Raw genomic sequence first — 253,607 nt, forward strand, 5'->3', positions numbered from 1 at the left:
CCATGCGGGGAGCGTCAATATCGATCCACCCCAACCCTATCGATAACCATATCGATCTATCATCGATGATCAAAACATATCAATATCCAGATCGATCCATGCCCCTGTATGGACCAATACTGATCAATACCCATATCAGTGTGGATATGTATCCCAATCAGGATCAGTACTCAGATCTATCAATACTAATCAATACTAATGATCAGTATCGATACCTGTCAATACCTATCAATATCGATTCCTATCGATATCTATCGATATCAATCAATATCTATCAATAGAGCGATCTATAGGTATCGATCAACATAGATATCGATCAGCATCGCTCCATACGGGTATCTCTCGATAGCTATCGATACAGAGATCTATCAAGGTAGGTATCGATCGATATCGATCAATACAGAGATCTATAATTATCTATCAATGTAGATATTGATCCATGTAGCTGTCAATAGGTGTCCCTATCGATACCTATCCATATCTATCAATATCGTTATCAATACAGCGATCGATACGTATCAACATAGATATGTCAGTACAGCAATCGATCAATATCTATCAATAGCTGTGTATCGATACCTATCGATACCTATCGGTATCGATATCTGTCAATACAGGTGTCTATGATATCTATCAATACAGATATTAATCGATATCTATCAATACGTATCTATCGATATCTATCCATACAGATATCAATATCTATCAATAGATATCTATCGATAACTATCAGGACAGATATCTATCGATATTGATCCGCATCTATCAATATCGATTGATGTTCTATCAGGACAGATATGTGTCGATATCGATCCGCATCTATCGATATCGATTGATATCAGGACAGGTATCTGTCGATATCGATCCGCATCTATCGATATCGATTGATGTCTATCAGGACAGATATCTATCGATATTGATCAGCATCTATCGATATCGATTAGTATCTATCAGGACAGATATCTATCGATATCGATCCGCATCTATCGATATCGATTAGTATCTATCAGGACAGATATCTATCGATATCGATCCGCATCTATCAATATCGATTAGTATCTATCAGGACAGATATCTATCGATATCGATCCGCATCTATCGATATCGATTAGTATCTATCAGGACAGGTATCTATCGATATCGATCCGCATCTATCGATATCGATTAGTATCTATCAGGACAGATATCTATCGATATCGATCCGCATCTATCAATATCGATTAGTATCTATCAGGACAGATATCTATCGATATCGATTCATATCTATCAGGACAGATATCTATCGATATCGATCCGCATCTATCGATATCGATTAGTATCTATCAGGACAGGTATCTATCGATATCGATCCGCATCTATCGATTAGTATCTATCAGGACAGGTATCTGTCGATATCGATCCGCATCTATCGATATCGATATCTATTACTATCAATCAATACCTGTCAGTACAGATATCTATCGGTATGTACCAATATCGATCTGTATCCTCATCAGTAGATGCCTGTCAATATCGATACCGATATCTATCGATATCGATCGATGCCTGTCGATATCGATCAATGCCTGTCGATACCTATCGGTGCCGCCATGGATTCCCGTCCGTAGAAGTTTCCCGACGGCCCCTATCGATCCGTCATCGATCCCGGGGCGCCGCGGGGGGGGGGGGGGGGGGGGGGGTATGATGGGATGCATGGTGTTACTATGGGTGCAGGGGTTATTATGGGGTGCAGAGGTTATTATGGGATGTAGGGTGTTATTATGGGGTGTAGGGGGTTATTATGGGGTGTAGGGTGTTATTATGGGATGTAGGGGTTATTATGGGGTGTAGGGTGTTATTATGGGATGTAGGGTGTTACTATGGGGTGCAGGGGTTATTATGGGATGTAGGGGTTATTATGGGGTGTTGTGTGTTATTATGGGATGTAGGGTGTTACTATGGGGTGTAGGGTGTTATTATGGGATGTAGGGGGTTATTATGGGATGTAGGGGGTTATTATGGGGTGCATGGTGTTATGGGATGTAGGGGTTATTATGGGATGTAGGGGTTATTATGGGGTGCAGGGTTATTATGGGGTGTAGGGTGTTATTATGGGATGTAGGGGGTTATTATGGGGTGTTGGGTGTTATTATGGGATGTAGGGTTATTATGGGATGCAGAGTGTTATTATGGGATGTACGGTGTTATTATGGGGTGTAGGGGTTATTATGGGATGTAGGGTGTTATGGGATGCAGAGTGTTATTATGGGATGTACGGTGTTATTATGGGGTGTAGGGTGTTATTATGGGATGTAGGGGTTATTCTGGGATGTAGGGGTTATTATGGGATGTAGGGTTATTATGGGATGCACGGTGTTATTATGGGGTGTAGGGTGTTATTATGGGATGTAGGGGTTATTATGGGATGTAGGGGGTTATTATGGGGTGTAGGGTGTTATTATGGGATACATGGTGTTATTATGGGGTGTAGGAGTTATTATGGGATGTAGGGGTTATTATGGGATGTAGGGATTATTATGGGATGTAGGGGTTATTATGGGATGTAGGGTGTTATGGGATGCAGAGTGTTATTATGGGATGTAAGGTGTTATTATGGGGTGTAGGGTGTTATTATGGGATGTAGGGGTTATTCTGGGATGTAGGGGTTATTATGGGATGTAGGGTGTTATTATGGGATGTAGACGTTATTATGGGATGTAGGGTTATTATGGGATGCACGGTGTTATTATAGGATGTAGACGTTATTATGGGATGTACGGGGTTATTATGGGGTGTAGGGTGTTATTATGGGATGTACGGTGTTATTATGGGATGTAGGGGGTTATTATGGGGTCCAGAAGTTATTATGGGATGTAGGGGGTTATTATGGGGTGCAGAGATTATGGGATGTAGGGGTTATTATGGGGTGCAGGGTTATTATGGGGTGTAGGGTGTTATTATGGGATGTAGGCTATTATGGGGTGTATGATGTTATGGGGTGCTGGGGTTATTATGGGGTGCATGGTATTATTATGGGATGCTTGGTATGCTTTGGGAGTGCATGGGGTTATTATGGGGTGTAGGGTGTTACTATGGGGTGCATGGGTTACCAACATAAAAGCCCTCCATGGTGGAAACCTCCCTCCTCATCAACATAAAAGTCCTCCATGGTGGAAACCTCCCTCCTCATCAACATAAAAGTCCTCCATGGTGGAAACCTCCCTCCTCATCAACATAAAAGCCCTCCAGGCTGGAACCCTTCCCCTACCAACATAAAAGCCTTCCATGTTGGGGAACCGTCCCCCCTACCTAAGTAAAAGCCCTTTATTCTGGAAACATCCCCCCACCAACATAAAAGCCCTCCATGCTGGACCCGTCCTCCCACCCACATAAAAGTCTTCCCTTCTAGAAATATCCGTTCCCCTAGCAATATAAAAGTCCTCTATTCTGACAACGTCCCCCCACCTCCATAAAAGCCCTCTAGTCTCCAAAGGTCCCCCCACCCCACCTCCATAAAAGCCCCTCCAGGCAGTGTCCCCGTCCCTCCACCTCCATAGCAGCCCTTTCATTCTGCATCCGTTCCCCCACCTCCATAAAAGCCCTGTATTCTTCAAAGGTCCCCCCACCTCCATAAAAGCCCTCTCCTTTCCCGCCCCGTCCCCCCACCTCCATACAAGCCCTCTATTGTGGAAACGTCCCCCCACCTCCATAAAAGCCCTTTCATTCTGCACCCGTCCCCCCACGTCCATAAAAGCCCTTTCACTGTGAACCCGTCCCCCCACCTCCATAAAAGCCCCTCCAGGCTGTGTCCCCGTCCCCCGACCTCCATAAAAGCCCTCTAGTCTCCCAAGGTCCCCCCACCCACATAAAAGCCCCTCCATCCTGGGGTCAGGTCCCCCCACCTCCATAAAAGCCGTTCATTGTGCACCCGTCCCCCCACCTCCATAAAAGCCCCTCCATGCAGTGTCCCCGTCCCCCCACCTCCATAAAAGCCCTTTCATTCTGCATCCATCCCCCCACCTCCATAAAAGCCCTCTAGTCTCCCAAGGTCCCCCCACCCCCATAAAAGCCCCTCCATTCTGGGGCAAGGTCCCCCCTCGTCCATACAAGCCCTTTATTCTGCATCCGTCCCCCCACCTCCATAAAAACCCCCTAATCTTCAAAGGTCTCCCCACCTCAATAAAAGCCCTTCCAGGCTGTGTCCCCGTCCCCCCACCTGTGTACAAGCCCTTTATTCTGCATCCATCCCCCCACCTCCATAAAAGCCCTCTAGTCTCCCAAGGTCCCCCCATCCACATAAAAGCCCCTCCATGCAGTGTTCCCGTCCCCCCACCTCCATACAAGCCCTTTCATTCTGCACCCGTCCCCCCACGTCCATAAAAGCCCTTTCACTGTGAACCCGTCCCCCCACCTCCATAAAAGCCCCTCCAGGCTGTGTCCCCGTCCCCCCACCTCCATACAAGCTCTGTATTCTGGAAACATCCCCCCACCTCCATAAAAGCCCTCTAGTCTCCCAAGGTCCCCCCACCCCCATAAAAGCCCCTCCATCCTGGGGTCAGGTCCCCCCACCTCCATAAAAGCCGTTCATTCTGCATCCGTCCCCCCACCTCCATAAAAGCCCCTGCAGGCTGTGTCCCCGTCCCCCCACCTCCATAAAAGCCCTCTAGTCTCCCAAGGTCCCCCCACCCCCATAAAAGCCCCTCCGTGCTGGGGCCAGGTCCCCCCACCTCCACACAAGCCCTTTCCTTCTGCACCCGTCCCCCCTCCGCCATACAAGCCCGCCCCCCCCCGCGCGTCCCCCCGCCGCCGCAGCAGTCCTCACCGCGCGCGGGGGCAGGCAGCGCGCGGCGCAGCGTGCGCGGGCCGCGGCGTCGGCGTCGGCGTCGGGCGGCAGCAGCAGCAGCAGCAGCAGCAGCGGCGCCATGGCGGCCGCGGGGCCGCGATTGGTCGCCAGGACGTTGACGGGCAGCAGGAAAAGCGAATGAGAGCCGCGGGGAGGCGGGGAGAGGCGAGGAAACGCGGCTCGGGCGCTGATTGGTCGAGAAAAGGTTGATTGACAGCAAGGAAGAGCGAATAAGGGCAGCAAGGAGGCGGGGAGAACCGTTGGGAGGCAACACGGGCCGTGATTGGTCGAGAGGAGGTTGATTGACAGCAAGGAAGAGCGAATAAGAGACGCAGGGAGGCGGGGAGAGGCGAGGAAACGCAGCTCGGGCTCTGATTGGTCGAGAGAAGGTTGATGGACAGCAAGGAAGAGCGAATAAGGGCAGCAGGGAGGCGGGGAGAAACGAAGAAATGCAGCTAGGGCGCTGATTGGTCGAGAGAAGGTTGATGGACAGCAGGAGAGGGCAATAAGAGCCGTGGGGAGGCGGGGAGAAGCGCTGGGAGGCAGCTCGGGCGGCGATTGGTGGAGAGAAGGTTGATGGACAGCTGGAGAGGTCAATAAGACCTGCAGGAAGGCGGGGAGAACCGTTGGGAGGCAACACGGGCCGTGATTGGATGAGAGGAGGTTGACTGACAGCAGGAGAAAGGAAGGAGCGCAGCGGGCAGGCGGGGAGAAGCGCTGGGAGCATTATAGACGTTTATGGGTCGAGAGGAGGTTGATTGACAGCAGGAGGAACCAATGCGCGCAGCAGAGGGAGGCGGGAGGCCTCAGGACGCACAGGGGAGGGCCCAGGGACGCAGCGTGCGCTCTCATTGGCCCACAGGGGCCTGATAGACAGCAGGGAGAACCAATGAGCGCAGCAGGGGAGGCAGGAGGGCTCAGGGACGCAGCGCGAGCTCTCATTGGCCCAGAGGAGCCTGATAGACAGCAGGGAGAACCAATGAGCGCAGCAGGGGAGGCAGGAGGCCTCAGGACGCACAGGGGAGGGCCCAGGGACCCAGCACGAGTTCTGATTGGTCCACAGGAGCCTGATAGACAGCTGGGAACACCAATGCGCGCAGCAGGGAGAGGCCTGGGCCTTGAACTCAGGACCTGAGCCTTGACCTTAAGCCTAGGGTTGAACTCAGGGCCTGAATTTTGAACTCAGGGCCTGAACTATGAACTCAGGGCCTTGAACTCAGGACCTGACCTTTGAACCTAGATCTTTGAACTCAGGGCCTGAACTTTGAACTTAGGGCCTGACCTTTGAACTCTGGGCCTTGAACACAGGTCCTGAACTTTGAACTCAGGGCCTGGAACTCAGGACCTGACCTTTCAAGTCAGGAGCTGAGCTCTGGGCCTTGAACTCATGACCTGAACTTTGAACGTAGATCTTTGAACTCAGGACCTGAACTTTGAACTCATGACCTGACCTTTGAACTCTGGGCCTTGAACTCAGGACCTGAACTTTGAACTTAGGGCCTGAACTTTGAACTCTGGGCCTTGAACTTTGAACTCAGGACCTGAACTTTGAACTCAGGACCTGACCTTTGAACTCAGGGCTTAAAACTCAGGACCTGAACTTTGAACTCAGGGCCTTGAGTTCAGGGTCTGGGCCTGCAACTTCTGCATATGCAAATGCAACGCACAGCCACCCGCAGTGCATTGTGGGAAAAGCTCTTCAGGCCCCGCCCACGGAGATGGGCAGGCAGGGCGTTCTCGCATCCGCGGGGCATTGTGGGAAGTGAGCTCCCAGGCACCATCGCGCGCAGGTGGGAGAGCGCAGCGGAAACTCACCCTCAGTGAAACGTGGGCCGCGAGCTCTAGGGTTCCCCATGTCGCAGCCCTGCAGGCATCAGGCCCAGATGGACGCTGAGCATTGTGGGAAACTAAGCTCTCCATGGCTACCTTGTGGTGATCTGTGCGCTGAGCCTCGAAGGAGACGCAGCTCGGGCGCTGATTGGTCGAGAGAAGGTTGATGGACGGCAGGAGAGGTCAATAAGAGCCGTGGGGAGGCGGGGAGAAGCGCTGGGAGGCAGCTCGGGCGGTGATTGGTCGAGAGGAGGTTGACTGACAGCAGGAGAAAGGAAGGAGCGCAGCGGGGAGGCGGGGAGAAGCGCTGGGAGCATTGTAGACGTTTATGGTTCGAGAGGAGGTTGATTGACAGCAGGAGGAACCAATGCGTGCAGCAGAGTGAGGCGGGAGGCCTCAGGACGCACAGGGGAGGGCCCAGGGACGCAGCACGAGTTCTCATTGGTCCACAGGGACCTGATAGACAGCAAGAAGAACCAATGAGCTCAGGAAGGGCAGCAGCAGGAAAGGGGGGCGGGCTCAGGGACGCAGCCCGCGCTCTCATTGGTCCAAAAGGTCTGAAGGACAGCTGGGAACACCAATGCGCGCAGCAGGGAGAGCCCTGGGCCTTGAACTCAGGGCCTGAACTTTGAACTCAGGACCTGAACTTTGAACTCAGGGCCTAAACGCTGAACTCAGGGCCTTGACTCAGGACCTGACCTTTGAACTCTGGGCCTTGAACTCAGAACCTGACTTTTGAACTTAGGGCCTGACCTTAGAACTCTGGGCCTTGAACTCATGACCAGCACTTTGAACTCAGGGCCTTGAACTCAGGACCTGACCTTTGAACTCTGGGCCTTGAACTCAGGACCTGACCTTTGAACTCTGGGCATTGAACTCAGGATCTGGGCCTGGAACTTCTGCATATGCAAATGCAACACAGAGCCACCCGCAGTGCATTGTGGGAAAAGCTCTTCAGGCCCCGCCCACGGAGATGGGCAGGCAGGGCGTTCTCGCGTCCGCTGGGCATTGTGGGAAGTGAGCCCCCAGGCACCGTCGCGCGCAGGTGGGAGAGCGCAGCGGAAACTCACCCTCAGTGAAACGTGGGCCGCGAGCTCTAGGGTGCCGCCCCGTGCAGCAGTCCGGCCGTCATACCTGGCTGTGCGCTGGGCATGGTGGGAAAAATAACCTTTCAATTGGTAACCTGTGGTAATGTGTGTGCTAGGGATTGTGGGAAGGGTTTTCTCTGCATTGTCCTCTTTTGCATATGCAAATGTGGCACACAGCCACCCACGGAGGATTGTGGGAAAAGTTCTTCAGGTTTTAATTCAGGACTTAGCTTTTGAACTCCAGGACTTGAACTTAGGGTTTGAACTTTGAACTCTAGGCTTTGAACTGACCTTTGAACTCAGGGTCCTGAAGTTTGGACCTGACCTTTTCAACTCAGGACCTGGAGTCTAAGCATCTGGACCTGGAGCTTCTGCATATGCAAATTAATACACAGCTGCCAGCAGGGCATTGTGGGAATGGTTCTTCACTCTCACCACGTGGAGATGGCCGGGCACGGCCTCCCAGCATCCAATTCTGGGCATTGTGGGAAATGAGCTCCCAGGCACCATCGCGCGCAGGTGGGAGAGCGCAGCGGAAACTCACCCTCAGTGAAACGTGGGACGTGAGCTCTAGGGTGCCGCCCCGTGCAGCTGTGTGGGCGTCAGACCCTGCTGTGCGCTGGGGATGGTGGGAACAATAGGCTCTCCAATGCTAACCTGTGGTAATGTGTGTGCGCTGAGGATTGTGGGAAGGGTTGACTCTGCACCCTGCTCTTTTGCATATGCAGATATGGCACACAGCCACCCACGGAGGATTGTGGGAAAAGCTTTTCAGGTTTGAATTCAGGGGCTGGCCTTTGAACTCAAAGACTGGAATTTGAGATTTAAACTTTGAACTCAGGGCCTTGAACTCAGGACCTGACCTTGGAACTCATCGACCTGAGTTCAGGACCTGGGCCTGGAACTCCTGCATATGCAAATGCGGCACACAGCCGCCAGAATGGCATCGTGGGACGGTTCTTCCATCGCACCCGATGGAGAGGCGCAGGCGCGGCCTCCCAGCATCCATGGCGACTCCATGGGGGAATTCCCTGAGCGTGCTCAGTTCCCAGCGTGCACCAGGGGCAGCAGAGGGAACCAATGACCGCAGCACACAGAGGCAGGCGGGCTCAGGGACGCAGCACGAGTTCTCATTGGCTCAGAGGGGCCTGATAGACACCAAGGAGAACCAATGAGCGCAGCAGGGAGAGGAAGGAGGGCTCAGGGACGCAGCGCGAGCTCTCATTGGCCCATAGGGGCCTGAAGGACACCAGAGGTAACCAATGAGCGCAGCAGAGAGAGAAAGGAGGGCTCAGGGACGCAGCGCGAGCTCTCATTGGCCCAGAGGAGCCTGATAGACAGCAGGGAGAACCAATCAGCGCAGCAGGGGAGGCAGGAGGCCTCAGGACGCACAGGGGAGGGCCCAGGGACGCAGCACGAGTTCTCATTGGTCCACAGGAGCCTGATAGACAGCAAGAAGAACCAATGAGCGCAGCAGGGAGAGGAAGGAGGTCTTAGGGACGCAGCACGAGCTCTCATTGGCCCACAGGGGCCTGATAGACAGCAGGGAGAACCAATGAGCGCAGGAGGGGCAGCAGCAGGAAGGGGGGGCGGGCTCAGGGACGCAGCCCGCGCTCTCATTGGTCCAAAAGGTCTGAAGGACAGCTGGGAACACCAATGCGCGCAGCAGGGAGAGGCCTGGGCCTTGAACTCAGGGCCTGAGCCTTGACCTCTGGGTCTTGAACTCAGGACCTGACCTTGGACCTCTGGGCCTGAACTTTGAACTCAGGGCCTGAACTTTGAACTTAGGGCCTGACCTTTGAACTCTGGGCCTTGAACTCAGGACCTGAACTTTGAACTCTGGGCCTTGAACTCAGGACCTGAACTTTGAACTCAGGGCCTTGAACTCACAGCCTGACCTTTGAACTCAGGGCTTAAAACTCAGGACCTGAACTTTGAACTCAGATCCTTGAACTCAGGACCTGACCTTTGAACTCTGGGCCTGGAACTTTGAACTCTGGGCCTTGAACTCAGGACATGACCTTTGAACTCAGGGCCTTGAACTCAGTACCTGAACTTTGAACTCTGGACTTTGAACTCACAACCTGAACTTTGAACTCATTGCCTTGAACTCAGGACCTGACCTTTAACTCAGGGCCTTGAACTTAGAGCCTGACCTTTGAACTCTGGGCCTTGAACTCAGGTCCTGAACTTTGAACTCTGGGCCTTGAACTCAGGACCTGACCTTTGAACTCAGTCGCTTCAGTTCAGGATCTGGGCCTGGAAATTCTGCATATGCAAATGCAACACACAGCCACCCGCAGTGCATGGTGGGAAAAGCTCCTCAGGCCCCGCCCACGGAGATGGGCAGGCAGGGCGTTCTCGCATCCACGGGGCATTGTGGGAAGTGAGCTCCCAGGCACCATCGCGCGCAGGTGGGAGAGCGCAGCGGAAACTCACCCTCAGTGAAACGTGGGCCGCGAGCTCTAGGGTGCCGCCCCGTGCAGCTGTGTGGGCGTCATACCTGGCTGTGCGCTGGGCATGGTGGGAAAAATAACCTTTCAATTTCTAACCTGTGGTAATGTGTGTGCTAGGGATTGTGGGAAGGGTTTTCTCTGTATTCTCCTCTTTTGCATATGCAAATGTGGCACACAGCGACCCACAGAGGATTGTGGGAAAATTCTTCAGGTTTGAATTCAGGACTTAGCTTTTGAACTCCAGGACTTGAACTTAGGGTTTGAACTTTGAACTCTAGGCTTTGAACTGACCTTTGAACTCAGGGTCCTGAAGTTTGGACCTGACCTTTTCAACTCAGGACCTGGAGTCTAAGCATCTGGACCTGGAGCTTCTGCATATGCAAATTAATACACAGCTGCCAGCAGGGCATTGTGGGAATGGTTCTTCACTCTCACCACGTGGAGATGGCCGGGCACGGCCTCCCAGCATCCAATTCTGGGCATTGTGGGAAATGAGCTCCCAGGCACCATCGCGCGCAGGTGGGAGAGCGCAGCGGAAACTCACCCTCAGTGAAACGTGGGACGTGAGCTCTAGGGTGCCGCCCCGTGCAGCTGTGTGGGCATCAGACCCTGCTGTGGGCTGGGGATGGTGGGAAAAATAAGTTCTCAAATGCTAACCTGTGGTAATGTGTGTGCGCTGAGGATTGTGGGAAGGGTTGACTCTGCACCCTCCTCTTTTGCATATGCAGATATGGCACACAGCCACCCACAGAGGATTGTGGGAAAAGCTTTTCAGGTTTGAATTCAGGGGCTGGCCTTTGAACTCAAAGACTAGAATTTAAGATTTAAACTTTGAACTCTAGGCATTGAACTCAGGACCTGACCTTGGAACTCATCGACTTGAGTTCAGGACCTGGGCCTGGAACTCCTGCATATGCAAATGCGGCACACAGCCGCCAGAATGGCATCGTGGGACGGTTCTTCCATCGCACCCGATGGAGAGGCGCAGGCGCGGCCTCCCAGCATCCATGGCGACTCCATGGGGGAATTCCCTGAGCGTGCTCAGTTCCCAGCGTGCACCAGGGGCAGCAGAGGGAACCAATGACCGCAGCAGACAGAGGCAGGCGGGCTCAGGGACGCAGCACGAGTTCTCATTGGCTCAGAGGGGCCTGATAGACAGCAAGGAGAACCAATGAGCGCAGCAGGGAGAGGAAGGAGGGCTCAGGGACGCAGCGCGAGCTCTCATTGGCCCAGAGGAGCCTGATAGACAGCAGGGAGAACCAATGAGCGCAGCAGGGGAGGCAGGAGGGCTCAGGGACGCATCGCGAGTTCTCATTGGCCCAGAGGAGCCTGATAGACAGCAGGGAGAACCAATGAGCGCAGCAGGGGAGGCGGGAGGCCTCAGGACGCACAGGGGAGGGCCCAGGGACGCAGCGCGAGCTCTCATTGGTCCACAGGAGCCTGATAGACCGCAAGAAGAACCAATGAGCGCAGCAGGGAGAGGAAGGAGGTCTTAGGGACGCAGCGCGAGCTCTCATTGGCCCACAGGAGCCTGATAGACAGCACGGAGAACCAATGAGCGCAGGAGGGGCAGCAGCAGGAAAGGGGGGCGGGCTCAGGGACGCAGCCCGCGCTCTCATTGGTCCAAAAGGTCTGAAGGACAGCTGGGAACACCAATGCGCGCAGCAGGGAGAGGCCTGGGCCTTGAACTCAGGACCTGAGCCTTGACCTCTGGGTCTTGAACTCAGGACCTGACCTTGGAACTCTGGGCCTGAACTTTGAACTTAGGGCCTGACCTTTGAACTCTGGGCCTTGAACTCAGGACCTGAACTTCGAGCTCAGCGCCTTCAACTCAGAACCTGACTTTTAAACTTAGGGCCTGAACTTTGAACTCAGGGCCTTGAACTCAGGACCTGACCTTTGAATTCTGGGCCTTGAACTCAGAACCTGACTTTTGAACTTAGAGCCTGACCTTTGAACTAAGGGCCTTGAACTCAGGACCTGACCTTTGAACTCAGGGCCTTGAACTCAGAACCTGACCTGACTTTGGAACTTAGGGCCTGACCTTTCAACTCTGGGCCTTGAACTCAGGACCTGACCTTTGAACTCTGGGCCTTGAACTCAGGACCTGAACTTTGAACCTAGATCTTTGAACTCAGGACCTGACCTTTGAACTCTGGGCCTTGAACTCAGGACCTGACCTTTGAACTTAGGGCCTGAACTTTGAACTCAGGGCCTTGAACTCAGGACCTGAACTTTGAACTCAGGGCCTTGAACTCAGGTCCTGACCTTTGAACTCTGGGCCTTGAACTCAGAACCTGACTTTTGAACTTAGGGCCTGAACTTTGAACTCATTGCCTGGAACTCAGAACCTGGCCTTTCAACTTAGGGCCTGACCTTTTAACTCAGGGCTTTGAACTCAGAACCAGACCTTTCACCTCAGGACCTGACCTTTGAACTCTGGGCCTGGAACTCAGGACCTGAACTTTGAACTCAGGGCCTAAACTTTGAACTCAGGGCCTTGAACTCAGGACCTGACCTTTGAACTCTGGGCCTTGAACTCAGGACCTGACCTTTGAACCCAGGACCTTGAACTCAGGACCTAACCTTTAACTCTGGGCCTTGAACTCAGGACTTGAACTTTGAACTCAGGGCCTTGAACTCAGAACCTGACCTTTGAACTCTGCGCCTTGAACTCAGAACCTGACTTTTGAATTTAGAGCCTGACCTTTGAACTCAGAGCTTTGAACTCAGAACCTGGCCTTTGAACTTAGGGCCTTGAACTCAGGACATGACCTTTAACTCAGGGCCTTGAACTTAGAGCCTGACCTTTGAACTCTGGGCCTTGAACTCAGGTCCTGAACTTTGAACTCAGGGCCTTGAACTCAGGACCTGACCTTTGAACTCAGGGCCTTGAACTCAGGACCTGACCTTTGAACTCTGGACTTTGAACTCACAACCTGAACTTTGAACTCATTGCCTTGAACTCAGGACCTGACCTTTAACTCAGGGCCTTGAACTTAGAGCCTGACCTTTGAACTCTGGGCCTTGAACTCAGGTCCTGAACTTTGAACTCTGGGCCTTGAACTCAGGACCTGACCTTTGAACTCAGTCGCTTCAGTTCAGGATCTGGGCCTGGAAATTCTGCATATGCAAATGCAACACACAGCCACCCGCAGTGCATGGTGGGAAAAGCTCCTCAGGCCCCGCCCACGGAGATGGGCAGGCAGGGCGTTCTCGCATCCACGGGGCATTGTGGGAAGTGAGCTCCCAGGCACCATCGCGCGCAGGTGGGAGAGCGCAGCGGAAACTCACCCTCAGTGAAACGTGGGCCGCGAGCTCTAGGGTGCCGCCCCGTGCAGCTGTGTGGGCGTCATACCTGGCTGTGCGCTGGGCATGGTGGGAAAAATAACCTTTCAATTTCTAACCTGTGGTAATGTGTGTGCTAGGGATTGTGGGAAGGGTTTTCTCTGTATTCTCCTCTTTTGCATATGCAAATGTGGCACACAGCGACCCACAGAGGATTGTGGGAAAATTCTTCAGGTTTGAATTCAGGACTTAGCTTTTGAACTCCAGGACTTGAACTTAGGGTTTGAACTTTGAACTCTAGGCTTTGAACTGACCTTTGAACTCAGGGTCCTGAAGTTTGGACCTGACCTTTTCAACTCAGGACCTGGAGTCTAAGCATCTGGACCTGGAGCTTCTGCATATGCAAATTAATACACAGCTGCCAGCAGGGCATTGTGGGAATGGTTCTTCACTCTCACCACGTGGAGATGGCCGGGCACGGCCTCCCAGCATCCAATTCTGGGCATTGTGGGAAATGAGCTCCCAGGCACCATCGCGCGCAGGTGGGAGAGCGCAGCGGAAACTCACCCTCAGTGAAACGTGGGACGTGAGCTCTAGGGTGCCGCCCCGTGCAGCTGTGTGGGCATCAGACCCTGCTGTGGGCTGGGGATGGTGGGAAAAATAAGTTCTCAAATGCTAACCTGTGGTAATGTGTGTGCGCTGAGGATTGTGGGAAGGGTTGACTCTGCACCCTCCTCTTTTGCATATGCAGATATGGCACACAGCCACCCACAGAGGATTGTGGGAAAAGCTTTTCAGGTTTGAATTCAGGGGCTGGCCTTTGAACTCAAAGACTAGAATTTAAGATTTAAACTTTGAACTCTAGGCATTGAACTCAGGACCTGACCTTGGAACTCATCGACTTGAGTTCAGGACCTGGGCCTGGAACTCCTGCATATGCAAATGCCACACACAGCCGCCAGAATGGCATCGTGGGACGGTTCTTCCATCGCACCCGATGGAGAGGCGCAGGCGCGGCCTCCCAGCATCCATGGCGACTCCATGGGGGAATTCCCTGAGCGTGCTCAGTTCCCAGCGTGCACCAGGGGCAGCAGAGGGAACCAATGACCGCAGCAGACAGAGGCAGGCGGGCTCAGGGACGCAGCACGAGTTCTCATTGGCTCAGAGGGGCCTGATAGACAGCAAGGAGAACCAATGAGCGCAGCAGGGAGAGGAAGGAGGGCTCAGGGACGCAGCGCGAGCTCTCATTGGCCCAGAGGAGCCTGATAGACAGCAGGGAGAACCAATGAGCGCAGCAGGGGAGGCAGGAGGGCTCAGGGACGCATCGCGAGTTCTCATTGGCCCAGAGGAGCCTGATAGACAGCAGGGAGAACCAATGAGCGCAGCAGGGGAGGCGGGAGGCCTCAGGACGCACAGGGGAGGGCCCAGGGACGCAGCGCGAGCTCTCATTGGTCCACAGGAGCCTGATAGACCGCAAGAAGAACCAATGAGCGCAGCAGGGAGAGGAAGGAGGTCTTAGGGACGCAGCGCGAGCTCTCATTGGCCCACAGGAGCCTGATAGACAGCACGGAGAACCAATGAGCGCAGGAGGGGCAGCAGCAGGAAAGGGGGGCGGGCTCAGGGACGCAGCCCGCGCTCTCATTGGTCCAAAAGGTCTGAAGGACAGCTGGGAACACCAATGCGCGCAGCAGGGAGAGGCCTGGGCCTTGAACTCAGGACCTGAGCCTTGACCTCTGGGTCTTGAACTCAGGACCTGACCTTGGAACTCTGGGCCTGAACTTTGAACTTAGGGCCTGACCTTTGAACTCTGGGCCTTGAACTCAGGACCTGAACTTCGAGCTCAGCGCCTTCAACTCAGAACCTGACTTTTAAACTTAGGGCCTGAACTTTGAACTCAGGGCCTTGAACTCAGGACCTGACCTTTGAATTCTGGGCCTTGAACTCAGAACCTGACTTTTGAACTTAGAGCCTGACCTTTGAACTAAGGGCCTTGAACTCAGGACCTGACCTTTGAACTCAGGGCCTTGAACTCAGAACCTGACCTGACTTTGGAACTTAGGGCCTGACCTTTCAACTCTGGGCCTTGAACTCAGGACCTGACCTTTGAACTCTGGGCCTTGAACTCAGGACCTGAACTTTGAACCTAGATCTTTGAACTCAGGACCTGACCTTTGAACTCTGGGCCTTGAACTCAGGACCTGACCTTTGAACTTAGGGCCTGAACTTTGAACTCAGGGCCTTGAACTCAGGACCTGAACTTTGAACTCAGGGCCTTGAACTCAGGTCCTGACCTTTGAACTCTGGGCCTTGAACTCAGAACCTGACTTTTGAACTTAGGGCCTGAACTTTGAACTCATTGCCTGGAACTCAGAACCTGGCCTTTCAACTTAGGGCCTGACCTTTTAACTCAGGGCTTTGAACTCAGAACCAGACCTTTCACCTCAGGACCTGACCTTTGAACTCTGGGCCTGGAACTCAGGACCTGAACTTTGAACTCAGGGCCTAAACTTTGAACTCAGGGCCTTGAACTCAGGACCTGACCTTTGAACTCTGGGCCTTGAACTCAGGACCTGACCTTTGAACCCAGGACCTTGAACTCAGGACCTAACCTTTAACTCTGGGCCTTGAACTCAGGACTTGAACTTTGAACTCAGGGCCTTGAACTCAGAACCTGACCTTTGAACTCTGCGCCTTGAACTCAGAACCTGACTTTTGAATTTAGAGCCTGACCTTTGAACTCAGAGCTTTGAACTCAGAACCTGGCCTTTGAACTTAGGGCCTTGAACTCAGGACATGACCTTTAACTCAGGGCCTTGAACTTAGAGCCTGACCTTTGAACTCTGGGCCTTGAACTCAGGTCCTGAACTTTGAACTCAGGGCCTTGAACTCAGGACCTGACCTTTGAACTCAGGGCCTTGAACTCAGGACCTGACCTTTCAAGTCAGGAGCTGAGCTCTGGGCCTTGAACTCAGAACCTGACCTTTGAACTCAGGCACTTGAGTTCAGGATCTGGGCCTGGAACTTCTGCATATGCAAATGCAACACACAGCCACCCGCAGTGCATTGTGGGAAAAGCTCTTCAGGCCCCGCCCACGGAGATGGGCAGGCAGGGCGTTCTCGCGTCCACGGGGCATTGTGGGAAGAGAGCTCCCAGGCACCATCGCGCGCAGGTGGGAGAGCGCAGCGGAAACTCACCCTCAGTGAAACGTGGGCCGCGAGCTCTAGGGTTCCCCACGTCGCAGCCCTGCAGGCATCAGACCCAGATGGACGCTGAGCATTGTGGGAAATAAGCTCTCCATGGCTACTTTGTGGTGATCTGTGCGCTGAGCATCGAAGGAGACGCAGCTCGGGCGCTGATTGGTCGAGAGGAGGTTGATGGACAGCAGGAGAGGTCAATAAGAGCCGCGGGGAGGGGGGGGAGAAGCGCTGGGAGGCAGCTCGGGCGGTGATTGGTTGAGAGGAGGTTGACTGACAGCAGGAGAAAGGGATGAGCGCAGCGGGGAGGCGGGGAGTAGCGCTGGGAGCATTGTAGACGTTTATGGGTCGAGAGGAGGTTGATTGACAGCAGGAGGAACCAATGCGCGCAGCAGAGGGAGGCGGGAGGCCTCAGGACGCACAGGCGAAGGCTCAGGGACGCAGCGCGCGCTCTCATTGGCCCAGAGGGGCCTGATGGACAGCAGGGAGAACCAATGAGTGCAGCAGGGAGAGGAAGGAGGTCTTAGGGACGCAGCGCGAGCTCTCATTGGCCCACAGGGGCCAGATAGACAGCCGAGATAAGCAATGAGCGCAGGAAGGGCAGCAGCAGGAAAGGGGGGCGGGCTCAGGGACTCAGCGCGAGCTCTCATTGGTCCAAAAGGTCTGAAGGACAGCTGGGAACACCAATGCGCGCAGCAGGGAGAGGCCTTTGCCTGGAACTCAGGACCTGAGCCTTGGAACTCATCGACCTGAGTTCAGGACCTGGGCCTGGAACTCCTGCATATGCAAATGCGGCACACAGCCGCCAGAATGGCATCGTGGGACGGTTCTTCCATCGCACCCGATGGAGAGGCGCAGGCGCGGCCTCCCAGCATCCATGGCGACTCCATGGGGGAATTCCCTGAGCGTGCTCAGTTCCCAGCGTGCACCAGGGGCAGCAGAGGGAACCAATGACCGCAGCACACAGAGGCAGGCGGGCTCAGGGACGCAGCACGAGTTCTCATTGGCTCAGAGGGGCCTGATAGACACCAAGGAGAACCAATGAGCGCAGCAGGGAGAGGAAGGAGGGCTCAGGGACGCAGCGCGAGCTCTCATTGGCCCATAGGGGCCTGAAGGACACCAGAGGTAACCAATGAGCGCAGCAGAGAGAGAAAGGAGGGCTCAGGGACGCATCGCGCGCTCTCATTGGCCCAGAGGAGCCTGATAGACAGCAGGGAGAACCAATCAGCGCAGCAGGGGAGGCAGGAGGCCTCAGGACGCACAGGGGAGGGCCCAGGGACGCAGCACGAGTTCTCATTGGTCCACAGGAGCCTGATAGACAGCAAGAAGAACCAATGAGCGCAGCAGGGAGAGGAAGGAGGTCTTAGGGACGCAGCACGAGCTCTCATTGGCCCACAGGGGCCTGATAGACAGCAGGGAGAACCAATGAGCGCAGGAGGGGCAGCAGCAGGAAGGGGGGGCGGGCTCAGGGACGCAGCCCGCGCTCTCATTGGTCCAAAAGGTCTGAAGGACAGCTGGGAACACCAATGCGCGCAGCAGGGAGAGGCCTGGGCCTTGAACTCAGGGCCTGAGCCTTGACCTCTGGGTCTTGAACTCAGGACCTGACCTTGGACCTCTGGGCCTGAACTTTGAACTCAGGGCCTGAACTTTGAACTTAGGGCCTGACCTTTGAACTCTGGGCCTTGAACTCAGGACCTGAACTTTGAACTCTGGGCCTTGAACTCAGGACCTGAACTTTGAACTCAGGGCCTTGAACTCACAGCCTGACCTTTGAACTCAGGGCTTAAAACTCAGGACCTGAACTTTGAACTCAGATCCTTGAACTCAGGACCTGACCTTTGAACTCTGGGCCTGGAACTTTGAACTCTGGGCCTTGAACTCAGGACATGACCTTTGAACTCAGGGCCTTGAACTCAGTACCTGAACTTTGAACTCTGGACTTTGAACTCACAACCTGAACTTTGAACTCATTGCCTTGAACTCAGGACCTGACCTTTAACTCAGGGCCTTGAACTTAGAGCCTGACCTTTGAACTCTGGGCCTTGAACTCAGGTCCTGAACTTTGAACTCTGGGCCTTGAACTCAGGACCTGACCTTTGAACTCAGTCGCTTCAGTTCAGGATCTGGGCCTGGAAATTCTGCATATGCAAATGCAACACACAGCCACCCGCAGTGCATGGTGGGAAAAGCTCTTCCGGCCCCGCCCACGGAGATGGGCAGGCAGGGCGTTCTCGCATCCACGGGGCATTGTGGGAAGTGAGCTCCCAGGCACCATCGCGCGCAGGTGGGAGAGCGCAGCGGAAACTCACCCTCAGTGAAACGTGGGCCGCGAGCTCTAGGGTGCCGCCCCGTGCAGCTGTGTGGGCGTCATACCTGGCTGTGCGCTGGGCATGGTGGGAAAAATAACCTTTCAATTTCTAACCTGTGGTAATGTGTGTGCTAGGGATTGTGGGAAGGGTTTTCTCTGTATTCTCCTCTTTTGCATATGCAAATGTGGCACACAGCGACCCACAGAGGATTGTGGGAAAATTCTTCAGGTTTGAATTCAGGACTTAGCTTTTGAACTCCAGGACTTGAACTTAGGGTTTGAACTTTGAACTCTAGGCTTTGAACTGACCTTTGAACTCAGGGTCCTGAAGTTTGGACCTGACCTTTTCAACTCAGGACCTGGAGTCTAAGCATCTGGACCTGGAGCTTCTGCATATGCAAATTAATACACAGCTGCCAGCAGGGCATTGTGGGAATGGTTCTTCACTCTCACCACGTGGAGATGGCCGGGCACGGCCTCCCAGCATCCAATTCTGGGCATTGTGGGAAATGAGCTCCCAGGCACCATCGCGCGCAGGTGGGAGAGCGCAGCGGAAACTCACCCTCAGTGAAACGTGGGACGTGAGCTCTAGGGTGCCGCCCCGTGCAGCTGTGTGGGCATCAGACCCTGCTGTGGGCTGGGGATGGTGGGAAAAATAAGTTCTCAAATGCTAACCTGTGGTAATGTGTGTGCGCTGAGGATTGTGGGAAGGGTTGACTCTGCACCCTCCTCTTTTGCATATGCAGATATGGCACACAGCCACCCACAGAGGATTGTGGGAAAAGCTTTTCAGGTTTGAATTCAGGGGCTGGCCTTTGAACTCAAAGACTAGAATTTAAGATTTAAACTTTGAACTCTAGGCATTGAACTCAGGACCTGACCTTGGAACTCATCGACTTGAGTTCAGGACCTGGGCCTGGAACTCCTGCATATGCAAATGCAGCACACAGCCGCCAGAATGGCATCGTGGGACGGTTCTTCCATCGCACCCGATGGAGAGGCGCAGGCGCGGCCTCCCAGCATCCATGGCGACTCCATGGGGGAATTCCCTGAGCGTGCTCAGTTCCCAGCGTGCACCAGGGGCAGCAGAGGGAACCAATGACCGCAGCAGACAGAGGCAGGCGGGCTCAGGGACGCAGCACGAGTTCTCATTGGCTCAGAGGGGCCTGATAGACAGCAAGGAGAACCAATGAGCGCAGCAGGGAGAGGAAGGAGGGCTCAGGGACGCAGCGCGAGCTCTCATTGGCCCAGAGGAGCCTGATAGACAGCAGGGAGAACCAATGAGCGCAGCAGGGGAGGCAGGAGGGCTCAGGGACGCATCGCGAGTTCTCATTGGCCCAGAGGAGCCTGATAGACAGCAGGGAGAACCAATGAGCGCAGCAGGGGAGGCGGGAGGCCTCAGGACGCACAGGGGAGGGCCCAGGGACGCAGCGCGAGCTCTCATTGGTCCACAGGAGCCTGATAGACCGCAAGAAGAACCAATGAGCGCAGCAGGGAGAGGAAGGAGGTCTTAGGGACGCAGCGCGAGCTCTCATTGGCCCACAGGAGCCTGATAGACAGCACGGAGAACCAATGAGCGCAGGAGGGGCAGCAGCAGGAAAGGGGGGCGGGCTCAGGGACGCAGCCCGCGCTCTCATTGGTCCAAAAGGTCTGAAGGACAGCTGGGAACACCAATGCGCGCAGCAGGGAGAGGCCTGGGCCTTGAACTCAGGACCTGAGCCTTGACCTCTGGGTCTTGAACTCAGGACCTGACCTTGGAACTCTGGGCCTGAACTTTGAACTTAGGGCCTGACCTTTGAACTCTGGGCCTTGAACTCAGGACCTGAACTTCGAGCTCAGCGCCTTCAACTCAGAACCTGACTTTTAAACTTAGGGCCTGAACTTTGAACTCAGGGCCTTGAACTCAGGACCTGACCTTTGAATTCTGGGCCTTGAACTCAGAACCTGACTTTTGAACTTAGAGCCTGACCTTTGAACTAAGGGCCTTGAACTCAGGACCTGACCTTTGAACTCAGGGCCTTGAACTCAGAACCTGACCTGACTTTGGAACTTAGGGCCTGACCTTTCAACTCTGGGCCTTGAACTCAGGACCTGACCTTTGAACTCTGGGCCTTGAACTCAGGACCTGAACTTTGAACCTAGATCTTTGAACTCAGGACCTGACCTTTGAACTCTGGGCCTTGAACTCAGGACCTGACCTTTGAACTTAGGGCCTGAACTTTGAACTCAGGGCCTTGAACTCAGGACCTGAACTTTGAACTCAGGGCCTTGAACTCAGGTCCTGACCTTTGAACTCTGGGCCTTGAACTCAGAACCTGACTTTTGAACTTAGGGCCTGAACTTTGAACTCATTGCCTGGAACTCAGAACCTGGCCTTTCAACTTAGGGCCTGACCTTTTAACTCAGGGCTTTGAACTCAGAACCAGACCTTTCACCTCAGGACCTGACCTTTGAACTCTGGGCCTGGAACTCAGGACCTGAACTTTGAACTCAGGGCCTAAACTTTGAACTCAGGGCCTTGAACTCAGGACCTGACCTTTGAACTCTGGGCCTTGAACTCAGGACCTGACCTTTGAACCCAGGACCTTGAACTCAGGACCTAACCTTTAACTCTGGGCCTTGAACTCAGGACTTGAACTTTGAACTCAGGGCCTTGAACTCAGAACCTGACCTTTGAACTCTGCGCCTTGAACTCAGAACCTGACTTTTGAATTTAGAGCCTGACCTTTGAACTCAGAGCTTTGAACTCAGAACCTGGCCTTTGAACTTAGGGCCTTGAACTCAGGACATGACCTTTAACTCAGGGCCTTGAACTTAGAGCCTGACCTTTGAACTCTGGGCCTTGAACTCAGGTCCTGAACTTTGAACTCAGGGCCTTGAACTCAGGACCTGACCTTTGAACTCAGGGCCTTGAACTCAGGACCTGACCTTTGAACTCTGGACTTTGAACTCACAACCTGAACTTTGAACTCATTGCCTTGAACTCAGGACCTGACCTTTAACTCAGGGCCTTGAACTTAGAGCCTGACCTTTGAACTCTGGGCCTTGAACTCAGGTCCTGAACTTTGAACTCTGGGCCTTGAACTCAGGACCTGACCTTTGAACTCAGTCGCTTCAGTTCAGGATCTGGGCCTGGAAATTCTGCATATGCAAATGCAACACACAGCCACCCGCAGTGCATGGTGGGAAAAGCTCCTCAGGCCCCGCCCACGGAGATGGGCAGGCAGGGCGTTCTCGCATCCACGGGGCATTGTGGGAAGTGAGCTCCCAGGCACCATCGCGCGCAGGTGGGAGAGCGCAGCGGAAACTCACCCTCAGTGAAACGTGGGCCGCGAGCTCTAGGGTGCCGCCCCGTGCAGCTGTGTGGGCGTCATACATGGCTGTGCGCTGGGCATGGTGGGAAAAATAACCTTTCAATTTCTAACCTGTGGTAATGTGTGTGCTAGGGATTGTGGGAAGGGTTTTCTCTGTATTCTCCTCTTTTGCATATGCAAATGTGGCACACAGCGACCCACAGAGGATTGTGGGAAAATTCTTCAGGTTTGAATTCAGGACTTAGCTTTTGAACTCCAGGACTTGAACTTAGGGTTTGAACTTTGAACTCTAGGCTTTGAACTGACCTTTGAACTCAGGGTCCTGAAGTTTGGACCTGACCTTTTCAACTCAGGACCTGGAGTCTAAGCATCTGGACCTGGAGCTTCTGCATATGCAAATTAATACACAGCTGCCAGCAGGGCATTGTGGGAATGGTTCTTCACTCTCACCACGTGGAGATGGCCGGGCACGGCCTCCCAGCATCCAATTCTGGGCATTGTGGGAAATGAGCTCCCAGGCACCATCGCGCGCAGGTGGGAGAGCGCAGCGGAAACTCACCCTCAGTGAAACGTGGGACGTGAGCTCTAGGGTGCCGCCCCGTGCAGCTGTGTGGGCGTCAGACCCTGCTGTGCTCTGGGGATGGTGGGAACAATAGGCTCTCAAATGCTAACCTGTGGTAATGTGTGTGCGCTGAGGATTGTGGGAAGGGTTGACTCTGCACCCTCCTCTTTTGCATATGCAGATATGGCACACAGCCACCCACAGAGGATTGTGGGAAAAGCTTTTCAGGTTTGAATTCAGGGGCTGGCCTTTGAACTCAAAGACTGGAATTTGAGATTTAAACTTTGAACTCAGGGCCTTGAACTCAGGGCCTGACCTTGGAACTCATCGACTTGAGTTCAGGACCTGGGCCTGGAACTCCTGCATATGCAAATGCCGCACACAGCCGCCAGAATGGCATCGTGGGACGGTTCTTCCATCGCACCCGACGGAGAGGCGCAGGCGCGGCCTCCCAGCATCCATGGCGACTCCATGGGGGAATTCCCTGAGCGTGCTCAGTTCCCAGCGTGCACCAGGGGCAGCAGAGGGAACCAATGAGCGCAGCAGACAGAGGCAGGCGGGCTCAGGGACGCAGCACGAGTTCTCATTGGCTCAGAGGGGCCTGAAGGACACCAAGGAGAACCAATGAGCGCAGCAGGGAGAGAAAGGAGGGCTCAGGGACGCAGCGCGAGCTCTTATTGGCCCAGAGGAGCCTGATAGACAGAAGGGAGAACCAATGAGCGCAGCAGGGGAGGCAAGAGGCCTCAGGACGCACAGGGGAGGGCCCAGGGACGCAGCACGAGTTCTCATTGGTCCACAGGAGCCTGATAGACAGCAAGAAGAACCAATGAGCGCAGCAGGGAGAGGAAGGAGGTCTCAGGGACGCAGCGCGAGCTCTCATTGGCCCACAGGGGCCTGATAGACAGCAGGGAGAACCACTGAGCGCAGGAAGGGCAGCAGCAGGAAAGGGGGGCGGGCTCAGGGACGCAGCCCGCGCTCTCATTGGGCCAAAAGGTCTGAAGGACAGCTGGGAACACCAATGCGCGCAGCAGGGAGAGGCCTGGGCCTGGAACTCAGGACCTGACCTTGGAACTCTGGGCCTGAACTTTGAACTCAGGGCCTGAACTTTGCACTTAGGGCCTGACCTTTGAACTCTGGGCCTTGAACTCAGGACCTGAACTTTGAACTCAGCGCCTTCAACTCAGAACCTGACCTTTCAACTCAGGACCTGACCTTTGAACCCAGGACCTTGAACTCACAGCCTGACCTTTGAACTCTGGGCCTTGAACTCAGGTCCTGAACTTTGAACTCAAAGGCCTTGAACTCAGGACCTGACCTTTCAAGTCAGGAGCTGAGCTCTGGGCCTTGAACTCAGAACCTGACCTTTGAACTCAGGCACTTGAGTTCAGGATCTGGGCCTGGAACTTCTGCATATGCAAATGCAACACAGAGCCACCCGCAGTGCATTGTGGGAAAAGCTCTTCAGGCCCCGCCGACGGAAATGGGCAGGCAGGGCGTTCTCGCGTCCGCTGGGCATTGTGGGAAGTGAGCTCCCAGGCACCATCGCGCGCAGGTGGGAGAGCGCAGCGGAAACTCACCCTCAGTGAAACGTGGGCCGCGAGCTCTAGGGTGCCGCCCCGTGCAGCTGTGTGGGCGTCATACCTGGCTGTGCGCTGGGCATTGTGGGAAAAATAACCTTTCAATTTCTAACCTGTGGTAATGTGTGCGCTAGGGATTGTGAGAAGGGTTTTCTCTGCATTGTCCTCTTTTGCATATGCAAATGTGGCATACAGCCACCCACAGAGGATTGTGGGAAAAGTTCTTCAGGTTTGAATTCAGGACTTAGCTTTCGAACTCAAGGACTTGAATTTAGGGTTTGAACTTTGAACTCTAGGCTTTGAACTGACCTTTGAACTCAAGGTCCTGAAGTTTGGACCTGACCTTTCAACTCAGGACCTGGAGTCTAAGCATCTGGACCTGGAGCTTCTGCATATGCAAATTAATACACAGCTGCCAGCAGGGCATTGTGGGAATGGTTCTTCACTCTCACCACGTGGAGATGGCGGGGCACGGCCTCCCAGCATCCAATTCTGGGCATTGTGGGAAGTGAGCTCCCAAGCACCATCGCGTGCAGGTGGGAGAGCGCAGCGGAAACTCACCCTCAGTGAAACGTGGGCCGCGAGCTCTAGGGTTCCCCACGTCGCAGCCCTGCAAGCATCAGACCCAGATGGACGCTGAGCATTGTGGGAAACCTAGCTCTCCATGGCTACCTTGTGGTGATCTGTGCGCTGAGCGTCGAAGGAGACGCAGCTCGGGCGCTGATTGGTCGAGAGAAGGTTGATGGACAGCAGGAGAGGTCAAGAAAGGCCGCGGGGAGGGGGGGGAGAAGCGCTGGGAGGCAGCTCGGGCGGTGATTGGTGGAGACGAGGTTGACTGACAGCAGGAGAAAGGGAGGAGCGCAGCGGGGAGGCGGGGAGAAGCGCTGGGAGCATTGTAGACGTTTATGGGTCGAGAGGAGGTTGATTGACAGCAGGAGGAACCAATGCGCGCAGCAGAGGGAGGCGGGAGGCCTCAGGACGCACAGGGGAGGGCCCAGGGACGCAGCGCGCGCTCTCATTGGCCCACAGGGGCCTGACGGACAGCAGGGAGAACCACTGAGCGCAGGAAGGGCAGCAGCAGGAAAGGGGGGCGGGCTCAGGGACTCAGCACGCGCTCTCATTGGTCCAAAAGGTCTGAAGGACAGCTGGGAACACCAATGCGCGGAGCAGGGAGAGGCCTGGGCCTGGAACTCAGGACCTGACCTTGGAACTCATCGACTTGAGTTCAGGACCTGGGCCTGGAACTCCTGCATATGCAAATGCCGCACACAGCCACCAGAATGGCATCGTGGGACGGTTCTTCCATCGCACCCGATGGAGAGGCGCAGGCGCGGCCTCCCAGCATCCATGGCGACTCCATGGGGGAATTCCCTGAGCGTGCTCAGTTCCCAGCGTGCACCAGGGGCAGCAGAGGGAACCAATGACCGCAGCAGACAGAGGCAGGCGGGCTCAGGGACACAGCACGAGTTCTTATTGGCTCAGAGGGGCCTGATAGACACCAAGGAGAACCAATGAGCGCAGCAGGGAGAGGAAGGAGGGCTCAGGGACGCAGCGCGAGCTCTCATTGGTCCAGAGGAGGGTGATAGACAGCAGGGAGAACCAATGAGCGCAGGAAGGGCAGCAGCAGGAATGGGGGCGGGCTCAGGACCTGAGCCTTGACCTTAAGGCTAGGGTTGAACTCAAGGTCTGAACTTTGAACTCATTGCCTTGAACTCTGGACCTGACCTTTGAACTCTGGGCCTTGAACTCAGGACCTGACCTTTGAACTCCGGGCCTTGAACTCAGGACCTGACCTTTGAACTCTGGGCCTTGAACTCATGACCTGAACTTTGATCCTAGATCTTTGAACTCAGGACCTGACCTTTGAACTTAGGGCCTGACCTTTGAACTCTGGGCCTTGAACTCAGGACCTGACCTTTGAAGTCTGGGCATTGAACTCCGAAACTGACCTTTGAACTCAGGGCCTTGAACTCAGGACCTGAACTTTGAACCTAGATCTTTGAACTCAGGACCTGACCTTTGAACTTAGGACCTGACCTTTGAACTCAGGGCCTTGAAGTCAGGACCTGCACTTTGAACTCAGGGCCTTGAACTCAGGACCTGACCTTTGAACTGTGGGCCTTGAACTCATGACCTGAACTTTGAACCTAGATCTTTGAACTCAGGACCTGACCTTTGAACTTAGGGCCTGACCTTTGAACTCTGGGCCTTGAACTCAGGACCTGACCTTTGAAGTCAGGACCTTGTCTTCAGGACCTGACCTTTGAACTCAGGCGCTTGAGTTCAGGATCTGGGCCTGGAAATTCTGCATATGCAAATGCAACACAGAGCCACCCGCAGTGCATTGTGGGAAAAGCTCTTCAGGCCCCGCCCACGGAGATGGGCAGGCAGGGCGTTCTCGCATCCGCGGGGCATTGTGGGAAGTGAGCTCCCAGGCACCATCGCGCGCAGGTGGGAGAGCGCAGCGGAAACTCACCCTCAGTGAAACGTGGGCCGTGAGCTCTAGGGTTCCACCCGTCGCAGCCCTGCAGGCATCAGACCCAGATGGACGCTGAGCATTGTGGGAAATAAGCTCTCCATGGGTACCTTGTGGTGATCTGTGCGCTGAGCATCGAAGGAAACGCAGCTCGGCACTGATTGGTCGAGAGAAGGTTGATGGACAGCAGGAGAGGTCAATAAGAGCTGTGGGGAGGCGGGGAGAAGCGCTGGGAGGCAGCGCGGGCGGTGATTGGTCGAGAGGAGGTTGACTGACAGCAGGAGAAAGGAAGGAGCGCAGCAGGGAGGCGGGGAGAAGCGCTGGGAGGCATTGCGGACGTTTATGGGTCGAGAGGAGGTTGATTGACAGCAGGAGGAACCAATGCGCGCAGCAGAGGGAGGCTGGAGGCCTCAGGACGCACAGGGGAGGGCTCAGGGACGCAGCGCGCCCTCTCATTGGCCCACAGGGGCCTGATAGACAGCAGGGAGAACCAATGAGCGCAGCAGAGAGAGAAAGGAGGGCTCAGGGACGCATCGCGAGCTCTCATTGGCCCAGAGGATCCTGATAGACAGCAGGGAGAACCAATGAGTGCAGCAGGGGAGGCAGGAGGCCTCAGGACGCACAGGGGAGGGCCCAGGGACGCAGCACGTGTTCTCATTGGTCCACAGGAGCCTGATAGACAGCAAGAAGAACCAATGAGCGCAGCAGGGAGAGGAAGGAGGTCTTAGGGACGCAGCCCGCGCTCTCATTGGCCCAGAGGAGCCTGATAGAGAGCAGGGAGAACCAATGAGCGCAGCAGGGGAGGCAGGAGGGCTCAGGGACGCAGCGCGAGCTCTCATTGGCCCAGAGGAGCCTGATAGACAGCAGGGAGAACCAATGAGCGCAGCAGGGGAGGCAGGAGGCCTCAGGACGCACAGGGGAGGGCCCAGGGACGCAGCACGAGTTCTCATTGGTCCACAGGAGCCTGATAGACAGCAAGAAGAACCAATGAGCGCAGCAGGGAGAGGAAGGAGGTCTTAGGGACGCAGCGCGAGCTCTCATTGGCCCACAGGAGGCTGATAGACAGCAGGGAGAACCACTGAGCGCAGGAAGGGCAGCAGCAGGAAAGGGGGGCGGGCTCAGGGACGCAGCCCGCGCTCTCATTGGTCCAAAAGGTCTGAAGGACAGCTGGGAACACCAATGCGCGCAGCAGGGAGAGGCCTGGGCCTTGAACTCAGGACCTGAGCCTTGAACTTAAGCCTAGGGTTGAACTCAGGGCCTGACCTTGGAACTCTGGGCCTGAACTTTGAACTCAGGGCCTGAACTTTGAACTTAGGGCCTGACCTTTGAACTCTGGGCCTTGAACCCAGGACCTGAACTTTGAACTCAGCGCCTTCAACTCAGAACCTGACCTTTCAACTCAGGACCTGACCTTTGAACCCAGGACCTTGAACTCAGGACCTGAACTTTGAACTCTGGGCCTTGAACTCATGACCTGAACTTTGAACTCAGGGCCTTGATCTCACAGCCTGACCTTTGAACTCAGGTCTTAAAACTCAGGACCTGAACTTTGAACTCAGATCCTTGAACTCAGGACCTGATCTTTGAAATCTGGGCCTGGAACTTTGAACTCAGGGCCTGGAACTCAGGACCTGACCTTTGAACTCAGGGCCTTGAACTCAGTACCTGAACTTTGAACTCTGGATTTTGAACTCACAACCTGAACTTTGAACTCATTGCCTTGAACTCAGGACCTGACCTTTAACTCAGGGCCTTGAACTTAGGGCCTGACCTTTGAACTCTGGGCCTTGAACTCACAGCCTGACCTTTGAACTCAGGGCCTTGACCTCAGGACCTGACCTTTGAACTCTGGGCATTGAGCTCAGGACCTGACCTTTGAAGTCAGGGCCTTGACCTCAGGACCTGACCTTTGAACTCTGGGCATTGAGCTCAGGACCTGACCTTTGAACTCTGGGCATTGAACTCAGGATCTGGGCCTGGAAATTCTGCATATGCAAATATAGCACAGAGCCACCCGCAGTGCATTGTGGGAAAAGCTCTTCAGGCCCCGCCCACGGAGATGGGCAGGCAGGGCGTTCTCGCATCCGCGGGGCATTGTGGGAAGTGAGCTCCCAGGCACCATCGCGCGCAGATGGGAGAGCGCAGCGGAAACTCACCCTCAGTGAAACGTGGGCCGCGAGCTCTAGGGTTCCCCACGTCGCAGCCCTGCAGGCATCAGACCCAGATGGACGCTGAGCATTGTGGGAAACTAAGCTCTCCATGGCTACCTTGTGGTGATCTGTGCACTGAGCCTCGAAGGAGACGCAGCTCGCGCGCTGATTGGTCGAGAGAAGGTTGATGGACAGCAGGAGAGGTCAATAAGAGCCGTGGGGAGGCGGGGAGAAGCGCTGGGAGGCAGCTCGGGCGGTGATTGGAGGAGATGAGGTTGACTGACAGCAGGAGAAAGGAATGAGCGCAGCGGGGAGGCGGGGAGTAGCGCTGGGAGCATTGGAGACGTTTATGGGTCGAGAGGAGGTTGATTGACAGCAGGAGGAACCAATGCGCGCAGCAGAGGGAGGCGGGACGTCTCAGGACGCACAGGGGAGGGCCCAGGGACGCAGCACGAGTTCTCATTGGTCCCAGGAGCCTGATAGACAGCAGGGAGAACCAATGAGCGCAGCAGGGAGAGGAAGGAGGCCTCAGGGACGCAGCGCGAGCTCTCATTGGCCCAGAGGAGCCTGATAGACAGCAGGGAGAACCAATGAGCGCAGCAGGGGAGGCAGGAGGCCTCAGGACGCACAGGGGAGGGCCCAGGGACGCAGCACGTGTTCTCATTGGTCCACAGGAGCCTGATAGACAGCAAGAAGAACCAATGAGCGCAGCAGGGAGAGGAAGGAGGGCTCAGGGACGCAGCGCGCGCTCTCATTGGCCCAGAGGAGCCTGATAGAGAGCAGGGAGAACCAATGAGCGCAGCAGGGGAGGCAGGAGGGCTCAGGGACGCAGCGCGAGCTCTCATTGGCCCAGAGGAGCCTGATAGACAGCAGGGAGAACCAATGAGCGCAGCAGGGGAGGCAGGAGGCCTCAGGACGCACAGGGGAGGGCCCAGGGACACAGCATGAGCTCTCATTGGTCCACAGGAGCCTGATAGACAGCAAGAGGAACCAATGAGCACAGCAGGGAGAGGAAGGAGGTTTTAGGGACGCAGCGCGAGCTCTCATTGGCCCACAGGGGCCTGATGGACAGCAGGGAGAACCAATGAGCGCAGGAAGGGCAGCAGCAGCAGGAAAGGGGGGCGGGCTCAGGGACGCAGCCCGCGCTCTCATTGGTCCAAAAGGTCTGAAGGACAGCTGGGAACACCAATGCGCGCAGCAGGGAGAGACCTGGGCCTTGAACTCAGGACCTGAGCCTTGGGTTGAACTCAGGGCCTGAACTTTGAACTCTGGGCCTTGAACTCAGGACCTGACCTTTGAACTATGGGCCTTGAACTCACAGCCTGACCTTTGAACTCTGGGCCTTGAACTCAGGTCCTGAACTTTGAACACAGGGCCTTGAACTCAGGTCCTGAACTTTGAACTCAGGGCCTTGAACTCAGAACCTGACCTTTGAACTCAGGACTTTAAACTCACAACCTTAAACTTAGAACCTGACCTTTGAACTCAGGCACTTGAGTTCAGGATCTGGGCCTGGAACTTCTGCATATGCAAATATAGCACACAGCCACCCGCAGTGCATGGTGGGAAAAGCTCTTCAGGCCCCGCCCACGGAGATGGGCAGGCAGGGCGTTCTCGCATCCACGGGGCCTTGTGGGAAGTGAGCTCCCAGGCACCATCGCGCGCAGGTGGGAGAGCGCAGCGGAAACTCACCCTCAGTGAAACGTGGGACGTGAGGACCTGAACTTTGAACTCTGTTCCTTGAACTCAGGACTTGACCTGTGAACACAGGGCCTGAAACTCAGAGCCTGACCTTTGAACTCAGGACTTTAAACTCACAACCTTAAACTTAGAACCTGACCTTTAAACTCTGGGCACTTGAGTTCAGGATCTGGGCCTGGAACTTCTGCATATGCAAATATAGCACACAGCCACCCGCAGTGCATGGTGGGAAAAGCTCTTCAGGCCCCGCCCACGGAGATGGGCAGGCAGGGCGTTCTCGCGTCCGCGGGGCATTGTGGGAAGTGAGCTCCCAGGCACCATCGCGCGCAGGTGGGAGAGCGCAGCGGAAACTCACCCTCAGTGAAACGTGGGCCGCGAGCTCTAGGGTTCCCCACGTCGCAGCCCTGCAGGCATCAGACCCAGATGGACGCTGAGCATTGTGGGAAATAAGCTCTCCATGGCTACCTTGTGGTGATCTGTGCGCTGAGCCTCGAAGGAGACGCAGCTCGGGCGCTGATTGGTCGAGAGGAGGTTGATGGACAGCAGGAGAGGTCAATAAGAGCCATGGGGAGGCGGGGAGAAGTGCTGGGAGGCAGCTCGGGCGGTGATTGGTTGAGAGGAGGTTGATTGACAGCAGGAGAAAGGAAGGAGCGCAGCGGGGAGGCGGGGAGTAGCGCTGGGAGCATTGTAGACGTTTATGGGTCGAGAGGAGGTTGATTGACAGCAGGAGGAACCAATGCGCGCAGCAGAGGGAGGCGGGAGGCCTCAGGACGCACAGGGGAGGGCTCAGGGACGCAGCGCGCGCTCTCATTGGCCCACAGGGGCCTGATGGACAGCAGGGAACACCAATGAGCGCAGGAAGGGCAGCAGCAGGAAAGGGGGGCGGCCTCAGGGACGCAGCCCGCGCTCTCATTGGCCCAGAGGGGCCTGTGGGACAGCTGGGAACACCAATGCACGCAGCAGGGAGAGGCCTGGGCCTGGAACTCAGGGCCTGACCTTGGAACTCATCGACTTGAGTTCAGGACCTGGGCCTGGAACTCCTGCATATGCAAATGCCGCACACAGCCGCCAGAACGGCATCGTGGGACGGTTCTTCCATCGCACCCGATGGAGAGGCGCAGGCGCGGCCTCCCAGCATCCATGGCGACTCCATGGGGGAATTCCCTGAGCGTGCTCAGTTCCCAGCGTGCACCAGGGGCAGCAGAGGGAACCAATGACCGCAGCAGACAGAGGCAGGCGGGCTCAGGGACGCAGCACGAGTTCTCATTGGCTCAGAGGGGCCTGATAGACACCAAGGAGAACCAATGAGCGCAGCAGGGAGAGGAAGGAGGGCTCAGGGACGCAGCGCGAGCTCTCATTGGCCCAGAGGAGCCTGATAGACAGCAGGGAGAACCAATGAGCGCAGCAGGGGAGGCAGGAGGCCTCAGGACGCACAGGGGAGGGCCCAGGGACCCAGCACGAGTTCTCATTGGTCCACAGGAGCCTGATAGACACCAAGGAGAACCAATGAGCGCAGCAGGGAGAGGAAGGAGGCCTCAGGGACGCAGCGCGAGCTCTCATTGGCCCACAGGAGCCTGATAGACAGCAGGGAGAACCAATGAGCGCAGGAGGGGCAGCAGCAGGAAAGGGGGGCGGGCTCAGGGACGCAGCCCGTGCTCTCATTGGTCCAAAAGGTCTGAAGGACAGCTGGGAACACCAATGCGCGCAGCAGGGAGAGGCCTGGGCCTTGAACTCAGGACCTGACCTTGGAACTCTGGGTCTGAACTTTGAACTCAGGGCCTGAACTTTGAACTCTGGGCCTTGAACTCAGGACCTGAACTTTGAACCTAGATGTTTGAACTCAGGACCTGTCCTTTGAACTCTGGGCCTGGAAATCAGGTCCTGAACTTTGAACTCTGGACCTTGAACTGAGGACCTGACCTGTGAACTCACGGCCTTGAACCCAGGAGATGATCCATGAACTCTGAGCCTTGAACTCAGGACCTGACCTTTGAACTCTGGGCCATGAACTCAGGACCTGAAGTTTGAACTCAGGGCCTGGAACTCAGAACCTGGCCTTTGAACTCAGGACCTGACCTTTGAACTCTGGGCACTTGAGTTCAGGATCTGGGCCTGCAACTTCTGCATATGCAAATGCAACACACAGCCACCCGCAGTGCATTGTGGGAAAAGCTCTTCAGGCCCCGCCCACGGAGATGGGCAGGCAGGGCGTTCTCGCATCCACGGGGCATTGTGGGAAGTGAGCTCCCAGGCACCATCGCGCGCAGGTGGGAGAGCGCAGCGGAAACTCACCCTCAGTGAAACGTGGGCCGCGAGCTCTAGGGTGCCGCCCCGTGCAGCTGTGTGGGCGTCATACCTGGCTGTGCGCTGGGCATGGTGGGAAAAATAACCTTTCAATTTCTAACCTGTGGTAATGTGTGTGCTAGGGATTGTGGGAAGGGTTTTCTCTGCATCCTCCTCTTTTGCATATGCAAATGTGGCATACAGCCACCCACAGAGGATTGTGGGAAAAGTTCTTCAGGTTTGAATTCAGGACTTAGCTTTTGAACTCCAGGACTTGAACTTAGGGTTTGAACTTTGAACTCTAGGCTTTGAACTGACCTTTGAACTCAGGGTCCTGAAGTTTGGACCTGACCTTTTCAACTCAGGACCTGGAGTCTAAGCATCTGGACCTGGAGCTTCTGCATATGCAAATTAATACAGAGCTGCCAGCAGGGCATTGTGGGAATGGTTCTTCACTCTCACCACGTGGAGATGGCCGGGCACGGCCTCCCAGCATCCAATTCTGGGCATTGTGGGAAATGAGCTCCCAGGCACCATCGCGTGCAGGTGGGAGAGCGCAGCGGAAACTCACCCTCAGTGAAACGTGGGCCGCGAGCTCTAGGGTTCCCCACGTCACAGCCCTGCAGGCATCAGACCCAGATGGACGCTGAGCATTGTGGGAAACTAAGCTCTCCATGGCTACCTTGTGGTGATCTGTGCGCTGAGCGTCGAAGGAGACGCAGCTCGGGCGCTGATTGGTCGAGAGAAGGTTGATGGACAGCAGGAGAGGTCAAGAAAGGCCGCGGGGAGGGGGGGGAGAAGCGCTGGGAGGCAGCTCGGGCGGTGATTGGTGGAGACGAGGTTGACTGACAGCAGGAGAAAGGGAGGAGCGCAGCGGGGAGGCGGGGAGAAGCGCTGGGAGCATTGTAGACGTTTATGGGTCGAGAGGAGGTTGATTGACAGCAGGAGGAACCAATGCGCGCAGCAGAGGGAGGCGGGAGGCCTCAGGACGCACAGGGGAGGGCCCAGGGACGCAGCGCGCGCTCTCATTGGCCCACAGGGGCCTGACGGACAGCAGGGAGAACCACTGAGCGCAGGAAGGGCAGCAGCAGGAAAGGGGGGCGGGCTCAGGGACTCAGCACGCGCTCTCATTGGTCCAAAAGGTCTGAAGGACAGCTGGGAACACCAATGCGCGGAGCAGGGAGAGGCCTGGGCCTGGAACTCAGGACCTGACCTTGGAACTCATCGACTTGAGTTCAGGACCTGGGCCTGGAACTCCTGCATATGCAAATGCAACACACAGCCGCCAGAACGGCATCGTGGGACGGTTCTTCCATCGCACCCGATGGAGAGGCGCAGGCGCGGCCTCCCAGCATCCATGGCGACTCCATGGGGGAATTCCCTGAGCGTGCTCAGTTCCCAGCGTGCACCAGGGGCAGCAGAGGGAACCAATGACCGCAGCAGACAGAGGCAGGCGGGCTCAGGGACACAGCACGAGTTCTTATTGGCTCAGAGGGGCCTGATAGACACCAAGGAGAACCAATGAGCGCAGCAGGGAGAGGAAGGAGGGCTCAGGGACGCAGCGCGAGCTCTCATTGGTCCAGAGGAGGGTGATAGACAGCAGGGAGAACCAATGAGCGCAGGAAGGGCAGCAGCAGGAATGGGGGCGGGCTCAGGACCTGAGCCTTGACCTTAAGGCTAGGGTTGAACTCAAGGTCTGAACTTTGAACTCATTGCCTTGAACTCTGGACCTGACCTTTGAACTCTGGGCCTTGAACTCAGGACCTGACCTTTGAACTCCGGGCCTTGAACTCAGGACCTGACCTTTGAACTCTGGGCCTTGAACTCATGACCTGAACTTTGATCCTAGATCTTTGAACTCAGGACCTGACCTTTGAACTTAGGGCCTGACCTTTGAACTCTGGGCCTTGAACTCAGGACCTGACCTTTGAAGTCTGGGCATTGAACTCCGAAACTGACCTTTGAACTCAGGGCCTTGAACTCAGGACCTGAACTTTGAACCTAGATCTTTGAACTCAGGACCTGACCTTTGAACTTAGGACCTGACCTTTGAACTCAGGGCCTTGAAGTCAGGACCTGCACTTTGAACTCAGGGCCTTGAACTCAGGACCTGACCTTTGAACTGTGGGCCTTGAACTCATGACCTGAACTTTGAACCTAGATCTTTGAACTCAGGACCTGACCTTTGAACTTAGGGCCTGACCTTTGAACTCTGGGCCTTGAACTCAGGACCTGACCTTTGAAGTCAGGACCTTGTCTTCAGGACCTGACCTTTGAACTCAGGCGCTTGAGTTCAGGATCTGGGCCTGGAAATTCTGCATATGCAAATGCAACACAGAGCCACCCGCAGTGCATTGTGGGAAAAGCTCTTCAGGCCCCGCCCACGGAGATGGGCAGGCAGGGCGTTCTCGCATCCGCGGGGCATTGTGGGAAGTGAGCTCCCAGGCACCATCGCGCGCAGGTGGGAGAGCGCAGCGGAAACTCACCCTCAGTGAAACGTGGGCCGTGAGCTCTAGGGTTCCACCCGTCGCAGCCCTGCAGGCATCAGACCCAGATGGACGCTGAGCATTGTGGGAAATAAGCTCTCCATGGGTACCTTGTGGTGATCTGTGCGCTGAGCATCGAAGGAAACGCAGCTCGGCACTGATTGGTCGAGAGAAGGTTGATGGACAGCAGGAGAGGTCAATAAGAGCTGTGGGGAGGCGGGGAGAAGCGCTGGGAGGCAGCGCGGGCGGTGATTGGTTGAGAGGAGGTTGACTGACAGCAGGAGAAAGGAAGGAGCGCAGCAGGGAGGCGGGGAGAAGCGCTGGGAGGCATTGCGGACGTTTATGGGTCGAGAGGAGGTTGATTGACAGCAGGAGGAACCAATGCGCGCAGCAGAGGGAGGCTGGAGGCCTCAGGACGCACAGGGGAGGGCTCAGGGACGCAGCGCGCCCTCTCATTGGCCCACAGGGGTCTGATAGACAGCAGGGAGAACCAATGAGCGCAGCAGAGAGAGAAAGGAGGGCTCAGGGACGCATCGCGAGCTCTCATTGGCCCAGAGGATCCTGATAGACAGCAGGGAGAACCAATGAGTGCAGCAGGGGAGGCAGGAGGCCTCAGGACGCACAGGGGAGGGCCCAGGGACGCAGCACGTGTTCTCATTGGTCCACAGGAGCCTGATAGACAGCAAGAAGAACCAATGAGCGCAGCAGGGAGAGGAAGGAGGTCTTAGGGACGCAGCCCGCGCTCTCATTGGCCCAGAGGAGCCTGATAGAGAGCAGGGAGAACCAATGAGCGCAGCAGGGGAGGCAGGAGGGCTCAGGGACGCAGCGCGAGCTCTCATTGGCCCAGAGGAGCCTGATAGACAGCAGGGAGAACCAATGAGCGCAGCAGGGGAGGCAGGAGGCCTCAGGACGCACAGGGGAGGGCCCAGGGACGCAGCACGAGTTCTCATTGGTCCACAGGAGCCTGATAGACAGCAAGAAGAACCAATGAGCGCAGCAGGGAGAGGAAGGAGGTCTTAGGGACGCAGCGCGAGCTCTCATTGGCCCACAGGAGGCTGATAGACAGCAGGGAGAACCACTGAGCGCAGGAAGGGCAGCAGCAGGAAAGGGGGGCGGGCTCAGGGACGCAGCCCGCGCTCTCATTGGTCCAAAAGGTCTGAAGGACAGCTGGGAACACCAATGCGCGCAGCAGGGAGAGGCCTGGGCCTTGAACTCAGGACCTGAGCCTTGAACTTAAGCCTAGGGTTGAACTCAGGGCCTGACCTTGGAACTCTGGGCCTGAACTTTGAACTCAGGGCCTGAACTTTGAACTTAGGGCCTGACCTTTGAACTCTGGGCCTTGAACCCAGGACCTGAACTTTGAACTCAGCGCCTTCAACTCAGAACCTGACCTTTCAACTCAGGACCTGACCTTTGAACCCAGGACCTTGAACTCAGGACCTGAACTTTGAACTCTGGGCCTTGAACTCATGACCTGAACTTTGAACTCAGGGCCTTGATCTCACAGCCTGACCTTTGAACTCAGGTCTTAAAACTCAGGACCTGAACTTTGAACTCAGATCCTTGAACTCAGGACCTGATCTTTGAAATCTGGGCCTGGAACTTTGAACTCAGGGCCTGGAACTCAGGACCTGACCTTTGAACTCAGGGCCTTGAACTCAGTACCTGAACTTTGAACTCTGGATTTTGAACTCACAACCTGAACTTTGAACTCATTGCCTTGAACTCAGGACCTGACCTTTAACTCAGGGCCTTGAACTCAGGACCTGACCTTTAACTCAGGGCCTTGAACTTAGGGCCTGACCTTTGAACTCTGGGCCTTGAACTCACAGCCTGACCTTTGAACTCAGGGCCTTGACCTCAGGACCTGACCTTTGAACTCTGGGCATTGAGCTCAGGACCTGACCTTTGAAGTCAGGGCCTTGACCTCAGGACCTGACCTTTGAACTCTGGGCATTGAGCTCAGGACCTGACCTTTGAACTCTGGGCATTGAACTCAGGATCTGGGCCTGGAAATTCTGCATATGCAAATATAGCACAGAGCCACCCGCAGTGCATTGTGGGAAAAGCTCTTCAGGCCCCGCCCACGGAGATGGGCAGGCAGGGCGTTCTCGCGTCCGCTGGGCATTGTGGGAAGTGAGCTCCCAGGCACCATCGCGCGCAGGTGGGAGAGCGCAGCGGAAACTCACCCTCAGTGAAACGTGGGCCGCGAGCTCTAGGGTGCCGCCCCGTGCAGCTGTGTGGGCGTCATACCTGGCTGTGTGCTGGGCATGGTGGGAAAAATAACCTTTCATTTGCTAACCTGTGGTCATGTGTGTGCCAGGGATTGTGGGAAGGGTTTTCTCTGTATTCTCCTCTTTTGCATATGCAAATGTGGCACACAGCCCCCCACAGAGGATTGTGGGAAGAATTTGTATTCAGGACTTAGCTTTTGAATTCAAGGACTTAAACTTAGGGTTTGAACTTTGAACTCTAGGCTTTGAACTGACCTTTGAACTCAGGGTCCTGAAGTTTGGACCTGACCTTTTCAACTCAGGACCTGGAGTCTAAGCATCTGGACCTGGAGCTTCTGCATATGCAAATTAATACAGAGCTGCCAGCAGGGCATTGTGGGAATGGTTCTTCACTCTCACCACGTGGAGATGGCCGGGCACGGCCTCCCAGCATCCAATTCTGGGCATTGTGGGAAATGAGCTCCCAAGCACCATCACGTGCAGGTGGGAGAGCGCAGCGGAAACTCACCCTCAGTGAAACGTGGGACGTGAGCTCTAGGGTGCCGCCCCGTGCAGCTGTGTGGGCATCAGACCCTGCTGTGCGCTGGGAATGGTGGGAACAATAAGCTCTCAAATGCTAACCTGTGGTAATGTGTGTGCGCTGAGGATTGTGGGAAGGGTTGACTCTGCATCCTCCTCTTTTGCATATGCAGATATGGCACACAGCCACCCACGGAGGATTGTGGGAAAAGCTTTTCAGGTTTGAATTCAGGGGCTGGCCTTTGAACTCAAAGACTGGAATTTGAGATTTAAACTTTGAACTCAGGGCCTTGAACTCAGGTCCTGACCTTGGAACTCATCGACTTGAGTTCAGGACCTGGGCCTGGAACTCCTGCATATGCAAATGCAACACACAGCCGCCAGAATGGCATCGTGGGACGGTTCTTCCATCGCACCCGATGGAGAGGCGCAGGCGCGGCCTCCCAGCATCCATGGCGACTCCATGGGGGAATTCCCTGAGCGTGCTCAGTTCCCAGCGTGCACCAGGGGCAGCAGAGGGAACCAATGACCGCAGCAGACAGAGGCAGGCGGGCTCAGGGACGCAGCACGAGTTCTCATTGGCTCAGAGGGGCCTGATAGACACCAAGGAGAACCAATGAGCGCAGCAGGGAGAGGAAGGAGGGCTCAGGGACGCAGCGCAAGCTCTCATTGGCCCATAGGGGCCTGAAGGACACCAGAGGTAACCAATGAGCGCAGCAGAGAGAGAAAGGAGGGCTCAGGGACGCAGCGCGAGCTCTCATTGGCCCAGAGGAGCCTGATAGACAGCAGGGAGAACCAATGAGCGCAGCAGGGAGAGGAAGGAGGGCTCAGGGACGCAGCGCGAGCTCTCATTGGCCCAGAGGAGCCTGATAGACAGCAGGGAGAACCAATGAGCGCAGCAGGGGAGGCAGGAGGGCTCAGGGACGCATCGCGAGTTCTCATTGGCCCAGAGGAGCCTGATAGACAGCAGGGAGAACCAATGAGCGCAGCAGGGGAGGCGGGAGGCCTCAGGACGCACAGGGGAGGGCCCAGGGACGCAGCGCGAGCTCTCATTGGTCCACAGGAGCCTGATAGACCGCAAGAAGAACCAATGAGCGCAGCAGGGAGAGGAAGGAGGTCTTAGGGACGCAGCGCGAGCTCTCATTGGCCCACAGGAGCCTGATAGACAGCACGGAGAACCAATGAGCGCAGGAGGGGCAGCAGCAGGAAAGGGGGGCGGGCTCAGGGACGCAGCCCGCGCTCTCATTGGTCCAAAAGGTCTGAAGGACAGCTGGGAACACCAATGCGCGCAGCAGGGAGAGGCCTGGGCCTTGAACTCAGGACCTGAGCCTTGACCTCTGGGTCTTGAACTCAGGACCTGACCTTGGAACTCTGGGCCTGAACTTTGAACTTAGGGCCTGACCTTTGAACTCTGGGCCTTGAACTCAGGACCTGAACTTCGAGCTCAGCGCCTTCAACTCAGAACCTGACTTTTAAACTTAGGGCCTGAACTTTGAACTCAGGGCCTTGAACTCAGGACCTGACCTTTGAATTCTGGGCCTTGAACTCAGAACCTGACTTTTGAACTTAGAGCCTGACCTTTGAACTAAGGGCCTTGAACTCAGGACCTGACCTTTGAACTCAGGGCCTTGAACTCAGAACCTGACCTGACTTTGGAACTTAGGGCCTGACCTTTCAACTCTGGGCCTTGAACTCAGGACCTGACCTTTGAACTCTGGGCCTTGAACTCAGGACCTGAACTTTGAACCTAGATCTTTGAACTCAGGACCTGACCTTTGAACTCTGGGCCTTGAACTCAGGACCTGACCTTTGAACTTAGGGCCTGAACTTTGAACTCAGGGCCTTGAACTCAGGACCTGAACTTTGAACTCAGGGCCTTGAACTCAGGTCCTGACCTTTGAACTCTGGGCCTTGAACTCAGAACCTGACTTTTGAACTTAGGGCCTGAACTTTGAACTCATTGCCTGGAACTCAGAACCTGGCCTTTCAACTTAGGGCCTGACCTTTTAACTCAGGGCTTTGAACTCAGAACCAGACCTTTCACCTCAGGACCTGACCTTTGAACTCTGGGCCTGGAACTCAGGACCTGAACTTTGAACTCAGGGCCTAAACTTTGAACTCAGGGCCTTGAACTCAGGACCTGACCTTTGAACTCTGGGCCTTGAACTCAGGACCTGACCTTTGAACCCAGGACCTTGAACTCAGGACCTAACCTTTAACTCTGGGCCTTGAACTCAGGACTTGAACTTTGAACTCAGGGCCTTGAACTCAGAACCTGACCTTTGAACTCTGCGCCTTGAACTCAGAACCTGACTTTTGAATTTAGAGCCTGACCTTTGAACTCAGAGCTTTGAACTCAGAACCTGGCCTTTGAACTTAGGGCCTTGAACTCAGGACATGACCTTTAACTCAGGGCCTTGAACTTAGAGCCTGACCTTTGAACTCTGGGCCTTGAACTCAGGTCCTGAACTTTGAACTCAGGGCCTTGAACTCAGGACCTGACCTTTGAACTCAGGGCCTTGAACTCAGGACCTGACCTTTGAACTCTGGACTTTGAACTCACAACCTGAACTTTGAACTCATTGCCTTGAACTCAGGACCTGACCTTTAACTCAGGGCCTTGAACTTAGAGCCTGACCTTTGAACTCTGGGCCTTGAACTCAGGTCCTGAACTTTGAACTCTGGGCCTTGAACTCAGGACCTGACCTTTGAACTCAGTCGCTTCAGTTCAGGATCTGGGCCTGGAAATTCTGCATATGCAAATGCAACACACAGCCACCCGCAGTGCATGGTGGGAAAAGCTCCTCAGGCCCCGCCCACGGAGATGGGCAGGCAGGGCGTTCTCGCATCCACGGGGCATTGTGGGAAGTGAGCTCCCAGGCACCATCGCGCGCAGGTGGGAGAGCGCAGCGGAAACTCACCCTCAGTGAAACGTGGGCCGCGAGCTCTAGGGTGCCGCCCCGTGCAGCTGTGTGGGCGTCATACATGGCTGTGCGCTGGGCATGGTGGGAAAAATAACCTTTCAATTTCTAACCTGTGGTAATGTGTGTGCTAGGGATTGTGGGAAGGGTTTTCTCTGTATTCTCCTCTTTTGCATATGCAAATGTGGCACACAGCGACCCACAGAGGATTGTGGGAAAATTCTTCAGGTTTGAATTCAGGACTTAGCTTTTGAACTCCAGGACTTGAACTTAGGGTTTGAACTTTGAACTCTAGGCTTTGAACTGACCTTTGAACTCAGGGTCCTGAAGTTTGGACCTGACCTTTTCAACTCAGGACCTGGAGTCTAAGCATCTGGACCTGGAGCTTCTGCATATGCAAATTAATACACAGCTGCCAGCAGGGCATTGTGGGAATGGTTCTTCACTCTCACCACGTGGAGATGGCCGGGCACGGCCTCCCAGCATCCAATTCTGGGCATTGTGGGAAATGAGCTCCCAGGCACCATCGCGCGCAGGTGGGAGAGCGCAGCGGAAACTCACCCTCAGTGAAACGTGGGACGTGAGCTCTAGGGTGCCGCCCCGTGCAGCTGTGTGGGCATCAGACCCTGCTGTGCGCTGGGAATGGTGGGAAAAATAAGCTCTCCAATGCTAACCTGGGGTAATGTGTGTGCGCTGAGGATTGTGGGAAGGGTTGGCTCTGCATCCTCCTCTTTTGCATATGCAGATATGGCACACAGCCACCCACGGAGGATTGTGGGAAAAGCTTTTCAGGTTTGAATTCAGGGCCTGGCCTTTGAACTCAAAGACTAGAATTTAAGATTTAAACTTTGAACTCTAGGCATTGAACTCAGGACCTGACCTTGGAACTCATCGACTTGACTTCAGGACCTGGGCCTGGAACTCCTGCATATGCAAATGCCACACACAGCCGCCAGAATGGCATCGTGGGACGGTTCTTCCATCGCACCCGATGGAGAGGCGCAGGCGCGGCCTCCCAGCATCCATGGCGACTCCATGGGGGAATTCCCTGAGCGTGCTCAGTTCCCAGCGTGCACCAGGGGCAGCAGAGGGAACCAATGACCGCAGCAGACAGAGGCAGGCGGGCTCAGGGACGCAGCACGAGTTCTCATTGGCTCAGAGGGGCCTGATAGACACCAAGGAGAACCAATGAGCGCAGCAGAGACAGGAAGGAGGCCTCAGGGACGCAGCCCGCGCTCTCATTGGCCCACAGGGGCCTGAAGGACACCAGAGGTAACCAATGAGCGCAGCAGGGAGAGGAAGGAGGGCTCAGGGACGCAGCACGAATTCTCATTGGCCCACAGGGGCCTGAAGGACACCAGAGGTAACCAATGAGCGCAGCAGGGGAGGCAGGAGGCCTCAGGACGCACAGGGGAGGGCCCAGGGACGCAGCACGAGTTCTCATTGGTCCACAGGAGCCTGATAGACAGCAGGGACAACCAATGAGCGCAGCAGGGAGAGGAAGGAGGGCTCAGGGACGCAGAGCGAGCTCTCATTGGCCCAGAGGAGCCTGATAGACAGCAGGGAGAACCAATGAGCGCAGCAGGGGAGTCAGGAGGCCTCAGGACGCACAGGGGAGGGCCCAGGGACGCAGCACGAGTTCTCATTGGTCCAAAAGGTCTGAAGGACAGCTGGGAACACCAATGCGCGCAGCAGGGAGAGGCCTGGGCCTTGAACTCAGGACCTGAGCCTTGACCTTAAGCCTAGGGTTGAACTCAGGGCCTGAACTTTGAACTCAGGGCCTGAACTATGAACTCAGGGCCTTGAACTCAGGACCTGACCTTTGAACTCATTGCCTTGAATTCAGGACCTGACCTTTGAACTCAGGGCTTTGAACTCAGGAGCTGAACTCTGAACTCTGGGCCTTGAACTCAGAACCTGAACTTTGAACTCAGGGCCTTGAATTTAGGATCTGACCTTTGAACTCTGGGCCTTGAACTCAGAACCTGAACTTTGAACTCTGGGCCTTGAACTCAGGAGATGAACTTTGAACTCAGGGCCTTGAACTCACAGCCTGACCTTTGAACTCAGGGCTTAAAACTCAGGACCTGAACTTTGAACTCAGATCCTTGAACTCAGTACCTGACCTTTGAACTCTGGGCCTGGAACTTTGAACTCAGGGCCTTGAACTCAGGACATGACCTTTGAACTCTTGGCCTTGAACTCAGTACCTGAACTTTGAACTCTGGACTTTGAACTCACAACCTGAACTTTGAACTCATTGCCTTGAACTCAGAGCCTGACCTTTAACTCAGGGCCTTGAACTCACAGCCTGACCTTTGAACTCAGGGCTTAGAACTCAGGACCTGAACTTTGAACTCAGATCCTTGAACTCAGTACCTGACCTTTGAACTCTGGGCCTGGAACTTTGAACTCAGGGCCTTGAACTCAGGACATGACCTTTGAACTCTTGGCCTTGAACTCAGTACCTGAACTTTGAACTCTGGACTTTGAACTCACAACCTGAACTTTGAACTCATTGCCTTGAACTCAGAGCCTGACCTTTAACTCAGGGCCTTGAACTCACAGCCTGACCTTGGAACTCTGGGCCTTGAACTCAGGACCTGAACTTTGAACTCAGGGCCTTGAATTTAGGATCTGACCTTTGAACTCTGGGCCTTGAACTCAGAACCTGAACTTTGAACTCTGGGCCTTGAACTCAGGAGATGAACTTTGAGCTCATTGCCTTGAACTCAGGATCTGACCTTTGAATTCAGGACCTGACCTTTGAACTCATTGCCTTGAACTCATGACCTGACCTTTGAACTCTGGGCCTTGAACTCAGGACCTGACTTTTGAACTTAGGGCCGGAACTTTGAACTCTGGGCCTTGAACGCCGAACCTGACCTTTGAACTCTGGGCCTTGAACTCAGAACCTGACTTTTGAACTTAGGGCCTGACCTTTGAACTCTGGGCCTTGAACTCACGACCAGCACTTTGAACTCAGGGCCTTGAACTCAGGACCTGACCTTTGAACTCTGGGCCTTGAACTCAGGACCTGACCTTTGAACTCTGGGCATTGAACTCCGAAACTGACCTTTGAACTCTGGGCCTTGAACTCAGGACCTGAACTTTGAACTCAGGCACTTGAGTTCAGGATCTGGGCCTGGAACTTCTGCATATGCAAATATGACACAGAGCCACCCGCAGTGCATTGTGGGAAAAGCTCTTCAGGCCCCGCCCACGGAGATGGGCAGGCAGGGCGTTCTCGCGTCCGCGGGGCATTGTGGGAAGTGAGCTCCCAGGCGCCGTCGTGCGCAGGTGGGAGAGCGCAGCGGAAACTCACCCTCAGTGAAACGTGGGCCGCGAGCTCTAGGGTTCCCCACGTCGCAGCCCTGCAGGCATCAGACCCAGATGGACACTGAGCATTGTGGGAAACTAAGCTCTCCATGGCTACCTTGTGGTGATCTGTGCGCTGAACATCAAAGGAGATGCAGCTCGGGCGCTGATTGGTCGAGAGGAGGTTGATGGGCAGCAGGAGAGGTCAATAAGAGCCGCGGGGAGGCGGGGAGAAGCGCTGGGAGGCAGCTCGGGCGGTGATTGGTCGAGAGGAGGTTGACTGACAGCAGGAGAAAGGAAGGAGCGCAGCAGGGAGGCGGGGAGAAGCGCTGGGAGCATTGTAGACCTTTATGGGTCGAGAGGAGGTTGATTGACAGCAGGAGGAACCAATGCGCGCAGCAGAGGGAGGCGGGAGGCCTCAGGACGCACAGGGGAGGGCTCAGGGATGCAGCGCGCGCTCTCATTGGCCCAGAGGAGCCTGATAGACAGCAGGGAGAACCAATGAGCGCAGGAAGGGCAGCAGCAGGAAAGGGGGGCGGGCTCAGGGACGCAGCACGCGCTCTCATTGGTCCAAAAGGTCTGAAGGACAGCTGGGAACACCAATGCGCGCAGCAGGGAGAGGCCTGGGCCTGGAACTCAGGACCTGAGCCTTGACCTCTGGGTCTTGAACTCAGGACCTGACCTTGGAACTCTGGGCCTGAACTTTGAACTCAGGGCCTGAACTTTGCACTTAGGGCCTGACCTTTGAACTCTGGGCCTTGAACTCAGGACCTGACCTTTGAACTCAGGGCTTTGAACTCAGGAGCTGAACTCTGAACTCTGGGCCTTGAACTCAGGATCTGACCTTTGAATTCAGGACCTGACCTTTGAACTCATTGCCTTGAACTCATGACCTGACCTTTGAACTCTGGGCCTTGAACTCAGAACCTGACTTTTGAACTTAGGGCCTGACCTTTGAACTCTGGGCCTTGAACGCCGAACCTGACCTTTGAACTCTGGGCCTTGAACGCCGAACCTGACCTTTGAACTCTGGGCCTTGAACTCAGAACCTGACTTTTGAACTTAGGGCCTGACCTTTGAACTCTGGGCCTTGAACTCACAGCCTGACCTTTGAACTCAGGGCCTTGACCTCAGGACCTGACCTTTGAACTCTGGGCATTGAGCTCAGGACCTGACCTTTGAACTCTGGGCCTTGAACTCAGGACCTGAACTTTGAACTCTGGGCCTTGAACTCAGGACCTGACCTTTGAACTCAGGCACTTGAGTTCAGGATCTGGGCTTGGAAATTCTGCATATGCAAATGCAACACACAGCCACCCGCAGTGCATGGTGGGAAAAGCTCTTCAGGCCCCGCCCACGGAGATGGGCAGGCAGGGCGTTCTCGCATCCACGGGGCATTGTGGGAAGTGAGCTCCCAGGCACCATCGCGCGCAGGTGGGAGAGCGCAGCGGAAACTCACCCTCAGTGAAACGTGGGCCGCGAGCTCTAGGGTTCCCCACGTCGCAGCCCTGCAGGCATCAGACCCAGATGGACGCTGAGCATTGTGGGAAACCAAGCTCTCCATGGCTACCTTGTGGTGATCTGTGCGCTGAGCGTCGAAGGAGACGCAGCTCGGGCGCTGATTGGTCGGGAGGAGGTTGATGGACAGCAGGAGAGGTCCATAAGAGCTGTGGGGAGGCGGGGAGAATCGCTGGGAGGCAGCTCGGGCGGTGATTGGAGGAGATGAGGTTGACTGACAGCAGGAGAAAGGAAGGAGCGCAGCGGGGAGGCGGGGAGTAGCGCTGGGAGCATTGTAGACGTTTATGGGTCGAGAGGAGGTTGATTGACAGCAGGAGGAACCAATGCGCGCAGCAGAGGGAGGCGGGAGGCCTCAGGACGCACAGGGGAGGGCTCAGGGACGCAGCGCGCGCTCTCATTGGCCCAGAGGGGCCTGATGGACAGCAGGGAGAACCAATGAGCGCAGCAGGGAGAGGAAGGAGGTCTTAGGGACGCAGCGCGAGCTCTCATTGGCCCACAGGGGCCTGATAGACAGCCGAGATAAGCAATGAGCGCAGGAAGGGCAGCAGCAGGAAAGGGGGGCGGGCTCAGGGACTCAGCACGAGCTCTCATTGGTCCAAAAGGTCTGAAGGACAGCTGGGAACACCAATGCGCGCAGCAGGGAGAGGCCTGGGCCTTGAACTCAGGACCTGACCTTGGAACTCTGGGTCTTGAACTCAGGACCTGACCTTTGAACTCTGGGCCTTGAACTCAGAACCTGACTTTTGAACTTAGAGCCTGACCTTTGAACTCTGGGCCTTGAACTCAGGACCTGACCTTTGAACTCAGGCGCTTGAGTTCAGGATCTGGGCCTGGAACTTCTGCATATGCAAATGTAACACAGAGCCACCCGCAGTGCATTGTGGGAAAAGCTCTTCAGGCCCCGCCCACGGAGATGGGCAGGCAGGGCGTTCTCGCATCCGCTGGGCATTGTGGGAAGTGAGCTCCCAGGCGCCATCGCGCGCAGGTGGGAGAGCGCAGCGGAAACTCACCCTCAGTGAAACGTGGGCCGCGAGCTCTAGGGTTCCCCACGTCGCAGCCCTGCAGGCATCAGACCCAGATGGACGCTGAGCATTGTGGGAAATAAGCTCTCCATGGCTACCTTGTGGTGATCTGTGCGCTGAGCGTCAAAGGAGACGCAGCTCGGGCGCTGATTGGTCAAGAGAAGGTTGATGGACAGCAGGAGAGGTCAATAAGAGCTGTGGGGAGGCGGGGAGAAGCGCAGGGAGGCAGCTCGGGCAGTGATTGTTTGAGAGGAGGTTGACTGACAGCAGGAGAAAGGGAGGAGCGCAGCAGGGAGGCGGGGAGTAGCGCTGGGAGCATTGTAGACGTTTATGGGTCGAGAGGAGGTTGATTGACAGCAGGAGGAACCAATGCGCGCAGCAGAGGGAGGCGGGAGGCCTCAGGACGCACAGGGGAGGGCCCAGGGACGCAGCGTGAGCTCTCATTGGCCCACAGCAGCCTGATACACAGCAGGGAGAACCAATGAGCGCAGGAAGGGCAGCAGTAGGAAAGGGGGGCGGGCTCAGGGACTCAGCACGAGCTCTCATTGGTCCAAAAGGTCTGAAGGACAGCTGGGAACACCAATGCGCGCAGCAGGGAGAGGCCTGGGCCTTGAACTCAGGACCTGAGCCTTGACCTTAAGCCTAGGGTTGAACTCAGGGCCTGAACTTTGAACTCAGGACCTGACCTTTGAACCCAGGACCTTGAACTCAGGACCTGACCTTTGAACTCATTGCCTTGAATTCAGGACCTGACCTTTGAACTCAGGGCTTTGAACTCAGGAGCTGAACTCGGAACTCTGGGCCTTGAACTCAGAACCTGACCTTGGAACTTAGGGCATTACCTTTGAACTCTGGTCCTTGAACTCAGGACCTGAACTTTGAACTCAGGGCCTTGAATTTAGGATCTGACCTTTGAACTCTGGGCCTTGAACTCAGGACCTGAACTTTGAACTCTGGGCCTTGAACTCAGGAGATGAACTTTGAGCTCATTGCCTTGAACTCAGGATCTGACCTTTGAATTCAGGACCTGACCTTTGAACTCATTGCCTTGAACTCATGACCTGACCTTTGAACTCTGGGCCTTGAACTGAGGACCTGAACTTTGAACTCAGGGCCTGAACTTTGAACTCTGGGCCTTGAACGCCGAACCTGACCTTTGAACTCTGGGCCTTGAACTCAGAACCTGACTTTTGAACTTAGGGCCTGACCTTTGAACTCTGGGCCTTGAACTCACAGCCTGACCTTTGAACTCGGGGCTTGACCTCAGGACCTGACCTTTGAACTCTGGGCATTGAGCTCAGGACCTGACCTTTGAACTCTGGGCATTGAACTCAGGATCTGGGCCTGGAACTTCTGCATATGCAAATATAGCACACAGCCACCCGCAGTGCATGGTGGGAAAAGCTCTTCAGGCCCCGCCCACGGAGATGGGCAGGCAGGGCGTTCTCGCGTCCGCGGGGCATTGTGGGAAGTGAGCTCCCAGGCGCCATCGCGCGCAGGTGGGAGAGCGCAGCGGAAACTCACCCTCAGTGAAACGTGGGACGGGAGGACCTGAACTTTGAACTCTGTTCCTTGAACTCAGGACTTGACCTGTGAACACAGGGCCTGAAACTCAGAGCCTGACCTTTGACCTCAGGACTTTAAACTCACAACCTTAAACTTAGAACCTGACCTTTAAACTCTGGGCACTTGAGTTCAGGATCTGGGCCTGGAACTTCTGCATATGCAAATATAGCACACAGCCACCCGCAGTGCATGGTGGGAAAAGCTCTTCAGGCCCCGCCCATGGAGATGGGCAGGCAGGGCGTTCTCGCGTCCGCGGGGCATTGTGGGAAGTGAGCTCCCAGGCACCATCGCGCGCAGGTGGGAGAGCGCAGCGGAAACTCACCCTCAGTGAAACGTGGGTCGCGAGCTCTAGGGTTCCCCACGTCGCAGCCCTGCAGGCATCAGACCCAGATGGACGCTGAGCATTGTGGGAAACTAAGCTCTCCATGGCTACCTTGTGGTGATCTGTGCGCTGAGCGTCGAAGGAGACGCAGCTCGGGCGCTGATTGGTCGAGAGGAGGTTGATGGACAGCAGGAGAGGTCAATAAGAGCCGTGGGGAGGCGGGGAGAAGTGCTGGGAGGCAGCTCGGGCGGTGATTGGTTGAGAGGAGGTTGATTGACAGCAGGAGAAAGGGAGGAGCGCAGCGGGGAGGCGGGGAGTAGCGCTGGGAGCATTGTAGACGTTTATGGGTCGAGAGGAGGTTGATTGACAGCAGGAGGAACCAATGCGTGCAGCAGAGGGAGGCGGGAGGCCTCAGGACGCACAGGGGAGGGCTCAGGGACGCAGCATGCGCTCTCATTGGCCCACAGGGGCCTGACGGACAGCAGGGAGAACCACTGAGCGCAGGAAGGGCAGCAGCAGGAAAGGGGGGCGGGCTCAGGGACGCAGCCCGCGCTCTCATTGGTCCAAAAGGTCTGAAGGACAGCTGGGAACACCAATGCGCGCAGCAGGGAGAGGCCTGGGCCTTGAACTCAGGACCTGAGCCTTGACCTTAAGCCTAGGGTTGAAATCAGGGCCTGAACTTTGAACTCAGGACCTGACCTTTGAACCCAGGGCCTTGAACTCAGGACCTGACCTTTGAACCTAGATCTTTGAACTCAGGGCCTGAACTTTGAACTTAGGGCCTGACCTTTGAACTCTGGGCCTTGAACTCAGGTCCTGAACTTTGAACTCAGGGCCTTGAACTCACAGCCTGACCTTTGAACTCAGGGCTTAAAACTCAGGACCTGACCTTTGAACTCTGGGCCTTGAACTCAGGACCTGACCTTTGAACTATGGGCCTGGAACTTTGAACTCAGGGCCTTGACCTCAGGACCTGACCTTTGAACTCAGGCGCTTGAGTTCAGGGTCTGGGCCTGGAACTTCTGCATATGCAAATGCAACACACAGCCACCCGCAGTGCATTGTGGGAAAAGCTCTTCAGGCCCCGCCCACGGAGATGGGCAGGCAGGGCGTTCTCGCATCCACGGGGCATTGTGGGAAGTGAGCTCCCAGGCACCATCGCGCGCAGGTGGGAGAGCGCAGCGGAAACTCACCCTCAGTGAAACGTGGGCCGCGAGCTCTAGGGTTCCCCACGTCGCAGCCCTGCAGGCATCAGACCCAGATGGACGCTGAGCATTGTGGGAAATAAGCTCTCCATGGTTACCTTGTGGTGATCTGTGCGCTGAGCATCGAAGGAGACGCAGCTCGGGCGCTGATTGGTCGAGAGGAGGTTGATGGACAGCAGGAGAGGTCAATAAGAGCCGTGGGGAGGCGGGGAGAAGCGCTGGGAGGCAGCTCGGGCGGTGATTGGTCGAGAGGAGGTTGACTGACAGCAGGAGAAAGGAAGGAGCGCAGCGGGGAGGCGGGGAGAAGCGCTGGGAGCATTGTAGACGTTTATGGGTCGAGAGGAGGTTGATTGACAGCAGGAGGAACCAATGCGCGCAGCAGAGGGAGGCGGGAGGCCTCAGGACGCACAGGGGAGGGCTCAGGGATGCAGCGCGCGCTCTCATTGGCGCAGAGGAGCCTGATAGACAGCAGGGAGAACCAATGAGCGCAGGAAGGGCAGCAGCAGGAAAGGGGGGCGGGCTCAGGGACGCAGCACGCGCTCTCATTGGTCCAAAAGGTCGGAAGGACAGCTGGGAACACCAATGCGCGCAGCAGGGAGAGGCCTGGGCCTTGAACTCAGGACCTGACCTTGGAACTCTGGGCCTGAACTTTGAACTCAGGGCCTGAACTTTGCACTTAGGGCCTGACCTTTGAACTCTGGGCCTTGAACTCAGGACCTGAACTTTGAACTCAGGACCTGACCTTTGAACTCAGGGCTTAAAACTCAGGACCTGAACTTTGAACTCAGGGCCTTGAGTTCAGGGTCTGGGCCTGCAACTTCTGCATATGCAAATGCAACGCACAGCCACCCGCAGTGCATTGTGGGAAAAGCTCTTCAGGCCCCGCCCACGGAGATGGGCAGGCAGGGCGTTCTCGCGTCCACGGGGCATTGTGGGAAGTGAGCTCCCAGGCACCATCGCGCGCAGGTGGGAGAGCGCAGCGGAAACTCACCCTCAGTGAAACGTGGGCCGCGAGCTCTAGGGTTCCCCACGTCGCAGCCCTGCAGGCACCAGACCCAGATGGACGCTGAGCATTGTGGGAAACTAAGCTCTCCATGGCTACCTTGTGGTGATCTGTGCGCTGAGCATCGAAGGAGACGCAGCTCGGGCGCTGATTGGTCGGGAGGAGGTTGATGGACAGCAGGAGAGGTCCATAAGAGCCGCGGGGAGGGGGGGAGAAGTGCTGGGAGGCAGCTCGGGCGGTGATTGGTCGAGAGGAGGTTGACTGACAGCAGGAGAAAGGGAGGAGCGCAGCGGGGAGGCGGGGAGAAGCGCTGGGAGCATTGTAGACGTTTATGGGTCGAGAGGAGGTTGATTGACAGCAGGAGGAACCAATGCGCGCAGCAGAGGGAGGCGCGAGGCCTCAGGACGCACAGGGGAGGGCTCAGGGACGCAGCGCGCGCTCTCATTGGCCCACAGGGGCCTGATGGACAGCAGGGAACACCAATGAGCGCAGGAAGGGCAGCAGCAGGAAAGGGGGGCGGGCTCAGGGACTCAGCGCGAGCTCTCATTGGCCCAGAGGGGCCTGTGGGACAGCTGGGAACACCAATGCGCGCAGCAGGGAGAGGCCTGGGCCTTAAACTCAGGACCTGAGCCTTGACCTTAAGCCTAGGGTTGAAATCAGGGCCTGAACTTTGAACTCAGGGCCTGAACTTTGAACTCAGGGCCTGACCTTTGAACTCTGGGCCTTGAACTCAGGACCTGAACTTTGAACTCAGCGCCTTCAACTCAGAACCTGGCTGTTGAACTTAGGGCCTGACCTTTGAACCCAGGACCTTGAACTCAGGACCTGAACTTTGAACTCAGGGCCTTGACCTCAGGACCTGACCTTTAACTCTGGGCCTTGAACTCATGACCTGAACTTTGAACCTAGATCTTTGAACTCAGGCCCTGAACTTTGAACTTAGTGCCTGACCTTTGAACTCTGGGCCTTGAACTCAGGACCTGAACTTTGAACTCAGCGCCTTCAACTCAGAACCTGACCTTTCAACTCAGGACCTGACCTTTGAACCCAGGACCTTGAACTCAGGACCTGACCTTTGAACTCTGGGCCTTGAACTCATGACCTGAACTTTGAACTCAGGGCCTTGAACTCACAGCCTGACCTTTGAACTCTGTGCCTTGAACTCATGACCTGAACTTTGAACCTAGATCTTTGAACTCAGGACCTGAACTTTGCACTTAGGGCCTGACCTTTGAACTCTGGGCCTTGAACTCAGGACCTGCACTTTGAACTCAGGGCCTTGAACTCATGACCTGACCTTTGAACTCAGGGCCTTGAACTCACAGCCTGACCTTTGAACTCTGGGCCTTGAACTCAGGTCCTGAACTTTGAACTCAGGGCCTTGAACTCAGGTCCTGAACTTTGAACTCAGGGCCTTGAACTCAGGACCTGACCTTTGAACTCAGGCACTTGAGTTCAGGATCTGGGCCTGGAACTTCTGCATATGCAAATGCAACACACAGCCACCCGCAGTGCATTGTGGGAAAAGCTCTTCAGGCCCCGCCCACGGAGATGGGCAGGCAGGGCGTTCTCGCATCCACGGGGCATTGTGGGAAGTGAGCTCCCAGGCGCCATCGCGCGCAGGTGGGAGAGCGCAGTGGAAACTCACCCTCAGTGAAACGTGGGCCGCGAGCTCTAGGGTTCCCCACGTCGCAGCCCTGCAGGCATCAGACCCAGATGGACGCTGAGCATTGTGGGAAACTAAGCTCTCCATGGCTACATTGTGGTGATCTGTGCGCTGAGCATCGAAGGAGATGCAGTTCGGGCGCTGATTGGTCGAGAGGAGGTTGATGGACAGCAGGAGGAACTGATGCGCGCAGCAGAGGGAGGTGGGAGGCCTCAGGACGCACAGGGGAGGGCTCAGGGACGCAGCATGCGCTCTCATTGGCCCATTGGGGCCTGAAGGACAGCAGGGAGAACCACTGAGTGCAGGAAGGGCAGCAGCAGGAAAGGGGGGCGGGCTCAGGGACGCAGCCCGCGCTCTCATTGGTCCAAAAGGTCTGAAGGACAGCTGGGAACACCAATGCGCGCAGCAGGGAGAGGCCTGGGCCTGGAACTCAGGGCCTGACCTTGGAACTCATCGACTTGAGTTCAGGACCTGGGCCTGGAACTCCTGCATATGCAAATGCAGCACACAGCCACCAGAATGGCATCGTGGGACGGTTCTTCCATCGCATGCAGGCACGGCCTCCCAGCATCCATGGCGACTCCATGGGGGAATTCCCTGAGCGTGCTCAGTTCCCAGCGTGCACCAGGGGCACCCCACTGATTTGCATGCATCTCTCTCTGCAGGGAGACACCATAGAACTCAAGCCCCACATATCACATAGGGTGATCCTGTGCAGGGCTCACACACATCCACGGGATGCATTACCCATAATGCCACACATGCAGATCACTTCTTTGCCTGTCCGAATTTCTATGGGGTAGCACAGAGACTTCAGTTCCCATCAGGCCCTGCACTCCTCTAGGTCCTATGTTTGCAGCTCTCCATGGATTTGCAGAGCAGAGCTCATATCCCACACTTCCTAGCAGCTACTAGGAGCCATGTCTATCTTTGTGCAACAGAGAACTCCCTTTCCACCATACCCCACAGGAGACCAGGCAGTCTGCCCTCACATCTCCACGGGGTGGCACTAGAGAGCTCCTTTCTCACCATGCCCAGCCAGCAGCCAGGCATGATGTCTGCACCTTGCCACAGGGAGGCCCTATAGGACTCGCTTCCCACATTTCACAGAGGGTGAGTCGGTCCTGCTCTCTCCCACCTCCCCAGGATGGTGCCAGGGAGCTCACTTCCCATAATGCCAGTCGATGCCCGGGTGCTGTGCCTGCCCATCTCCATGGGGTGTGGCTGAAGCCTCCTACCCACAATGCCCTGTTGATGGCTGTGTGCTGGTTTTGCATAAATTTACATGGTCACTCAAGAGAGCTCACTTCCCACAATGCCTGGCGAGCCTCTGGGGGCTGGAAGGAAAGAGCTCATGTCCCACAATGCTCATTGGGCAGCCAGGTGCTATGTTCACACTTCTCCACGGGGTGGCACCAGAGAGCACATTTCCCAGAATTCCCAGTGGGAGTTTCATGGTTTGCTCTTACCCTCTCCTTAAGGTGGTGCCAGAGAGCTCACTTCCCACAAGGCCCATAGAGTGCACTGTGCTGTGTGCACACATCTCCACAAGGTGGCACCACAGTGCTCATTCCCACCATTCCCTACAGATAGCTCACTTCCCACAATGCTCTGCAGATGGGCAGGGGCTCTGCTATCCATTTTGCATGGATGGGACTCAGAGACTACATTTCCCAAAATGCCCTGCGGGATGGCCAGGGCCTCTGCTGTCAATTCTGCATAGATGGGACTTAGGGACTACATTTCCCACAATGCCAATTGATCAACCTGGTGCCCTGCCCTTACCTCTGCACAAGGTCACAACAGAGACTTCAGTTCCCACAATGCTCAGGGGGCAGCTGGGGGGATAAATCTGCACTTCTTCATGGGGTGACACCAGGGAGCTCACAACCCACAATGCCATGCCTGCAGACCACTGCTATGCCTGTACACTTCCATGGCAGATTACAGAAACTTCATTTCCCACGATGCCCTGCGGATGCCATGGTGCTGTGCACACTCATCTCCACAGGATAGCAATAGAAACTACATTTCCCACAATGCCCAGCATTGAGCTGGGTCTGACGCCTGAACCTTTCCACGGGGTGGTACCCTAGAGATCACCTCCCACATTTCACAGAGAGTGACAGACTGCTTTGCTGATGAACCTCCATGAGATGGAGCTGGCCAGCAATTGGACTTCCCCCAGTGCCCCATGCATGACTAGATACCATGCCTGCCCATCTCCTCTCTAGGATGCTGCTGAGAAATTACTCTCACAATGCCTTGCTGATAACTGTGTGCTGCCCCTACACATCTGTATGGTGGGGAGCTAGAGAGCTGACTTCCCAGTATTCCCCACAGGTGGCTAGCTGTTTGTGTTCAGTGACCATAGAAAACTCACTACCTGCAATGCCATTAACAGTTTGATTGTATGCTTACACAACTGCCCTGGGAAAACACAGACTGCCTATTTTCCACAATGCCCAACTGTCAATCTGCTTTTATTACCATTGGTGTCCATAAGGTGACACCAGAGAACTTATTTCCCACCATGCCCAGCAGTCAACCAGGTCTCTGGCTTGCACTGCTCCACCATGTGGCACCCTAGAGCTCACGTCCCACTTTTCACCGAGGGCGACCCGATGCTGTGCGCTCCCACCTCCACGGGATGTCACCAGGGAGGTCACTTCCTCCAGTGCCCAGTGGAAGACTGGATGCTGCGGCTGCCCATCTCCCAGGGATGTGGCTAAGGAACTGTACCCACAATGCCCTGCTGCTGACTGTGTGCTAGGCTTGCATAAATTAACAGGGTCGCCCAAGAGAGCTCACTTCCCACAATGCTTCGCGGGCATCTGTTGCTATGCCTGCCCGTCTCCACAGGGTGGCACCAGAGAGCTCATTTCCCACAATGCTCATGGGTCGACCGGATGCTAATTCCCACTTCTCCACGGGGGGGCACCAGAGAGCCCTTTTCCCAGAATTCCCAGTGCGAGTTTCATGGGATGCCCTCACCCTCTCCTTAAGGTGGTGCCAGAGACATCACTTCCCACAAGGCCCTGCTGACAGCCAGGTACAATGTCTGCACATCTCCAGGGGGTGGCAGCAGAGAGCTGCAGACACAATCCCTTGAGCCAGGAGATGGTGTCTCACCCTTGTAATACTACATACTCAGGAGGCTGAGATTTAAGAATGGAGGTGTGAAGCCAGCCTCAGCAGAAATCCCTGTGAGGATCCTCTCTGCCAGGGACCATGAAGCAGCTGGAAGTCAGGTTAGGTGCCAGTGGTTCACACCTGAAATAAGAAGACAGAGAGTGAAGGATCCTGGTTCACAGCCAGCCCCAGGCAGGAAAGTTGCTGACTTTCAGCACCAGAAAAGCTGGAGGAGCAACAGTGCTCCAAGGGATACAGTGCTGGCCTTGAGCAAAACTTCTCAGGGACACTACCTCAGCCCCCAAGCCAAGGCACAAGCAAAGAAAAATAGGTGAACGTGGAACTGTGGCTCAGGGGGCAGAGCACGAGCCTGGCAGCCAAGGAAGAGGGCTGCCAGGAAGAGCTCATGTTTTTCTGGGCGCTCAGGGCTGGGCCCCATAGACAGGAGGTCGGGGGGCAGATGGGTGTGAGCCTCAGCAAGCGCTGCTGCCAGGCTGTGCGCCTCCTCTAGGTCTCCCTTGTGCACAGGGAGCTGCTCAGGGAACTACCCCAGAAGCTGCCCAGGAAAGCCCTGGGCTTCGCAGAGCAGTGCTTACGGGTGGAGGGCTGAAGCTGAGCCTTTCCTGTGTGCAAAAGGCATCTGCCCAGGGAGGTGCCCATGAGTCATTGGCATGCAGGCTGCCCCTGGGTGCTACTGGGAGCAGGCCTGCGCAGATGCACCAGAAAGGCCCCAGATCCCAGGAGGGCAAGCGTGCCAACAGGCCTGTGTGCACTAGACAGCCCACCTCACCTGCAGGTTCACACATGCCAGTTGTCAGTCAAGCACCAAAGCCATCTAGGCCTGCCCAGGGCTTGACTTGAGTCATGCAGGCCAGCCACTGGCTGGAACCAAGTCTCGTAGCACAGCTGGTTGCTCTTCCCAGGCCTGGAAAGCTATTCTCTAGCCCCATGGGTGACACATGTCAAGCACCAGAGAACTCACTTTCCACAACGCCCAGCAGTCAACCAGTTCCTATGCTCACTACCTTGCAAGAGTTGGTGCAACAGAGCTCACTTCCCCCCATTCACAGCAGCCATTGCATGCCACGTCCACACATCCAAAATCTGTCTTTCTACAACATCCCAAAGCAGCCAGGTACTAAGCCTCAGCATCTCCACAGGGTGGTGCTAGGGAGCTCATTTCCCACAATACCCAGCCAACAGCCAGGTCTGATGTCTGCACCTCTCCATGGCGTGGACCCTAGAGTTCACTTCCCACAATTCACCGAGGGTGACCCAGTGCTTTGCTCTCCCACCTCCACAGGATGTCACCAGGGAGCTCACTTTCCCCAATTCCCAGTGCATGACCGGATGCGGTGCCTGCCCATCTCCATGGGGTGTGGGTGAAGACCCATTCCCACAATGCCCTGCTGCTGGCTGTGTGCTAGGCTTGCATAAATTAACAGGGTGGCCCAAGAGAGCTCACTTCCCACAATGCCCAGCAGTCAGGTGGCTGCTATTCATGTCCAACTCTACTAGGGGGCAATAGAGAGCTTACTACCTACCATGCCCAGGGAATACCTGGTTGTTATACCCACACATCCCCACTGGGTGGCACCAGCAGGCACACTTCCCACAATGCCTTGGTGATAGCCAGGTGCACTGCTGGCAATTCTCCATGGGTTATACTCAGAGACTTCATTTCCCACAATGCCAAGCAATCAGCCTGGTGTCATGCCCTTACCTCTCCAACAGTTGGCACTAGAGAGCTACTTTCTCACAATGCCCAGTCGATTGCCAGGTCTGATGCTCTCACATCTCTATGGTGTGGACCCTAGAGCTCACTTCCAACAATGCACAGCAGGCAGTGCATTCAACGTCCACACATGTTCACAGGGGGACACCAGAGAGCTCACTTCCCATAAGGCCCAGCACATAGCCAGGTCTGATGTCTGCACCTTTCCACGGGGTGGCACCACAGAGCTCACTTCCCACATTTCACAGAGGGTGACCGGATGCAATGCTCTCCCATCTCCATGGGATGGTGCCAGGGATTTCACTTCCCCCAGTGCCCAGTGGATGAGTGGATGTCGTGCCTGCCCATGTTCTTGGGGTGTGGGTGAAGAACCATTCCCACAATGCCCTGCTGCTGGCTGTGTGCTAGTTTGCATAAGCTTACAGGGTCGCCCAAGAGAGCTCACTTCCCACAATGCCTAGCGGGCATCTGGGTGTTATACCTGCCCGTCTCCTGCCTGTACATTTCCACAGCATGCCACAGGGTGGCATGAGAGAGCTCATTTCCCACAATGCTCATGGGTCGACCGGATGCTCATTCACACTTCTCCACGGGGTGGCACCAGAGAGCACATTTCCCAGAATTCCCAGTGCGAGTTTCATGGGATGCCCTCACCCTCTCCTTAAGGTGGTGCCAGAGACATCTCTTCCCACAAGGCCCTGCTGACAGCCAGGTGCGATGTCTGCACATCTCCACGGGGTGGCAGCAGAGAGCTCATTGCCAGCAATGCCCTATGCTCGGTCCTGTGCTATGCCTGCACATGTCCACGGGGAGGCACTAGAGAGCTCATTGGCCACAATACCCTGCTGACAGCCAGCTGCTATGCCCACCCATGTCCACAGGATGGCACCAGAGTGCTCATTTCTCTTACAGCCCAGGTGACAACCTGGGTGCTATGCCTAGATATCTCCACTGGGTGGCACCAGAGCTCATGTCCGACAAGGCCCTGTGTGCGGGCCCACACTATGCCTGCACATGTCCACGGGGTGGCACTAGAGAGCTCATGGGCCGCAATGCCCTGCTGACAGCCAGGTGCTCTGCCTGCTAATCTCCATGGGGTGGCACCAGAAAGCTCCTTTCCAATTCCCTGCTGACAGCTGTGGTCTAGGCCTGCTCATCTAACCCCAAGTGGCAGCAGATAGATTGACTTCCCACAATGCCCAGCAGGGTGGCTGAGTGTTAACCCTGCACTCCTCCATGGGGTGGCCCCAGGGAGCTCACTACCCACCATGGCCTGCATGCAGACCACTGCTGTGCCTGTATATTTCCACAGCATATCCCAGAGACTCCAATTCCCACAATGCCCTGCTGTGGCATCCACACATTTTCCTTGGATGGCACTAAAGAGCCCACTTCCCACAAGGCTTTATGCTTACAACTCTTTATCATGAGGTAGCGCAACAGAGCTCATTTCCCCCCATTCACAGCAGGCATTGCATGCTGTGTCCACACATCTGAGAGCTGTTGTTCTACAATGCCCCGAAGCAACCAGGTGCTAAGCCTAAACATCTCCACAGGGTGGTGCTAAGGAGCTCATTTCCCACCATGCCCAGCCAACAGCCAGGTCTCATGTCTGCACTTCTCCATGGCGTGGACCCTAGAGCTCCCTTCCCACAATTCACCGAGGGTGACCCAGTGCATTGCTCTCCCACCTCCACAGGATGTCACCAGGGAGCTCACTTTCCCCAATGCCCAGTGCATGACCGGAAGCTGTGCCTGCCCATCTCCATGGGGTGTGGGTGAAGACCCATTCCCACAATGCCCTGCTGCTGGCTGTGTGCTAGGCTTGCATAAATTAACAGGGTGGCCCAAGAGAGCACACTTCCCACAATGCCTAGCGGGCATCTGGGTGTTATACCTGCTCATCTCCACATGATGGCATGAGAGAGCTCATTTCCCACAGTGCTCAGCGGCCGGCCGGATGCTATGTTCATGCTTCTCCACGGGGTGGCGCGAGAGAGCTCAGTTTCCGCAGTGCCCAGTGGGCAGCTAAGTGCTATACCCACATGCCTCCACAGGATGGTGCCAGAGAGCACATTTCGCACGTTGCCTTGCTGAGTGTCCGGTGCTTTGCCCGCACATCTCCACATGGTGGCGCAAGGGAGCTCATTTCCCACAACGCCCTGCTGAAAACCGGGCTGTATGGCTGCACATCTCCACTGGGTGGCATCAGAGAGCTCCCTGGGCCCATAAGCCTGCTGGTAAGGGAATCTGCTGGTGCACAGGCTCATGCTGGCTGCTTGCCACTACTGGTGTGCATGCACCTGCTCCTGTACAGGAGCTTCTCGGTGCACATGCACCACCTAGGGTCCAACTGCTTAGCATGTGGGCCTCTGGTGTGCATGTGCCACCTGAGGTTTTCTGTCTGCTTTGGCTCCTGGACCCATTGGAATCCATGTGACTGCTGCTGCAGGCGAGTCTCCTGGTGCATGTGAACTTCCTGGATTGGGTGGGAACCCTAGTGTAATGTGCCCTCTGGAAACCATAAAATTCTGTGGCAGGAAGGTCTCACGGTACACATGTTCCTCCTGGAGCTTTATGTCTGCTGCTTTGTGTGTGCTCCTGCTCATACCTAGGAGCCTCTTCGTGCACATGTGCTACCTGTAGACTGTCCAACTGCAGGGCTGTGTGGGTCTCCTTGTGCATGTGCTCATCAGGGAGGCCATTTGCCTGCTGGACCAGGTGGAGCTTGGGCTCTTGTAGATCTGGCACTGGTAGTCTCATCCATCCTGTGGATCATATAAGAAGACAGTCCTACTTCTGGCTCCCAATCCTCCTCCCATTGTATGGCTGTCACCCATTCCCTGCCAGATTTAAGAGCTACCCACAAAATTTGAAATGCAAACTTTCAGCCAGGCTGTGGTATTTTTCCCACATAATCCCCAGAAAATGTGAATATCATGAGCAGCGTGGCCCTGGAGAATAAATTTCCCACACTACCAAGCTAGAGCCAAGTGCCTATACTCCACAGCTATTCAGCATGGCTCCACAGATACATGGAAACCAGGAACGGTTTTGCTCCTAGTAGTGCGCAGGCACATACCCCTAGTAGTGTGCATGCCCATGGCCCTTGTAGTGCACATGCCCACGGCCCTAGTAATGTCCATGCACATGCCCCTAGTAGTGCTCAGGCCCATGTTCCCAATAGTGCACACGTGCATGCCCTAGTAGTGTGCATGCCACCAGTAGTGTGTATGACCCTAGTAGTGTGCACGCGCATACCCCCTTCTCATGTGCACACCCATGCTCCTACTAGTATGCTTGTGCATGCCCCTAGTAGTGCACACATGCATGGCCCTAGTAGTGAGCATGCCCATGCCCCTAGTAGTGTGCAGGTGCCTGCCCATAGTAGTATGCATGCGCATGCCCCTAGTAGTGTGCATGTGCAAGCACGGAGTAGTGCGCATGCCCCGCGTAGTACTCATGTGCATGACCCAAGTAGTGCGCGTGCCCGGAGTAGTGTGCATGTGTGTGCCCTGAGTAGTGCACAAGGGCCTCATGGTACTGGGCCTGTGTGCCCACTGGTACATGTCAGCCTCCTGATTTGCATGCTCTTACTGGAGACCATGCAATGGTGATGAGTGTGAGCCTGCACATCAGTGTGCTGACTTGCATGCAGCATCTTTTATGTCGTTTATGCATTGATTTTGTGTGCGTGCGGGTGTTGGTACTGGGGAGTTCTGGCTTATTTTTTGTGCTGCAGCATGGAGAACTCAGGGTCTACCACGCCCCTTGGGCCCTGTGCGGTGTTTGCGCTGGCTGAGCATCATGGTTATGTAAGATCCCGAGATCTGAAGCTGGATGAAGGGTCTCTTTGCCTGCCACAGCATGTGGGCCTCCTCTTGCGCATGCACCATATAAAGATGATGTGCCTGACTCACATGCCTAAGCCGCCTTGTACGCATGTGCCTGCTGGTTCACCTTGGCCCTTGGTGCACATGTGCCAGCTGATTCGGACCTCCTGGTGCACGTGCGCCTACTAGTGTGCAAGCTGGTACACATGGACCTACTGGTGCATGTGCTAGGGCTTATGCTCCTGCTGGTGTGAATGCCCATACTGGTGCACATGCCCCTACTTGTGTTCCTTTGGGTGTGCGTGGTTCTGCAGGCACACATGTGCGTGCTCATACTGGTGCTCGTGGGCAGGCATGCTGGTGGGTGTGGGCATGCTGGTGTATGTCAGCATGATGGTGCACATGCGCTTGATGGTGGGGGTGTGCTTTCTGAAGCACATGGACAGGGAGCTGATATTTTGATTCCTGTGTGTGTGTGTGTGTGTGTGAGTGTGTGTGTTGGAATTGGGGTAAGCCAGTTCATTTTTCATGCCAAAGCTTGAAGTGCTGGTACTCACGTTGCACCCCATGCTGTACACAGCATGTCTGGATCCCAAACACCACGGGGACAGGAGGGCCTGCTGTTGTCTGTAAGCCTCATGGTGTACATGCAGCTCCTGTGGATGTGCATCCTGGTGTCCGTGCTCTGACAGAAGCCTGCGTGCCTTGTGGTGCCAGCGAGCCTCCTCTGCATGTGCACCCGCTGGTGTGCGCGGGCCTCCATGGGCATGCGCCCTCTGGTGATGGCTGCACTCCAGCTGGTGCGTGTGGACCTCCTAGTGTGCATGCTTTCACTGGAGCGCATGCATCTGCTGAGGAGCGTAAGGATACTAATGCGCGTGCACAAGCGGATGCCCGCTTGCAACTCCTGGAGCATGAGTGTCTGCTGGTGCGTGCGGGGGTCCTGGTGTGCATGCACCTCACCCAGCCTGAGTGTCTGCGGGTACGTGTGATCCTCTGGATACGTGTGATCCTCCTGGTGCACACGAGCCTCCTGGTGCACCTGCACCTCCTGGTGCCTATGTGTGCTGCAGCTTGAGAGCCATCTGGTGCACGCGCGCTTCCTGGTGCACGTGGGCCTTGTCGTTTGCACGTGCATCTTGGTGCACGCGCGCTTCCTGGTGCACGTGGGCCTTGTCGTTTGCACGTGCATCTTGGTGCACGCGCGCTTCCTGGTGCTCGTGGGCCTGCTGGTGCCCATGCACGTCTGCGTGCCCTTGAATCTGCTTGTGCACGTGGACCTCTTGGTGCACGCGCGCTTCCTGGTGCACGAGAGACTGCTGGCCCGTGTGACACTACTGATGCACTTGGGCGTCTGGTGCACGTGCATCTTGGTGCACACGCGCTTCCTGGTGCACGGGGGCCTTGTCGTTTGCACGTGCATCTTAGTGTACACGCGCTTCCTGGTGCACGTGGGCCTTGTCGTTTGCACGTGCGTCTTGGTGCACACGCGCTTCCTGGTGCACGTGGGCCTTGTCATTTGCACGTGCCTCTTGGTGCACGCGCGCTTCCTGGTGCTCGTGGGCCTGCTGGTGCTCATGCACGTCCGCGTGCCCTTGAGTCTGCTTGTGCACGTGGACCTCTTGGTGCACGCGCGCTTCCTGGTGCACGTGGGCCTTGTCGTTTGCACGTGCCTCTTGGTGCACGCGCGCTTCTTGGTGCTCGTGGGCCTTGTCGTTTGCACGTGCATCTTGGTGCACGCACGCTTCCTGGTGCACGGGGGCCTTGTCGTTTGCACGTGCATCTTGGTGCACACGCGCTTCCTGGTGCACGTGGGCCTTGTCGTTTGCACGTGCATCTTGGTGCACACGCGCTTCCTGGTGCACGGGGGCCTTGTCGTTTGCACGTGTGTCGGTGCACACGCGCTTCCTGGTGCTCGTGGGCCTGCTGGTGCCCATGCACGTCTGCGTGCCCTTGAGTCTGCTTGTGCACGTGGACCTCTTGGTGCACGCGCGCTTACTGGTGCACGTGGGCCTTGTCGTTTGCACGTGCCTCTTGGTGCACGCGCGCTTCTTGGTGCTCGTGGGCCTTGTCGTTTGCACGTGCATCTTGGTGCACGCACGCTTCCTGGTGCACGTGGGCCTTGTCGTTTGCACGTGCATCTTGGTGCACACGCGCTTCCTGGTGCACGTGGGCCTTGTCGTTTGCACGTGCATCTTGGTGCACACGCGCTTCCTGGTGCACGGGGGCCTGCTGGTGCCCATGCACATCTGCGTGCCCTCAAGTCTGCTGACCCCCCTGCTCTTCAGAGCCAGCCTCCCCTGAACCCCACAGACGACCCTGAGATGCCTCTCCCTCTCCATGGACAGCCCCCACCCTACCCAGGCCCCCCCCACCTCCCTCCTCTGGGGGGCCCCCCATGGAAGAGAAATTGGGGACCCCCAATCCCTGCATCTTCCACACAGCCCTGCCTTAGCCCAGCACGGAGACGGGCAGGCGCTCGGGCTCCCCTTCCCCAAGCCCCACTTGCTCTTTGCCAGAGATTCGTACTGATGGCATGGCGCTTAGTTGAGATGTTAATAAAGTGACTCAGTTGGATTGTCGACAGGTTGGTTCTCTCTTGCTTTCTTAGGAAGACACTGCGGGGTGCTGGGGTCCTCACTGTCCGCAGTCCCTTCATGGAGGGGGACGTGGGAGGATGGAGGGGTTTAGGTTTCAAAGTGAGATCCTCCATCCCAAAAAGGATTTGGGGTGTAGCTTGGTGATAGAACCGTCCTCACTGATGGACTGAGAAGTCTAGCATACCCTGGCGGTCCACCTGCAGTGTGGCAAAAGGGAAGGAGAGGAGGTGGAAATGGAGGAGGACGGGATGGAGGAGGAGAAGCAGCAGGAGGACTAACAAGAGGAGGAGGAGGAGGAAGTGGTGGAGGAGATGGAGGAGGAGGAAGAGAAAGAGGAGAAGGAGGAAGAGGAGGAGGAGGAGGAAGAGCTGGAGGCGATGGAGGAGGAGGAGGAGGAAAAGGTTGAAGAGGAGGAGGGAGAAGAGAAGGAGGAGGAGGAGGAGGGAAGAGGTGGAGGAAGAGGTAGAGAAGAAGGAAGAGGTGGAGGAGGAGGAGGAGGGAGAGCTGGAGGAGATGGAGGAGGAGGAAGTGGAGGAGATGGAGGAGGAGGAGGAGGAAAAGGTTGAAGAGGAGGAGGGAGAAGAGAAGGAGGAGGAGGAAGAGGAGAAGGAGGAAGAGGAAGAAAAGGAGGAGGGGGAAAGATGTTGAGGGGAAGGAAGAAGAGGAGGAGGAAGAAGAGGTGGAGGAGAAAGAACAGGAGGAAGAGAAGCAGGAAAAGGAGAGGTGGAGGAGGAGGAGGAGGTGACTGAGTCACCGTGTTTTCTATTTGTCACTGTTTGGGCCGCGCCTCCTCTAAGCGTGGGCTTCTGTTGTGGGTTGCAGAGGGCGCAGTAGATTCCTGGGCCCTTGTTCAATATCCCCACCAGCATTGTAACCATCAGCATTGCTCCAAGCATGGCAGGCACCTCTAAGGGAGAAGATCTTCTCCTGCTGACAACTACCTAAATAAAGCTACATATTAAAAAAGCAAAGCAGGTTGGATCTCACATTTTCATTTACAAATGTTATGTCTGGAAGACTCTATGCAGCACCATGGCATTCTTGCACATTCTAGATATTGTATCACTAGTATTAAATGTTATCATGGTACAATGTAAGGTTTTGAGGGATCATTGTGGTTGCTTCCCACACCATGTGTGTAGTGTTTAGTGTCCTGGAGATCTGGGCAGAGTGATAACTACTCCTTTACCCCATGCCAGATTTTTTTTGATCCTGGGTCTCGTACTCAGGAGGTGGGTGCTGCCCCTGAGATTTCTTTTCAAGGCTAGCACGCTATGATGTTAGCCATAGCTCCACTTCTGGCTTTTAAAGAAGTAAATTGGAGCTATGTCTTGTGGACCTTCCTGTCTGTGCTGACTTTGAACCCGATCCTCAGAACTCAGCCTCCCAAGCAGCTAGAGTTGTAGGAATGAGCCACTGTCATCTGGCCCAGCACGTATCTTGATTAGGCCAGATAGGGTTCAGTACATAGAAGCTATGTCCCCAGACACACGAATGACCCTTCCTGTACCTCTGTATATTTAGCAGCCCCAGGTCTGACACACCCAGGCCTTCTGTAATGGGGTGGCAGCCATGCATCCACATGCACTGCTTGGTCCTCCCAGCACTTAACCTGGTACTCAGTGCTCTTGCAGCTGTTTTGTGGACTCCTTTGTGGGTAGAAGGGTCCCCTGGGCTTCCCTGCAGGCCTGATCCTAGGTTGGTGTGGGCTCCCTGGGAAAGAACGTGCAGCTGCAGATTGGCACGTGCTCTGAGTGCATGTTGGGCACCGGCCACAAGAGGGCACTGGCTCTGTGCAGGTGTCAGGGTGCACAACCCATATCTTCCACACTGGTTCATGACGTGAACCCCAGCATTGTGGTTTGGGTGTGTGTGCTGAGCCCGCAGCCACAAAATGGACCACAAAATGTGTGAGCAAGTCATGCTTATTAAGGGACAGTGCATTTTTATGTCTGGTCCTGGCTTGTGCATGCAGGTTGGATCCAGTGTTGTACTCAGGCTATGGCACGCAGGGGCTCTGCATAAGCTAGACCTAGCAAAGAATGCCAGGGTCGGGCGCTGGTAGCTCACACTTGTAATCCTAGTGACTAAGGAGGCTGAGATCTGAGGATCATGATTCAAAGCCAGCCCAGGCAGGAAAGGCCATGAAACTCTTATCTCCAATAAACCACCAGAAAACTGGGAATGGTGCTGTGGCTCCAGTGGTAGAGCACTAGCTAGGCAAGCACTCAACTGCTTTAGAATCTCCTGCCCTTCATGCTGGAATCCCAGTGGGCAAGGGCTTAAAAACAATGGAATTGGTGGTTAACTGTGGAAAAGGCACTAGCATGCGCTTCCTCGCTTGTCTACCAGGTGGCAGAAGAGAGCTAGTGTACCAGAACGCAGACCTGATACCAGGGAACTCTGCCACAGGAAAACTGCACTGGAAGGTGCCTCAGATGGACTGACACCCACATTGGTCTCGGGGTTTTGTTGTTGCTTTTGGCTGCCTATGTTTTCATAGCATTGGTTTTTATTGTCGTTTTCTTTTGAGATCATCTTGTTGAACTGGATCTTCCCTAATACAGGTGATGCTGGCAGAGGGCGGCTCATGCTCCATCCTAAACTTCCTCCTTGGGTGCATGCACTTCCTGTTGTGCATGCGCTTGCTGGAGTGCCTTGGCCTCCTCGTGCACCAGCTGGGTAATACTACGCATGCACTTGACTGTGCAAGAATCTCCCTCGGCCTCCTGATGCACGTGAGCTTCCTGCTGCGTGAGCACATGCTAGTGGCCAGAGCAGGTGCACTGGTGAGTGTGGACAGCCTGGTGTACATCAGTGTGCTGGCCTGTATGGGCATGCTGGGGGGTTGGGCTTCCTGGTGCCAGTGGGTATGATTCCTCTGTGTGTGTGTGTGTGTGTGTGTGTGTGTGTGTGTGTGTGTGTGTGTGTGTGATGGTATGGGGTCATTCCTGTCTAATTTTTCTGCTGCAGCTCGGGGCACTTGCAAGCCTGCTCACCTATGCTGTTCCTCATCTATCAGGAGGGTGCAGGTCTGACTCTGCCTGCAGCCCTGGCCACAAGGAGCCCCCCTTTGCTGAACCCCACGTGCTTCGCCTACAGGGTGTTGTGTTTTGTTTCTGAAGGTGGCTGTGACCTTGTGTGCGTGAGCCAGGTGGTGTGCAAAGGCATGCTTGTGTGCGTGGGTGTGCAAGTGGGCGTGGTGCTGCTGCTGCTCGTGGGCATGCAGGCGCTTGGGCTGCTCATGCGCAGGGTGCTCCTGTGTGGTGCACAGCAGCGGGCGGGGATGGGCTTCCTGGTATGCATGCAACTCCTGCAATCCTTGTGGCTGCTACTGTGTGCAGGCCTCCTGGTGCCTGCACACGCATCCTAATGTGCACGTGTCTTTCAGAGTGTCAGCCTGCTGGTGCCAATAGTCCTCCTGGTGTACATGTAAGTGCTGGCTGGCACGGGAACGCTGTGGAAGTGGGCTTGTTGGTCCGTGTGGGCATGCATTTGATATCTTATTTGTTTTTTGTCAGTTGTGGGGTTTGAACTCTGGGTTTGAAGTCTGGGTGCTTGCTGTCCCTGAGCTCATCAGCTCAAGGCTAGCACTCTCCTACTTTGAGCCATGGCACCACTTCCAGTTTTCTGGTGGTTTATTGGAGAGAAGAGTCTCACAGACTGTCCTGCCCTGGCTGGCTTTGAACCGTGATCCTCAGATCTCAGCCTCCTGAGTAGCTAGGATGACAGGTGTGAGCCACCAGTGCCCTGGTATTTTTTTTTTTTATTCATTTGTTTAGCGTGTGTTATAGGTACTGGGGAGCTTCGGTTAATTGTCTGGGGTTGCAGCATGGGGTGCTTGTGTTTCCACTGGGCCCTGGGCCTGGCTCGAGCAGCAGCGCTGGGCAGAGTGTGCTGCGCATGCCACACCGCATGCGGTTTGCCTGCATCTCTGCTGCATCATCTGACACTCGAGTCCTGTGCACTCCGTGTCTAGTCATGTCCACAAATATTAGGAGCGATTCTTCAATCAAAGGCTCCAATCCCAAAGCCACAAGAGCCCGGCTTAGCCAAGACACGAGCAGCGCCCTGGACCGGTACCTGCTCATGAGCGTCCACTTGCATCCCACCCAGTGTGTTCACTTAAACGTTCATAAGCTCGTCCTAGCTCCCACATCTAAGGGGAAGCCTGCACCTTTCCCATCCTCTCTCTCTCTAGGCCTGACTTCACTTAATATAATTTTTTCCAATTCTCCCGCCCCCCCTTTTTTTTTTTGTCAGTTGAGGGTCTTGAACTCAGTGCCTGAACACTGTCTCTGAGATTTTTTGTTCCAAGCTACTGCTCTATCACTTCGAGCCACAGTACCATTTTGGTTTCCTGGTGGTTAATTGGAGATAAGTTTCACAGACTTTGCTGCCCAGGCTGGCTTTGAACTGTGGTCCACAGATCTCAGCCTCCTGAGTAGCTAGGATGACAGGTGTGAGCCACCGGCGCCCGGCCAAAAAAACCCAAAACCCCACACTTTTTTCCCCAAATTTTAAAATTGTGATTAAGTGGTTACATAATTCCCCCAATTTCACAGTATTGTGGGATAGTGATGCCTAGTCAAAGTCACAAACACATTCTAACTTTCATGGGGCAAATTGTCTATCACGGTCTATAACATTTATGAGTTCTATGAGCTTTGCAATACAGTTATTTCTTCCACATTGGGTGGTATGTACATTTCTTTTACTTTGCATAGCATCAGCTGTTCCCGCTTTCCCACTCGTTCCCTCCCTCCCATCGCTGCCATTGAGTTGCTTAGTTCATTTTGGTCAATGCCTAGTGCAGCTGATGGTCCTGCTGGTGTATGTTTTTACCTGAGTCCTGGTTTTGCTCCGGTGTGCACATATACACCATACATGTGATCAGCAACATGGGGTTATTTAGTAGTGATTCGACCAGATGAGTGGAAGTTCTTTGCTTCTTAAGTCCTGTTAATTTTGTCATATCACCTAACATTTTGGATCTAACATCCAGTTATCAGGCAGACCATGTACCGCTTGTCTCTTTACACTTGGCTTACTTAGCTCAGCATGATTTCTTCTAGCTCCAGCCATTTCCCTGCAAATGCCATTATTTTGTCCTTTCTAATGGCTGCTTAATATTCCATTGTGTACAGATACCACTATTTTTGGATCCATCCATCTGTAAAAACCCACACTTTTAAAGGAAACAAAACTGCAAGGTGAATTTTCTGTGCACCACAATGCTATTTGAGTAAATTATAGATATATAATTAGCATTTCATAGGAGCATAATGTAATCTAATTTGTATTTATATATATTTATAGTTATTTATGTGTACAGTATAGCTATTAGCAAATAAATACTTATAAAATTTACTGGGAATTAAGTAACCTCAAATAACTTCAGAAATTGATTTATGAATACTTGCAATATATTGTAAAGGGCCATCTAATTTATATTATTCTTCTGCAGAAACTATAGTACCTAAAATGAAAATGATTCTGGCCTATTAGAAAAAGTTGTAACTGAGGTACAGGGTCATTGGATGCTTTGCCTAGATTGTTCTTCCTACCTGAAGCCTCTTTCCTTGTTGTTCCAATGTCAATTTCATGGCATGGCCCATTAGAGAATGACAGCATAGGGCTGGACTCAGAGAACACAGCTCCTTGTGTGTCACAGAGACACCTAGAACAGGCTTGGCCAGATGTCAGGTGTGTGTGTGTGTGTGTGTGTGTTTGCGTGTGTGTGGGTACGTGTGAGTGCATCGGAGACATCGAAATTAGGATATCCTGGGCCATAAAAGGAAGTCTGAGTGCGGAGGCATGTTTGTTCTAGGGTGAGATGGCCGAATTGAGGTTCTCCGTCCTGGAGACATGGGAAGCTCTGGGGGAGCGGGGGAGAAGAGGCTGCTTTCCTTGCCTCCTGCTTTTCCCCCATCCCTCCCTCCTTCCCTCCTCCCTGTCCTCCTAGTGGCCAGGCATCACCTCCTGATGCTCAGTGGCATTTGGGGGGCAGTGTCACCATGCAGCCTGGAGCTGTGATGGTCCCAGGGCCCCGGGCGACAATGCCACCTCCCCGTCCAGGTGAGGATCTGTGAAGTTTCTTTCTAAAAGCAGGAGCTTTTCACTCCGATCCAAGAAGAATTTCTAGGTAAGTCCTAATGGTAAGACAACTTCGCAGAGCTTTCTGGAGTTAGGGAGCAAGCAGGCAAACAGACAAAAAGCAGCCAGACAGGCAAAAGGGCCATGTTAGGCTCTGAAGGACAGTGGGGTCTCTTAAAGGGAGAGAAAGCCACTGAGTTCTTCGACATCAGGAGTATTGATTTGAGAAGGCAGGGCTTGACGTAAAGTCATGCGAAGATGGCTGTTTATCTTCGCCCTCAATCACTCTGTGTTAAGCTCTTTCCACGCTCTCACACTGACCAGCACTTTAAATATATGGCCATTACGTTTGGGCATTCGTTTTAGGAAGGAATGCATTGCTCTGTTACTTGAGCCACAGTTCCATTTTCAGCTTTTTTGTTTTCTTGTGCCTGTCTTGGGGGCGTGGGCAGTGTCCCTGAGAAGTTTTGCTGAAGGTTAGCACTTTCTCACTTGAACCACTGTTCGTCTTCCAGCTTTTTGGGTACTTAACATCTCATGGACTTTCCTGCCTGGGCTGGCTCTGAACCAGGATCATGTCTCTGTCTTCTTATTAGTTCAGATTACAGGTGTGAACCACTGGCACCTGGCCTCACTTCCAGCTGCTTCCTGGTCAATTGAAGAGATGATTCTCACAGGGATTTCTGCTCAGGGCTGGCTTCAAACCTCCATCCTCAGATCTCAGCCTCCTGAGTAGGTAGCATTACAAGGGTCAGACATCATCTTCTGGCTCAAGGGATTGTTTCTGTAGTCCATGACATTCATGCAGTCAACTGAGATGACTTCTTTCCAGCATGCCTAATGGCTGCGGAGTCCTCATTCACAGAAGAATGAGGGTCAAATGGCAGTCATCTAAAAGCCACAGAGTTTATTAATGAATCTGTGTCCTCCATTTAATTTTGGTGCTGGGCATGGCACTCAAGAACTCACCGGGGCTGATCATATGCTCTACTACTGCGCTCTGCCTGACTTGGGCTGCTTCATGATTCTCAGGTGGCCATGAGAATAGGAAATCCACATTAACCTCAGGGGCTTGGATTGTGGTTAGCGCTGGTGTGTGGCAAGCCATTCCACTGCCTTGCTGCTCCCCTTCCTGTCTACCACAACAGCATTCTCTCTCTCTCTCCCTCCCTCCCTCTCTCTGTCTCTGTCTCTGTCTCTCTCTCTCTCACACACACACAGTCGGATCACCTCTCTCTCAATACCAGGAGGACTGAGAGGCAACGGATGTACAGAAGGGAATAAATTATTCCCGGGAGCAGGGTCTGATGCATTTGGAGTAATGGCAATTTGTTCTTCAGTTTTTTGGGGTCTCCTTGCTTTTCCCTCGATTGAACACATGGAGTTAAACCATGCACGTAGCCCAAGGTTTTCAGACTGAGGACTTTTCTTTAGCTGATCACAGGGGCCAACTTTTTCTTCAAGAGCCACATGTTATAGACTGAGGTCCGGACGATCCATGGACTCTAGGTAAATGAGTGGAACGGACTCCGGGCCCTAGCCTCCGTTCTGCAGAATGGTGGTCAGCATTCAGTCCTTAATTTGCCAACGCCCTTTCTCTAGGATCCGATTCATCAAAATGACAAATAAGAAGCATGTGTGTAGTGTATTGCTGGATCGTCAGAGTATTTGACTTGACTTTAAAAAAGTAATGGGAAGCTAGCCAGGTGCTCGTGGCTCACGCCGATAATCTTAGCTACTGAGATGGCCGAGATCTAAGGATAGAGGTTCGAAACCAGTCCAGGCAGGACAGTCAGTGAGACTCTTCTCTCCAATTCACCTGCAGAAAGCTGGAAATAGAGGTGTGGCTCAAGTAGTATGGTGCCAGCTTTGAATAAAAAATCCAGGCCAAGAACTCAGGTTCCTGTGTTCAAACCCTAGTACTCACACAGAAACAGAAAAAAAGCTACATGAAGGATCTATGTGCTCTGATAGACGCACAGTTTAAAAAGAAGCACATGGGAACTATACACAGATAGATAGGTCTGAAATAGGTTCTCCCTGAAGACAACCAGTGTGGCATGTTCATCCTGTGCCTGGAAACACAGCCAATACCCAGGATGGTCTGGCCGGCTGAGTAGGAGCTCAGTGCTGCACGCGCAGTGCTGACGCTAGGTCTTTCCCATGTGCTCATCTTTCTTGGTCACCCTCAACTGGTTTCCGTCAAAATGTACACCAGCACTTCAAGAAGGTTCTTCTTCGTAGTAGAGAAACCCAAAAGTTGCCGCCTTCTCCACATGCCCGGGAATAAAGACGTGTGGACACTAAGTACCAACGGGCAGGAGGGGAGGAGAGGGGTCTCGATGGAGTGCTTTCCACAAGCGCGTGACCCCATTCCGTTCATCACGGAAACACGAGGCCAGTAATGGACCTTGCACAAAATACCTGACTTGTCCTTCCATCTTTCTACATCAAGAAAAAAAAAATAGATGCTGGTTCTGGTTGCTATCCTGTAATCCCAGAGATTCAGGAGACAGAGACAGGAGGCTCAGAAGTTGGAGTCAAGATAAACAGAAAGAAAACTGAAAGGGCTAGTGCCTGGCTTCAGTGCTCGCCCTGAATTCAGCCACCAGAGCTACAAAAACAAGGGACATAGAGAACCTGTTACCCAGCATGGTATGCAGAGGCATGACCAGATGAACCGCAACGTGAGACTCTGAGTCAGGAAACCTTGGACAAAGGACATTCGTGCGGAGCTTGAAATTCAAATACAAGCACAAGCTTAGTTCATAGCAATGTGGTGATATTAACTCCTTATCTTTGGCCAGTGTCTTAACTATGAAAGACAGTTATAAAAATACTGTAGTGAACATGCAGGAAAATTGAGTCATGGGTAGAAAAGTTCTGTGTGTACTGTTTCTAAGATAAAAATTAAAAAAAATTGTGCACCAGTACTGGGGCTGGAACTCAGGGCCTTGCACTCTTGCTTTGCTTTTCCACTCAAGCCTGGTGCTCTTGTACTTGAGCCACACCTCTACTTCTGGTTTTTTGATGGTTAATTGGCAGTAAGAGTTTCATAGACTTTTCTTGCTTGGGCTGGCTTTGAATCTTGATTCTCAGATCTCAACCTCCTGAGTAGCTGGAATTATAGGCATGAGCCACTGGGGCCTGGCATTTATCTCTTTGATATGCTGGGTATTGAACTCAGGGTCTTGCAGCAGCTAGGCAAGTGCTGTACTACTCACATATATCCCCAACTCAAAAACGTTTCATAGAATGTAAGTCAAGTCATGTTTCCTGTTGGCTTTCATGTGTATAATTTAAGGGAAGGGAAACAGTTCTCACAACCGGAAATTTTTAGAAATATCCTACATCTTCTTAGAAGAGATGTATGTCCTAGAAAAAGTTCTGTTCACTTTCTTTCTTTCTTTCTTTCTTTCTTTCTTTTGGGTTGTAGGGCGTGAACTCAGGGCCTGGGCGCTATCCCTGAGCTGTTTTGCCTGAGGCTAGTGCTCTACCACTTTGAGCTACAGCACTACTTCTAGTTTTCTAGTGGTTCATTGGAGAAGCGTCTCACGACCTTTCTTGCCCGGGCTGGCTTTGAACTGCCATCCTCAGACCTCAGCCTCTTGAGTCGCTAGGATTACAGGCGTGAGCCACCAGTGCCCAGGTTCTGTTCACTTTCAAACAGGTGTCTTCCATTACTTCCTGTGATGACAAATCACAGGCGTCAAATATTTTAGCGAGTCAAATATTTTCTACATCCCTTGAAGTTCCAGAAAACTGATTGGACGGAAACAAGTAGTTTGGCCAGTGGCCAGTAAGGAATTTCCCAAATCACATCTGCAGTCGGTATTACAACACCAAAGGGGCTGTGGCTTTGGATACCCATCCCCCATAGACACAGAGCACCTGAATTCTTTCAGCAGTAAGAGTATGAATATCCCTCTACATGTGGCTTTGAGCTTGAGTAGGGTGGTGTGGAGGAAGGTGTGGGATTCTCAATTCTAGTTGGGCATGTCTACGAACTTGCATGGGTCCAGACCCCTGGGCAAAGCGTCCCGGGGGTGAGTGGCAAAGCTCAAGCCCTGCTTCTCCCCCAGCCTCTCCAGCTTCAAAGTTGGTGCATCAAGTCAGGAGCAGGTGGCTGACTCACTGTGGTCCTCTTCCTCATTCCCTTCATTCTCTGGGGATAAATCTTTGTTGGGGGAGAGGGGGGTGTTGGGTTTGAGCTAAAGGTCTTAGGCCTTCCAGACCTTCCCAGTGTTCACGGAATGACCCTCTTCATTCTGGGGCCCCTCCATTCCTTCACCAGTGGCATTGTCCCTCTTGACTTAACAGATGGAAGTCACACCTTGGTCCTCATCCCCCAACAGTGGCAGCTACAACCCCTTTACAACGTCAAGGTTGACTCTTCGCAGAGGTGAAGTTCCATTCGGGTATAGACTCTGTTTCTTTCAAGGCTCGGAGAGTCAAGACATATTTGCTGAAGGAAAGAGCTCTGCCTGCCACCAACAGAAGCCACTGAAGCAGTCCTGTGCAACCTCCTGTCGCCGGCCTTCTCTTCTGCCAGGACATGCATGGAGCGCTGCACAGTACTGGACCCTTTACTGTTTTCTTTCCTGTGCATACAAATGTGCAATAAAGTTTAACTTCTAAGTTAGGCACAGTAAGAAATTAATAACAACTAATAAAATAGAAAAAATGTGCTATTCTAAGAGGAGCATGAATATGATCTGAAAATATTGTATGTAAGACATGCTTGTCACGCTAACTGAAGCCGTGGAAACTGAATCCTTGGATGGGAGAGACTAGTCTCTTGGGGTTTTGGACAGGGGATAACTATTTAGCACCTAGTGATGACATTCTGGGGTAGCTTGTGCAGCCACAGGAAGATTTCTGCTTTCTCTCACTCCTTCTCAACTTTCCCAAGAAGCACTTAGCTACTAGTGTGCAAATTTTATCCCCACCTGATACACCCTCATTCTCACTCTCTCCAAGGCATATCTTGGCTCCAATGTGCTTTGAAAAGTCTTCTGAGGGAAAGAATGGGGTGATGGGTAGAACAAGAACTCTACTTTGTGGGGGTTGAAATTTCCACAATGGAAGATACAAAGTAAAAATTTTGCTTATGGTCATTAGTTTTTTTTTCCTTCTCCTGTCTATATTCACATTTCTTTCTTCCCAACGGTGTGGTGGTCAAAAGCCATTCAGCATTTCATTGCACTCCTTAACATTCTTTAACACTCTTTAACATTCCTTTAGCACCCTTTCTCCAGTATTGGGAAAGTAACAAGTGCCAAGTATCCGTGCTCATTAGTTATGTTATAAATACTTGAAAATCTTAATAGAATTGCAACCAGGGCCTCAGTCTATACAGCTACCCCTGGTTCCAAGTTAATGTGTTTTCCTTAAACTATATGAAAATATAGAAACTTTTACAGTAGCTCACGCTCAATACTTCTCCCCCCACTCCCCACACTGGTACATGGTCTTGAACTCAGAGCCTGAGTGAGGTCTCTTAGCGTTTTTTTTTTTTGTTGTTCAAGGCTAGTACCTTACCACTTGAGCCACACCTCCACTTTTGCCTGCTAGTTGGTTAGTTGGAAATAAGACTTTCACGGACTTTTCTGCCCATGCTGACTTCAAAACCATGCTCCTCAGAACTCAGCCTTGTGAGTAGGATAACAAGTGTGCTCCACTGGAGCCCAGCTCCATCCACTTGTTTATTTATTTTTGGGTCGGTCATGGGGCTTGAATTCCTGTCCCTGAACTCTTCAGCTTGAGGCGAGCGCTCTACCACTTGAGCCATGGCGCCACTTCTGGTTTTCTGGTGGTTAATTGGAGATAGGAGTCTCAGGGACTTCCCTGCCTGCCCGGGCTGGCTTTGAACCGTGAACCTCAGATCTCAGCCTCCTGAGTAGCTAGGATTATGGGCGTGAGCCACCGGCACCCAGCTCAGTTCAATCCACTTCTTAAACCGAGTAGTTTTAGATTCACACATAGTTGTAAGAAATGACGCAGGGAAGTCATATATACCCTTCACTTGCCACTTCCAGTGCTACAACCTTTGTGTGTACGTGGTGTCGGGGGTAGAAGCTGGTTCCTCCACCGTGCTTGGCAAGGGCTCTATTAGAACTTTATTTCCAGACCCAATGGGAACACTCAGTAGCACAACATCACAAACTGGACGTCCAAGTTCGTAAAACTCACCCACCAAGATTAAACCGGATTCCTCCACTATCACATGGATTCATTTGTGTATTTAGAACAAAGCTGACAGCACAGAATGAACTCTGAATTCAATTGGCTGATGCAGCCCCAACACACACACACACACACACACACACACACACACACACACACACACACACACACCAAAAAGCGAGTGCTGAATCTCTTCCTTGAACTCTGAAGAAAGTCAGTCCAGAGAGGAGATCTCGAATCCAGCGTCACAATGGCAAAGACCAAAGACACCTCCAACTCTCTTGGCTCCCTGCTTTCTGTCTTGGTCCTTCACACTAAGACCCCAACACCGTCGCTTTCTAAAAGTTCTTGCACGGAGCTGCTGTAGCGAAGCCTGCACAAAGAATGATGGAAAAGTGTCTGGCCAAGAATGCAAATAGCTTCTCCCAAAGCCGTTATTTCCAAGGCAGGTTGGACCCGTGGAACGGCTTTGCAGAAACCTACACAAGCAACGCCAAGAAAAGTGTGCAAGAATGCAAATCCCTACAACAGCCATCATTTCCAAGGCAGAGTGGAGTTTTATGCAAATCGAAAAGGAGCCATCCTACCCACCTTGGCTCATTCGTTCCAGACGCCACTTGGCATTCTGTGCGGAAGACGTACGGGGGACAGGCATGAAGAACTCGAGGTTCGAGTCCAGGAGGGAATGGAAAGGTTTCCTAAGAAGTGCCAACAGAAAGACTGAGCAAAACACTTGTGCGTGTGTGCATTTGAGCAAAACACTTGTTCGTGTGTGCATTTGAGCAAAACACTTGTGCATTTGAGCAAAACACTTGTGCGTGTGTGCATTTGAGCAAAACACTTGTGCATTGGAGCAAAACACTTGTGCGTGTGTGCATTTGAGCAAAACACTTGTGCATTTGAGCAAAACACTTGTGCGTGTGTGCATTTGAGCAAAACACTTGTGCATTTGAGCAAAACACTTGTGCGTGTGTGCATTTGAGCAAAACACTTGTGCGTGTGTGCATTTGAGCAAAACACTTGTGCGTGTGTGCATTTGAGCAAAACACTTGTGCATTTGAGCAAAACACTTGTGCATTTGAGCAAAACACTTGTGCGTGTGTGCATTGGAGCAAAACACTTGTGCATTTGAGCAAAACACTTGTGCGTGTGTGCATTTGAGCAATACACTTGTGCGTGTGTGCATTGGAGCAAAACACTTGTGCATTGGAGCAAAACACTTGTGCGTGTGTGCATTTGAGCAAAACACTTGTGCATTTGAGCAAAACACTTGTGCGTGTGTGCATTTGAGCAAAACACTTGTGCATTTGAGCAAAACACTTGTGCATGTGTGGATTTGAGCAAAACACTTGTGCATTTGAGCAAAACACTTGTGCGTGTGTGCATTGGAGCAAAACACTTGTGCGTGTGTGCATTTGAGCAAAACACTTGTGCGTGTGTGGATTTGCGCAAAACACTTGTGCGTGTGTGCATTTGAGCAAAACACTTGTGCATTTGAGCAAAACACTTGTGCGTGTGTGCATTTGAGCAAAACACTTGTGCGTGTGTGGACTTGAGCAAAACACTTGTGCGTGTGTGCATTTGAGCAAAACACTTGTGCGTGTGTGCATTTGAGCAAAACACGTGCATTTGAGCAAAATACTTGTGCGTGTGTGCATTTGAGCAAAACACTTGTGCATTTGAGCAAAACACTTGTGCGTGTGTGCATTTGAGCAAAACACTTGTGCGTGTGTGGATTTGAGCAAAACACTTGTGCGTGTGTGGATTTGCGCAAAACATTGTGCGTGTGTGCATTTGAGCAAAACACTTGTGCATTTGAGCAAAACACTTGTGCGTGTGTGGACTTGAGCAAAACACTTGTGCGTGTGTGCATTTGAGCAAAACACTTGTGCGTGTGTGCATTTGAGCAAAACACGTGCATTTGAGCAAAATACTTGTGCGTGTGTGCATTTGAGCAAAACACTTGTGCATTTGAGCAAAACACTTGTGCGTGTGTGCATTTGAGCAAAACACTTGTGCGTGTGTGGATGTGAGCAAAACACTTGTACGTGTGTGCATTTGAGCAAAACACTTGTGCATTTGATCAAAACACTTGTGCGTGTGTGCATTTGAGCAAAACACTTGTACGTGTGTGCATTGGAGCAAAACACTTGTGCATTTGAGCAAAACACTTGTGCGTGTGTGCATTTGAGCAAAACACTTGTGCATTTGAGCAAAACACTTGTGCGTGTGCATTTGAGCAAAACACTTGTGCGTGTGTGCATTTGAGCAAAACACTTGTGCATTTGAGCAAAACACTTGTGCGTGTGTGCATTTGAGCAAAACACTTGTGCGTGTGTGCATTTGAGCAAAACACTTGTGCATTTGAGCAATACACTTGTGCGTGTGTGCATTTGAGCAAAACACTTGTGCGTGTGTGCATTTGAGCAAAACACTTGTGCATTTGAGCAAAACACTTGTGCATTTGAGCAAAACACTTGTGCGTGTGCATTTGAGCAAAACACTTGTGCGTGTGTGCATTTGAGCAAAACACTTGTGCATTTGAGCAAAACACTTGTGCGTGTGTGCATTTGAGCAAAACACTTGTGCGTGTGTGCATTTGAGCAAAACACTTGTGCATTTGAGCAATACACTTGTGCGTGTGTGCATTTGAGCAAAACACTTGTGCGTGTGTGCATTTGAGCAAAACACTTGTGCATTTGAGCAAAACACTTGTGCGTGTGTGCATTTGAGCAAAACACTTGTGCGTGTGTGCATTTGAGCAAAACACTTGTGCATTTGAGCAAAACACTTGTGCGTGTCTGCATTTGAGCAAAACACTTGTGCATTTGAGGAAAACACTTGTGCGTGTGTGCATTGGAGCAAAACAGTTGTGCATTTGAGGAAAACACTTGTGCGTGTGTGCATTGGAGCAAAACACTTGTGCGTGTGTGCATTGGAGCAAAACACTTGTGCGTGTGTGCATTGGAGCAAACCACTCGTGCGTGTGTGGATTAGTGCCCCACCAGGGCCTCTTCTCCCGCCCGGGTCGCGCGGTCCTCCGTTTCGTCCCGGCTTTCCGGGCAGGGCGCCCTCTGCAGATGGACGCGGGCCAGCACGGCGGCCCCGTCCCGCTTCGCCCCGCCTCCTCCCCGCCTCCCGCTCCTCCTCCTCCTGCTCCCGCGCCGTGCGCAGCCTCCCCGCGCTCGCCCCTCGCCTGCGGGTTGCCGTGCAAGTTGGCTCGTGGCGCCATGGAGGCCGCCGAGCCCCGCGCTGGGCCCGCGGCGGAGGCCGCCGAGGCGCGCGCGGCCGATGGCGCGCGGGTGCTGGAGGTGCTGCTGCGCGGCGGCGCGCCCTGGGGCTTCACCCTCAAGGGCGGGCGCGAGCACGGCGAGCCGCTGGTCATCACCAAGGTAGTGCACCCGGGGCGAGCGCGCTTCCTCCCAGGCCGGGGTTGGGCGCAGGCGCGGTGGCACCGGCGTCTTTGGGGCGCGCGTCTGGCGGGGTCCCCCCCCCCCCCGTGGGGATCGCGGGGGGGGGGGGAATGGGGGACCCGGTTGCGGCCCGTTCCCTGCGTGCGTGTGCGCCCCCACACGGGGAGGCACTTTGCAGGGAAACTTTCCAACGGGGTGAGGACGTGAGCATGCGTGTGTCCATGACAGGAAAGTCCGTGTGCATGTGAGTGCGTGTGCAAGCGCGCGCGTGTGTGTCCGTGGATCTCGGGGTGGAGGGGGTGCATGGCTTTGCAACTTGCAAGGATCGTGTGTCAGGAGCAAAGCGATCTAGAACTGTGCGTGTGCAAGCGCGCGCATGGATGTGTCCGTGCATCTCGGGGTGGAGGGGGGGCATGGCTTTGCAACTTGCAAGGATCGTGTGTCAGGAGCAAAGCGATCTAGAACTGTGCGTGTGCAAGCGCGCGCGTGTGTGTCCGTGCATCTCGGGGTGGAGGGGGGGCATGGCTTTGCAACTTGCAAGGATCGTGTGTCAGGAGCAAAGCGATCTAGAACTGTGCGTGTGCAAGCGCGCGCGTGTGTGTCCGTGGATCTCGGGGTGGAGGGGGTGCATGGCTTTGCAACTTGCAAGGATCGTGTGTCAGGAGCAAAGCGATCTTGAACGACACGGGCGTGCACCTGTGCAAGGCGCACAGCCACGAACTCGGGTCTCGGGGGTGCTTGGGGTGGAAAAGGGGGTGATCCGTGTCTGGGGGAAGAGTGGAGCGCGTCCCCCCCCTCCTGCGCCCCCCGTCCTCAGACCAAAGGTCGCTGGACAGGTAAATATTGCGGACGAGGGGAAGCTTTGGAAGAAGGTGGCGTGCTGGGTGGAGCGGCCTGCCTCACTCGCCACCGCAGGAAGAAAGGAAAGGAAGCCTCACGCACCCCACAAGGAAGGTTTCGGGGGAGGTAGCATAGCTTTATTGTTCAAGCAGCCAATGAGACTACCTATTTCTCCAATTGGCTCTTCCTTTGCCTGCCTGTCTGTCTGCCTGCCTGTCTGTCTGTCTGCCTGCCTGCCTGCCTGTCTGTCTGTCTGCCTGCCTGGCCTGTCTGTCTGCCTGCCTGCCTGCCTGTCTGCCTGCCTGCCTGCCTGCCTGCCTGCCTGCCTGTCTGTCTGTCTGTCTGCCTGCCTGCCTGCCTGTCTGTCTGTCTGTTTCTGTCTTGGTACCGGGGCTCTAGATAAGTGCTCTGTTACTCAGCTTACCCCTAGCTCCTCTCACTTTTATGTTTACAAAACCAGAGACTTAGAGGGGAGACGTTGTTGTTGTTGTGCACTGGATTTATGTTGAACTCAGGAAAGAGGTGGGCATAGTTATAAATAAATCAGTTTGTACTCCTGTATCAAGCGGATTCTTTGAAAAGACAGTGGGCAGTTGTGTACTGCATACTTCTTTCAAAGTGCACTAGCTTGTGTTTTTCCTTTCTTTGTGGTGCTGTGGATCAAACCCAGGCCTGGCACATTCTAGGCAATTCCGTGGTCCTACCACTGAGCCCCATCGCTGGCCTGGGCTTTCCAATGAAGGTTGTAGAAGGCATTTCTGATGGCAGCGGTTAAAAAGGTATAAAAAAATTCATGCATTTCTTTCTTTTTTTTTTTTTTTTGAGATAAGTTCTAGGTATGAAACCCAGGCAGTCTTGGAACTCTCAGCCTTCCATATGTCAGGATTATAAGCATACACTCCCATACCTTGTGTCATCAATTTTAAAAGTCCAAACATGAAAAACTTGATTCTGTACATCTTCCCCAAACACAGCTTAATAGCAAGTGGAATAATTGTGGAACATTATTGATCATAGAGTCTTGCTTTTTGGTTTTGCACAGTAGAAACAGAACTTTGCCTGTTGTTTTTTACCAGACTTGAAAGAGGCTTAGCTGAGCTCTTTTGTATAAGTTATCCTGGTTCTAAAAAGTCTGCATTCTTAGCGGCCTCCTACTTCTCTTTGCTTTCTAGAAACTGAAGGAGGTGCTGAGCAAACCAGTAATACTAAGCTATACCATTGAGCTGTGTTCCCAGTTTTACTCTGTTTTTATATGTGTTCCAATGGGACTAGAAAAGTCTTGCTGGGTGCCAGCGGCTCACTCCTGTAATCCTAGGCTTAGATCTGAGGATCTGGGCAGGAAAAGTTTGTGAGACTCTTTAATTATTTCAGCAAAAAGCTGAACGAGGAGCTGTGGCTCAAGTGGTAGTACACTAGCCTTGAGAAAAGAAGCTTGGGGAAAGCATCCAGGCCCTGAGTTCAAGCCCTAGGATTGGTGCTTGCGCACACAAGCAGAAAAAAAAAGTGGTTTTGATGCTTCAGGGCATTGGAAATTCAGAACTGCTTGGGGCTTTTGTTTTGTATTTCTATGCATACTTAGGCTCACACACACATGCTATTGCACGGATGCTATTGCACATGTGTGTTTTTAACCACAGGTCTCACTTCATAATACCAGCAACATTCTTCATGTTTTACATACCTGTCTTTTCTGCTATATTGAGATCATCAATGTTACTTGCAAGATGGGAGAGAGGAGGGGAAAATTAACTGTTGCAACATCATTTCAAAGTGGCTGGAGGCATGGCTCAGTGGTAGAAGCCTTCCTGGCTAGCATACCTGAGTTCAAGCCCCAGTACTACCCTTCTACACCCCAAAGGACACTTTTAAAATGATAACTATGAAGCGTATGTTTGTGATCTCTTAAAAAGTACAAGGAGAAATCTAGGCGCAGCTGGCTCACGCCTGTACTCCAAGCTACTCAGGAAGCTGAGATCTGGGAGTCATAGATAGCTTGAAGCCAGCCTGGGCAGAAAAGTCTGGGACTCTTATCTCCAATTAACCAGCGAAAGCTGGAAGTGAAGGTGTGGCTCAAGTAGTATTGGGCCAGGCTTAAGTAGCAAAGCCAAGGGAGAATTTAAGACCCTGGGTTCAAGCCCTAGTGTCAGCATAAGAAAAAGGGGACGAGGTCATGGGAGAGTAGATGTTATGGTAGATGCTGGGGAAACTTTTCTCACTAGAAATAAAATTTATCCGAGTTTTGAATTTTTCTTTTTCCAGTAGCATCTGGGGATAATTAAATACCAGTTCTTGTCATCTTTTCTTTTGTACTCAAGTCTTTGCAATTAAATAGTTATATACACAATTAAGATTCTTTATTATCCAATTTGCTCTTTACCTGACTTGGGTTTGGGGGTAACTTGATCAAAAGTAGGATCACACATTGTCTTGATGGTAGTGTGGGTATCACTTGAATCATTTGGATGTCATTTGAAAGTCTCATAGGAGTCATGTCAAAATGGGGCTGGGGACTGGCGTTGGAGGTCAGTGGTAGAGAGTTTGCCTGGCATGCATGGATTCTGGCTCCAACACTACAAACAGGAAGAGATGTCAAAAACCAAGCTGACTGTGTTCTCAGGTACAGAATTTTCCTGTGCTCATTTTGTAGATGAAACAGCTGTTGGCCAAACGAGGTGAAATTGTGTATACCTTGTCACCACAGGCCTGGCAAGTCCTGGGAAGTCCTCTGGAAATTAGATGGTGATCCCACATAGCCATAATCAATATTGTGGTAACATCTGGGAGGGACAGGCTTGCGGCACTGATGTTCTTAACTGTCTCAGCTGAATCACCTCAGCTCCCGTAGGATAGCTGCTGGGTGCCTTCTAGACCCACGCAACAGCTTCTCTGCAAACTGAAGGCCATTGGCAGCGGTCTCCAGGAGTGATAACCACAATGGTGCCCAGACATTGCAAATCATTTTGCTAGGTTAAAAGTAGCTTGCTGCCTTTTGCTTTTAAAAGACTTCTCGTGGCTTAATTCTCCTTTTTCAAGACTTTGGGTGGTTTGTTGAGAAGCCTTTGCCATTTCCAGTGTTTGTGTGAAGCTCTGTTTTCTTCTCTAGCTTGCCCCTGAGAAACAGCTTTATTTACGTAGTAAAACGCAAACAAATACTCGCTTCATCTGTGTGTGTGTGTGTTTTTTTTTTTTTTTTGTAGCCAGAGAAAGGAAAAAGAAACAGGGAGTCTCTCATGCTGTGTTTTATAAGATTACAGAGTGTAAAGTCTGACTTTTGTCTCTGATGTGAAGTAAAAGGACACTTAGCATCCTGGAGAGAAACATTCAGGAAATTTGGGGACCTCCGTTGAAGTCTAGCAAGGCCTCTGCTCAGATGGCCACAGGGTTCCAAACTGGTTACATTGCCACTGTACTTGTAGCTTCAGATCTTGTTGCCTTCAGCATACAAATCCAAAGCTAAAAGAACAAAACAAAACAAAACAACAAACTCCACACCCAAAACCTGTTGTCCTGTGCTGCTCTGGAAGAAAGAACAGGAATGCTTTTTCAGATTCCGGGTCTGCAGGACTTGTCAGCATTTTGGAAAGTGCATTGGGATGTGGGCGCTCCCAGGGTCTGTGAGAGTGCGGATGAGGATGTCTGTGGTCCTGCTGAATTTTTTTTTTCTTCTTCTTCTTTTCTTTTTTCTTTTTTGTTGATCCTGGGGTTGGAACTCAGGGGCTAGTGCTGTCCTTGAGCCAGAATTTAAACTTGGTTTTTTAAGCACTCAGTATTCAATAGTATGGTTTCCACTATTTAATTTATTTCCTCCTGCAGTGACATCAGACCTTCTTTATTAGCTCTGTCCTGGGCCTGCTTCATCTTTTAGTAGCTTGAAAGGTCAGTTCAACAGTTCAGCTTTCCGGGAGGAGCTTTCAGGGTGTCGCACTGCTGTAGCAATCTTTTATTTAAGTAGTTGAGATGATAATGAATTTGTTCTTTATTTTTATTGGTGCCACCTAAAGTAGTTATCATTGGTTCCATCTTAACTTGCAAATGTTCCTTGGCATCCTTTGGAAGACATTGCCAGGGTTTTCTTTTGTGGGATGTTATTTTTATCCATCTTAGTACATCTCACTTGTCTTTCAGGAAGGAGAGGTGCTTTGAATGAATTTGATTTCTTTTTTGCTGTACTTCTACCCTTTTTTCCTCTGAGGCTACGTCCTCATCAACTTTTGTTTCTGGATTTCTTTTTGATTGAGTTGACTTTCTTGGAAGCATTTGCTTCATCAGACATCTTGGATCAATTTATAACAATGTGCTTTAAAAATCTCAATGGCTCCCGTCTGTCACCGCCGCCAATGGTCTTCCTCTCCCTTTTCTTTGCAGTGCTGGGGATAAAACCTTGGGCCTTGTTGTACTTCTGAGCTACATCCCCTGCCCAGCCCTGCTGGTTTGGCTTGTTCCTTTTCCTCTTGAATTCAGCCAGTGGGGGAAGAGCAGGGAGCTGTCTGAAAATGTCACCCCAGTGGCTTGGATTCCAAAGAGGCATTTACTGGATGCTTTAAGAAACATTAAATGCATCAGCTTGTCAAGAAGCCCCTGCGGCCTCAGGAATGTTTGCTAAGGGGTGAGGGTACAATGGACTCTAGGCCCTGCTTGTTTTGTTCTTAAGAGTCTCTGCTCCAGCACTACAGCCGGCCCTCCCTGCCCCCTCAAAAAAGCCAGAAACCAGGAAGTGTTTTCATTTAGGCCTGGCCTAAAGAGAGAGTTGTCACTGCTTTTCAGGTTACCTTTGGGGGAACAGAACAGAGCTATCAGGAGGGAGGGGGTGGCAGGATTTCAGGAGGGAGGGGGTGGCAGGATTTCAGGAGGGAGGGGGTGCCAGGATTTCAGGAGGGAGGGGGTGCCAGGATTTCAGGAGGGAGGGGGTGGCAGGATTTCAGGAGGGAGGGGGTGGCAGGATTTCAGGAGGGAGGGGTGGCAGGATTGTTGCGTATGGGATGCCTGAGAGTGTTTACAGTCAGGCCCTGTGTGATTCCACCGTTTCAGGGCACTTCTGACTGTGAGAGCATTTCACAGAGTAGGAGACGGCCCTATTATGCGTCCTTTTTTTTTTTTAACCCCTGTGAAGTCTGAGTCTTGTGGGGTGCACATTATACTTATTGATATGTGGTCTGTAAAGTGTTAGCCGGAGTCCAAAAGGCAGAAGGGTCAGAACAAAGACAGGCTATCAGGGCTGAAATGCTCCCTTCTTTTAGTGGCTTTAAAAGTGGCCTCCAATTTAGAAGATCCTGTGGAATCCAGACTGAAATCTTGAGATTCAGGCAACAGCAGCCCTGGCTGGGCTGAATTGTTGTTCATTGTGTCCCTGGGTTTGACAAATTGATGCGGTCAAATGTCAGGTCAAGGTATTGTGTGTGTGTGTGTGTGTGCACGCATTCGTGTGCACGCACACACACACACACACACAGGTAGTGACACACACACACACACACACACACACACACACACACACACACACACACACACACAGAGGTAGTGAGACCTGAACTCAAGGCCTTTTGCTCTTGCTTGGCCTTTTACTCTGGGCTGGTACACTACCACTTGAGCCATACCTTTGTTCCTTGCTCTTTGCTGATTCATTTGAGATACGGGTCTCAGATTTTCTTTCTGCCCCAGCTGCCTTTGAACCAGGATCCTCACATCTTCTCAGCCCTTCGTGTAGCTCAGCATAACATGTTTGCGCCACCAGCGCCCTGTTCCAGATCAAGGTTTTGAAAAAGAAGAATCTATTGGGTCCCGCAGTAGGTGTGGGCTGGTGGAGCTACCCTGTGGATTTGGACTGACTTCTGTGTTACCCACAGTTTGTTGCCGACAAAACTGCTGATTTTGTGTGTGTCTGAGAAATGACGGCGGTGGGAGGTTCTGGAGGCTTGAGGTCTCTGCCTCAGCACAACTGAGGACTGTGGTCACAGTAAATCCTCAAAATTGTAAATCCCAGTCACTTTGTGATGTCAGTCACAGTGTTTTGTGGCGTATTAGGGACAAGGTAATTCTCAAGACTCCTTTGTCCTTGAGAATTAATAGCATAACGAAAGAACACAAGGTGAGTTTTCTTTCCTGTGTTGACAAACTTTTTCACTTGGGCAACCTGCCTTGCCAACTGGCTTTCAAATATATCTTTATTACCCTATCCCAGCCTGCAAATTAACTTGGCTTGGCCGAAGTGGAATCCTTGTTCTTCCAGAGCTGTTTTGGATAAGGGGGTGGGGGTGATCAGGCAAGGTACCAAGAGCTGGTAGCTGGCGGCTCGGAGGTTCAGCTCCTGCAGGATTCTTCCTCTCTGAGACATTAGTGTTTATGAGTCACACCTATAAATCCTGAGACTTCCACCACTATGAGAAAGCTATAAATTTAAGCTATGCATCCTGCCTTGGGTACTTGCTGAGTTCAGTCTTTGTGGTTGCACTTAGGTGCATTTCTTCAACGTGTCCTAACATTTATCTCTCTCTCTCTTTTTTTTTTTTTTAAAGGAAAAGAACATTAGTTTGCCCAAGAGCTAGCTAGCAACATGTTGAATAACAAATAGTAGTTTTCTCCTCTGGTCATAATGAACTGGGGTGCCTTAATTCACTTTTATAGTTCATGGCCAAAGCAACTGGGATGTTGTCTGGCTTGGGAGCACTGTTTGGAATGTCTTTTGGAGTAGTCTGCACACCAAAGTTGTTTTGTGTCAGCATGCAAAGAAACCTGAATTTGTGACTGGATTTTTAGGAGTTGGGGAGGGGGAAGGGAAGGGCAGCCTTGGCTCTGTGGAACTTTTCCTTCTGCATAGCAGGCATTCTACAAGATAATTTTAGGGTATAAAGGCTGAATAGACTTTTTCCCCCAGGTTGTCTTTTACTTTCAAACATTGGTTAGGTGTGGAGCCTTACTTTGAGCAATAATTCTACAGGTTTCTGCTAGCCTTGGCTCTGTTTATATATGGAATCTGCAAACTTTATCCCACAAAGAAGGCTCTGCAAGAGCTCTGGGTTGCATGTTGCTTTGTGTGCCTTTTTTTTTTTTTGGTGTCACTCCTGGGCTTGAACTCAGGGCTTGGGCGCTGCCCCTGAGCCTTTGTCCTCAAGGCTTGCTTGCTAGCACTTTACTACTTGAGCCATAGCTCCACTTCTGGCTTTTGGTGATTAATTGGAGATGAGTCTCAAGGACTTTCCTGCCTGGGCTGGCTTTGAACTTTGGTCCTCAGATCTCAGCCTCCTGATTTTCTAGGATTATAGGTGTGAGCCACTAGTGCCTGGCTCTTTGTGAAGCTTTTGAAAACAGGTGCAATGTTAGTGGGGTATCCAGGGTGTAGCTTCGTGGGAGGGCAGTTGCTTGGACTGTGTCTTGGGTTAGCTCTCCAGCACCACAGAAGGAAAAAAATAAAAATTAAAAGGTTGAACTCCAAAGTAAGTATGTTCTTAGTTGCAAAATAAAGGTGTTTATTTTTGTTTGTTTTTGTGGGGGCACCGGGAATTAGGCTTTTGATTAGCTTTTTCCACTCACAGCTGCTCTACCACTTGAGCCACAGCTCCAGTCCAGAGATGTCAGATTTTTGTTTTGTTTTGTGAATGGGGAGACCCTGGCTGTTACTGTGTGTGTGTGCATGTGTGTATGTGCGTGTGCACACATACTCTAATACTGGAGCTTGAACTCAGGGCCTTGTGTTGTCCCTTAGCTTTTTCTGCTTAGGGCTGGAATTCTACCATGTCAGTCACACCTTCACTTCCAGTTTTTTGTTGATTAGTCTCTTGAATTTCTCCCTCCCAGAAGGGCTTTAAACCCTAGTCATCAGATCTCGCGTGTCTGAGCAGCTAGGATTACAGGTATGGATGAGCCCTGGGCAACTTTCTTTGTTGTTGTTTTATTTTTGTTTTCCATTTGCTATTTTAATTCTCTGACTATGAAGTCGCAAGCAATCAAGCAGGAAAGATAGTTTATGTTGGATGAGAAAAAGGGAAATCAGTTCAGGATTGAGTAGGAAAGGTGAGATCACCTTTTGGCCAAAGGTGACTTTTTAAGAGTTTCCGATCAAAGACCAATTGTGAAGGTCAGGGAAAACAGGGTAGACTAATCTGCCATTAATGTGAAAGAGGAACATTTTACTTGTGGGCAAAAAAAAAGGAAAAGTGTTAGTGTATTTTTTTTTTTTTGGCAGCACTAGGATTTGAACTCAGTGCTTTGTGTGTGCTTGGTTGCTGTATGGGGCATGGCTCCAGCAGGCTTTATTTGCAGGTGGAGTCTCATGGAGTTTTCTACTCTGAATCTTGATCCTGCAGATCTCAGCCTCCTGAGTAGCTAGCATTATAGGCCCAGCCACTGTTGCCTAGTATATTTTCTCTTTTCTTTTTTTTTGTGGTACTTGTTTGAACAGAGTCTCACGCGTGCTAGGCAGGCTGCTCTACCACTGAGCCAAGCCCCAGCCTCCTTGTGCATCTTAACATTTTTAGTTTTGTTTTTATGTGTGTCAAAGTGGCTCTTCGAAAGTATAAGTAACCAACTAGTTCTTCCCAGATGGTGACATTCTGGCAGCTCTACACAGTACTTCCCCTCTCTAGATATAACCAGAACTTTCTAGCTGATTCCTTTAGGTACATCTGGGGTTTTCCTCTGTTTTAATTAATTAACTAATTAATTGTACTGCTGCTGGGCCTGTTTGCTCTTAGTTGGCTTTTGAGCCCAAGGTTGTTGCTCTGTCACTTGAGCCACACTTCCACTTATTTTTGTCAGTCATCTGGCCTGAACTCTGGGCCTGGGCGCTGTCCCTCAGCTCTTCAGCTCAAGGCTAGCACTCTACCACTTGAGCCACAGCGCCACTTCCAGTTTTCTGATGGTCAGTTGGAGATAAGAGTCTCACAGACTTTCCTGCCCGGGCTGGCTTTGAACCGCGATCCTCAGATCTCAGCCTCCTGAGTGGCTAGAAATTCAGGCCTGCGTCACTTGCACAAAAATGGTAGATTTTCTGTCTTACCTAACTGCTACTTTCTTTTGCTGGTTTCACCTCCCCCCACACCGACACGTCCCTTCCACACACACACACACACCACACACACACACACACACACACAAGTACAGGTACAGGTTTTTGTTCTAGGATGACTTGTTATCACTAGCCTGTTCTAGGACATGAAATCCTGAGAGAAATCAAAAGTTGCCCCTTTATCCAGTAAGTTCCCATTTTAAGAGCTGAAATTTAGAGCATTTTATTGACTCCATACGGCAGACGGGAGGGATTATTTATTTGGTTGAAGGAATCACCGTGGGTGTCCAATTAGCACATAGCTGATTCCCCACATACTTATTATATAAAACGAGACCTTGACACCCATGGCATCCCAGTTTTTTGTGTTTTTTTTTTTTTTCCCTCCTGGATAACTTAAATGGATAACTTAAAATTTCCTTTGGTCTTGCTTTCCTCCTCCTCTCTCTCCTTGTGTATGGGATCCCTGGAGAGGTAGAGCAAGAAGCTGGGGAAATGCCCAGGGAAAGATGATTAGCCTTCAGGTAGGGCTGGCCAGACGCAGAGGAGGGTGGGTGGGTGGCTTCCTGTTGGAAGGATTTCAGAGCTTGGACCTTTCTCTTGGCTGTTCTGTCCTTTTCTTTTTCCATGAGTTCAAGTACAGAACATGTCGCCCTGGGAGGCCTACACATTGCGTTCTCATTAACCCTGGAGCGCCTTTATCAGATTAGTTACAGGCCTATATGGCAAGATTGTTTTTTTCCCCTTGAAGAAGGGCATACCGATGCATGAGTTAGACCTACAATGAGAAGGGACTATGCAGAGATGAAGAGGAGACCAGGACCCCAGTTATCCCCCCGGCCTCCAAAAGTCGGTGGTGATTCTTTGTTCTGTAACTGGTGAAATTGTGCCCCAGTGTTAATTGTGCATATGTTTGTAAACTTATAAGCACTGATATTTATCACAGTAATATTTATTTCTTTTTGTTGTGGCAAAAACATTAAATGGTACTTAGGTTAGCTACAGCTACGGCTGTTCAGTGGAAAGCACATTCTACTATGCTCAAGGCGTAGATTTGATCCCTAGTACTGCAAAAAAAAATTCTTTGAAAAACAAAAAAATCAAGGAAAAGATTGATCAGTAGTCCAAATACGTTATTATCTCATTTGTAGAAGTATTGGTTGTATTGATTTTCAAGTCCTCTACATCCATGTTCTGTGGAATTCTTTGTTAGAACCTACCTATTAAGTACTTGGAGGTAATTCGCTTAAGAACTACATTGTCTCATGAGGAGCTGGTGGCTTATAAGTGTCATCCTAGCTACACAGGAGGCCGAGATCTGAGATTGTGGTTCAAAGCCAAGTAGGGCAGAAAAGTCTGAGAGACTTATCTCCAATTAATCAGCAAAAAGCCCACATGGAAGTGGAGCTCAAGTGGCAGAGCACCAGCCTCGAGCATAACAACTAAGGGACAGTGCCTAGGCCTTGATTTCAAGGCCCAGTACCGGCACCAAAGAAAAAAAAATCAGTTTTCTAGGGTTCCTGGAGTATAGGAAGAGCTCAGAATAATGACTGGGCTGATCTTAGGGATCTTGACTGTGCATTTCTGGAAGGGGTCTGCCATCTCATCATTTTATGTACGAGATGCAATCCGTATCCATGAAACCTTAAGCGGGAGTTGGTGGCATGAAGTTCTGGCTAACGACACAAAGGGTTCTACTGGGCAGGTGCCTGAGTTTGGTTAGAGCTGTCCCAAAGTTTTTCTACCCCTAGGGAGAAATTCTAGTCATAAACTGACCACTAATTACCTGGTCCCATGGAGGAATGGCTGTGGGAGGTAGTAGGGAGGAGGTAGGATGCGTGAGTGTCTCCTAGGGTTGTGCTTTCTTTCCAAGCTGACCTGCCTCTGTAATAGCAAGTTTGAAGCCCAGAGTTCAGTCTCCAGGACACACACACACGCACACCCAGAACAGAATAGAATAAAAATATTGTCAATGGTTTTGGAATCAGATGAGATATTAAAACGTTCCGTTTGAACCCTTGGAATGTTAAGAAATGACAGTTTAGACTTCCTGTGGCTCAGCCTTTGAAGGCCCTGCTTCCATTTCCAACACTGAATGTGGGGGTTGGCGGGACAGTTGAGTGGAGATTTTGTCATGATGGACCGTTTTTCAAGTTTCGCAAATTTAGCTTTTTCTCCATAGGTACATAAACAAACACTGCTATGGCTGGGCACTGGTAGCTTGTACCTGTAATCCTCGTTACTCAAGAGGTTGAGATCTGAAGATTGGGGTTTGAAGCCAGCCTGGGCAGGAAAGCACTGGAGACTCTTACTTCCCGTTAACCATCAAAAAGCTAAAAGTAGAGCTGTGGCTCAAGTGGTAGAGAGCTAGCCTTGAGCAATAAAGCTCAGGGACAGCACCTAGGCCCGGTGTTCAAACTCAAGACAGGCATACACCAAAACAAAACAAACTCCAGCTCTAGCTTTGGAAAAGCTGAGCACGGTAGGTTGATTGACATGTCAGGCTTTTAAAATTTCGACTAGTTTATTGTTTTGTGCTTGTCCTGCTTGAGCTGGCTTTGAACCTTGATGCTTAGATCTCTGCTTCCTGAGTAGCTAGGATTACAGGCATGAACCACAAGTGGCAGGCACATATGTCTGTCTTTTTTTAAAAAAAGGGTTTTTTTGGTGTTTTTTTTTATATGTGCAGCTTAATACTTTCATTATGTTTAGAGGGCCTGAATTAAAGTTTGGAAAGAAAACATCTGGACTTGAAAGGATCTGCTTGCTACTGCTGCAGTCATATTTATTTTGTGTTGATTTAACAACAGAGATTATACACAGCTGATCCTGCTTATAGTTTAGGAGCTGGAAAGGGGGGGGAGCAGGAATTGTTTCTGTGCTCCCCCACCCCGTTTTCAGTGGATTATGTTTTTGGAGAAAAGTAATTAAAACTTTACACCAGGATTCATAGTTGTGAAATGTAAACCACAAGGATACATTTTTACATTCTTTCCTGGTTCCCAGAGTTGCTTTTTCTTGCGCCTCCAGGCCTTGAACTCCTTTGTTTTGACAGGAGTTTAATTTTCAAATTACCAGTGCTGTAATTGCAGCTCTGAAAAAATATTTAATTCATATGAAAACTCCTTGCTGTTCCCCCCCCCCCCTTCTTTCCAGCTGTTTATACAATGGGCTTTTCTAGCTCGTTTCCTTTGCCCTCTGCCTGGAGCATTGGTTTTTCTCAGAGACCTGCAGTTATCTTGCATGGTCTCACACACCTTCTGAAAATAAAGGTATATATTAAGCCTGCAGCTGTGGTGCCTCATGAGTGAAATCCCAGCTGCTCAAGAAGCTGAGATCTGAGGATGCAGATTGGAAAGCTAGTCTAGGCTGGAAAGTCTGTGAGACTCTAACCTCAATTAGCCATCGCAAAAGCCGTAAGTGGAAATGTGACTCAAGTGGGAGAGCACCAGCCTTGAGTGGAAAAAGCTTCATGCAAATTCCATGCTCTCCGTTGGAGTCCTACTTCAGCCCAACAACAACAAAAAATGTGCACATATGTAACACACTTGGATTTGTGCAGCCTCAGCTTCTTTTCTGAACTGCAGGATAGCTCTGGGGCGTGGCTAAGGCCTTTCAAACACAAGATCCAAAATGAAAGCTTTTACATTTTCTAATTCCCCCATCTGTATTTCTAATTTTTTTAAAAACAGAAAATGCCAGTGCATTAAGCTTTTGTTGTTATTCTGGAAATGGTATTGTGGCTTGAATTCAGGGCCTCATGCTTGGCTTTTCTCCCTCAATGCTAGCGATCTACCATTTGAGCCATACCTCCATTTCTTTTATTGGTTAATTGGAAATGAGAGTGTCTCAGATTTGTCTACCTGGGCTGGTTTCTAACCACAATCCTGAGATCTCTCAGCCTCCTGAGTAGCTAGAATTATCAGTGGCTGGCCCAACTTTCTTTCACTGGTTGAACTCATCATCTTTCACTCATCTGGCTTGCTTGCTTATGGTGGGTGCTCTACCAGTTGAGCCACACCAGATTTGCTAGTCGACTGGAAATAGAGTCTCTGGGAATTTTATGCCTGGGCTAGCTTAGAACCTCAGTTCTGCAGGTGTCAGTCTCCTAAATTGCTAATATTATAGGCTTGAGCTACCATGCCCAGGCTTCAGAGAGCTTGGGAAAACTGCATCCTGGATTTGAGTTGGGGTGATTTGCAAGAAAGGCAATGGGGGCTGGGAAGGTGGCTCAGTGGTAGAGCGCTTGCCTTGCATGCTCGAGGCCCTGGGTTCGATTCCTCAGCACCACATAAGCAAAAAGAAAAAAGCCGGAAGTGGTGCTGTGGCTCAAGTGGTAGAGCGCTAGCCTTGAGCTGAAGAGCTGAGGGACAGCACCCAGGCCCAGAGTTCAGGCCCACGACCGGATCCCCCCCACCCCCCAAAAAAAGAAAGGCAATGGATTTGGAGGGTGAAGTTTTGAGATATTTTCTCATGAACTCTGGAGTACTTGGTACAAAAAGGTGGATTTGCTTATTTTTTAAACATCTAATGTGTATCCCAAAGCCCAGGCGTTTTCTAGGATTTTGGTTCAGCTTCAGCCTGGTGGTTGTAATAAACATTGCATCTCCCCTCATTTGCTGGTTTGTGTTTGGTATATAGAGTGAAAATGGGTAGAGAACTAAGAAATGCCCTGTGATTATATCTCCAGCCAATGATCTGCATAAGAAATGAGCCAGAGAGCAGGTAGATGAGTGCCAGGCGGCAGGCGGCCTAGAGAGGGTTAGGGAGAGAGATCATGATCATGGCTTTTCTTTTTTTTTTTTTTTTGCTTATGTGGTGCTGAGGAATCGAACCCAGGGCCTCTGGCATGCAAGGCAAGCGCTCTACCACTGAGCCACCTTCCCAGCCCCCATGGCTTTCTTTAGGATAATGACAATGGTTGCTTTCCTGGCTTTTCACTTCCCCCTGTGATATAACCTGCCTTTCAAAAAACCTTTGAGGGTCCACAGTCCTGTGAACCCCAGAGCTGTTTTTTAAAAAATGACGCTTTTGAGATGTTCTCAGCCAGAGGGCCCGAGCTGATTTGGGAGGGGGGCGGCTTGACTTTGCAGTGGTGCTGGTCCTGGGCCGCTGGAGCGCCTGCCTTGTTCTTACAGCATTTCCCCTTGCGTGTGGACAGAACCTTATAGAGAGCTTCACTCTGTGCACACACTGCACATTGTGTTCCCTTAGCCCTTTTCTTACATTTTTTCTTTACTAAAAGGCCTTGCCTTCCCTTTGCTTTCTCACTCAAGGCTAGTGCTCTACCACTTGAGCCAGCCCTCTACTTCCAGCTTTTTGCTAGCTTATTGGAGATAAGGTAGCTAGGATTACAGATGAAATCTGGGCAGCCGTAAGATAACCAGGAGCCACCTTTTTGTTGTTGTTGTGTGTCGGTCGTGGGCCTTGAACTCTGGGCCTGGGCGCTGTCCCTCAGCTCTTCAGCTCAAGGCTAGCGCTCTACCACTTGAGCCACAGCGCCACTTCCAGTTTTCTAGTGACTTATTGGAGATAAGAGTCTCATGGATTTTCTTGCCTGGGCTGGCTTTGAACCGTGATCCTCAGATCTCAGCTTCCTGAGTAGCTAGGATTACAGGCGTGAGCCACCTTCCCCGCTGTTGTTTTTATAGTTAAAATGTTCCAGATTCTATTAGGTAGTAAAACTGTTCATTATCAACCATTCAGACTGGCATCTAACTTAGACCTAGGATGTTCCCTAGGTGGTGGAAGACTGGTTTTGAGTGAACAGGAGGAACTTCCTGTCACCTCTTCATTCTCTTCCAAAGAATATACCTCTGGGCTGGGCGTGTGGCTCAGTGGTAGGAGTGCCTAGCCCTGGGTTCAGTAGAAAGGGCAAGCTAATTCAAAGCAATCTCTTGGGAAGTTGCTCCAGATGGATTGGAATACAAAGCATGCCTAGTACCTGAGTGAGCAATTTCAATAACTTTGGAGCAAGTTACTGTCCCTGGAAAGGTTTATGGGGTCATCTGAAATTCAGCCCCCACCTCACCCTTCAGACCTCCTGAACATGAGGATGCCTCCTCCCTTGCAACTTAAAGCTGTAATTGGAACATTTAACTAGATTTTTTTTTTGTACTCCAGCTGTGGTTTGCCTAGCACGTACTAGACTCTGTGTTTGACCCTCAGGCTACGTAGAAGGTAGATGCAGATAGACAGATAAGCCTCCTCTACCTGGTGGGAGAGTTAGAGTGGATAACAAATAAACAGCCTTCTCATTTCCAAAATACCTGTGGGACTTTTCCAGTTGGGATCTGATTTAGCTCCTGCCTTGGTGTTTTCTTGCATCTGATGTTTTTATTTACTTATCTATCTGTCCATTTATTTATTTTTATTTTTATTTATTTATTTTTTGGGTCCGGTCGTGGTGCCTGAACTCTGGGCCTGGGCGCTGTCCCTCAGCTCTTCAGCTCAAGGCTAGCGCTCTACCACTTGAGCCACAGCACCACTTCCAGCTTTTTTTTTTTCTTCTGCTTATGTGGTGCTGAGGAATCGAACCCAGGGCCTCAGGCATGCAAGGCAAGCGCTCTACCACTGAGCCACCTTCCCAGCCCTGTCCATTTATTTTTGTGTGTGCTGGTACTGGGACTTGAACTCTGGTCCTGGTCATAGTCCCTTAGCTTTTTCCACTTGAACCTGATGGTTTACCACTGAAGCTACAGCTCCACCTTTGGCCTTTTGCTGGTTAATTGGAGATTCTCACGACTTTCCTACATGGGCTGGCTTTAGACTATCATCCTCACATCTCAGCCTCCTAAGTAGCTAGGATTACACTAGACCCTGTACCTGGCTCTATTGTCAGCCTTAAAAAAATAGTTATTATTGATTGATTGATTTTTGTTGTCTGGCTTTGTTCTTGGCTAGTTTTGAACTGTGACTCTTTACATCTCAGCCTCCAGAGTAGGTAGCGTTACAGGCGTGGGTCACCAGCGCCTGGCTCAAGCTGGCTCCTGTAGCAGAGACAGTTTGTGGCTCACCCTTAACTCTCTCTACCTTCTGCAGTGTAGGCTCCAGGGCAGTGGTGTGGCCGGTGGGTCAAGGCAGCTTGCCGTGCCCCTCTGCGTCTTCTTCCGTAATGGCCGAGCTGCTGCAGGCCTGCCTTCTCGCGTTCTTTCCCTACCACCTTTGGTCTGTGTTGCTGAGCCTAGTTCCCATCCTCCTCCTTCATTCCCATCCTCCTTCATTCCCATCCTCCTCCTCTCCAGGGCCGGACGTGAGCCATGAGTGGCACTTTCCTGCTAACCCACCTGCGAACTACAGGTCTGCACACTGCCTCCTAGAGTCTCCTTTCCCTACTGCTCACCCACTGAAGTCTGTGGCTCTCTTCAGCTCACCTGCAACTCCTGGGATTTCCAAGTTCTCATCCCTTAAGGTTTGGAAAGAGCCTACAGCGCAAACCTTTCTATTTACACGGCCATCACCCCAGCCTCTTTTCCTCCTTCCGACTTCCGTGGCAGCAAGGAAGAATGTAGGATGTGTGATATATGTTTTTGTGGGTTATGGGACTTGAACTCAGGGCCTAGGTGCTGTTCCTGAGTTCTTTTGCTCAAGGCCAGCCCTCTACCGCCTTCAGCCGCAGCTCTACTTCTTGTTTTCTGGTGTTTAATTGGAGCTATGAGCCTCACTGACTTTCTTGCCCTGGGTGGCTTTGAACCACGATTCTCTAGTTCTCAGTCTCCTAAGTAGCTAGGATTATGGTCTGAGCCACTGGCACCAGCTTTACATGTGTCTTTTCCTCTGCAGCTAGTGACCATTTCAAGGCAGGCCTAGGCAGCACACCTTTCCCACGTGGCCACGGTCAGGGACCACACTACTCAGAAAGGGTTCTGGGGTTTGGAAGAGTAATTGGAGAAAAGAGGCTTAGGGTGTGTCCTGCCTAGGATGACTCTGATGCCTAAACCTCACATCTCAAACCCTAGCTGAGGAGCTAGGCTTTCATACATAGGCCACTGCTGCCTGAGTCTTGTACCTTTCTTTTTCTCCTACTTACTTCCCTTCTGTCTTTCCTTTCTGATCTCGCCTTCCTTCATTTGGATCATGTCTCTGTTTCCATGCATCCTTTCTTTCTCTTTGCTTCCTTTGTTCTGGCCTTACATTTTTTGGTTGGTCGTAGGGCTGGAACTCTGGTCCTGGGTTCTGTCCCTGAGCTCTTCAGCTCTAGTTAGTGTTCTACCACTTTAAGCCACAGCACCACTAGCCCTTCCTTTTTTTTTTTTAATGTAATTTTTTGTCTTTAATTATCTTGTCTTATGGCCACATAATTTACGAAGTATCTACTCTACTTGAATCCTTTTCTCTAAGAAATTGGCAAAAAAAACCACCACTATCAATCACACATACACAGTAATTCCACAATTTTGTGTTTCTGAATAGCTGCTTAAAGACAACCGTAAATTATAACTTTGTCTGTCTTAGTAAAGAATTCAAAAGTACAGTTGCTATTGTATCTATTATGGACACTATAAAAGCATCTGAACTTACAGATCAACTATAAAATGTGAGAGGTGTTAAATATTCTTTGTTTGATATTCATACATAAGTCACACTACAAAGCCTTTCAATTAGTAAAAGGCAGATTTCAGACAGGAAATTCTAACCAGTTAAGACCAAAAATATAGACACTGCTTTCTTATCTTCGACCATTGTCTTTAACAGGCTAATGATCATAAATTGAAACATAAGTGAATCTTGCTTGCTTCTGAGACAGTGAAGGGATTTCCCCAGTGTTTTCGTACTAGCTATAGAAGTCTAAGTTTAAAACCAACTGGAGATGGTATTATTCCCTATCTTGCTGAAAAACTGAACATGATGAAGTCCAATCATATCACAGAAAGGGAAAACAATGACAGTATTTTTAAAGATCATATTCACTTAAGCACAAGCCAGTTTTACTTAAATCAGGATTGTCTAAGAAAAACATTCTGTCAGCCATTCATGATCTACATTCTGAGGTTGGAGGTCAATTAAATTAGGGTACGCATTGAAAAGCCATGAGACCTTTGTTTTGCAGTACACAAGGCACTGACTATTGCTCATTTGCAGCTTTTTTGAGAGACCCTATCAAGTCTGCCCTTTCTCCCTTCTTAATGCCAGCAAAGATCATTTTTGTTCCAGGGATGTACTTTTTGGAATTCTCCAAATACTCCATCAGTATATCATCACCTCAGATGATTCTTTTGTTTATGTTGGCATCTGTGTAAGAGAATCCAGTTGCTTGACCTGTCTCCTGAACAAACAGACCGTGGAGATTGGGCGTGGTCTTGTGCTTGCCTCCCTAGTCAATGGTGCAGCATTAGGCACTGGGAATTCTGAACAAAAATCTTCTTGCCTTTCTCAGCATCCCCCATTTATTTATTCATTCATTCATTCATTTATTCATTCATTCATTCATTTATTTAATTTATTTGTTGGTCATAGGCCCTTGAACTCAGGGCCTAGGCACTGTGTCTGAGGTTTTTCTACTCAAGGCTAATATTGCTCTACCACTTCTACCACTTTGAGCCACAGTGTCACTTCTGGGTTTTCTGGTGGTTATTTGGAGATAAGAGTCTCACAGACTTTCCTGCCCTGGCTGGCTTCGAACTGTGATCCTCAGATCTCAGCCTCTTGAGTAGCTAGGATGACAGGCGTGAACCACTGATGCCCAGCAACATCACCCATTTTAAATTTGCTCTTTCATTGCTATCATGAGAAAGAAAGCCACTCAGGAAGCTGGGTGTCCCACGCCCTAAGCCTCACTTTTTCTTACTTATTTTCCATTAGTTTCTCTCCATCTCTTTGTCCATTCCCTCCCAGCTTGCTTTTTCCCTTTCTCTCTCCTTTTCCTGTTTTTAAAAAATCTTTATTTACTACTCACCTCTTTCTTCACCTTTCTTCCTTTGTTTCTTTGTCTAGTAGTCCTTCCTTCAGAGTAGTTTCTCTAGTGTTCACTTCTCCAATGCATTGTTAAACTGAGAAACGTATTAAGCAAAAATAATTTGGGGATGAGAGACAGAGCCTTAAAAAATAGTGTAGAGGGATGAGAATGTTTCCTGTTGGTACTGGGATTGAACTCTGAGCCTTGCACTTGGCTTTTTCCCATCCTGGCTGAAAGTACCACTTAAGCCATGCCTCCATGTTCAGCTTTTTGGCTAGCTCATTTGGAGATAAGTCTTAGGAAATTTTTTTTTGCCAGGGTGGGCTTTGAACCATGGTCCTTAGATCTATCAGAGCCTCCTGAGGAGCAGCTACTGGTTCACTGCTAGTAGCAAGCAGTGAGTTGAGCTATGTGGACCAGTCCCGTTGAGTTCAAAGGGAGCACCGGTCTAACCTGCAGGAGGCGGATGTAGAAACGTCCCATGGGATTAGAAGGACACCAAATCCAGCTGCCGGGACTCCTGGAGGCATTGGGAAGACTTGACTGCAATGCATGAGTCCCTTGGCTTGCAGCTGTGGTTTCTGAGGAAAGCTGAGGTCTGGGGCAGTTTTATCCCTTGTGGGATTTTAGCTGGCTTTGCCGAACTTAGGTTGGCAGTTCGTTTTTGTGTTTCATTAATTTTCATGATTACTTTTATTGTTTTCTACTCCCCTTTTGTGTTGGCAGTTCTTCATGCCCAGTTTCACAGCCCCTTTTTCTTGTATGTGAAAGGTGGGATGGTCATTTCCTAAATGTTGTTATATAATGTGTCACAAACCTCATGATTTTAGGAAGTGAATTTTTTTTTTTTTTTTGCCTGTAGTAAATATAGTAAAGCTTCTCGAAGCCAGCTATCCAAAATTTAGGCCCTTTTGCCCCTAGAGAAGTGTGGGACCAGGAACGGAAAGGACATCGATCACCTGTCCTTCTCATCCACATAGCAAGGGGTGCCATTTCCCACTGCTCCCCATGATCGTCCCCCTGTGCAGGAGGGTGCATGGGCCTTGCTTGGGCAGCACCCACACCCAACTTGCTCTCTGCTGGCATCCTGGATACCAGCTGTCACGCAGGCCCTGTGTGCTTCCTGACTGGTGGTGTCCACGGATGTTGAAAGAGAGTTCCTCACTGGAAGGCTCTGATCCACAGCTGGAAGACCGGCTTACCCATCCTGACGCTCTCTCTCATTGGCAGCAACATGAATTGCACCTTGGACAGTTACCTAAGCACCCAGAAGGGAGGAAGATTGCTTTGTTTAGCTTCCTACTTTGTGTAGTTCGGTATTGCTTCTTATTTTATATGACTTGATTTTGAACTTATTTTATATGAATAGTTACTGTGTATGAAGACTGTTGATATTGTTAAAAATAACTCAAAGTCTTGGAGTGTCACATAAAATAAGGATACCAACTTGAACTCTGGCAAGGACCTCTGGCAAGGCAACGTTTACTTTTGCAGAAACACGGACCATCAGCCCAAAATTTGGCAAGCAAGCACCCAAAGCAAGCAGGTTGCTCCCTCGTTAGCCCTAACCCAGCAGGCCCAGCCCTCTGCTTGCATTGGCTCAGCACAGGTTCACACTCTGCAAAAGGGTGTGGTTTAATTCACAGTGGAACCAAAAATGTGAGAAGCTTTTAGCAGAATGTCTTATAAAGAACAGCTGGAAAAGGATATAACTAAAATGTGATTAACAAGGGCCAGGTCAGCTGGCCAGAGCAAGAACTTCTCAGAAAAACAATTGTCTCAACATTAGCAGGAAGGAAGCAAACTATTTGAGGCTTTTCTCACAGGATCCCACACGCCAGCGTCGCCCTGGCAGCCTGCTCCTGCCTTACTGAAAGACCGATGTGCAGGAAGGAAATTGGCTTCCTCAGCCTTCTCAATTGTTGGTGTGGTGGAATTGTCCTGATTTTGTCTGATAAGAAAGAGATGCAGTTTGATTTTGGTAGAAGCTATCTTCCTTTCTCATAAAGACTGTACATCCTGATGTGGTCTTAAGCTTCTCCAGTCCCTGTATTGAACCTGAGGCAGGAGGCTGGAGAGTTGAAGGCCCGCTTAGGTTACAAGGTGAGACCCTGTGTTCAGAAGCCAAGGGCTGGAGGGTGTAGCTCAGTGACAGAGCAGTGTTCGTGACAGAACAGTCTTCCACAGGCCCCGTGTTCTTTGTAGCATTGCAAAAGCAAAGAAGAAAGAGAAGGAGGAGGAGGAGCAAGAAGAGAAAACGACTTCCTAGTTTCCACTCTCTGGCACTGTGGAGTACTGGATTTTCTCCATGAGACAGGTCCCGAGAGCTGTGTTGCAAGAGCGGTGATGCTGCAGAGCCGGCACTTTTCCATGCCTTGGAGCTGGGGCACGTGCTGTCTGTGGCTTTCATGCTCGTGTCTGTGCTATGGGCCTGTCTTTTCCTGGGCTGGACCCTTGTCTCTTGCTGAGAGAGCTGACAAATAGGGACTGTATACATTTTCTCTTCTTTTCCTTTTTTTTTTTTTTTTTTTGTTGCTGGTTCTGGGGCTTGCACTCAGCCCTTCATTTTTTTCTGTTCAGGTCTGGTGCTCTACCACTTGAATCACAGCTCCATTTCAGGCTTTTTGGTGGTGAATTGTAGATAAGAATGTCATGGACTTTCCTGCCCAAGTTGGCTTTCAATTGTGATCCACAGATCTCAGGCGCCCGAGTAGCTAGGATGACAGGCGTGGGGCACAGGTGCATGGCTGTCTGCGTTTCCTATGCTTGCAGCTAGGTGCTTCGAGAGTGATCTGTTGGAAAAGACTCCATTCTGAGAGTAATACAGTTTTCCCTCTTTTTGAAACGAGACTTAGCTATGTTCTTGCTAGGCAGCCTTCTGAGTGCTGGGATTACAACGCTGCACTCTGAGAGATTAAGACATATTAAAGAACAGTTGTCCAGCTAAAACATTTCCTTCGACTTGGATTCCTTTCTATTCAGTTATTTATTTGCTTTTGCAGACCTGGGGATTGAATCCAGCCCCTCCTTCAAGCGCGCTACCAACTCGAGCTTTGCTCCCGGACCTTTTGTTCGTATTTTGTTTTTGAGGCAAAGTCTCAGAAGCGCATCCCAGGATGGCCTTCAACTTGCAGCCCTTCTGCCTGAATTCCACTTTGCAGGAATTACAGGCTTTGTTTCGAGCAGTACTGGGATTTGAACTGAAGATGTTGGGGTTTTTTTAGGCATGCACTCTGCCGCTTGGGTTACATTTCTAGCCCCTTATGCCTCAGTTATTTTTCAAAGATCGTCTTGTGCATTTGTGTCCCCAGGGGGCCAGCCTGAGACCATAATCCTTCTGCCTACAGTCTCCTATATAGCTGATATTACAAGGGTGTGCTGCCACACACATTTGATTGATAGGATCTTCCAGGCTTTTATAGGCTGGCCTAGGGCCACAGTCCTCTCAATTTCTGCCACCCAGGTAGCTGGGATTGGAGGGATGAGCCACTGTGAATGGCCTGACTTTTATTTTTATTTATTTATTTGTCCAGTCGTGGGGCCTGAACTCTGGGCCTGGGCGCTGTCCCTCAGCTCTTCAGCTCAAGGCTAGCGCTCTACTGCTTGAGCCACAGCGCCACTTCCGGCTTTTTTCTTTTTGCTTATGTGGTGCTGGGGAATCGAACCCAGGGCCTCATGCATGCAAGGCAAGCGCTCTACGACTGAGCCACCTTCCCAGCCCCTGACTTGTATTTTTGAGACCAGAGTTTCCTAGGTTGGTTTGGAAATTTGGTTTGTAGCCCAGGCCGCTTTAAAACTCACAGTTCTCTCATTGAATCTCGAGTTGTGAGATTATAATCCTCCCTTTAATAAAACAGCTTAAGTCACAGTAGAGGATGCTGCAAAGAAATACAGGAGACATGTGGCTGGGCTTTCTTGGAAGGGAAGATTAGAGGTGTCTTTCCATGGAAATAACCAGCCAGCTGCTTCTGCTGAGATTGAATCCGTAATTATTATTTCAGTCCCACAAGAATGACAAGGTAGCTGAAGTAGAGGTATTGCTATTATTAACATTTACAAAGATTTTTTTTTCTTTTCCTTTTTCTCTTTACTGGGATTTGAACTCACTGCATTCTCACTGGCTTTTTTCACTCAAGGATACTGCCCTACTACATGAGCCACATTTCACCTCTTGTCTCTGCTGATTAATTGCAGATATGAATCTTGGGCTTTCCTGCCTGGGCTGGCTTTGAACCACCATCCTGAGATCTCAGCTTACCTGAGTAGCTAGGATTACAGGTGTGAGCCAGTAGGCCGCTGGGGTTTTTTTTTTTTTTTTAATGTTTTAATTTTTTTTGGTAGTACCGAGTTTAAACTCAGAGCCTTGCACTTGCTAGGTAAGTACTCTGATCCTGGAGTGAGACATGCCTCCAGCCTTGTTTCAGTTTTAAATGGAGAAACAGCATTTTTAAAATTTCATTCATTCACACATCTACTTATGTAGGTTTTGCAGTACTGGAGATTAAACCCAACGCTTCCCATATACAAGACTAGCACTTTAAAAACTGAGCCATGTCCTTCTTCGGCATTAAATTTAAATTTTAAATGAAACTTGGAATTTAATAACACTCTAGTGTTTCCCCACCTCCTCCTTTTAGTTTCAACAACAGTTTAAAAATTAAAAGATCATTGATTTCTAGCAAGAGTAGAAAACATGTAAGTTGGAACACACTAATTTAGAAATCCTTCATGGATCTCCCCCAACTCCCCTACATCCAAGATACCGTTTATTCGGATAATGCAATTGCATGAATCCTTCCTGAGCTTAGCTAGGTCACCCTGCCCAGGAACCAAGGAAGAAAGCTGGATAGGAATTCGGGATACTGGAATGCTGGGTAAGCACATCAATAGCCTGGTTGTGCCCCTGTGATCCCAGCACACAAGAATTCTGCCCTTTGAACTGTGTAGGGTCTTAGCAGGGTAATGTGACTGTTTTCTCCTGTTAGGTCATCTAATTACTTACTGCTCAGTACCTGGGTGGAGACAGATTACGGTGAGCCCAGTCTCCTTCAGAGTGACACTTGGAATAATTGGCGTGTTGGGATCCCAGTTCTCGCCATATCCTCCGCATGAGAGGAGGCGGCGTGGCGTGTTTGCTTTCATCAGAGGAGGGAAGCACTTTCCCATCTTTGGATGAAGTACCGTACTTTCAGGTTTAACGGACTAGAGACAGGAATGATTGGATCCTCCTGATTCACTATTGCAATGAGAGAGCTTTAGGGGGGAAATCTCCAGAAATATCGAGAATAACGAAGGTTAGGGAGTACCTGTATGCTTGGAATAGGTTTTTAAGGGTTCTGTCTGAAACGTCAACTTGCTCAAAGATTCTCTTTGAGGGTCACTGTTCAAGGAAAAAAAAAATATGGCTGTACTGCCAAAAGATCAAAATCATGAATTTTTTTGCTCAAGGTCAGTGCTCTACCACTTGAGCCATAGCTCCCAGTTTTGGCTTTTTGGTGGTTAATTGGAGAAAAGAGCCTGGGCCGGCTTCAAGTCCCACACACATAGACACACACACACACGTATGTATATATATATATGCATATTATAAAATAATTTTATAATCTATACTATATAGAGAGCCTATATATTATAGGCATGAGCCACTGGCACCTGGCTGTCTTCCTTCCCCTCTCTGCCTACCCATCCCCCTCTTCCTGTCTTTCCTCCTTCCTCTTGGGTTGCTAAGGATGGAGCCCAGGCACGCATGCTAGGCAAGTGCTACCTGGGAGCCTCACCCGCAGCCTTATGAAGTGTGCATTTAAGCCAGCTTCCCTTGCTGGGGTTATTTGATGCAGTGATTCCCCCCACCCCTCCCCAGCAGACACTCTTGTTCAATATGCTGATTCCTTCTTGCTTCAGGGAAGCTGTAAGTGAAACTTTTTTCTCTCTGAAAATACTTGGGCATTTCACACTGTGGTGAGAATTCTCTTGTTATTTTGTTCCCATAAACTCAAGGAATGAGAAAATTAATGAGCCAGCATTTGAAAAAAAGTTACCTTGTAACTTCCTCTCCTCTTCTTGTGTTTATATCCACACTGATAAAAAGGCAACCTTGTATATAGCTAGCTAGCTCATTCTCCAGTAGCCCAGTGTCACAGATAATTGCACAGCTCCACGAAAGTGTGCATTTTCTAGTTGTTAAAAAATTGGATGCTCTGTATTTCTGGTGCCATAAAAGCAGGGTGTGTGTGTGTGTGTGTGTGTGTGTGTGTGTGTGTGTGTGTGTGTGTGTGTGTGTGTGTCCCACACCCAGGAACAGCCAGATGCTGTGCCTTAGCGTTTCCAGTCAGTGCTGGCGCTCTACCGCTTGAGCCACAACTCTACTTCTAGCCTTTGCTATTTGATTGGAGATGAAAGGCTAACAGACTTTCCTGTTAAGTCTGGCTTTGAACCTCTATCGCAGAACTCAGCCTGCTGAATAGCTAGGACTATAGGTGTGAGCTGCACCTGGCTCTCTAGAGCTTTTGAAGTGTGGACAGTGAGAGAGAATGCTGAGCCTTGGGGCTCTGTTGAAGTCTACAAAGAATGTAAAATCTGCTGGAGAAAGGGCGGCTGACATTCCCTCCAGTGCAATACATTGCAACCCTCACTGCAAGTTTGGGTCACCCAGGGAAGGGGAAGCCATGCCTTACTCTTGACACCAGCCTGAATCCAGCCTGATTAAGTCTGGGACCGGGACTAGGCCCTGGTAGCAGAGATTTTAAAGCTCACCAGGTGTTACATGGTCCCCATTCTGTAGTATTATGAGGAGGTGGTGAACCCTCTGAAAGGTGGATTCTGGTGTGGGGGGGGGACTGTGGCTTATACTTATCATCCTAACTACTCAGGAGGCTGAGCTCTGAGGATCACAGTTCAAAGCCAGCTCAGGCAGGAAAGTCTGTGAGACCCTAGTCCCTAATTAGCCACCAAAAAAGGCAGAAGTGGACATGTGGTTCAAGTGGTGAGGCACTAGACTTAAGTCACAAAGCTCAGGGGCTCGTGTCCGTGTCCTTAGTTCAAGCCCTAGGATCTGAATTTTTAAAAAAGAGGTGGTGGAACTTAGTGGAAAGAAGTGAGGTCCAGTGCCTGCACTTGGGGGGAACATTGGGATCTTACCCCCATCCCAGGTCCTTGTACCCTTCCTCCAAAGGGAACGAGGCCAAGCGTCCAGGGACTGAAAATTCTTGAGATGGAGGCAAGAATAAACCTGTGCTCCTGATAAGATAATGATCTCAGGTATTTTGTTACAGTAACACGACGCTAACCAACATACCAGCAGAGTCCAGTGTGGATGCCATGTGGGCAGTCATGGTGTTAGCATTTTAGCATTAACTGATGGCAGATTGACAGCCAGTCAGACACCAAGCATTCCCTGAAAAGCTCAACAAAGCATGTGTTCATGTGAGCAAAGGCCTACCTAGGTGTAGAACAAGCGTGTCTTCTGTGCTGGGGAGCTGCTTTGCTTTCCTTCGGGCCAGGCGAGGGGGAGAGGCTCAACCTTTGGCTGGGCTTTTGTAGTAAAGGGGTCTCATGAAGGGAAAAGGGCGTTCTCTGCTGAAGCTGGAACTCCCGGAGTTTTCAGCAGCAAATTCCAAAGCCTATGGAATGTATTTTTCTTCTTTAGAAGCCACAAGGCAAAGGAGAGAGCGACCAGCAGATAAGAGTGGACTTAAAGTTCTGCTGAGCCAGGAGGTAGAGAAACAAGCAGGCCTTCATTCTGCTGAGGCAGGATGGGGGCCTGGGATGATGAATGATGAGCCTCTGGACAGTGAAGATTTCCAGCAGTTATGGCTTACACCTGTAATCCCAGCTACCCAGGAGGCTGAGGTCTGAGGATCACAGCTCAAAGCCAGCCGGGGCAGAAAGGTCTGTGACACTTGTACCCCCACCAAAAAAGCCAGAAATGGAGCTGTATCTCAAGAGGTAGAGCACTAGCTTTGAGCAAAACATGTTCAGGGACAGCACCCAGGCCCTGAGTTCACCTCCCAGGACTGGCACGCACACACACAAAGGCTTCTCTGTGTGTGTGTGTGTGTGTGGGTGTGCATACATGTATTTTTTTCACTACTATGCAAACACCTCAGAGAAAGAATTGAAAAGGAAGAAAAACTCTGCTGGGCTGTGCTCCTAACATTTTACTGTGAAAGTGTGCAAGCCACAGGGATCTTTTTCCTGAGGGATTCTTGTTACCCTGGTGTCCTTGGCTTCTTCCTGTAAGCTCACAAGTAATTTAGGCAGTTTACTCTGAATCTCTTTGGGAGCTGTTGAAAGAGCCACTCAGAAAGAAAATGGAGCCCAGTGAGCCGAGGAGCTGGAGGTGGAGGAGGTGGTGGTGGTGGTTCTGGGGTGTGGTATTGGAGACAGCATTTCTGCTGGTTCCACCAAAAGCCCAGGGCTGACCAGGACACACAGAATGAAAGCTGTTGAAAGTATGCAGAGCCTTCCTTACAGGCCAGTGGAGTGCTGAGCTGCGCATCTCTGCCTGGGGCATCTGATTAGCTCTGTGCCTGGCTGGAGTTCTTCTGAAATTTCACCCAGCATGCCAAGCCAAGTGTCTTGGTTGGGAGGTGGGTTGCTTGCAGTGTGTCCGGCTTGGCCAGCTGGCTTTCTGCTAAAGCACTAGAGAAGAGATTCTAGCAAATCTTCCAGGAATTTATCTTCATAAAAAGAAGGGTTATCCTGTTCATCTTGCAGATTACTCTCCAAGGGGAAGAATTCAGTGACAATATTTACTGTAAATACGCTAACCACCATGCATTTTCATTGCCAAACTAGAAACAAGGAAATTTGTCCTACAATACCAAAGGTGCTAAGTTCACAGGAAAAAGGCATGGGTTGTGTATATGCACGTGTGGTTTTTTGTTTGTATGTTTTGTGTGTGTGTGTGTGTGTGTGTGTGTGTGTGTGTGTGTGTTTTGGCTTGAACTGAAGGCCTAGGCACTGTCCTTTAGTATTGTTCTGCTCGATCCTGTTGCTCTACCATGTTAGCCACATCTCCACTTCCAGTGTTTTTCTGGTGTTTTGGAGATAAGACACTCTATGGGACTTTCTTTCACAGGCTGGCTTTGAACTACCATCCTCAAATCTCAGCCTCCTGAGTAGCTGGCATTACAAGTGAGTGCCACTAACACTAGCATATAGGTGTGTATGTGGCATTGTTTTGGAAGTGACCTATCTGTGTTCCTGCCCTCCAGTGAGTGGTTTTTAGCATTTCTGAGCTGCATTTGAGGAAAAATATTACAATAATCCTTCTGAGTTGGTAGTTAGAACTGAGTTGGTACAGTCAGGGAACACACCCAGAAGGGTGGTGGCTTTTAGCAGGAGCATATGCTGGAAAAATCTTGATTTTACAAAAGAGATCTTCTTCTGGGGCTTTGGAAGGGCACCAGCCTTGCCCTAGGGACTGGATGGACTAGCCCACCTCGTTCCACCCTTCCTCTGGGTTCTGAAGAGAGGTTTTTGTTTGGAAGATAAACAACCTTTCACAGGGTAACAGACTGGTTGGAGCTGGAGTTCCCCAACATGTTTGGAATGGAGCCTGGACGCTTTGTTACACAGGCCACCTTCCCTGGAGCTACGGTGTCTCCACAGAGGTATTTTCCTGTGGCTCCTGACAGCCTGCAGATCTGGTAGAGGTGGGTAAGGGAGCATGTGGAAGTTGGAGCCAGAAGCCCCATGAAGACTGAGGCTCAAGGTAGCTGACATGAAGTAGATAAGCTTTGAATTCCTTTGTCCCAGCCTTGCTCTCCTCTTGACAGGTGACCTCAGATAAAATAGGAACTAAGCTCTGTAAAATGGGTGTGAAAGCCTTGTAGCATTGTTTCTGGTGTCTGAAGCTTCATCTACGGCCTGGCTCTTAGACAATGCTCAGTAGAATAGAACCAGAAATGGTTAAGAGCATTTCAGACCCCCACCGAGGCAGGCATCTTTGAAAGATCTGTCTTCCCTCTATAGCTGTCCTTCCAGGACATCGGTGACTTCCCTCCGCCTTTCTTCTCTTTCTTCCTGGTTTTTTTTTTTTTTTTTTTTTTTTTGTGCTGCAACTGGGGCTTGAAATCAGAGCCTTGAGCTCTCACTTGACTTTTGCTCAAGGCTGGTACTGTAATGACCTTGGAGTGAAGAAAATCCACGAAGGCACGGGCAAAGGTGACAAGGAGTTTTCTTTGGCTGGCCGTGACTACCTCTTCCTGGGAGCACGGAGAGCAGTCCCAGCCTCCAGTGGGGCACAGTTTATATAGGTCAGAACCACACGCAGGTGGTGGTTTCCAGAGGCTCAAAGATCACTGGGGTGGAGATATTTTTCCGCTGTGGTCAGGACCAGGCAGACTGCATTCTGGAGGCCAGAGATTCAGGATTAGAATTGGGGGTTATCAATGCCATTTGTGGCATTTGGCTATTTAGTTGGAGATAAGAATCTCACAGACTTTTCTGCTCAGGCTGGCTTGGAAACCACGATCCTTAGATTTCAGCCTCTTGAGTCACTAGGATTACAGGTGTGTTCTTTTTCTTTTGAAACTTAATGGAGGCACATAATTTCCAAAATTGCCACCCTCTTAAAGTTCACCCAGTTTAAGCATCCAGTTTTGCGGCTTTTAGTAAATTCTGAATTGTAGACCCATTGCCACAATCCAATTTCAGAACCTTTCCACCACCATTGTTCGTCCCCTAGAGGCCCTAAGTTCAAGCCCCAGTATGAACATCACATACACACTAAGTTGATCCACAGTGTAGAAGGTATATGGTGGTTCTTTCTGCTGTTATTGAATAATACTGTTCTCGTGTGAGCACGGATCACATCTGGTTCATCTATTCCCCAGCTAATGGGGGTTTTCCTTCTTTCTCCTGCCCCAGAACTGTGTGGGCAGTTCACCACCCTCTCTGGGTCCAAAGGACATGGGCCAGGCTTTAGGAGTGTCTAAGTTTGTGGCTTGGGGGAGGGAGATCATTAAAGTTCTTAGACTATAAACCCCATCTTTGCTTTGTGCTCCGGGATGGCTTTTTAAATATGTATTATAGGATTGTTAGGAAAATCTAATAAGCCAAGTAATGTGAAAAATGTGTTTCATATTGCCTCTCCCTGACCCCAGGAAGTAACCTTTAATTCTTGTCATATAGAGAAAAAGCTGCATCTTCATTAACCTGACAATGGAATGGACAAAGCCCTCTGTATATTCCCTGGGTGGTTTCTCAGGAGATTAAGACCATATGCTCTTCCCAGATCCTGGCCTGTCCAGTCTCCTCATCCCATCTCCATGGTGAGGAATGTGTAAGGTAACCTGGAGAAACGATCATTACTTCGAAAGTGTGGCCGTGGCCTGTACTCTGCAATAGTTGTTCATAGTTTTGTCCTTGTTTTCATTTGTAAAGACCAAAGCAGGTAGTTAGGCACCTGCTGTGTGGGCCAGGTGTCTCATGCTTTATCTGCTTGATCCAAGATACTGCCCTGTACCCCTTTCTTTTTTGTGTGGCAATACTAAGGCTGAACTCAAGACCTGGCATTTTCCCTTGGCTTATGTTGCTCAAGGCTAACACTGTACCACTTCACCAACCCTTTTTTTTTTTTGCTGGTTAATTGGAGCTAAGCATCTCAGGGCCTTTTCTTCTGCCTGGGGCTAGCTTTGAACCAGGGTCCTTATATGTCAGCTTCCTGAGTAGCTAGGATTATAGTCATGAGCCACTGGCACCCAGTTCCTACTTGGGTTTCTATAGCAACAAGGTTGCCTGGGAAGGGTTGTATTTTCCACCAGTCCCCTTCTGGGGCAGTGTGTTCAAGGGATTGATCACCTTTTTTGTAACCAGATCTGGAATGGGGCTTGTCTTGTCATAAGGGCAGAGAATTCCCTCTATGGCTGTGTAAACTGTCAGTGCAGTTGAGGTGATAAACAAAGCCTACCACCCACTTTAGAATTCTCACCCTTCTGTGTGATGTACCAGCCTGTACTTTCTGCCACTGGGAGTCAGAGTGTCCTTTTTAGATTGTGTGTGTGTGTGTGTGTGTGTGTGTGTGTGTGTGTGTGTGTGTGTGTGTGTGTGTGCTAGTCCTGGGGCTTGGACTCAGGGCCTGGGCACTATCCCTGAGCTTTTTTGCTCAAAGCCAGCACTCTACCACTTTAGCCACAGGTCCACTTTTGGCTTTTTAGTAGGTAATTTTGAGATAAGACTCTCATGGACTTTCCTGCCTGGCTTGGCTTTGAACCACAACACTCAGATCTCAACTAGGATTACAGGTGTGAGCCACCGACACTCAGTCTTTTCTGAAATATTATACAAATGGCCTTTTATAGCAAATCACTTCTTCGGCCTGGTCCCTTTCACTCCAAGGTTTGTCCTTGTCAAATCTGTCTGTGCCTCATTTCTGTTGGTTGCTGTGGACTGTGAGGACTATGAGGGGTCCAACTGGCACCTCACATGCCGGTAGGTTTTCTTTTTTCTTTTGAGCCAGTCCCAGGGCTTGACCTCAGAGTCTGGGTGCTGTTCCTGAGCCTTGTTGTTTAGGGCTAACATTTCTAGCTTTTTCTTTTGGTGTTTCATTGGAGATAAGAGTCTCACAGACGTTTCTGCCCAGGCTGGCTTTGAACCTTAATCCTCAGATCCTCAGATCTTGGTTTCCTGAGTAGCTAGGGTTACGGGCGTGAGCCACCAGTACCCTGGCTTGGAATGTTTTCTTTTACTTTTACTATTTCTGTTTTAGAAAACAGTTGAGGAGAACCAAGACAATTTCTCTTGTTTATAGAGATCATGCTTCCCCTTGAAGGCCAGCATCGATCGTGCTTTGTCGTGTGTGTGTGTGTGTGTGTGTGTGTGTGTGTGTGTGTGCGCGTGAGAGAGAGAGAGAGAGAGAGAGAGAGAGAGAGAGAGAGAGAGAGAGAGAGAGAGAGAATGAGAATGAATCCAGGGCCTCATGCATGCTAGGCAAGTGTTCAGCTGCAGAGCTATATCCATAACCCTGCTCTTTTCTTCCTCTGATTCCTGAGTTCATTTAAATGCCAAAGAACACTACAACCTTGACTGCCTTACTTTCCAAGTTTAGATAAGACTTTTTTTTCTGCCATATTTGAGGTCATTGGAGAAAAGGTCTCCGTTTTATCACCAGCAGAAGAACATGGAAAGTTTTCAGGTTGTTAAGGGGTATAAAGTTAATTTGGAGAGAGTAGGCATGGGCGTACACTCCCCTTCAATGCAGCGTTTCCAAAGCCCCATTTAAAAATTTCAAGAATGTATATACTGAGAGGAAATCTTACGATGAACACACAGTAACTGGGCTCCAGTGGCTCACAGCTATAATCCTAGCAGTTTAGGTGGGTGAGATCTAAGGATCCAGGTTTAAAGCTAACCTGGGCAGAAAAGTCTGTCAGGCTCTCATTAGCCACCAAAAAACCGGATGGAAGTATTGCGTGAAGAGCTGGCTTTGAGCGAAGTGAGGGGGCAGTGCCCCAGTCTGGAGTTCAAGTCCCAGTGCCGAGTGAGAATTTGTTAAAATTCCTATGCATATTTGACAGAAAACAAAACTTTCACCCAATGGCCCAGATCCATTGCTGCTGGTATTTTTTTTTCACAGTTGCTAAGTGAAAACAGATTCAAGGGTTCTATGGAATTGTTCTTATTTTGAACAGTTACATAGTTCAAGCTGCCGTTTATGAGGAGTTTATAGTAGAAAAACTGCTTCTAATTTAATGTGAAGCTACATGTGCCACAGGGAAGGAGATAGCATACCAAGATGCCAAATTGTGTGGCTCTGTGACTTCAGGTAAACACTGCTGCGGCAAATACTAGCTTACAAGAAAGCAGATAAATATTATACCCAACTTGATTTGTAAAACACCGCCTTTCCCTCTGTATTTCTGAAGTTTGAAATATTTCTCTTGTTGTAGTAAAAAAAAAAATTCTTTGTACTGGCATGACTATTAATATAGTACAATGATATACATATATTTGCACATGTATATATATATATATGTATATATATATAAAAGGAATTTCACGATGCATAAAAATCCTACACATGAGCATTGTACAAATTATTTTTTGTCCCAGTACTGGGGCCAAAACTCAGGGCCTTGAGATCTCCCCTTAGCCTTTCTGCTTGAGATTGGTGCTCTACCATTTAAGCCTTAGTTCCACTTCTGGCTTTTAGCTGGTTAACTGGAAGTAAGAGTCTCTTGGATTTTTCTTGTTGGAGAGTGGCTTTGAACTGCCATCCTCAGATTTCAGCTTCCTAAGTAGCTAGGATTATAGGCATGAGCCACCAGCACCAGCCAGGCATGTTTTATACTTGTGTTGGTCCTGGTATTTTTTTTTTTTCTTTTTGGTTGAGCAGGCACCTAGGGTATTATGAGAAGCAGCATCAATTGAGTAGAAGCCCAGGGCACTATGGGAACAAGAACTACATGATGGACTTCATGTTATCTGCCACGTATGTCTGGCCACTTTTTAATCCCTATCTAATTGTTTTTCTTGTCTCTCACCACACAAAAAGCTAACAAGCCACCCAGGCTCAGGAATGCCCTGACATTCCACAGCTGGGTTGAGGTCAGGACCTAGGATGCCTCTTGGTTGTGTCTGTTTCTAGCTCTGTCTACCCCCTCTATTTTCCTTTCCTGGGAATGAGGCGGGCCTAGCTGGGAGGAAGGTTATTGGCAGAAGGAGGAAAAAGCTGGAATTTGTTCCCAGAGTTGACTGAGGCTTCCGTTGCTCCCTTTGTTGGCTCCTCCCTTTGAGGACATGGGGACATAGTCTGGTCCATCAGTAACCTAAAAGATCAGGGGCTGGGAAGGTGGCTCAGTGGTAGAGCGCTAGCCTTGCATGCTCGAGGCCCTGGGTTCGATTCCTCAGCACCACATAAGCAAAAAGAAAAAAGCCAGAAGCGGCGCTGTGGCTCAAGTGTTAGAGCGCTAGCCTTGAGCTGAAGACCTGAGGGACAGCGCCCAGGCCCAGAGTTCAGGCCCCACGACTGGACCCCCCCCCCCCCAAAAAAAAAAAAAAGAAACCTAAAAGATCAGTTACAGCTGGTTAGAACTGAGGGGACCAGTTTTTCTCATTATTAGCATGTTACCCTGGTACATGCATCCAAGCAATGAATCAGTCGATGTTATTAGATTATATTTTGTTACCTGAAGCCCATACTTTATTCTGATTTCCTTAGTTTCCCCTGAAAGGCCTTTTTCTGTTTAAGTATTTTATCCCAGGACACCACAATACATTTAATCTCGCACTGCTTAGGTATTTGGAAACTGCTGGGAATTTTTCTGATTTTTTTTTTTTTTAAAAAATGGTACAGTGAGGTTTGATTTGGTGAGAAGAAGACTACTGAGAAATAAAGGGCCATTTTCATACACATTTTATTTATATTTAATCTCCTCCCCCCATATATTCCATCCATCCTGTATCCATCTATCTGGTTATAAATGCATTTTTTTCTCTCTTGGTTTTCTGTTTTCTTTACCCCTTCCCTCCGCCTCCCTTTCCCTTCCCTTCCCTTCCAAGCTATTAGAGCAGCCATAGGCCGAATATAAATGGAAACGTGTGGCTGCTTTAATAAATATTTATAAACACAGGTGGCAGGCTGTCGTTTGCCAACCCTTCTTCTACTGCAGGACTGGTGGTTTTTTTTTTTTTCCCCCTTGGGATTTCTTTTTTCTCATCTAGGAGAGTGTCTCATTTGTTCAGTTATTGAGTATCTACTCGGGGTCCTCCTCTGCTTTGTAGTCATCCAAGACTGTTAGGGAATGTTTTGGAGAGATGTCGAGCCACCCCTGAGCTGGCCTGAGCAACTAGTCAGGGTTCCAGTTCTCCCTAACAGCTTCCCCCCTCCCCCCCCAAAGACCTAGCTTTCCAAAACTACAGGGAGTCTTTTCAAGCTACCCTCCACGGCCCCCTCTTGCTTTTTTTTTTTTTGTTGTTCTTTTTTGGAAAACACAGAAAAGAAGCCTTTTATGTGTTTAGTTACTTGGAAGGATGGGGGGGGGGGGGGGAAGAAGAAGCATTTCCTGAAGGAGAAGGCTCCTGGGAGCCTGAGCCACCCTCCTGGGTTCCCCTCCCTCTCCTTGCTGCCTGTGTCTAGGCCTCGCCATCTCCTGATCTGCTTTTCTCAGACAAGTTCTGCTGCACGAATTGAGAACGGTTATTGCAGGCCCGCTGCACACGAGGTGGAAAGAGCCCCCCCCCCCGCTCCGCAGATGGACAAGACGACATTCACAAGGACAAGGACGGCTCCGTGCTCTGCCCTGAGGGTGGGTGGGAGGGTGTGGGTAACAACCTTCCCCTTCCAGGACCGTTCTCACGCCTTGATGATCTCGTTCTCACGCCTTGGATCTCGTTCTCACGCCTTGGATCTCGTTCTCACGCCTTGGATCTCGTTCTCACGCCTTGAATCTCGTTCTCACGCCTTGGCCTTGGATCTGGTTTTCTTGCCTTGGATCTCTTTCTCATGCCTTAGATCTCGTTCTCACACCTTGGATCTCGTTCTCACGCCTTGGCCTTGGATCTGGTTTTCTCGCCTTGGATCTCGTTCTCACGCCTTGGATCTCGTTCTCACGCCTTGATGATCTCGTTCTCACGCCTTAGATCTCGTTCTCACGCCTTGGATCTCGTTCTCACGCCTTGATGATCTCGTTCTCACGCCTTAGATCTCGTTCTCACGCCTTGGATCTCGTTCTCACGCCTTGGATCTCGTTCTCACGCCTTGGGTCTCGTTCTCACGCCTTGGCCTTGGATCTGGTTTTCTCGCCTTGGATCTCGTTCTCACGCCTTAGATCTCGTTCTCACGCCTTGGATCTCGTTCTCACGCCTTGATGATCTCGTTCTCACGCCTTAGATCTCGTTCTCACGCCTTGGATCTCGTTCTCGCTTTCCGCTTTCACTTTCTCTTGGTCTCGGTGCCCATGCGCGCACCCTGGCTCTCGTGGATTGGCTCTCCTTGGCTCTCCTTGGCTCTCGCTCTTTTTCCATCCTTGCTCACAGGTTAGACGTGTTGAACACAGGTTTGGGTTCTGTGTGTTCCCTTGTGACGCGTGCCTGGTGGCTGCTCTCTGGCTCTGTTTCCAGGAAAGGAACTGTATTCTTTCAGCTCCTCTGCAACCATGTCAGGATTCACTTTGGTTACTTCTGGCCATCACTGATTCTGTGTCTGACCCAGTGGATGGTTACAAAGTTTTGGGGGTATTTCACAGCAAGACATGGTGACTTGCCACTTTCATAAGGGACAGTCCAACCGCTAGAAGAGTACCTTTGATCTGTTGGTTTGTTCAGGCTCTTAACCACTTACATTGTTTTATGCTTGTGTTGGTTCTAGGTCAATGTCCACAAAACGAGGCAAATCTCTTTGCAGAATAGCCTGACAGGCCGGGTTTTTAACTTTCAGCCCCCCCTAGTGAAAAGAACTTAGGCCTTCAAATTGTATCTCAAGCTCTTCTGCCCTTTTAGTAGTTGGGATTTATTTCTATTACAAGATGATGGCCGTGTGTTTATGCTGGGGAGAAGGATCTACTTTAAGGATCGTAAAAGACCAAGTCTGATAGATGAGAATGCTCGGGGGCGGGAAGCGGGGAGGCACTGGAACTTGAACTCAGGGCTTCACACTTATTTCTCTACCCACTTGAACCCATGTGACTAGCCCAGGAAAGTTGTCTGTAAACAGATTTTTGCAGCGCGTGATCATAGTGTGTTGGAATGTAGCATGCACCAAGACAGGAGACATTTTTGTTGTTGTCACAAGAACTACATGACTCTGGATATAGCAAGGACATATCCAACCAATTTTCAAGGTATTCAGAATAAGTATACACGGGACAGATAGTGTTATGGGGGCAACTAAGTTGCAACCCAGTCAAAGGGAAAACAAAGATGCAGGGTAAGTAAGGAGAACCTTTTATCCCCAATCTAACTGGCCAACCATCCACTATGGCTGTTTCTAAGAAGTCTGGCAATCCTTGGCCAGGATTCAGATATGAAAGATACATGGCATTTACCTAGGCACAGTGGCTCAGTGTTGTAATCATAACTACCTAGGAGGCAAAGATCTAGGAATCATACCTGGAGATGATCCTGTGTAAAAAGAAGTTTGAATATTTCTTTGTTGCTTTGTATGTCCCTCCCCCATGGCATAACCCCTGCTTTCACTATTTGATGTTGCTATAATTTGTGGAGGGGAAGGTGGACCCATTTCAACAATGACATGTACAAGACGTGATGTTGAAAAACGAACATTACAACTTTGTCACCGGGAAGTGGGGGAGATGGGAAGGGAGGAGGCAACAATGCTTGATAAGAAATGTGCTCATTACCTTGCCCATGTAATTGTAACCCCTCTGTACGGTATTTTCACAATAAAAAAATTTCAGTGACAAAACAAAAGTTAGAAAGCCTGCATCTCTACCAGTTGCCAGGCACAGCAACACATGCCTTGTCATCCCTAGGGACGTAGAGAAGGGCCATGTGTGGGTGTAGTGGTGTATGGCACTTCATTAATCTCCAGCAACACAGGGAAACATAAATAGAAGAATTGAAATCCAGGCCACCCAACATGAAGTAAGATTCTATCTTGGAAAAAAACCACACAAGAAAGACTAGTAGAGTGGCTCAAATGGCAGAATACCTGATTAGATTAGCAAGCTCTAGGCGCTGAGTTCAAATCTATAAAGAAAAGGAAAAGATGGTTACCTGGAATTAGTTTTATCGTGGTCCTCAGTGATTTTAGAGCTTGTATTCTGATTGTGTGTGTGTGTGTACGTACGTATGTACGTACGTACGTGTGTACCTGTACCTGTCCTGGGATTTGAACTCAGGGCCTAGGCCCTATCCCTAAGCTTTTTCTACTCCTGGCTTGCACTCTGCCACTTGAGCCACACCTCCACTTCCAACTTTTTAAGCTGGTTAGTTGGAGATAAGAGTCTCACTGCCTTCTGCCCAGGCTGGCTTGAAATAGCAATCCTCAGATCTCAGCCTCCTTGGGTATTGAATGGTATTGATTAAAACAAAAATCTGTGACTGCCTAGAATGGCAGCAAAGGGTGCGTGCATGCGCGTGCATGGGTGTGTGTGTATGCATGCAGTCTTTGATGTTCTTTATGTCACTGTCGTGTTCCATTAATTTTTTCTAAGGACCAAGTTGGGAGTCTCCTGAGGATGACAACAAATGACAGGCCCACACATTGCTGGACTTTTGATGTAGTTGTTTATCTAATTTTTAAAAACAAGGAGGAGGGAGGTTACAACATGACAATAAAGCAAGTTGATAGCTTACTTATTTATTGGTGGTTCCGTGAGAGTTCATTATCTCTTCAGAAGCAGACAAGCAAGGACTGGATTCTTGGCTTTGTGACAGAGTGCTTGCTCAGCATGTGTGACTTCCAGCCGCAGCACTTGGGTGTGGGGACGCAGAGAGTGATTAGTTGGTGTTGGCTTCCTGGCTCCATTCTCCCCCTGGTTCTCATTCCTTTATGGAAAAGATCTACTTGTGGGTAGGTATTGGTGGGAGGGACTGTAACTACCTCCCACCTTAGGGTCAGCCTAGTAAGTCCCTTTGTATCCTGTCCCCTGTAGAACTGGGTGATGCCTTGACCTTCTCTTTGCCAGTCTTTGCTTTGTTAGATTTTACCTGTACTTGTGAGAGTAAGGAGAGATGCTTGGATAATTTGCCCATTCACCTTCCCTCCCCCTGCAATGCCTACCATTTGAGCTGTAGCTCCACTTTTGGCATTTTGGTGATTAATTGGAAATAAGAGTCTTACGCCTTTCCCACCCTGGCTGACTTTGAATTTTCATCCTCAGATCTCAGCCTTCTGAATAGCTGGGATTATAGATTTGAGCCTCAGCTTTGTGATCACTTTTTGAAGACAGCCCTAAGCTATGTCAGGTGAAAGCTTTCTCTCCATCCCTTTGTCCATTCCAATCTCCCTGCTTACCTTTTCTCTCTTTCTACTTTACTATTTTTTGGGGGGTCGTTCGTGAGGCTTGAACTCTGGGCTCAGGTGCTATCCCTCAGCTCTTCAGCTCAATGTGATCGCTCTATCGCTTGAGCCACAGCGCCACTTCCGGTTTTCTATTGTTTTTTTTTGGAGATGAGTCTCACAGACTTTCCTGCCTGGGCTGGCTTTGAACCATGATCCTCAGATCTCAGCCTCCTGAGTAGCTAGGATGACAGGTGTGAGCCACTGGCGCCCAGCCACTTTCTCCATTTTAAAATGTCTATTTACTACTCACCTCTTTCTTCACCTTTCTTCCTTTGTTTCTTTGTCTAGTAGTCCTTCCTTCAGAGTACTTTCTCTAGTGTTCACTTCTCCAATGCATTGTTAAACTGAGAAACGTATTAAGCAAAAATAATTTGGGGATGAGAGACAGAGCCTTAAAAAATAGTGTAGAGGGATGCGAATGTTTCCTGTTGGTACTGGGATTGAACTTTGAGCCTTGCACTTGGCTTTTTCCCATCCTGGCTGAAAGTACCACTTAAGCCATGCCTCCACGTTCAGCTTTTTGGCTAGCTCATTGGAGATAACAGTCTTAGGGACTTTTTTTTTTTTTTTTTTTTGCCAGGGCTGGCTTTGAACCATGGTCCTTAGATCTATCAGAGCCTCCTGAGGAGCAGCTACTGGTTCACTGCTAGTAGCAAGCAGTGAGTTGAGCTATGTGGACCAGTCCCGTTGAGTTCAAGGGGAGCACCGGTCTAACCTGCAGGAGGCGGATGTAGAAACGTCCCATGGGATTAGAAGGACACCAAATCCAGCTGCCGGGACTCCTGGAGGCATTGGGAAGACTGACTGCAATGCATGAGCCCCTTGGCTTGCAGCTGTGGTTTCTGAGGAAAGCTGAGGTCTGGGGCAGTTTTATCCCTTGTGGGATTTTAGCTGGCTTTGCCGAACTTAGGTTGGCAGTTCGTTTTTCGCCTGTTTCACTAATTTTCATGATTACTTTTATTGTTTTCTATCCCCCCCTTTTGCATCGGAAGTTCTTCGTGCTCAATTTCTTTCCCTTCCAATTATTTTGATCATTTATCATATATTTATTGTAGAGGTGATGAATGGGGGCGGGGTTATTACAGTTTTATAAGTAAGGTAATGCATACATTTTTTGAACACTGCTGCCTCTCCCTCTTTTTCTCCTGCTTACCCCTCCCCGCTCCCCACCAGTTGTAACGTTCATTTCCAACATAGTGTCTAGTGTGTATCGTTGTTACACTAGTTCATCCTTTGTCCTGCTATTTCTGTGATTTCCTTCCCTTCCATGGATCAGATAAGCTTATATACAAGCCATAGGGTACAGAAAACTAAAACAGAAAAAAAAATAGAAATAACTGTAAACAGAACATAATAAGAACCTCTTTTTTCCAATTTTTGGAGTTCATTTTAATCCATTTCATTATATATGGTCCTAGAATATTCTTTTTTTTTTGCCGATTCTGGAGCTTGAACTCAGGGCCTGGTGCTGCTCCTGAGCTTTGTTTGCTTAAGCTAGTGCTCTACCACTGGAGCCATAGTTCCACTTTCTGCTTTTTAGTGCTAAATTGGAGATAAGAGTCTCATGGGTTTTCCTGCCTGGACTGGCTTTGAATTGTGATTCTCAGATTTCAGCTACCAGCACTTTATTTTCCCCCATTTTTTGAGCACAGTGATAAGTATCCCAATTTTACAGGTAAATTGTGTGTGTGTACATGTGCGTGTAACCACAACCCCCCTCCTCCCCCAGCATCAACATTTGTCCCTAAAAGGACTGACATGGAGTCTAGGACAGGAGATGCAGGCTAGAGAGATGAGGCTGCTGCCTGTTTTTAAACGGCTCAGAGGAAACTGGGGGTAGAGGCTCAGTAACCAGCAATGCTTAAAAAAAAATCAGTAATCAATCCGGGCACCAATGGCTCATGCCTGTAGTCCTAGCTATTCAGGAGACTGAGATCTGAGGCTTGAAGCTAGCCTAGCCATGAAAGGCCATGAGACTCTTAGCTCCAATTAACCACCCAGAAAAGCTGCAGGTGGAGCTGTGGCTCAAGTGGTAGAGCTGTAGTCTAAAGCAAAAAAATCTCAGGGGCCGCACCCAGGTCCTGAGTTCAAGCCCCCGGACTGGCTCCTAACAATAACAACAAGAAGGTTTCATAGACTTCCTGTCCAGGCTGGCTTAGAACTCTAATTCTCAGACCTCAGCCTTGCGAATTGCTAATATTACAGGCATGAACCACCTGCATCTAGCCTTGAGACTCTTACCTCCAACTAATCATCGAAAAGAGGGAAAGAGAATTTACAGCTTAAGCTCAAAAGTGCTCGCCTTGAGCAAAAAAAAAAGCTAAAGGACAGTATCCAGGTCCTGAGTTCAGGCCCCAGTAATGGCACACACATACAAATTATCAGCCTTAAAGGAAAAATAACTTGGATTCAAATAACTTGAATTACAAAGCATTGTGAAACACCAGTGCATTTTAGGGAAGAATTGTTCAGGCTACCTATGTGCATCCTAGGCTCCTCAGGAGGTCATTGGGAACGCTGGACTAGACATTTTTCTCCCAAGATTCCACTTGCCTTCTCCCTCCCAGCTCCCAGGCCTTCTCCTACACACAGGCTGGTGGCTCTGCCCCGCTGCAGAACTGGCTGTTGGGTTGCATTCTATGCAGCATCACCAGGCATCCTGTCTTTGTTCAAGGCCTGAGCAGAGGGAAAGGGTGGTCCCAGACATATATACCCTTTGATTGCAGACAAAGGCTGCTGCTCTTCTGAGGCCTCCAACTGACTTCTGCTCCCTCTTCCTCTGCCTGACTTCCTTGAGGGCAGAGCTAAGCTTCCTAATGCCACTCTACTGTGGATTCAGACAGCGGGGAGGGTAAGGCTGCACGCCACCTTTGATGGTCTGATGTTAGTGATGGAGGGGTAGTAGTTGTGGATGCAACATCATTTCCAAAAATGGCAGTCAGGGATTGCAGAGTGATTGGCAATGTTGAATGGAAGCAAGGGGGGGGGGAGGCAGAAGGAGAGAGAGAGATCTCCAGAGTCAACATCAACCCTAGAGAAGTATGAAGGTTGGAATGCTAACTCCAAGACAAAGAAAAGAGAAACAGAACAGAGGCTGCAGTGTTCCTGTTCACACTGTGATCGTAACACAAATAAAAGGTTGTTTCCATCTGAGATTAGATGTGAATTACCCAAAGCAATGGATGACTGTGCTTGATTGTACCTGTGATTCTCAGTCACGGTTCTGTGTGTGTGTGCGCGTGTGTGCCAGAACTAGGTCTTAAGCTCATGGCTTTGCACTCTTGCTTGGCTTTTTTTTGTTCAAGGCTGGTGCTCTACCACTTTAGCTACACCTCCACTTCTGGCTTTTTGCTGGTTAGTTGGCGGTAAGAATCTCATGGGCTTTTCTGTCCATGCTGACTTTCAGCTGCAGTCCTCAGATCTCAGCCTCCTGAGGAAAAGAAAAGGTAGTCCTTGTCATGAATGAGCCCGCCCACCTTTTACCTAAGAGAGAGAAGACTTGGAGGGTAGGTGTCAAGGGGTAGCTTGCCTAGAAAGCAACAAGTGGCTTTGAAACAAGATGAAGGATGGGAATATCCACTAAAACAAACAGCCATGTGCTCCAAGTCTCCAGGACTCAGTGTTCTAAAACATCCAGCAGTTCCGTTTCCTGTTCTTTGATGAATTATTTGTCTGTCCTTCCAGATTGCCTTTTTACTTAGAAAAACACAGGCTTAAGTAAACGCGCTGATCTGTGTGTAAGCAGGCAACCAAGCGACCTGACTACAACTTCTCAAAGACCTGGGAGAGAGGGCAAGGCCTGGGGCAGAGCTGTGTTCCTAGACTGGCGGGAAGCCTGGCAAGGGGGGGGCGGGGGGGCAGGAGGGGGGAAGGAAGGGTTCTCCATACTTCGAAACTCTATTGAAAGGACTGTGGTAGGTAGCCCTCCCCTCCCCCCCTTTCCTCCCATAGTCCTAAAGTGAAAAGCTGGGCTTCAGACAGGAACTTGGCTTATCTTTGCTGATTCTTTTCCTCTTTGGTCATCTTTTTCAGAACTCTCCGTCTTGTATTATGCAGGGCATTTGTATAGGCGAGGAAGTCACAAAGATAGAGCTCGGTCTTTGTCCTCAAGGAGGCTGCTAGCTGTGTTGGCCAGTTTTTCGTCCTGGTGATAAAACATCTGCGGAAAAACAACTTGGAGGACGAGAGATTTGTTGTGGCTCCGTGTTTACAGTGGAGACGTCGCTGGCTCTGTTGTTATCTGAGCCTGCTGCAAGAAAGAGCATCATGACAGCCGGGTGCGCTGGAACCACCTCCACCTAGGGGCTAGGAAGCCGAGCGAGAAGCCAAGGAGCCCGGACAAGCTAGACCCCTTCCAGTGTCTAACTCCCAGCTTAATCCCGCCTTCCAGTATTGCCACCATCTACTGATTAGGTCACAGCTCTAATGCTCCAGTCACCTCTCAATAGCGCCACCAGCTAGTAACTGAGCCTGCAGTACATGAGGTTCTGTGCGGGTGTTGGTACTGGGGCTTGAACTAAGGGGCCTGGATGCTATTCCTGAGCTCGTTTGCTCAAGGCTGGTGCTGTACCACTTGAATCACAGCTCTGCTTCCAGCTTTTTGGGGTAGTTAATTGGAGATAAGAGTGTAACGGACTTTCGTGCCTAGGCCGACTTCACACCGTGAGCCTCAGATCTCAGCCTCCTGAATACCTAGGATTACTGGCGTGAACTATCGGCGAATGGTCTTATATTTACTTTTAAATGGAGAAATGTAGTCTGGTTTTCACATAATCTATTTAGGCTAAACTTTTGCAAATCACCCCATTTCTAAATTGTAACTTTCTGTGTTTCTGTAATGCTAGAGCAGCTTAAAGGAGAAAGAAAAGTTTTTACTATGTCTAAAGTCAATGGCAAGAGCATCTAGGATAACTGAGCTTTTTTCAGGTTAAAAAAATTATTCCTTTCAAACAATCTTACGTGAAATGTCATAGAAAGCATGCGATTTAAGCAGCTTGGAGTATTGTAAAAGGAGGAGATGTCTTTCCTGCCACTAAGCTTTTCATTTCCTTATGTTACACTGCCAGAATGTGTCACTGCACCAGGGAGCTGGCTAGCCTTGGCTGGGTTCCAGTCTCAATTTGGACAGATTTTTAACAATAATAGTGTTGTGATTTGTGAATACACTTGTATGGTACTTGAGAGTTTGCAAGATGTTTTCGTAATTATCTCAACTCCCCTTCTGGGTGTCTAGGGCATGTAACAACCACCCCTCCCCCACCTCCTTATTCCTTCATCCACTCTATGTAGCCCAGGCTTGCTCCAAACTTTTGATTCTCCTGCCTCAGCCTGCCAAAGTGCTGAGACTACAGGCAGGTGCTACTATGCCAGACTTTGACAACCAACCCTTATCACCATTTTTTTGGATGATCAACCTGAGAGGAAGAAAAATACTCCTGCCCAATGTAAAGAATCATTCCAGGCATAGTGCCATATCTCTCTATTCCCAGTTACTTTGGAGATTGAGGCAGAAGCATCGCTTGAGCATGGTAGTTGGGAGTCAGCCTGGACAACACAGTAAGACCTCATCCTTAAAAAAAAAAAGAGAAAAGTTTACAATCTGGGCGCAGGTGGGTCATGCCTATAATCTTAGCTCTTAGCTACTCAGGAGGCTGAGATCTGAAAACAGAGGTTCAAAGCCAGCCTGGGCAGGAAAGTCTGTGAGACTTTAGTTATCCACCAAAAAGCTGGAAGTGGAGCTGTGGCTCAAGTCGTAGCCTTGAGCAGAGAAATACTCAGGGACAACGATCAAGCCCTGAGTTCAAGCCCCAGGACCTGAACAAATCCTTTTTTAATTAAAAAAATAAAGTAAGTATGGCGGTGTGTACCTGTGATTCCAGCATTCAGAATGCATGTGTGGGGGCAGGGAGGGCTGCAGATAGGAAGATCTCAAGTTCAGTGCCAGGTGTAGCCACAAAATGAGACTCAAGAACAAAGAGAACGGAAGTTTGATTGCAAAACAAGGAATTATTAAGTGGTAACAAGTTATTGTCTTCATGTTAACTGGTAGTCTTAATAAAGGGACCGCTAAAGTAACATGGGAATAGCCCATAAAGTATCCAAGTAGTAGAGTAAGAAGTGGAGAACTTCCTTTCCAAGACCTCCAAAGCTGAAATGTGCATGTGTGGTGTGACTGTGGTCCTCTGGATGGGAAAAATTCATCGAGGGCCCCAAGCCAGCTGGCAAGGAGCAGCCTGTCCCCTTGGCGTACAGCGAAGCTCGCTAGGAAGGAAGTTTGGCCAGGATGTCTGTAGGATTCACGAGAAAGCCACCTGTGGCTACGAAGCTGCCCACTAGGTCAATGGGGCTGGCTAGGAAGCCACCCTTGGGCCTACCAGTGCTTACCATGCTGCTGCTTGTCTCAAGGGAATGAGCCAGGAGAGGAAAGGACATTGGGGTCAGGAAGGGAAGCCCCCAACTTCCTTCTATGTCCCTCCAGCGCTCTCTGCTGACAATACCTAGAAGTTGCGGGCAAGGAATGCCGGGGAAATGCTGTCAAAAGTTCCACACCTTGATGCGTGTCACCTTTGGAGGCTTGGGGGACTGAGTTCCTGATTTCTTTTCTTCCTCAGGTGCTTGGTTTCAGCTCTGCAAGTAAAGGCTGTGGCTCTGCCTTTACCTGCTCTTGGATTTGCTGAAGTGCACCTTCTTGGTAACTGACTGTTGGGATAAATTGTACGGAAATCTTTCCTTGCAGGATTCTTAACTTCCTTCTGTGCTCCGTGGTGTTCCCAAATGCTTGCTTGACGTACTGGGACTTGAGCTCAGGGCCTGAGCATTGTCCTCAGGGTGTTTTGTTTTGTTTTATTCAAAGCTAATATTCTACCACTTGAGCTGAAACTCTACTTCCAGCTTTTTTTTTTTTTTAAAAAAAGGTAATGTACAGAGGGTTACAGTTATGTGACTAAGATAATGAGTTCATTTCTTTTTTAACAGTGTCACCCCCTTCCTTATTTTCTCCCAGTTTTTTGCCTCCTGACTCCCTTACCCCCAAGTTGTATAGTTCATTTCCAACATAGTGTCTGGTGGTGTCACTGCTGAATGCGTTCACTCTGTATCCCATGTGCTTCCCCTCCCCCTCCCCAAATCAGATAAACTTACATAGAAGACAAAGGGTACAGAAATCAAAAACAGGGACAAAGGGGGGGGGGACAGAAGAAAAAAAGAACTGTAGACAGTACAATAAAAAAAAAACCTCTTGGGCTGGGAAGGTGGCTCAGTGGTAGAGCGCTTGCCTTGCATGCCAGAGGCCCTGGGTTCGATTCCTCAGCACCACATAAGCAAAAAGAAAAAAGCCGGAAGTGGCGCTGTGGCTCAAGTGGTAGAGCACTAGCCTTGAGCTGAAGAGCTGAGGGACAGCGCCCAGGCCCAGAGTTCGGGCCCCATGACCGGACCCAAAAAAAAAAAAAAAAAAGAAAAAAGAAAAAAAAACCTCTTGTTTCCATTTCTTGGAGTTCAATTCCATACTTTCCAGCTTTTCTGGTGGTTAATCGTCATTAAGAATCTCATGGGTTTTCCTACCTGGTTGGGCTTTGAACTACAATCCTCAGATCTCAGCCTCCTGAGTAGTTAGGATTACAGGTGTGAGCCACTAGTGCCTGACCTGGTCTTCCTTTTAGACCTCTCATTCATCTCTCTGTCTCTTTGTGAAGGTTCACTTTTGAGTTTCTGTGTCTTAGAACTAAGTGTGACCCAACCTTTTTTTTCATGCCAATCCTGGGGCTTGAACACTGGGTCTGGGCACTGTCCCCGAGCTGTTTGCTCAAGGCTAACCTTCTACCAGTTGAGCCACAACTCCACTGTGCCTTTTTTGGTGGTCAATGGGAGAGAAGAGTCTCATGGACTTCCCTGCCCTGGCTGGCTTTGAACTAGGATCCACAGATCTTAGCCCCCTGAGTAGCTAGGATTATAGGCCATGGAGCTCTGGCCCCTGGCTCTGATAGAGCTTTTACCCTTGGCTTTCCTGTTATTTAGACCTTCCTTTCTGAAGATTTGTTTTCTGCTGTTGTCCTTTTAGGCTTCCTTTCTGCCTGCGCGGGGCAGGGGCGGCTGAGGTCTCGCTTGTCTCCTGGGCTCTTTCTTGGCCACCCCTTGGGTGGAGCCAGTCTTCCTCTTGCCTGTCTTCGTCTTCCTCTGCAGGTGCCCATGGACTCAGAGTCTTTGTGCCTCCTCAGTGCCTGGCTACTGCCCGCCCCTGGCCTTTCCTCCCGACTCCCAAGTTGCTGGGACCTGCAGTTGGGGTTATTGGGGAGGAATTCTTGTGTTGGCTCTGGACACACCAGGGTGGTAGCTTTCCATTCCTGCGGGCTTCCTTGTTATCTCAGGCGCTCAGAGCTCCATGTAGGGCAGAAGACTTTGGTGTTTCCCAACGCATGCTTGCCCTGGGTGAGCCAGGCTTTCTTGCCAAAGGATTGGAGCCCCAGTAGAATGACTGAGAGAGTTCAATTAAGCAGAGCAAGGAAGTGACTTGACAATTGTCCCGTCTAACCAAAGGTATGGCTTGGTCATGCAGCGAGGCTGGTTTCTGGAAGGATGAGATGGCTACAATTGATAAACGGAGGGCATGATTCATGGACTTTGAAGTATGACATCAGACTTACAAAATAACCCGATTGTTCTTTCTCCTGTCTTTGTAACTCTGGTCACTGTGATTGTTCTAATTCCCTCATGCGTGAAGTCTCAGCACTGTTGGGTGCTGGTGGCTCATGCCTATAATCCTGTGCTCATGCCTCTACTCAGGAGGTTGGGATCTGAAGGTGGAATTTTGAAGGCAGCACAGGAAAGACTATGAGACTCCTGTTTCCAATTAACCAGCAAAAAGCAAGAAGTAGAGGTGTGGCTCAAGTAGTAGAGTGCCAGCTCTGCGTTAAAAAGCTAAGGGACTGTTCTTGTGCTGGTACCATGCTGTCTTTGTTAGTATGGCTCTATAGTAGATTTTGAAGTCCGGCATCGAGATCCCTCCCATGTTTTTTTTTTTTTTTTTTTTTTTGTCGGTCGTGGGGCTTGAACTCTGGGCCTGGGCGCTGTCCCTCAGCTCTTCAGCTCAAGGCGAGCGCTCTACCACTTGAGCTACAGTGCCACTTCCGGTTTTCTGGTGGTTTATTAGAGATAGGAGTCTCACGGTCTTTCCTGCCCAGGCTGGCTTTGAACCGCGATCCTCAGATCTCAGCCTCCTGAGTAGCTAGGATGACAGGCGTGAGCCACCAGCGCCCGGCTTCCCATGTTTTCTTTTTTTTCTTTTTTTGCCTAGAATTGTACGTGAAAGTTAGAATGTGTTTGTGACTTTAACTAAGCATCACTATCCCACAATAACTGTGAAATTTGGGAAATTATGTAATCACTTAATCACAATAAAGAACTTGGAAAGAAAAAAGCTAAGGGAGATCATGAAGCCCTGAGTTCAAATCACCGTAGCTGCTGCAGTCATTGATCTCCCTCTACTTGTCTCTTGCTACTTAACTCTTGGTTCAGACCCTTGTTTCCTTCTGTTGGAAGGGCTGCAGCAGAGACTTACGGGTTGGTACCTATGAGGCTAGGCTTCTTACTCTTTTGGTTTTGTTTTTCTTGAGACAGGATCTTATATATCTAAGGTTTGCCTTCGACTCACTCTGTAGCTCAGGCCAGCATGGAGCTGACGGTCTTCCTTGCCTCAGCCTTCCAAGTGCAGGGGATTACAAGAGTTTCCCGCTGTGACACACCCATCTGGTACCATTTTGCTGCGTGTGTGTGTGGTGGGCGTGGGAGGTTGCTGAAGAAATTCATTCTGAGTGTAACTAGACGGCTAATCACCCAGAAGCAGTTACTTTCCTGTTCATTTCGCTCTTTTCCTCTTTGGCTGCTCTCAGTCCACCCCCTCTCCCTACATGATCTGAATTCTGCCTCCAGACCAAGTTCACAGTCTTCTAGCTTTCTGCTCTTCTCTTCCCACACGCCCATCCCCACTTTACACTCTGCTGGCTGACTAATGGGGCGGACCCGCCTCGGCTTCCTGCCCTGCCCTTCTCCATAGCAAGAGCTCTCTGGGCTGTCTTCTCAAGCCGTGCTCTTCCTTTCAGGTTGATCTTGTGGTGCTTTCTGTTTGCAAAGCTCTTTTCATCTCCATCTCCCCGGCCAGCGCCTCACACGCACACTTCACTGGGTGGAATTCCACCCAGGATCCAGGATCGTGTCTGCTGCCTAGGGAGTCCGCATTCTTGTGCTTTAGTGGGTCTTCGTTCTTGATGGTCTCTAGTGCGTGTCTCATGAAGCACAAGAATAAAAATTGTTCTGGCAAATCACTGACTGTTTGCTTTCCCCCTACCATTTCCGAGAACTTACTTTCATGAGAACGGTGACATGGCAGCTGGTGACCCACAGGCCTTGGTAATCTTAGCTACGCACGAGGAGGCTGAGATCTGAGGATAGCAGTTCAAAGTCAGCCTGGGCAGCAAAGTCTGTGAGACTCTTTATCTCCAATGAACCAGCAAAACGCTGAAAGTAGAGCTGTGGCTCAAGTGGTAGAAAACCAGCCTTGAGTGAACAAGTTACGGGATAGTGCCTAGACCCGGAGTTCAAGTCCTAGTACCGGAACAAAAACAACACAAAACGACAAGCCAGTGACACATTGTGTACATTGTAGGATGTTTTACCTCCCACTTGGGTCCAGAGGAATGGTTTTGTTTTTTTTTTTTCCGGAAAGAATACCAGTTCATACCGAAGAAGAAAAGTTTTGTCTGTGCCTCTGTGGACAGTGCTGTGGCTGAGATGCATGGTGGCACTTCCATACGATCATGGCTATTGTTCTTGGAAAACTGGTGCCAACTTTAGATTGGTTTTTCTCAAGTTCAAGCCTGATAAATTCAACTGAATTCGCGATGTTAGATAAGTTAGGACTATACCATGGAAGTTTTTAAAGCTTTTTCTTTTCTGACTACTTTCCCAATAAAGCACAGTAAATATCCTGGGCAGGCAGTCTCTTGGCGAGGAAGCCAAGAAAATTGTTCTAGCTTTCAAACCCAAACACATGTTTTCTGCCGGTGTAGATGGGTGTTGGGGCGCGCTGCCTGTCTTTGTAGAGGAAGGGTTTTAGGGGTCCTGGCAGATGAGAGCTTCCCTGGCATGATCTTTCCTCGTGAAGGTGGAGGGCTTAGGTCACAGCTCTCTGTAGGAGTAGTTCCACAGTGTTTACGGGAAGGAGAAGGTAAAACCCACCTGTCATGGCTGAGTCAGACACAGATAATGTGTCACTCTGAGGAAATGTGGCCTCAAAAACTGCAGCCAGTTAACTGGTGGTTCATGAGGGCAAACCGAGTTCCTCAGGAGACTGAGATCTGAGCCCACGGTTCAAACCAGCTCGGGCAGGAAAGTCTGTGAAACATAGTTCTAATTAACCACAAAGCCAGAAGTGGAGCTGTGGTTCAAGCAATAGCGTGCTAGCCTTGAGCAAAAAAGCTCAGGGACAGCACCCAGGTCCTGAATTCAAGCCCAAGAACTGGCACCAAAAAAACAAAAACGTGGTCCATCCATACCATGGAATGTTATTCAGCCATAAGAAAAGGGATGCAGTGAACTCAGGCTGTGACATAGTTGACTCCTGACAGCTTCTTTGGCTAAGCCAAAGAAGCCAGATAGAAAAGGCCACCTATTGTATGGTTACATTTATGTGAACTTTTCAAACTAGGCAAATCTGTAGGCATAGAAAGTGAGTTCGAGCTGGGCATGGTGACGCATGCCTTTAATTCTGGCATTGGGGAAGTTGAAGCAGGAGGATTGTGAGTTTAAGTTGGGCCTAGGATATATAGCAAGACCCTGCCCAGAAGAAGGAGAGGGGAGAGGAGGAAAAGGAGAAGTTCATTAGAGATTTCCAGAAGCTGACAGGACTGAAAAATGGCTACGAATTGGGCATGATGTTTTGGAAGGGGAGGGTTGGGACAATGTTCTGGAATATACCAAACTCCATGAATATCCCGAACACCACAGAAAAAAAATTGCATGCCTTCTGTGAGTGACTGTATACTGTTTGAACTATAGTAATAACTAATGAAATTATTATAAAACCTTGGTATAGGATTGATCATAAAAATGGTCCCCTTGTATGCTTGGGATCAAGAACATCCAGAAAATGAAGCAGCAGTTTTGAATGTAATGTTTTCAGTTGTGTGGGTTTCTGCGGCTCCTCTTTCTGTCTGCGGTGAGCGGCAGCCCCGGGCGGTCCTTGCGGAAACAAGTAGGGTGCTATTGCACCTCTGGCCCCGACATGGTAGCAAACCAGCCTTCAGGGCAAGCTTGCTGGGCCGTTCACACCTGCAGCCCACCCAAGGCCCCAGGAGCTTCCCAAGACCTGGCTTTCTATTCCTGCTTGCCTGTTGCTGGAGGGACTTGAATCAACTCAGGGATGATTCGCTCATTTGGGAAGCTCATGGAACCCCCTTGTGTGTTGCAGATCGAAGAAGGCAGTAAAGCCGCGGCTGTGGACAAGCTACTGGCTGGAGATGAGATTGTGGGCATCAATGACATTGGCCTTTCAGGGTTCAGACAGGAAGCGATTTGCCTGGTGAAAGGGTCCCATAAGACCCTCAAGCTGGTGGTCAAAAGGTAAGGTGTGAACCCTTTTCCATGTTTATCAAGACAAGAAGGGAGGAGAATGTAAAATGTGAGGGTTAACTGGTTTACCCAGACCACTGTGGTAATCTGATTTGGACCAAGTTTCTCTCTCTCTCTCTCTCTCTCTCTCTCTCTCTCTCTCTCTCTCTCTCTCTCTCTCTCTCTCTCTCTCCCTCTCCCCCCCTGTACTTAGAATCACAGCCATTATTCTAAACCCTTCGGGGATTGGTCTTACGTTCCTCTTTGTAAGATACCACAATCTATAATGCTCCAGCCCCTTGTATAAAACGTTTTATTTGCATGGAATCAGGGCAAATCCTCCTCTCTGCATTAAAAATCGTGTCTAGATGACTTATACCTAACGCAGTGTGAATGGTGTGTATGTCAGTAGTTCTTTTTCTGAGTTACTTAGGGAATGATGATAAGAAAACAGAGGCACCATGTACTTTACCAAATATTTCCAATCTGAGGTTGCTTGTGGATACAGAACCTAAGGGCTATTTACCTTGGCCAAGGTTGAGCCTGGCCACCTAATACAATTGCAGGGTTCCTTATTTTATTTCCTCTGGTTAGTAAGGTTTGGGATTATGAAGTGAGTTTGAATGCTTCCATTGTTTCCTGGGCAGTATAGAGTAAGTTTTTCTCTTTGCAAAGAGGAAGAAATAAACTATTTGTGGTCCAGATGAGGAAGATGTATGTTATTCTCTAATGGTGATACAAAGGTGGCAGCCTGCTGTGTTTTCGGGCAGTGACATCACAAATGCAGACAGCAGGTATTTGTACTGCGCCAAGACATGAAAGGAACAAGCTGACTGTTCCTATAAACTTTCATTGTCAGCAGGTACTTAAATGATTCTCAAGGGAATTAAATTAGGGACACAGTGCTTTTATGTGCAGGAAGAAAAAGAGTATTTGCAGGTACTTCAAATTTGGGGCTTATTATTTTCAGGTAGAAAGAATTCTGTACCATGTTTTTGCATTTTTCTGCCTAAAGTGTCTATATGTCCTTTTTTGACAGAATGAATGCATTCTTTCAGAAGAAAGTAAATTCTAAGAAATGGAGTCAAACATTTATTTCAATTGTGTGTGTGTGTGTGTGTGTGTGTGTGTGTGTGTGTGTGTATGTGTGTATGTGTATGAGAGAGAGAGAGAGAGAGAGAGAAACAGAGAGACAGAGAGAGGGAATATACCGGGGCTTGAACTCAGACCCTTTCTTACCTTTTTTCTTTTTTTCCCCCTTTTTGTCAGTTGTGGAGCTTGAACTCAGGGCCTGGGCACTGTCTCTGATTCTCTTTGTGCCCAAGGTTAGTGATCTACCAATTGAGCCACAGCACCACTTCTGATTTTCTGGTGGCTAATTGGAGATAAGAATCTCAGGGGACTTTTTTGCCCCAGCCAGCTTCAAACTGAGATCCTCAGATCTCAGCCTCCTGAGTAGCTAGGATTATAAGTGTGAGCCACCGGTGTCTGGCTGGTTTTCTTATATTTTTCATGCAAGGTTGGCACTCTACCATTTGAGCCACACCTCATTTCAGTTTTTTTTTTTTTGTGGCTAATTGGAGATAAGAGTCTCACAGAATTTTTTGCCTTAGCTGGTTTTGAACCTTGATCCTTAGATCTCAGCCTCCTTAGTAGCTAGGATTATAGGCATGAGCCACCAGCGCTCAGTGGGACAGATGGGAACCATAACTTAGAGCCCTATTTGGCATTGTCTATGCTCACTTTCCTTTAAACAAAGTATGTACAGAACTATTATGGGGTTTAAGTAGAATTTAATTCCTTAAGTAACAGTGCCTAATGAGACATAAAAACCAAGTAGTTAATTCAAACACCTATTTCCAAACATATTTAAATAACATACTTGGGTGTTGTAAATTTCTTAAAACTATTTCTATCTGAATTTTGAAATAGTAAAAGTAAATGGATTGAATTTGATCAGACTATATTATATGCATATGTGGAAATACTACAATGAAATCTTTGTACAATTAATATATGCTAATTAATAAAAAGAAAATTCTAGATGTAGATAACATTCCCCTTTGGACAGAAAACTGTTGAACATGGTGCTTTGTTTAGACATGTTAAAGGAAACTTTCCAAATGGGTAACTGAGTTAAAATTAGGACTAAGTTGTCACCTAGCAACTGATGATTATTGGCTTTAAATCCAAAGGTGTACTTTAAATTCAAAGTACCGACGAGTACATTGAAAAATGTTTGCCTTGGAGCCATGTGCTAGTGGCTCACACCTGTCATCCTAGCTTCTTAGGGGGCTGTGATCCGAGGATCATGGTTCCAAGCCAGCCCAGGCAGGAAAAGTTCAAGAAACTCTTATTTATCTCCAGTGAGCCGTGAGAAAGCTGGAGATGGAGCTGTGGCCCAAGAGCACCAGCGTAGTGTAAAACAACTAAGGAACAGTGCCTCGGCTCTTGAGTTTAAGCCCAAGTATTGGCACAAAATATATGTTCACCTTGGACTGGGCATGAGCCAGTTACTCAGAAAGCAGAGTTAGGAGAGTGGTTTGAGATGGGAGTAGGTGGATAGTCGGAATTATTAGCGAGACTGTATCTCAAAAGAACAAACCAGGGATGGTGAGTCTTTTTTTTTTTTTTTCCGACCATATTTCTGTAGTCTCGTTTGCCATATAAAAAAAAGGTCTCCTATCAAGATAGAGAGGAAGAAGGGAGGGGATATACCCCTTAGTGTAGAGAAATGGAAGGAAGGGGGGATGAGCCTCAGAAGGAGCAATGTGGAGAATATCATTAAGGCAACAAAGTATTCTCTGTAAAAAGCTGGAGGAGCTTCCGCAGCTCACAGGAAGGCAGAGGCCTTGGCTTCTCTGTGGGATTCTCTCCACTCCAGTGTCTACAAGGGAGTAAACGGCAGCTCTTTTGACTGTTCATTCTGGATCACCTTATTCCTCATGTAGGTAAGAATGCTGCAGGGCTCGGAAGGCAGACAGTCGCTGGTGTGGGTTAAAAGCCAGCATTTCCAGCAGCAACTGCGCTCCAGGTTCTTCCATGTCTGGCACCACCGACTGTACTGGGCGAGGCCCTCTGGGAGAAAAAGCTCCTCGGGGTAGAGATGCATCTCGGGGCCAGTCATCCTCCGGGGGCAGCCCAATTAGATCAGAGATTTTCCCCGACTGGTCAGCTTCAGAGTTTCCACAGAAGAGAGGCTTTCGACGGAACACTCTGCAAAGATACAGCCAACACTGCACATGTCGGCAGGTGTGTTGCATAAGTAGACTGAAGAAGACCTTCAGGAGTAACAACCACAGGAGTGAAGGCCATCGGATAGCTGTAGATCCTGGCCAGGCCCAAGTCAGCCAGCTTGACTGCTCCACCACTGGTCACCAGAACGAACGTTTTCTGGCTTTAGGTCTCGGTGGACAATGCAATTGGCATGAAGGAAATCTAGACCTCTTAGAAATGGGCGCATCAGATCCTTGATGGTCTCCACTGGCAGGCCTGGGGGAGGTGCCTTGTCCAGATATGTCCTTAGGTCTTGGTCTATATGTTCCGACACTAGGGTTACCTTGATGTCTCGGTCAGTTCGGGAAGTGGCACAGACGTCCATAAGCCGGACGACATTAGGGTGCTCAAAAGCCTGCAGCCGCCTCAGGAAGGCCACTTCTCCAACTGTGCTGATAGGAAGGCCCCCGGAGCCATGGCTGAAGTGATAGAACACAAGGCCCAGAGTTCAAACCCCAGTAACAGAGACAAAATACACTTCTCCTTCCCCAGGCAGCTGATGAATCTGCCTTCGGTCCCCTTGAATTAGTTAGCATTTCGAAGCATTTTATGTAGCACTTGAGGACAGAGTGTGCCGTCTTAATAAACAAGCACCGGGGCTGAGGTAAAGCTCAGAGGTACAGGGTGTGTTTTTAGCATGCACAAGGCCCTGGGTTCCATCCCCAGCACCAAAGGGGGAAAAGTGTGGAGTTTATTGGAAGGGTCCTCTCTTACGTAAGACCTAGTCCGGTGTGTAAACACATAAATGCCATTGACTTCTCCACTTGAAAACACGGCCAAGTGATCTGCTGCATTGCTTCCACCCTCGCCTTGGCGTGTGGTCCCTCTGCCTTGGATGGGGGAGGCGTGCTGTGCACTGCGTGTGGAGCCGTGCAGCCCACATCTGTCAAGCCGCATTTGAATAGTGCTTTCCCACAGAGACCCTCCCCTGGATGACAGGTGCTGCCTGTCTTTTGTTTCTCATGATCCTTTTATCTTGGAGTGTGTGTGGTGTGCGGGGACCGAGTGGCTGGGGTAGGATTGCTGTGGGCCAGTTTCACAAAGCCCTGGCGTCTTGTTTCATGGGGCTGAGGCAAGGTGATCTTGCCGTCACTGAGATAGTGATGGCCCCGGGAGACCAGGGATCTGCTCATCTCCTTGCCCCCAGTCGGAGGTGCCCAGAAACAAAGTCACATCCCCCTTCTGTATGCCCAGGTGGCAGCCAGGGCTCCATGAGATTGGAGGCCTGGAGGGTGGGGATAGGGTAGTGGGGGGTTGAACAGGAGCTACGCCATCTGTTGGGTCGGGGACGCAGACTGGAAGTCAGAGTTTTTGCCCAGCTCTTTCTCCTGGCAGTCACCTCCTTCCCTTTGGTGGCCACTTCCGCCCCTGGAAATCCTGATGAGCAGCTTTGGAATGCATGCGTGTGGGGGTCTAGGGTTTGCACAGAAGGCCACAGTCTATATTTTGTTTGGTGGCGGAGTTGCTTTTGCCCGTCACTGGCTTCCAGGGCTTAGAGAAAAGGCTGAGGCTAGAAAGCAGGTGGCATGGTGACATTTTCCTGTTCTTGTACTAGGGCTTGAACTAGGGCGTGGGCACTGTCCCTAAGGTTTTTCTGTCTCTCTCTGTCTCAAAACTGGTGCTCTTCTTCTTGAGCCACAGCTCCACTTCTGACCTTTTGCTGGTTAATTGGAAGATAAGAGTCTCCCCAACTTTTCTATTCATGTTGGCTTTGAACTTTGATTCTCAGATCTCAACCTCCTGAGTAGCTAGAATTATAGGCATGAGCCACTGGCACCTGGCTCATTTTCCTTGTTAAGTGAGCATAGTATATAGTTTCCTTCACTCTTGGAAGGACCCAGAAGGAAAGGCTGGGCTGGATGTGAGCCATTTTGTCAGTGCTTGGGGTCATAGTTGTCCTTTGATACGTTCAAATGTGCAGCTGCCACTCGAAGGCAAATTGCTGAAAAGTCACCTTTTTAAACAAGGCCCTGTGATTTCAAATGTCCTAAGGAACATTTCTTATAAATAGCACACCATAAATTAACTTGTGATAGTTGTAATGACACTGTTTTATTTTTTGTCAGTCATGGGGCTTGAACTCTGGGCCTGGGCGCTGTCCCTGAGCTCTTCAGCCCAAGGAGAGCGCTCTACCACTTGGGCCACAGCACCACTTCCGGTTTTCTGCTGGTTAATTGGAGATAAGAGTCTCACAGACTTTCCTTGCCCGGGCTGGCTTTGAACTGTGATCCTCAGGTCTCAGCCTTCTGAGTAGTTAGGATTATAGGCGTGAGCCACTGGTGCCCAGCTACACTGTGGCTTTTTCCTTGTATAACCAATTTTTATTATCTGATTAGTTTTCTTTATGGCCGCCTTATTCCCACTTTGCCTTGTTTCTTGTACCCTATGATGGGTCGTGGGCAATTTGGTTGGGGCCAAAGGTAAGAATTGATTTTCGTATTTCCTGCCTCTTTGCTGATGATTTTAAATGCTTTTGTGAATCTAATTTACATCATCCAGTAAGCTTGAGTTCAAGAGCAGATTAGCAGGGAAGGGAAGGGACTTTGCAGAAGATTGCATGTGTCCTGTGTCCCACATATGTAAAGAGATTAGGAGCAGAGGGACCCACCGTCCCGCTTGCTCTGAGCAACTTTCTTGCATTGCTTCTACTGTTGACCAAGCTGTGAACACCGCGGTGCTTGGCAAATCACAAAGGCTGGAAAAACACTGCCTCTTCTTGGAACCACCTGGTCAAGCCTGCCCCTACCCTTTTGCTTTCAAAGCAGAAAAGAATCAACCCCCCCCCCCCCCCCGCCCCCAATGGTGGTTTTCAGAGAATAAGAGGCTCCCATCTCAGTTAAAGCCTGGTTTAGCTGGGTGTTGGATTATCCGTCTCAGTTATACAAAGACCAGCTCGAGCCCCGCCTCCCCCCTGCTCACGACTCCCTCCAAGTACAAGGTATTTCCTACATCTCTCCCATGCAGGTTGTTTTAGACCCAAACCGGCTCGAACAGTGTACAGTAGACACCTGGTAACTTGATCTCCTTTAAAGATGGCCTGTTGGTGCCCGTCCAAGGCCTCTTTAATTGAATGGCGTGGTATTAGAGAGGAAGTGCTCAGCGGAGTTGCCAATGGATAATCATGACACCGCTGCTGATGTGAATTGTGCTTGCTGATTAAATAACTCGGGTCACACACACCATTGGCAAGCCTGCTTGTGTTCAGGTGCAGAGGCTGGCGTCGTCTTTGGGGTGTGGGCTTGGGTGGCAGGTGGCAGGCAGATGGGCGCTCTGAGGGAGGCTTGTGCCGCTCCTGGTCTCCGGTGGGGCGTCTGCTTGCATGTAATCATGGGAATGGCACGGGACGTGTCTGCAGCTGCAGTGAAATGAATTTGTGAAGTACAGGGAGGATACAGAATGTTCTGTTTTTTTTCCCTTTTTTCTTTTTAGTGCTACCGGGGTTTGAACTCAAAGCTTTGTCCTGCCACTGGAGCCACAGCGCCGGCCCTGTTGTTTTAGTCCTATTTTCATGCAGGGCCTCACACTTTTACCTGGGAATGGCTTTGAACCCCAATTCTCTGACCTGTACCTCCCATATAGCGGAGATAACCACCGCACCAGCTTGTTCTCTTTGTTTCTCTGTCTTTGTCTGTCTGTCTGTCTGTCTCTCCCTTCCCTCCCTTTCTTCCCCTTCTCCCCTCCCCCCTCTGCATATTGGGGTTTGAACTCAGGTCAAACTCTAACTTTTTTGAGCTTGTTCGGCTTGCATGCTTGGCTGGTACTTTACTTCTTCTTCTTCTTTTTTTTTTTTTAAACTGGCTGTGGGGCCTGAACGCTGGGCCTGGGCGCTGTCCCTCAGCTCTTCAGCTCAAGGCTAGCATTCTACCACTTAAGCCACAGCTCTACTTCCGGCTTTTTCTGCTTATGTGGTGCTGAAGAATCGAATCCAGGACCTCGTGCATGCAAGGCAAGCACTCTACCACTGAGCCACCTTCCCAGCCCTGGTACTGTACTTCTTGAGTCATGCCTCAGCGCTGCTTTTGACTCATTATTTTCAGAGGCTGCATCTCATAGACTTTTCTGCTCTGGCTGGTCTTGAACTGCCACCCTTTGGTATCTCAGCCTCATAAGATTATAGATATCAGCCGGGCCCGGTGGCTCACGCCTGTAATCCTAGCTACTCAGGAGGCTGAGATCTGAGGATCGCCGTTCAAAGCCAGCCCTGGCAGGAAAGTCTGTGAAACTCTTATCTCCAATAAACCACTACAAAACTGGAAGTGGTGCTGTGGCTCAAGTGGTAGAGTGCTAGTCTTGAGCTGAAGAGCTGAGGGACAGTGCTCAGGCCCAGAGTTCAAGGCCCACGACCAACAACAACAAAAAAAGATTATAGATATCAGTCCTTAGTGCCCCGGTTCCACTCTTTTCTTTTAGATAATTGTGCCCTTTCTTTTTTCGTGTGCTAGCCTTGAGCTGCAATCCTCTAATCTCTACTTCCTAAGTAGCTAGTATTAGTGAACTATTTAACGCACTGAACTCAGTCTTTTTTCCCCTCCCTCTTGAGAAACAGGGTCTTATTATGTAACTCAACCTAGTCTCGAATCAGTGATCTTCCTGTCTCAGCTTCCCAAGTGTTAGGACCAAGTCTGCTCAGATCTTTCTTGCGAACAGCTTTTCTGCTTTTAGTTTCCAACTGTGACATTTAGGTTGCTTCATTTGTTGTGTGAATCTGGCCCCACCCAATGAAGATGTGAAGCCCTAGCTTCGGGCACCAGCTTGGCTTTTTGGGAAATGATGTCCCCAGTGCCACCGTGTGGATGGGACAAAAAGAGCTCCCTCGGGTTTTTTTTTTGTTCTTTTTTGTTTTCGTGGGGGTCCTGGGGCTTGAACTCAGGGCCTGGGTAGGGTCCCCTGAGATTTTGTGCTCCAGGTTAGCCCTCCACCACTTGAGCCACAATTCCACGTGTGGGTTTTTGGGGTCTCATGGACTTGTCTACTTGGGCTGGGCTTGACCTGCAATCTTCAGGTGAGAAGATGGGAAGTGTGAGCCCCCAGCACCCAACTAGGCTTTCTCCTTTTAACATGTTTTTTTTTTCCTTTGCCAGTTGGCAACCAAGGATTAACAGCAGGAAATCCCAAATCTTCTTTTTAACAAGGTTGTGGTGTTCTTGAATAAAAACTAGACGGTCATGGAGATTTTAGTCACATAAAAATATAAAAATGAACAAATGAATATCAAAATATATACAAATAGTTAAATTAACCTAAGTAACCTAATGTACTAGAAAGCAACCTTGTTCTAAGGAACAGTGTAGCCATAGTTGAACGCACGTGGCTTTCCTTCGGGGAAGGTGAGGACGTAGGCTGAGGAGTCCCGGGCTAGCCTGGTGTGTGTAGTGGATCCAGTTTTGGTGGCAGTGGTGGCCCTGTGAGGTAGGATCTCGGTGTGTCACAGCACCCCAGGCTGTCCTGGAATTCTTTCTCCTTCTGCTTTAGCCTCTGAGCCTGCAGTGTGACACACCAAGTGGGCCGGATCTTTCTTGGAAATAGCTCTTCTGTATTCCGTTTATTATATTCTTTCTTATTTACTTATTTTGTGTTCTGTTAACGTACGCACCTTTTTAGGAACTCTGGAGCAAAAGCCACACTCCCGTTAAAAGAAGATTGAAATATCCTGCTCTTAGCACTTGCATTGATCTAAGAAAGCATTAAAGCAAAGAAAGGACGAATGTGGAAAGTTGATAGGGAGCATTTCTTCTCTAAGTCCACAGGTGGCACCAGAGAACTCATCCTCCAGTTATTTAAAATAGCACCAGGGAGCTGTGACTGCCCAATTCCACAGGATGGTCCAGAGGCCCGTCCCACCTAGCACTGCTGCTGCTTGTTGCTTGGGAGGAAGCTGTCACTGTGTACCCCCAGGCTACTCTGGAGCTCATTAGCCTTCTGCCACAGCCTTTCCAGAGGTTGATTTAAGGCATGTCTGCTACGTGTGTCCACATCTTTCTTGAGAACCATTTTTGTTTTTTAAACTATGAATGCCTGCCCTTGAACTGAGGGCCTAGTATTCTTGCAATTTTTTTTGTGCTCAAGGCTGGTGCTGTATTACTTGAGCCACACTTCCACTTCTGGTTTATGCTGGTTATTTGGAGATGACCCTCTCATGGATTTGTCCTCCCACATTGGCTCCAAACTGTGTTGTTTTTTTTTTTTTTTTTTTTGTATTTGAGCCTCCCGAGCAGCTAGGATTATTGGCATGAGTCACAGGCCCCAGCTATCAATACATTTTCTGCATTCCCTTTATAACTATGACATTTATGTTGTTTAATTTTCTTTGTCTCGGTTGGTTAAACAATTTTTTAGGAGTTAGTTGATGTAAAAGTGATCCGAGTGTGTTCTCTATCCTCTGCTAATTCTGGGAGTACCAGGGTGCTATGCACAGAAAATCCACACAACGGCACCAGAGCTCTACCAAAGCACACCCCTTAGTGGCCGGGAACTCTTGATCTTCCTGACTTGGCCTCCCAATTGCTCAGATTACAGGCATGCAGCACCAAATCTAGCCTAAGCTTTCTGGAGAACAACTTTTCTACTTTCCCGTTCCAGCGATGACATGCATTTTCCTTGCTCTTTCTTTCTTCCTCTCCTCAGTTCCTGGGATAGAATAGGAGCCCGGCAAGGGCTGTTGAGTTGTACTGAGTTGTGCTCAACCACTACAGCTTCTCATACGTAACGATGCACAGGGCCATGCGTGGCTTGGTGCCTTTGAAAGAAAAAAAGGAGTTGTTTGGTTTTTTTTTTGGTCAGTTGTCGGGGAAGGCCTGAGCTCTGGGCCTGGGTGCGGCCCTCAGCTCTTCAGCTCAAGCCGAGCGCTCTACCTCTTGAGCCACAGTGGAACTGTAGGTGGTCATTGTTCTAGGCCTCTTGCCACATGCACATGACCATATGTACCATGCGTGTACATAATACTTAGTGTTCTCTAGGCATAAGGGATCCTGAAGGGTGTGATGAAAATGGCAGCTTTCCTTAAGTGGAATGTTGTTGGATTAGAATACCATATACCTACCCAGAGGCACATAGAACTAACCTGGATCTGTAAAGCTCTTCTTTGTTTATTGGGAAGGATTCTTTGTTTTCCTGGTAAATTTTCTGGACTTTAGTTTTGTTTGTTTCTCATTTTCTAGGAGCGATCCATTGCTTTCATGGACAAGATTCCCTAGTCCTGTGCAATGGACGGAGTCCACTGCTTTCGTGGGCTGCTTCCCCTCGGTGCTGTATACATCCCTGTTCACTGTTCCTCCTCCCACACAAACGGCTTCTTAACTCCCTTAATGTCATGCTGAGAATAATTGGATAGGATAAGGGCAAATCAGATGAAGATTAGTGTGATCTTTGTGTAGTTGGCAGAATTTCTGTAAAAGACAGTAGGTGAATATATTGCTATCTCATTTGTTTTCTTTGGCTTTTGTTTACATAGAGAGGCCTCTATCTAAGTAGTGCTCATTTGTTTTTATTATTAAGTTGTTGTGTTTTTGAAGATTGAATCTATGGCTTCACCTATGCACACAAACACCCTTAGCCCTAGACATAGCACTTAAGTGCCAGAAATCTTCATTCTCTTGTTCATTTTTTTTTGTTTTTGTTTTTTTTTGGGGGTCCGGTCGTGGGGCCTGAACTCTGGGCCTGGGCGCTGTCCCTCAGCTCTTCAGCTCAAGGCTAGCGCTCTACCACTTGAGCCACAGCGCCACTTCTGGCTTTTTTCTTTTGCTTATGTGGTGCTGAGGAATTGAACCCAGGGCCTCAGGCATGCAAGGCAAGCGCTCTGCCACTGAGCCAACTTCCCAGCCCCTCTTGTTCATTTTTTTTTTTTGGCCACTGGTTTTTACCTTTTATATTGACATATGTCAGTGAAGATTTGTTTTGGCACAATGTCTTGCTATGAAGCCCAGGCTGGCTTGGAACTTGTGATCCTTCTCATTCGGCCTCCCCAAAGCTGTGATTACAGGAATGTATCACCACCATTGGCTAGCTTTTGTGTTTTTATTTTCCCATGTAATCTTTGATAATTACTTGGATGTTTAAAATTACTTACATGAATTAGTTACTTTTAGAAATATTTTGAGTTTCTTTGCCCAAGTGTCCATTCATTTAAAATATACCCAAGAAGTTCCCTTGGTGCCTTTTTAAACATTGACTTGCATGAAAGCTATGTGGTGCATTAGATGGTTGGAGATATGTGCAGTAATGGAAGAGCAAGACTTTTTTCCTTCCAACATCAATAGGCTTATAGATATGGCACATTGAAGACAGCAGTATAAGCGGGGAGGACTGGGGTTCTAGCCTTAGCCTTGTGCTGTCTGTAGCACTGCCCAGAGAAGAATGCTGCTCTATAAGTCTGCCTCCCATGCCAGCAAGACATTTCTTTCATACAGGAACACATTTGGGGCATGTTATATGTGCTCTGTCTGACGTTGATCTCTTGCAGTGCTGGCTGTGAAGCCCAGAGTGCCGCACATATTAGGCAGGGGATTTCGGCAGCCAGGAGTTCAAGGTCAGTTCTGTAGGCCCTGCTTTGTGGCAGCAGATAGGAGGCTGATAGCAGGCTCCTCATGGAGAGCTCTTGAGCAGAGGGACTCGTGAGGACAATGCGGGTTATCATTGGAAGGGCCCAGGGAGGCTTTGAGATATGGATTAAACAGTATCTGAGTTACGCTTGTTGTATCCAAGTTGAAAGACAAAGCTGTAAGCACAATAGAGATAGGCAGGCTGAGAGCAAAGAAAAGAGCTTGCAGCTACAGCAGACACACTTGGCCTGCGAGCTTCTAGCTTACAGGGGAAGGCCTGGGCTGCTCTGAGAAATTCTAGTCATACTCAGGCCCTAGGTGGTACCCAGGGAACAGCTGGAGCAGCCGGGAGCATGGACTTCGTCCTGTGGATGGAGTAAGTACCTCATGGCTCTCACTGGGGAGAGAGGTTGTGATGTGAGAGCTGTGCTGTCCGGTTTATCTGACAGTACGGAAATACAAAGTAGTACAAGGAGAGTTCTTTGGGAATGTTGCAGGAATAAGAAGAAAGTGTGGTCAGAGCCAGGGCTCATGTTACGCTTGTTAGAATGTTCTTTCTGTTTAAGGAATTAGATGAGATGTGCACTTTTTGTCAGGGCCTCCTACCTCTACCCCCGGATTCCCCAAACTTCCCGTGCTGTATATTCTCTGCGGGACTTCGGTGCCCTGCAGGACCTTTGCACCCCTCATCCCTCCCCATACACTGCTGTGTCTCACTGGAGCTTGCATTGCACAGGACTTTCAGGAGCTTCATCTCCTGCCTCCTCCCATTCCCACCCCAGACCCTTACCTTTATTACAAGTCCGAACCAACTTCTGCCTCTTCTTATTGTAGAACTTGCCTAGCTGTCAGTGCTGGCCAGTAGAACCTGCTCACCATCGCACCCTTCCCCCCGCCTCACCCCAGCTTCCAGGCGGGGAGATAGGCTGGCCACAGGCTTTTGCAGGCTGTGAGAGAAACATGGCCTCCCTTCTCAGCCGACTGGTCCAGTCCAGCCGGCTTCTCCTATCAGCCAAAATAACTGGAGGCCAGGGCGAGTTGGGGGAACAAGGGAGGCGGGGGACATAAGCTACTTATTTGGGAACATTGTGCACATTGACATCTAAAAACAATTCTTCCTTCCTTCTTCTTTCTTTCTTTCTTTCTTTCTTTCTTTCTTTCTTTCTTTCTTTCTTTCTTTCTTTCTTTCTTTCTTTCTTTCTTTCTTTCTTTCTCTTTCTTTCCTTCTTTCTTTCTAGAAGAGGGAACAATGCTAGTAAATAAGAAAGATCTCCTTAAAATAGACTAATAATAATAAAATGAAACAATATTTGATATTTAGATTTCTTGTTAATTTTCAAAGACATCTTAGCATGACTTGGGTCCAAGTGATCTCAACCCTGACTTACACCCAGAAATTACCTACCAGATACAAGTATGTACACAATTTTTAATAAAATTTTCTGTGAAATTAGTAGTAAAGGCTTTTAGGGAAACCATGAAAATATTCTTCCATATTAAAAAAAATTTGGCCACACTGATGTTTGAACTCAAGGCCTAGGCAGGCACTGTACTACTGAGCTGTGGCTCTTATTTTGCACAATTTTTTTTTTGTGCCAGACCTGGGGGCTTGAACTCAGGGCCTGGCACTGTCCTTGAGCTTTTGTGCTCGTAGCTAGCCTTCTACCACTTGAGCTCAGCTCCACATCAGGCTTTTTTGGTGATTCAGAGGTTAGAATCTCACAGGCTTTCCTGCCTAGGCTGCCTTTAAACCACAATCCTCAGATCTCAGCCTCCTGAATATGCACTAGTTATTTTTGAGATAGTCTCACTTCCTGTCCAGAGGTGTTCCTGGGCTGAAATCAGCCTGTTTCAACCCCTCAGCTAGTATAACAGGCTAAGACCAACCAGCCAAGCCCTACATTGAGATGGTGTCTCAAGGGCTTTTCTGCCTGGCATGGCCTTGAACTAGGATCTCTCCATCTCAGCCTCCTAGGAGCTAGGAATTCAGGCATGAGCTATGGACATGTGGCTCTCTTTTATTGTGTAAGAGTTCCTAGACTGTTATTGGTGAGATTTTTACTGTAAATTACACGGCTCAGGTAGCTGAGTGTCAGCTGTAGTTAGCGGTCCTGACATCTGGGTGTTTGACTCTTCCCCATTTCTGCGGCATATACTGAGACTCTCATGGCACCTGCTCACCCACATTTTAGGGACATGATGGAGGTAATATGACAGTCTTGTTGAAAGAACTCTAGCTCCCAGCTGGGATCTAAGCCTAAATTAATTTTATGCCTAAATGTAATGCTGTGAATGCTATTCCCATTGCAGGCACAGGGTTAGATGTGTGTGCTGCTCAGAGTATACACATTTCTAGGGACCAGGTCGGGTAAAGACCATCTGTATTCCTTACATAGAGGGGACACTATAGCCTTGTTGAAAAGATAAATTCAAATTTCCTGCTTTTAAGCACTTGGATCCAGGCTGAGAACAGGTGAAAGTCAGGCCATGAGACAGTTCTTATTCCCAGAAAGCTATTCCCTTCTTGGTCCACACGGTGGCACTCACCCATTGCTCCCAGTCCCTTGGTTGTATTTGAGGATTCCCCCCTCCCCCCACCCACCCAGTTAGGATCTCTCTGTGTATGTAGCCCAGGTTCACCTGGACTTCAGATCCCTTCTGACTCAGCCTCCCAACTGCTAGGATTACAGGCATATGCTATCAAGTCTGGCCTGGGGGTTTAGGTAGGAACTTTGTATAATCAGAGACCCCAACATTTGAACATTTGTGTCTCTGCCATTCCTGTGTCTCGTGTGTATCACGTCCACGCTCTGCTCAGGGTGCCCACATTTCTAAGGGCCAGGCAGGGTTAGCTCGCCAGAGTGTGTAACTTGTGTGGAGGGAATACCACAGCTTTGCTGAAAAGAGGATTTCACAACTCCTGCTTTTAGCACTTAGATAGATCCCTGCTGACACGGAGGAAGCAAGGCCAAGAGAGGATGAGCAGGCAAGAAAGTTATGCGTGCTTAGATCCACTAGGTGGCAGAGAGCTTTGCCTCCCAGCTGTGAGTAATAGACCATCTTACTGCTGCTTCGCTTTCCCACACCAATCCAGCTCTTTCTAGGCATCAGTTCTAGGCCTACCTGGGCATAAACACTCTCGAAACCTCACTACAACCAAAAAAGTGCTCGAGGCTGGAAGTATGGTTTAAGTGATAGAGCACCTGCCTAACTAGCACAGAGCTCTGAGTTCAAACCCCAGCATCTCCAAGAAAAAAATTGCTAGAGATAATTTTCACAAGTGGTGGCTGCTTGAGCTTGAAAGAAGGAAGGGGCACTTGCAGATGTGTGCTGTGCTGGACTTTGAAGCATTCATGGCAAGTAGCAGCATGCCATCTGCAGAGACGGCCAGGGTAGAAACGTCTATATCTGTTGCCCTTGGTGGAACAAGCACCAGCTTCGCATGCGCAGTGAATTCTTGCAGGACACATGCCAACGTGTCTGGGGAATGAAGTTCTGGCTTGATTTCGTTGAAATCGTCACTTTTGCTGCGGACTACTTTTCTAAACCACACAGCTCTAGAAACTTGAGGAACTTGGCTCCCTCCTTTCCCAAGATGTGTTAGTGTCCACACCTAGAATTGATGCCCATTTGGACATGACCAAATCCAGGAATTCAAAAACGGCACAGCATGAACACTCTTCCATATTAACTCTGTCCTCTCATGGGGGTGGCTTGGAGTTAGAAATGCTCAGTGCTTAGGGGTCTTCCTACTGGCTGTTGGATGGGTTCTTATGTCCCCTCTGTAAGGTGACATTGTGTGCAAATGGCTTCTTTTCCTCCAGGGCATGTGGGCATCACATTCTGACAGCTGGGTTCAGGTTAATTTATTCTCCATGTGGAAGTCGCATATGGCCTGTTTGGGCTCCGTGCTGCATGGTGTCCAGAGCTATTGCATTTCTTTGTTGTTTTTTTTTTAATGTTAGTATAATTTGTGGAGGGGAAGGGAAAAAACAAATTGTTTAAATAGGGATACAGGTGGACCCATTGCACCAATGAGATGTACAAGACGTTATGTTGAAAATGAACTTTACAACTTTGGTGCGTGCCGGGGGCAGTGGGGGAGGTGAGATGGGAAGGGATGGGAAGGGGAAACAAAGGAGGAGGCTGGAAAATTCACCTAGATGGAGTTAAGGAAGTTTCTTGGGCTAACCCATATCGAAGGGAAGAGGGAGACTCAAGTGTCTTAAGTAGAATGTCAGTTGCTCCTATCCTGGTACTTATACAAATTTCTTGGGCCAGTCCACGTTGAAGGGGTTGCTCAGATCCACCTGCACTGTCCCTTGGGCCAGCCCATCTTGAAGGGGAGGAACTACCTGGATGGACTTAAGTCTCTTGGTCCAGCCCATGTTGAAGGGGTATGAGTAAGAGTACAAATCCACAGGCCGGGAAGGTGGCTTCGTGGTAGAGCGCTTGCCTCCCATGCATGAGGCCCTAGGTCCAATTCCTCAGCACCACATAAACAGAAAAACTGGAAGTGGTGCTGTGGCTCAAGTTTAGAGCGCTAACCTTCAGCTGAACTGCCGAGGGACAGCGCCCAGGCCCAAAATTCAAACCCCACGACCGACAGCAACAACAAAAGAGTACAAATCCACCTGGATGGATTTAAGCATGTTTGATGGACTACCCGATATGAATTGGCCCAAGAGAGTGGGGTGAAGAGAAATCCATCTCGATCAAATTAAGAATGTCTGCTGGCCAAACCCACATTTGGGGGTGGGGAGGGGCTAATCCTCCTGGATGGAGTTAAGTAAATCTCTTGGGCCAGCCCACAATGAAGAGGAGGGGGATGCAAATTCCATGGATGGATTTAAGCAGCCCACATTGCAGAGTTGTGTGTGTGTGTGTGTGTGTGTGTGTGTGTGTGTGTGTGTGTGTGTGTGTAAGTGTGTGTAAAACCATCTGGATGGAATTAAGCACATCTCTTGAGCCATCCCAAATTGAAAGGAGGCCAGTGGAAGTTGGAGAGAATTAAGCAAGCCCCCTTGGGCTAACCCATGTTGAGTGGTTGGAGGGGGGGTATGTAAATCCATCTAGATAGAGATAAGGAAATCTCTTGGGCCAGCCCACATATATTAAAGGGGGAGGGAGTTAATCCATCTAAATACAGTTAAGCTTGTCTATTGGGCCAGCCCATATGGAAAGGATGAGGGGTACACCTGGATGGACTGAAGTCTGTCTCTAGAGCTAGGCCACACTGAAAAGCTTGAGGAACAATTCCCAGGAATGGAATTAAGCAAGTCTGGGGTCAGCCCACATTGCGGCTATAAGGGAGTAAATCCCAGCCCACTTTGCAGAGTTATGAGGGAGTAAATCCACATGGATAAAGTTAATTAAGTCTCTTGGGCCAGTCCATATATAGGAAAGGGGAGGGGGAGCTAATAAGATGCAGTTTTAAACTTGTCTCTTGGGCCAGCCCCTATTAAAGGAATGGGGGAGGGGGATACACCTGCGTGGAATTACACAGGTCTCTTGGGCCAACCTACATATATTAAAGTGGGAGCTAATCTGCCCAAATAGAGTTAAGCACGTTGGGCCGGCCCATATTGAAGGGAGGGGGAGGAAGCTACACCTGGATGGAGTTAAGTCTCTAGGACTAGGCCACACTGAAGAGTGGTAGGAGGGGAATGCAAATCCTGTGGGAGGGAATTAGTCTCTTAGCTCCAGTGTCCTAGAATGTTAGTAAAGGGCTGGGTGCAGGTCCATCTGCTCGGAGTTACACAGACAGTGGGCCAGTCCATTTGAAAGAATGGGGAGTGTGGGAGCGCCTGGATGGAGTTAAGCCTCTCGGACCAGCCCATCAAAGAGGAGTGAGATGCAAATACCCTGCGGTGGAGTTAAGCAATCTCTTGGGTCATCCCACATTGCCGAGATGAGGGTGGCGATGGAAAGCCCACCTGAGTGGAGTTAGCACCTCTGGAACCATCCCAGTTGAAGGGATGAGCAGTGGAAGTTACTTGAATGGAGTTAAGCAGTTCCCCCTTGGGCCCTCCCCTGTGAATGGTTGGAAGGGGGATATGCAAATCCACTTGGCTGGTGTTCCACTCGGCTCTTGGGCCAGCCCGTATATTAGAGGGAGAGATAATTTACCTAGATGGAGTTAAGCTTGCCTCTTGGGCCAGTTCATGTTGAAGAGATGGGGGGGGGGGAATACACCTGGTTGGAATTCATTCTCTAGGGCGAGACCAATTGAAGAATGGAGTGGGGGAGAAGTCAAATCCTTTGGAAGGGAATTAAGCAAGTCTCGTAACTCCCGGACTCCAGAATGGCGATGGTTCCTGTTCTGGTACTTATGCAAGTTTCCTGGGTCAGCCCACGTGGAACGGCTGAGCGCAGGTCCTGCTGGACTGAGTTACACAGTGGACCAGCCCAGGGAAGGAGGAGCGTGGGAGCTCCTGGATAAAGTTAGGCAAGCCTGTTGGACTAGCCCACCTTGAAGAAGAGCAAGAGCCATGGATGGAGTTAAGCAATCTCTGGTGTCAGCCCACGTGGCAGAGATGAGGGTGGTGACAGAAATCCATCTGAATGGAGTTAAGCGCCTCTCTTGAGCCATCCCACGCTGAAGGGATGGTCAGTGGAAGTTACTTGACTGGAGTAAAGGGAGCCGAGCTCCTTGGGCTACCTCCATGTTGAATGGTTGGAGGGGGAATATGCAAATCCACTTGGGTGGAGTTAAGCAACTCTCTTAGGCTAGTCCCCATATATGGGGAGGGAGGGGCACTAATTACCTAGATGGAGTTAAGCTTGTCTCTTGGGCTAACCCATATTGAAGGCTTGGAGGGGGGGGAATATACCTAGATAGAATTAAGTCTCTAGGACTAGCCCACATTGAAGATTGGTGGAGAGCTGATGCTAACCCTTGTCAGGGAGTTAAGCAGATCTTTTAACGCCAATATCCTAGAATGTTACTTGCTCCTGTTCTGATACTTAGGCCAGTTCACATTAAAGGGATGGGTGTAAATCCAACTGATCTCAGTTAAACTAATATGTTGGGATAATCTATATTGAAGGGTTAGGGTGTGGGGGGATTCACCTGGATGGAATTAAGCAAGTCTCTTGGGCCAGCCCATTTTGAGTGATTGGAAGGGGGTGGATGCAAATGCACCGGGATGTAGATAAGTAAGTCTCTTGGGCCAGTCCACACTAAAGGTGGGGGTGTAATACAAATTCACTTGGATGAAAAGGTCGCAGAGATTTTACAGCGATTTTTGTTGCCACACATTTTTATAAAGTCATTTTATTATTGTCTTTATTTTTCTCATATGTAGCCCATCATGACCTGCCTGTGACCCTCCTGCTCTACATCTTCAATGCTGACACTATAAGCATGCCCCACCATGTGCAGTAGCACACAGAACTTTTGGATCCTACACGTTCACATGTGCTTCGGGAAGAACTTTACTTTTGCCCACTACCCATCTCAGCTAGAGCAGTCCAGTGTTTCTAGAGGAGTGGGGCGTGGGAGTGAGGGTGGACACAAAGATGGCTGCCACACGTGTGGAGCAGTTCCCTTTCTCAGCTTTCTTTTCCATCCATTGGCTTTATGGTTTCGGTCAGTCTAGTTCATTTCCTTTATTAATTAATCATAAAGAAGTTACAGACCTTACAACACAGAAAAAGGCAACTGAAGATGAAATTAATGTGGCCAGAACCTTCCTTAACAAGGATTTTGAGAAATTCTATTAGGTATAGTCTTGGTTTTATAATCACTTACTTGGGTGGTATAATACATCTGTCCATTTTTCACTTGATCTTTAGTTTATGGGGAACTCATAAACCCAACACAGTCTACATTTTGTTCCCCTTATACTTTTCCTCATTAAAATCATCAGGCTCATTGGAAGGTTTGTTGTATGAACGAGAGAGAGAGAGAGAGAGAGAGAGAGAGAGAGAGTATGTGTGTGTGTGTGTGCACGCACGCGTGTGTGCGTGTGCACATGCACATGTGTCATGTTGGTACTGGGGCTTGAACTCAGGCCCTGGGTGCTGTTCCTTAGCTTTTTTGCTCAAAGCTGGTGCTCTACCACTTGTGCCACAGTTCCTCTTCCAGCTTCTTTTTGATGGTTAATGGGAGCTAAGAGTCTCACAGATTTTCCTGCCTGGGCTGGCTTTGAATTATGATCCCCAGATCTCAGGCTCCTGAGTAGCTGGGATTACAGGTGTGAGCTGACAGCACCTAGTTTCTTTCTTCATTCCTGATCAGTCTCCAAACTGTCCAGGATGAGGTCATTTCTCTCTTAATTTAGAGAAGTGGAAACACTGTGCATTAACTGCTCACAGTCAGGGAGCTTAGAGGGTTTCTGTGCCTGGTAGCGTTCTTCTATAGGCTTCATCCTCTACCTAGCATCTGTAGGGATTTCCCTGGACACACCTTATCATACCTGCACAGGTGTGGTCTGGGAGTTGGTGAAGGTTCAAGCCACTCTAAAAAAAAAGCCCTGGCTTGGATAGACTCAAGCCTGCCAATGTGGGGTGTCCTGATCACAGGTTGGGGACCTTGGATTGACCTCACAATAGTTAGGATGCTTAAAGGAAGATACATCTACAAGTCGTAGTTAACTACACTGCAACTGTGTTTATGGAAGAGAGGTAAGCAGTCTAAATTCTGTGAGTCCCCAAGGACAGGGAATCCCCAAGGACAGGGAACATGGGGACCTTTTTTCTCAGACCGATCCCTTGTCCATAGAGGTTTATGATCCTGTGAAAGTTATGTTGAAACTCAAAAGATAGGAGGACCTGGTTTTGTTGGCGCTGGGGGTTAGGGGGCAGGTTTATATATGTAGAAAATACACTTGATCTATTTTTACCTTCGTCTAATTTCTAATTGACGAACAATAGTCACATCTGATGGACGGATGACTTGTAAAGAATAAGGACTGTTTTATGTTTTGGAGCCTGTGGTTTTCAATGTGCATTGGGAAAGTTGGCCATTAATAGAGATCGAGGGCTCCGCTGGTAAAGCACTAGCCAGTGAGGGAAAGCATCCAGTACCGAGTTTGAGTCCTAGTCTCGGACCAAAAAAAGAAGAAGGAAAAAATAGAGATTTCAACCAGTGGGAAGCACCTGCTGATCCCAGGCCAGCAGTGAAATCGTTGTCCATTCTTGCCTTGCCATTTGGCATGAAGGGCTCCAGCGTCCAGGTCCTCAGCATTCACGTTCTTTTCCAGGAGGAATGAGTCGAGCTGGAGGCCTCACTCCTGGCACGCCACCAAGTTCTCCGATGGCCATCCTGAACCTGTGGCTTCGCACTTCCCCTGTGCCAGTGGCTCCCCTTCCTGGCATGTCCAGCACCATGCAAGGTACCTGCTTGTTTCTTGAGACCAAGCAAAGCCCGAGTGATGTTTTTGTAAATGCTCACCAATTCCAGTGCTCTATGGACTCGAGATTGGCTTTAATGCTTCTGATGAGACAAAGCCGTGAACACTCCATTAAAATAAAACAATGAGCCCAGTGCCTACAATCCTAGCTACTCAGGAGGCTGAGGTCTGAGGATGGCGCTTCAAAGCCAGCCCGGGCAGGAAAGTCCGGGAGCCTGTTATGTCCAATAACTTACTCAAAACCCAGAAGTGGAGCTATAGCTCAAGTGGTAGAACACTAGCCTTGAGCGGAAAAAATTAAAAAAAAAAAAAAAAAAAGAAAAGATCAGCAAGCGCACTCAAGTTCAAGCCCCAGGACCAGCATTGAAAAAAAAAGAAAAATGCAACAGTGAAATGGTGAGGCAGTCGCACACGGTGTTTTCGCCTGTGTGTTGTGTGTGCGAGAGACAGGGAAAGAGCCTCACTGGAATCCCTGTGGGACTGTGCACAGGGACACGGGGCAGTTGGTGGTTCCCAGCCAGGCTCTCTGGCACCCACAGGCGTACCACCACCGTCTTCTCTGGAGGGATTTCCTGTGCATTGGCAGGCAGGAGATAGTTGGGGAGCAGCCGAGTAGTTCACCAAAGTTCCCCAGGGGATTCTTCTGCAGCTGCATCTGCATCTGCCTCTGCAGTCACTCTGGAACCCTGTGATGTGCTAGTGGCCTGTAACATCCCCATGTGTGTCTTGTTAGAAGGATAATAAAGCATTCGAGAAATAGAACACGTGAGCAATGAGTCCGTGGTAGGCAGTGGCTACAGGATGTCTTCACAATGCCCTCGTTCCCCAGTTTTGCCCTTTGCTGTTCTCTCAGTGCTGAAGCAAACTTGTTGCTTGTGATCTTGTCATTGCTGTAGTTCTTCTCACGACCTGTCCAGCTCCTGGGAGCAGAGGAGCCTCCAGCGCACTTCTGAGCATTTCAGCTCGCTGGGAAGCATGGATAGCTTGGACCACCCCTCCCAGCCCTACCCATCTGGCCGCCTCTCAGCAGCCAAATCCAGCAGCAGCATCGACCATGTGGGCGGTCATAGCAAACGCGATTCTGCATATGGCTCCTTCTCCACCAGCTCTAGCACCCCAGACCACACCTTGCCCAAGGCTGATGCCTCCTCCGCTGAGAATATCCTCTACAAAGTCCACCTTTGGGAAGCGTCCAGGCCAGACGGTAGCCACCAGGCTCAGGTTGCAGGCGACCTGCGCAGCATGGAGGGCAGACCCCTGGCCCGGGACAACACTAAAAGCCCCAGACCAGAGGACCCTGCCGAGCCCAAGCTGCTCACCTCTGGGCGATTGAGTTTCGGGCCGGTCTGGCATGTTCCTGACAAGAAGAAGGCGCCGTCCTCGCCGCCGCCCCCTCCCCCTCCCCTGCGCAGTGACAGCTTCGCTGCCACCAAGGGCCCGGAGAAGGCGCCGGCGCCCAGCCTCGCGCTCGCGGACCTGGCTGCGTCCCAGCACTTGATGATGGCGTCGGCCAGGCCGCAGCCCCGCGGGGACTGGAGGGTGGAGGCAGCCGAGCGGCAGCGAAGGCCGGCAGGCCTCAGCAGCCCCGGCGGCGGTGGAGGCGGACCCGAAAGTCACATGGAGACCGGGGTCCCCCCCCTGGGGGTCCCAGGCCGGCTGCAGACCTCGCTGTCCAGCCTCGATGTGCGCTTCCTGCAGCCTTACCCAGGGGGCCGCCATCCGCGCGGCCATGGCAGCGACGAGAGCGCCAGGCCCCCCGCCTTGCAGAGGGCGCCCCAGCAGCCGCCCCCCTCCGCCTGCTGCCAGGACCCCTGCCCCCCTCAGGCCAGGCGGTCCAGTGCCGCCAGCCAGAAGGCTGAGAGCGGGGGACCGAGCCATGACTCCTGCGTTCCGGCCAGGCAGCCCGTGCCAGGGGCGGCGCGGGCCGCTGCGCTGCGGGGCGATTCCTGGCACGGGAACGCGGGCCTCGACGAGCCGTCCACGCAGCCCGTGGCCCACAGCGCGCGATGCCCCCTCCCTCAGCGCGAAGGGGCCCCGAATGCCCTCGACGCGCAGCGGTGTCACCCGCTAGACGGCGGCGCCGAGGGCTGTTGCGCGGGCGCCCACGAACCCGCGGCCGCCGGCCGGGCGGAGAAAGCCGGCGTGCAGAGAACGGGCGACGGCGGCAAGTGGGCGGATGGGCCGGGCAGCAGGATCTGTCGCCAGAGGACGCCCATGCTGCACTCCCTGACCCAGGAGCGGGCGCAGCAGCCCGAGAGCTGCCCCGATGCCGCCGAGAAGCCGCCGCCGCCGTTCGATGCCCAGGGCGGGAAACCCACGCGCAGGAGCGACCGCTTTGCCACCACGCTGAGGAACGAGATCCAGATGCGCAGAGCAAAGCTGCAGAAAAGCAGGAGCACGGTGGCCCTGGCTGCGGCCGGCGAGGCCGAGGATGAAGCTGGCGTGTGGAGGGACCAGGCTGGGGCCTCTCCAGAAGCTTCCTTCAGCAGTACCTACAAAGACCACGTGAAGGAGGCGCAAGCGCGCGTCCTCCGGGCCACGTCCTTCAAGCGCCGCGATTTAGACCCGTCCCCAGCCGACCAGGCTCCGGGCTCATCAGAACTCAGGTCTGGGGACCCCAGTGCCTCCTCCTCGTATTCTGGGGAGCCAGACTCTGGGGCCCCCCACTTCTGGGACGCAGGCCCTGCCAGGCCATCGGCCCCGGGCGGGGTCCTGCCTCCCCTTTCCCGGATTGGAGGCCGGAAACGGTTCACCTTGGAACAGAAGCTGAAGTCTTACTCTGAGCCAGAGAAAATGAACGAGGTGGGCCTCTCGGGCGGCCACGGCCCCCACGCGTGTCACGGCACAGCGGACGACGCCATAGGGACGTTCGCCGACAGGTGCAAGTTTTTTGAAGAGACAAGCAAGCTGGTGCCGCAGAGGCCCGGCCCGAGACAGGTGCCCGGGGGGCTCCCGAGAGAGAAGGCCGAGCGGCCCGGGACAGCCGGGCCCGCGCGCGCGCGCGGGGCGAGCCCTGGCTGCACACGAGGTGGCGCGCCACCTCCTTCGGGGAGATGCTCAATGGCCACGGAAAATCGGAAAGGGCCAGAAAGTCCGACCCACCGCAGAGACTCGGAACCTTTGCGGAATACCAGGCGTCCTGGAAGGAGCAGAGGAAGCCGCTGGAAGGCAGAAGCGCAGGCCGGTATCACTCGGCAGATGACATCCTGGACGTGGGCTTGGACCAACACGAAAAGCCGCAGTACCTTCACGAACGGTCCCGCTCGTCCCCGTCCACAGAGCACTACTCACAGGTGAGCCTCGCCTGACCCCCACCTCACCAGGCACAGAGCACACACCCAGAATCTGATGGCCCCCCTGAAATCCGGGCGTATGAGTGTCTGCCAGCGATGCCTGTGTGAAAGGTACTGCAGGAGAAAGTTGCTGTCGCTGTTGGCATGGCAATTTTCCTGCCAGCCCATCTTTCATTCTCAGCCTCCTCTCTTCCCCATTCCCGTTTGTTCTTTCTTTTCCTTTTCTTTTTTTCTTTCTTCTTATGTGTGTGTGTGTGTGTGTGTGTGTGTGTGTGTGTGCGCACGCGCATGCATGTGCATGCGTGTGTGCACGTGCACACGCGCATGCATGTGCATGCGTGTGTGCACGTGCACACGCGCTAGTGCCAGTACTGGGGCTGGAACTCGGGGCCTTGTGCTCTTGCTAAGCTATTTTGCTCAAGCCCGGGGCTCTACCATTTGAGCCATACCTCCACGTACACTCTTTTGCTCAACAGTTGGAGATACAGAGTCTCACAGACTTTTCTGCCTCTGCTGGCTTCAAACCTCAATCCTTAGATCTTAGCCTCCTGAGGAGCTAGGATTAATTTGTTTCAGTGGTTTGCTTCCTTCACATGTAGTAAAAATCTTGGGGAGGGAGGGTGAGGAGGTAGAGGTAGGAAGCAAAGAAACTGGTAGCTTTATCTAAGGAAGTAAAAGTGGGTTCCTCATCAGCTACTAGCCATTTCTAAAATATTGATACTATGTAACATTTAGTATCTTTTTTTTAAGTGTGTAAATTTTTAAGGTGCTACTGGGATTTGAACTCAGGACCTTACACTTACTAGGCAAGTATTCTACCACTTGAGCCATACTATCACCTTTGTTTTTGGTCAGTCTTGGCTCATCAGTTATTTTTCACATAGGATTTGGCACTCTTTGCCAGTGTCTGGCTTCAGACCAACCTGACTACCCTGCTTAGCTGGGATTATAACTGTCCCACTATGCCTGGCTTCTTCAGTTGAAATGTGGTCTCACTAACTTTTTGCTAGGCTGGCCCCAAACTATAATCCTTCTGAGTAGTTGGGATTACTAGCATGTGCTATCATGTGCAACTTACGCTCACAATTATTATTATTATTTGTTAGTCGTGGGGCTTGAACTCAGGGGCTAGGTGTTGTCCCTGAACTTCTTTGTGCTGAAGGCTAGCGCTCTACCACTTGAGCCACAGCACCACTTCCGGTTTTTGAGTGGTTCATTGGAGATAAGAGTCTCACAGGGAGTTTTCCGCCCAGGCTGGCTTCAAACTGCGATCCTCACATCCCAGTCTCTTGAGTAGCTAGGGTTACAGGCGTGAGCCACTGGTGCCTGGCTCACAATTACTTTTTAAGGGTACACCCTGAGACAAAAGTGAAACTATTGTACATTTTTTAAAGTAGTTTTAAATATTTTTCATTTTTGTATCTGCTTTGCATGTTTTATTTGACTTAATTGCACAGAGCCTTCATCGTAGTATCCACACATGCATATAACGTATAAATCAAATTTACCCTATTTTACGCTTTTTTAAACTTTCACCTCCCCCTTTAAACAATTTTTAGTAGATTTTATTATTGACCCCCCCCCCCCCCATTTTAGTGTTGGGGTGAAGCCAGGGCCTCATGCACACTGGGCAAGCACTCCGCCCTTGAGCCGCACCCGCCAGCTCACAGTGTACTCTTCGGAGTTCATTGCTATCCGTTTCTACAAACTACATATTTTTATCAGTACTTTAGAGTCTCCTTTTTCCCTGTCCCTGTCTCTGCTTTTCATGTGTATTCTCTCTGAATTTGTGTATTTCAAAGAGAAAAATGGCTGCTGCAACAGATTTTCTTGTAAAAGACCCAATTGTAACTGTAATACAAGATAGCCAAGACAATTGGAAAGAAAACTGCTCTCTGTCCTATGACATCCTGGTACTGAAAACCTGCCCTGGCTTGTGCTGGGTGCCTGGGGACCACTGAGCACCCCATTCATGCTGAGTAGGAGCGAAGCATCCCAGCCCCCACGACTCCAAAGGCCCAAGCTTCCACCGTAGTGACTGGTGACCAGCTGCCTTATTGTATTTTGTCTGGCCAGCTGTGTCACGTGCTTCCCAGGCTTTGCGTAGGACTTCTATTTCCTGCCTAGAAATGGATGCAGGGTCTTAGGTCAGTGGACTCAATGGAACGCTTTGTGGAGCGGAACGGGCACATCCCATGGCGGAGTGGCAGTGCAAGACAAGGGATGTGGCCATCGGCACTGTGGGACCGGCGCGCAAGGCAAGCCCACAAATGAGGGGGTTCGTAATGACAGATGCCAGAGGCCGGCGGGCAGCTCCGTGGCTTGGTGTCTCACAGTGTCCCCCTTTGCAGGAGGCATCTGTGGAACCACGCAGGCAGGCAGAGGATTCTGGCGGGCACAGAGGAGCGCTGGCGTCCGTGGGACCCGGTGAGGAGGCATGTTCCGCTCTGAGGTAGGTGAAATTTGGATTGGGGATTCGCGTGCAGGGTGTGCTGCGAGTGAGCTATTGCACAAGGCGAGTGCTTAGTGGAACATCGGTGTCAGAGCTGTGAGCTGGGCGTGATTGCCGGCATCCCCAGTGCCCTGGAGTTTCAAGCAGAGTCTCGTAGGCCCTGCAAGCACTGTCCGCAGAAGCGTGACCAACATGCCACTTTACATTTCTTTAAAACTGCTACTGATTCTGTACTATGACTTCTGTTTGTTCGTTTTGGTGCCCGTCCTGGGGCTTGAACCCAGGGCTTGCGTGCTGTCCCCGAGCCTTTGTGCTCATTCTACCACTTGAGCCACAGCTCCGCTTCCAGCTTTGTGGTGGTTATGTGGAGATAAAGGCCTCACAGACTTTCCTGACTAGGCTGGATTAAAACTGTGACCCTCAGATCTTCAGCCTCCTGAGTAGCTAGGATGACAGGCGTGAGCCACCTGCACCCAGCCTATGTACCATGAACTGTTTTATGGAACGAGGTACTTGACTGGCAGTATGTTTTAACCATCTAGCACCCAGCTGTGGTCTTTGGGTCCCGGTGTCAGAATTAGAGTTGCTACAGAAGACCATCAGTTGGAAAGGACTTTTTTAAGGAGTTGACTTTGAGCTTAAGAAGAGGTGAAGTCAGCGGATTCCCCAACGGGAAGCAAGGTCTGTGTTGGCATCAGCGTTACAAAGGTGACTGTCTGGATTCTGACATGTTGCACGTGTCTCGGCTCTGTTGTGGAGAGGATGCGATGTGAATAAATTCATGTGTGAGCTTGTCCTCCTGCTGAGAGAGGGGCCATGAGAAAGAGAGCGTACGTCTGTCTCCGCAGCTGCAGACCTTTCTTTACACAGACTGATGGACAGATGGGATTCAGTGGGCACAGCAGTACTGACTTTGGATTTTTCTGTTGCTTGGAAAAGCTTGTATAATTGCTATAATATGCAAATTAAGTGGACCCCAATCATTACTCAAGTTTTCAATCAGAAATAATTGATCTAGATGTTTACGTGTGTGTGTGTGTGTGTGTGTGTGTGTGCGTGCGTGTGCGCGCGCGCACGTGCGAGTGCACTGGTACTGGAGCTTGAACTCAGGACCTTGGCACTGTCCCTTTGCTTTTTCTGCTCCAGGCTGGTGCTCTACTACTTGCGCCACACTTCCAGTCTGGCTTTTTTGGTGGTTAACTGGAGATAGAGTCTCACAGACTTTCCTGCCTAGGCTGTCTTCAAACTGCTATCCTCAGATCTCAGTCTCCCAGGTAGCCAGGATTAAAGGTGTGAGCCGCCGGTGTTATGCTAGATGTTTACTTTTAAGAGCCTTATGTACAGGATTTTACTTCAGTTGCCTTTCAGCTGAACACTGTGAGCTTTATGTGACATGATCACGTGTTTATTTATGTGGCTTGGGTGACAGGTCTAGTATTCAGGCGGTGGGGGGACGTTGGAAGTCCTCACAATCACTTTGCAGCCTGCATGACTAAAACGATGCACCCATGATGAAGAAAGGCTGGGGCATAATCCACCTACAGAATTCTGCAGTGTCTGAGGAACACAATTAGAGCTTTATGACTGTGGAGTCTGAGCCAGTCACGTGCTGAGTGCCAGCTGTGGTCTGTTTTGCAAAGCCAGCTTCCAGGCAGCATGGCAGTCTCCGAGCAGCTATGCATCGCACTGCAGGCTCTGCACACATGGAGTCTTGCTCTGCTCCTACCTCCCGTCCCATACGACTGGCATGCATGACGCAGGGCAGATCCTCTGCTGTGCTTTGAGAACATCTCATGAACACCTGTAAGGTGCATGTCCCATGTACACAGAAGTGGCAGCCACTGAAAGGGTCAAGAGGGAGAGGGGAGGGGCTGTGTGCACTATTTAGGGGGCTGTGTCTTCTAGCAGACTGTATAACCACTCTGAAGAAATTAGTTCCAGACGTGTTCTGCTTTTGAGCTACAAACCCAGCAATTTTCAGAATTATCATGTGTATGTTTCTGAGAGTGACAAGGCCCAATGGATTCCAAAATATGAATGCTAAAAAGTCATTTTCAACTCTTCCCAGAGATCATTTAATTTTCCAAAGGGTCAGCAAGAAAGAACATGTCTGAAAAATTAAAAGAATAATCAAAATGCAAGTTCAGTCCTTTATCCACCATAGCCAAAAATCTGTAATACACTTTTTAAAAAAAGTCTAATGAGCACTAGTGGCTCATGCATGGAATCCTTAGCTACTTGAGGGCCAAGAATAGGAGGACTGTGATTCAAGGCCAGCCCACGGAGCAAATTTCCATGAGATCCACTTCTCACTCCATAGCGAGACACAGTGCCAATGCCTGTCTACACTGCGTGGTAGACTGCGAGTGGGAGGATCAGGGTTCCAGGTGACCTGGGCAGAAAAGTCTGATTCTCCACCTCAATGGAGGGAAACTGAACATGGTGGTGCATGCCAGCAAAGATGGGAAGCCTGAATTAGGTGGATCAGGGTCCAGGTGTGCACTCAGGACCCTCTCTAAAAATTAGCCAGAGGAAAACCAGAGCTGGAGGCATGGCTTAGCAGTAGAGTGCCCACCCAGTAAGCATGAGGCTGAGTTTGAACTTCAGTACTGCCAAAAATAAATTCAATATTTTACACAAGTTTAAAGTAACTGAAAAATGTTTGTATAATGAATGAATTACTGATCTGACTACAGATGCATGGTCATTAAAAAGTACTTTTTGTTTACTTCTGTTGGGGTAACAGAAAAATGTTGACATAGAAATTATTTTTTTTTTGTTTTCTTTTTGGTGGGCCATGGGGCTTGAACTCTGGGCCTGGGTGCTGTCCCTGCACTCTTCAGCTCAAGGCGAGCGCTCTACCGCTTGAGCCACAGAGCCTCTTCCGGTTTTCTAGTGGTTTATTGGAGATAAGAGTCTCACGGACTTTGCTGCCTGGACTGGCTTTGAACTGTGATCCTCAGATCTCAGCCTCCTGAGTAGCTAGGATTACAGGCGTGAGCCACTGACGCCCGGCTAGAAATTATTTTTGATGGTTGTTCATCCAAGTCAAATGGAGATAACTTTTTTGATGTGTTTGTAATTCAAGATATTGTAGGACCTCAATTTAAAAAAAAAAACTACATGGATGTAGTAGCGCATGCTTGTAAATCTAGCCCTAAGAAGGTCGAGGTAGGAAGATCTTCACTTTGAGGCCAGCTTACACTATATAATGAAACCCTATCCTAAGAATGGAAAAAAACAAAAACACAAAAAGCAAAAACATAAAAACAACTCTGGGCACTGGTGATTCACATCTGTTATCCTTGCTACTCAAGAGGCTGAGATCTGAGAATGGTGATTTGAAGTCAGCCCAGGCGGGAAAGTCTGCGAGACTCGGCTCTCCAATTAACTGCCAAGAAAGCCAGAAGTGGAGCTGTGGCTCAAGTGGTAGCACTAGCCTTGAGGTGAAAAAAAAACACAAAAAAACTCAAGGACTGTGCCCAGACCCTGAGTTCAAGTCCCAGGACTGGCATGCGCGCGCGCGCGCACACACACACACACACACACACACACACACACACACACACACACGGAGAGATGTGGTGATTCAAAGCCAGCCTAGGCAAAAAGTTGACAAGACCGTACTTCAGCGAATAGCTGCATGTGGTAGTGCTCATTGTCACCCCAGGTGCTTGGGAAGTACAAACCTGAGTGTCAGCTTGAGGTTTACATGGAAGAATGTATTTGAAAAACAATGAAAGCAAAATGGGCCGGAGACATGGCTCAGGTGGCAAAGCATCTGCCTAGCAAAGGCAAGGCCCTGAGTTCAGTCCCCAGTACAGGCACCAAAAGAAAAACATGTATTAGAAGTCACAAGAGAGAATGCTGGGTTGTGTAGAAAAGATTGGGGGTGCTGAGGCACAAGTCACCAGACCCCAAGGGAGCAGATCCATTGGCTTTTGCTCCCCTCCGGCCTGTGCTGCCTTCAGCAGCGTGGCCTTCCTGTTCTCTAGGCGTTCCCAGCAGTCCCCGCGTTCAGAACTGCACTAAGAGCAGGCACCGACAGTTCCTTGCAAATGTCTCTCCCACTGACTTGGGGTCCCTTGAGCACTGGGTGTTCGAATTCCCTTGGGCTTCCATGACAGAGCCCCACAGCTCACACACGTATTTTCCCTCCCTGCTGGAACCTTCGCTGTGTGGGCTCTGGAGCTTCCTGAAGACTCTCCTAGCTTGCAGAATGCCGTTTCCCCTGGGGCCCTCACGCGGCCGTCCCTCTGAGTCTGTCTCTCCCCACCGCCTCTTCTGATAAGGGCAACAGACTGTGGCCTCCTTTTATGTTAATCACCTGTTTTAAAGGCTCTGTGTCCAACTCTAATTATATTCTGAGATATTCGTATTAGGGCTTCAACATATTAATTTGAGAGGTGATCCCCATTCAGTCTACAATCTAGAAGAAACGCACTGTTTTCCATATACCTTTGTGCTAAGAGTCCTGATCGTGTGTGCGCTCTCGCAGGAAGTGTCATTTGTTGGAGAAGTTTCATATTCACAATTGTTGGGGATGTATTTAAAATGAATAGGGAAGCCCAGCCTCAGTGGTTCCTGACTGCAATCCCAGCTATTCAGGAGGCTGAGATAGGAGGATGCTGGTTCAAAGCCAGCAGGGAGAGGAAAGTCTTACCTCCCAGTACTCAGCAAAAAGCCAGAAATGGAGGTGTGATTACAGTGGTAGAATGCCAGCTTTGAGCACAAAAGCTCAGGGATAGTGCCCAGGCCCTGGTACCAGCACACAATAATCATAATAATAACAATAAAAAGAGAAGAGGGGAATTTGGTGAAATCTGGGTAGTTTGTGTGCAATTAGTTGCACACCCTCTCTAGTTCAGAAATTGTACTCATAAGAGTTTACCCTCAAAGTCGATGCTCGCTGCACTGCGAGTAGCGATGTCCTTCGCCGACGGGGGAGGTGTAGGAAGAACAGTGACTCCGCGTTTCCCTCGTGGACTTATTTGCCACACTTTTTTTTTTTTTTCCTGATCTCAGGATTTCCCTTCTCATTCCTGACCACCAAGAAGACTAATAGTTTACTTTTTCTTTTTAAAATACCCTTCATGTGGATACAGATTAAATGCTAATAAACGGCTGGGGTATGTGGATTGGCTAGTAAATGGATGAGTGAATGGATGAATGGATCAGCCTTCAGAAGGACGAATGGGAAGATGGGGGAGTGAGTTTGCCGATGGGTGGATGAATGGATGGATTGGTGAGTAGGTCGGATGGATGTGTTTGGGGTGGATGGGTGAGTTGACTATTGATGAGTAGATGAGTGGGTGAATATGTGGATGAATGGATGGATAAACGCGAGGTGGGTGAGTTGGTAGGAAGCAGTGGATGGGTGGGTGGATGGGTGGATGGCGGTAGGTAAATGCATGGTTAGTGTATATGTGGGTGGATTGGTAGATTAATAGATGAGTCCAACCAAATTTTCCTTACGTCAGTTGTTTAACATGATGAATAACAAGTCCATCGTATACATTCTGTATGCTGAAATCTTTCTGAAGATTTTAGTTTACATGCCAGCCAGTGAAGTGGTTTATACTTATCTTTCTGTACTTGATTTAGAGCTGAAACATAGCATCTCAAAATAAGTCTGTAGTGGGGACTTGTCTTCCTGCATCATACTTAGGACTGCTGCTCCCCCAGTTGAGTGTCTTCAGTGGGGCCTGTGCTGTGGGAGGCTGTGGAAATGAGATTAGGGAGAGATCCTGCTGTGGGCACTGGCTGTGTCCCTTCCTCAGCCACTTTGTCCCCACCCAGGATGACACTGACCTCAGGCTTGTATTCTCAGGATTGAGGAGTGGGCAGGAGAGGGGAAGAATGAGAGTATATCCTCAATCCAAATACAGCCACAGAAGTTAAAGGTGTTTGTGGAGAAAAATTGCCTTAATGTAAAAATCCCCGCTCCTCCCCGCCCCCACACAGTACTGGGTCTTGAACTCAGGGCCTGGGCACTGTCCCTTAGCTTTTTGCTCAAGGCTAGCACTCTTCCACTGGAGCCACAGCCTTTGCTTCCTGCCTTTTGGTCATTAATTGGAGATATGGGACTCACAGACTTTCCTATCGGGTCTGGCTCTGATCTATGATCCTCAGATTTCAGCTTCCTGTGTGCCAAGGATTACAGGCATGAGCCTCCCCATGCCCAGCTTCACACAGATTTCTTAAACCAGCTAGATGAACCTGATGGAGGCTTGTCTTCTTCCTCTGAAGGGTGCCCTGGTATATTGGGCTTAATGGGAAGACCAGTTTTCTTCTTTCACAAAATTAGCTTCTGCTGATTTTGAGTGGACTTTGAGTAGATTTCACACTTAAGTGACAGAGCTTGATCATCTGAGTTGTACGCCTCTGCTTGCGGCTTGAAGGCAAATGTTTACTATGCTTGGTCTTCAATTAGCTGAGGGGCAATTGAAGTTTTCCTGTTTACATGTTGGTGTCGTCTGTGACGCCACATTAGAAGGAGTTGTCAGGTGGTGGTCTGGGGGCCACAAGCTTGGAATTGGAGAGGAGAAACACCAGTAACTGACACAGACCCACCAAGTCCCAGCGTGGAGGAGAACACGCTTAAAAACAGAGTGAAAACTATTAGCTCTACAAATTGCCCAAGAGGAGCGAAACAAGAAGCACGGATGACAGCTGAACGTGGAAGCTCTAAGCGCGGGGTAGAGCGGAGGGAAATAAAGGCTTGCGCAGGCAGAAGTTTTGCGTGTTGCCTCCTCTGCCTCGAGGTCCCCAGAGGGAGGCGACCTTGCCTTGCTCCCTCCAGTCACTTGCTGGGCTTCCCCGGACTGTTTGCTCTGGGGAGAATCCCCAGCCTCGGGGAAAAGCCCCACACCAATGACTACACAGCTCTTCTCGTAGTGGGTAAGAAGTCTGGAACACGTGGCGCCCTCTTCTCATGGGAAGATGCGGCTGGTAAGCAAGCTAGTCTTTTCTGGATCCTTACCTCTTCTCTGTTGACCTTTGACTCTTTGGGTTGGCTTTGGTTGGGTAGGTCCAGATGTATTCATTGTTTTCTCGTTCTCTGCAAGTAAAGCAACACAACTCTCCACCCTCTCACCTTGTTGCTGTGTGTGGCAGAGTCAGGGCGCAGGTGTAGGGCACCCCTTGTAAGGTTATATAGAGCTAAGTGCCCTGTACGTTAATAGTATTCAGATTGACAGAGTCCTTGGGAAATGCTGTCACGGCTACCTTTGAGACTGTCATTATCTTCTGTTCCTTCTCATGATCTCTTTTGGTTCGTATTTAGCCAAGATGCTTTCTTTTTCATTCTAGAACCAAAGGGTGAAGTGCCTGCCTGGTCTTTGATTCCTGTTTCTTCTCCGGGGAACTGCTATGGGACCCTGTTTTGTTTTCTTGTTCTTTCTACTGTTAATGACGTCCAGTTCATCATTAAAGATGTAGGCTCTAAGCATCCCTCATCCTTGAATTGTATGATTTACAATTTTGGCTGTGTGATTCCAGCACTGTAGAAGATACAGTCAGTAAGAGGACATCGGAGCGTTGGTGGCAGGTTGATCTCTTGAAAAGCACAGTTAGGAGGGCTGACTCGCAGAGATGACCGGGAGGAAGGACACCTGAGGTCCAAGCTGACAGCGGATCCGGCTCAGCTAGCGCATTCCTTCTACATTAGCCCGCCTTGCCTGCCCTCAAAGAAGCTCGATTGTAGCTACTTTTTTCTGCCTATTTGTGTGTTAAACTATGAAACTATTGTATCTGTACATAGTCCTGTGAGAACAAAGAGTCCACTGAGGCTAGCTCTCCCACCAGATAGCTACAAGGACTGGATATTTTGCTTTTGTAAGAGTCCTTGAGACTCATGGGCCTTGCCTGTGTGTATATGGAGGATTATATTCACTGCTGTTCATCCGTGAGGTTATTCTAAATGGTGCACTCTCAAATGAGTGTGTAAATTTATTTGCTTACCTTTAAATGGTAAGCTCAGTGTAAACAGAGCCTTTCTCTCCCCCTTCTCTACTTTTATTCCTGCCCCTCCCTAACGCAGGAACCCAGCTGATTTCTGTGTGAGCCAGAAATTGAATGCAAACGTGTAGGATTCCCAGCTCCACTTCTGGCTTTTTTGATGGTTAGTTGGAGATAAGAGTCCATGAACCTTCTTGCCCAGGCTGGCTTTGACCCACAATCTCAGATCTCAGCCTCTTGAGTAGCTAAGATTACGGACGTGAGCCACCAATGCCCAGCTAGCCTGTGTATGTATTTCTGCGAGTTAGCCCTGCCTCCTACTTAGAGATTACATGCTGCTGATTTACACCTCATCAGGCCCCAAGTTAGGAAGCTGGGGAGAACGGCAGGGCCAGTATGCATCTTTAGTGGGGGATTCCCAGCTGCAGTGCACTGTGTAGTAGCTCCCAGTGGGCTTCCCTCCCCCCCCCCCCAATTCTGGCTGCATGTCATACTTTGCCTGGGCCAGCTCCAGAATGTCAGGATTAATGAGACTACTAATATTCTCTCAAACTGCACACCCCAATCTGGTGATACTGCGTAGAGTACAACAATGAAGGATCTAGGTGAGATACGCGTGGAAGAAAGAAATTACTTAAGCCAGATGCCATTGGCTCCCGCCTGTCATCCTAGCGACCCAGGAGGCTGAGATCTGAGGAGGATGATTCAGAGCCATCCTAGACAGGAAAGTCCTTGACACGACACTCTTATCTCCAGTTAACCACCAAAATGAAGCTGGAAGATCTGTGGCTCAAGTGGTAGAGCACCAGCCTTGAATAAAAAAGCTAAAGGACCAGGCCCTGAGTGCAAGGCCCTCGTGCCAGACGAAATTAACTAATGGGTTAATTAGAGAAGTCACTTCTGATGAGTAAGCCTGGGGGGCGGGGGGGTGTCTTGTGTGGGAAGGGCTGTTAGGAATAGCCATGGGAGGGGCACTTCTTCCCTCACTGCCAAGGAGACCATGGGCCTTGAGGTCATAACCTCTACTAGGAGTGGAGGTGGGGCTCTGAGACTTAATTTTAATTGTGAAGTGATGAATCGGATGAATCAGATCAGCCTGTCAGCTTTGTCTTCTTATCTGAATGCTGTTCACACAGTAAAACTTCCAGAATGGTTGGTGGATCCGTCGGTTGGTTGGTTGGTTGGTTGATGGATTACATTCCTAATGAGTGTATAATCAACGTAAGAATTGCGAAAGACGTAACACAGGCTATGGAGTTTAACTTTAACTTCCATCGTGGTCGTGGAGTTGACCCATGTACTGCACACTTCCGTGATCAGTGAGTGTACTTCTAGACAAAGCTGCCTGACATCTGTGCCGTAGGCTTCTCTATATTTCCCATTCTGGAGACAGAAGGACCGCCCAGCCTTTTGGAGTTGAAAATGCAGTCTCTGGAGGGTTAGCCGCGGAAGTGTTAGGAGCACTCCCCCCTGAGGCCAGATATGACTGGCTGGTGGAGGTGGAAGTTGGCAGAGGGAGCCTGCGTGAACTTGTCCATCACAAGGCAGCAGGCTCTGCCGCTCCAGCTGCTGCCAGCATGCTGTGGTGACTGAGCTGTCAGCAGGGCGCTGCTGCTGCAGCAGCGGTGGCGGGGCTGTGGGTCTCTAAATCGCATTGCCGCCTTCACAGGCTGTGAAGCTACTGCAGCAAGCCGAAAAGAGGTAAGGGATGTCAGTGCTCCTTTTCAGGGTATCTCATCTGTTCCGGGAGGGCACTAGTCTAAAATCATTTGTGCCATTTGTTAGAGGGTCATAGTTCCCAATGTCTCTTTTGTTCTGGTGTCTGAAAGACAGGGCTACTTGTCGGCTCACAATGGCATGGATAAGATCTGGCAAGATCTGCAAGCATTCTCATTGTTTATTGTTGTGCCTGAAGAGGAAAAAAAAATCATGCAAACCAGGGTGCAGATTCCAGCTGGAGCTGTGCGGGCAGGCACGTGCATGTATGCGTGGGCACGCTTGCTTGGGGTGCATGTGTGGCTATCATGCAATGTTTGCAGCTCTGGTTTTCACATTGGAGCTGGAAGGCAGAATGCCATCGTCATCCCTGCTGCTGGGGCTGGTAGCCCTTGCTGTGCGAGACCTTTGATGTGTGTGAGCTCTGCAGATGGATTATCAAGGGGGCTGGCTGGAGGATGCCAGGGTCACATGCTTGCCTTGCCTTTTCTTTTTTGGTAACATCAGAAAAAGGCATTTTCACTCCCTAGACATTGGCGGTGGACATGGAAAGAAAATGGTGAGTCAGCCACATATAGTTTTGTTTTTTTTCTTTTTTAGAAAAATGAGGCATGCATGTTTAACCACGAGAAATGCTCTGTACAGAAATGCTCCTACATTTGCACGTAGCCTGCTAATTGCAACTGAAAAGCTTTACATAGAGAAAATGGAACTACTTTGGTTCATGCATTTTGCTCTTTGGGGTGATTTTGAGTAGTGCAGATGCATGCCATTTCTTTTAAGAGTACATAGTTTGTTCTTGTTTGCTGTTTGATCTTCCCTTTTCTATTGAAATAAAAGAAACATGATCATGTTTTGCCATATTGTTAAATGTGTAGATTTTGTCCTTACTTTTTGAAAAGGTAGCGTGTGTGTGTGTGTGTGTGTGTGTGTGTGTGTGTGTGTGTGTGTGTGTGAAGGTGATGCCATTTTCACAGGGCAATTGCTGCATAGATATGTCTGCACATACATGCATCTGGGTTTGACTTGGGAGGAGGTATGTTTTTCAAATGCATGTTTCCAGATTGTACAAATGGATTTTTTTTTAAGGAAAAGGAAATTGAGGAACATTTTCAGAAATGTATCTGGCAGCATTTATAACTAAACATATAACTGAATAGCCTGCTGCCTCTAGACTATCTTAAGATTTATAGAATGAGTGAGTGAAAAATATTTTAGCATACCACATTAAGAATAATGAACAACTGGGTGTAGATTTGATAACTGCTTAGCATATCTTCCGTACAATAGACACAAAATATTTTTGATGATTTTTTTTGCAGAAAAATATTGCAGAGATGGTAGAAAAAGGACACGTCTGTACTTTCTTTTGTCATGTATAGTGGAAAACATTTTAGTCTTATTCTGTCTCATCTCACATACACACATACACACACACATATGCTTGCTTTAAAGAAAAACTTTGCAGGGGAATTCTCATTTGTAAAGGCATACACAAAGCATTTTTTAAAAAGAATGCTACACATCACCCTACCTGGAGTGACAAATGACCCTAGTAGATATATGCTATCCGATGCGTGTTTTGCATGGACTATTTGCCTCTCCTAGAGTCTGCCTTTGGATTTTGGAGGCTGGGGGATGCTAGTATTTTATGTGGCTTTTGGGATACTGTTTAGTTCTGTATCTCTTACATCTACTAAAATATAGGAAGATTAGAGTAAGGAAGCAAAGACACAAACTGGCACTCGTGTTCACCTGGTTTCTGCCCTCTCCCACCCTCCCCCCTCCCCCCTCCCCCCTCCCCCCCTACCATCGCTCCAAGTCTTTGGATCCTTGGATTTTCTGGCAGGCTTTTCCGAAGGTAGTTTATCAGCCAGCCAGCTTGCTGCTGCCTGAGAGGCTTGTAGCAATCCCCTGATGTCTGAAGGGATCTAAGAGTTATTTAATTATTTGCCTTTAAGCATTATTTGCAGTTGGATGTTGGTGGCTCATGCCTGCAATCCTAGCTACTCAGGCGGCTGAGATCTGAGAATCACAGTTCGAAGCCAGCCTGGGAAGAGAAGTCTGTGAGACTCATCTCCAGTTAACCACCAGGAAACCAGAAGTGGAGCTGTGCTCAAAGTAGTTGAGCATGAGCCTTGAGCCAAAAAGCTCAAAGACACCACCCAGGCCCTGAGTTCAAGCCCCACAACCAACCAAAAAAAAAATATTTGCAGTGCCCCGCTTTTAACACCTGAAAGTTCACAGTGCATTTTCACAGGTCTGTCTTTGGTTTCACAGTGAGGATATCCTGTTCATTTCCCATAGAAACAAGCTGGAGGTTGCATGACTAGATTCTCCCATTAGTTACTGGAGACTTCAGGATGTAGTATGGCTCATATTCAATCTGCTGGGTTCCTGCTAACTCATGAGTAACCATCCTCCAGGGAATTACAGCTTGAAAGTAGAACTGGTACAAGATGCTAAAGCTACTCTTTCTGTATGTGTATACTGACATTAGGACTTGAACTTAGGCCCTGGGCAGTGCCCCTTAGATTTTTGCTCAAGCTGGTACTCTACCACTTGAGCCATAGCTCCACTTCCAGCTTTTTAGTTAATTGGAGATAAGAGGCTCACAGACTTCCTTGCCTGGGCTATCTTCAAACCACAATTCTTAGATTTTAGCCTCTGGAATAGTTAGGATTACAGGCGTGAGCTATGGATGCCTACCTCCAGAGTTCCTCTTTTAAGTTCCATGTCCCATATCCCTTGTGCAGACAGTGCACTGATGTGAAATTTCAGTTGGGCATCAGGGGGCTATGGTATAGAGACCCACCACCAGGCTGGGAGACAGGATTTGCATTTCCTGACCTTTCTGACACTTGGTTTCTTCTTTAGCCATAAAATAATGAACCTAATGTCTTTCTAAGGTGTCATGATTATTTGTGTTCTTAGCAACAGAAGGCAGGGCTCTGATTTGTGGTTGTCTGATTTGTGGTTGTCGGTGTTGTTATTCTTTTGCTATTGACTGAAAACATAAATACATGTCACACACACACACACACACACACACACACACACACACACACAATACCATTGATACTACCTATAAGTAAAGTTAGCTCCTGGTTCTGTTTTCTTCCAACAAGGCTTGTTCCATGCATTTGACGTGGGACTTACCTTAGGTGTTTATTCAGTGTGAAGACTTATGGTCAGCTCCCAGGTAGAGTTCTAGGTGTGATTTGCATGAAATTTGTTGTTCGATTACTTTGTTAGAAGATCTAGCCCGTAGATCCTTAAATATATTTGAAGGTTATTCGAGGCCATTAACACTAAAAATTCTTTTTTTTTTTTTTTTAAATTTAATTTAATTTTATTTGTGAACATACTGTACAGAGGAGTTACAGTTACATGGGCAGGATAATGCGTACATTTCTTACCAAGCATTGCAGCCTCCTCCTTTGTTTATCCTTCACATCCCTTCCCAGCCTCCCCCCTCCCCCCCTAATCCCAATCCTTCTCCTCCCCCCCCCCCCCCCCCCCCCCCCGCACCAACGTTGTAAAGCTCGTTTTGGACATGACAACTTGTACTTCTCATTGTTGCAACAGGTCCACCTGTATCCTTAAACAACTGGTTTTTCCCCATCTCCTCCACAAGTTATACTGACATCAAATATTAACACTAAAAATTCTAAGCCAAGCACTGCTGGCTCACACCTGTAATCCTAACTACTTAAGAGACTGAGATCTGAGAATCATGGTTCAAACCAGTCCAGGCAGACAAATCCTTGAGATGCTTATATCCAGTTAACCAGCAAAAAGCTAGAAGTGGAGGAGTAACTAATGTGATAGAACGCCATCCATCAGTAAAGCAAGAGCTTGAGGGTTTGAGTTCAAGTTCCAGTATTGGAGAAAAAAAAATCACTGCCAGATGCCAGTACCCCACAACTGCTACTCAGGAGGCTGAGATCTGAGGATCTCAGTTCTAAGCTAGTCCCAGCAGGAAAGAACACGAGACTTACCTTCAGTAGACTACCAAAAGCCAGAAATGGAGCTGTGACTTAAGTGGTAGAGTGCTAGCCTTGAGCAAAAGAAGCTCAGGGACAGAGTCCAGGCCCGAGTTCAACCAAGATAAGCGCGCGCACGCGCACACACACACACACACACACACACACACTCCTTCTAGAAATTCTAGGAAAATAGATAATGTGTGTATGTATGTAAATGGCACACATGTATATACTGCTGTAATCACTTTCTAGAGTAACTCCACATAGAAAGTAGATTTTGATACAACAAATACTTGAGTAAATAGTCCATTTCCTAATATGGCCCAGCTGAAAAAAATGATTAGGCAATTATTTAAGATGGGAGATTTTCAGAATTTTAGGCTTTGTGCACTTGTGGTAAAAAGAAGACACTTGAAATAAATGTTTTTCTCTTGATTTAGGAAGATAATATACTATTCTACCCAGACTTTCTGTATATTTTTCGTGTGTGTGTGTGTGTGTGTGTGTGTGTGTTGGTACTAGAGCTTGAATTCAGGGTCTTGTCCTCTCAGCTTTTTTTACTTACAGCTGGGGCCTCTACCACTTTAGTCATGCCTCCCAGTGGAATTTTGCTGTTTAATTAAGGTTAGAGTCTTTCAGACTTTTCTGCACAGGCTGGCTTTAAGCCATGATCCTCAGATCTCATTCTCCTGAATAGCTAGGATTACAAGTGTGAACCATCAGCATACAGCCAATTGTTACCCAATTTTGTCTGCCCCAAATTTAAAAATTGATCTTTCATAGCTTAATGTGTGATTTCTGACAGCTTTTGTGCCAGTACTGGCCTTGAACTCAGGGCCTAGGCATTGTCAACTTAGCTTTTTTGCTTGAGTATTCTAGTGCTTAAGCCACATCTACACTTCCAGCTTTTTGGTAGTTAATTGGAGCTGAAGAGTCTCATGAACGTTCCTTCCTGAGCTGACATCAGATGTGGATCCTCAGATCTTAGCCTTCTGAGTAGTTATGATTACAGGTTTAGCCACTGGCTCTCCCTGCTCAATATATGTTTTTGGGAGTCAAGGTCATCCTGATCTATAGACGCAGCTGCCTGAGTTGTTGCAGTTTCTAATAATAGTTCCTTTGGTTAAAAAACTGTCTGTTTGGGGCTGGGAAGGTGGTTCAGTGGTAGAGCACTTGCCTTGCATGCCTGAGGCCCTGGGTTCAATTCCTCAGCACCACATAAGCAAAAAAGAAAAAAAGCCGGAAGTGGCGCTGTGGCTCAAGTGGTAGAGTGCTAGCCTTGAGCTGAAGAGCTGAGGGACAGTGCCCAGATCCAGAGTTCAGGCCCCATGACCAGACCCCCCCCCCAAAAAAAAACTGTCTGTTTACTAATTGAAGCCTTTTTATTAAGAATATATGGGAGTTCTGCCAGGCGCTGGTGGCTCACACCTATAATCCTAGCTACTCAGACTGAGATCTGAGGATCATGGTTTGAAGTCAGCCTGGGTAGAAATGTCTTGTGACACTCTTTATCTCCAATGAACCAGCAAAACGCTGAAAGTGGAGCAGTGGCTCAAATGGTAGAGAGCCAGCCTTGATTGACAAATCCAAGAGAGAGCAGCAGTGGACCCCCCCACCCCCATCTCTAGCTTGTCCTTGCCCCACCCCTGGTTTAGAAGCCAAGACAGATACTAATTTTAAAAATCACAAGTGTGTATAATTACTCATTTGGTAAGCAGTATGAAGGACAGAAAGATCAATACTAGCAGAGAAGGGACAGGAGAGGCTTAATTGGCTTGATGGAGGTAGGAGATCTGATGAGTTTTGTAACTTTCCTGGTCTCCGTTTAGATGTTCTGTGACTGGTGGCCCATGTGCACATGAATCTGAGTGGAGCTTCACATGCTATGCCTTCTGAAGTAGCGTGTTAGAAGAGATGGCCAGGCCCGGGCTATTGCAATATAGAGAAGGCCCCCTTAGGACGGGCACAGGGCGTGCCGAGTTCATCATTTGTGTAGCTGATGATATTGGCTTTGGGAAGGATGTACCAAACCAAACATAAAGACTTCAGCGAGATGCCTTCCAAGCTTAAGATATATTGGGTAGAAAAGTGGGAGAGAAGGAATTTGGAAGGAGAGGTTTTGGAAAGCAGAGATTTCCAATGTTCCATATTGCCTGAAAGACTTTCCTAAGGTAAGGATTCATTCTTCCTGCCTCTGCGCAGGCCCTGCCTTCGAATTCAGTTTGAGCAGAGCCCATCTCCCATTGGTTAGATCTTGGGACCAAGAATGGTGTTCTCCAGCCATAGAAATGACAGGGGCCTTCAAGCAGAGTGACGGCATGTGTCTCCTAAAAGCACAGTGGCAGAGGGGCACTTGAGCAGCTGTCGCAGATCTTCAAATGGAGGCTTTAAAAAAATTCTGGGTATCAAGTCATCAAGAAGTCAGTTAGTGCCTGATCATTTGGCTTTGGATCATCTGCAGTAGAATTTTTCTTTTACTGTTCTCACCCCACACTCCTCTTTAACCACGAATGACTTATCAGTCTATGTCATTCAATTCCATTACTGTTTGCCATCCAAGTCCCTGCAAGCAGAAAAAAACAAACAAACAAGGAAGCTGCAGACCTCTTTAATCTGTCTATGAAGACATTGAAGAAATAAAATTTATCTGATTTTTCTAAAGTAATTGCATTTCCCTTGCGGCATTAGAATTGTGACAGTCCGTGGCTGTTGCAGAGAGAAAAGCTTAGCAGAGATGAGTGAGTTAACACGTTTCTGGACTAATATTCTTCCTGAAAGAGGTGGGTCTGGGCCTCTATCTGTAGGTCTAGGCTCCATAAACTGTACCCAGAAGGCTCCCGAGACAGAGTTCAGGGATGGAGCCTTCAAGGTTGGCTCTGAAGTGAAACTCTAATGAGCAGGCATTGGGGTCTGTGTTCTCCTCGGTGATCACTGGGTTATGTCTTACTGGCACTGTTACTTGTTTACTGGCTCTCTGCTTTTTGCCATTGTTTGGGTCTAGTGAAACAACTCAGGTTTGTTTTAGTGTGCTGGGGATCTAACCCAGAGCTGTGTGTGCTAGACAAGTGCTATTAACACTAAGCTATACCCCCAAGTTCTCAGAGGTCTTTTTTTTTGGTCGGTTGTGGGGCTTGAACTCAGGGCCTCGGCACTGTCCCTGAGCTCTTTTACTCAAGGCTAGCGCGCTACCACTTTGAGCCCCAGCTTACTTCCAGTTTTTGAGCACTTAATTGGAGATAAGAGTCTCATGGGGTCTCTTCTGCCCTGGCTGGCTTCCAACCACGAGTCTCAGATCTCAGCCTCCTGAGTAGCTGGTCTTATAGGCAAGAGCCACCGGCGCCCAGCCTCAGAGGTCATTAAAGCAGTGACTCCTTTTGGACTCTTTTGTGTTGGCTTCGCCACACAAAAGGTAAATGTTAGCAGACTGCAAGTTTGGGAGTTTTCAACCCACACACTTTAGTGATGACAATAATCATGCATGTCAGATCTGCCTGTAGGTGCATGTTTCAAGTATGTTTATGTATGTCTCGCATATCAAAACAGAATTGGGAAAATCTGTAAGTCACAGTATTTCCAAAAGAAGTAGCTCTTTCTTTCCTTTTTTGTTTTCCTTTTTCTTTTTCGGTACTGGGGATCGAGCAACTCTTCTCATTTTGTCCCACTTACTCTAATGTACCACTGCTTTTAAGGATTTTCTTGGCAAAATGGTTGGCAGCCCATCTTAGAAAGGTCTGCCTTTCTCATAAGCCACCGAAAAGTATTGCAACTTGGAGTAAATAGTTGGGAATTTAACGATGAGAATTTTACGAAAATATGACTGTCACTATTTTTGTAATGTTTTGATTGAAAGAATGATGGAAGGAGTGGCGGTGCTCGCAAACTATGTAAGAGGTAATAAATTACTTAAGAAATAACCATAAAAAGGGCTATAGTTGCTGTATACACGTGTCTATACCCAGCTTATGTGTGCATGTGTAGGGGCCGGTACTGGGGCCTGAACTCAGGGCCTGGGCGCTGCCCCTTAACTTTTTCACTCGAGGCTGGCACTCTGCCCCTTTAGCCACACGTCCACTTCTGGGTTTTTTTGCGGGTCAATTGGACATAAGAGTCACAGATTTGCCTAGCCCAGCTGGCTTTGAACAATGATCCTCAGTTCTCAGCGTTGTGAGTTGCTAGGGTTACAGGTGTGAGTCACCTGTACCCAGCAAAGTGTGCATGTCTTTAACATAAAGTGCATATTTAGCACTTTAGCACCCAGCTTCCTTCCTGTGGTGTGGCATGTGTCCAGTACTGTTGCTGTGCGTCGGGCATGGCAGTGGAGACTGGCATGGGAAACGCATGGACATAGCCAGGCACTGGAGGCTCACATCTATAACATTAGCTCCTTAGGAAGCTGAGATCAGAGGATCAATGTTCAAAGCCAACCCAAGAAGAAAAGTCTGAGAGCCTCAAATCTCTAATTAATCACCAAAACAACCAAAATTGGAGGTGTGGCATGAGTGGTAGAATGACAGCCTTGAGCAGAAAGCTAAAGCTCAGCGCCCCACCAAGTTCAAGCCCTAACAAAAGTACACATGCACACACGTGCACATGCACACACATAGAGTATGGATTTAACTCTAAAGTGGTCTGAGGGGTTTTTCATAGGAGTCTACTTGCATGCAGAGAGAATGGGTTAATTAGAATCCAGGATTCATTTCTCTTTATTCTTCTCGTAGACAAGCAGATGCCCAGTGTGTGGAAGTGAGTCCAGGAACATCACAGGGCTCACGGGATCAGAGCCCACAGACCCTGTCCAAATCATCTGAACCATCTCGTACTTGGGAAGGCCCAGCACTGCCCCAAGAGGGCCGGAGCCGGTCAGGAACTTTACCTAGAGATTATAGGTATTCGGAGGAGAACACGCCAGCAGACCTGAGACCAGCCAAGGGCACCCTTTCACCCCCACGTGGTCAGGGACCAGACTTGTGGCCGCTGAGCACAGCTCCACTCCCCGCCAAGAAGCCAGCCCCACAGAGGCCTCCACCACCCAAGCGCGAGCTCAGGAAATACAAGGGCCCAGACAGTGCACCTGCAGACACGCCCCTGGCCGCCCCTGGCAAGCCCTGCCCCACGCCGCCTCCTGCGCCCCTTTCCCACAGTCCCTCTGTGTTCAGCATTCCCCGTCCCCAAGACAGCCAGCATGTGAATGCGGACACCGGCTGCCCCCAGTCAGAAGTGCTGCCGGCCTCCAAGTTCCAGCCTCCGCAGCCATCCACCATGGAGACCTCCCGCTCCCCCTCCCCTCAGTTCGCCCCGCAGAAGCTGACGGACAAGCCGCCCTTGCTTATCCAGGATGATAACTCAACAAGGTATTGCCTGTGACCCCGTGTCACGTGTCCCTCCTGTTTCCCAGCCTCTTCTGTAGGTGAACCCTCAGCAACCAGTACCTTGCTTCAGTTTGACACACTGCATTGAAATTTGGCCCTGGGAAATTTGCTGGAGGAAAAGCCTTGACTCTAGTGATTTTTTTTTTTTTTTGGTCGGTCATGGGGCCTGAACTCTGGGCCTGGGCGCTGTCCCTCAGCTCTTCAGCTCAAGGCTAGCGCTCTACCACTTGAGCCACAATGCCACTTCCAGTTTTTTCTGCTTACGTGGCACTGAGGAATCGAACCCAGGGCCTCATGCATGCAAGGCAAGCGCTCTACCACTGAGCCACCTTCCCAGCCCCTCTAGTTAATTTTTTTTAACTCATTCACCAGGAGACTGCTCGTGCCTGCAGGAATGAACGCCCTGAATCCCTGAGCCAATTGCCTTTGTATCTGTGTGGACTTCAGGCACCTGCACTCTAGGCGTGTTTTTCCTGTGCATTTCGTATTTAGGATCACAGTTCAGATAACCTAAATAAGAGATCATTAGATAAGTTCATGTTTTACATCAAGTCCAATATTTCGTGCTCCTTTTTCCCTGAATTGTTAAAATAATAAATGCTCAGTAGGGCTGGGCTCAGTGGCTCACACCTGTAAATCTAGCAAGTTAGGAGGCAGAAAGTGGGAGAATCAAAGTTCAGAATTAGGCTAGGTTCTGGTGGCTAAAGCCTGTAATCCTAGCTACTCAGGAGGCTGAGATGTGAGGATCAAAACCAGCCTGGGCAGGAAGCCTGTGAGATTCTTATTTCCAGTTAACCACTAAAAAGTTGGAAATAAAACTGTGGCTCTAGTAATAGAGCATGAGCCTTGAGCAAAAAAAACTAGGGGACAGTGCCCAGGCCCTGAGTTCAAGCTCTAGTACTGCCCCCCACCCCCTCACCTCCCCCACCCCCCACCCCAGCCAAGAAGAACATTAAACAGCAGGGAGTCACCCCGGGGCGCGTAGATACCTTGAGGCTGTTACTTTGATTTGGACCAAACTACTTCCAACTCCCTCGAACCATCCTCCTTTCCCAAGAGACACAATCCTGGGGGCTTCAGCCAGCTGGGTGAGGGACCAGTTGCTTTGAATCTGTTTCCCTTTGGGGGCCGGGAAGTGGCAGCGTGCTGAGTCCTGGGTTAGAATTTGAGCCTTTCATGATGTCAGAGAACGGCCCTTCTCTTTGCAGAATTGAGCGGGTGATCCATAACACCACTGTGAAGATGGTACCCATCAAGATTGTACATTCAGAGAGCCAGCCAGAGAAGGAGAGCCGCCAAAGCCTGGCACGCCCAGCTGAGCTGCCCTCCCTGCCCAGTGGGCTGGAGAGAGACCAGATCAAGACACTGAGCACATCAGAGGAATGCTACTCCCGTTTCTGTGTGTACACCCGGCACAGCGCAGACACCGAGACCCCAACCAAAGCCCAGCCCCCTGAGCCACAGTCCCCAAGCGCTCCCACATCTTCCTTGAAGGATAGTAGTACCTCCTCTCCTGCGTTCAGCTACGTGAAGGCCAAGGAGAAGACGATGGAAGATCTGAAGTCAGAGGAGCTGGCCAGGGAGATTGTGGGAAAGGATAAGTCCCTGGCTGACATCCTGGACCCCAGTGTGAAGATCAGAACCACCATGGACCTGATGGAAGGAATCTTCCCCAAAGATGAACATCTCCTGGAGGAAGCTCAGCAGCGGAGGAAGCTGCTCCCTAAAATCCCTTCACCCAGAACCACAGAGGACAAGTGAGTAGAGGCCGAATTCCAGGGGGAGCCTGGGTCCCGCTCAACATCACTTAGGCCTAGAGAGGGAGGAGAGCATGAGTGCTTTCTTTGGAAGACCGATATTATAGGGGTGTCTGATGCTTAGCATTTTTCTGGAAGTGTCCCCACAGAGAGAGTAAGGGTTCAAGATACTGTCCCTCGGTGTGATTCGCCCTGTGGAAGCTAAGCTCCTGGGCTTGCGGCTGGCGTGGTTATGATTTATGACTGCCATCTCCTTTCCCCTGGGGCCATCTCCCCCCGAGCCCCCGCACGGGATAGCTGGCAGTAGCAGATGATAGTTTTCACTGCCTCACTGGAGAGCTGCTCCTGACATTTAGTGGAAAGATGTCAGGGATACTGCCCCACAAACCTTGTACAAGCCAACGGTCAGTGGCTCATGACTGTAAGCCTAGCTACTCTGAGGCTCACACAGTTCAGAGCCAGCCTGGGCAGGAAAGGCTGAGGCTCTTATCCCCAATGAACCACCAAAAAGCAGAAGCAGAACTGTGACGCAAGAACTAGCCTTGAGCAGAAAAGCTGAGGGACAGTCCAGAGGTCCTGAGTTCAAGCCCCAGTACTGGTTTAAAAATAAACAAGACATCTGGGGCACAGGACTTCTGTGCATAAGGAACCACTGAACACGGCCTGTCTTCAGTGCTGGAGTTAAGAAATCCTCTCTTCGTATGGGGTCCTGACTGTCTGTCTTCTGTCTGCCTGTCTTGTGTGTCACCTGTTTGGGAGGCGTATCACAAGTCCTGCCAGGGGTGGGAAACTTCTTCCTGCCAAGGGCTGTTTGGTCTGTGGTGTTGGGTAGGTGGTATTAAGGTTTATGTTGCTATGGAAATAGTTTCTAGATCTTTTTCTTAGGGTACCAGTCCTGGGGGTTGAACTCAGGACTTAGGCACTGTCCCTGAGCTTTTTTCTTTTTTTCTCTCAAGGCTAGCACTCAAACCACTTGAGCCATAGCTTTACTTCAGGCTTCTGTTCTGGTGGTTCACTGGAGACCAGAGTCTCACGGACTGTGCTGCGTGGGCTGGCCTCGGCCACGTCGTCAGATCTCAGCCTCCCGGTGGTTGGCTCACACCCGTCCTCCTAGCTACTGGGTTCCCAGCTCCTAGCTTTTTGTTGTTGTTGTTGTCGGTCGTGGGGCTTGAACTCTGGGCCTGGGCGCTGTCCCTCAGCTCTTCAGCTCAAGGCAAGCGCTCTAGCGCTTGAGCCACAGCGCTACTTCCAGTTTTCTAGTGGTTTACTGAAGATAGGAGTCTGACGCACTTTCCTGCCTGGGCTGGCTTTGAACCGCAATCCTCAGCTCTCAGCCTCCTGAGTAGCTAGGATGACAGGCGGGAGCCACCGGCGCCCGGCTACTCCTAGCTTTTATAAAACAATTTTTTTAAAATTTTGCATCCTGCCTACAGTTGCCTTGGCAAGCTCCAGTCCAATGATTGCTCAGGCCTTTGTAGGCCCGATGTACCCCGCTCTTCATCTAGGCTCCAGATAGGATATTGAGAAGCTCTTGGATTCATGAGAGGTTCTTGGTTAGTTTCAGGCCAAAGACGTAGCATATCAGTGGAAGGCTTATTAGCATGCCCAAGGCCCTGGGTTCCTTCTCTAGGACCGCATCTATCAATCAATCAGAAGTTTCCCACCACTAGACTTCCAAACCTTAGGATACTCCATGTAGTTACTGTCTACGAGTCTTTCCAATGACAGTTATTCCTGGTAGGATGGGAAAGTGCAATGCCACTCACAGGAGCCATGTGGAAACATCTGAAGAGTGGATATTGATTAGGTAGAATCCCAAGATGCTTCTCAATTTCTGTAACAGGACGGCCTCACCACACAAAGAATTGGATGTTAGTAGTACTGACAGGAGATGCCTAACAGAGGTGAAGGATTAGATTTGAGTGTATGCCATCCTTAATGAGTAGGAATTAGGGGGGGGGTGCCAGTACTAGGGCTTGAACTTAGGGCCTGAATGCTCTGCCTTGGCTTATTGGTTCAAGGCTGAGCCAACTCCACTTCAGCTGTTTGCTAGTTAATTGGAGATAAGAGTGTCATGGACTTTCCTACCTGGGCTGGCTTAGAACCAGAGTCCTCAGATTTCAGCCTTCTGAGTAGCTAGGATTCCAGGTGTGAGCCACTGGCACCTGGCTAAAGTTTTGCTTCTCTCTCTCTTTTTGTGGGAGGTTGTTCTTTGTTCTGGTTTGGTTTGGTTTGCCCCTCTAGCTGGCTCCTCTCTCTGGTTGGTGCCCTTTTGCTAGTGCTGGCTTATTTGTCATGGAATGGGTCCAAAGGGCAGGGGGGGGGTTGGGGGGGGGATGAGTTTTTGTGACTCTAGCTGCCGCTGACTGAGACTCTAATCTCTTTACCCAGGAAGGAGGAGCCAAATGTGCCTGTGGTCGTGTCTCTGGCCACCAATTCTCCATACTACAGTACATCAGCCCCCAAGGCCGAGCTGCTGATCAAGATGAAGGACCTGCAAGGGCAGCAAGAACCCGAGGACTATGTGGGGAGCGACTTGGATCATGATCTGTCAGTGAAGAAGGTAGGGAAGTAGAGCCAGGTGCAGTAGTCAAACTCCTAGCTACTCTGGAGGCTGAGGCAGGAGGATCAGGAGGTCAGGACCAACCGGGCAGCATAGCGAGCTTCTGTTCAAAAAGACATTCACACAGGCACCAGTGTTCATGCTTAATATCCGACCCATTCGGATTCTGAGATCTGAAGATTGTAGATCGAAGTCAGCCTGTGCAGGAAAGCCCATGGGACTCATCTCTAGTTAACCAGAAAAAAAGCCAGAAGTGGAGCTGTGGCTCAAGTGGTAGAGCTCCAGCCTTGAGCCACACCGCTAAGGGACAGCACCCGGGCTCAAAGTTCAATCCCCAATTTGGCACCAAAAACCAAACCAAACCAACCAAAAAGACATTCACACTGAGGGTACTGGGCAAAGGAGAGGCACTGAGCAGAGACCCTGATCACATGTCCGAAGGCATGTTAAGCACATGCAGGATAAGGAAATGTGAGGTCAAATGAGTAAGCCCTTTGCGGTTCATTGTGTGTGTGTGTTTTGGAGCCTACACTGGGGCTTGAAATCAGGGACTTGCACTCTTGCTTTTAGCTTTTTCTTAATGCTTTGGAGTCATGCCTTTACTTCTAGCTTTTCTCTAGTTAATTGGAGATACGAATCTCTCAGGTATATTTTTGCAGACTGGCTTCAAAGCTCAGTCCTCAGCTCTCAGCCTGCTGAGTATCTAGGATTACAGGCCTGACCCACCAGCACTCAGCTTTTTTTGTTTGATTTAGAAACAGGTCTTGCTATGTAGCCCACTCTGGCCTCAAGTGCACAATCTTCGTGCTTCAGCCTCCCAAGTACTAAGATTATAGACTTGCCCACTATGAAGAATTTTTTGGTTTTCTTTTTTTTTTTACTTTGAACTCAGAGTCTAGTTGCTGCTAGGCAAGTGCTCTACCACTAAGTTGCATCCCAGCCCTTTGTCTCAAAAGCTTTGAAAGCTAATGTCTGTATCTCTCTAGTGGCCCTTCAAAAGACAGGAGACATGTATTTTTGATAAAAATGTTTATAAGACATGTAAAGGAATTTTAAAAAAATAGATTCCTTCCAGAGTACTCAGTTTCAGGGTAGTACAGCTGAGGTGGAGGTTGTTTTCTTGTTTTCTGTGTGTGTGTGTGTGTGTGTGTGTGTGTGTGTGTATAGCTTGGACTTTGCATAGCTGGTGCTCTACCACTTAAATAACACTTCAACTTCTGGTTTTGGGTTCTTAGCTGGAGAAGAGTGTCTCATGAAACTTTCCTGCCTAGACTGACTTCGAGCCTTAATTTTTCACATCTCAGCCTCTTGGGTAGCTAGGATTACAACTGAGCACAAAGCATCACATAGGCCCTATAAATCTTTGCAAAGCCATTGGTGGAAATAACATCTACTGTGAGTAGCACTAGAGCAGCTCTCTTGTATGTTTAATAGGATGTTAACAGAATTCAAACTTGTGTGTGTGTGTGTGTGTGTGTGTGTGTGTGTGTTGTTACTAATGGAAGTTAGAGTGTCAAGCCTGAGAACTCTCTACTCCTGAGCTCCACTCCTCCTCCCAGCCATGTTTCAATGTTTTTGTATATTTATATATATATATATATATATAATTTAGTTAATAAAATGAATTAAATGCAGCTCGTTTGCCTACAAATACTTCATTCCTTAATGATGCACAAAGTGACTTTTACTCGGTCCGTCTGTGCTGTGGCCGAGTAACGCAGAGCCCCGGGTCTGCGGCCATTCTCACGAGCATCTCCGTGCTTCCCTGTGCCTCTCTAGCAGGAACTCATCGACAGCATCAGCCGGAAGCTGCAGGTGCTCCGGGAAGCCCGGGAGAGTCTGCTGGAGGACATCCAGGCCAACAATGCACTGGGGGATGAAGTGGAGGCCATCGTGAAAGATGTCTGCAAACCCAATGAGTTTGACAAGTTCCGGATGTTCATCGGGGACCTGGACAAAGTGGTGAACCTCCTGCTGTCACTCTCAGGCCGCCTGGCCCGAGTGGAAAACGCTCTCAATAATTTGGATGACAGTCCATCTCCTGGAGATCGGGTATCTGCAGATGCATGTGACCAGGAAACGAGGGTTGGGGGCATTCCTATGGGAAGGCTGTTTTGGGGGGTGCTGGGAGCACCATGGGATCTCAGGCAGCTTCAGAGTTTTCATTGACCGCCTAGTAGACAGCACAGCCCTAAAAGTTGCTGCATTTTCAAAGGCTTGGCCCTGCTTTAGTCCTGGCCTCTGTGTGTGTATGTAGTGTATGTGCATGTGCATGTGCATGTGCGTGTGTGTGTGTGTGTGTGTGTGAGAGAGAGAGAGAGAGAGAGAGAGAGAGAAAGGGAGGGAGGAGAGAATGAAATGAGAGAGAGCGAACTGGGGCTTGAATTCAGTGCCTGAGTGCTGTCCATTAGCTTTTTTTTGTTCAAGGCTGGAGCTCTACCACTGGAGCTACTTCTGGCCTTTTCTGGCTTTCTGGTGGTTCATTGGTAATAAGAGCCTCACAGACTTTCCTGCCCCGGCTGGCTATGAACTGCGATGCTCAGATCTCAGCCTCCTGAGCAGCTCGGATGACAGGCGTGAGCCACCAGTGCCCCGCTCTTCCTGGCCTTTGCACAGGCTCATTTCTCTGTTTCTCCTTCCACAGCAGTCGCTGCTTGAGAAGCAGCGCGTCCTTACCCAGCAGCACGAGGATGCCAAGGAGCTCAAAGAGAATCTGGACCGACGGGAGCGCATCGTGTTTGACATCCTGGCCACCTACCTGAGCGAGGAGAGTCTGGCCGACTATGAGCACTTCGTGAAGATGAAGTCAGCCCTTATCATTGAGCAGCGGGAGCTAGAAGACAAAATCCACCTGGGTGAAGAACAGCTGAAATGCTTGTTCGACAGCCTGCAACCCGAGCGGGGCAAATGACAGCCCCGTGGGGGGGGGCAGGCACAAAGCCTTGAGGCTGGGGGCCAAGGTGCAAGCAAAGACCCCAGCCCGCATGAATCTCCTGGAGAGAGGTTTCTCCTTGAGCAAAGTGGCTAGGAGAAAAGCAATAACATCTGTGTTTGTCTGGGATTACTTATTGTTTTTCGTTTCCTTTGGAATACTGAGCATCCTACGTAACTACCACAGGACCCGGGGCTGTGCTGACTGGCGAGACCCCCGCTGGCAGCCCAGGGCTGTGCCCTGAGGGGTACACTCACAGTGGTCCGTGTCCAACATTAGGGCTGCACATCCTCCTGTGTTCCTACGGTGCACGACAGGGGAGACCGGGGGGAGCCCCTGGTGCACGTCTTCCCTTGACCCGCCTGTGCCCAGGCGGCTGTGTTTTGTCTTTGCTTGTTCAACAGTGAGCATTTGTTGTCTGTATCGTGTAATGATGTTCTGTGACCCCGCAAAACCACGAGGGTGATGATGAAGATAATTTATTAACATGTGGGAATGGTTTCATGATGGTTCAAAACCAACTGTGCAATGAATAATCTACACGTTGGGTGCACTCATTCTAAGATTAAAATTGCCATTGAAAGAAGTCACACGCATGCTTTACAACACACACAAAACAAATAGTTGTAGTCCTCATAAGAGTTTAAATGGTGTTTTTCTAGCCAAGTAAAATTACTTGGTTAAAAGTGTGTCCAGTAATAGTGTGCTTGTTAGCTATTTCTTGCCTGAGACCAATGGAATATTTGTTACTTTTCCCCTAGGATATTCGTTTTCTGTGAATGAGTGTGGATGTGTGTTTATTAATGATAATTGGCTTTTCTGTTTTTGCCTTCAAGTCTGTTAAGATACCATGAGAGGTACAGTCCATGTACTTTGAGCCTTTCCTTTGGTTTGGCAGGGGTCCTGTGGACCATCTCAGATCTGAACTTCATCTTTTTTCTGCCATAGACTTTAAAAATGATATACCCTTTTTGCTGGTTGAAATGGCAGGATTCTAAAGAGAGTCTTATTCAAACAATATTTCTGCATTGTCAGTTTCAACTGTCAAGTAGAAAATCCACAAAAGGATTTGTATAAAGAACTCTCAAAACCGAACAGTAGGGGGGAAAAAATCCCAAACCCAGCCCAATTAAGAAATGGGCAGAAAGCCAGATGCTGGTAGCTCACACCTGTAATTTAATTCCTCGGGAGACTGAAAACAGAGGATTGAGGTTCAAAGCCAGCTTGGGCAGGAAAGTTTGTGAGACTCTCGTCTCCGAGTAACTACCAAAAACAAAAAACAAACAAAAAAACCCAGAAGTGAAGCTATGGCTCACATGGTAAAGTCCTAGCCTTGAGCAAAAATACTCAGGGACTTAGCACCTGGGCCTTGAGTTCAAGCCCCAATATCAGCACACACACAAAAGTGGGCAGAATACTTGCAAGGCACTTCACTGAAGGGATTTACACACAGCAAATAGTCACATGAAAAGAATGTGCAAGTGCTGATGGCTTCATTATAACTTATTTTATCCAATAGTGTGGGTCTGCTGTAGTTTTTCAAAGTGTTCATCTTATTAAAGGCATGGTTAATGGTAAGTCCCTTAGGTGACTCGATGTTTGGCAGTGTCACAGGCTCTGTTCTATCAGAGATTATTTGAATCCTCATTTCCTCCCTAAGTCCATGAAAGAAGTTCCAGCTGGTGGAGAGACTGTCTGCAGTGAACACAGCCATCCCAAAGCACACGTTCACGCAGATTCTTATGTGTGCTGACATGTGTACATGTCCCTTGCTGTTTCCAAATGGCCAAGAAGCTTCAATTATGCAGACAATAACCAACCCCCCCCTTTTTTTAACAGCCTACCAATGTCAATAGGATGAATGCTTTTCCAAAAGCATCCACTCCTATTCAGTGAAGCTATGTCTACCTTGAACAACTGCTACTCTGCCTCTCAGCATTCTCCTCTCCTGGCTTTCCTTTGCTGTGAACATGGATCACAGATGATGTCAGAAAAGGAGAAGCCTGGCTGTCCACACACCTCCCGCACAAGGATTTTTCAGAGTATTTTGTTTTTAATTTAGACAGCTTTTTAACCTACGGTTCTTTCCTCTCACAGTGTTGTAATCAATGATCTGTGTGTAAAATGTGAATAATGGAATTTGTGTGTCTGTTCCTGACTTTGGGTGTCTTTCTTAGGATTTCCTCTTATGCATAGCAATATATAATGCTGTAGGATGCTTTTAGCAAAGCACGCATAATCCTTCTGTTCCCGTGCACTCGTTTGCCTCTTGTCTGGCTGGCAGGGACCCAAAGATTTCTGTGTGTCCATGTACATAAGTGTATATAGTTATATTATTGCATATGAAGACCATCAGGTGCTCCTGGCTGGCCTTTGGTGTTCGTAGGTGGGTGAGTGATGTGGTGCCTGGCCACTGTCGCAGCTCAGCTGTAGACGCAGCACACGGTGAACTTGCTTTTGGTCAGGACTGTTATCTATGGCTTGCACCCTGCGGTCCACCATGGCAAATGTGTACAATGTCATGCTTGACACTTACCACTTATGAAAACATCATCCTGCTTGACTCTTGGCAAAATAAATTGTGTGTCTTGAACTAACAGAGCATGCCTTTGATTTACCGCCATCACAGCTTTTAAAGCTAACCTGAATGTCGGAGCAAGGATGTAACCCCTTGGTAGATGTCACGAGTGCAAAGCCTTCAATTCCACCTCAGTCTAGTTACAACCTGCCCTCCCCACAAAATCCTCTCTATGTGTTTGGAAACCATTTGAGTGTATCTTACCTCTTTGTAACTTGCTGGTCTAGTTAAGATCACCCAGTTAAGATCTACAGAGCTAGGGCTGGGAAGGTGGCTCAGTGGTAGAGCGCTTGCCATACATGCATGAGGCCCTGAGTTTGATTCCTCAGCACCACATAAGCAGGAAAAGCTGGAAATGGCGCTGTGGCTCAAGTGGTAGAGCGCTAGCCTTGAGCTGAAGAGCTGAGGGACAGCGCCCAGGCCCAGAGTTCAGGCCCCTCGACCGGACCCCCCCCCCCCCAAAACACATCTACAGACCTGGCAGCCCAGCATCGCCCAGCACCCTGCTGCTGACACCCTCTGTCCTCCACGCACCCTCTCCCTGCTGGCCTCGCTCTTCCACCACCTCCGCAAGGCTTTGGGGTGCAGGGCAGCAGGGGAGGGGAGAGGTGGCAGACAGGTGTACATGGTCAGAGGGATGGGGAAGCAAGGGCTGAGTCGCCATGCCTGAGCAGCCACGCCCCAAAGGCAGGCAGAGGGCACACCCGCCCAGAAAAGCAGCACAGCTATTGATTGCCAGGGCAACCAGGGCTGGCTCACAGTGGTGAGCTCACAGTGGAGGGTGGGGCAGGGGTGGCACTGAAAGCCCGGCCTGCCAGGGCCAGCTTCAGAAGGCCAGCGGTGGGCCGCCATGGAGGAGGTGTGAGAGGGGCTGGTCCACGTCACGGCCTCTGGCCAGTGAGCTGACCGCCTCTCGCCAGCGGGCTCGCCCCCCTCCGCCACAGCCACATCGCTGCATCCGCGCGTCACTCGCAGTGAGCGGCCGCTTCCTGTAGCAGGTGAGATGGCGCCTCCCTTCTTTCCTCCCTAGGCTGGAAACCGCTCGTGATCGCGTGTGTCTGGGGAGAGTCAGCGGTGACCTGGGGACTCAGAGACCCAGCCCGGGGGTGTCCTTCCTTTCCCACCTCTAACACAGCTTTGCGTTTGTCAACTGCCTGCCTTGTGCAGGGAGGGGTGATGGGGTTTTACCCTGGTCAAATGTAGGAGCCTCAGGTCCACCAGCTTAGCCCCTGGAAGTGGCCGCTTCAATGGCGCCGAGTCCAGCAAGCTGTTGAAGTCCGTCTCTAGAAGCCTTTCACCCATCTCTGCACAGGCAGACTTCCCACATCCTTTGGTGGTGCTGAGAAATGCCAGGAACCTCTCTGTTCTAGACCCTGTTTTGACTTCTTTGGGGTTCAAGTAGAGCTACTGGATGGAAGAGTAATTCTACATGTTTCCGGAATCACTGTCCAGTTCTCCCCAGGCCTGCTCTCATTCTCTGTTCCCACTAGCAATGTGAAAGCATTTTAACTCCTTCCCTGTCCTCTAACATTTGTGTCTTTTCTTTATAGATAAAAGGATCATCCTTTGAAAGCTCCTTACTTGAGGTAAGATGAAGACACAGGAAGGCTAGTACTTTTACTCTATTTCTGCCATTGAGCCCTTTCATTCTGTGTGTGTGTGTGTGTGTGTGTGTGTGTGTGTGTGTGTCCGTCCTAGTACTGGGACTTGAAGCCAGGGGCTAGAGTGCAGTCCCATAGCTTTGTGCTCCAGGCTAGCATTTGGTAGTTAATTGGAGATCAGAGCTTCATGGCTGTTCTTGCCTGGGCTGGCTTCAAACCATGATCCTCAGATCTCCACCTCCTAAGTGGCTGGGATGACAGGGCTGAGTAGCCAGCACCTAGCAGCACCTTCATTCCTATAGAACAGAGGTGACATCATAATGGACATTGGGCTTGCCTATTTGTTGAGCCTCTCTTGATGTGAATAAAGCCAACAAATACTGAGAGAGCCAAAAGCACGGGGCCATCCATGCTCCGGGGCCTGCATTGCCCTTTGTTTCTGTGTGACTTACTGACCTGAGTATGGCGTTTATCCTCTGTATGCTCTTTCCTCTTCTGTGACCTGGGGCTCATAATCCCTGTGTCATACATCGTCATGACAACTGGGTACATTAATTTTCCTGGAGGACTCACAGTAGGGCTTGATTCACACAGAGCATATGATAAGAATTCAATGAATATTTGGTGAAAGACAGGATTTGTGAGATTTTCTTCTGGCCCCAAGGTCTGCCTAACGATATTCCTTTCAGGTGATTCATCTCTGTGTCTGTTTTCAGGACAATTAGCCATTTCTCCCTTCCTGCTAAAAATACTTCCTTGAACAACACCGATGAACATCTGATTCGAAAATGTGCGACTACGTACGGAAAATGTACAGGTAATTTTAAACAAGAACTTCTATGGACTATTGCAAATGTGGCGAAAGGTCCTTCCTATATTTCTGTACTTTCTTCCTTCCTTCCTTCCTTCCTCCTTCCTTCCTTCCTTCCTTCCTTCCTTCCTTCCTTCCTTCCTTCCTTCCTTCCTTCCTTCCTTCCTTCCTTCCTTCCATCCTGCCTTCCTTCCTTTCTTTCTTTCTGTTCTTGGACAAGACGTATGCACATTTCAACTTCTGAAACATCTTGTCGCAACAACAAAACCATTTTCTGTGCTGCTGTGGGCGTTCGGCACCTGCCTAGCAAGCACGTCTCTATGCATACTCCTGCCACAGTCTTGGATTTCAAGGCTTCCTGTCCTCTGACCTGAGCGAGGTAGAAAGTCAGAAGCACACAGAATGCTTCCATAGAGCTTTCAGACAGGATGGGCTAGAGACGGGCATGTTAGCACTAGGTATGTGTTCCATTCTTAAATCATGACACACGCTTGCTTTCTCCTCTACCCCTTTCTCCTATGGCGTTCCTGGTGTGGCTTCAAGAATCCTCAAATTCACGTTCTGGGTCTCAGAAATGAAGCAAGGAAGGTTGGAGTTAGCTGCCCTGGTTTGTACGTACATCACTTGGGCCTTGGGCATTATCTTAGCAATTAGTCGACATTGGCGAATCTGGGAATTTGATGCTAAGGAGGTCCAGATCGTTTTCATCGGGCTCTGGAAAGTTTATTACTACCAGAAGGTGAACGGCACCGAGTCTCTGATCGGTGTGACCATGCACACCGGCAGCAACGAAAGCTGGATCATCCCCCCCGAAATTCAGTATGGACGAGATCTCATCCTCCTAGCCAACTTCATGAAATCGGTAGTCCTAATATTCAGCACGGAGGCCATCTTAGTGAGCTGGATTAAGGCCCCGTATCCCGATTTCTTGAGGTCGCACTATAACATTTCCGTATTGTTTCTTCTGCTGAGCAGCTTTTGCACCCTGACTGCGGTGTTCTGGAATCATATTGTCGATTTTTATGGCCAAACCACCTTCCAATTTAGGAGCACATTCCCGGTTCAAAAAGAAGAGCTGTACATGAAGCACTTCTCCTACGTGCTCCCCCTGGGGATCTTCACGGTGACCCTGTCTGTCTCGACCGCAGCCATGTTCATCTATGAAATTTGCGCCCTGAGAGAGATGGCCCAGATGTCTCAGGCGCTGGTTAAATTCAAGCCCTAAAAGGACCAACTGATTGATGATGGCTACTATGTCGGAAAATCTGCCATCCGTCAGTTGAGATAGTGTCCTCCATGAACATGCAGTTTGGGCACATGGATGCTCATTGAAAATAAAATACCAAATTATCTCAGCATGTGGAAGAGTGCCGTGGGTCCCTACTCTCTAGGTCCCTCCCTCCTTGAAGGTTTTTGCTACTGAAGACTACTGACTTCATAGGTTGAGTAAGAGCATGTGGTCTCTTCCATAGCCCACGTCAGCAGGGATGAAATCAGCATAGACTCGTGTTCACATGCAGCCGTGATTGAAAGTGGGGGGAAGTACTGGGAGACCACAAGCACAGTGGGGGGTGGGGGTGGGATGGGGTGGGGAGGGGAGGGGAGGGTTACAAACAGAACCCGCCCCAGGCTGACGGTTTGCAGATGAGCTGCCACTGCACAATGGGAAGCAACCACACTTCCAGCTTTGAGGTCTAAGGCATTCTCCTCAGCGGGACTGGGCAGGGTTTCTCAGCCATGACACTGAGGACCCTCTGGGGTGGGATCCCTTGGGGTGGAGAGGGAGTGAAGGAAGGTATTTAGTTGAAGCTGCGGCTTCTCTACACTTACATGCCAGTAACACTGTCTTCTTCCCTGCTTGTGGAAACAGAAGCATGCAGACGTCTCCATGTGTTCTTCTATGGGGAAGTGGGCGTGGGGGGAACAGGTGGGCCCTGATGTAGCCAGCGACCCAGGCTAAGGAAGCTAGTGCACGTTTACAGGATCTTGAAGAACCCTGCTGATCAAATAAAGCTGGTGGTCTCAAGGCAGCCTCTGTTGGCTCTTCTGGTCTATTCCTGACTGCCTGCTCCTCCAGGAACAGTTGACAATTCTAGTGTCAGTGAAAAGTGTAATCCTCCAGGTTCCACACTGTCTCATAGGTTTGCAGAAGAGATGAAAGAGATGGTAGGGACCGTCCTCCCACTGGGGCCTCCAGACAGCCAAGCGTTGCTAGAGCACTGTTCCATAATGTTGACGCAGTGTCACTGATAAACCATCGTCCTGAGCGCTCTTTTGAATGTGTCTTTCAGGTAAATGTGCTGAGGTATTGAAGGTGGGATGGGTTGGCTCCTTCTACAATGCTGCCCAGAGGCCTGGCTGCCTTGAGCAAAGGACTGCCAGCCAGGCATCCAAAATGGCCTTCATGCCACCACCAACCACTTGTGTGTGCGTGTGCACGGGTTTGTGTGTGTGTGTGTGTGTGTGTGTGTGTATGCACTCGGTCTTGAGTTTTCCCTGGCTTTTTCACTCACGGTTGGCCCTCTAACGCTTGAGCCATGCCTCCAGTTCTAGCTTTGGGCTGGTTGATTGGAGATAAGACTCTGAGATTTGCCTGCCTGAGCTAGCTTGAACAGTGAGGCTCAGGCCTATGCCTGTGAATAGCTGGAGTTATAAATGGAAGCCACAGGGGCCTGGCAGCAGCAGCAGCCTCTTTGAACTCCAAACTCCAGCTGCAGAAAGCACCACCCTTTGGCCACCACAGCTTCAGCCTCCACCCAGGCCTGAGGGCAAGCACTTCTTTTCTCCTGCAGGTGGCCCTGCAGAGGACCTGTGATTGGTCCAAGCACAGTCCCTCATGCAAATAAGGCATCCTCTGATTGGTGCAGACCTCCTTGTCACAGCCCCCTTCTAGCTATATAAGCAGGCAGCTCAGCTTAATTTGGGTGGGAGCAGCTTGGAGACTCTCCTGGGAGGGCCCCTTAGTGCTTCAGCCCCAGGATTAACACAGGTTTCTCCACTGGTCTTCCCTGCCTACTTGTGATGCTCATCACTAGTAGAGTGGCTCAGCTGGCGACATGAAGCAAAGAAGACAACAATTGACAGTGGAGGGGTAGTCGTGCGAGGAGCCAGCAGGGAAGCGGCAGGGCCAGAGAACCATCGCCATGCTAGTTGACAGCCAACAGCAGAGGTGGCATCGGGTTGCCAGTGAGCAGCCAGGCCCGGGGCTGCCCGGGCTGCAGCAGCAGTGCGGGGCAGGCCGAGCAGAGGCAGCGGGGCCTCCGGGGCAGCTGTAAGGGAAGGTGGCAGCAGCCAGAGAGAGGATCAGTGGCCAGAGAGACACCTCCAGCCACAGGTCCTGGCCTGGCAGCTAACTAAGAGTAGTAACACTTCACGCTGTGGCTTCACTGCCCTGTGCCCAGGCCCCTGTGCCAAAACCCTAACACTGCAAACTCCTTGGGCCAAGGCAGCTGCCTGCCGTCGCCACTGCTACTGCTCGCAAACCCCCATCCAGGATCCAGAGAACACAGCAGCTTCCCCTCTCCTACCCCCATTTCCACATGGGTAGAGCAGGACCCAGCCAGCCGCCTGTGACAGAGACAGAGGAGAGGACTGGGAAAGTGGGGGTACATCTGGGGAAGTTATCTGAAACAGTCTCAAAAGTGAATGGAAAACACAATGTCGATCACTTAAGAGGCAGGAAGTCACACGAGTTTCATTTCCATGGATTAACAAGAGACTGAAAAGACAGTGGTAGAGGTGAGAATGAAATTGTTCCCGATTAAGGAAAGACATCCATAAATTGAGAAAATGCAATAAGTCTTCAGTAGGCTTCAAGAACTTCACATACAAAGAAAAGTTCTTTGACAGAAACAGAGATGATGCTTTTAGCATCTACAATAGGACTGATAAACTCTAAACTTCTCCCCAAAGAGCAAAACATTATTCTTGTCTCTAAAGTGCTGAAAATAATGGTTTTTGTTCATCTGTATCTGCCAGCTTTTGTGTCTCTGAAGCATAGACTAAAATGAAGATACTTTAGACAACTCACGAAAGGAGACACATTGGGAAGAAAAGTAATTGGGCCTACACAATTTAGATTCAGAAGCAAGGATGAGCAGAGTAAAATTAGCAAGCCTCTGCCTAATTCTAAACTAGCATTGGTCATGATTTTTTGGAAGGACTGTACTGACAAAGTGAAGTCGTCATAATTGAAATCAGGCAGTCTACCACTTGAGCCACGCCTCCTTCCAGGCTCCTTTTACATTGGGTGTTTTTTCTGGGAAGTGTGTCACTTTACACCCACGAATCTATTTCTCCGCGCCCCTGTGTCACTGGGTGTGAGCGGCATTTGTCTGCCTCTCTGCCCAGCCGCTGCGCTTCCCCTGTGCCTGGGGTAGAAGACATGGAATGCTGGGCACATCCATTGGTTGAGAAGTCTCAAAAATTTCTTTTTCACCCAGGCTGGACTTGAACCAAGATAACCACATCTCCCTCTTCTAAGTAGCCATGGTTACAGGCTTAAGCCCCCATGCCCCCATTTGTAAATGTCTATACTATGGGTGGCTATGGCTCATCCAAGAAGCAGCCCCAAACCCCTCACTGCCAAAGTGATGCCCTGCTATTGTTCAGTGATTTCTGCTTAAAAAAAAAAAACCCACCAGATTACCAGATGCCAGTGGCTCACATCTATAATCCTAGCTATGCAGGAGTTGAGATCTGAGGATCACAGTTCAAAGCCACCCTTGGGCAGGAAAGTCTGTGAAACCCTAATCTTCAGTTAGCCAGCAGCAAAATCCCAGAAGTAGAGCTTTGGGCTAAGTGGTAAAGTGCGAACTTTGAGCAAGAAAGGTGAGAGACAATGCCTGGGCTGAAATCCCCCCAACCCAGTAAATACCAGAAAAACAAGCCTTGAGCTTTTTACCTTTTCCTTACATAACAAACAGTCTTGAAATGTGATTAATGACTATGAGATGATATTCTTCCTGTGTGGTGAGCAATTTTTTTTTTTTTTGTCAGTTGTAGGGTCTGAACTCGGCCTGAGCGCAATCCCTCAGTTCTTCAGCTCAAGGTGAGCGCTCTACAACTTGAACCACAGCACCACTTCTGCCTTTTTCTACTTATGTAGTGCTGAGGAATGGAACCCGGGGCCTCATGCATGCAAGGCAAGCACTCTACCACTGAGCCACCTTCCCAGCCCAGCATTTTACTCTTGACTCTCTTTACTTCTGGTGGGGTATCCATTCCTAAATCAAAGGCAATTCTAGTAACATATTCATTGCCTGAAGACTAGCAAGGAAAAATAACCTAAAAAAATCCCAGGAGAAAAAAATTGAAAGATGAGATAAAGTGTATGTAAAAGCCATGTCAGAAGAATCAGTTGCATCAAATGAAGCACATAGAAGAATATAGTTAACCCAGATGTGTTCCCTGAACGTGTAGAATTACTTGATTCACCTAAACTAGTCAAAGCAAAAACGATTCGTGAGCATAATGTATAGGATCACGCTGCACATTTGTCCAAACCCACAGAGTGCACTACCCAGAGTGCACGCTGATCACTATGGACTCTGGGCGGCAATGTGGTGCAGCGCGGCTCGTCAGCTGTTATGCATGTACCAATCTGGACCCGGGAGCTAGGAAGGGGGAGGGCTGTGCACGTGTGGAGACAGGGGGCGTGTGGGAAATGGCCTCAGCTTCCTCTCGAATCGTCCATGAAGCTGAAGATCGTAAGTAAAGCCTTTACTTAAAATCGCTCACCACCATGACTAAAAATGACAGAAATAACCGAGCAGCACCACGATCGTCTTTCCCACCAGCTGCCCCCCCCCCCTGAAGGTAGCTATGGGCTCACATGCCACCCTGAGTATAGGCTGGGAGGGCATAGAATCAAGGCAACAAAAGGCTTTGTGCAAGTTCAATGTTAATGTATTCCACTAACAGTGGCCTAGGGGCTGCAGGACCCCAGACATCCTTCTTCTCCAGGGAGGCCAGCGCTAGCCTTGGTTATACCAGGTTGCACATGTTTTGTACCTTGCCCACCCCAGTAGGAGGGTAGGCTTCGGGAGGACCTCAGCAAGCAGCTATGGGAGTGTGGAGAGCTTTGTCCATTGTCCCGTTTGCCAGGATTGAGGCCATTCCTGTTTTCTGCCCTTTGTGGAGTGAACCCTTGAAGCAGGCAAACACACACCCATACAGAGGGGGGGGGAAGAGGAGGGAGAGTGAGAGGGAAAGAAGAGAGAGACAGAGGGAAAGGAGGGAGAGGCAGAGGGAAAAATGAAGAGGGAGAGAGAGGTGGGAGAATAAGATGGGAGAGAAAAGGAGGGAGAGGGAGAGAGAAATGGGAGGGGGAGAGGAAGGGAGATAGAGAGAAAGTACCTTTTCTGCAAGATGGAAAGGGAAAAAGAAGTCTTTTTTTGTCAGTCGTGGGGCCTGAACTCTGGGTCTGGGTGCTGTCCCTCAGCTCTTCAGCTCAAGGCTAGCGCTCTACCACTTGAGCCACAGCGCCACTTCCAGTTTCCTGAGTGGTTTATTGGAGATAAGAGTGTCCCGGGCTTTCCTGCCCGGGCTGGCTTTGAACTGCATTCCCAGATCTCAGTTTCCTGAGTAGCTAGGCTGACAAGCATGAGCAGGCGTGAGCCACTGGCGCCGGGCACAAGTCATTTTTTTTTTTTTTTTAATTCAGGGCCTGGTGTCCCTGAGCTTTTTTCCTCCAGGCTGGTGCTCTTCCACTTTGAGCCATAGTCCACTTAGGGCTTTTAAGTGGTTCACTGGAGATAAGAGTCTCCCGGACTTTCCTGCCCAGTCTGGCTTTGAATTGCATTCCCAGATCTGTTTCCTCAGTAGCTAGGGGGACAGGCGTGAGCCACCAGCGCCTGGCTTGCAGAAGAAGCCTTGATATGCTGACAGCATGTCACTACAAGGACGTGGAGTCCGGCCTCCATTCCTCGCGCCCAGATACGGTCTTGAAGGCGGACGCTGGCAGCCTAAAAGGTGCACAGGTATGATTATATTTGTGGTCTGTTGGGAGGCCCTGAGCCTCTACCCCAACCTCGAGGCAGAGCGGCGGGGCTCAGCGAATCCATCAGTTTGGATGGAAGCCTATGATTTTAGGGCCTAGATTTTAATTCCCCAAGTGCGTCGCCTCCTGGGAACAGGATTTCCTGCAGCCCCGCAGCGCGCAGGCTTGCGCACTCTGATGGCCACACGTGCAGGAGCCGCGCAGAGGCGACCACGTGAGCGATCACGTGAGCCCGTGGCGGTGTGACTAGAGAAACACCATTGAGTTCCTGACCACATCGACGCGTGGGCGCTTCCTGTTGGCTACCCGTGCTGTCTGCCGGTATGGATCGCGTTGTCCCCAAAAATACTCTAAATAGCCGCGGGGCCGTGGGTAGGAGAAGGACCCCCCCAGACCCATAGGGTAAAGGCTCTAACTCTACCCAGGCTTGTCTCTTAAAAGGCAGTAATTAACTTCTTTCAAGAGAAAAACCTGTGTCAACCACACCGTGGCATTCTCGGAACACCTGTGGGGCACCAGTGACGTGGCTGGGCCTCATTTTCCACCCTCAGCCCCTGGAGCAACCCCGGCTCCTGAGGGAGCCCTGAGCGGTGGCGCAGAGCCCCGCATCAGGTCGGGGTCCCGGGCAGGCGCGCCGCTGTCCAGCAGCCGTGCCGGGTCCGAGCCGCCCAGACCGCAGCCTGCTCCGCGTCTGTGCGCATGCCCTCAGCCGCCAGGAGGCCGCAGCGCCGAGGCCCGGCCGCCGAGGCCTGGGCCGCCGGCTGCTGGCGGGCTGTGCCTGGGCCGCGTGTGCGCGCCTGGCGGCTGCTCCCGCCCCACGAGAGCGCGCGTGCCCCACCCGCGAGCCGGCCCGCGGCAGGCGCGCACGCGCACGGGGCAGTGCGGGGCTGGCAGAGGCGCGCGCAGGGCGCGTGGCTTGCAGGGCGTCGCGGGCGTGGCCTGCGGGCCCTGGCCGCCCTGCCTGCCGCCTGCTTTCTTCCCCGGGCGGGCGCGGCCACGGCGCTGGGGGGATGGCAGGCCCGGGGCGGGCTTCCACGCGTGGGACTGGCGTCTGGGACGCGGCGGAAGGCGTGCGACTGGGCGCTGCGCGGCCTTGCTGTCGGGCGGCGGTGTGAGCGCTCGCGCTTGTCTCGCGTGGCGCGCTGGCGTGGCTGCAGGCGGGGAGACGCGTCGCCCACGGCCCCGCGCCACAGCCAGCGCCGCCCACAGACGCTGCGCACCGCGGGCGCAGGAGCGGGCGCGGGCGCGGGCGCATGCGCAGGCGGGGCAGTAGCCGCGTGCTGCTGGCGGAACTCACCGCGCAGCTGGGCGGGCATGCACGCGCACATGCGCATTCAGGGAGCCGGGCTGGAGACCTGTGTGTGGCGGGACCATTCTGGGCGTTGGGGGACAAATGCAGGCAGATGTGGGCTCAGGGCCTATTAGGGCTCCGGCGGGGGGGTGCGGTGTTGGCGTGGGGAGGAAGAGGGCGGAGTAGAGGCCTCAACCGCGGCCGGTGCCGCGCGCGTTGCGTGGACTTGGCTCTGACAGCGCGGGGCAGCAGGAAGGACTGAAGCACCCTTTGGGAAAGACCTCCGGAGCTGCCGTCACAAGCTCCCAGGGCCTGAAATGGTGCTGGCCGGCTGTGGGGAGACTGAGTCTGTGCTCGGGGTCCTCAGAGCCTCCCAGCTGTCCTGAGCAAAAGCGCCCAGTGCGAAAACGCCAGCGCGCTGCTGCCTTGTTGATGGCGCTCGCAGGGAGCTGACGGAGCCGGGTTCAAATTCTGCCACTTTGACTTCTTAAGTTTGAGAGCCTTGGCAAACGGCTAAGTCTCTCTGAGCTTCACCGACCATCCGATGGCAGCGGCGTGTAGTTGGGGAGAACGGTATAAGAATGGTATAGTTAATGAGAAGGGCCAGTTGCCTTTCCACAGGAAGTGCTGCGTACATGCCACCTGCTGTCAGTGTGATCTGCCCTGGGTAGAGGTGGGCTCACCAAGGGGCAGAGAAGAAGGGGGTGGCGAGCACAAGGAGGGCAGGGCTGGGCGAGAGGACGGGCGATGATGCGCAGGGAGGGCTCTGTGTCTTGCAAGCATGGCTTTTAGGCGCAGGGCCATGTCCGCGGCCGGGGGCTGATGAGTTAGGGAGGCGGGGGGGATGAGGCGTCCGAGTTCTGCTCTGTGGCCTCGTTTGGCTTCGCTCTGAGTCAGGAGGATGGTGAGGGCTCGCACATCTCACACCTCGCTCACTGCAGGTTCTCTGAGCCATTCCGTGGGACAGTGGCGTCCTCGGCAGCGCTCAGTCTCTGCCCCTTTTGTCAGGCATCCCTGCCGGGCCAGGCACATGTCTGATCCCCAGGGGAACTTAGGGTTGCCCTGAGCAGAGGGCTGCTCCAGCACGGGGTCAGCATGGAGCCGCGGTCAGCATGGAGCAGGGGTCATCTTCCTATGGCGACCCGAAAAAGTCCCCACAATGTGCCGCCTGGCCCCAGCGCGGGGACTGAGCAGCCATAGCTGAAGCAGTAGTCCTGGAAGACCTACTGCGTGTTGGCCAGAGGAGCTGGGACTAGGAATGGTCACCGTGTCTAGTTTCCTAGGACAAGACAGAAAGACCCTTCCTCAGGGCCACTGTGTGCACCATGGAACTCTCCAGGCCGGCCAGCCTCCGTGGATCACGAAGTTCTCTGATGAGGAAAGAAATCCATGCCGCAGTTGAGAAAGGGGGGCAGCTGGCCAAGCAAGGAAACAGCCTGAGTGGAGGTAGAAGTTTCCAGAAGATAATGGAGCGGGTGAACAGCCAGAAGTGAGAGCTGCACAGGGCTCTGGCGCAGCGCGGCACCTGGGACGGGAGCAGAGCCAGCCCGGAGACCGGCGCTGAGGAGCGTGGGGCTGGATGCAGGCCTTGTGGCTGCCGGGCAGGCGCAGGTTGGAGGCTAAAGCGGGTGGTGCTGGTTTGGACTCAGAAAACACACTGAGCCAGCAGGACCATCGAGAGACCAAGCCTGGCCCCAAGGGGATGCAGTTTCAAGGAGAGGATAGGGAAACGGGCTAAACAGCGTACCCAGGAATGGAGCGGCCTTCATGGCTGCCTCGGGCCACCTATACCCTCTTAAGTCACAGTTCTAACCAGAAGGGAAAGAAGATCTTGTGTGATAAGTGCCCCTCAGCCTTTGGCTTCCTGTCTTCCCGTGACCAGCTGCTGTTGGAATAGCTGTAGACCCGGGAAGACATTCGCTGTATTAACCCGTCAAACGATAATACCTTTGGCAATATGTGAGCAATGGAGCCGGGCATGGTGAGCCTCGCATCTCATCCCAGTTACCTGGGAAGTAGAGACAGGATAGATGATGACGATCTGCCGCAAGGCATAACTTACCTGAAAATCAAACTCAAGCCGCAAAAGCATTGTGGGAGTGGCTTAGTGGTTAAGAAATGTCAGGTCCTAGAGAAAGCTCCAGGATCTGCGTTCAATCCGGCCTATTGTTGAGAGAGAGACAGAGAGACAGAGAGAGACAGAGACAAAGAAGCAGACAGGCAGGCAGACAGGCAGGCAGGCAGGCAGACAGACAGACAGACAGACAGAGAAGCACCAAGCATCAATGCAAAGGCTCATGCCTATAATCCTAGGCTGAGATTTGAGGTCATGGTTTGAAGCTAGCTTCGGCAGAAAAGTCTGCGAAATTCTTATCTCCAATTAACTAGTAAAAAAACAGAACTAGAGGTGCAGCTCAAGTGGTAGAACGCTAGCTTTGAGCAAAAGAAGCTAAGCAAGCGTATGAGGCCCTGGGTTCAAGCTTCAGTACCAGCACCTATTCACAGTGATGAATTCTTGCATTTGTCAAAAGGATAGCCACAGGTCCACTGCGAGGCAGTGATAGTAAAATGAATTGGAGTGTATTTGATCTGAAATGGAACATTATGGATATTTTAAATGAGGGTGTTTTCTGATTTGCCAAAAAACTATATTCATTGTTACTTGGTATGCAGGGGGAAAAAAATCGCATGTCAGCCGGGTGCTGGTGGCTCATGCCTGTCATCCTAGCTACTCAGGAGGCTGAGATCTGAGGATCACGATTCAAAGCCAGCCCGGGCAAGGAAAGTTGGAGAGACTCTGATCTCCAATTAACCACCAGAGAACTGGAAGTGGCGCTGTGGCTCAAGTGGTAGAGTGTTTAGCTCAAGGACAACACCCAGGCCCAGAGTTCAAGACTCATGACCCACAAAAAAAAAAAAAAAAGACTTCTCACATACAGATGTAAAGAGAACAAGCAATACAATTACCCATGTACAACTAATCACTCTACAAATTCAATATATGTTTGATTTTTGCTAGTTTGGATTCAGATATTTTTACATGAATATTCAATTTATTATATAGAAATAAAATCAAACTGAAAAATAAGTAAGTAAATAAATAAAGATCTGAAAAAAAAATCAAAGTGGGCCCAAGTGGCTCAAGCCTATAATCGTAACTACTCAGGAAGCTGAGCTCTGAGGATTGTGGTTCAAAGCCAGCCCGGGCAGGAAAGTCCGTGAGACTCTTATCTCCAGTGAACCACTAGAAAACTGAAAATGGTGCTGTGGCTCAAGTGGTAGAGCACTCACCTTGAGCTGAAGAGCTGAAGGCCAGCACCCTGGCAGGAGTCCAAGCCCCACAACCAACCAAAGGAAAAAAAAAAATCAAAATATTTCAGAGCCAGAGAAACCAAAGTGGCCTCTTATTCGAACTGTTCCGATGTGCAGAGTAGAAAAGTTCGAAATGGTTGCTGTCACTGCACATTAGCATTAAAGGGATATTTTTATTTTTGTGCCAGTACTGAGGCTTGAACTCAGGGCCTGGGCGCTGTTCCTTAGCTTTTCCAGGCTCAAGGCTGGCACTCTACTACTTGAACCACAGCTCCACTTCTGGAGCTACATGTTTAGTAAGTTTCTTCTTTTCTAAATTCAAACTGGAAAGTTTAATCCTTAATGTTGTTACTGTAGCTTTGGAGTTATATAGAGGGTCCACATAATTAGCGGTGTCAAGTTCAATAGGAAAATGCTTCTCGCATTTCCCATCACTGTCAAGTGCAGAATGTAAGAGCTCCACAGTGCTTTCTCTTTTTATTGTCGGCGATAGTGGGGCTTGAACCCACGGCCTGGGCGCGGTCCCTGAGCTTTTAACTCAAGGCTAGGGCTCTACCACTGAGTCACTGGGCCACGTGTGGTTTTCTGGTGGTTCATTGGACATCATAGTCTCACGGGCTTATCTGCATGGGCTGGCTTTGAACCGCAATCCTCAGATCTCAGCCTCCTGAGTAGCTAGGGTGACAGGCGGGAGCCGCCGCGCCCAGTCGCACAGTGCTTTTTGGTTGCTATTGGAACAAATGCAGCAAGGTGGTAATCTTCCAAAAGTTGTTTTCCCTCCTTTGCTGTGGGCACCGCCCCGACTTCTTCCCCTCCCCCGCCCCCCACCCCACTGGGTAGCGCATGGGAAGAGGAAGCGACCACCTTGGGCGAGGTTTGAGCGGCTTGGTAAACACTAGGCCGGTCCTGGTCCACGATGGTCTTCTGCGCTCCGCTCCGGGAGGTAAGGCCTTTCTTCTCATTTGTCTGTCACTTCTAGATGCTTCTTTTGGTGGTACGTGGGCTCAGTCCCTAAGCCTACGCGGCCGAGTTCCCAGCGGCTTGGTCAGCGGGGTCTTGGCCAGCGGCTGTGGGCCCAGCGCGGGAGGGGGGGGCGCCATAGTTTTGGTGGCTGCCATGGTTACCACCAGGCAAGCTGGAGGGCGGGAGGCGAGGATGGCAGGCGCCAGCCTCAGATATTATTATTATTATTAATAATAGTAGTTTACAGGTACAATTGAAATGGTCTCCCTATCCAGTTTAGTCCTATTCTCCCATCCCCTAAAGACTTTGTACCCTGAAATTCTTGGGGATTCTTTCTATGTCTTATCTCAGACTTGAACTAGAGAAGGATGTTCCACGAACAAGGTAGTGTGCTTCTGACTTCTAAAGCTGTCTCTAAACAGAACGCAAGTGCTATCCTTTATTCTCTGCACATAATGACTGGAGACCAGACCTGCGTGGGCTTAGCCCTGATCGCGACTGCGCCAACATCTAAAGTTTCCATATACGATGGCTTATGAACACATTCGCCTATTGATGAACACATATCGGTTCCAATGCCAGCGCTTCCGTGTTCCTGGGGCGGGCCACGTAGCCGAGTAACACCACAGGCCTCTCCCCAGAAGCACATCCCGACTGGGCTTCTAGAGAAAGCATGACCAACTGAAAACCCAGAGCCTTCCCAGTCTCCTCCAAACCACCAACTGCACCCCCTAACTCTTCCCCTTTACACTTGAGCCAGCGGCCAGTGTGCTATTTCCTCCCTTCCTCGGCAGCGCATGTCAAGATGCATCTCATGCGTCTTGGCCTTCAAGGCTTGTCTGTGGTCATTTACCCTTTTCCTTCCTGAAATCTTTGCTCACCCTGTAAGAACTACAGGCCAGTGGCTGGAGGGGGCGGGGCATTAAGGAGGGGTGGGAGTGGGCGGCTTGGGGGAGGGGCGTGAGTGGCAGTTGAGTGGCGTGGGAGTGGGGGAGGGGCGCTGCCAAACTGATTAATAAAGGTTGGGACTGCCCATTGGAGGCTTGGAGGTTTGGAGGTGGAGGCTGCTCTTGGTTCTGGGTAGCTAGCCCAGGACAGCGTAGTCATAGGCCACCTTTGTAGTGTAAGTTACCTTTTTTAGTGTAAAACAAACTCCTTTGTCACCTTTAGCCATGCCTCTGTGGCTTCTCTCCCTCCGAGGTCATAACATCTCATTGGCTTGTGTGTGTGTGTGTGTGTGTGTGTGTGTGTGTGTGTGTGGAATGGAACCCAGGACCTTGTGCATACTAGACAAACTTTTTTTTTTTTTGGGATCCGGTCTTGGGGACTGAACTCTGGGCCTGGGCGCTATCCCTCAGCTCTTCAGCTCAAGGCTAGCGCTCTACCACTTGAGCCACAGCGCCACTTCCAGCTTTTTTCTGTTTGCTTATGTGGTGCTGAGGAGTTGAACCCAGGGCCTCATGCATGCAAGGCAAGCGCTCTACCACTGAGCCACCTTCCCAGCCCCACTAGACAAACTTTTTACCACTGAACTGTGTCCTCAGGCCTCCACACATCTCTGTGGCAATCCTTCGGCCTGCGCTACCATGATAACTTACAGCAAAACAGTAATCTCAGTTCTCGGTCTAGTGGCAGGTGGATCCTCGCTGGAAGCAGGACTCAGCATGAATTATGTATATGTGGATATGGAAATGTAATATGGCCCACTACTTTGCAAATTTCTAACTATATTTCTTGGGCAGAAGGCCACCTTGGGAGTTCCTCACCTCATGTCTAGCCACTTACCCCGTAAGTAAATAAAGAGTAAAGCCAGATAAAAAGCACTAATGAAAGAGAAAGAGCAGTAACTTATTATCAGTATTGTGTGCCGGGGAGGGTCAAAGGAAGCATGGCAGTCCACTTTTGGGGTGCTGGCACTAGCTTTATGGTTAAATAGAGAAAGAATTAGGGCAAGGGGGGGAGATGGAGGTGCGTTGTCAAACAGACTCAGTGGGGTCTGGTTGATGCTTACTTCACATGTGGTTCTGCAAGAGGTCCCTGAAACGTTGCCATGGCTGTTATTTGTGGGGAGCAACCTGGGTCCCATGAGATGATTAGTCCTACTTTAGGGCACAGCACCGTCATTCTGGGCAAAGTCGTTTCCGAGTGGGAATGATCTATCCTGAGAGCTGCTCCTTTTCTTGGATAGTATAGTCCCTTGTCATAAATGTGGGTTTGGTTGTGTGTGTGTGTGTGTGTGTGTGTGTGTGTGTGTGTGTGTGTGTGCGCGCGTATGTGCGTGCACCGGTCCTAGGACTTGAACTCAGGGCCTGGGCTGTCCCTGTGTTTCTTTTATTCAAGGCTAGTGCTCTACACTTGAGTCACAGCTCCACTTCTGACTTTTTGGGTGGTTTATTGGGGACAAGAATCTCACAGACTTTCTTGCTTGGGTTGGCTTTGAACTGTGATCCTCAGATGTCAGCCTCCTGAGTAGTTAGGATGACAGATGTGAGCCAACAGCGCTCAGAAATGTAGTTTTGCTCAGGATTGTTCTTCCTGGAAGCCAAGGCAATCATAGAAGAAGGACTGGGAGAAGACGAGACGGATGGAAAGTGGATGCAGGGACCCCAGTCTTTTCTGCCTTAAGTTAATTTGTGGACCCGTGTGGGAAGTCGATGCTTTTTAGCAATTTAGAGTTGAATATAAGACTTGTGTAGTAATTTAGAGCAATAAATATCACATAGTGAAAAATTTATCACAAACTAAATACAGCAATGAAAGGAAAGAAGCTTCTTATGCAGACATGACCCAGGTCTTGGTAATAAGTGACAGCGTACAGCCCCCTTACAACACATTCACGCACAAAGCTGGGATGTGAGCAGTCAGGAAATCTGTCTCTTTACGTCATTGATCTTGACTTAATAGAATTTGTACAGTATCAAATAATATCAAAAGTCTAAAAAACACAATGAGTTTTTATATCATGTTTATAAATTATCTTATATACCATAAAAATCATAAGGTCAAAAGTGCGGCTTAAAAAAAGTTGAAATTGTTATTTTTGATAAGAGCTAGAAACATGTGCTGTCTCAAGACAGAAGTAATCCAATACAAGAGTAGTGAAATAATCATCTTGCAAAAATAACAGAGATATTTCTGAGTACCTGTTACAGAAGTATAGGTGGGAATATGATTTCCCAAAGAACCCCAGAGCTGGGAATGTGGCTTAGTGGTAGAGTGCTTGCCTAGCATGCATGAAACCCTGGGTTTGATTCCTCAGTACCACATACACAGAAAAAGCCAGAAGTGGCACTGTGGCTCTAGTGGTAGAGTGCTAGCCTTGAGCAAAAGAGCATTCAGGCAGTGCCCAGGCCCTGAGTTCAAGCCCTAGGACTTGGAAAAGAAAAAGAAAGGAAAAAGAACCCGAGATTCCCACATTTGGTCCTGTTTCATGTGTGTGTACCTGTCACTTGATTTCCTGGATGCCATTGCTTTACTATGAATGTCTGTGGTGAGGAGAATCAAGGGAAAAACTGGGATGGTGGGAGACAAACTTGGCCCAGAAATTGCTGTGCCAGGGCAAATCCAAGTACATAGTGCAGCATGTGCTAGGTTTTTGGAAGTAACCAGGCAGAATGCAGTGTTCCCCCAGAGAACACAACCCTTAAATTCTGCACAAGATGTCCCTTTTGTAATCACAGCTTGTGGGAGGCTGAGGTAGGAGGATCTTGATCCAAGGCCAATCCTGACCAAAAAAAGCACACAATACCATCTGAAAAAATAGCAAAAGCATAAAGAGCTGAGGGTACAAGTCAAGTTAGCACTTGCTTAGTCACACCCTGAGTTCAAACTCCAGTCCTGGAAAAACAATTAAAACGCCTTGAACCCAATGGATGGCTCGGGAACAATGCTCGGCTGAGCAGACTTCTGGTTATGAGGCAAAAACTGAAATCAGGTCACTGCATAGCCGCTCCTGCTTCCCTGAAGGGCAACTCCTGGTTCACGTGCGGTGGCCTTTTCATGCTGATGCTTTGCTTTATTTCAGCAGGTTGACGTGCACTCGAATTTTCTTCTAGTAAACTCCTGAAATTTAGCAGCCATGGAGCCATTCAAAGCCAGCCCGGTGCTCGGCTGGCTGGGGGTCTGCATTAGCAGTTCTTGGCAGTTTGAACAAAGAAACGGGCAAAACACACAAGAGTAACGAGAGGAGCACAGATGAATTGAAGTGAAAGTAGAGGAGGAGGAAGGTGGGAGTGTGGTCCACAACCGGGCTGTGAGTCTGAGCCGGAGCGTGCCAAGACCCCGAGCAATGGTGTCTGCAACAAGCTAAGTCTGGTTTGGGCCAAGGAAGGGGTTGGAGTATTCCTCCCTTTCATGATGGAGACTTTTGACTGGCATGTGGCAGTTAGTTAACAGGTTTTTTTTTTTTTTAATGTTTTTTAATTGTAAAAAAAATAGTATACAGAGGGGTTACAGTGACATGAGCAAGGTAATGAGTACATTTCCTATGACATGAGCAAGGTAATGAGCACATTTCCCATCCAGCCTTGTTACTTCCTCCTTTGTGTTTCCCCTGCCATCCCTGCCCTCCCCACCTCCCCAGCCGCTCTCCCCCCACTCCAAGTTGTAAAGTTCGTTTTCAACATCTGTCTTGTACATGTTATGGTTACAACCTGTATCCTTGTTTCAGCATTTTGTTATTTCCCTTCCCCTCCCCAAATTAGAAAAATGTCTATACAAGATGCAGGGAGGGCACTGGTGTCAAATACAGTGACAACATCAGAAAGATGACATCGCCCCATTTGTTAGGAAATGGAAAGACTTGGAAAAAATCCTATTAAGTGAAGTAAGCCAGGCCCAAAGAAACGTAGGTCCCGTGGTTTCCCTTATTTGCAATAACTAGTATATGTCTGAGACAAGCAGAAAAGGTCAAAAGCTATATCCATATGACCAGCTAAGATGATGTTAAATGAAATGAACACCAAGATAGCGACACAACTTGGTTTTTTTTTTGCTTGCGATTGTTTTTAACGTATCTAAAATGTACTGTGATTTTTTTTTGTTTCTCTTGTGTGTAGTTAACAGTTTTAAAAATGGTGCCTGGCCAGTCCCACAGTGACTTTGTCATAATGGCAGTATGGAGACTAGGACAGAAGCATGAGGCCTTAATTAGAGGTCTCTCCTGAAAGTTCACTTCAGGACAGCCAAGTACAGTAGTGCGCATGTGCCATCCAGTGGGCTTTTATTTTGCCAAGCAACATGTTTGTTACTGGGATGTGGCGTTCATCTGTCTGACTTGTGGGACATTTTATCATCCCTTGGTGGTCATGAGGGTGGACTTAGAGTGGCTTTCGGGTGGTTCTCAGACAGGGGTCCATTTGGAGACCACGTTTACAAGTTGCTATGGCAACCACATGCTTTGTTTTACCTGCTTGCCTCAGGACCTATTATTTAACAGCCACGGTGTCATATAAATAGAAGTAAAGGAACTGAAGAGCTGTTGTTGTTTTGAGTAAAATCTGTTTCATGGTCACGCAAAGGCATGCTGATTAAGAAGGAAGTATATTAGCAAAAAAATCCTCTGATTTCCCCCCATGTTTATTAATATTATATAAGTTGTACAAAGGGACTTCTGCTGTAAGAGTTCTGAGGATGCATACAAACCATCTCCCACCACTCCCCGCAGAACTTCTTGTTTTGTTTTGTCAGTCATGGGGCTTGAACTCAAGGCCTGGGCATTATCCCTAAGCTCTTTTGTGCAAGGCTAGCACTCTACCACTTTGAGCCACAGCGCCACTTCCGGTTTTCTGGTGGCTCATTGGAGATGAGTCTCACGGACTTTCCCGCCTGGGCTGACTTTGAACCGCAATCCTCAGATCTGTCTCCTGAGTAGCTAGGATGACAGGCGTGAGCCACGGGTGCCCAGCAGAACTTCTTGTTTAGAAGAGTGTCTTCTGCTGTGCTCTGTCAGCACGGTGGAAGCCGGACCGCAGTCTCGGGTTCTGGGTCCTGAGCTTTCTGTCTGAACGTTGCCCGTGCTGCTGATGCCAGCCTCCTCCCGGGCCCTGGATTGGCCCAGCACAGCCTTGATGCAGTGTGCCAGGCCGACTTCAGCTTTGGACCGTTGGCAGCCGCTGCAGTGAAGCAGGGCGGGCGGGACCTGTGGAGTAGGCAACTCACAGGCGTGTGGTGCTTTCTTGGGGTTCTGGTGTGGGTGTTGTGGGCAGGTGAAGGAGCAGTTGACAGTGGGTTGTGAAGTCCCTGGGCATGCTTAGTGAGTCAGAAAGATCTCTACCACACTCAAAGCCAGTGCTTTGCTCTGAATTAAGGCTTAGGCCTTTGTCCACAGTGTGGTTTTCCCTTTCTCCTTAGGCTCCAACGTTGTGTTTCATTTGGAGAATGAATGGCTGGTACTCCTTAGAACTTGTGTGGATTCATACACACTTGAATTGGGCCATGGGTTCAGGGCTCTAGCCAGATGGTCTCGTGCTTCTGTGCCTACTCTTCGTTGGACCAAAGGCTCAATTGCGCAGTGGTTTTACCCACCCACTGTACTGGGATCCGGTGTGAAGGCTTTTGTTGTTGTTGTTGGTTGTGGGGCTTGAACTCACGACATGGGCACTGTTGTTCAGCTTTTATGCTCAGGCTAGCATTCTACCTCTTTAAGCCACAGCCCCACTTCTGGTTTTCTGGGGTGGTTAATTAGAGAGAAGAGTCTCACAAACTTTCCTGCATGGGTGGGCTTTGAACCTTTATACTCAGATCTCAGCTTCTTGAATAGCTAGATTTAGAGACGTGAGCCACTGGCACCCAGCCTTTTGGTTTCTTTTAAAGCGTTAAACAGATATTTTTCAATTTTCTCTAGCTACTATCTAGCCTTTTACAGCTTCCTTTCCTGAGTTTATTGACTTGGCTGCCTTCCTTAAAACCATGTACCTGAGGTTTCCTTTGTGGTCTGCGGAGACACAGGAAAGTCAATTCTGTCAGCCATCTATCACTTTCCTTCTCCTCCTCTGTGATTTCGAATCCTTCTCCTCAGGCTGCAGTGCTGTGACGTGTCTGTGTCACGGGGGAGGTTAATGAGGGCTCCGAGCAAAGGGCCAGCACAAGCTCCTTGCCATGTGCCGCCTGTGTCGGTACCACCTTGTGTTGGTCCTGACTTTCCTTTTGGTCCCGTGGCTCCCGGGCTCCTTCCTGGCGGACCCTGCATGGGTTCTGTTCGGGGGGGGGGGTGCGTGCTGCATGCCCACGCTGCTCGCCCACGCTGCTCCACCTCAATGTGTCCCTGTGCTTACACTTACAGTGGCACAGCAATTTCTGGAACAACTTCACCTCTCATCTTTCCCTTTTCTATTGTCTTCCTCCACAACCAACTTAGAAAGTCAGAGCTGTGTACTCATTCAATAGTTGTAATTTTTGGCTTGATAGGAATCCAGGAAATCAGGTCACAAGTACATACAAATTTAAAAAGCAAAAACCATGAAAATTTGCGGATTTATGTGGATTATATTCCTATCTGCTTTTGCTATAAACACTGACTCTGACCTAAGCCCTTGAATTAACTAAAAGCACATGAAAAGCTTGGTGTTCCTCACGTCGGTTGTGTCTGTTTCCTGTTCTCTGAGTACATCTTTCCCAGTCATCTTGGCTTCCCGGAAGGGCAGGCCTTATCAATAACCCTGCTCAATATGAGCCTGGTAGTACAGGCTTGCTTCATTCATCTCTCCTCTGACTGTTTGGCATGCACAGGCCACATGCTTCTTGTAGAAGAGAATGGGCCGGGCCTGAGGATGTAGTTCAGTGTTAGGCTGTCTAGTATAGGTAAGGCCTCAGGTTCATTTTGGGCACTGCCAGAAAGAATAAATCAAGCTGGGTGCCAGTGGCTGGCGCCTGTAATCCTGGCTCCTCAGGAGGCTGAGTGCCCACAGTTGGAGCCCCATAACTGATACCCTCCCCCCCTCACAAAAAATGTCAGGATTTTTTTTTTTTTGCCGGTCCTAGGGCTTGAACTCTGGGCCCGAGTGCTGTCCCTGAGCTTCTTTTGCTCAAGACAAGTGCTCTACCACTTGAGCCACAGTGCCACTTCCGGCTTTTTTGAGTAGTTTGTTGAAGATAAGAGTCTCACAAAGTTTCCTGCCCAGGCCGGCTGGGAATCATAATCATCAGATCTCAGCCTCCTGAATAGTGAGGATTCTAAGCATGAGCCGCCAGGGCCCCAGCTAAAAAAAATCAAAGGTTTTTAAAAAGGCAAAACAACCAACAAGGAGGCAAGAATGACTAGAGAGGAAATCACAAAAGACACTCCTACTTGGTACAACTAAAGATTGTTTAAAAAAATAAAGGAGATGATGCTAGTTCATAAAGATACTATAAATGCTTATGCGAAAGATACTGAAAGCCGCTCCTCACGCTACACAGCGGTGGTGACTACAGGAGGAAACAGGAGGCTGGCTCAGTTGTAAGTTAGAGGAGTCGGAGGACATTCCAGTGGCGTCCAGGACACTGTAGCACATCGTGTTCTCAAACCAGCCATGCCTTCTCCAGGACTCTCATCAATTCCCTGGGTGCTTCTTGTCTACAGCTCCTCCTAGCGTCGCTCAACCACACCTGCCCATCTCGGGAAACAATAAGTATTCATCAATAGGGGAGTATGCTAATAAGTTATATTATATTGCTAAATAGTATCTTTGAACATTCAAAACATGTAGGGCTATAGTAATATTGGAACCTCTCTAATCATAATGTGAAGTGAATAAATGATATACCCATGTGATTATGTTTAGGGTTAGAATATTAAAATTTACAAGCTTTTATAATTTATGGATTTTTTTGCTGGTCCTCAGGCTTGAACTGAGGGTCTGGACACTGTCCCTGAGCCTCTCTGTGCTCAAGGCTAGTGCTCTACCACTTGAACTGCAGCACTATGTCTGGCTTTTTCTGAGTAGTTTATTGGAGATAAGAGTCTCACGGGGACTTTCCTGTCCAGGCTGGCTTCAAACTACGATCCTCCTCAGATCTCAGCCTCCTGAGTAGCTAGGATTACAGGTGTAAGCCACTAGCTTGATGGAACATATTTTTATAGTTAAAGTGGGAGATCAGGACTATTCAAAAAAGGAACAATATTATTATGATAGAAATGTTAGACATAGAAGGATAAGACTTAATTGGATAGAAAAACTTCAGCTTTTATTTCTTTCTGTCTATATTTTGTTAGTGGATATTAATTGTACAGTGTGGGGATTTCATTATGATAGCTCCATACAAGCCTGTTATATAGTTGGAACTATATATATATATATATATATATATATATATCATTAAAATCTAATTTTTTTTTTGTCGGTCGTGGGGCTTGAACTCTGGGCCTGGGCACTGTCCCTCAGCTCTTCAGCTCAAGGCGAGCACTCTACCACTTGAGCTACAGCGCCACTTCCAGTTTTCTGGGTGGTTTATTGGAGATAGGAGTCTCACGGTCTCTCCTGCCCGGGCTGGCTTTGAACCGCGATCCTCAGATCCCAGCCTCCTGAGTAGCTAGGATTACAGGCGTGAGCCACCAGCGCCCGGCGTAATTTAAAAAAATATCTGAAGTGAACATGTCAAAATTTAACATGAATCAAAAAGTCAGTGATTAACTGTGATATTTTGGGGGACATTTTTCTGTTTTTTCTTTGTTTGGCTTATATAAAGCAAATCTTTTAAAATAGAAGTTAGATTAAACAGCCTAAAATCTATTTTTAATCAGCTATACAAGATACAATGAATTTACAAGATAAACACTGTGTACTCTCTAAAATATTGTACCAAAGATTTTAGAAAACAATACACAACACATTCAGTATAAAAGAATAGATAAGAAAAGAACACTGTGTGCAGAATCTTGTTTTGAAAACATGTAGCTTTCCTTTTGCATCAGATATCTATAAACATGAAGATAAATTTCAGTCTCACACATATCTATAAGCATAAGATAATTTTCAGTCTCACCTACATGAGTACTGCCACGATAAATGACTTGTTTTCTTCCCAGTCATCAACTTTACAATAAATATATAGTCATGTGAAACGAAAAAGAAAGGAATGAAAAAAATTGTTTAAGTAAAATTTTAAAAATGAAGAACTTACATCAGCATTAATTTCAGACCAAATACTTTTTTGTTACAATGATATTTGATGTGTTTGTGCTACCATCCAGTGGACAAATGGAAGAATACATAGCGTTTTACTAGTAGCTTTATTTCATGTGGTCCAGCTGCCACCGTGTGGACATATACAAGAATGCACTATACATAAAAATAAGAGAAATTATTTTTGCTAGGACTATAGTCTATATATCTTTGCTGCCACCCTGTGGGATGGAAGAATATGATTTGGTGAAAAATACAGATACATTCTTTAAATATTGGTAATGATTTATCTGTAACTTTATTGTTAAAACTTAATACATACACATACAACAATTTTAGAGAATCCATTAAGGTTGTAGGGACTAAAAATACACTAGATATAGTGACAAATGCCTTTAACCCAGCACTTGGTCTGCAAAAACAAGAGGTTTGTGTGTTTAAGGTAAGGTAGTGCTACATGGTTGTACTTTGAGTAAAAAAAAAAAAAAAGAAAAAAGAAGGAAGAAAGGAAGGAAGGAAGAAAAAGAACAGGAAGGAAAAAAGGAAGGAGGAAGAAAGGGAAAAAGGAAGGAAAGAAGGAAGAAGTAAAGAAGGAAGAAAGGGAGAGAGGGAAGGAGTGGTTGGAGGGAGAGAAGAAGACAGTGGGATTGTCAAGGAAGGGCCTGGGACTAGGTAACTCCGTATAGCTCCATTTCTCTACCCCAATTCTTCCTCTATTTAAAAGTAAATTTGATGTCAGTATTCTAAAGGCAGACTGAAATGTTCGATCTTACTTTCTGCAGCACACATATACTGCATAATAAATCTCCCTTCTCTGCCCTTCACCATTATTCCCCCCTTTATTTGATGTTTGTGCTTGACAGTCCAGACCGCAGATGTGGAACTACTGGTATAGGGCCTCTGCCCACATAATATGATTACAACTGTGCAAAGCAAGTGGGTCTAATTATAACACTTCCATACATATATGTCATGTTTTGGTACTGTGTTTGTGGCCATTATGCTGCCGCCTTGTGGAAAAATGGAAGAATGCTTTATGAATATATAGTAGAGAAAGGATTTAGTACTGAATTAAATGTGCTTATGCTGCCGTCTTGTGGACCTTTGCAAGAATGCTTAATGGCTGTAGAATAGGTAGAAAATGCTTTATGTTTTTTACTTTTTTATTGAATTATAGTTGTTCAATATTTCTGAAGCAGCTGGGTACTGGTAATCCTAGCTACTCAAGAGGCTGAGATCTAAGGATCATGATTTGAAGCCAGCGCGGGCAGGAATGTTTGTGAACATGTTTTATGAGAAAGGACAGATGGGGGAAAATCCACCTATATAAATTACTTTGTTTAAAATATGTAGCTTCCTCTTTACAACACATATCTATAAACAATAAGATAACTAATAATTTACAATTCATATGTAGTTAAGTACTGAGATAACTTATGTCTTTTTCTTATACAACAAATGTGTAATGAATATATAGCCATATTATTAGGCAAAAGAAATGAACAATGTGTTTTTCAACTGATATAAAAAAGAAATGAGGAATTGGCTAGGTGCTGGTGGCTCATACCTGGAAGGCTAGCTACTCAAGAGGCTGAGATCTGAGGATTCCAGCTCAAAGCCCGGCCAGTCAGTAAAGTCTGTGAGATTCTTATGTCCAATTAACCATCAAAGAGCCAGAAATGGAGCTGTGGCTGAAGGGATAGAGCACTACCTTTGAGCAGAAAAGCTCAGGGACAGCACTCAGGCCCAGAGTTCAAGCCATAGGAGCAGCACACACACAAAAGAATGAAGGGTTAACAGCAGCATTCAATTTCTGATTAAATCATCTGCAATCCATTTTGCTACAATATTTTTGTGTTTATGTTGCCATCCTGTGGCGATTGGGAAGAACACATAATGAATGCATAGAAGCAAAATTATTTTTGCTAGTGTTGCATTTAATGTGGTTCTGTTGCCACTATGCGGTCAAGGTGAAGAATGCTTCATGAATGTATAGTAGCTAAAACCATTTTTGCTTAGAACTGTGTTGCTATGCTGCCGTGCTGTGGTAAAATCTAAGAATTCGTTCTGCATGCAAAGCAACTGCAAGTGTTTTGAGTACTACATTTGATATATTCATGTTGCCCCTGCCCCCCCCCACCCCCATAGGAAAATGGAAAAAGTTTTGTGACTGATAGAATCCAGGTATGCTGTTTAGTATGACTTTTATCGGTGGCATTTATTGTTAAAAGTGAATAGTTGCTCACATGTTAATATTACAAAATTTATAAAAGAAAGAAGCACTAACAGAGTGGACATATTGTTGAAGACCTGTCGTCTTAATACTTGGGAGACAAAAATAAGAAGCAAACAGCTTCACAAGAGCGGGGTCTACGTAAAAGAAGGGTAGGACTTGGGGTCTTAGGAAAAATTATTTCAGTGGGGTGCTGGGTGAGTGTAGAGAGCTTGTGAGAACTGAGGAGTGAGGAGGAGGTATGGAGAAGTGGCATGAGGTCGAGCATGAAAGCAAGGTGTTATTTTTGGGGGGTCGGTCATGGGTTTGAACTCTGGGCCTGGGCACTGTCCCTCAGCTCTTCAGCTCAGGGCAAGCGCTTTACCACTTGAGCCACAACACCACTTCCAGCTTTTTCTGCTTATGTGATGCTTAGGAATGGAACCCAGGGCCTCATGCATGCAAGGCAAGCGCTCTACCACTGAGCCACCTTCCAAGCCCCGAAAGTGAGGTTTTACAGGTTGTAGTTTTTGTTTTGTCTTGCTTGGAGAGACACATGTGGATGCAGAATAAACACAGGAGGTGTTCAAACTTCTTGCATCTCGGTTAGGCTGGATACCAGCAATGCCTGAAGCAAGTTCTTAGTGTCAGTGGTGTCTGAGAAAGAGCCCATGGGTGAAAAAGGAGGAGCAAAATGGTAATGATTTATTGATGACAAAGGTAAACCGTGCTCTTGCTTGATGTGAGGGGTAGCAACAAAGTGTTACTGGCTCAAGAGGGTTGTGCATAGGAAAATAGGTGTTTTTAGGACAAGACTGTAAGATCATTGGACAGCTCTGTTTTATCAGTCCCAGAGCCAATGAGAGACTTGATACAGCCGACACAAGCTCTTCATCTGGCATTTAGGTCCTCTGACTGTGTTCTCATTTGGATACACATCTCTGGGGTCCAATCAGTTCATTGTTCCTGTGCCAGTCTTTTAAGGGCAACAGCCCAGGATGTGATGCCAGAGAGCCACTTGGGCTCCTAAGAGGGAGAGAGAAAGGAAAGGAAAGGAAAGGAAAGGAAAGGAAAGGAAAGGAAAGGAAAGGAAAGGAAAGGAAGGAAGGAAGGAAGGGAGGAAGGAAGGAAGGAAGGAAAGAAGGAAGGAAGGAAGGACAGAAGGAAGTGGGTGTAAGAGGTAGAGGAGGTATGAAGAGCTATAGGAAGAGACTGTGGACTAGGACTGGTTAACTGCACCCTCTTATTTTTTTTTTTGCCGGTTGTGGGGCCTGAACTCTGGGCCTGGGTGCTGTCCCTCAGCTCTTCAGTTCAAGGCTAACACTCTACAACTTGAGCCACAGCGCCACTTCCGGTTTTCTGGTGGTTTATTAGAGATAAGAGTTTCACGGACTTTCCTGCCCGGGCTGGCTTTGAACCCCGATCCTCAGATCTCAACCCCCTGAGTAGCTAGGATTACAGGCGTGAGCCACCGGCGCCCAGCTTCACCCTCTTTTTCTACCCTAATTCTTCCTCTAATTAAACCTAAGCTTTATGTCATGCTCTAACGGTGGACTGAAATGATTGATCTCTCATTCCACAGCACAATACACTGCATAATAAATTTTCATTTTCTTCCCTTCACCACTATTCTTCTCTTTATTTCGTGTTTGAGTTCCAGATGTGGAGCTCCTGATGTCAGGCCTCTGCCCAAGTAATGTAGTTACAAGTTGTGCAAAGCAATGGGCCTCATTGTAACACTTCCATGCATGTGTGTCAGTTATTTTCAGTACTGTTGGCCATTATGCTGCCTCCCTGTGGACAAATGGAAGAGTGCTTTATGAATATATAGTAATTTAAGTATTTTTGCTTGCACTGAATTAGATGTGTTTATATTGCCATCATGTGGACTAATGCAAGATTGTTTCATGACTATAGAATAGGTTTAAAAATGTTATTTACTTTTTGTGTTTCTTATTGAACAATATATTCTTTTTGGTCTGCTTTGTACTCCAGGCTAGCCCTCTACACTTGAGCCACAGCTCCATTTCTGCCTTCTTTGGTAGTTAACTGAAGATAAGTCTCCATATACTTTCTTTCCTGCCCGGGCTGGTTTCAAATTGCAATTCTCAGATCCTGCAATCTGAGTAGCTAGGATTACAGGAGTGAGCCACTGACACTTGGCTGGAACAATGTATTCTTTAAAAATATTTGAGGGAAAGTATCTGAAACCAGAGTTTTCTGCTATTAATATGAGCAGAGCTTTCATAGTGAGACCCTGGCTCAAAAAAAAGAGAGAAGTATGGAGAGAATGATGAAGAGAAAGGGGGAAAGGGAAGGAGTTAGAGAAAGAACTAGGACGGACTTTAAAAACCTAATTCCCTGGGCACTAGTGGCTCACGCCTGTCATCCTAGCTACTCAGGAGGCTGAGATCTGGGGATCACAGTTCAAAGCCAGCCCAGGCAGAAAAGTCCCTGTGAGACTCTTATCTCCAATTAGCCACTAGAAAAACCAGAAGTGGCGCTGTGGCTCGAAGTGGTAGAGCACTAGGCTTGAGCAAAAAGGCTCAGGGATAGCACCTAGGCCCTCAGTTCAAGCCCCATGACTGACCATAAACTAAACAAAACAAAAAAAACCCACCTTAATTCATAATTTCACTTTAAGAATAACAAGACTCTGAGTTCCTAGGCACAAGATGTCAAAATTAGGGTGCAGTTGTTCTTTGAGTATAAAGGCAGCTTTCCTGCTGTTTGAGTGCTTATATTGACTAGGTTTGATACCTGATTCTTGCTTTGTTTACTGATAATACACCGTCTTGGTTTATGCAAGTAGCTGGTAGTTTTTCTTTGTTTAGATACTTTAGTGGCTTTTTAAGTTTATATATTTTTTACTACCAGAATATTTTTTATTATTATGTGAAAATGTTTGCCAGTCATGAGGCCTTTATTCAGGGCTTTGGTGCTGTCCCTGAGCATTTGTGCTCAAGGCTGGTGCTCTACCATTTTGAGCCCCAGCTCCACTTCTGGTTTTTCTGGTGGTTCGTTGGAGACAAGAGTCTCAGTGACTTTCCTTTCCAGGCTGGCTTTGAACTTTAATCCTCAGATCTCAGCCTCCTGAGTAACTAGGGTGACAGACGTGAGCTGCCGGCGCCCGGCCTCCCGGCCTTTCTCTGGAGCTGACCCTCCCCAGCCGCAGAACCCTCAGCAGCGGCCTCACACTCCTGTCATCTCTAACCTCCTGGGTCTCCCCTGCAGCTATACCCTCACAGCCCCTCAGGGATGGCCCGCAGGAAGTGTGAGGGACAGCGCACGCTGCCTGCTCTCCCATACTTCTCTCTCTGTTTTTGTACAATTATTTATACAAATTCAACAAAGCTAAAACCTGTTGCCTAGGCAGCACCACCATAGCATGGTGGCACTTATGTGCAGAGCTGTACCATTAGGAGCTAGCCAGATTATCAACCTAAGTGAGAAATTAACTTACGCTTTAAAGGAGAAAAAAGGGAAGGGAAGGCTGTGTGGGCATATTTAATCCACTTTCTGAGTCATGCTATAAAGTCGACTGTGTAGAATAGAAAAGCTCATGCTGGAGCGAAACTCTGCCTGAGTACAAAGGCTAAAGTCTGAATTGTGAAATTCTGAGAAAAAGGTGAATTCTTCATAGAGGAAACTTGGCAAATGTCTTAGTTGGACTATAACTCGCATTTACGCACAACACGCTCATGTAACTTCGTGCCAGCCAAAGCAGGCGCTCAGCTTCCGGTTAAGCATGCTAATGTGAGGAAGCGCACAGCCTGCCCTGTGTGATCTGGGCACATCTGTCCACATCTGTGCACATGGCTCTGTGCTGCTGAATTCAGTACAGCTTCAGTTCTATCCCGCCTGAAGGAACCCAGGAAAGTTGGCAATATCTAAACAGCAAAAAACACTGTATGCATTCAAACCTTGCACAAATAACCTTTAAACAATGTGTACAGAACTAGCTCTGCCTAATGTGAGATGTAACAAAATCAAGCAGACTGGGGCAAGCCACGGCAGCGGGGGGTGGGGTCCACTTTCTGTTGACACCAGAAGCCTCGACATTGCATGAACAAGGCATCCAACACAAGCAGGCCACCGAGGGAAGGGAGTGTCTCCATAGCGCAGCCTCCTCTCCCGCACAAGCGTCTCTCGTAATGAAGGCCGCCTGGCCTGGGAGCGGCCGTGCAGGCGCAGTGCAGGAGGGCCGGGTCCCACCTGGCTCGCTCATCCCCCAAGGCCGATGCGCAGCGTCTCCCCCGCAAGCCTGGCAAAATGGAATCGCCCGGTTGTTCCAAGTTCCAAAGGGAAAGGGAAGCCCTCATTTCCCTCATAGTCTTTCCCCCTCCCTGCACCCCCTCCCAGAGTTACACGCTTGTCTTTGGACTTGGTTCGTGCAGCGTTTTTCTCCCACTTGCCCAAACTGGACACTCACAGCTATTTCGGCCAAGAACTGCTCACAGCCTCCCTGGGCGACTTGCTTGCAGTCGCTCAGGTCAATGTGGCAGCCATTTCCTCAGCGTTTGAAGCAGGACAGGCCCTGCTCAGTGACCTTCCTGAGGCCTGAGAGGTTGAGCTGGGTCCGCAGGCGTGGGAGCAGCGTGATGGACTGGCCAGTGGCAGGGTCACAGCAGCTGAGGCGCACAAGGCGAGCAGGGGCACGGGGCGCATGCGCAGCCCCAGGGTGACATCAGTGATGTCCAGGCTGGCCAAATAAGCCAGTTAAGCAAGTGTAAGTGTTCAGTTTATGCCCTGGTCTGACACAAGACTAAAAGGAATCTTCAAACAAAGAAAAGCCCAGGACCAAAAGTACTCCACCAAATTCTACTAGTCTTTAAAGAGGGCCTAACACTAATGCTCCTCCAAAATCCATCAACTAAGCTGGGTGTCAGTGGCTCATGCCTGTCATCCTAGCTACTCAGGAGGCTGAGATCTGAGGATCGCAGTTCAAAGCCAGCCCGGGCAGGAAAGTCTGTGAGACTCTTATCTCCAATGAAGCCCCAGAAAACCAGAAATAGCGCCATGGCTCAAGTGGTAGAGTACTTGCCTTGAGCTGAAGAGCTCAGGGACAGTGCCCAGGCCCAGAGTTCAAGACCCACAACTGACCAAAAAACAAAAACAAAAAACAGCCCCACAAATAAAAACAAAAACAACAAAAAATCCATCAACTAGAAAGGAAAAGAATGTTGCCAAACCCATTCTATGAAGTCAACATTACCCTGATACCAAAGCTAAGTAAGGATACAACAAAAACAGAAAGAAAATGCCAGACCAATTTCTCTGACAAACATAGACACAAAAATTTTCCATAAAATGCTTGCAAACTGAATTCAACAATGCATTAAAAAGGGCATGTGATGTTATCAAGTTATTTTATTCCAGGATGCATGATAGTTCAACATATATAATATATATTCAACATATGTAATAAGCATAATGCAAATAAACAGGATCAAAGAACCAAACTACATGATCATTTCAATAGATGCAGGAAAAGCCTTTGACAAATTTCAACACCATTTCATCTTTCTCAAGAAACTAGGACTAGGACATATACACCACATAACCTGAGCAAATGTACCCAAAGTGAGCACATCAGCATGTTGCTCAGTTGTTGGTTGCACAGGCTGAGAGTTGACAGAGCTGGGTTCAAATTTTGGCACTGCCACTTTTTTTGGGGGGGGGGGAGGGGTTGGTCGTGGGCTTGAACTCTGGGCCTGGGCAATGTCCCTCAGCTCTTCAGCTCAAAGTGAGCACTCTACCACTTGAGCCACAGTGTACTTCCAGTTTTCTGGTGGTTAATTGGAGATCAGAGTCTCATGGACTTTCCTTGCCAGCACTGGCTTTGAACTGCAATCGTCAGATCTCAGACTCCTGAGTAGCTAGGATGACAGGCGTGAGCCACCGGCACCTGGCTGCCACTTATTTTTTTTTTATGGGACCCTTGGCAAACTGCTAAATCTGAGTGTCAGTGCCCTCACTGATGATCAGATGGTGTTTTGCCGTTGCGACAGAATGCTATGTGACAATGCATGTGACAATGTGAGGCTATGCAACTGCTTAGTAAATGCCACCTCCTCTCGTGTGGGATGTGTCCCACATGGAGTTGGGCTCACTAAGGGGCAGAGAGGGGGGCAAAGAGTACTGAGAGACGCATTGCTGTGTTAGAGGATGAGAGAATGACTAGAAGGGGATAACTTGGGGTCTTGAAAAATAGTTTCAATGTGGTATAGGGAGAGTTAGATGCCTATCAGAACTGAAGAATGGTGGGGGTGTACAGAGAAATGGGGGCAGAGGAGGAAAGGTAGGTATCACAGGTCTGCTTTGGGGACTTCATTTGGCTTTGGTTAGAGACAGGAGGATGCATGATCAATACGCTTCTCACGTTGCGCTAAGACTAAAAGCCTGCAAATAAGGGAAACCCTGCAACATTTAGACCGGCTTCTTTGTCTCGTTAGTGTTGAGGAATAAACGCAGACAAAACAGGAGGAGCAAAACAGTAAGGCTTCGGTGATGAGAAAATAAACGGGGCTTTTGCTACACAGGGTATCAGCGGAGCGCTACTGACTGGGGCGAGTTCTATGGGGATCAATAGGTGTTGCTAGGAGAACGTTAACGTGACTCTCAGGATAATCAGCTAGCTCCCGGCCTGTGCAACCGCCACAGCCAATCAAGAGCTCCACACAGCCTGCGCGAGCTCGATATGTGACGCTTTGCCCCTCTGATTGGGTGGCTGCTTTGACGTACATGTCTAGAGTCCAATCAGGCCTTTGCTCACCTGCCTGTCTCTCAAGGGCACCCTGTGTGACTTCTCAGAACCGTGGTGAGGAATGTGGAACCGCAGAGGAGGGGGCCTTTGCCATAACGGCAGGGCCAGGCCTTCTCCTGCTCTGTCGCTGTGTTTTCTCTGATCTGAGGCAGTCAAAGGCAGCGCAGACAGTGGGCAGTGGCGTCCGTGACAGCAGCCTCCCCGTCTTTTGTCTCAAGCAGCCGTTGCTCAGCCAGGCCAACGCAGGCGCTGAAGGGATCTTAGGGTTGTCCTGGGCAAAGGGCTGGCATCGGGTTGGCAGAGAGCAGGGGAGCTGTTTGCCAGGGCAGTGCTCACAGCACGGCTTCACCTGCTGCTGAATGTGCTCAGTGCTGAAGTTGAACAATTGGGGATAAAATCACAGCCCTTCTAAGAAAGGTAACGAACGTGAAAAGGCAGGAAAAGGAAGATTTCAGAGACCGCCGTTGACCCTTGATATCCACGGAAGACTGGTCTCAGCGCCTGCATCGGACCAAGGCCTGAGGATGCTCAAGTCCCTTATATAAAAGGAGATACGAATTGGTTCTAACTTATAACCACACTCCCGTGTGTTTTAAAAACATCCTCTAGGTTGCTTATAATAGGTAATACATTATAAACGCTATGAAAACTGTTATACTTAAGAAATGAAGCAAAAAACAAATCTTGACCTATTAATTAAAAAAAAAAACCAGAACAAAACAAAAAACAAACGGCCCTTGAAGACCCCGTGTGCTGCCCGCGGGCGCTCCTGTTGCGCTGGGAGAACACAGAAGCTAGAGACAGCAACCGAACTCTCTTCCCTATGGCCGCCCGGTGGGGAAACGGACGGCTAGGGGTCCCGCCAGCCTCTGGGGATCAGCAAGCGCTCTGGGGATGAGAGACATGGAAAGCACATGGTAGGAAGGGCTCTGCTCAGCCAGGGAAGGCCGTGGGAGCCGGGTGGCAGGGAGTATTTCCAGGAAACGGCAGGTGTGAAGGTCCAGCTGCAATAGCTGCGTCGCTGTCTGATGGTGGACATGGTGACTGGGATGTGAACCAAAACTAGGCTGTAAGAGAAAGCGACAGGCCCTCCAGATGAAAAGCACCTCCAGTGGAGAGGCCGGGGGTCTTGGTGGCTCCAAGACAGGCAGGAGGCTAGAGGGCCATGGTGTTGGATTGGTCCTTATTGCGGAACTCTTGCAGGTCTACAAGAGCCAGCAGGGCCAAGGAGGAAGCCAGGCTGGTCCTAGGTGGCGGAAATTTCAAGGAGAAGCGGCGGTGGCTTAACTGGAAGGCATGGGACAGTGGATGTTGATAACGTGAGGCCAGGCGGAGGAGGCAGCGGGGACGCACGTGGCCGTTGTGGGGAAATAGAGGAAAAGCCAGTGGGCCCGTGGGGCTGATTATGGAAAGAATAAGCCTTTCCTAGTGGTATCTGCCTGTTACTGCATACTTCTGAGGTGGAGACAGGGGAGCTCCTGTCTTGGACTAGCTTGGCAACGTTACAGCCCCTACCTGCAAAACAAAATGAAAATGCAAGTGGGCTGAGGGTATGTCTCAAGAGGTAGAGAGCTTGCCAGCAAGTAAGAGACCGGTTTCAAGCCGCAGTGTGTGTGTGTGTGTGTGTGTGTAAAGAAAACAACACGTTTGCATGTATCGCCTATTAAACAGCAATACAGCATCCTTCCATTTCTCTTCAGAGCAGAACACTTCAATAGAGGACCACTAAAATGTTTCCATTAATATACACTCCTTAAAACATTCTGACATTATGGCCTGGGAGTGTGGTGGATTGTTTGCTTAGCATGCATGAAGCCCTGGGTTCGATTCCTCAGTACCACATACAGAGAAAAAGGTGGAAGTAGTGCTGTGGCTCAAGTGGTAGAGTGCTAGCCTTGAGCAAAAGAAGCTCAGGGACAGTGCCCAGGCCCTGAGTTCAAGCCCCAGCACTGGCAAAAACAATTCTGACATTTGCCCACAGGGTAGCAGGACAAACACATTAAATATAGTTATCACAAAACTAATTTGAAAATATTCTGCGATAGAGTTACTGCTAATTTTCAGTTTATTTTTAAGTATCCTTACATAAGCAAGTTATTCATTAGGTTGTTTTTTTTCTGATAAAATGGCACTCTATTCATTGTATCTTGGCATAGAGAAGAAAAATGCATGTCATCTATGGTGGCAATACTTGGGTGTAGCCAAGGATAGCCTGAAATTTGTCTTTATATTTAGACATATGATTCAAAGAGGAATTTACACATCTACATATCATAAAAACAAACAATGCCTGGTGCCAGTGGCTCATGCCTGTAATCCTATCTACACAGGAGCTTGAGATCTGAGGCTTGTAGAAAGTCCATGGGACTCTTATCTCCAATGAACTAGCAAAAAGCTTAGAGTGGAGCTGTGGTTTAAGTGGTAGAGGGGTAGCCTTCAGCACAAAAGGTCAGTGACAGTGCCTAGGTCTTGAGTTCAAGGCCCAGGATACACACACACACACACACACACTATGCCCAAATACTATTGTTTTGAACCTATCATTTCAAATCAAGTATGTTTTGAGTGCTTTACCTAAATTCTTTGATATGATGATTTTGAAAGGGTACATGATGTTTATCTTGTGGATCTATTATATCTTGTTTCAGTGATTTAGATTATTTAGCCCATTCAACTAACTTTAAATTAGAAGTTTTCTCATATACAAAGTATAAAAAGAGTAAATAATATGATTGCCCACACCCAATTCATCACTATGCAAATTTGATGAATCTTAATTCTTCCCCCTTGGCTTCAGATTTTTTTTTTACAAAACAATACTTTGTATATACAATGGAAAAGTCTTTCTATCCAGTTTAGTCCTAGTCTTCCTTTCCCAAAAGAGTTTTTATCCTGAAATTATTGGGCATTTTTTTCTATCCTTTATCTTAGTATTAAAATAGAAAAGTATATCCCATAAATAATACAGTACTATTCTGAGTTTTAAAACTCAACTCACAGCCGAGTGCCAGCTACTCAGGAGGCTGAGCTCTGAGTGCTGCAGTTCTAAGCCAGCTCAGCAGAAAAGTCCATGAGACTTCTCTCTCGTTAGCCAGCAAAAAGTCAAAAGTGGAGTTGTGGCTCAAGTGGTAGAGTGCCAGAAGAAAAGCCAAGTAAAAACATAAGGCCCTAAATTCAAGCTCCAGTACTGTTACACACACACACACACACACACACACACACACACACTCCCCAAAACTCAACCTTCAACCCACAAATATAATAATAACTGCTATCCTTTCTTTCTTGACATTTTGACTGGAGACCTGATCATGTTAGTATAGCCTGAGTAGATGACGGCAGGGTCGTAGCTCAGTGAGGAGTGCTTGCCTGGCATGGATGAGGTTCTGAGCTCCAGCCCAGCATTGCCAAAAGAAAAAAAAGAATTCTATCCAAAGGATGGAAGCTATTGAATACACATGATCCTAGAAGGCTTTTGTCTTCTGCCAGCCCAGCCTTCCTATTCTCCCTAGAGGGGCGTCTTTGTCTACTTGCTGCTGCTCTCTGGCCGTCTGCTAATGTCTCCGACGAGCTGCTCGCTTAGCTTGGCTTTCTTACCTCCCCTGAGAATTCGCTGACTTTCGGGCATGCGTTGTGCTCTGATACTCTTGCTGCCCTGGTCTTTACCTTTGGCGTGGGGCGTTTGTCATCTTCTCCCTCCACTCCTCATCACCTGGCTCCCCGCCCCCTTGAGAACTGAGGTCTGTCTCCTTTTTGGACTGAATCTTCTTCTGTCTTCTATGCCATTACGCGGGAGTATAGAAAAGGGCTTGGAGAATATTTGGGAGCGCTCACAGGAGACTGTGTCCCCACCGGGAGGAAAGGAGAGCCTGGTCCCCAGGGCACAGGGAAACTGTTTCCCATGCAGAGCCTCAAACCTATGAATTGTGCTCCAGGTTGACATTTCACTTTGGTTTTATTTCATGTGATAAATAGGCTAATTTCCCTAGCTTGTCCAGATGTTTCTTGGGAAGAACACGGAGTCTCCATTCCCTGCCATTGTCAGCTCCAGCCAGGCCCAGTGTGGTCCAGTGACAGCATGAACTGAGACCGAGCGTGGCTGCTCGCAAGCCTAGGGAAATCACAGTAATAATCCCTAGCGGGTGGCTGATGAAGGCATGAGGGGAGCAACTCCTACCCAAACCAGAGTTGTGTGTGCATGGCTTTGAGAGCCGTGCAGCCTGCTATCTCCATTAGCACCTGCTCTCCCTCCGCCTAGGGATGGTTCTCATAGCGCCGATGCATTCAGAGAGTGCTCATAGGAAAGTGGAATAAGTAGTCATTGGAGAAGAAGCTTGGATAACCCGTCTGGGAGATGTAGCCCCAGTCTGATCCCACCAGGCGTCCTGGCGCATGCTGTATACCAACCAAGGTACCCTGGTAGACCCCGTGTGTCAGCCGTTGCTCAGGATGCTTTGAGAGGCAAGAAAGTGGAGACTTGTAACTTTCCACACCTCTGGCTTCCCCCAGCAGTGGGCAAGGTGCAGCAAGACGTCGAGTATGAACTTTGAGAGCTGGCACTCTCAGCAGCTGGGAGAGCAGTGTGATATCAACAACATCTGCTGCATACTCGCTACTTTTTCTCAAGTGCATATTGTGTGTTACTAGCCTACTTGTGCTTTTATTTTGTCTCAAATGCAAATATTGTGTGTTACTAGCCTACTTGTGCTTTTATTTTGTCTCAAATGCAAATATTGTGTGTTACTAGCCTACTTGTGCTTTTATTTTTTGTGGTCGTGGGGCCTGGACTCAGGGCCTGGGCTGTCCTGAGCTTGTTTGCTTAGGGGTAGCGCTCTACCACTTTGAGCCACTGCTCCCCGTCTGGTGTGCTGCTGGTGAATCAGAGATACGCCACCAGACCCCGCCCTACTGAAAAAAAGTCCTTCATAAAAATAAAAAATTAACAATAATAAAACTCTTTCATAGTTGGACATGAACACATTCAATTACTTCAGTCTTGATCCACATCGCTGAAACCCTGACTCCTTTATCCCATGGATGCCGTTTGGAATTTTCATCACAGAACTTTTGAGAACATCTAGTATTATTTTTTCCGTTTCATAGGTAAGAGGAGTGAGACATGGAAAGACGAGATTTGCCTCATCTAATGAATTTTATAGCAGAACCAAGTGTGAGACCAGCTAGCTTGGAGGTAAAAATTCTTCTTCTATACTTTCGTTTCTGCTATGTCATCGCATACGGACTATTTTGCTAAGAATTTCTTTTTATTATTAAAACTTTAATTGTAATTATAAAAGTGACGTACAGAGGGGTTACCATTTCATAAGTCAGCTAAGGCGCACATTTCTTTTTGGATAATGTCACCTCTCCCTCGCTCTCTCCCAGTTTTTCCCTCGTCCCCACCCACAAGTTGTATAGTTTATCTTCCACCTCGTGTCCAGCAGGCACCACTGCTGCATTTGTTCGCTCTTTCTCCCATTTCTGTGCCCCTTACTATCTCAGAGACAGATAAATGAACAAGCAAGACAAAAAGGAAACGAAAACAACAAAGAAAAACAGCTCGTTTCCATTTCCTGGAGTTCATTCCAGTAAATACTGTTTTAGATGATCAGAGGCGCATGGGCATTGTGCCTTGTGTTCCTCCCCTACGAGTATCTTCCTGGGCTCTCCCTGTGTGTGAATGCATAGAGTCCTGTATCACTTATCATGTAGTTTACGTCTAGCTTTCACATATGAGCGAGAACATGCACCGTTGGTCTCCCTGAGCTTGGCTTACCTCACTTAACATGATTTGTTCTGGGTCTGTCCATTTCCCTGCAAATGACATTATGTTATTCTTTCTAGTGGCTGTGTAAAATTCCATTGTGTGCAGGCACATTGTGTACAGTTTTTTGGATCCACTTATCCATTGTTAGGCATCTGTGCTGTTCCCATAACTTGACTATTGTGAATAGTGCAGAATGAACATGAATGTACATGCGTATCTTGTGATGTTCTGAGTAGATGCCTAGGAAAGGTATGGCTGATCATAGAGAAAATTTGTTTAGTTGTTTGAAGAACCTTCAAACTGCTATCCAGAGAGGTTGCACTAGTTTACATTCCCACCAACAGTGCAGCAAGGGTTCCTTTTACCCACATCCCTGCCAACATTTGCTGTTGTTCCAATTCGCAATGTTGGCCAATCTAATTGAGATGAGATGGAATAATTAATCATTATTGAGTGTGATCACTAACTGCTTAGAAAAACAGGTGCATGTCAAGATCTTTCAATAGTTGTGCAAAGGAATTGCCGTTAACAAAGCAGTTTATGAACACGATGCGTCGTGATCAATGCCCCTCCTTTCGACCTTCTCAGCCATCCCTCCCCTCCCAGCCCCGAACCTCACGCCTTAATTTTGTAGTTTATGCATTGGATTCTTAACTGTACGCTCTGCTCTTCTTCTCTTCATTCACCCCCTTGGCCCCATCCCAGCCCTTTTGAATACCCACTTCCTAGTGTTCTACTTTGCCGAACTTGGACTTTGCCTTTGTAAGGAACTGCACTATTGGAGATCTCCCTGAATCTACCATATTTCAGTGAATGCATTTGTATACACTTGCCCCCAGTTTGTAAGCTAAGTCTAGCTTCTACGTAGAGGGGTGACACACGTCCTTTGTCTCTCTGGGTCTGACTTCACTTAACATAACTTCCCCCAGCTCTTGGATCAAGAAAATATGGCATATATACACAATGGAATGCTATGCCTCCATCAGAAAGAATGACATCACCCCATTTGTGAGGAAATGCAAACACTTGGAATAAATTATATTAAGTAAAGTAAGCCAGGCCCAAAGAAACTTGGGTCTCATGGTTTCCCTTATTTGCAATAACTAGTATATATCTGAGACAAGCAGAAACAGTCAGATAAGTTGATGTTAGGCAAAATGAACCCCAAGATAAGGACTCAAATGGTTTTTCTTTCTTGCTATTGTTTCTAACATATTAATAAGATGATTTCTTTGTTGCTTTGTATGTCCCTCCCTCGCGATATAACCCCTGCTTTCACTGTATTTGATGTTGGTATAATTTGTGGAGGGAAAGGGAAAAAACAAATTGTTTAAGTAGGGATACAGGTGGACCCATTGCAACAAGACGTTATGTTGAAAAACGAGCTTTACAACTTTGGTGTGGGGAGGGGGAGGCGGGTGGGGATGGGGTGGCGGGTGGAGATGGGCAGGGGAGGTAAGGGGAAACAAAGGAGGAGGCAACAATTCTGGATAAGAAGTGTACTCATGGGGCTGGGAAGGTGGCTCCGTGGTAGAGTGCTTGCCTTGCATGCATGAGGCCCTGGTTTTGATTCCTCAGCACCACATAAGAAAAAAGAAAAAAGCCAGAAGTGGCGCTGTGGCTCAAGTGGTAGAGTGCTAGCCTTGAGCTGAAGAGCTGAGGGACAGCGCCCAGGCCGAGTTCAGGCCCCACGACCAACCCCTCTCCCCCCCCCCCCAAAAAAAAGAAATGTACTCATTACCTTGCTCATGTAATTGTAACCCCTCTGTACGGTATTTTCACAATAAAAAAAAAATGGAAAAAAAAGAACCTAGGCCCAGAGTTCAAGCCCCAGGACTGGAAAAAAATCCATCCATAGCTTACATTAGGGCTTTCTCCTGCTGTTGTTCATCCTATAGATTTGGACAGATTCACACATTATGGTTTCATATAGACCTATAAGTCCTCTGTGCTCAAACTATTCATCTTCCCCTTCCTCTTACACGGATCTTTTTTTCTGACTTTCTGAATGCCACATAGTTGGAATTATCTTTTGTGGTTTTTTATTTATTTATTTTGGTTGTGGGGCTTGAACTTAGGGCCTCAGTGCTCTCTTTTGCTCAAGGCTGACGCTCCACCACTTTGAGCCACAGTGCCACTTCCAGTTTTTGAGCACTTAATTGGAGATAAGAGTCCCATGGGGACTCTTTTGACTGGCCTGGCTTCTTACTGCGGTCCTTGGACCTCAGCCTCCTAAGCAGCTAGGATCTGTAGCATTTTCACTACATATTTTTACACTAAGTGAATGCATTTAAGGTTCCTCTATGTGTTTCCATGGCTCAGTTGCTCATTTATTTTTCTTTTTAAGTTTGTTTCAGTTTACCTTCTTTTATTTTATGATTTTTACTGTAAAAGTGATGTACAGAGGGTGTACAGTTGCATGTCTGGTCATGAGTACATTTCTTTTTGAATCGTGTCACCTCCTCCCCATTTTCTCCCAGTTTTTCCCTTCCAGACCTCCCTCCCCTCCAAGTTGTATAGTTGGTTTCCAACATAGTGTGTAGTGAGCATCACTGCTAAATTAGTTCACCCTTTGTCCCACCATTTCCGTTCTTCCTCTTCCCCTCCCCAAATCAGATAAACTTATATACAAGACAAAGGGTACAGAAATAAAAAACAGCAACAAAAGGGGGAAAAACAAAAGAAAAAAGAGAGAAAAATGCAAACAGTACAATAAAATACCTCTTGTTTCCATTTCTTGTTTTTTTTTTTTTTTTTTTTTTTTTTTTGTCGGTCGTGGGGCTTGAACTCGGCCTGGGCGCTGTCCCTGCGCTCTTTGGCTCAAGGAGAGCACTCTACCACTTGAGCCACAGCACCACATCTGGTTTTCTGGTGGTTAATTGGAGATAAGAGTGTCACAGACTTTCCTACCCAAGCTGGCTTTGAACCGTGATCCTCAGATCTCAGCCTCCTGAGTAGCTAGGATTACAGGTGTGAGCAAAATAGCATTTCATTGTCTGAACGGACCACAGCTTAATTATCCAGTCACCTACTGCAAATGCATGTTATAAACATCCATGGACAGTTTTATGTGAACATGCATTTTGTTCACTTCCTTTAGTAGAATAATGTCAAAGGGCACAATTGCTGGATGCTAAGAGTCTGTCTTTTTTAACTCAAGAAGATCACAATCTCCTGTTTTAATGGAAGGTGTATGGGTAATTAGAGGTTTCCTATGATGATAGGTTTTGAAAAGATGGAACCCAGGTGGGTGCCGGTGGCTAGTGCCAGCAATCCTAGCTACTCAAGGGGTTGAGATCTGAGGATCTCAGTTCAAACCCAGCTTGGGCAGGAAAGTCCATGAGACTCTTATCTCCAATCAACCACTAGAAAACTGGAAGTGGCGCTGAGGCTGAAAGTGGTAGAGCTCTAGCCATGGGCAAAAGAGCTCAGGGACCAGTGCCCAGGCCCTCCTGAGTTCAAGCCCCAGGACTGATTCCCCGCCCCCACCAAAAAAAGAAAAGAAAAGTTGGAATCTGATACCAAAAGACAATGATAAAAGAATTAAAACTAATTTTAAATATTGATTTGGAAAACACTTGATCAATGGTTCTAATACCCAACCAAGTACTTCATTTCCCAGTGTTTCCTCATGAAAATAAAATTGTATAAATGCCTGTCACAAGCCATGAGAACTCCCTGTGCCTGAGTAATATGCTAAGCTGCAGGTCCTCCTGGTTTGCCTTACAGGAGAGGCATTTCTGTGGTCTACATTAATGGTAGCTGTGTGACTACATTAATGAGGGCTGAACACTCGCAGCCTGGTTGGCAAGTAGCTGGCTTCAGGAAGCACATGCATTCTGGTTGTTTGACAGAGGGTTAGATTCATGCTTAAAGGTGGGTTGGCAAAATCGGATGCAAATTCTAGGTTTCCATTTGCCCTCATTGTTACTAAGACACATAGTTTCGTCAGAAGAAGGACATGGAAAGTAGGGTGCTGTGCTTGGTTAAAAATGTGGAGCCTGCTAGGCACCAGTGGCTCATGGCTTAATCCTACTCTGGAGCTGAGATCTGAGGATTGTAGTTCAAAGCCAGCACAGGCAGGAAAGTCGGTAAGATTTTCATCTCCAATTAACTACAAAAAAGGCAGGAGTGGAGCTATGGCTCAAATGGTAGAGTGCTACCCTTGAAAGAAAAGGCTAAGACTTGAGCTGGAGAGCTGAGGGACAGCGCCCAGCCCAGAGTTCAGGCCCCACGACCGGACCCCCCCCCTAAAAAAATAAAAATAAAAATAAGAAAAGGCTAAGAAACAGTGCTCAGGCCCTGAGTTCAAGCCCCAGGACCAGACCAACAACAACAAAATGCCCTGTAAGCCTTGAAATAAAATGTCTTTACATTTTTTTTTTTTTTTACCTTGCCTATGTTTGAAGTGACAGAGCCAGAATTCAAGCACAGTCAGTTCAATCCCAAGCATACTGTGAACCCAGCATACTGGCATTACACTCAATTATTAATACACACAAACTAATAGAAAAATATCCTCTTTCTGTATGTGTGGAATATATACCATGAGGTGCATAGTAATTTGTGTGATTGTGGGATCCCATTTCCATTAAAATAGGAATGTGTATGTCAAAAAGAAAAAATTTTCTGCCCAGGAGTTAACAGTAGAAATGTCTAATTGGAATCAAAGTTCTGTGTTAGTATATTTATTTCCAAGCCATGGCTTTTTCTTGTTTTTTATTTAAATTGACACAAATATTTTATAGCCACTATGTACAATGTGATGGGTTTTTGAGGTTCTTTTTAATTGGTCATAAGGCTTGAACTCAGGGCCTCGAGGCTGTCCTTGAGTTTTTGTGCTCAAGGCTAGTTTTCTTCTACTTTGAGCCACAGTACCACTTTCCATTTTCTTGTGGTTAATTAGAGATAAGAGTCTCATGGACTTTCCTGCCCCGGCTGGCTTCAAACCTTGATCCTCAGAGCTCAGCCTCCTGAGTAGCTAGGATTACAGGCGTGAGCCACCAGTGCCTGGCTTACACGAGGATGTTTTGAAGCATATATACCAGCAGAATGACTTAATCAAGTTAGTTATAAGCACCATTTTGCATACTTATTTATCATGTTTTGTGGCAAGAGCACTTAAAATCTACTCCCTGGCAATTTTCAAAAATAATTGCTAGCAACTGGTGGTGGTTTATGCTTGTATTCCTAGCTATTTAGGAGGCTGAGAAGCCAGCCTGGGCAGGAAAATATGTGAGACTCATCTCCAATAAACTACCCCCTTAAAAGCCAGAAGTGGAGCTATGGCTCAAATGGTAGAGTGCTAACCTTGAGTAAAAAGAAACAAACTAAAACTCCGGGACAGCACATAGGCCCTGAGTTCAAGCCCAGGACCGGCACCCCCACCCAAATGCTAGGGACTAGTCATTTTTGTCATATAAGAAAGCTCTCTAACTTACTTTTCCTAATTGAAATTTTGTAGCCTTTGACTGTTTGACTATTTCACTCTATTTCTATGAGTTCTATTTTTTACATAGTTTATGTTTATTTATTTTGGGGGGGGGGGTCCAGTCGTGGGGCCTGAACTCTGGGCCTGGGCGCTGTCCCTCAGCTCTTCAGCTCAAGGCTAGCGCTCTACCACTTGAGCCACAGTGCCACTTCCGGCTTTTTCTTTTTGCTTATGTGGTGCTGAGGAATCGAACCCAGGGCCTCATGCATGCAAGGCAAGCGCTCTACCACTGAGCCACCTTCCCAGCCCCTAGTTTTTGTTTATTAATGTAACATTTTGTTTTGAACATACAACACTGCACTCAAATATGAGCCATTCATTTCAAGACATCTTTCCCATGACGAAGCTACTGCACTTAAAACTTATTAGTGACGTTGCTGTGTAATAATCAAATGCTTCATCCACTGACCATAATTCCAAGAACAAAGTTTTCCCTTCCCTTTTTAACCTTCAAACCAAACCAAAAAGGTAGTTTTCCCCTGGGGGGGGGGGGGAGATGGCTACTTCAACCAGTTTTAAAGCAAACCCAGCATGCTCTAAAACATGGAGAAACAAGGCTCCCCAGAATAAAGATGTTACTAGAAAAGCTAATCTGCCCGGAAGAAACTCTTCTTAGCCACTTGCAAAAGAGAAGGTGCTTATGTTCTTCCTCACCTTTCTTCTTGTGAAGGCCGGGTGACACCATCTAGCTCCCCACAGACGGCTGTGTGGCCCACAGGCAAGAGTCAAGGCCGACGCCCTCGCCAGCCACTCAGCTCTTCCTGAGTTGTCCTCCCTACCACTTTTAGCAGCTGTTGTTTTAAAACCTACATTAGGAGGCTTTATTTCCTTTTCCAGATGAAAGCTGCAGATGTGTAGGCCAGTGAAGCGTGGCCCTGCAGATGGGGCTGTGAGCATGCTCCAAATGCACGTGCGCACCCGCACAGCCCCAGAGCAATGTCAACTTCCAGAGCACGCTTCAATACATGACAGCAAAGCAGCCTCTCAGGTTAGAGTGAAGTGCGAGGGAAAGGGCCTGTAGAGCAGCGGACAGAACGACGAGCAAGAGCCCACCTGCCTGCATTGCCCCTGCACCACCCCCGCACTGGAGACAGCTGAGGGCGCTGCTACTCTCTGTCTGTCCTAAGGGTCTGTGTGCAGACCCAGGTGAGGGCATCTCTCTTTCAGAGAAAGAACAAATGTCATTTGCACCAAAGGACAATGGATTTTCAGCACAAACTTAACACTTCCATCACTACGACGGTAGTAATCGTCTGCTTTCAGCCAGAGGGACTCCTTGAACAGGGAAAAAGATTTACCTTCCTTGGCCTGAGTACCCCCGGATGAGCCTGCAGCGACCGAGGCTAGGGCTGAGGGACAGTGGGCAGGAGGCCCGCAGCCCTCACCACGGCCGGAGAGCCCGTTCCTAAGCGGATCCTATGAGAAGGCCCGTGGGGCCAAAGAGCTGGGCAAGGCAAGGCAAGGAGCTAGTCAAAAGCGTCTGAAAGGACCCCCTAAAGAGGACTGGCGGCTGTATGCTAAGGTTTTTCTGTACTGCACATTTGCAAGAGGTCCCATTAAGCGCAGGTTAAGCAGGCAAAGCTCTTCATTCCCTTCATCAAAGGCGGTGAGCGGGCGCGCTGGGCTGTATGGCTCGGACAGCCGTGTGGCTACTCTACTAGAATCGTAACAGCCATCACCGCACACAAACAAAAATACATTCCCGAAACAAGTCATCCCTGTGAACTATTTACGGGGAGGGCCCACCCCAGAGAAAGCTTGTGCTGGGCTTTTGGGAGCCTTTTGGGAGCGTGCACCTCCAGGGCTTGCCTCTAGAATTCTGTTTCTGGGGTTTGTCCTAGGGAAGTGGCTAAACTTAGGCAGGATGCTCAACTCTCCAGTCTGGAAAACCAAGCAACCCTGTTTTCTTCAACTCGGCATCAGCAGTGTCTTGGGTAAAGCAAATGAAACAAGAAAAGGCCAGCCACACTGTAGAACTGAAAACAAAGCATTCTGGGTTGAGTCGTTATCCGCAGCATCCTTTCAGTTCAGGAACCTTTTCTTCCTGCCTTCTCCCCAGAGGACGATGACTGGCGGCCTTTCAGGTTCCCTGAAAGTCTCCTCTTTAACAGTTCTATGACTTCTACCACTTTAGACTGCAGGTACATGTGAGATCATGTGCTCTCTGTCATTCCATGCCTGGCTTATTTCATTTAGCAAAATGTCTTTTGTCTTTTGGATAACAGCCATCCTGCCAACTCTGAGGTAATATCTCATTATGGCATATGTGTATTGGCCATTTGCTGATTTTTTTCTGAGAAGGTCTCTCCCGTTCCTTTGCCCATTTTTAATTGGCTTGATTGCTTCCTATTGAATTCATCTCCTTATATATTAACCCCTTATCAGACATATGGTTTATAAAATAGTTTCAAATTGTTGGTCATTTCCTTTGATGTTAAGAAGCTCTCTAGATCAATATCCCATTTATCATTTTTGGTGCCATTATCCCATTTATCATTTTTGGTGCCAGTCCTGGAGCTTGAACTCAGGGCCTGGGCACTGGACCTAAGCTTTTTTGCTCAAGACTAGCACTCTACCACTTGAGCCACAGGTCCATTTCCAGTTTTGTGGTGATTAACTGGAGATGAGTCTCACAGACTTTCCTGCCCAGGCTGGCTTTGAACTGTAATGCTCAGATCTCAGCCTCCTGAGTAGCTAGGATTACAAGAGTGAGCCACAAGTATCTGGCACTGTATTTTTGCTCTTGATGCTGTGCTTTTAGGTTCATATCCCCAAACCAAATGCTCAGACCCATATCACAGAGTTTTCCCTATGTTTTCTCTACTAGTTTTATAATTGAAGGTTTTATGTTTTCATCTTTAACTTACTTTGGGCTAATTTTTGTTGATGGTATGAGTGACTAATTTCATTCTTCTGCAGGTAGATATTAAGTTATCCTAACCCTATCTACTGAAGAAATTGCACTTTCTCCAATATGTGTTTTTGGAGCCTCTGCCAAAAAATTGCCTATGGATTATTTCTAGGATCTCTATCTGTTCCTTGATATATGTGTCAATTTTTGATGTCAGAACCATAGGCTTTCATTGCTATAGCTTTGGGAATGAGGTGGGGCCTAGCTGAAGGAATTAGATTTCTGTCAGATAATATAAATTTACTAGTTCTCAGATTCAAGGATTTGCTTCTTTATCTAGAAATCAAGTTGACACGGGTAGATATTTCAATCACTTCTTGGGTTTCTAAAACTATTAACGCTGGGTGCCTGGTGGCTCACACCTGTAATCCTAGCTATTCAGGAAGCTGAGATCTGAGAATAGCGGTATGAAGCCAGCCGAGGCAGAAAAGTCAGACTCTCTTATCACCAATAAACCACTCAGAAAGAGCTGGAAGTGGTGCTGTGTTTCAAGTAGTAGAGCACTAACCTTGAGTACAAAGAGGCTCAGGGACAACACCCAGGCCCTGAGTTCAAATCCCAAGACTGGCATAAATAAATAAATACAACTATTGAATACCTCCTGAATTTGATTAAACTCATCAAAAATAACAGTTGTAGCCAATTGCCTGTGGCTCATGCCTGTAATCCTAGCTACTCAGAAGACTGAGATCTGAGGATCATGGTTTGAAGCCAGCCTGGACAGGAAAGTCTGTGAGACTCTTATCTCCACTAAACTACCAAAAAAGCTAGAAGTGGCACTGTGGCTCAAGTGCTAGAGCACTAGCCTTGAGCAAAAGGAGCTCAGGGACAGTGCCCAGGCCTTTAGTACAAGCCCTAGGACCAGCACACACACACACACACACACACACACACACACACACACACACACACACACACACACACACACACACACACACACACACACACACACACACACACACACACACACACACACACACACACACACACACACACACACACACCAGTTGTATAATTTAGATCCTCCAGGATGTGTGAATTTCTAAACTAGGCTGTTTGTTAAGTTGAACTATTTTATTTAGTTCCTGGTTTGGGAGCTAGGGGATTCACCATAGCAGATGAATCAAGTAATTCTGCATGTTCTGGGAACACGTTTGTATTAACTGAATTCTTTGCTTCATTTGATGGGATTGATTCATCTGACCTAGCTTTTAGACATTCCTTTTCTCACCTTCCAGACTTTTCTTCACTTGGAAAATTTACTTTACTCTTGAATACAATTTATAAATGAGGATATATGTCAGTTTGACACCACACTGTCAGCAATATATTTTACCAAAGGCAAAGATGATCAAAATAGGTCAACAAAGCAAAATCTTAGCACAACAATTGTCAAAATGAATCCCAATAAACACATACAAAATGCAACCAAGGACATTCTTCACACCACAGTAATATTTTTTTTGGGGGGGACCGGTCGTGGGGCCTGAACTCTGGGCCTGGGCGCTGTCCCTCAGCTCTTCAGCTCAAGGCTAGCGCTCTACCACTTGAGCCATAGCCCCACTTCCGGCTTTTTTCTTTTGCTTATGTGGTGCTGAGGAATTGAACCCAGGGCCTCAGGCATGCAAGGCAAGCGCTCTACCACTGAGCCACCTTCCCAGCCCCCACACCACACTAATATTAACACAAAATTCATTTTGATCTAAATGTTCAACAAAGGAGGATTGTTTGAGAACATTTCAGTACACTTATACAACATAAAATTACAAGATATAAAGAAAATACTTCTGCCCCACAACTGACCAAAAAAAATTACTTCTGATATATTGGTAAATGGGAGTCAAAGTAGCTAGATGAGCTGAAGAGTATTTTTATAGGCGTACATCTCCAAAAGTGAATATTCTGTCTTACACTATATATTGTGTGAGTGTATGTGTGCGTGTGTGCGTATGTATGCTGGTCCTGGGGCTGAACTTTGGGCCTTGGTGCTGTCCCTCTTTTGCTCAAGGCTAGCACTCTACTACTTGAGCCACAGAATGAGTCTCTTAAATGATCGACATAGTGTTTTCCATTCACTTTTGAGACTGTTTCAGATAACTTCCCCAGATGTACCCCCCACTTTCCCAGTCCTCTCCTCTGTCTCTGTCACAGGCGGCTGGCTGGGTCCTGCTCTACCCATGTGGGAATGGGGGTAGGAGAGGGGAAGCTGGATCCTGGATGGGGGTTTGCGAGCAGTAGCAGTGGCGACGGCAGGCAGCTGCCTTGGCCCAAGGAGTTTGCAGTGTTAGGGTTTTGGCACAGGGGCCTGGGCACAGGGCAGTGAAGCCACAGCGTGAAGTGTTACTACTTTTAGTTAGCTGCCAGGCCAGGACCTGTGGCTGGAGGTGTCTCTCTAGCCACTGATCCTCTCTCTGGCTGCTGCCACCTTCCCTTACAGCTGCCCCGGAGGCCCCGCTGCCTCTGCTTGGCCTGCCCCGCACTGCTGCTGCAGCCCGGGCAGCCCCGGGCCTGGCTGCTCACTGGCAACCAGATGCCACCTCTGCTGTTGGCTGTCAACTAGCATGGCGATGGTTCTCTGGCCCTGCCGCTTCCCTGCTGGCTCCTCGCACGACTACCCCTCCACTGTCAATTGTTGTCTTCTTTGCTTCATGTCGCCAGCTGAGCCACTCTACTAGTGATGAGCATCACAAGTAGGCAGGGAAGACCAGTGGAGAAACCTGTGTTAATCCTGGGGCTGAAGCACTAAGGGGCCCTCCCAGGAGAGTCTCCAAGCTGCTCCCACCCAAATTAAGCTGAGCTGCCTGCTTATATAGCTAGAAGGGGGCTGTGACAAGGAGGTCTGCACCAATCAGAGGATGCCTTATTTGCATGAGGGACTGTGCTTGGACCAATCACAGGTCCTCTGCAGGGCCACCTGCAGGAGAAAAGAAGTGCTTGCCCTCAGGCCTGGGTGGAGGCTGAAGCTGTGGTGGCCAAAGGGTGGTGCTTTCTGCAGCTGGAGTTTGGAGTTCAAAGAGGCTGCTGCTGCTGCCAGGCCCCTGTGGCTTCCATTTATAACTCCAGCTATTCACAGGCTGAGGCCTGAGCCTCACTGTTCAAGCTAGCTCAGGCAGGCAAATCTCAGTCTTATCTCCAATCAACCAGCCCAAAGCTAGAACTGGAGGCATGGCTCAAGCATTAGAGGGCCAACCGTGAGTGAAAAAGCCAGGGAAAACTCAAGACCGAGTGCATACACACACACACACACACACACACACACACACAAACCCGTGCACACGCACACACAAGTGGTTGGTGGTGGCATGAAGGCCATTTTGGATGCCTGGCTGGCAGTCCTTTGCTCAAGGCAGCCAGGCCTCTGGGCAGCATTGTAGAAGGAGGCAACCCATCCCACCTTCAATACCTCAGCACATTTACATGAAAGACACATTCAAAAGAGCGCTCAGGACGATGGTTTATCAGTGACACTGCGTCAACATTGTGGAGCAGCGCTCTAGCAGCGCTTGGCTGTCTGGAGGCCCCAGTGGGAGGACGGTCCCTACCATCTCTTTCATCTCCTCTTCTGCAAACCTATGAGACAGTGTGGAACCTGGAGGATTACACTTTTCACTGACACTAGAATTGTCAACTGTTCCTGGAGGAGCAGGCAGTCAGGAATAGACCAGAAGAGCCAACAGAGGCTGCCTTGAGACCACCAGCTTTATTTGATCAGCAGGGTTCTTCAAGATCCTGTAAACGTGCACTAGCTTCCTTAGCCTGGGTCGCTGGCTACATCAGGGCCCACCTGTTCCCCCCACGCCCACTTCCCCATAGAAGAACACATGGAGACGTCTGCATGCTTCTGTTTCCACAAGCAGGGAAGAAGACAGTGTTACTGGCATGTAAGTGTAGAGAAGCCGCAGCTTCAACTAAATACCTTCCTTCACTCCCTCTCCACCCCAAGGGATCCCACCCCAGAGGGTCCTCAGTGTCATGGCTGGGAAACCCTGCCCAGTCCCGCTGAGGAGAATGCCTTAGACCTCAAAGCTGGAAGTGTGGTTGCTTCCCATTGTGCAGTGGCAGCTCATCTGCAAACCGTCAGCCTGGGGCGGGTTCTGTTTGTAACCCTCCCCTCCCCTCCCCACCCCACCCCACCCCCACCCCCCACTGTGCTTGTGGTCTCCCAGTACTTCCCCCCACTTTCAATCGCGGCTGCATGTGAACACCACGAGTCTATGCTGATTTCATCCCTGCTGACGTGGGCTATGGAAGAGACCACATGCTCTTACTCAACCTTATGAAGTCAGTAGTCTTCAGTAGCAAAAACCTCCAAGGAGGGAGGGACCTAGAGAGTAGGGACCCACGGCACTCTTCCACACGCTGAGATAATTTGGTATTTTATTTTCAATGAGCATCCATGTGCCCAAACTGCATGTTCATGGAGGACACTATCTCAACTGACGGATGGCAGATTTTCCGACATAGTAGCCATCATCAGTTGGTCCTTTTAGGGCTTGAATTTAACCAGCGCCTGAGACATCTGGGCCATCTCTCTCAGGGCGCAAATTTCATAGATGAACATGGCTGCGGTCGAGACAGACAGGGTGACCGTGAAGATCCCCAGGGGGAGCACGTAGGAGAAGTGCTTCATGTACAGCTCTTCTTTTTGAACCGGGAATGTGCTCCTAAATTGGAAGGTGGTTTGGCCATAAAAATCGACAATATGATTCCAGAACACCGCAGTCAGGGTGCAAAAGCTGCTCAGCAGAAGAAACAATACGGAAATGTTATAGTGCGACCTCAAGAAATCGGGATACGGGGCCTTAATCCAGCTCACTAAGATGGCCTCCGTGCTGAATATTAGGACTACCGATTTCATGAAGTTGGCTAGGAGGATGAGATCTCGTCCATACTGAATTTCGGGGGGGATGATCCAGCTTTCGTTGCTGCCGGTGTGCATGGTCACACCGATCAGAGACTCGGTGCCGTTCACCTTCTGGTAGTAATAAACTTTCCAGAGCCCGATGAAAACGATCTGGACCTCCTTAGCATCAAATTCCCAGATTCGCCAATGTCGACTAATTGCTAAGATAATGCCCAAGGCCCAAGTGATGTACGTACAAACCAGGGCAGCTAACTCCAACCTTCCTTGCTTCATTTCTGAGACCCAGAACGTGAATTTGAGGATTCTTGAAGCCACACCAGGAACGCCATAGGAGAAAGGGGTAGAGGAGAAAGCAAGCGTGTGTCATGATTTAAGAATGGAACACATACCTAGTGCTAACATGCCCGTCTCTAGCCCATCCTGTCTGAAAGCTCTATGGAAGCATTCTGTGTGCTTCTGACTTTCTACCTCGCTCAGGTCAGAGGACAGGAAGCCTTGAAATCCAAGACTGTGGCAGGAGTATGCATAGAGACGTGCTTGCTAGGCAGGTGCCGAACGCCCACAGCAGCACAGAAAATGGTTTTGTTGTTGCGACAAGATGTTTCAGAAGTTGAAATGTGCATACGTCTTGTCCAAGAACAGAAAGAAAGGAAGGAAGGCAGTAAGGAAGGAAGGAAGGAAGGAAGGAAGGAAGGAAGGAAGGAAGGAAGGAAGGAGGAAGGAAGGAAGGAAGGAAGAAAGTACAGAAATATAGGAAGGACCTTTCGCCACATTTGCAATAGTCCATAGAAGTTCTTGTTTAAAATTACCTGTACATTTTCCGTACGTAGTCGCACATTTTCGAATCAGATGTTCATCGGTGTTGTTCAAGGAAGTATTTTTAGCAGGAAGGGAGAAATGGCTAATTGTCCTGAAAACAGACACAGAGATGAATCACCTGAAAGGAATATCGTTAGGCAGACCTTGGGGCCAGAAGAAAATCTCACAAATCCTGTCTTTCACCAAATATTCATTGAATTCTTATCATATGCTCTGTGTGAATCAAGCCCTACTGTGAGTCCTCCAGGAAAATTAATGTACCCAGTTGTCATGACGATGTATGACACAGGGATTATGAGCCCCAGGTCACAGAAGAGGAAAGAGCATACAGAGGATAAACGCCATACTCAGGTCAGTAAGTCACACAGAAACAAAGGGCAATGCAGGCCCCGGGAGCATGGATGGCCCCGTGCTTTTGGCTCTCTCAGTATTTGTTGGCTTTATTCACATCAAGAGAGGCTCAACAAATAGGCAAGCCCAATGTCCATTATGATGTCACCTCTGTTCTATAGGAATGAAGGTGCTGCTAGGTGCTGGCTACTCAGCCCTGTCATCCCAGCCACTTAGGAGGTGGAGATCTGAGGATCATGGTTTGAAGCCAGCCCAGGCAAGAACAGCCATGAAGCTCTGATCTCCAATTAACTACCAAATGCTAGCCTGGAGCACAAAGCTATGGGACTGCACTCTAGCCCCTGGCTTCAAGTCCCAGTACTAGGACGGACACACACACACACACACACACACACACACACACACACACACACACACACACACACACACACACACACAGAATGAAAGGTCTCAATAGCAGAAATAGAGTAAAAGTACTAGCCTTCCTGTGTCTTCATCTTACCTCAAGTAAGGAGCTTTCAAAGGATGATCCTTTTATCTATAAAGAAAAGACACAAATGTTAGAGGACAGGGAAGGAGTTAAAATGCTTTCACATTGCTAGTGGGAACAGAGAATGAGTGCAGGCCTGGGGAGAACTGGACAGTGATTCCGGAAACATGTAGAATTACTCTTCCATCCAGTAGCTCTACTTGAACCCCAAAGAAGTCAAAACAGGGTCTAGAACAGAGAGGTTCCTGGCATTTCTCAGCACCACCAAAGGATGTGGGAAGTCTGCCTGTGCAGAGATGGGTGAAAGGCTTCTAGAGACGCACTTCAACAGCTTGCTGGACTCGGCGCCATTGAAGCGGCCACTTCCAGGGGCTAAGCTGGTGGACCTGAGGCTCCTACATTTGACCAGGGTAAAACCCCATCACCCCTCCCTGCACAAGGCAGGCAGTTGACAAACGCAAAGCTGTGTTAGAGGTGGGAAAGGAAGGACACCCCAGGGCTGGGTCTCTGAGTCCCCAGGTCACCGCTGACTCTCCCCAGACACACGCAATCACGAGCGGTTTCCAGCCTAGGGAGGAAAGAAGGGAGGCGCCATCTCACCTGCTACAGGAAGCGGCCGCTCACTGCGAGTGACGCGCGGATGCAGCGATGTGGCTGTGGCGGAGGGGGGCGAGCCCGCTGGCGAGAGGCGGTCAGCTCACTGGCCAGAGGCCGTGACGTGGACCAGCCCCTCTCACACCTCCTCCATGGCGGCCCACCGCTGGCCTTCTGAAGCTGGCCCTGGCAGGCCGGGCTTTCAGTGCCACCCCTGCCCCACCCTCCACTGTGAGCTCACCACTGTGAGCCAGCCCTGGTTGCCCTGGCAATCAATAGCTGTGCTGCTTTTCTGGGCGGGTGTGCCCTCTGCCTGCCTTTGGGGCGTGGCTGCTCAGGCATGGCGACTCAGCCCTTGCTTCCCCATCCCTCTGACCATGTACACCTGTCTGCCACCTCTCCCCTCCCCTGCTGCCCTGCACCCCAAAGCCAGTCCCAACACGCAGCATTCGAGGAGGCCTTTTGTGGAAGGCCCGTGTCCAGGTACAGGAACAGGTGTGGGCAGAAGAAGCGTCCGTTTGGGGAGATGTAGTTGTGAGACCCTGACTTCGTGCCTCTAGGGAAGATAGCGTTTAATTCCTGCGAAATGAGCTCCTGGGAAATGAGCTCCTGTGAGTCGGGCCTGGAATCGCAGGCCTGTGGGAGCAGCGGGCGCAGGGGCAGCACAAGCCGAGTAGGAAAGCTCCTCCTAGCGCTTGAGGCCAGGAGAGCTTCAAGAGCAGTGGGTGCAAGCCCGGAAATGCCAGACGGCAAAAGCTCTGCAGCTCCCTACAACTTACCACCCAAGGGTAGATAAGAGTGAGCAGTCATTCGGGCTCCCGTGCGTGGCGCATGCCTGTCAGGCCAGCTACTCCGGGGCTGAGATGTGAAGGTTATGGTTTCAAAGGCAGCCTGGGCAGGTAAGTCCGTGAGACTCATATCCCATGGACTGCCCAAACTGCCCCCCAAAAACAAAAATGAAAATTGGTGGAAATGGAGGTGTGGCTCAAGGGGTAGAGGGCTGGCTTTGAGCCAAACAATGTGAGATACAGCAACCAGGCCCTGAGTTCAAGCCTCAAAACTGCCACCAAAACAAAGAAACAAACAAAAAACCCTAAAAACAAAACTAAAAAGACCCCAGAATCCTTTGACGGCTTCATTTGCATAACACAGAATTTCTCCTAAGCAAATGATCAGAGATATGTGGCAACATTTAAGTGCAAAATACACCCAAGGAGACTGAGACAAATGGGGGAAAATCCTAAAGATACCTTCAGAAAATATTTTCAAAACATGTCTTATATTGTTGTTTTTTTTTGTTTTGTCAGTTGTGGCGCTTGAACTCTGGGCCTGGGCACCGTCCCTCAGCTCTTCAGCTCAAGGCGAGCGCTCTACCTCTTGAGCCACAGCATCACTTGCCCTTTTCTGGTGGTTCATCGGAGGTAAGAGTCTCAGAGATTTCCTGCCCGGGCTGGCTTTGAACTGTGATCCTCAGCTCTCAGCCTCCTGAGTAGCGAGGATTATAGGCATGAGCCACAGGCTCCCAGCTCCTATATTCTTCTAATAGGATATTACAAAGCAAGTCAACATTATGTGTACGTACTTGGGAAACGTTTCAGTGTTGCTTAGAGGAAGCACAGATTTCAAAGTGCATCATTTGTATAATTCTGTTTCTTAGTTTTCAAAAAGAAAAATGAGATGGAGAGGTTAAACGTGTGAGAGGTAAGCCAAGGATGGAGAGAAGGAGGGAATGGAAAGGGCGTGGGAGGGAGGGAAGCAGGAAATAAAAATAGGATGAGGGAGGAAGAAGACGGAAGATGGAGGAAAGATAAGAAAGAAAAGCAGAAAGAGGTAGGGAAAGCAGAAGGGAAGAAGGACAGAGAGGGACACAGAGGAATGTGAAAAGGATCAGGGCAGGCGTGGGAAGGAGAGATGAAGGAAGGGGGAGGTCGGCTAGGAAGAAAGGAAGGAGGAATGGAGGTGGTGAGGGAGGAGGGCAAAGGCCGGGAGGCTGAGAGGGAAGGAGAAACAGAGGAGAAACATGATGGAGAAGAAGGGAAGGGGTTGGGCAGCGAGGGAGGGAGGCGGGAAGCAGAGGTAGGGAAAGAGCAAAGGGAGGAAGGAGAAGGGAGAGAGGGAGGCGGGGGAGAGCCACTGTATGGCGTTCCGTTGCACACAGCCCTGGCCTGCGCAGCTAAGAATCCTGAGATGGGCAACCGCCCCGTGCTTACCTGCGTGGACGCAGCGGATCCCACGTGGCGTGTGACGGAGGCCGGGGAGATGATGGCAGCAGGCAGCACAGTCCTCTGGCTCCTGGGGTCAGTGAAGGCTGGGCATGTGGCGGCAAGGCCCTGCAGGCCCGAGCAGAGGCAGCGACTGAGCTCCGAGCACCTTGGTAGACGCCCAGACCCTGCCATTGGCACCTGCGGCCCCGTTAGCATGCACTGAGCACGGTGAGTAGAAGCAGCAAGGTTTCAGGGGTCGTGGAGCTGGGGGTCCGCACGTGGGCGAGCTAGGCCGAGCTGGGAATCTCAGCGCCCCTTCCGCCCCCTCCTCTGCAGCGTGTGCAGCTGCGGGATAGTCAGCGACTAGCGGAAGCGGATGGCCACAGCGCGGGGCTGGGCCGGTGCGGAGCGGCGGGACAGGGAGCTGGGCAGGGACAGATACGAGGTCCGTTTCGTATATCGATGGAAACGGACTCCGCTCCTCAAGCTGCTGAGCAGCGAGGCGGCGGGCGGCAGCTCAAGACCACAGGCTGGGCTCCACCAAGAGCCTTGCGCCCATCTTTGGCAGATTCTCAGGGCAGCCGTGCGCAGGAGGGTAGCTAAGCGCCGTGGGAACGCTGCAGGACCCGCGCAGGCCACGCACTGCGCATGGGTGCGAAGCCCCGGGCGGCCGCGGGCGCCGCTGAGCTCACTGCGCGCCAGCGGCCATGCGGTGCGGCCATGCGGCGCAGGCTGCTGCGCATGCGCCAACTGGACGGGCGCCGAGAAGGGGGCGGCGCCCGTGTGCGGACAGGGGCATGCGGGAAGTGGCCTTCCCCTCCTCTCCCACAGTGCACGAAGCTGAAGGTCTAAGAAAAGCCTTCCCTCACAATCCGTCACCGCCAAGACCAGCCCATGACAGCGGCCGGCCCGCAGCAGCAGCGCCATCGTCCCAGCTGCCTCCTCCCGCGCCCACACGCACAGCCAGAGCTCGGGACTCAGCCCAGCACACAGCAGACCCCACGCCTCGTCAAGGCCACGAGGTCAGCCTGTCACCAGCACCGCCCTGCGTCTGCAGGACCGGACAGCCTAGCCCTGCGCCCCCGGGGAGCCCCGCGCTCGCCGCGACTGTACCAGGCCGCCACACGCTGCGGAACGAAGACACCCGTGTCCCCTCCCGCACGCCCGGCCCAGCGGGAGGACGCTTCAGGAGCACTGAGCAAGGAGCTACGGGAGCCATTCCTCTTTCCTCCCCTTCACACAGGAAACACGCACACCAATAAAGAGCAGACACACACACACACACACACAGACACACAGACAGACAGACAGACAGGCAGACAGGGGAGAAAGGAGAAAGAAGAGAGAAGAGGAGAGTGCAGAGAGAGAAAAGAGAAAGAGAAGGCAGGAGGAAGAGGAAGAGGAGGAGGAGGAAGAGGAGAGGAGGAGGAGGAACAGGAGAGGAGGAGGAGGAGAAAGAGGAGGAGGAGTCGAGAAGGAGGAAGGAGAGGAGGAGGAGAGGGAGTAGGAGAAAAAGAGAAGGAGGAGGGGAGGAGGTGGAGGAGGGGAGGGGGAGGAGGGGAGGAAGAGGAAGAGGAGGAGGAGGAGGAGGAGGAGGAGGAGGAGGGGAGGAGGAGGGGAGGGGGAGGAGGAGGGGAGGGGGAGGAGGGGAGGAGGGGAGGAGGAAGAGGGGAGGGGGAGGAGGGAAGGAGGAGGGGAGGGGGAGGAGGGGAGGAGGGGAGGAGGAAGAGGGGAGGGGGAGGAGGGAAGGAGGAGGGGAGGGGGAGGAGGGGAGGAGGGGAGGAGGAAGAGGGGAGGGGGAGGAGGGAAGGAGGAGGGGAGGGGGAGGAGGGGAGGAGGGGAGGAGGAAGAGGGGAGGGGGAGGAGGGAAGGAGGAGGGGAGGGGGAGGAGGGGAGGAGGGGAGGAGGAAGAGGGGAGGGGGAGGAGGGGAGGAGGAGGGGAGGAGGGGGACATGCTTAGCTGCGGGGTGGAGAGGAGAGGGGGTCAGTAGGCTGGGGAGGCGCACGTCCGTCCCGCACAGATGGGACCCACTGTCAGTCTCCTATTCTGGCGGCAGATGGGGTTGAGGGAATCTGCTGCCGCCCCAGGGGGGCCGAGGCGGCGTAACGGGGTGTGTGGCCGGAGGCCGGGTCCCCCCGTCCCCCCGCGAGGCCGCCGGGCGGGTGGCAGCGAGCGGGGCGCAGGGCTGCGCGTGCGGCTGCTCATGGGGCGACCCCGTTCTGGGAGTGGATTGCGGATTTGGGCCACTCGTGCGCGCCATCTCACGACAGCTGCGTCTCCCGGGGCCTTGTCACTCGCCAGAAAAGGTGGCGGGAGCCGCGACGTCAGTGAAGCTAGGCGAGCCTCGACGCCGCAGCTCTGCGTGTGAAAGGGCGGGAGTTAGCGTCTTGCAGGGGAGCTCATGTCCGCACAGGCGTCGCCCGCCCCTGCTCTCCGCACCACGGGGCGAGCGCGCAGAGAAGTGGCTGAGCCTCCTTGCCCATGCAGGAGCCCCGCAGCTGCGGAGTTCTGGCAGCTTCCATGGGTCCCGGGCAGGCGCGCCGCTGTCCAGCAGCCGTGCCGGGTCCGAGCCGCCCAGACCGCAGCCTGCTCCGCGTCTGTGCGCATGCCCTCAGCCGCCAGGAGGCCGCAGCGCCGAGGCCCGGCCGCCGAGGCCTGGGCCGCCGGCTGCTGGCGGGCTGTGCCTGGGCCGCGTGCGCGCGCCTGGCGGCTGCTCCCGCCCCACGAGAGCGCGCGTGCCCCACCCGCGAGCCGGCCCGCGGCAGGCGCGCACGCGCACGGGGCAGCGCGGGGCTGGCAGAGGCGCGCGCAGGGCGGACGCGCGCGGGCGCGGCTGGCCACGCTCTCTGGCCGCGCGGCTTGCAGGGCGTCGCGGGCGTGGCCTGCGGGCCCTGGCCGCCCTGCCTGCCGCCTGCTTTCTTCCCCGGGCGGGCGCGGCCACGGCGCTGGGGGGATGGCAGGCCCGGGGCGGGCTTCCACGCGTGGGACTGGCGTCTGGGACGCGGCGGAAGGCGTGCGACTGGGCGCTGCGCGGCCTTGCTGTCGGGCGGCGGTGTGAGCGCTCGCGCTTGTCTCGCGTGGCGCGCTGGCGTGGCTGCAGGCGGGGAGACGCGTCGCCCACGGCCCCGCGCCACAGCCAGCGCCGCCCACAGCCGCTGCGCACCGCGGGCGCAGGCGCAGCACGGTACTGGCTATAGGGTGGAAAGTTCCAGGCTTGGGTTGCCCCTTGTTGCCGGGAAGTGCGGGCTCTTTGAGCAAGCAGCAACATAGTGGCAGAACCCCGGGCTGATCTGAGGGGGACAGTAGTTTCTGGCCGAGCTGGCGGTGGCTAAGCAGAGGCCTTGCAGCGTGAATTGGAAGGTTGGAGCGATGGAAGAGGCAGCAGGGACCCATGGGAGCCTGGGGGGGGGGGATCAAGCACAAGGAAGTGTGCCCCTCCTGAAGCTTCTTTCAGATGAGCCTCAGGCCACTTGCACACTTGATCCATAGCTTGAGATCTTTTCCTGACCACGCCCCTCAAGTTTGATTTCCCAGCGTTTAGCAATCAGATGGCATTGAGGTAGCTGTGAGTCACCTAGGAGGGACAGGTGATGGTATGAACGTTCCAAACCCAAGGATCCTGAACAAATCTTGCAAGGACGTTAAATCTGCATGTGAATGGAGCTCTGCTAGAGCATCCTCGCTGGAGAGGGGTCTGTTGCATTTATGAGGATAGCCCTAGTTCTGTGTGTGTGTGTGTTTGCCAGCCATGGGGCTTGGACTCAGGACCTGGGTAGTGTCCCTGAGCTCTTTTGCTCAAGGCAGTGCCCTACCACCTTGAGCCACAGCACCACAAGAGTCTTAACGGAACTTTTCAGCTTGGGCTGGCTTCAAATGTGATCCTCAGATCTCAGCCTCCTGAGTAGCTAGGATGACAGGCGTGAGCCACCAATGCCCGGCAAGACTAGCTTTTGTAGCTCGATCTGCATTGTTCTGTGGTTAAAAGAGGTGAACTTGGTGTAGAAAAACCCAGGGAATCAATTTATTTTTCTTGTCACCATCTGGGCGAATCTTGTAAACGCATGTTAAGCGATTGAAACCAGATACTGCAGGGTACAGAGCCCAGAGCAGATAAATTCATAGAAGCAGAAAATAGGTTGTCAGTCGGCGGGGTTTGCCAGAGGACTGAGGACTGGCTGCTACGGCAGGTTTATGTTGTGGGGATGAACATATTCTAAAGGTGATGTGATGACTAAAACCACTGGCCCATAGACTGTAAATAAAATGGTTACACATCCAAATAGAAATCAAGATCCACACCATCAGTCTTTTTTATTTTTTTAAGACATAACCTGCAACTTTTTTTTTCCAGTCTAGGTATTGTATTTTTGCCTTGGCCTGCCTCAGACCATAATCCCTCTACCTACATCCCATATGCTCCCCAACAGCTGTATTACAGGTATATATCATCACTCGTAGCTTATTTTGTTTAGATAGAGGGGTGCTCACTAACTTCTTGTCAGGGCTGGCATCCCTCCAAAAAGTGTTCACCTCCGCCCAAATAGCTGGGGTTACAAATGTGAACGACCTATCCTTCCCCCGCCCCCCAATCAAATGATTGTGCGTGGGGGTTACAATTTAACATGTCCATTGGCGTGTCCAGTGCTTCTTGTTTGTCTTCTTTTGTAGTGCTGAGCATGGAATGGGCGGCGTCCCGCTTGCTAGGTATGCACTCAGCACGGGGCTCAGCCCAGCTTCTGTTCTTTCAAACCGTATCTCATTTTATTTTTTTCTATTATCTTCTCCCTTCCTCCTTCCCTCCTTCTACTTTCCTTCCTTCCTTTGGTACAGGGATGGGTTCTGGGGCCCGAGTATGCTAAGATGCTCTACCACTGAGCTCATTCCCATCCCTAGAGCAAGAGCTCTGGGAATCATGCAGCCTGTGCAAGCCAGATAATTTAAGGAGCATTTCATTGGTCAAGCTGTACTCTTAGCACTTGGGAAATTGAAGCAGAAGGGTCTGGAGTTGGAAGGTAGCCTGAGGTACACAGCAAACTCCTGTCTCAGTAAGGTGTATGTATGTATGAAAATACCATAGTAAGACTCATTGTTTCACATAATTGTAAGACAGAGGCCCGACTGCAGGGATTCTAATAGGTCACGTTCTGTCACTTGCCCCGATACACCAACTAAAGAGAAGTGTCATGATAAAGGTTGAAGAAAGGAGATTTATTACACAACACAGGTATGCTGTGGAAAGATCAAAGTAAGTGTCTCAGCTCATCCTTGAGGGGTGCACACGAGAGCTCTAGGTTTAAATAGAGGGAGAATGGAGGCAGGGGTAGAGAAGTATGAAGAGTTAGACAGATCTGGTTACAGTGTGGCCTGGTTGACTGTTCCCTCGGTCCGGGTTCTGCTAGAGGTTCTTGAGCAGCTTTATGCAGCTTTATTGCTACCAGCACCTAAGGAGAGCGTCTGCGTTCCCGGACATGATTGCTTCCGCTCCAGAGTGCAGCTCCGCAGCAGCCATTGTACTCCTCTTGTGAGTGGTCCGTCCTGCGGCCTTCGCTATTCATTTCCTTATGGGTCGATGTTGTAGTCCGTTTTCATGAAGATTTTGCCAGTCCATCTTATCCTTCTTGGAACCCAAGGCGATGCCATGACAGTGATCCAAAGAAGAGGGAAAAGAACACAATGGACATGGAATGCCATTCTTTTTTTTTCTTTGACCTCTCCTGAATCACTGGTGTTTGGTTTCAGCCATTTCAAAGTTATACATTTAATAGATGCTAATACAGATAATTCAGCCAGGTGCTGATGGCTCAGACCTGTCATCCTAGCTACTCAGGAGGCTGAGATCTGAGGATCACTGTTTAAAGTCAGTCCAGGGAAAGAAAGTCCATAAAACTCTTTTCTCCAATAAACTACCAAAACCCAGAAATGGAGCTGTGGCTAAGTGGTAGAGAGCCAGCCTTGAGCAAAAAGGCTAAGGGACAGTGCCCAGGCCCTGAGTTCAAGCCCTAGTACTGGCATAAAATAATAATAATAATAAAAGAGTATTGTTTTTCATTGTCTATAAAGCTCATATGCAAAGTAAAGCTCTGTAAACAAATATTGATCCCTTATTAGTGACATGCTTGTTGCAACATTTGTCTGAATAACGATGAGATAGAAATGGATTAAATACTGTGATGAGAATGTAGGTATTTTCAGTAATTTTTCATACATTTACATTAATCAAGTCTCTTGTTGCTGTTCTTTTGTGTTTTTGTTATTTATTTGTTGTTTTTTGGTCTATTTCTGCTTTTCTGGTGGCTAATTAGAGATGAGAGTCTCACGGACTTTCCTGCCTGCCCTGGCAGGATCCTCTGATCTCAGCCTCCTGAGTAGCTAGGATTACAGGCATAAGCCTGCTGCACACGGCTTGTTTATTTATTTAGTTAGTTATTTTGGTCAGTCGTGGGGCTTGAACTCTGGGCCTGGGCACTGTCCCTGAGCTCTTCAGCTCAAGGCTAGCATCTATCACTTGAGCCACAGCACCACTTCCAGTTTTCTGGTGGTTTATTGGAGATAAGAGTCTCATGGACTTTCCTGCCTGGTGGCTTTGAACTGTGATCCTCAGATCTCAGCCTCCTGAGTAGCTAGGATGACAGGCGTGAGCCACGAGCCCCAGTATATTTATCTTTGAGGTAAGGTTTTGCTATGTGGCCCAGGCTGGCCCTCAACTGATTATCCTCCTGCCTCAGCCTTCAGAGTGCTGGTACAGCAGGCATGCACCACCATGTCCAAAGTATTTTTTTTCTTTTGGTCGGTCATGGGGCTCGAACTCTGGGTCTGGGCCCTGTCCCTCAGCTCTTCAGCTCAAGCCTGGTGCTCTACCATTTGAGCCACAGCACCACTTCTGGTTTTCTGGTGGTTAATTGGAGATGAATTTCCCAGACTTTCCTTCCTGGGCTGGCTTTGAACTGTGCTCCTCAGATCTCAGCCTCCTAAGTAGCTAGGATGGCTGGCATTTTTTTCTGTGTTTTAAAAATCAGGTCTGCCGGGTGCCAGTGGTGCCAATTAATCACAGAAAAAGCTGGACGTGGCGCTGTGGCTCAAGTGGTAGAGTGCTAGCCTTGAGCAAAAGGAGTCCAGGGACAGTGCCCAGGCCCAGAGCTCAAACCCTAGGACTGGCAAAACAAAACCAAAACCAAAACCAACAGACAGCTCCACGTGCTACTTTTTATAGTATTACATCCACCCACCCAGTAGCACCATTTCCCCAGCTGCTTCTGCTTGCCATGACCTTAGCGCTGAGCAGCTGTGGAGCTCCTTAGCGCTGACCCCAGATCTGATGAATCCACGTTGGTTGCTCACAGGACGAGCAGCCAAGCGGAGGCTCAGTTCTCCTTTCGCTCGTGTAGCACCCCGCGCTCTTCCTCTTTGTCCATGCACAGGTGCTTCTCTAACTAGAGTTCCTAGTCTGTAGTTTGTGTTAGTTATTCTTAAGATATAACTGATCTTTGCCCATAAACTGAAAAGTGAAATTTACTAATTTTACTGCATAATGATTTTTAAATCTTTGGATAGCAAAACAGACAAAGCATAAGGAAGAAATTACAAAATGCCAACTGAAACATGTAACTGTTGCAACGTGACAAAGGGCGTATTTACCTCAGTACTTCAGGGTTCAAAAATTGAAAGTTTAAAATATAAGAGGAAGATGAAGGGCTGGGAAGGTGGCTCAGTGGTAGAGTGCTTGCCTCACATGCATGAGGCCCTGGGTTCGATTCCTCAGCACCACATAAGCAGAAAAAGCCAGAAGTGGCACTGTGGCTCAAGTGGTAGAGTGCTATCCTTGAGCTGAAGAGCTGAGGGACAGCACCTAGGCTGAGTTCAGGCCCCATGACCGACAAAAAAAAAAAAAAAGAGGAAGATGAAGAATTCAATAGAAAAAAAGCTGAGGTACCCAACAGGATTCAAAGAAGCCTAAATTAACAATCTCTCTCATAGCCACACATACTCAGCCCGTTGCCGGCGACTCAAGCCTGTAACCCTAGCTAGTCAGGAGGCTGAGAGGTGAGGATCATGGTTTGAAGCCACTTGGGGCAGGAAAACTGATGAGACTTTTGTCTCCAACTAACTACCAAAAACACTGGAAGTGGTTCTGTGGCTCAGAATGGTAAAG

The 253,607-nt window shown here is 49.8% G+C and overlaps 2 protein-coding genes, 1 long non-coding RNA gene and 2 pseudogenes across 3 annotated transcripts; 3 read left to right on the top strand and 2 right to left on the bottom strand.

Moving 5' to 3' along the window:
* The first annotated feature begins 79,642 nt into the window (after positions 1 to 79,642).
* Shroom2 (shroom family member 2) lies at positions 79,643 to 186,491 on the top strand. Its single transcript, XM_042680539.1, is given in 11 exon segments — positions 79,643 to 79,804; positions 131,991 to 132,142; positions 153,150 to 153,281; positions 154,196 to 156,303; positions 156,306 to 156,592; positions 158,944 to 159,044; positions 177,850 to 178,059; positions 179,286 to 179,834; positions 182,226 to 182,397; positions 184,177 to 184,449; positions 185,042 to 186,491. Coding segments are annotated over 11 exon segments (4,413 nt in total). The 3' UTR covers positions 185,309 to 186,491.
* Positions 98,731 to 99,052, bottom strand: LOC122108506 (annotated as a pseudogene).
* LOC122108562 lies at positions 135,067 to 135,781 on the bottom strand (annotated as a pseudogene).
* Positions 186,492 to 190,296: 3,805 nt separating the features above from the next.
* On the top strand, positions 190,297 to 191,544 carry LOC122108527. Its single transcript, XM_042680485.1, has 3 exons — positions 190,297 to 190,325; positions 190,659 to 190,777; positions 190,892 to 191,544. Exons 1-3 carry the CDS (start codon positions 190,297 to 190,299, stop codon positions 191,542 to 191,544), a joined length of 801 nt encoding a protein of 266 aa, XP_042536419.1.
* A 21,284-nt stretch (positions 191,545 to 212,828) lies between these two features.
* Positions 212,829 to 233,869, top strand: LOC122108566. Its single transcript, XR_006147594.1, has 3 exons — positions 212,829 to 212,841; positions 225,058 to 225,067; positions 233,721 to 233,869. It is a non-coding gene; the product is annotated as an uncharacterized LOC122108566 (long non-coding RNA).
* The last annotated feature ends 19,738 nt before the right edge of the window (positions 233,870 to 253,607 follow it).

The sequence above is a fragment of the Dipodomys spectabilis genome, unplaced genomic scaffold (genome assembly GCF_019054845.1).
Source record: "Dipodomys spectabilis isolate Male_0828 unplaced genomic scaffold, ASM1905484v1 ptg000061l, whole genome shotgun sequence".
NCBI classification, from domain to species: Eukaryota; Metazoa; Chordata; class Mammalia; order Rodentia; family Heteromyidae; genus Dipodomys; species Dipodomys spectabilis.

What these genes read in the sequence shown, in the direction of transcription:
- LOC122108527 (XM_042680485.1), top strand. Translation starts at nt 190,297, where the DNA reads ATGTGCGACTACGTACGGAAAATGTACAG. An exon ending in TACGTACGGAAAATGTACAG is followed by an intron (nt 190,326 to 190,658) that starts GTAATTTTAAAC and finishes CTCCTGCCACAG; the next exon opens with TCTTGGATTTCAAGGCTTCC. An exon ending in GACGGGCATGTTAGCACTAG is followed by an intron (nt 190,778 to 190,891) that starts GTATGTGTTCCA and finishes TCTGGGTCTCAG; the next exon opens with AAATGAAGCAAGGAAGGTTG.